We start from the raw sequence: 245,505 nt of genomic DNA, 5'->3' as shown, positions 1-245,505 counted from the left end.
CAACTCTTTATTCTAAATTCAATTTGTCGGCTAATGCAAAAACACAATAAAAGATTTTAAAACCGCCTTTGGAAACCTAAAACCGCTTTTTTTTCCGAATCCATTTAAAACTTGTCTCCAATAACTACATGGATCTGAGTCGGAGTTTCCTATTTCATTTTCTTGAAAAGTGTTTTAGAGTCACATAAGGGAAATGTTAAATACATGGGGAGTGGGGGTATAGCTGACAAAGGGCTTGGCAGATGTATGTATCTGATAAACGGAGGGTCAGTAATATTGATGGGTAACATATGGCGATGTGTTGTGACTTGGGGAACTATTTAGTAACTAAATCAATTGAGGAAACTAATGGGAAATTAAATAGTTTTTAGTTAAAACTCAGATAAAATAAATCAAAAATATATAAAATATATATAAGTTCTAAAAAAGAACACTTGAAATGAAAGAAAAACAGGATACACTTTTTTATAGCCTTGAGATCAAATTGCATGTGCATTTGAGTTCTTTGTTTAAACATTTTTCCAGCTACTCCTCGATTCGTCGTGATTTCATCTCCTTCTCGGGTCCTGCTCTAAAAGACGAAATAAAAAACTTAATTAATTTTATTGACATATTGCTAATTAGACAGAACATGACAAAGTATCAAGATTTATAGCGGTCGATGTGCTGCATACGGCACAGAAAAATTCGAGGGAGCTGGGGCATCGTGGCGGATCAATGAACGCATTCATTTTAATTGATAGACATGGAAAATATGCCAATCAAAGAAAACCGAGACAAGGAAATCGGATGAAAGTGGAGTCTGGGGGAGCCTGGGCAGTGGAGGGCGGAAAAACTCCAGGCCAAGAAAAGTCTGTGTGTGTGGAGAGCTCCTTCTCTATATTTATGAGGGCCGGAGCCGTAGCCGAAGCTGAAACTGGAGCTGGGAGGGGAGCCAGGAAAAACACGGTTCACTGGAATTTATGGGACTGCCCCTGGAAATGTCTCGTAAATCTCAAGCACAAAAAAAAAGAAATTCCTGTCTGCAAAAAGTGCATAAAAATGTTTACATTTGTTTTCAAACAATTTGTGTTTTTTTATTAGTTCTTTTTGTTTGCTTGGATAATATTTACCTTTTAATAATGCTTCCCTATTTCAGTGGCACTCGGGGGGTACCATTTTTTTCGTGGATAGCTGGTAGATAGGGGGAGCTGATTGCATTGCTGACAAAAACACAAGAAAAAAATTAATTCCTACGCTGTAAGGAAACCACAAAAAATATTTTCGTGTGTCATAAATTTTCCTGCATGTGCACTCAACAGTGTTATTGGGAAACGTTTTCGAAAAAATAACTGAAAATGCGTAACTAAAAGGCATAGCTTTAAGTTGAGGTTTGACTTTATCAGCAAACAGATTAAAGCTTTTTACCCCAGAGTGCTTATTGCCTTTAAAAAAAAGGTAAATAATTAAAGTAATTATTTAAATGGGTTTCAAGAATTTCAATTATAGAGAAGACTGGGTATAAATTTTTAAAATTTGCCAGAATAAAAGTTAGGACTCCATAAAACCCCTTTCATGTCTGAAATTCTTCAACTTTTATTTCGATTAAGTCTCATACATAAATGAATGCCTTTTGCTGGAAAAAGGAAAACTTTTGAAGCTCTTCTCTCTATTAGGGACTTAGACATGGTCTGTCCTATGACCCGGAAAATTTTCAACGCATATGGCAATTTTCTTGTCAAGTCTCTACGTTCCTTTGACCCGGCCCAGTGCCAGCCCCTAACCAAGTTAAGTATGCGAATCGCCCATTCGAATTTGTCAAATGGCAGACTCGAACGATTGGCAGGAGAAATGTCGATTGAACCTCCTCTGAAGGGTTAATTGCGAATTGAATGTGGGAAAAATGCGCAGTTGGTGTTTTAATTATGAATTCCTCAAAGGGCCGCGCCTTCAGTTCAATTTAAGCGGTACCAGTTAGGATCCTTCGACACGGCAGGGGTTGATTTTCCCTCAACAATCGTGTGCAAATTGAACTATAATTGCAAAATAATAGCCTTGATGCTAGGCTTCGGTTATGAAGTAATCAATGCAGGGGAACTAGTTATGTGGAACTTTATAAATTCATTAGAAAAGGTTAATTTCCATACAAAAGGGGATAAAGGAATTAAAAGGATGAACTACTTAGAAAACTAAGCAAAAGTATACGAGTAGTAACCCTTTTAGGTGGCTAATGGCTTAAAAATTCTTTAGTTAGACTTACTGATTCTTTAACGTCATCACGGGTAAAAGTTCCAAGAAGGAAGCCCTATTGTTTGTTTTTTGATTAAACGAATTTAAGGTTTGCAATACAATCCCTGATCCTGGCACGTGTGCACCCCCAAAAATTTTGGTGGTTGTAAGCAAATGACCTGCTGCAGTTGAACTGAAAGGAATATATTTATTTAAAAATCGTGCACGCTTGAAAAATAATTTTTGGCAATTAGCAGCCGCCGTTCCCCCGGAAAATTGAATACCATCCCCACCTCCACTTGGCTGGCACTTCCCGGGCTGTTTTTATTCTCTGGATTCGCGAAGGACCAAGCGCTGGCTTTATTATCCTGCTACCGCTGCTGCTGGTGCTACTGGTGCGACTGCAACCTGAGGGATAGGAAAATAAATTATCTGGTTGCACACTTTTTCCCCCTTTTACCTTTTTTTTTGCTCACCCGCCGCGTGTTCTGGTGCGTGCGCCACGCCCATCTGACCCGCCGACACCGCCCTCGCCGCCGCCGTCGCCCTCAACCGAGCTGCATAATAATGTTATTAAATTAAATATTTGCTTTGGGGTATAAAATTTCATAATTTAATTAATTTTTTACATGCTCGACTCTGTTGTCGTCTTGGAGAGTTGGCTGGGCCGGATGGATGGGGCGAAGGCGGAACGAGGCACGAAAAAATATTGAATTTTACGGAGCTGGTTGATGAACGATTGCCATGGTTGCGATCCGAGGGCCGGGCTGGGCTGGGGGTGGCTGCCAGCGGGTGGTTGCGGTCTCGGTGGATGCTGAGGACCAAGGAGCTGGTACAGCACCTTGAAAGTTGGGCGGCAGCCACAGGACCGACTTTCCGGCTATAGTAGAGAGTTTACCACCGAAAGGGCTTTGTTACAAGCTTCAATTAAGTTAGGTTCGACATTTAAGCTTTAATTTTGGTTCCATTTTTAAAGATATATAAGCTTGTTCATCTGATCCTTTAAAAAGCTATAAAAGAGCTATAAAAAAACATATTCCCTCCATAGAAAATAATAATGGATAATGGATTTATAAACCTTTGTATTTTGAATTTAAAATTTTCCAAGAGAAAATGCACTTCCCTAAAATATCATTATTGAATAATGAAATACACTTCGGATGGGTTGGCATGGATATGCCCAAAGGGGATGGGAACAAACTATATCCTTAGTTCTCATACCTCGCTGTGAGCCAATACTACACTAATTGCCAGGCTTAATAGGAATTAAAAGCAAATGCCCGGCAACAGGAACAAAAGTGACCGTTCCCGTGCCCAGGGACAGGACATTGCCCAGCTGGACCTGCGATTGTTACATGGGCGTATACTATTGTGGGTGCAGTGGGGGTTATTATGCACAGAATAATAAACGAACCCCACGATGCGTTTGTGTTGGTTGGTAATAAAATGAGAAATTTCACGTTTTCAAAAACCTCGTTGCACTAAACGGACTAGGGCTGCCTCCTCTCCAGTTCTCCTCCTGTTATTCGGTTTTAACATGAATGAGAGTTTTTTGGGGGGAGATGGTTCGGGCGAACGGGAAAGGAAGTTGCGACGGAAATATAAGCCACGGCAAATCGCATAGAATGTATGTAAAAGATGCAATTTCAGCTGCTGCCGCCATCCCATCCCGACAGCATCCCTACTGACTGCATAGTCCCCAAACAATTCCATGAAATTAGCTATTTCTTTGCGTTTTCCTCGAACTGAGCACAGAGTAGGTCCGGCGAAGTAAAACCCATTTTTCGGCTCAAGCCGCGGGCCTTCAATGCTCGCAAATTGTAAAAGAGATGAGTTTCTGAATAGTCATCACCATCAGTGGAGAAAAGAGGAAACTTTGAGTACTGTTGAGGCGGCCGGGAAGGGATGGCATGGCGCGGGAGTGGCAGGACCGGCAGGAGCAACAGAAAAATTAGCTGCCAGGATAGGCGAGAAAGAAGCTGGCAAATGCAAAAACCCTCTATTCAAATTGTGCTTTTAATTGACTGCTTTAAAGGAGAGAAAGCACACCCACGGCAAAGGTATACAAGCCGAAAAGTGGCACAACAAAATCTGTGCTGTTGTTTGGTTGGCAGGAAAGCAGAAACCTCATTGTATGCATTGTACAATGTTCCCATTTTAAAATAATTACCAACTATTTGTTTACCAAAATACATTTTAGTCCAACTCTAATGGGTATTCTTCATAAGATAGTACAGTAAAAAAGTTATTTTATAACTAAGAAATTCACAAATACTAAAATATATCTTAAAATTGTAATATGATCTCATCATCACTTCTTCAAGACTAGAGCCAAGGATACGCTGGCTTTCAATTGTCCTTCTCTTGCCGCGGGTCAAGCCATTTTCTTTGGCCAAATTGAAATGCAAATCCCAAATCGCTGATTTATTTAATGTCCTTCCGTCACTGAAACCCGGGATCAGGATGCCAGTCACGTCGCACGATTTGTAATCGAAACGAATTTTTGGCCACGACCGAATTTCATTTTTCTTACATTTTCAACTGTTGCACGATTTGGATAAATTTCTGAGTAAATTTCCTCCTTTTATTAGCAAAAATATTTAAAAAAGAAATAACTTGAAATGAGTCCCAGACAATCAATGAAATTCTAACTTAAAGCCATCTAATAAGAAAAGATAGAGCCAAGTTTGAGAACTAATTTCTAATTATGACTTTTTGGCCCTTCCAACAGTAAACACTAAGTTTTAAATTACCCTTTTGCTGGGAACCTTGCACTTTCCTATCACAATTAAAAGTTTCGCATTTGTAAAATTACTTTAAAACAATTGAAGAGAATTTGTTTTTATCGATGGCAGAAACTTGTGCGAAATGCTGAAAGCTGGCAAAAATGTTGCAAAAGTCGTTCGTGTTCCTAGGATGGGTTGGGTTTTTGGGGAGCTGCATGGGGAGCACCATAAATCGCGACCTCAACCCATTAGGACTGACATCTCCGAGTGTCAAGTTTCTATGGCTTTGACCTAATTTCGAGAGCTGACTTTTCAATTTTCCATGGAATCGTTCCCTTTTTCCCTGATCAGCACGCCATCAAGATAGTGTGGATGTTGACGTGTTGACTCGTTGCTGATGCCGCAGGTTTGGAAAAAAGTGCTTTGCATTTTCTGTTGACTTGACAGCAAATTTGTTGAAGGTGAAGGTGTCACTTCATTGTTTTAGAATGTTGGAAATGTCAATTCCGCAAGACTTTAATGTCTACCCATGCAGTCTTTGATTGAATCTCGTTTTGGGTGTGTCGATTGTGGTTAAAGAAGGAGGGTTACTCTTTTATTAAATTTAGGAAAAAGAATTGGCCACTTTGAAGTTTGTAGTTTGAAGCATAAGTAACTTAATACATAAGTAACTTGACTTGAAGGAAAAATCTGAAAATACTTATACGTATACGGATTCTTCACAACTCCTTTTATCACTCTGGCAGCCCATTAAAGTACTTTTGTAAACATTTAAACCATATCGTATAAACTCACCAAACCCGACAGACGCCGTCGTAAAACGTCTCTCTTCGATCTGTAAAGATCTTCAAAAGATCAATGAATGAATGCATCTCTACTGCTACAGGGCTGGCTCACCTTAATTAAAAAGAAGAAAACACCGAAATAGTTTAAAAAACCAGGGTCATAAAAAACGAACAAAAAAATCTGTCTGTCTGGTAGGCCCGAGAAGAGAACCGTTTACACTACTTGAAGAAGTTTTATGGCCCACTTCATATGTCGGAATTCAGACGTGTATTGAGTGAATTTATTACCTAATTAGTCTTTATAGTTGTGGCCAAGTAAACATGCATCCCTTCTACACTTAAGGTGTGCCTAACCCCAGCCGCACATAAAAACTTCAGACGCCTTCTTAAATCCAATTTTTTTGGGGGCTCAACTTGACGTAAATTACCTAAGTAAGTGTTTTGCAAATTGTATTTATGTTAAAAGGGAAAAAATAGTATAGGAAACATGGTTCTAATAATACTATATTTAATAAAATATGAAACTGTCACGTCTCTTTGGCAGATGGCTGAAAGCCATCACTTTAAATGGTTAAGAAAAATTAAGTTAATTTTCGAATTTTCAGTGAATTTTCACTGCAGTTCCTGTTGTCCTGGTGCTCCTGCTGCCGCTGTTGTTTCATCACCATCGTCCGACCACAGGACACGGCTGTCGCTGCCATCCACCATCGCTCTCCGGTGCCAGAGCCTTCTTCATTAAAAGTTGTTCCTGTTCGGCACAGTTTTCAATTAAGCTAAAGCACCTCGGGTTATGCAATGCATTGATTTAATTTCAATTTTTGTTGGCCTAGTTCCAAATTAGCTGACCGACCGCTTCTCTCGCTACAGCTGTTCCCCACCATTTTTCATTTCGTTTTTCATTTTTTTTTAATTTTTCATCGCCACTCCACTCGTTCTCCTTTTTAAGCAATTAGGGAAACTTTTCAAAAAATTATACGATCAACTTTTAAGGCCGCAAAAGCATGAACAAATTTTAACCTCAATTTGGCAGCCATCAAATTACAAATGCATTTTTTTTCTAATTTGTATAAAGGAGCAACGGCAGTGGATTAAGTTGAAAAGAAGGCACTGGATGGGGGTTAACAAAAGGTGAGATTCGATTTCATTTACGTCAGCTTAGTTTATAATTAAATGACAACTTAAAAAGACTTTGTCGCCGATGTCATATTTCGACATTTGTCGGTTTTGTCGTTTAAACATACAAATGTCAAATCCATTACAGGAAAAGTTGTAAATCGATTTAAAGTTGTCATTTCCGTTTGCACTCTATTCCCCTTCATTTTTTTAATAATCATACAAAATATTAGGTTACAGACATGGCCGGAAAACAAAGGGAACACATAATGTTTATTTTTATATGTTTGAGGAATAATTGAACTGACAAAGCCAGAATGACATATTTTTAACAAGGATGGAAGGTTAAATAGAAAGCGTATTGTTACGTTATATACCACATATTAGATGTTGTAAGTCTTATACTCAAAAATTCCTTAAAAAAATGATTGTGGCCAAGATATATATGTACATGTACATATATATATTATTTTGAACGTCCATCTCCAACTTTTCAAAGACCATAAAATCCCTAATATTTGTCTAATCAAATAGTGTTATACCTTCCCGATTTTAGCTTTCAAAGTAGTAACAATTTAAATCAAAACCTTTCAAACTAGGATCTGACCCCATTTTCATAAATTTTCAAAGGGGTAACATCATGATTTTGGCCAAAAATCGATCAAAAATTTTATTTGTCGATTTTTGAGATATTTTAATTCAGATTGAAGGCAATTAGAACCCTGAATTGTAAACGGTATCCCTTTTTTCAATCCGACACGAAAATTTCGAAATATTCGAAAAAATGTATCCCAAAAGCTTATATTTTAGCCACTTTTGTCTTAACTTGGTCAACAAGGCTCTGGGCATCAAATTATTGAAGGGAAATTGCCATACTTTTTAGCTAAAAATTATCCGATCAACGAATGTTATACCTTCCCGATCTTAGATTTTTGAGTAGAATAATTCTGCATCAAAACCTCACCAACTAAAATCTGAACCCATTTTCGGAAATTTTCAAAGGGGTAACATCATGATTTTGGCCAAAAATAGATCAAAAATTTTATATATCGATTTACGAGATATTTTAATGCAGATTGAAGGATATTAGAACCCTGAATCGTAAACGGTATTCCTTTTTCCAATCTGACACGAAATATCCTAAATATTCGAAAAAATGTATCCCAAAAGTGGATATTTTAGCCACTATGGTCTTAACTTGGTCGACAAGGCTCTGGGCATCAAATTATTGAAGGGAAATTGCCATATTTTAGCTAAAAATTATCCGATCAACAAATGTTATACCTTCCCGATCTTAGATCTTCGTGTAGAATAATTCTGCATCAAAACCTCACCAACTAAAATCTCACCCCATTTTCGAAAATTTTCAAAGGGGTAAAAATAGACTCAAAATTTATTTTCTTGATTTGTCAGTCATTTTGATGTAGATTGAAGAAGAGGGATGGTCTAACTCGTAAATGGTATAACTTTTTTAAATCGACTGATTGCAGCTCGAATGACATTATTTTTCCTATCGAATATGATACGCAAGAATCGCTTTCGATATGACTACTAAAAGGTTTTGTGCAATCACACAACTCTTAAAGGATATAGTTTATCCCCCGGAAAATGTCCTGTATTGATCTTTTTGACAAACGTTTAGGCCATCCTTTAAGCTTTAAAAATAGCCAATTAAGAAGCGGAAATGGAAGAAGAAGCCGCCAAAATGCCATAATCTGCGACATACGTCATAGACCCAAAGGAAAATAGTCACATGGCAAAAAAAATATAATAAATGAGAGCGGAAACAGACAATTGACGCCATCCAATCCCAAGGAACCGCAAAAGGCAGAAACGCCAGTGGGAACAATGCCGCCGGAGAAGAAATGACAGAAGGGCATTGTGGTGCTACCTGATGAAGGCACCCCGGTGTGACTTATTCGGGCTTGAAGTCAATTACTTGATTACGTTCGAACAATTTCCCAAGAAAAGAAGCATCGGTCCGGCTACCTGAAATCGGGTCTTACCTTTTGGTTTACCTTTTCTTTTTTTTACTTTTTTATTTTAGCCGCTGAAGAGGCAAGACACACGGGCCATGTGTGTGGGCTCGTGCTTTTGCCCTTTTATCATCATCTATGCCACAATTCCTTACCAACTAATGATGCTTAATGTGAATGGGAAATTTTTATGTGCTCTAGGGAACTGAAAATTTGTCTAGTTTCATCATTGCACCCCGAAAATTAAATTGGATACGAACAGGTGCGACATCTGCTGCTTGAGAAGTAGTTTCTGGCCAAGAAGGGAACGGCTTCCGACCACATAAATATACGTTTTAGGGTCTTGGATGTCCCATTAGCTGCTGTTATACCTACAGCATAGAACTAGGGGTCTGAGAAGCATTTGAATTTATTTTTTAAAGGTTCTGATTAAGATCAGAATCCATCAGTGATTTACTGATTTTTTGGGTCTTCATAACTATTTTGAATAAAATTGGTAAAAGCAAGAAAACCTCATCCTACAAAGTCCCAATCACCTCAAATAAATACCTAAAATTTTTGTGTTGATAATGCCATGAAATGCATATCTAAAATGTATTTATTTGCAAGCATATTGATTTTATTTTTGCCACAAGGATTTGAGTTTTTGCCAGAGCTTATTTATTTTGTTTTATTGTTTGGCAAGGCTTTTGCCAAACTAGGCTTAAGGCTAATAACATTGCTTTTAAGACACATCTTTTAATTATTTTCGTTATTAATATTTGACTTTCAGCCTGTAGCTCCTTATTTAATAGAAATTTATTAAAACAGATACTCGTATGTACATTGTTGCCGCAGGAAAATCTGGTGAGCAGTTCATGGTAATTGAATCTGCTTTTAATTCCTGGTATTTTGCATAAAATTTATTTAAAGATAAAATACTTAAAGAATGTCTAAGAGAAGGGTTTTCATTTAAACACATATTTGTTGTTAAATATCTAGTTAAATAATGCTTATAATTTGGAATTGTTTATTGTTCTCGATGTAATCAATCCGTATCAAAATTCATTAGCGAAATTGCAAAATTACGGAATACGTAGATTTTTTTCGACAACAAATCCCTTTGTCATGGCCCGGTAACAGACCTCAGAGCAAATGATTTAATTTTCAATTATAATTCATTTGGTAACAAATTGATTGGAATGCTTATACGCTTTCACAGCATTTACATTTGCGCAGGAACAAATATAAATTACCTTAAAAGCCTTCAGTGCTGTCCAGAGCGGTCCTCCCCCCCATAAAACCGATGAAAAACCAATGAAATGCAAAACAATGGAAAATTGAAAATTCCCTGAGAACTTTCCGGACATCGGGATGGACACAGATGGTATTGCGTTAGATGGCCCGTGGTTGGCCAAAATGTCGAATGTCGTATCGTTCGTTTGTAATTCAAAACTGCATCAATCGGAAGGCTTTTCCCACGGATCGAAATTAAATTTTCCGCAAAGTGTTTGTTCCCATCGTTAAAGTTGCGACCCTGAAAGTAATTGCGACTGCACTCGACACGTGTGTGGTGCAAATTGCAGGGAGTAAGCCAGAAAACCGCTGAATGAGACATATCGGTGGCTTCAAGGCGCACTCGAGTGGGCTGTAGGCTGTGAGCTGTGGACTGTGGGTTGGAGGGGTGCGTACTGACAAGGACCTTGATTAGGAAACGACAGAGTATCATGGAGTTAGTTACGATGCATCCCCTGCGACCGTGACCACTCTGCCTACTCTGCCATATAATGGTTTCATTTCGCAGTGCTTCTGACATGGAAATGCTTCTCCCTTCCTGTCGAGAGTTCCATAATTTTTTGTTTTCTCTGTTCGGGCACTTGAAGGGGTATTCCGGTTTAATGTTAACAAAGGTCTTGTCAGGATACGTAGGGTTTGTCTTTTTGTTATTCCCAATTTAATTAAACAAACTGCCAACATCAGTATGAATGGGAGCAATGAATATCACTTAGGGGTTGAGATCGGCTTGTTGTTCTTCCAAATTTTATGAATAAGTTTTTGAATTTGGGACTGATGTGATGCCTAAATAAATAAGGACTCTTCTGAAGATCATTCATACGAAATAATGTTAATATTATTAAAGTAGAACAGGACTGTCATTCGAGTTTTTTTCCATTCGAAAAATCCTTTTCATTGATTTCCAAAAAACCAAAAAGCAATAGAAGTTCTGTCTTTTGATAAATGATTGAACAAACAAAAGAATACATACAGTTTGGACTAATCTAAAAATTTATTCGTTTCAGTTCCACTTTAATGAAGAAAAACGCCGTGCCCCAAAGTAAACGTTAAATATTTGATTACCTCCATTAGGAGAAACTCTGGCCCTGGATCCTGGCCATCCCCCAGGGATCCCATCCCCTGTCCACTCACAACTCGCTCACATGCGATGGAGCTGCGAGGGTAGTTTGTTCCAAACAATATTTCGTTATAATTTCCACTCATTAACCCATGTTCTCGAAATGCGCGTTTTGTGGGTCCTGTCCCCATTCTCGGCCACGTCCAGCAGAACGCCAGAAAAGGGGAGAAAAACTCTTTTCATAATTAAGCATTATAATTTCTGTTGCTGGTTGGCTTGGAGGGGTTTTGCGGTAAAGGCTTGATTACCACTTTGCTTCTCGATTACAATTTCGTTTTCCGATTTCCAAACACATTGTTTTCCGTTCTGTTTCTGGCAGACTCGGAAATTGAGTTCCTGCTGATGGACATATGATGACTTTCCCAACCAAACTTTATCCTGCCAGACCCGATTCTAGCTCATTCCAGGACATAGAAGAAATGAATTCATATTAGTGAAATTTTTGGCTTTCGTTCAAATGTTTAGACACTTGTCAGTGTGTGCTCTGGAATTTTTAATAAGTTGTTTTACCCTTCTGACTAAATATGGAATTTCCATAATTATTCAAAACGCGCTTTCCCATTCCCATTAGTTCTGAGCTCTGGGTCCTGACGGTTCATCTATCACCAGAGAAACATCCTTGGGCTTCCCTGCAAGAGAGTCTTTAAAGGATAACAACTAAATACAAGTTTTAGACCGAAAATGTCTATAATTTTGTGTGTACATGGTAACCAAAAACTGGCCCCTTTCGTGCCATGAAACGGCCCTCTCTGCCAGCTTTCTGAGCATTAGTTATTACTAGCAACTATAATTTAAAATAAATGCCAAAGTAGCCGGGGCTCTAAGCCGCAGAACATTGAGCTCCTCAGCCAAAGCTGGCTATTAAGCCTACCCCACAGTCTACTACTGGTGCTCCTAGCAACTATTACTGTTGCTGTTGCTTTTGGTTTCATAATAAATTTATAAATGAAAATATGAAAAATGGTCGCTGCGTGTTTTTGCCAAGCTAACAAAATGCGAAAACTTTGAAAATGCTCTCTCTTAAAAAAGAAAAAGCTTATTATGAAGAGTGGGTACGAAAAAGTGCTGGTGAGTTGGGATTGTGGTTGTGGTCTACTAGAAAAAGGAGCGACTTTAAGCAGCCAATGTTCGTTTTCATAAGTATAGGGTTACATTTGTTAGTCTTTGGTCAATCTAAAGAACATGCTTTTCAGGATAATGGAGGGAGGTAGGGAATGTATTTATTTATGGGTCAAAAACATTGCTCTAACATATAGATTAAAATCTAAACAAAACCGGATAATGTTACTGAACCATATTCATACAGATGGAATGAGTTTAAAGATTTTGAACAAAATTCTACTTAAGACGTGTCTGTATCACAAAACCAAGCATCAATGACGCACATAAGTAGGCAACAAAAATTGGTTATTAGGAAAAGTGGCTTGAAAAGTACCGTGTAACACATATTTTATATGGCAACTATAATTTGAAAAAGATATAAATATTCAAAAATAGTTTCTTAAAGATAATGCCGACCAAGATAAACGGTACACAATTTAAAAAAAATTTAAAAATCCTTATGGCCGCCCATATTTTTGTACCCGGAGAATACAACTGGGGGATATTATTCTTCTCCAACTTCTTTGTCCGCAACTTCTTTCTGACTTCAAGCTGATTTAAAGAACAAGTGAAGGTGGACAGGACAGCTGCCCACACCCGCCCCGACCCGTCCCGCCCGCCGCTAACAACACGGAACAAGGATATAAAATACAAAAGAGTGCAAAAACTTTCGCCATTCGCTTTTCTAACTATTTGGATGCATTTGCACAGAGGAAAATGTCTTCTTGCCAAGCAGTCAACTGCGCATATAACTCAACAGGATCTCTCTCCCCTTTGTTCCGTCGCGTCCTGCCGTCCCGCTTCGTATCCTTGGCTTGCCATCTATCTTGGCAGCGTCCTCTGGCGGCAACAGCTGCTACTGCTGCTGCTGCACTGGACTTAGCTGAGCGTGAAAAAGAAACATTTGCATATCCTGTGACCCACTTATAATAATTTTTCATACACTGTGTGGCAAGACAACAACAGCAAGGACGAACCACCTCGCCGGCAGCGTTAGTGGCGTTAGCAGCGCCATCTAGCGTGCAATATTAGCCAAGAGGCTGATGTAAATTGAGGTTATGCTTGCTCCCAGCCACTCCCACACCCACCGCCTCCTAGCCTCCACCACCCTTATGTTAGGACCCCCAAAGCGACCTCACACTGCATCATTTGCATAAATTGTGCATGCCAAGGTGTGGGCACCCAAAAGACTAATAAACTTTTCGGGGGCTGGGGAATACCTAGGTGGAGGTGGAGATGGAGCGGGTGCAGGAGGAATGCAGGAGTGGATTTTCCATAGACATGGGCGAAATTATGGATAGAATTCTATTTTGGTGCTCATTAGCGCAGGCCCAAAGTGTCAGCCTAATTAATCATCAGCGCAAGAAAACGCAACATAGATGAATTGTGGCCAGAATGTTAAGTATTTTTATCGTTTTCTTAATTGTTTGTCGGCCATAAATCAAGAGGGGGCCCGCCAGCTTCTCTGCTCTTAAATGCACCTTAAAAAACATTCCAAAAATCTCCAGTAATTCCAATATTATTTATTATACTGCATCGCACACAAAAATTCTGGCTAATAAACTGTTTTTTGTTTACTCGAATAATTCGCTTACAACTTGAGTGGCTGAACAAATATAGCACCTCCATGTCCTGTGCAAACAAAATGCTTTGATCAATTTTTGTCCAAAAACAAGAATTTATAGCATTTGTGCCATGCATCGCAAATAGCTTTGGCTCCAGTTTGGTTGTGCTGTTTACTTTCGCCATTATGCACATTTGCACAATGTTTCATTACTGAACCAAAATAGACTAATTTGGTTTTCGCATCCCTGCTCCGTAAATACACAGTTCTGCTAAATGGCAGTTCACAAAAGGTTACAACCTTTTAGTTTTGTTTTTTTAAAGCTTTTTTAAGCTTGCAAAAATATGTGAAATATGTGAAATATGTGAAAAGTAAACACCATGTCCTGAAACCACAAAACAATTTATGCTATTTTAGATAATTATTTCAAAAGAAATGATTTAGCAGCAGTTTCATTAATGTTGATGTATGGTTTGTTTTATTTCCCAATCGGAAATGGTTTAATCTTTAAATGTAAAACCAAAAAACTAGTTCAAGAAATATTTGGTAATTAGGTTTAAAGTGAAAACTAAAACAATCTTTGAATATTCATTTCCTTAACCGTTTCTCCCAGTTAATCAAGCGATCGTAGCATCTTTGACCAGTTTTTGAACTAATTTATACTTCAGATTCCACAACGAAATAATTTTATGCAACTTTATGGTATACCTTTAAAAATATTTGAATTTAAATTAATTCTACGAAGCGACCACCCACGCTGATAAACTAATTTTCAAGGCATTTAATCAAAATTCACTCGTGCTCAACCGTAACTTGAAGAAAAAAAAGTAACATCTTGAAAAAGTTTCCATCCGGAAAAAAATATACTTATGCAAATTGCGTTAGAAGCAACTTTATTGAACTTTTGGCCAGTCAGTCGACCAGGAGACTGAGCCAGTCTATTTATCTGCCCCTACAGCCACCTACTACCACCTCCACCCCACCCACTACCACATACATATATCAATCGGTTGTAAGTTTTCGGTTCGTGAACGTGACATGAATGGGACTTAAGTGATTTTAATAGTTCACGTGCTGCTTTTGACAAAACGCCGACCAGGAGCCGTGTTCTCCAATTTTTGGATGAACTTCCTCTTCCTTTTTGGAAGCAGTTCTCTGGTAGTCCCTTTGTCTTGTTTGACCCCCAGATTATTGGCGATGTTTACGTGATTGGATGGGATGATCGATCGACCCATGTTCCATAACAAGTTTCATTTCCCTTTTTTTAGGATTTTCTTTGAATTAAAATCTGAATTTTTATAAAACTACTTAAAACAGAACTTTTAATATCTATTGTAGCATTGATATTTTGTAATGAACTCCCCTCACCTGATTTATTATCTATTCCGTATTCTGCTTCTTTTTTGTACATATTCTCTCAGTTGAGTTCGCTTCTCTGAAAAGTTCTTAAGTCAAATGAATTTTTTATACCACCTGAGCGCTTTGGACTGTACGTGTTTGGGTTCTTTAAAACAGTTCCCGCCTGAGTGCAGGTCAAGGTTCATTCTGTATTAAAAGGCTTTAGCTTAAAATATGGCTGGAAAGGAGCTTAAAAAGAACCCAAAGTCTACCCAAAGAGTTCTAAGAGTTAATAGCAAGCAATAATCTCAATATTAGAAGCATGTTTTCAATTCGCTGTAGAGCCATTCCAATTTCTATACCCATCTTAATAAGTATTTTGAAGTATTTAAGACAGTTTTCCACACCTTGTCACCACTCGACTGAAACCAGTTAGCAGTTTATTAAATGTCTAAACAATTTTATGTGGTCAGGACTCTGGGGGAATTAAGCCTACACCGAATCGTGTGTGGCCAACCGTGCGGTTTACTTGGGAATCTCTTAAAGTCGAGCCAGTTTGCAAACTCCACACGAGTGAGTCTCCGGTGCGGGTCTATCAATTTGATTTACCACCCTTGATTAAAGTTTTAACTATTGGCCAACGCTTAAAGCCGTAGAGGCCACTTAACGCCAGCTAATTGAAACTTTGCCTAATGCCTGTTTATGGCCCAAACAATGACAAGGATAAATGCATAAATCGAGCTGGATGGATGGGGCGTACAACGCAGGACACGGGACACGGGACAGAGGACGGAGGAAGATTGCTGGCTTGCCAGATTATAAACTGCAACCTAAGACTTGGCAATAATTTGATAATTTAATTACACTTAACCCCGATGAATTTGTGACCTCTTTGCCGGAGACTCAAGAACCTAACTCCCCTACCTCCGCCGACGCTACCGCGCTGGCTGCCTAATTTATGCAGCCTGGCAAAGTGAGTGTGTTGTTGGGTGTGGTTGTTTGGCGACATTTTGATAGTGGAAACGTATGCATAAATAAGTTTGGAGCAGAAAGGCCTCCTACCCTCCCCTCCCCTACAGTGAAGGGAGGGTGAAGTCGCCTTTTGTCCTCCCATCCCCCCGGTCACCGATATATGCCGCATAATTGTCGGCCATGTATCTTACGAATGCAAATTAGATGCAAATGTTAATAATCTGCGTGGATGAATTTTAATGAGCAACCAAAGTGTTTTGGCGACTTGTCGTCGACGACGCCTTCCTAGCCCACCGCCTCTCCACCCCGGCGGATCCCTATGTCCATTTTCCATCCGCTGGCTACCCGGAGAATGGCATTCTGAAATGGGAAGTGCCAGACATGCTTTAAGGATTAGCCCTGACCAGCCTTGAACAATTTTATTTTCACGGTGAAAGACAGCCCTGAATAATGTTGTGGGGGGACCGTAAATAGGCTAAGAAAATACCAGATTGTTTACAAACATTTTTGAAAGGGAGATTGCTTTAATGGTAATGTTGGTGAATAAAAATCATTCCACAAGGCATGTCTGAGGTAACCAGCACTCAATCATTAAAATGTTGTTCGTATTCTGTACATCCCCTTTGCATCAAAGGCACAATTTTAATTTCCATCTTGTTACGTAGCCAATTAAAGTCGCGGAATCTTTTGCTTTTTGCAGATTTTTAAGTGGCTGCGGCTTATTAACACCGATGTGAATATGGAAATCGCAAGTGCCAGTGACTCGAAAATAAAAAGGGGGGAAAAGCCATTAAAAGCGCCTGCAAAAAACCTCATGTTTTTCCACGAAGATGAAGGAGATCTGAGACCTCTACGAATTATAGTTTTTGACACTTTCAATTCCAAATTTAGAAGGCGACGGCGTCTGTATCATTTCCTTTTCATTGCCCTTTGGCCATGAGGCCGAAGGAGCTCTGGAAAATGAAAACAGATGTTCCAAATCAGATGCACATTACAAGCTGCTCATGTGGAAACTTAATTGTTGCCACAGAATCAAAGGAGACTCCAATCCATTTTCGGATTTAACACGCGAAATGGAAGTTGTCACAGCTAATGCCGAAGGGTGATTGAAATTTTTGCCATAATTTACTACCGATTCGGGTTTGTTTTTGTCAAATGTTTTTTTTTGCAGGGCAAGTCCATGTTGTTTACACAATGTTTGTATAAATAAATATATGAGAAAATTTGTCGATGCTGGCATATGTTGGACACTTTAATTGATTCGAGGGAAGTATTGATTACGAAGTCATTAAGTGGCTTTTAATCGAAAATGCTGGATCTGCAAAAGTTCTGCAAAAGGGGAAGTTATGTCAGCAGTTTATAAATAAGGAAAAATATAAACTATATATTACATAAAGTCAGAGAAACTAACAGAAATTAGATTCCATCTATGAAATCTATTCAATTTATTACTGAAAAGTTCATTAACCTCCCAAAAAGCACATCATAACGTCGCCTTTAAACGATCATTTCGATATAACCCAATTTAATTGCATTAAATTAATTTTGCAAATTGAAAAACTAAAAACAAACACTGAAGCGTATGAAATTTCAACATACGTCGCACACATGATGCGTTCCCAAATCCTAAAGGCGGACCGGGCCGGGACGAAACGGACCCGAACCCGGACCCAGAGAGGGAGGTACGAGTTTTCCGTGCAATAACTGCGCAATATATCAAACAAATACACCTGGGACTGGGACTCGCCGGGGAGAAATCGGGGATGTTTTGGCAGGGGCGCCTGAAGAGCCAAAAACAGGAGAAACAAAGCACAGCGCAGCGGAAATAATGGAAAAATACAAATGGAAATGGAAAAGCGTATATGTGTTTGGAAAAAAGAAAAAATAATAATTTATATGCGATTAAATGCAAAAGGCAATACGGCTTAGTCGGCCAAGGGGTGCGGGGTGCCTGAGGGAAAAGGGACGCAGCAGTGGAAATAAAAATAATGCATTTGTACAAATTGTCGAGGTAGCCGAGGAGCGAGGACCTCGGAGTGCAGGACGAAACAGGAGTTAAAGCGCTTTGGCCAGACCAAATTAACTGAGGCCACTGCAGTCGATGGATGTCCCAGGGAAAAAGCAGCCAATGACAACAAATGGAGAGCAAACATTTGCCGAAAAGTGGCAACGGGACGGGACAGGACGACAGTCGACGGGTTGCACGTGGCAAGTGTGAACCGAAACCCGAAAAACAACCTTGTAAAAAGTGAATGTCAATGCCGGCGATGATAGTCAATTCTGTCGAGGGCAGGGGGTGATCATCCACAGACCATCGTTGTGTGCTCTTAGCCCCGAACCATATCCTTTCCACTCGCCGTAATCCTGAAACCCACGAGAGTTGGTGACTCTTCCCAAAACCCAACCCGACGCTTCGGTGGGATTAAGTTCATACATTAGCCGGCTACTCGGGGAATCCGTTCGCTAAGCTGACATTACCAATGGCGGCCACTTGTTAATTTCTCATACTAATTTCCTCGGAATAGCACGTGGAGTGAAGTTCCTGCTCGAGCTCGTTGTTTTTCCCATTTTTTTTTTGTTTTCTGAGAGGGTTGCGCCTCTTCATTAATCACACAGATCGGTTTTTGAGCACGCACACTTTTTACGCAACCATTTTTTAGGATTTGCCGTAGTTTTCCCAGCGGGTCTGGCTGTCTAAGTTTGGCCGGAGTATAATAAATTCGAAGGTTAAGCACATGATTAGCGAGATTGCCCCTATGACCGAAATATTTTTAGCCAGAAAGTGACTGAAATGATTGGCACTTTAATCAGAGACCCGAAGGGGAAAGGTAATTTGGAAAGTGCTAGGAAACATTATCACAAAAATATTATTAAATAAAACAATATACAACTTTTTTGTTAGACAATGTGTATCAAGTTGAGTAATTTTGGTAAGAAAATAACAGATAGTTGTAATCCTTTTACTCGTACTTCCACATCCACTCGCTATCCTACGACCCATTTGGATTCCTTCCATTCAATTATTTCGCCCAAATCCACACCAGCAGCGGCAGCAGCTGTTCTACTTATGAGACCTTTATCAAAGTATCATCATAAGTATCCTATTAACCAGATATGAACCTCTGTGCACTCTGCGGCGGACTTCTGCCAACTAAGCCTCATGGACAAATACTTTAATACCCACCATTCGCCATCCGGAGAAAGTCCGCGGCGTAAAAATGGTGAAACATGTTTTTTATGCTGGATGCGCAATCTCGTTGTGGCTCGTTATTGTCCTCGGCAAGGACTGGCAGGCTGTGCAAATAAGTAAAAAGTAATCCTAATTACAATTGCAAGTTATAAATAAACATGGCCAAGGACCAGGCGTATTCCGCGGAGGTCCATGCCGTCTGTGTCAATGCCTACCATGTCATTGTCGTAATGAAAATCCCAAAACAAGCAATAAAAGGGATAAACTCAACGAAACATATTAAAACGAATAAATTAAATATACATACGATATACATATAATAGAATGCTGGCAGAATAATATAAGCTAAAGTTTTAATACGAGTACCGGGTACATATATTATAAAATCAGTTTGACGAATCTGAATTGACTTACGCATCCCATACCCCTATTTGACGTTGCTATTTATGGAGATAATTCCTTTATATCCTACTCTATACATTCGGATACAACCATATATCCCTAGGTGTTAAGTTGTAAAGAGCTCACCCAGAAATCTATATAATTTACCCTCATCCTCGCATTTAAATCAGATTTCCATGGATATATAAATTGAAGTCAACAGAGTACACAATGGCCGGAGATTGGAGGGAGGGTGTCCTAATTGTATGGAAAAGACTGCCGGACACCCGTCTCGGAACCGCCTAAAACAAAGTAATGTGTGTAGTCGAGCGTTCGTCTGTGTGCGGTGGCCACTGTAACTAATGCAATTGATGTGTTGACTGTTTCCCTTCGTTACGCCCCCATCATCTGCATCCGTATGCCTTTTGTTTGTGTTTGCCCTTCCCAGTCTTGACAAACGTCCAGTCTGTCGATTTGCTAGCAACTACCTTGCATATCTATTGGCATTGAGTTGTATGCAGCATGCAGTATACAGCATGCCACGTTCTACCGCCCACTCCATCTTGACAAGCTTATCAGCTGCTGATTCCTGGCACACGTCCTTGCCAACTTCCTTTGAGTCAGTCTGTATTTGTTTACCCAGCTATCAAAAGGCCGTGTGCAGCTTACATAACTCGAGATTCGAGTGCATTAATTGCCGCCCCACTGCCCCACCCTCATGTTTTAGGTCCTTTGTACAGTTGACTGTCCTTCCAACCCTTCTAACCTCTTATTTAAATAAACGTTGGCATTCGTTTGTTCTTCTAATAAATTTAATTTCTTCGAATTTTATGGTTAACTAAGGGTCTTAGTTCAAGAAAAGTAATAGATTTTGTCTTTATGACTTAATAGGTTTTGGGGATATCCAATTTATATTAACTTTAATTTAGCTTGAAGAAGTTTTTGCAAGTCCTATCCCGAAATGTAGGCAACAGAAATTTCTATAACATCTTTGAAGTCAGATATGAAAAGGGTCTGCAGTACTGGGTATGAATATCAGATGAATCATGAATATTGCTGTCAATTTTATCGTCAACGCCTATCAAATTATATAATTTTATTTACTCTAATGGTTTGTATCTTCAATTTTTTATATACCCCTCTTCTATTTTGGTTTTATGCTTGATGTGAGATAAAAATCGTAACATAAAAAAACTTTATTTGTCGTTACGGTAGTCAACGTTGATAGTAATATAAATTGTTAAGGCTTTTAGCATGCTTCACACCCTTTTTGGAATTGTCACATTGACAGATCAATTGTTCCACGAAATTTCAGCCCTTCCAGGGTACAAGTCCACCCTATACTGTCACTTTTTTTTGAAAGGGAAACATAATGCGATATATAGAGTTATTCAAAGGGACGGTAATCGTCAGCGTTTTCATCAAATTGAATTCCTATAAAGTGAACAACTAGCTTAAAATCGAAAGGGCTATGTGGAAAAAAGAGGAAAGTAAATAAAATCATTTAATTCTGGCTTGTGTCACAAAATGACAAAGCTGACAGACAATGTGAGAGACCTTTTCACGACTTTTTTGTATTTGTCCTTTTTCACAAAAGCATCTAAAAGTCAAGTGCAGAAAAACGAACACGGGCCCAATGGATAAACATTTTCCATTTTCCCCCCATTTGTAATGGCTTTCAACTAATTTCGCAGAGAATGTTTGACAGGTGAGACAGGAAGAATGGCCCACAAAATGGATGTCTGTCATTCAGCGTGATGGCCATTCATCCGGTCGTGAATGGATTCATGTGCTCGTTGCGAGCAATCGAAAGTGTCAATTAAAGGACGGCCAAGTATTTGAGTTGTTGTCCCCGCCAATGAAATGAAAAGGTGGAAAATGTTATTATTTTATTATGCTTGATTTAATCGTTTCCCCGAGCATTTCGCTGGCATCCCGTCTCTGGCCACACACCCCTTTTTGTGGGCCATCGACTGTCGACTGTCGATTTGCGGTCAGTTCCCCAGTAATCATGTTATTTTCGATTTTCGCTTTCAATTGAAATTGGCGTGGAATTAAAGCAGATGTCAAATGAACGGTCATTGATCCATCCTTATGAAGGGAAAATGGGAGGCGGGTCCACAACACTATGGTGCAAGTGCTCTGATTAATGCCTCGGGGGACCTCGAGAGACTTCTGTACTATATAAACAGTATGTTTATATTCGTAAAGCAGCTCCCAAAGGATGACTCCCATAGATCGATGAACTGGAGTTTGGCAGTCTCTGGATGGTATGCCTTGGGAGGTTGTTTACAGACCTCGTTGATTGGTATTTGTTTATCTTGGCGAAGTATTTCTGTTTGTTTAGTTCCTCAAAAATATCAGTGAATTGACAATGTTGACTCGTCTGCTTTGAACTGCAAGTTCCCATTGACAGCCCGATGACAATATCCAATCCTCACAGATATCCCATAATGTATTTCCTTGAAAGATGTATATTTTTAGCGTTCCAAAGGATGATATAGTATTTCCTAACAAAACAAGCTACTTCTCCGATTTGTAAGAATCATGGGAAAATTTTCTAGATTCCATTTCATTATAATCCCCATTAATGAAACACTCTTTAAAGTTTTTGCTTTAAATAATTGAATACTATATATTTGCTTTTGAAAAATGTACACATAATAAATGCATTTAAATTAATTTAGAAATAAAATTGTTCAGGAAATCAACTGACAAGCGCACCGAAAAAAAACATATATTCTTTTTATGAGTTTTGCCTTGATTTCCAAAAGAACGCATAACCATTACATTAGTTTATAATTTTGTACAGTGTACTCCTATTAATTTTTACAAAATGTATTTTTTTAACTTAATATCTAAACGTTTTATTTAGCATTTTGTTTACGTTTTATTTTACACAAGTCTTGTAGGTAGGTTCGTGATTGGTTTTGCTCGATAGTGTGTGTGTGTTTGTTTTGTCATCAGTAAAATAACGTTTTTTTCCAGTGTAGCATTGAATATTCAATGTTTTGTGAATTAGTGGGGGCAGTGTTTGGCAAACATCAAGTGCAAAAGAAGATTAGAAAGTTAAGAAATTGTGCAGAATGTTGAGGAATACGTACAGACTTATTTCAGAGCCTAATTTTATTAAATATTTTGAAATATTTTGTAACTTGTTGCTTAATTTTAGCTCGTTTATCTTTAATGCTTATGTTTCATCAACGATCTCTCGTCAAAACTTTGGAAAAATGTTTCACAAACATTTCGAATAATTTGTCTGCGTTTTTAAGTGTTTTCTTTTTTTGTTTTGTGTTTTATTTACTTTCTTTTCATTTTCTACTATTATTTATTTATTTTTTTGTTGTTGACTACTTTTCGCCGTGAAATTGTTTGCAGTGTGGAGTGTTTTTGTTTTTTTGTTTACTTTAAATGCTATTTGAAACACGCCTATTGTTTGCCTAAGCTTCTGTTTGTATAAAACGCTGTAATCTTTGCTGATGCTTTTTTAAACTACTACGAAGCTACTACGTTGTTGTTTTTTTTTTTAACTAGTATTACATTTTATGGTGATACTTATGCGCATTAAATTAAAAAGGAACATATACATGATTATCCATTATTATTAAATATATATAGATTTACGTGTTTTTCGTTTCGTTTTAAATATTCATAGTGCTTTCGTTTTATAGTCAGAGTCATTTTGGGTAGTACGTTTCGATAAATTAAAGTTAGCAATAAGAACTAAATACTTGCTCCTGCATCTCTATAAGTAGTTGAATATTGAATCACAAATCATTGATGAAAACTTCATTTTAATTGGTTTAGGCGACGTCGCTCTGCACGCTCTCTTGGTCCGTTAAATTCCGTTACAATTTTATCATACTATCGTATCATATCATCCTTATAATCCTTTCGTTCTCGGTTGACGTTTCCTCTACAAAAACTTGCTCGACGCGGCGCGTTTTCATCTATAGCAAAAAATCTATGTATCTCGCGGATACTTTTTCTAAGTTTATACACAGAAATTTACAGTGGGACTTGAGTGTGTGTGTGTGTGAGAATGGGTGTGTATGTGTTGTGTCCGAGTGTGTGTCTAGGGGGGGTCTGAGATAGTTATCTTTTATTATATCAGGGGTAGTATAGGTTCACAGGCATGTAAAGAGATAGTTTTTGCAGATTTTCAGTGTTCTTTCTCGAAAAGGTACTACAAATCAGTTGAACTATATCATAATCTAGTTAGTCCTATGTCTATTTACTCAATTTTTAATATTTCCATTCATCGTTTTTATAACCAAATGATGTCGCTAAATGCTAGACCTTAAATTCGTTTGAATATTTTATTGATTCATATACAATATATATTGTTGCTCATGATTTCTGCACATTGACTACGATGCACCGGGTTTTCATTTTGTTTTAAAATTCAGCTTCTTTTTGTTTTTTGTTTTTATGTGTATTTTTCGCTATATTCGAATATTTACAGGGTGATCTCTAGACAGTATCCATTACCTACATACGTTCGTTGGCATATTCTCGGCCCTACAATATATATATGATTGGTAGGCGAAATGATTTCGTTTTCGATTCGATTTGTTTCTGGTTTGCTCAGTGGGTTTAATTGTTCCGATGCTTTTTGTTTTTTATTATTTTTTTTTGTTGTGCATTGTGGGGTTAAGACCCAACATATCTAGCATTTGCATTAACTGGTTGTTCTTGTTGCGTTTCAATCAGATATCCGGTAGAGTGTCGGTGCTATAAAATGGAGATAAAAAGCAAAGGGAATAGCTATGGTTATTCAAAGGAATTTATTCAAAGGAAGTGCTTATTCAATATCCCAAAGAGTATTTCTAAATTTAGCCCAAATCCTTTTAAAGGATATAAAAAGAAAAAATACCTTTTTATATTAAACCCTTTTTCAAATGAAAGGGCCATCTACTTTAGCTCTTACACTGAAAATTTTTCATCTTAACATGATATCAAATACTGAATTAAATTAAAATATTATCAATATCTGTACCCCCTTATATGTAAGGATATTTGATCCTTTTTCTCACCTCAAATCCATTCAATGTGGGGTTTTCATCAATTATACCACAGCCTTTTGTTTTGTGTCCTGACGACACCGCCGTTCGCTATTCCGCCTCCAGATCCATTCTCGCCTCTGCATCCTGCAGTGCTCTCGTTTCCATTTGACTTAGTCGAATCCTCGCCGTTGGCAGCCTTGAGATGCACCGGCCCCGCCTCCTCGGAGGGCGAACGTCCGGCTCCGGGTGCCAGCCCAGCGGGTAGCCTGTAGGCCGGAGTCTCTGCCGCTTCGCGCGTTAGCCGCAGGGCCTTGACATGTTGCCGCTGTTGCAAGGTGGCGGCTTGAGGGTTCTTACCGCTGCCGACTCCACCCCCGCCTGGTCCATGCTTGCCGTTGTGCAGGGTAAGGCTATACTTGGGCTTGCTGCTACCAGCCGATGTGGTGCTGGCCAGGCTTAGGTGCTGCGGCTTCTTTGGCATGGTGGTGCTTCCGGCAGGCCGCTTGGAGGTGGGGCCGAACTCGGCTCCCCTGCCACCGTTGACACCACCACCTAGCCCGCCGCCGGCACCGGGACCGTATCCTGCCTCGGCTGCCAACTTGAGCGAGGTCTCGAACTAAAGGTTGTCGGGATAGCTGCGGAAGTTGTACGTCCTGGCACGCTGGAACTCCGCTGCCGCCGCCGCGCCGGCCGCCGAGCTGCTCCCGCTGCTGTACGGATTGATCATCGGGGCGGTGGACTGGGAGTTCATGGTGCCCATGCCATCGTCATAGATGCCGCTGTGCTCCTGGCTATTGTGGCTGTGGCTGCTCTTGCCACCGCCGCTGCTCACCGTGTTTGTGTTGCTGCTGCCGCTCCGCTCCGAGCCCGGTCCCTTGAGCGGCTTGAAGATGGCAGTGGTGGCATAATACTTCTCCATGGGCGGCGGGGGCACGGTGGGCGGTCGGGGGAAGATGCTGCTCAGTGGAGGCGGTGGCGTGCGCCGCACATTCATGTAGCCACCCGGCCCAGTCGGCACGCCCATTTTCGAGGAGGGCATGTAATCCTGCATGTGGGGCACCGCGTAGCCACCTTCCGGCACATCTGTGCGGCAGCAACGTGTAAAGAAAAAAGCGAGGAGAAAGTCTATTTAGTGGGGGAAATGGCCAGAAAAATGTTTTTGGCTTCAGTCGCCGGCGACGCCATAAAATATGGCTCTTCACGCGACATCCAGCGGAAATGCGACAGAGGATTTACCGCACTTGGGAGGGTGATTATAGAGGCGCAGAGGGGGAAGGTGTGGCAAGGAGGGGAAAGAGAGCAGTGTGTGGGTAAATGGGGGGCTTACTCACCTGTATAGTCCGGCGTCATATTACACTGCAAATCATTAACCGCCGCGTAGCCATTCACGCCGCTGGTGTACATGTTCACATTGAAGGGCTCGTGGTAGAGACTGTTCTTGCCAATTGAATCGTTGTCATCGGCACTGGCCTGTGGACGGTAAAGAAAATAAAAAGGTAAAGGTATTAATATATAATATAACTAAGATACAGCAAGGCTCTAGACTCTGGAGTTAGGTTATTCCCTTGGAGAATAATTGAAAGCTCAACTGTCTTGCCCCAAAAAACCCCGAAGATTAAACTCAACCTTAGATTTCTTTAAGCTTAGCAGACTTAATCTTGGATTTTTTTTGTGGAAATGAACTTTAAAATTCCCTGGCACTTTGAGGCTTGACCTGCAACACCCATCACATTTCTTTGGATCGGGGAAAAGTGCCATTAAATAAATGACAGTGTGTACGGACGCACGTAGGACTAAGGACTAAGCTCGGGTGGAAAAAAAATAGGAGAGAAAACTCCACGCTACATTGAACAATTTTATTAAATTCCAGGCCGGAGTTTCGTAACACCCACCTTGATGCCGTTGCCATTGGGTCGGTGTTTGTCCGCTGTGCCGCCGAGGGTGTTCGGATTGAAGCTGTACTGGAAGGCGTCGAGGACATTGCTGCCACGGGCGCGCTTCGTCCGGGAGACGATGAACAGGATGATGGCCACCAGGAGGATGATAATTGTCGTCAGGACCACGATGACCACTCCAATGAAGTTGGCGTCGTTCGGCTCCTGATCGATGGGGCGTGGTGCAATTACTGTAACGAAAGCACATGGCACATTGAAATTGAAATTAACAAACGCTGGCTGAGCGAAACGAAATAAAATGTAAATATTGTCCAACTAAATAATTAGCTGGCGTTCGAGGACGCTCGAGAACAAAAGGCCCAGTCGGGAAAACACGGAAAATTTAATTGAATTCATCATCGTTCAGCTACTTACACTGTGGTCCGTTGTTGTATTTGCTTTTTCCGCCGGATTCACCTCCTACTCCCAGGCCACCGCCCTCGCCGCCTGCTCCGTTCGCCCCGCCGGGCTTGTTCTTTCCGTGCTTGTGCTGATAGTCGTTACTCTGCAGCGGATACTCCCGCGAATCCTGCGTCTGGCTGGGCGGGACACTGCGGTGCTCCTGCTCGTCCGTGAAATTTCCCAGAGCGGGCACTGGAATATATGGGCAAAGAAAAGACACAGTTTGAATAGGAGTTCATTCTCTTATTTCATCTCGAGAAGTTTTTGTATGCAGCTGTGCTCCAATGATTAGTTTTTCCTTTCCCTGTTACGCCTTAAATTGTATTTCTTTAGCCACGCTTTTTTACACCCAGTATTTGTGGGGTAGAAGGGTATATTCTTATGACAATAGATAGGAATGACATGTATAAGCCTTGCTATAAAAAGGAGGAGTACCGGGTATTATGTAGTCGAGGGAAACCCTACAGCTCTGCCCCCAGACTTGCCTCATAGTTTAATATGTTTTTCTGGGCGTCGCCGTGGAAAGTCTAAGTATGGAAAAGGAAATAGGATTCTATTTTTTTTCCATTTAGTAACTCTATTCCGAATGTATCCCTTAACTGATTTCGTTTGAATTTAAATAAGTATTTCCTCCCCCCAATTATCTATGCTATTTCATATGAATTATTTAGTAATGCTTCCGAGTTACTTGAGAGAACGGCTATCCGTCAAGATACCTGAAAATTTAGGCATTCGCCATGCTCGTCTAGAATTTGCTTTGATCTTCAGAGAAAGACCGCCCAGCTTATGTTTCTCGGGAATTTTAAAGCAAGGCATATGGTCCAGTGCCATGGCAAAGTGTTGTCATTTATCTCGCCAACATCTTGAGGGCACAACAAAGCAAAACCGTTTAGGGGTGGGCGGCCACCCCTTGGAGGCTAGCTTACATGAATTACCCAAGCCCAGGCCCAGACCCAGGACCAGTCTCAGGCTCTGGCTGGCCAAAAAATAGTTCCCAGAGTGGCTGACCCCATTTTTGCGAGGCAGTAAATGGCGTAATTACTGGGAGACTGGGGAGGCTGCGAGTAACCGGGAGGTTCTTGGGGAGTAATGGAGTTGGAAGGACGAGGCTGTAGCTGCTGTTTTGAGTTATGTTCCTTAGACAGAAATGGGTCTGATGTCCTTTGTTTCGAAACTCCCATTGTCCTTCGGTTGGCCGTACTTTTCTTCCAGCGTACTTCATTCTTGTGCAGGCTATCTGGCATCGCCCAACCGCCATAAAACGATTAAAATAATTAAAATATTTCGTGCCACATTTATCATATACACCACAGAGTGAAGGGACTCAAGGGCGATTATGCCGCATATCCTTTGCCACAGTTCTCAGGACAGAGGACACAGGACTCAGGTCGCAGTTCTCGGTAGTGAGTTCTCAGTTCTCAGTTCTTGTTGATGTTGTCGCATGCCTTTTATAACTAATTCCCCTTGTGTGCGCCCCCAGAGTCTTCACGCATTGTTTTCTTGTTTTTTTAGCTTTTGTATTTTTAGAAACCTTAACAACAACGACAGGCAGCAATCACCGCGAGCAAATCTCACAAATTGGGGTTAAATCTGTATACACTCCGCACTGAGCCTGATAAAAATATGCGCACATACCCTCGAAAAGGGCTTCTCCGTCTTTTGTTTACCCTTACCCCAGTTTCCATCTCTTAGAGGCAGAGGCCTATAGTACACTCCTACTCGTACCACAGAAAATAAAAAAAAAATAATATATATAAAAAAAACAGCTGGTTACCACTCGGGAAGCGTAGCACCAGTTCCCACAGTGAGCCCAGCCAGTGCCAGGCCCCTTCCCATGTTGAACTGCGAACAAAACCATCACATGTCCTATAACATATTGTGTGCGTGACAAATGCTCGGTTGCCGTGTTTCTGGTTTTTGTCTCGTCATGTAATTGCTGCCACGGCAACCATATTCCATATTCCATCCTCCAGCCACATCCTTTATCCTTGGCCCCTGCTACTGTCTAAACTTATTGCCGTCTAATGCCGCTGCTGATCGTCAGTCAAGTGTTATTCCCTTTTTAGCTGGAATCACTTAAAAAACGCGGCTCAAAGCTCTTGCTTCAAAGCGAAATGATTCAAAGGAATAGCAGATGCTCCCTGCATTCACTTTCCAGTCATATGATTCAACTTGAATATCTTTATATTGGACTTTAATACACTTTTGTTTGGACTGAATACGGAATCGTGAATACTTTTTACTTCCTGTTCCTTCCCTCTCCAATGTGTGCCTATCTAATTGACCCTAAAATCTTAGATTCGATCGATTTATTATCAGCATCCCTCCATAAGCCTATTGTTCGGTCCTGTCAGTGACCCTAGAAAGAGCCAAAGCCATGTACCATCTGTCAAAAAAAGTATTATAAATGAAATCCCTATTTATACGGCACGCTCTATAGTGCTAGAGGATTTTATCCCTTAGTCTGATTTTACACCTATAGGCTGGTGAGCGGGGATTTCCGCCAATCCGCACCACCAACGAGCGTATGAATATAAACGATCCTGCATATCCTACAGTCTATAGTCTATAGTCACTGTTCAAACAGATTTGCTCGCATGAAGTAATTTGTAGTACGGGGTTAAAAACACTGCTGCACTGCACTGTCTGGCAATGTTCCGGGACTTTGGCACTCCGGGATTGGGAACAAGGACACACTGCTACTACTACTACATGCCCGGGCATTCGCAGAGAATGCGAATTTAAAATACACCGAATGCCAGGCACTGCAGTTACCTCAAAGTTCCAGATTGTTTACATTTAGCATGGGGATGTACTCTGGGATCTGGGCATTCTATTGACTTTATTGTACCAGCTGGAGAAAATTTTCACTCTACTCTACGAATATCTCCGAGTCCACCTCATCCTTATATTTTTTTTCTCTGTGTGAGGATGTGTGTGAGTCCTCCATCCCCCCAGGCCCATTGTTGTTACCCAAAATGTTGGAAAATTGCTTTATCCCTTTGTTAAGTTAAATGCATTGCAGCTTCCACTCTCCACTCGCTCTCTCGCCAGTTCCGTTGTCGCATACTTGAGGGTGAAATGGAGCTGAAAAATGCATTTGCACATATGCATTTCGACTTCGTAGAACATCCTGGGCCCGAGTTAGTCGCTCATTTATTGCTCGACACGGCAAATGCAATTTTCTGACAATTTTACTCGCTTTGCATGTGTACTCACCGGATATAAAGCTGATCTCCGATAGCATTATCCATTTGACGGCAAAGTACAAATTTATTTTCAAGTATTTTCCCACACGATGATGAAGCTTAATGGTCACATCCCGGGCATGATCCATTATGGTGTCGGGCATGTACGAGAACTGCACAGGCTCTCCGGAGAAGTAGCGTCCACCGATGCTAAAGAATACCTTGGCATGAACAAATACCTGAGATAAAAAATATAAAAAACAAAGTGGTTATTACTTTAAGCCCTCATAACTGGCATAATCTTTCATGAGAAATATCATTCAGAATGCCCTTTTTGCATGACTATTTTTCAGTGAATCCTTTGCCAAAAAATAAGCCTTTACAAATCAAACTGGCTAACCACTGACATCGGACTCATGCCTCATACCATTTTTTTTGGCAGTTTTGAGGTTGGCAACCTTTCAGAAAATTGCGGGGATTGGTACTCACCTGAACGTCCTTGGTAAACATATTGTTCGTGTGGAGCACGATGGCACTGAAATTGCGAACCGAATCGAATTCAAAGACAATTTCAACCGGTTTGCCCACCAGGCCGGGCGTATCGTTTCGCCAGCCAATCCATTCATATCCTGAAACGAATAAAAACCGTCAGAATGAAATGAAATGAGCATTTCAACGTCCATCGGGAAGGGGAAATCAATAGAGCAACCCTGTGGAGCACTGACATGTAAAGCTATTTAAGCTTTGGATATACCCCCCTTGGCACATTTGGGGTGAATTTTGCCCCCAAAATTTTACCCAAATGCCACAAAACAAATAAATGCTCACGGCAAGCTGTGTGGCATGGTGGTGCGTAGTCTGGGCTAGTTTCTAGGGGGTAGACTCTCTCCGGTATAACTAGAAATTATGGCCAATGCGACATTTAAGCCATTTTTTCCGCTGCGGCTTTGTTTGCATGGCCCTAATATCGTTGGGGGCCACATTGGGGGTATGAGGGCATGGTGGCATGGGCCAAATGGCAGGACCTAGGCAGGAGTGCCCCTGGAGGGGACCGAGGATATTCCCTGCATAAGTCATGCAATATTAGCTGGCACCCACAAGGTCTACAACCCTCCAATGGTGGGGTATACATGAGGATGGCAAACAAGCTGTAACCAGGAATTATATAATTTCAGCTCCCAGGAAGTTAAATCATTACTCCTAGCACTGTTCGCCTCAACTATTGATTCCCACTTAGAATGCAAATCAGCAAAAGTTCGCAAAAATAATCCCCATAAAAATGAGGAGAAGAAAAAAAATGGTGGAATTATGCACCCAAAAGTTTGGCAAGACAGAGAATTGGACTTTTTACGACACTGTCTCGACTGTGTCTGTGAAATGCGGATTTGTGAATCGAGAACTGCGACTGCCTTTCTAATTGTCCGACCAAACTTTCCACCTCCTCCTGCCAAAAGTTGCCAATATTTTCGATTATTGGCCATTTGCCAAACAGCCAAGAATAATGATGGGAACTTGGTTTTCGGGGCGGTGAGAGTGAAAATGCCTGAAAATAAACTGGCTAGCTTTTGCTATTTTCACGATATTTGGCAGACGTTTGGGGCGGAAATGAATGCCAGTCTTGCCATAAATTATCAAATATGCATAATGTTTACATTTTTACTTTTTGGCAGTCGCCAAGCTGCGCCAAGGGGACTAAGGGGAGTTTTCCTGGGCGGGAGGGCTTTTTCGGTGGTATCCGGGCAAGTTTTACTGCGACTCCAGCAAATATAGTCGAAAGTTATAATTTATTTTTGTTTATTGTGTGCAGCAAATTATTTGCTAAAGCAGAAACTTTTCCCCAGACTGCCTCCGCCACCAGAGCTCCGCCATCATCGATGTTCAATGAAGTGAGAGCTTTCATTTTTGGGATTTCGGATGGGCCAGATGGGGTTCCGCCGTTCCGATTTAGCCTTATGCCGTTTTCCGTTCCCGTCGCTGAACTTTAGTAATTATTTGATGTTAATCAGTTTTTACATAGCCATAAATCTTTGGATTTGGAATATATGGTAAAAGTTTGTGGCTCCTAGGGGCCAACTTTTCACAGACCAAGCCCAAGCCCAAGCCCAAGACGTTAGTATGCAGAAGAGGGCCGACGAGAGCTGCAGACGGCAGCTTGCAAATCTGCAAGATCTAAGCTGAAATTGAAAAGGGGGCCAACGCACAAACACTTACCCTTTCCGAAGCCATGGATGTCCGTCCGGAAGTTGTCCTTGCCCTTCTGGCCGTCCACCAGCTGGCCGATTCCATCCACGTACCGGTCGCCCTGCTCGTTTCCGTCGTAGGTCTTATCCGATAGGTCCACCTCCATGCCGCGCTGCACTCCCTTCGGAATACTGTACGACACAATGCCCTCTGCAAAGGAAAATAAAAGTGGGAAATTAAAACTTAAAGTGCAGCCGCTTTGGGGGACACCGAGGCCTCCAACTCCAAAAATAAAGAAACCCGAGACACAGGCACACGTCATTCTGTATCGTGTTTCGTGTCAAGTGAGGCAGACAACCGACAGAAATAAGTTTTGTGGCAGTCTTGTGTTGGGGTTTTCCCAGATTTGAAAGGGGAGTTTCAGTTAGAAGGTCTTAGGACTAGAACATGTAACCATGATGATAAAAATGCTAATAAATGTGAGATCCATAACCTGATGATTAACTCTTTGATTTGCTATTTTAGAGTCTTAAGTTGCAATATAATCCTCCCCCTAAGTAGGCTTAACTCTACCTCCTACGACATATTAGGTTACTGGAAACACAATTTCGTAATGTCTCCCCCACTAAGGCATCCACTTGGGATTTGTGGTTATTTTTAAACCCAATCGAGAGGAGTGTGGGTGACATTATACCGCATCTACCATTTCAATGTCAAAGTCGAATGTGCTTCGGTGAGCTAAGCCGAGACTTGGGCATGTTTTTTTGTACAACGAAGCACTTTATTTGATAAAGGATCATCAAATTCCATGAAAGTGCCAGAGTATGGTTAAGAAAATTGAGGCAAACACCCAAAAACAAATACTATACCTAATTGCCTGGCTGAGAACTTGAAAAATAATTACATTTGGAACTGGCACGCAGTGCAAACACGGCCATTAAAATGGTCTGGTCTGGCCTGAAGTGGTAGGTGGCTTAAGAACACGTTTAACTAATTCACTACAATTCCTATTTGCACAATCGGGGCACGTGGTAAACAGGACACACGGCTACCCACGTATCTAGCAGGATAACAGGCAGCAGGACTCTGGTGAGGCCGAAGGAATTTTCCAATAATTACCAAAAATCACATAATTACACATAATTAAGGGGGTTAGTAGTTGGGGGGGAATCTAATGCACGAAGTGAAACCGAAATCCCACATGCCGCACGAGGCATAGATAATGATGATTGTGAGGCAAGGCGAGGCGCTCAGGTAGGCGGTGGCACACGGGAGTTATCGATCATGCGTGTGGTGGGTGGGAAGGTGGGCGGGTTGTCCGAATAAAAATATTAATTATTATTCAAGGCACTCCGGGCCCCGGACCCGGTCCCAGGCTCGGACCTTGGTATTTGTATGGAGAAACCGCCCTTAATTACAATGCCCAGAAGAACGGAAACTGGCAGATAATGCCCCCGACACGATATTAAATCGAGTGTAAAAAAATGTATGGTGTATTTAATTAACTACAAAGACATTTACGGCACTGCTCTTTACAATTGCCACGCAACATTCGGTGGCAGTGGAATGGGGGGCTGGGGGCACTGATGGGTTAAAGAGCACAACTGCCACAGTCACTCCTCCTCATGGGATATATATGTAGATGTATATATGTATACCAGTATGTCTGGCTTGTTATTTGGTTGCCTGCCTGGTAGCCTGCCTTACGATTTGCGTGTCGCGACAGTCTGGAATGGATTTTGGGGAGCTGCCGAAAAATGAGCAAAATAAAACGAGACTTTGCTTAAGTGCGTGGAGTGGGCGAAGCAACTGCAACACGCAAGACACGCAACCCCAAAAAAAAAAACGATGTTGTTGATGCCCCAAATTGAGGGTTTCAACCGGAGAAGCAGGGCTTCCATAGTATAGCTGCCCATCTTCAAGATAAAATGGTAAAAGCATTTCACACTCTCGCTTATCCCACCTGTGTCCAGACTGCCTCCACCTGGTCATCCGGCAACTTCTTCAGTGAACTGGCGATTGCCACACAACAAGAGTGTGTGAGTGGGTCTCCGAAAGAGATCCATAAATTATAGACGAAGACACCTCGCAGTGGGCATCGGTCGGTGCCATAAGTCCTAAGCTTAACGCTAATCAGTTGCTGCATTTATAATGGCTGAGCTTTATAGTTTTTCCTTTTCTAAATCATAACGAACTTCGGTTTAGCTCCGCTTGAGAAATCAAAGTCGGAGATTATCTCCGGCCATGACATGACCCGCCCAGGCCCCATTTGTCTCAAATAGTGGCGCTACCAATGAGAATTCGGGGTGCGGCCCTAGTTTCCCCGTAGGTGCGGCGCGGCGGTCAGATCGATTCGAATTCAAATGCCGGACAGACAGTGGCCAAAATTTATGGACACAATTTATAAACAATTATGAATCGTTTCAGTGCCCTTTTGAGGGGATTAACAATCGCATATTGGAGCTATAGCTATATAGCTGCAGCCAGAGAGCTCCAAGTCGAAGTTGAAATCAAATCGGCGCGGACATAAAACGAGTTTATTGATTTCTCCGCCCACTGGCCCCCCCAACAAATGTCTGGTAGTTGTCTAGACCCATCTACCGTCTACCGTTCCAATGTATTGCCACTACAATCCATTCGAATCTTATCTTGTTTAATTTGCATATGAAATGCGCCATGTCGTCTCGTGTTCACATTCCCCGTGGCAAATCAAATGACATGGCCGCAAAAATTTGAACGGTCAGAAGTTGCATGTCTAGAGGTCTACACCTCCAGTCCCTCTCCACCTCATGGACAATGGTAGGCGTGCCATAAAGTTCCTGTGACTGAGACTGAGACTGGGAGAGCCTTCAATTCCCCCAGTGAGTGCCCCAGAAGCCCTGACCCAAACACTGCGTTAATTTGCAGAATAATTTTCAACTTCCGCGCCTTTTTTTCGCCCCCAAGGACCCCGAAGGACCCGACCCGAAGCTACAAATTGTCATTAGACGCCTTTTTGCCAACTGGCATTGTGTTATCGTCGCCTGCTGTGGAAGTTCTGTAGCCGTGCCATGTAGTCGCGGAAATTATAGAAAAATGTATTTGTCCAGACTTGTTTCTGGCTCGGGAACAACTTGAAAATTGCGTGCAAACGTCAAAACCCAAACTCGGAAGACCTCGCCAGGTTATACGACTGCACTGAAAGAAAAGGATTCAATAAGTTATACTCTTGTTTTTTGATTTTTCTTTTAGCCATCAGAGTAACTAATTTTTTCTTTCAATGGGATTTTGTGTCTGCCCCGAGTTGTCGCCGTCTGCGATTTCAATTGCGGTTCAGCTCTGGACTGGGTATGTTTTTTTATGTCTGCACGCGATATATTCCAAGTACATATTGCACACGCCGTTAAAAACCGAACCGAACCGAAAAAAAAAACAAAGTCAAGTTTCATGTGAAACTCACAAAAAAAAGGATGGGAAAATCCCAGCGAAATGCAACACAGTTGATGCCGTGCTGCCGAGTGTGTGTGTGCCACAAACATAGGCGCAGCAATCCTTTTGATTGGATTACGCGGTTGCAGGCTTTTAAAAAATTCCTTTTTCCAGAGAAGGTTGTTTCGCCTCGAGGACTTGACTTGTTTGCGGGTCATGCGATTTCGTGAAACAAGCTCATTATGACTTGTTTCCAAGGCTAATAGAAATATTTGTATACACTCTTTTGTAATAACTTTGTGGCAAGTAGGCAGTTGGCTATGTAGCCTTAAAAGATGGGTTGAGTTCTCTCACTAATTCGCGTTTGATGATGTTAATTTAATCGGCTTTTAGCTGCCTTTGTAGCTCATTGAAATTAGCACTGACACTAAGCCTGTGCTAAGCTCTAAGGCCTATTGTTCCACATGTCAGCAGGCTGTGGCGCAAAAAGACTCACCTTCCCAGGGACAGCCGACGATCTCGGCCCGCATGCAGACAGTCCGATCGTATTGTCCATAAGGATAGATCCTGATCTTGGAGGCAAAGATGATGGGCTGCAGGGCGTTCTCCACCTCACTGTAGGTGTTGATGTTGCCCGAGAGGATCTGCAAAAGAGATAGAAGAATAAGGATTACCTGGAAGACTCCCCTGAAAGAGACAATAACCCACTTCCTTGCCCTGGATGTTCTTCCAGCGCTGCCATTTATCAAAGCCCGGTCGCCAGTACTCCAGCACATAGGCCTCGGTGTACTCCTGGCCCTGACCCTTTCCGAATCGTCCCTGTGTCCTGATGGCGGTGATCACGTGCGTCTGCAGTAGGTCCACCTGCAAGTACTCCTTCAGCGCATTCGACACCATGTGCTTGGGGCACCAGGCCCCTCCATTATTATCGGTTTTCAGTCTGAAACGAAAGCGGAAGACGTGGAGGACTTTATTAATTAGGCACCATCGACGGGGGCTGCGGATCTCTATGAAATAAAAACCAGTTGCCACTACGTTGCTTTTTCTTATAAATTAACTGACATTAAGCATTCGGCACCACACGGAGCCCCCAGCATCCGTCCCCTCCACCGAACGCCACCACCAAACCACCGGCGATTGTGGTGCGGCGTCTGGCAGCTTGTCTCGCTCGTTAAGCTGTTTGCGGTTTTAGACGCAGCAGGACGTCGTCTGTGTAATTAAGGATTAATTTAGCCTATAGCCCAGACAGCAGCTCTCTTCCACATCCCCATCTACTTCCCCCTCAATACGTTAACCACTATTACCATATTTTTCGGTTTAAATTTCAATTAAGCCCGTACATGCTTGATTGCATCGTGGCTGCCCTAATGTCGGGGCATCACTCATGGGCCCCTAACTATATCGTTAATCGAGGGCTCTGATACGTAGTTTCCAAAGACTCTTCAGGAAATTGATTAGTTACCGGTACACAGCGAGAAAGGAGCTAAGACTGAAGGTAAATTCTTTTCATTAAGTCTTAGGAGTAAATAAATTTAATCTCAGGCCAAAGTGCATAGATTAAAGTGGCCCAGGCACTGGACTATCCTAATAAGAGCTGGCTAAGAAGGTTAATTTTAATAAAATTGCTACGGCTTTTTTTTGTTTGCTCCCCCCAGGCTCCAGCTTAGGTCCCAGCTCAGGCTTCAGCTTCATCTTTCAGTAGCCAGAACACAGTAAATAGCCCGGGGGCATGACGAGGGAGAAGAAAGACTGAGGACCGTAAAGACCGAAGAGAACAAGCATAATTTAAAATGCTAATATTCGCAGTTATGTGCATTTCAACCTGACTTTAATTATTGTTATTGCCAAAGTTAACAATCTGCGCCACCGTCGGCTGCTCATTTCCAGCAACTGATGGACTGGCTAACTGCCGCATAGGATGTCCTGGCTCTGGTCCTGCACCCTGGACCATTGGTATGGCTTCTAATCGGGCGCCGGATCGGAGTTTTTCTTTTCCGTCTATCATGGGCCAGTAATATGTAAAAGGCTGTAAATTTAATGGTCTGACAGTCACGGACTATGGGCGCGGACGATGGCGCGGACGCGAACGCGGTAATGAAAATCAAACAGCGCCAACTGCCATTAAACTAATCTTTGTAATTCAATAGCCCCAGACGACGACTAGGTAGGTTGTCGTAGTCATCCCATGGACGGATCCCTAAGGGTCCCCATTCCTTTCAGTGATTTGTCGTAAGTGCTTGTTAGGCTGCCCCCCTTTGGGTCTGTCCGGGGAATTACTGCGGGCTTTCTCGAGCACTTCTCTATTTTTTTTTTGTTTTTGGTTTTTTTTTTGGGGAAGGTTAGCTTAGTTAGGTATAGTAAGTAAGTGCACGGCAGCCACAAATTATAATGCTGCCTGCACTTTTGAACTTTGCTGCTTGGCTCTGTGGAAGTGGAAGTTTCGGTTAAGCAAATTGCAGCTCGCCTGATTGGACTTGCCGCGAACTTGAGGGGCTCCACAATTGAAAGACAAAAGAAAGTTGCCACTCTCCGTGGAGTTTAGAGTGTTTCTGCCTGTCTATGGCAGTGGGTTAAGAGAGGTGGATGGGTGGAGTGCCAGCTTGAAAGTAACTTTACTTTACTTCCCTTACAAAAGGGAAATTAGTTTTGCGCTAGAACCAGACCACACCAAACTTGGCCACAAGAGCACTCTTTAATTTCAGTTTTTAAGGGCCCGGGCACAACAATAAATATGTGCATTTCCATTAGGCCTCCAGTGCCCGAAACCCCTTGTCAATTGGAGCTACTTAGCAGTCAGACAGGTTGAGAATGAATACGAGGCCGGACCTCACAGACTTCTGTCTTGCGATTCTTCGATTGGTTCACAGTCCCAGTCGCCGTTGTGCCACCAGTCTTTGTCTCAACTTTTTGCCTGCAAGCTCAACGAAACTCATGTGACTGCTGCCCCCCTTGGCAGCCAGAATTCTGGTTAATCTCCCACAGAACCAAAAACCAAAGATGGGGGGCAGCACAAAAATGTATTTTGTTTATCTCCGACGTGCTCATCACGCGTCGTTTTTGTGGTTTTACTTTAGTGCCGCCATAAAGGGTTAATGTTAATGATGCCTTGGCGATGGCGATGGTGGTGCAGTGGTCCGATGGCTGGATGCCTCGATGGTTCAGTGGTTGTCAGTCAGCCCTGCACTTAAGTGTTTTTTAAGTGCATGCCCATAAAGGCGTACAGCAAATTATTGCAAGGAGGAGCGGTATAAAGAAAAGCTAAGAACGATGTATTTGCATTGATTTCTGGCTTGTAACTCACGTGGTAATTGACATGTTTATGAGGTCTACCACTCATACCTAAATCATGGTGTTACTGAATACTAATTACACGCACTGATGGGCCGTATGGTGTCATCATTCCTGGGTAGTTACGAAACTTCCGTTTCTATCTTTCTACCTTACTGGCTGGTACTTCCTGTGAAGCCCCATCCATAGCCCTAGCTGTAGCCCTAGCCCCATTCCAAAATAGACCAACTCTCATAAACTTCAATTCAAACGAAACCGCGCCAATGCCATATAAACAGCCTGGAAGAAAATAAAATACCACTAAGACCCCCGTCCGTCCTCCTGGTGTCTTCTACAAAACCCGATTGAACTTTTGTGGCACTCTCCGGTGGAGAAATGAAGCAAGGGAACCGGTTTCCTACATTTCAGATTTCAGAAATTGCATTTAATTAGCTTGGAACTCTAAAGAGCTGCCGACAGTTCCTTCTCGGATATCTTCTGCCATCAAATCGCCATTTCCATATTCATAGAATGATTTTCCATCAGCGATTGTAGATAATCTTTTATGGCTTTCAAAGGCGCTAGATCGAGCTAAAATATTTCCCTCTTCCCCACTAGTCAGATATGCAAAACCGAAAAGATCTGGCTTTGTGTTATTTTCGGGTATTTGTTTTTCGAATGATTCAACTGCTTGTGTCATAACATAAATTCCATTGTCATTGATTGGCTATTTGAGCGGTAGGCCGAGCTTTTCGATTTTATGGACTCCGTCTTATCGGCTAATGAAGTTGTCTATAAAATTAGCAATTAAATGGACACCCAGGCCGGGGGACAAAACTTGAGCCCTTGTAATCTCCGACACTAATCTGGGAAGATGTCAAGAGGTGATCGACATTTTCTAAAGAGCGTACTGTGTACCCACAGAAGTCTATTCATTTTTAATTTGCTTGTTCAGCAGACTGATTAAAGTTAGTTGGTCTTTTGATCTTTTCGGGGCAGCTTTCACCTCCGAGTCTTACCTGGCGTGCTGGGGACCCACGAACCCCGTGTCATGAGCCGAACTCGCTGTGATCTGGGCATCGGTGATGGCTCCTGATTCCATTCCCAGGGCCACGTTGCACGTTGCTGAAAATAAATAATAAGAGAAGAGCAATTTTTTAGTTCAAGGAGGCATTTCTTTTAATTAATGGCGGCAGAAGCCACTCAAGGGGACAGTCGTTTAAATATAGAATCTAGGCCTCCGCCCATCGATCTATCAAAACCAGTGATGCATCGTTTTGACGTTTTGAATTCGAGGAATAAGGAACGTTTACCTGTCACACTTTCTCAAAAGTTACTGTCTGTCAGGCTGCCTCCCATCGAATAAGCCAAACCCTTAATCATGGCCAAAGCGATATCCAAACTGGCAGAATGTCACTTTGTTTATTTAATTTATTGCCTTCCAATTGCATGCGACACAGAGTAAAGACTTCTATTTTCATGGATATCCATGGGTAGAGGTTGTCTGATGTCCCCCCGCCTTGATGTCTGGTGTCTGTGCCGTGGGCTGCCTAACATTTTCGCCAGAATCAACACTGATTTGACATGACTTCTGTGGCCCCTTCCCAGCTGGATCCCCAGCACTTTTGATCTCCCACAGCCCAAGGTGCGGTCATTCATTCAGAAGTTTATAAATAAACACATGAGACATCTCTGGCGGAGGAGCTGGGTGGCTCCTGAGCTGGCAACCCAACGAACTTAAGGTCTTTTCTTAATTCACATACATTTTAATTAGTGGCATGAATGGAAAAATCTACAAAATCTACCATTTCAGATCTTATTTAATTTCTTATTTCAATCAGTGCTGGGAATATTTTGGTCATGAATTCGCATTTAAAGTTTTTCCATTTCCGTTGAGAGTTGAAGCCCATGAATGTTTTCGCAGTTGGCTGGACTTTATGGCCTGGCCAAGACACCCCATGGCAAAGGTTGAGTCAACAGCCAGTCGACCAGGCCCTGACTCTCGACTCTTGTCTGCGACATCCAATTGCATACTGGAAGTGCATTCGGTTGGAAAATTGTTGCATATTTTGCCAACCAAACTTGCATCGATGTGTCTGCTGCAACATAACAACAAAGAAATGTTCCCTTTGGCATCTGGAGGGAGTTCTGGAGGGGGATTAAGTGCAAATATTGCAAAAGGCAACACCAGACGCAGAGAACTTCTAAGAGTTTCGGAGCACTCCTCGTAGATGCCGGATAGAAATTCGAAATAAACATGTTTATGTGTTTGTGTTTTTGTATTTGGCTTGCTTGATTAACCATAAATATTATGGTAGAGAGCCGGGCCGAGATAAAGATGCAAGTTGAATGACTTATTTTGATTCAGACTCCTTTGGGGCTGTCATATTTTTCAAATTGATTTTATTTGCCCGGAAAATGAAGTGCTCTATGACATTCCATGTAATAGTCTTGAACCTCCATTGACCTTCCATTAAGACAGAATCGAATCAAACTCACCAATGTCGAAGGCCGTCGTGGTCGAGGCGTTGAGCAGAATCATCCCACTGAGGATCACCAAAGTCCAGAGACTGAGCTTCCATCGGGAGCTGCTGGGGGATGTGGGTGGCAAGTGGGTGGGGTGGGAAAGGCACTGGCGGGAAAACATGCTGCTGGCTGACGTCTCACTTTTCGCCTTTGTCTTCATGATGATAAGATCTGAAAAAGAAGATTTCAAAATTATTAAATATAACAATAAGAGAGTATAGTACTTCCAGGAACGCAACAATAAGTCACTGGAATATAATTGAAGGCCAAGAAGAAGCCAAAAATCCCACAGAACTCAGTATCATCCTCGTCCTTTGACTTTCCCTGGTCGATTCTGACTCGGATGTGAATGCAAAGTGAGTTTGCGTGATGAACTGAGCCCGAGGATGACTTGTGCTTTTATTTTTCCTATTATTTAGCAATAATTTCAGCCGGCATGTGTGCTCTGCCCAGCCAGGAGAGATAGCATAGAAAGCTGACTGGCCACCTTCCCATCCAGCCACTCCGGGCTGGATTCCATTCACCTAGACTAAGCAACTTTCAGCTTTAATTTAATGCCCCAGCCCCACAAAAGCCATTGCCGCCAAGCCATCTGGCTCGGTAGTTTAGGCCAGAAGCTGCCCAACAAAACGGTTATTTGGCTTCCACAAGGTGGAAAAAAGGGCCAAAAGATGTTGACCATTTTGCCTTTGCCATTTGAAAGGGACTGTGTGCTGGGTGTTTGCCTTTGATGTCCTGTAATTTTAATAAGTTTGAACAGCTGTGCTACAGATTTTCCCGTCTTTCCCTTTCAGGAAAGCTTTGCAAATAACTCGCCAGCTAATTGCTCATTTTTCATCGGCTGTGTCCCGGCCCGCTCTTAGGCCTAATGAAAGCTTTTAAGTAATCTAATATCTCGGATAATGCATAAGCATAACATACTGGCTACCAAGGCTCTAACTTGCTGCCGCCGGCCACATGATGTAGGTTAAATATATAGTGACACTCCAGCGCTATGCACCTGGCGGTGCTTTGAAACTTGCTTTGCCCACGGCTAGATTCCTGGTGTTTTTTTTGTGCTGGTCGAGCAACTTTTGCCTGGCTCGACTATGGCTCGAGTTGGCTTGGCATTTTTCATCGGCGCATATTTCATAAATTGAAATGTACAGTTAGTTAATTACACACTAAATTGGCTATAAAAGAGTGCCATTAGGCAGTCTCCGCTGTGCCGCGGCCACTATTTGCTTTGCTTTCGTTCCGAGGAGAGATCGATTTATCGCCTAATTGAAGATATTTTAGCAAGTAATATTTTTGGGGTTTGCTTTCCAATAAATCTAATGCCAGAATATGCCTTTAATTGGCTGCCGTTTGCCACAAAATCTGCCGCAGCAAATAACAAAGTTTACCTAACGAACGGGTGGATAGACTAAGCGGTCATCAATCAACAAAATTTACATTTCAAGTGTCACCACAGAATCCCACATCCCATCACGGTCCCAGCGTGGAAACTTTCTGGGTTATTCCAATTGGGGAGCTACGAAAAGTTCAACAAATTGCCGCCCGAGCTCTAAATTTAAACATTAAATGGTGTGTGCTGTTCGTCCGACTTCCTGATTAACTGGAAAAGTTAAGGAACTCATGGGCGTACCCGGAACGGGGGAATATTTTTGTAATCTCAGCATCAGATTTGTTCGAAAAATCAAATTAAAATCAATATTAAATCGTAGTTGGAGGGGAAAAAATGAGAAAAAGAGATATTGTAGTTGTGCAATTACAAGATAGAACGCCCCTGCTGGCAACCAAATTGATTAATTGATGAAGCACAGTTCCAGTTCATGGAAAAGAATCTGAGGCACTCGAACAGAACAGAACAGAACAGAACCTACAGAATGCCATATGGCTATGGCTATGGACTGACTCGCAATTTGCATAAATCGAAACACAAAAGCGACTTTACTGACAACTATGCTGAAAAACAGAAAGCAAAAGATATTTATCTTGCTTGTGCCTGCCTCCTCTCTGACTCTGGGGATGGGGATGTGGATGCGATGCGCGGAGTGTTTGAATGAGTGTCAAATTAAATTGATCAATTAAGCAATTGACATGCCTCGGATCTGATCCAATTGGGGCTGGGATCTGGGCCTGGCCTGGATAGCAGACAGGCAGAGAAGGCAGTGAGACAGCAAGCCAAGTGCAGTAACAGAATTTGCTGAAAGGACTCACAGCTTTACGCGACTTTCGCACACATAACAAGCGACGCAAATTGCGCAAAATCGGGTTTTAGTTTGGCTGCAGGGGCAGGCGACTGTTGCAAGTGACATTTTGTGTCAATTCAGCGGCGCTAATCAAGCAAGAGACAGCATTTAAATGGGATGTGGCAGTGGCACTGGCGGGGGTGTGGCAGTCAGGGACTAAGACGGGACTAATTGGCTACGATTGAAGTGGGGCTGCCGCTGGGGTAGTGAGCTTAAAGTCAACGACATGCGGGCCCAGCAACCAGACAACCAACGTCACATAATCCATCAACTCGGCAGACAGTTGCAACAGCAGCAGCAGCAGCAGAAGCAGCGGCAGTGGCAGTGGCATCAACAACCCCTCAGTGGTAATCAAATCAAATGACAACGCAGTGGCAGGAGCCACTCTGTAGGAGCCAGAAACGGAAGGCAACTGTCTAAGAGCTGGAATATCTAAACCGAAATGGCAGCAATCACCTCGCATCCTTGAGAGTCCTTTTTATGTGAAAACTTCAACTTGAAATATCACATTTGATTGGCAACTCCTTTAATGATTTAATAATGGCCGAGCCAGTCGAGTGGAAGCGGAATATTAAGAATAATAGATATGGAATTGTAAGAAGGGTTCTCCTCCATTCTCCTCCAATCCCCAATAATTTGCATGACATTTTCTAAAGAAATGACAATTGATAACTTTTTTGTTTGCCGACTGTCTGTCTCGAAAAGAAATTAGGGAAAAAAAAGCTCCTTGTTTTGGTATTATTTTGACTGGCTCGAGACCCGCCAAAACCTGTTTCTATTGATTTTCGCCATCACCCCGAACCCGGACCCGGTCCCGGCCAAGTTCATTAAAGTCACATCAGGGGCGGAAGCTTTACGGCACGCCCCTGCCGCCCCGTAACCACAAATAGACACACAGGCTACAACTGCAGAAACAACAACAAACAAACTGAGAGGCCACAAATCAACGCCTAACCGCAAGGGGCAAGGGGCGGGACGGTGAAGCGGGGCAGGAGCGGCAAAAAAGGCGACGCCGCCATTTTGTCTATCCCCGTCGAGTCGGCCATTAAATATGCAAAAAGCAACATGCGAAAAAAAAGTGTTGCATACTTTTAGTTGCTGCGCCAACCGCAAAAAGGCAGCAAGCGGTGGGAGCGAAAGCGAAAGAGGAGCCCGCAACAGGAAGCCGGTAAAATAAATAAAATGGGAAAGGCGAAACGAGAAAGGCGGCTAAGAGATAGAGAGAGGGTGTGAGGAAAAGTCTCTCTCCCATCCGTTAGTCTCCTCTTCTCCTCCTCCTTTCGCATTTATGTATTTTTTGTTTCTTTTGCCATCCTTGACGGGGCCATTCATTAGCATAGACATAGAGAAGCAATATTGAATTTCTATGCCTGAATATGTGTGTGTGGGTGTGTGTGTGAGTGTAGGGGGGGATCTACAAATTGTGGGTGTATGAGTGGGCGGGGTGTGCGAGGTCACAAGGTTGCGAAAAAATGTTTCACGCTTTGGTGAGTTAAAAGGAGGAAATCACAGCGACGCACTGAAGTGTGGCAAAGGCAAAGGCAAAAAAGGAAGGAGTAGATGTGGGCCGGCGAGTGGGAATAGGTCCTGACAGGCTCAAGCAGCGCCTGGGGATCAAATTAGTCGAGTTTTTTGTGAAAAGAATGTGGTAAATTCTAGACTTTATGCACGATAAGTGGTGAGTAAAGTGCTTGAACGAAGGGGTTTGGTTTGACAGTGGGTGGCAGTCAGGCAGTCAGGATTCAGGAGGCTGGAATATGAGCCGATAAAGCTGTTCCAAGTGGGAGATTTGAAGTGGCAGCCAGACAGTCGTCGTCACATGTCATTCCTACAAACAGGAAGCTCGAAACGAGGAAGCGCACGGATATTGACATCAGTTATTGGCAGAAAGGGCGTGAGTTAGGACCTAAACTCCATAAAGATGCGAATCGGGACTTAAGGGTTGTAACACTCCAAAAGACTCATTGAAGCTTGTGTTATTATTTTAATGATTCACCCACCGACTTTAATTCCTCAAAGTATCCACTCTTTTATCTGCCAGCTTAGGGAATGCGGGTTTACCGTAATTCCAAGAGCAGCTTCTCTCAAAGAGATTCCTTATATAGACAAAGTTTATATATTCCAACTGTATCGGACCTCCTTGCCCAATTTACCCCAAAAAAAGAAAAGAGAACTCCACCCCGCATGGAACACATCCTGTTTGCCGGCTTTGTCTGCGGTTTGTCATCATCCACATTGTCCTCCGACGGCGACTTCGACGTGTGTGGGCCTCTGCTGGAATTTTTATGAATTATAAGCGAGGAGGCATCTCGTCACAAAAACCCAAACGGCGAAATATGTAAAAATGTTCTCGCAGGAGACCAGGATGGAGGAGGATGACAGCGACATTGACAATGAGGCGGTATTAAGTGGCTGCCAGACGCTCGCAACAACAAAGCGCTGATTGACAGGAAGGTAGACATACACACACACTCCAACACACACACAAAAGGGCTACGGGGGGGTGGACGAAACCAGAAGGCAGGCGAAATTCCGGCACACAGATGCACCAAAATCGGGGGTGGAGTGGAGAGGAGACAGTCGTTAGGCCGATCAACGGAGCGTGGCCAGGATATGTGGGCTGACGGCTTGAGCCCTCGCTCAGGTTTTTATCGATTTTTGGTTCTCACAAAAGGGTTCACAATGGAGGGGTATGGGCAGGGTCAGAGACAGGGCCAGAGGCAGTGGCAGAGACCGAGGCAGAGGAGTTTGGGTTTTTCGGGTGCACTCTGCAATTGCATTTCAGAACTGCCGATGCATTATGGCTCTTAGTCCATATAAATTAGCAACGGTTGATCGACCCTAACAATGTCACAGTTTGGTAAACGGAAAAAAGGTAACCCCTATGCGATGCGACAGAGGGTTTCTGTATGGTCTTCCCTTGGCATGAAGGCATATGCAGCTTGTTTCTAATTACATTAATTACAATAAACCATAGTGTTGAATTCAAATGTTGGGTCTCCGACCGCCACCACCACCTGGCTGCACGTGTTCGCGGTGCTTTTGGAGGTGGTGTTATAAAAGATATAGGTTTCCTCGACACATTTGTCGCAGCTCTACCGTTTGGGCAGACAGGGTCAGACGATCGTTTATGGAACTCGAAAGCCGAGGGACTGGCGGGGCATTCAAAAAGAAAACTTTATTATGGCTTTTGCCGTTTGCTACAACCCATTTGCTCTTTTTTTGGGCTTCTGTCTGCAGGAAGGCGTTTATGGTTTCTGTTCTTCTTTCATTTTTCAAAATTCAAATATAGAAACATTAAACGGATGGATAGAAAAGTGTCTTCTTCAAAGCCGGAGGGGCCAAGTTGTAGCATTAAATATTCAAACTGGTCCTTGGCGGACATCACATGCTCTAATTACAATCTAATTTTTTTTATAAGCACCCCTCTTCAAAGGACGAGTGGACCCTTGAAGGACAAGTTTTATATGGAACCATTTTTGACACCTGGTGTGCGGTCCCCGGAGAGCTTCCCAGGACATTTGCATGCCATGGGGTTGGTCCTGGGCCTCGAGTCGCTCTAATTTGGGTCGACCCTTCGGACAAAACGGATACACGGCTAGCAGTTGCTATCAGAACGTGTTGACTGTGAAGAATTACACTTCTCGTATGACTAATCTATGTCAGCAAGTTTGGGAGTAAACCCTGATTAATGAACCATCCCGGGCGCACTATTTGGATGCGTGCCTTTGGCAACTTAGAACTTAATTAAAAAACCAAATTATTTGTGTTGCAACATATAGCTTGGGCCGAGACTGAGACTTCCCGCATTTTTTTGGGGGAAAAAACTTGTGGATGGGATGGGCCCAGCTTTTCGGGCTGGGCTTCTCCGCTATTGGGTCTGGGGGACCCTGAGCCCGATCGGTGCTAATGACGCTTCATTGTTTTGCGATGCGTAAAATGTTTGGATGACGACTCCGGGCCAGACAATCGACGATGGCTAATTCCTAGCGGGGCAAACAGCAGCGACTTGCTTGAATGCCTCCGACAAATCAAGTGAGGAAGATGATGAGCTTCATAATGCATACAGTTCCCCCTCCCGATAGGGCCGAGGAGAAGATCATGCGGGACGATGACCGGCGATTCATTTCCGCCGCTCTGAAGCCAAACACAAAATTTAATATGCTCCGCTGCAATCGCAATTTTGCGCAGTGAACTGTATCCGAGAGTTAATTAGCTTCACGAAATCGTCTCTATAATGTCCGCATCTAGGGGCACTCGGCTGACATTTCCATAAAATATGGTATTCTTCGGGAAACTTGGACAAAAGTGCGAGAGACCCAGATAAGGGCTAGGCGATGAAAAGGAAACAAAACAGGAAATCTTAATGTCTGTGTGGTCCCACGGAGTGGCAAAAGGGTTCTTCCCCTCGTTCCTCCTGGGAGGAACAAGAAAGTGAAAACATGGAATACATTTCAGATGGCCGATCGATCTGTTTACTTTGCATTTTTTGATTAAGGGAATCGCTTCGGGTTCATTATCATACACAATTGATTTTCAGAAATCTGGGATAGGAAGGAAGTCATGCCAGTTTATAAATTTCAGATAAAATCTATACTGTTTTTTAATTTCCTTTTTGAACAGATGTCCTGCCGGAACGAATTCATTAGGAAATCCAGGCAAGACTTCCTCAACTTTAGTCACACCTCCTACTGGTTATTACCAGACCTTTTTTCGAAATAGTCTTCTAATATGTTGGGAAGTTTATGGAGTTCTATTAACACATAGTCTGCTCTCCTCAAACATCTTTGAGATACAATGAAGTCGGCGCCGGGACTTGACCTTTTTTTGTTTCTCAAGACGCGTCGTAACACTTGAAAATTTTTTCACAAGTGTACCAACTTAAATTGATTAACATTCTGAGAAAAAAAATATGAAAAACAAAAACACATCAGCGAAGACAATAAAAAAACGCAACTGGCAAACAAACTGAGGGCGGGAGCAGCCGCCAAAAAATAAAAAAATGGGAAAAAAACAAGAAAAGAAAAGGCCGCTGGAGGCACAAACGAATTATTTCTCCTTACGGCATTCCCAACTCCAGACATGTCGAGAGGGGCACTGCAAAATTGAAGAAATTGTGGCACCTGTGCACCACCGTCTTGTTTGTATCTGTATGTTGCCCCGTATCTGTATCTGTAAATGTATCTGCGTCTCGGGTCTGAGTTTGCCTTTTGTGCGCCGTTGCCGCCTTCGCAGGCGAACCGTATAAATAAACTTGCGGCCAAGTTATGACAGTCGACTGCTGCTAGAGCCGAGGACCGAGGACCGCAGGAAACATTATTCTTGGCTAGATGCTAATTAATTAGGAGACGGCGAGGAGTAAGAGACTGCCACCAATTTTGGTGGCGTGCCCCGTGTGGGAAGCGACACAATCTTGTCGAAAAACTCACGAAAAAAATAAAAAACATTTCGTGTGTGTGGCTGGCTGGCTGGCTGTTCCAATGCCTGACAGGTATAAATTTTTTCGATTGTTGTTTTCGTCGGCTTCTGAAAAATGGCCAGGGGCAAGGAATCCAACATAATAAGGCTAAATAAAAGCAAATGTTACGGAAATGAAACTAATACAAGTCTATTTACATAAATAACAACGGGGAGGGTCTTGTTGAATTAAAGATTCCAAGAATGTCGGAGATGTTAAAAGTGATTTAAATATATAATTTCACAAAGATATTACTTTATTTTTAAAGTTCAAAGTTCCCTACAATCTTCTCCTATGAAGATGCCGTCGGAAGACGTTGAACAACTTCAAATCACTTGAAACCATAAATCTCTATTAATGTTTTCATAAAAAATCTCACATTCAATTGCATTTATTTAAATTTTTTTCACTCAACTCGGGCGAAGGAAAAGTTTTCGTAGGCCTGCCATCGAGGCCCCATAATCATGCACAACAACTCTATAATTGTTCATTTCGGGGGCGGGCTCCTCCGACATCATCATCATCATCATCTTGATAATACTTATAAGAAGAAATCTTGGGTCCGCAATTTGTGCCATTAAGCTAATAAAGAATACCCCGCGCAATTGACCACGAAAACTTTTTTCAAAGATATAGAAGTGATTGCCCAGAAAATGGAGATTCGGGGAGCAGATCGGGCATTTGGCAAGCCCCCGTTTGAGGAACTCGCCTCCGGCTTGTTTACACAAATTTTAATTGGTGTAATTATGGTTTTTACACGAAATTAATTATGCATGCGCAATTGCGGCTGCATTTTCGCGTCTTGCGGATACGCCGCACCGCCCCCCAGATACAATCTCTAATTTCGTTTCTAAGCACTTTGAAAAGGGGGGAAATGAGGCAAATGAAGACATTCAAATAAACGATATCTTGGGAGCTCACCGCCCTAATTGCCTGTGGAGAATAGAAGCCAGAGATCGGGCTGGCATTGTTTATCTGGCCAAGTGGGGTGTGTGTTGCCAAAGAGCCAACATCAACTGGCACAACTGCATCTGGCATGGCCAGAGATAACAGCCAGAAGAGCCACAAACTTGAAAGAATCTCAAGCGACAAATTATGTGGGGAAAGATAAAAGTCTCTCCAAAATGTGAAGAATTCTTTATTTATAATTTTACGACCTGCTGATGCTTCTGCTTTTTGTGTTTAAATATAAAGAAACCCGATTAGCCCGAGCTGTTGACAGCTTGACATTTCGTTAATTTGTATTTGGACAACAGAACCACACACAAGAAAGGGGGAAAACAGGTGAAAAACCATTTATTACAGGAATTACTAGACTTTCTAATAAAATTTAGACACCTGGGGTAGCATTGCACAATCACTCAAGATTTGTTTGTTTCTCGGATAGTTTGAGAAGATGTATCTCTTTACCTTTCACAAATTTAAAATCGCACAACTGACTAAGCACTTTCCAAGGATACTTTATTTTCAACTCTGAATCCTTTGAGAAATTGCATTGCTTTTCCGCTTTTCAGGATTTGGATGATTGTACTCCGTCGTAGTTTCTTTTTCTCAAAATAATTCTTCACTTTCACGCACTTCGGTTGATCTTGCAACTCTTGGTTTCTATTTAAGATATTTTTGAAGAAAACACTCTTAATAGGAGACTCTATTTGTTGCCCGTCTTCAGGTGGAGCACTTCACGACACACTTTGGCCCGCGTTGGTGGCGCCCGCAGGTGCACTGTGATGACCGCATTTTGCGGCAAGATGACCAAAAATATTCCAAAAATTAACACTTTCTTCGATTTCGCGTAGAACTCGCGACGCGTCTAGATCGATTCAATGTGATGGCGATGCGGTCTAGTTTGTGACGAATGCCGAGGGGATTCCGAGAGGTACGAGAGAGTTGTTGTTGCCACGAGCGCTGGGATGTAAGTGCGAGGGCGGCCCGCTGCCTGCAACAGCGTCAGCGTTCTTGTAACGAAACGAACGGCGGTCGATGAGCGATTGAGACCGCCGAGTGTTGTAACTTGCAGCCAGAGCCCCCGACAGCGACGACGACGACGATGTCGACGATGAGGTTGCATGGTGACCGCTCTCATGTGGAAGCTAAGAGAGCTGCCTCGTCGGTGGATGAAAATCAGCGCTCTTCTGTATTCTGTGGGCTATGTTTTTCTCGGCCTATGTTACCATCCGTCGCAGAGTCCTGATGTCCTGAAATTTGCCACCAAATTGTATTTCTGTTCATTTTATGGAAACCTTTTGGGACAGTAACTCTGTTGTCTAACGTCCATTGGTATGGTTCCAAGGACCTATAGACATGGTCATGGGTGCTGAAGTCCTGAAGGCTCCCCCCGCCGAGAGCAGAAAATCAATTTGGCGGATCTGGTATACATATGCTTAACCCTTTCCATTAGTTGTATTTAATACTCCACCTCATGTGTGCGCGCCACAGCTCCTCCTCTCTGTCCAGCGGGTCATCTGTGGCATATACCCCGAAAGAGTGGCACTTACCTGCCCAGGCAATTTACCTGTTTGTTTCCATCTCTCCCCAGCTTACCCTCTTACCCGCTTATCCGCTCTCCCGGTATAAGAGAATTTTACTTCGAAGAGATACAGATACGAGAGTATCTTGTATCTGAACTGGCATGCGCCGAGCGAACGAATGGAATCTAAGCGGAACAAAACAAAGAGCGAGTTTTGAACTGTTGATTTGTTTTTGGTCTGCCCCCGAAAAAATAAAATCATTGGGGCAATGCGCATACCACCAGCTACCCAATCTTGCCCCACGCAGATGGTGCACTGATGAATTTTCAATAATTGCCGCTCGCATTAATCAAGATATTCGCACACGCAACCGAACGCGGCGAGATGCAAACTGCAGATACATTCGCCGTGCGTAACGCGTGCCCCAAACTTGTCATAATGTGGCATTATGACCAGCTTAGTTCCGTCGGCTCACCACCCCCTCCATCCCCCTTCCGATAGCTGAGCAACCAGGGGGTGGGGCGGCATGGGGTTAGCAGCGTGGAGAACGCCGATCTTGTCATGATTTATGAACGCCTCGGGTTGTTTGTGCAATACAAACTCTCCGATAGAATCTTTACGGTGTGGGGGTGTAGGTGCTGAAGGTGGGGAAATTTTAGGGGGAGGAGGAGGAGGAGGTGGGTACCGCGGCACTTGTACTATAGATGATATCGCACCGGTTTATGGTCTCGCCGCTCAAATTTGATTGATTGGTCGTACATAAGGGACACAGATACATGCACTGGAAAAAAAGTGTGGAAATTGGTGGAAAATTTTAAAGAAACCTAAGAAGATTTCAAGACTTTAGTCACCATCTTGATCTAGACTGGGGTCTCTTAATAAAGTATATATATTTGTGATTCAGAACGTGTTTGGTATCAAGCCTGAAACCCCAAAGATTCCTACCTTCCTCATAGTTTGAACACTTGTGGCTCTACTATATGGACCTATAGAATCCCCTACCTTAGAAGACAACGATGGACTGCACTTATCCAAGCCAGGAACAATAAACAACGCAATCTTGTCCATCCGTCAAGAACAAAAAACGGCTCGAACTGACGGCTAAATTTGAGGAGCAAACAAACGTGGCAACACGCCAGTAAAGACAATTGTTTACCCAAAGTACTCGTACTCGTGCTCGTATCGGACCTGCTGATAAATTCATTCAATCCTCCTCCTCCTTCGAGCAATGCAAATAGTCTTCGATGATAACGTTCGCCAACGGACAGGGACTATCTCTATCCTTCGATTCGATGGCAATTTGTATATTTTATCAGGCGACTGATTGCATTTTTGTGTAAATTCTCGCCTATAACCGTTCGGTGTCACATTGCGCATGCGCGCAGCCGCTGAGTTATGGTATGGACTTGTGTTTGCCTTCTCGGAAATGAGAAATGACTAATTGATAAGAATAGACATAGGCGAGGCACTCAACATTTCCTGCAGGAAACAGTGCCCTGCCACTGGCACTGGCACTGGCCGCAAGGCACTCCCATCGCCACATCTCCATCTTTGAGTTGACTCTTCAAGTTTTGCCATTTTACCATTTGATACATTTTTAGACCATCACGCGCGTGCCAAGTTGGAGCGTTTCCACTACCTCGATTCACAAATTTGCGTTAATCCCCCGCCTTGCCGCCCCCCCGATGGGGTTTCTTGGCATTCCGCTCACGTACACGCATATCAATTGTTACTGCTTCGAGGCTCTGACAAATGACGGGTCGCAGGGGGACGGACGATGTGGCATGACGGCTATGGGCTGCCTTGGCCATATCCAGAATATGCATATCCATGAACATTGGCGGGATTGTCGGCTGTCTGTTATCTGTTGCTCTGCCGTTGAAATATGCCAATAGGGAGAGGTGGGGGTGTATCTCTCAACAAGTCAAAAAGTATTTCCCAAACTTGAGCTCAAGTTCCAAGTCTATTGAAAAATAATTTATTAAAGTTATATGTACCAAAAAAAAGAGGAAACAGTGTTTCAAAAATATTAATACCCGGTACATGCTGGCAGGCAGGCATTCTGTTCAAGCCGGTTTTCAAAAAAGAATAAACTTACTCAACTATCCATAGCAAAGTGCATAGTTTCAGTTCTTGGTTCATCGACTTTTTTTCATTGACAGTTGACAGGCCAGTACTTAACAATAAGCCAGATTCCGATATTTTCACACAGACAACAAAATCAAGTAAACTCTGTTGATAAACAGATTTCCAAAAGCAATTTTCCACTCATCAGGGGAGGAGCAGACACCCATCTATCCTCCGGCAGACAGTGTCTATCCTCTTCAACCAGTTGCAGTTGCTTCACTTGCTGCAGTTGCTCTGCTGTTGCAGTTGCAGTTGCAGCAACCGACTACTTGTTAATCCCCCAAGCGCATCAGCAACAGGAGCAACAGCAAAACGAAAATATTCCAACAAGTAAGCCAAAATTCTTCTTTTTTTTGATACCCTAGACGAGGTATTATGAAACTTTCGGAAGTCTGCAAAGAACAAAGAAGGTATATGGTTTTAACTTATACTTAGAATCAAAAGTTGACTTAACAATCATCGCCCATAACTATCTAGTTTTGTTTTCAAAACCAAAAATAGGGTATTATGACATTGAATACACTCCACTTTTTCTTCTTTTTGTATTCACTTTGGCTAGTTTGTGTTTTGACTGGGCTTGGGCTTCTATTCTAAGCTCGTGGATGTGTTAATTGACCAAAATTTCGTACACAGTGCTGCCGGGCAGCAAAGTTCTGGCCGTAAAGAAGGAGCACGATAGCTAGTAATTGTACTGGGGAACTGCAGATGGTCGATATTAAATCCCTGTAAAACTTAATTAGAAATTCCATTTTTGGCTTTTGAGAGCATTAAACGTGACGCGTTACCAATTATCGACCCTCTGCATAGCCCCGGCTCTGTTCTGGCACTTTTATTGGTTTGGATTCGATTCGCAACCGTTGTGCCCCATCTACCCTGCCTCTGTTTTTGGCCATGGCCCTGTTCCTGCCCCTGTTTTGCCCAAAATCCTTCCTTTGCAATGGGTAAATGTTGCGTTAAGCTTTGCCGTACTCATCGCCAATTAAAAATGCCTTTTGAATGGCCAGCCAGATAAATAACATTGTACTGCAGTGCAAAATATACAAGTAAAATGAAGTGGATATGCTTGTTAGTTCTAAACAAGAGAGCATTCGATTTATTCAAATCCTTGTGTGATTTTAAAAAAAAATATATGGGTAAGCTTCGAAGTTACTTTTTTGGACTATTATTTTGAATATGTAACTTTTATTTGGAACATTACTGCTTTGAATGATATAAAAAGCTATTTAGAACCTAAGGAAGTTAAAGGATCTCGTTATATTCTAGAAAACATAAAATAAAACAATTACTAATTGATTCTTTTAAGAGTATGATAGTTTTATATACCCACTGGCATCCCAATTTAAACTGCCATTAAGCTAATTCCAAAAGGTAACATTTTAAAAGCTTTGGCTTACTTTTTTCCAAACCCTCACTTCTCAACTGTCATCATGTCTTCTCCGAAAGCGCACAGGTCAGCGCTGTTCGGCTGCACGACCAACTGCACCGGAAATGCGTTTGCAAAATGGCGCCGACGTGCGTGCTAATGAACGTTCGACGAAACTCCGGTTCGAAAGGATGTACGGCCGGGAGTTGGGAGTCCGGATTCCGGAAGAAGTGGAGCCAGGGGGGGATAATGCAGGACAAGGCAGTCTGATGGGCCGTGCCTACCAACAAACTCAATGAAGGCTTTGCATAGAAGCACAGTAGACAGTAGGTCGTAAAATTTTGTTATTTAATTTTTTGTTATTTTAAATATTGGTTTCACGGAAGAGTATCACAAAATAAAGTTTTAAAACTTTGTAAACATAATAAGACTTAGTGGCTTTATTTTCATATTCATACCCGGTACTTTTGGCTTTGAAGTTGTCTTCAAGAGAGAAGTTTAAGAAACTTAATTCCATTTCAAAAGTATTGATTGTCAATCTGGTATCCATATATCCACCTTTATATTAACTAACTACAATGTATATATGATTTATTAAAACTATTTTTTTTAGCCCACAGTACCAGCCATCAATGTTAATTCGCCAAATCAGATGCCAGCTGACCCACGCTCCTCACGCCCAGTTGTGTATTGAAAAATCACGGGCCCAAAATTGAACAGATTTTGTCCATTTTGTGGTTGTGTGCTTACAGCATCAGCCACAATATAGCATCGGGAACAATTGAAGCCACCCAGTTGGTCTTTTGCCGGGCTTTCCCATTGAAGGATTGCTTAGTATGCAAGGCAGCGAAATTTTAACGTAAAACGCAAAAGCACTGCCAAATTTGACTAGAATGGTAAGCGATGTTGGCTGGTTGGTCGGTTGGTTGGTTTGGTTGGCTGGTTGGTTTGGCTTCGTTGTTCTGATGGCCAGAGGGGCTGGAACAGAAGCCGGAGCCGGAGACGGAGTAATGACAGTCAACTGTCAAAACTTCAAATGCATGAGCCGCATTATGAATAGGGGCAGGAGAATCTGGTTATCCGGCGGGGTTATTTCGGGAAGGCAATTCCGCGGAAATCGGCGAAAAGCGCCCTCCCCACTAAAGCTAATGGAAAGTACTTTAATGTAAGTATCAGCTGTAAGATTGTTCAAAAATATTATTGTTCTATTTCTGTACTTAAAGCTTTCTGGAAAATCAGCAACGCTTATGGTGTAATAACTTGACTGACCCGTCATTTTAAATGGCTGGCAGCTGTCATAAAATGTTGTTGCGTTAATGCTCACTTTTTGCAATTAAATAAAGATGTCGTAAAACCGTTTCGGCTCCTTACGACTCAGCCATGATTCGAAAGGTGTCAGAAATGTGCGTTGAATATTGTGTAATTAGAATTTTATTCAACAATCAACAACAGGAAGGACGGTGCGGAAGACGCAAAGTTGGTAAGACGAAAAGTTGTCAGAAATCGATTACGAACGTGACGCAGTAAAAAATCAAATAAAGTTATTAAAATATTTCGTAAAAACTGTCATTCAGACCGGTAAGTTGTCGTTTTATATGAAAAGCTTCACTCACTTTTGATCATAAATTTCTCAATCAAATGGTTGTTGCACGTTTCAGAAATAACAGAAGACGAACACTTTTAAAACCACTATTTAAACAAAAAGTAAACAAGTCTCTACATCCGACTACTATTGTGATTCGAAACTTGTCAAAAAATAGTAGTTCTTGGAAGTAACTACTTTAATTAGTAATCACCACCAGAAACCACAAAATATAATTTGTGTAATATAATATTTATTAAACTGAGAACATCACCTATTTTTATTTCATATTTTTTTCCCAAAAACATAATATTTAGTTCCAAAAAAGAGATGTAAAAGAACCCACTAACCCGGAATTTTTGACTCCAAAAAAGCAACCACGTCAGAAAAACAACCAAACCACAACAACAGCGGAGGACGGGAGTGTCCGGAATGCATTCCTATATTGCTTTATCCAGTGTACCTTTGGCTGCACTTCATTTATTGCATTCCATTTATGCAATTGCACCGAAATCCATTTTTGCGGTTAATGGAATAATCATTTATTTAAATAAAATTTATTTGACACGTCACTAAGAGCAGTTCACAATGAAAATTGGCTTTGTTGCTGCTTGCCTCTTTGTGTATAAATTGTGTTGACCAAAACATGGGTTTCGACCCCGCCATCCAAATTCATCCAATGCCCTGGCCGGCTCTGTACTGCCAGACATCATCGGGAAAGAGCGGCACAAATAAATAACGTATACTTTGAATTTCAAATGAACAACCAATAGATAATAATTTAAAAGTATTAAGCATGCAACGTTTTTAGACTTTTCAAATAATAAATTATTGGGAATCGATAATCAAATCGTTTAGAGTATTTCGCTCAAGAATCGGATGAATATTGGCAAAGATAAAGCCATCGTTTTTGTGTACTTTTGAAATGATCACAAACCCTCCAGGAGTTTTGGATCCTCCAGGAATTTTGAAAAAAAATCGAAAAAATTATTTGTTGTTGGATTTTGATGCAGATTGAAAGAGACTCAATATACAAATCGATTAAGGTATTCCGCTCAAGAATCAGATGATTATTGGCAAAGATATAGCCATCGATGGGAGCCATTTTATTCCCCAATGCGTTTTTGTTTACTTTTTAAGGGGAACCTCCAGGAATTTTGACAAAAAATCGGAAAAAATATTTTTTGTTGGATTTTGATGCAGATTGAAAGAGAATCGATCCACAAATCGTTTAAGGTATTCCACTCAAGGATGGGATGCTTATTAGCAAAGATATATAAATGACCGTGGCCCATATTCTCATTCCATTTGTTTCAAGAAATTCAACAATTGTATAATATTTTTCATTTTAACACTTAACAGTGTCCATTTATTTTATTTAAAAAAACTCCAACTAACTGGCAAAAAAAATAAAAATGGAAAGTTCTGCCAAATTTTTGTAAGATCCATTACGGCGTTCACCCACCCCGGAAACGAGGAACATTCAGATATTGAGTTGGAATGGGGCAAACAAAAAAGTTCATTCTTCTGCAACGTAACAGAAATTCCAACCAAAAATCCACATGCCGCACAAGTGAAGCATGAGGAAAAATTGAATTGCAACTGTGAAAAATGCAGGTCCAACTTAGAGCTTTGAATGCATTGACATTTTCGGACCCCGTCGGTGGATGGAATTTACATTTTGGCATTTGCTTATTTCACAATGGAATTTTATTAGTGCACCTCAGCTATCTCAGCCCAGGATGGATGGCTCGAGTACTGATAACTTATAGGAAGTTGCAGCTAGTTTTCAATTTTATGGCCATATGCAAATTGTTGGCCCAGTACAATCTGCCAGGTCCTGTGACTTGCAAATCGTCCAATTTTCATTTATATTTTCGACATGATTTGCTTGGAAAATAACTGTTGCATACTTCGTTGCGGTTTTCAAAATTGCCAACTAGACATTTTCGGGAGTTTCTGAAAATACTTAGCAGTTGAAAAGTTTTTGGAAACTCCTTCTGAGCGAGAAAGCTCGAACTAACTTGCAAATGTCAAGCAGAAAATGAAAATTAGACACGAAAATGGCAAACTTGCGCCACTCACTGGGGTCCATTCTCGACCTGGCTCGAAACGACCCTCACAAACATAGACATTTGGGCATAAATATTTAAGTGGAATGCGTTTGCGTTCCACTGACGTTGGCAAATAAAACACAAAAACGAACAAAAAAAAAAACAAAAAGAATTCCATTGAAATTCCCTCCAACGTCGGAGTTTTTCGTGTACATGTGAAAAAGTGAAACCAAGCGACACGAAGGTTGCGACATCAGTGGCCATTTTTTTTTTCGTTCGTCGTCGGCACACGTTGCGTATGAATAATTTATTTAATGAATTTGTAGCTGAAACCTGCCACTGGCTCTGCTTCTGCTGCTGCTGCTGCTGTCGATGCTGCTCCTGTCGCTGCTGGCCATTGTATGTGAGTATCTGAATGGGCGTATATATGTATTTATTTTTGACTCCACTGCAGACATATAATAAAATTCTTGTTGCTTTCCCTTTGGTTCCGTCGATTTGTTGCCGGCGTACGTTTCGTATGGTTTTGCTTCCTTGCAATTGTTTGTTGTTTCATTCTCTCACCTTCTTTATATCCGTTATCCTGACGTCTCCAAATATACGAATCCTTCTTAGCAGCATGCGAGCCAGAGGGCTGATTAGTAAGTTTTGCTTAGATTTTGATCAAAAATAATATTTTTAGGAAGACTTCTAAGTCGGAATATTACCTAAGAAAGTGACAAAAGTCTGGATTAATTTCCAAACCCTGCTTCCTCCACCTTTACAGCTATAACTTTCTATTCTAAGATTCATAACACCTTCCACCCAAATAACTATAAAACTTAATTAACCACCCTCGTTCGCGCAATACAAAGTGACCTTTGAATATTGCCGTTGTTCGTTTTTCTTTCTAGCACTTGAAATTATTTATTTATAGTTCATTTGCGAGTTGGCATTCAAAATTGTTATGTGAAACGTGAAATTGAGACTGGAGGTCCTGGCGCTGTGGACCTCAGGAGCTCTGACGCTGGCGCTTCGAAGAGCACAAACAAGGATAAAGACTGTCACAGGACCTGGACCTGGGGAAATTTATGTGCATGGCACAGGGCCAATACAAATTGGCTGGCGGGGAAGGATACAAAAGTTCCTGATCGATACATTTTGAGAAGGGATGGAGGGTGGAATATGGATGGGGAGGAACTTGGTTGCCAAGTTCTTTCAATTAGCATGCACAGGCATTAGCGTAGCTGGGCATTAAACAATAAGCCAAAAGCAAATAGAGATTTAACTTACTCCGGGGGCAGGAGCAGTTTCGAAAGGCATTAAAATTGCATTTCCCTTGTCGAGGACAATTATGCAAGGAAACCGCAGGACGTAAGAGATGTCGGGGCTCAAAGCAAGCCACTTAATTTAAAATTTTAAAATCCTCTTGGGCAAATTTCATCGACCACACTCAATTATACGGAAGCCACAGAAGTCTGCTGCTGCCTGGATGGCCTGGACTGGACAGAAATATGCACATTGTAGATACATATAGGCAGTGTCCACTTGATGTGACATCTATAGATACATTTGTATCTCATTGTATGCATGACAAAACAAAAACGACAACGAGAGGTTGTTGGCACATTTACAATATCCTTCACAGTTAAGTCAAGCACACACACACATAGTCGACAGGACCAATAACATATTCTAATTTATTTCGTCTCAGCTCATTTGTTTTCAAGTTTTCTTCCTCTGTCAAAATGAAAATGTATCTGCAGATGCAGTATGTCATTATCCACACGCAGCCACTCAATGGATGGCACACAAGAGTTTCGGATGTCCTGAATGTGACAGGACAAAGTGTCTAGTCATATTTTGGCACATTTAATTTCGGTTCGCATCTTTGAAACCCTTTTGACAGTCACTCGACCTATTCGATTGGCATCAATAGACCAGAGGTTTTGGATTACTTATAGAGCTTTGTATGTCGAGTATATCTTACAGATGCTATTTAATTGCTCATGAACCCATTATGATTAAGCTTGCTTTCTTGGAGTTCTGGAGACTTGATCAAAAAGGCATACATCCTGTGAGGTTCAATGACCAGCTTCGTGGTTTTTCATCGTATTGAGGAAACGTTCCCCCAAAGCAACAACCAAAGCACCAAGCTGAGCAACAAATCATTAAAAATGTATTTTCAATTTCGCCGCAGCTTCTCTGAGGAGAAGCTCTGGATATGGATTGAGAACTGCTGCAAAACTCGTTCCATCTCCAATTTTCTCCGTCGACGTCGTCGGAGCTGAGTGGGATGACACTGTGTCGTCTGCAACAAAGTTGCAAAACACTTACTGCCATTTCGTGGCAGATGCCCCCAAAGCTTCGAGTTAAAGGACTTTTGTGGGTGTCCTACGATGGGCACAGCCCTGAGAACTGCACTGCCAAGTGAACTGGTTGTGGTCTTTGGTTCAGTTTTTCAGGGATTTCTAATTTGCAGCCACCTGCATCCACAGTCGCCGGTCACGCCCACCTGTAAACAAAATCTCGGCGATCGCAATTAATTAACCGCAGCCTCAACAGGTCCCCGGTTGCACCGCACCCTGCCTGGCCTCAATCAAACGCATCAAGTCGAGGCTCAGTGCCAGTTTCGTGCAATCTTGATAGAGTTCCACCTTCCGCCACTTTGTCTTCGAGCCTTAACTCGGGGAGTAAATTGCACTCACAATTTCAAGAAACTCGGCGACTCGTTCCGGAATCGCACATTGGTTTGGAAAAATGATTTTTTGGGAAGATATTTTTAAAAATATGAGGCTTGCTTATAAAGAGAATGTGTTGTATTTCAAGACAATCTTAAAAATCTACATATATAGAACAGTTTCTTTCCAAACTATGCCCTTATTTTATCAAGCTCATCAAGTTCCATTCGTCACCTATCCGGACCGGAAAAGTTCCTGTCGCTCTGCAGTTCTTCAAGCAAACATATAAGGAACTAATTTGAAGGAAGAGACTCGTTGGAAGTGTTGTAACACCTTGGCTGCTTCGTTCCGCCAGGCTACGAGGTGGTGAGCTTCATTTGAACGATCTGCCGTTCGACTTCCTGCCACACCCACCGAACCATAGAGATGCTCCTGCAATTAATCTGAAATGTGAATGATGCCGGGGAACTGCTGCTGCCTTCGATGCGGCTCTCTAGCTCATTGCCAACTTTTGAAAAGTGCATGGCAAGCTAGCGTTGAGTAATTGGATTTGCTTTGATCTCCTATATATAGCAGATGCCACTCCAATGTGCAAAGGATGTTTAATTAAAAATGCGCCTATCCAAATACCAGCTCTCTGAGTGATGGCCCTTCCTATTTCTATAAAATAGGTATAAAATATTCTTCACCATTTCTTCGACAATCTTATTTTTCGGCTTTCTTCGAACTGGGTCAGTTAAATTTCGATTTAAAGAGTACCCTTGGCTGCTTCGCGGACCTTCGCTATCTTGGCCATTGCACCTCATTAATCAAATTAAATTGCACGAGAAATAGGCGATTGAAGGCTGGGGAATGTTGTGAAGAGCCACCGCCTCGCTCCGATGCCCCATGGCGATAGTTATAGAATGTCTCACTTGAAGGGGCAGGTCCCAGGGATGGAAATCCTGGGCAGTGAACCGCAAAGATTCCGCTGCGACAAGGTGTTTATGGACCTCGCAATGGACTCTCACTTCGGGTAGGTTGACATGCATAAATTTTGACTATCGATGGTATTGGTAATGAATCTGGTTGTTAATGCTATAATCTTACTTCAGGATTTTGTTTATTCTTTGTACAATATTTGTTGTACAAGAAAAGATATATTTAAGCTAAAAGAATATACTTTGGCTTGATGATTGATATGTAGCTAAACTTTTAGCTTTTCAATCTTAAAATATATTAAAAAAAACTAAAAAAGTTAATTACATGGATTATCGTACATGACCCCTAAGTAATTGCTCTGGCTCTTCAAAACTCCCACACTGCTTATTCAAATAAGATCAGATAATCCGGAGATCGCATGCCATGGGGGCTCCCCACTTTAAACTCCCCAGTGTCAAAACATGCCAATTACAGAGGGAAGGGAGTGATATGAGCATTCCAAAGTACCACATGCTGACAGTGCCTCGAGTCTCATAAATTATCGCTTTCTGGGGCATTATTTATATATAGCTTTCGATTCATCACCAGAAAATCGCATGATAACAAGTCGTTTTATTGATGCAAGCGTGTGACCAAGTTGCTTATCGATGATACATACATTTTATTTTTTGTTTATTTACTTTGTTTATAAATAAATAAATAAAAGACAAGACGATATAAAAGGAGTAAGCAATCTGATGAAATAAAAACAAAGCTTTGTTGAGAAAACTTCCTTGTTCGAAAATTTAAAGTTAAAAGGTAATTATTTTAGGTAATTAGTTTATTAACTGAATTTTTTATAATTTTTTCTTTTAATTTTATTAATTTTATTAAAAACTAAAGACTTACTAACCCAAAACCTATATCATGAAGCGCAAGTCCCCAGAAAAAATTCTGAACGCTGCCCATTTCTCAGCTTATTTCAATCAAAATCAAGTGCAGATCTCCATCTCAGGCTGGGCTTGGGGTTCGTAAGAAAATTACAGGCACAAAACACAAAAACTAATTTTCCAACAAATTAGACGCACAAGTATATGCTAAACAACCCCTCCCTGGTACTTCTTTCTTCTGGCTTTTGTTCATAATTTATTCGCCATTCCTTTGACTTTCCATACTCTAGCAGGGTGGGTATTTCAATTTTTGCAGAATATAAAGGTAAGGATATAGCAGTTTTGAGGACATCAAATAATTGGGATCTAATTCGCAAAGTACTTTTATCTTTAACAAGGATTTTTAAAGAATAAAAAAAAACCTGTTTTTCTTTAGAAATTGGGCAAAGAATTCTTAGTTCTAACACTTAACACATAATATTTTATAGAAACCCATTCAGTAAGGATATAGACCTTTCGGTTTAACATAATTTCATTATTCCCTTGCCGTTTTTTGTGTTTTTTTATATTTGCCAGCGCAATTCGTGTGCGTAATTCGTTTCTGTTAAGTTTCGTTTGGTTCTCATTGGGAAAACTTTGCTTTGATGGCGTCTGCGTCTGAGCCCGATGAGGAGTATGTGGTGGTTGTGGTTGACATGCTGATTTGGGCGCATGATAATTGCCCGAAAACGAGGGGGAGAGTCCTCGTCTGTGGGCAAATGTGCGTGAAGCATACGTTCGTTGATCTGAGCCGGGGAGACGTCAGCTTTTCGGACTTTCTTTTTTTTTCTGTGTGTGTGTGTGTCCTGGGGGAAGGGTCCCAGGAAAACTGGACGCAAAAATCTGAAGCTGCATTTGATGAGAGACCATTTTCCAGCAGCATGCATCGCCGCACACCGGAGGTGGGACTGCTAGTGTTTGCACTGGAGTCACATGACCCTAATTAGACCTGCAGGAAAAACATAATCTCAGAGCCAAGGAAAATGCGCAGAGAACAGGACCTTTTCGTCCAATCATCTACATTAGGGGTTTTTCTTTCTATCATTTCATTTAGGCTAACGTTCCTCTAATTTACTGTTGACGGCTTAAAGGACTAAGAATAAAAAATTCACTAAAAATGGAAAAGATTTCCCTCGAAATCTGACAGTCTTGGCAATCTGACAGTAATTCATAAAATGTTTAGTTAATTTTTAAACGGTCGGCTTATTTTGCCTTAATTTGTTGCATTTATCTACTCACCCATGAAAAAAGATACAGATTTACGTTTATTCACACTGAAAGGATGCGCGAATGGAGGTCCTGCTGGCAAGGATACTGCTTTCTCTGTTGCCAACGATGGCTAGATTGTGAAAATTCGGTAGTTAGAAACTCCTTACGAGCGTGCGGCTTAACCTTTGTTTCAGTCCACAGCATCCACAGTCCTGTTTGGGGGTCCTTGCCGTTGAATTTTTTAGGAAGGTTGTAAAGCACCGCCCGCTGCGAGCTCTTGGAGCTCTTGGTGCTCCATCGTGGCGTGTGTGTGCCAGTCCCCCATTAGTCAAAATGATTTAAATTACAAGCGCACACACATAAAAGCACCGCAGGATATTTTGTTTTATGTGCATTTAATTGTAGTTTTAATCCGGAAGGACGATGTAGTCCCTCCACAACCAGTCCACCTCTTTGTCTATCGGCTTGCCACTCTGTCCTTAATACTTATAGCTCCTCGCAGCGTGTATCCTTTTTAAATTAGCAGCAATGTAGGAGTCTCTCTAATAATCGCCGAGCTTCCCTTTGCGGAGCTCAACAAAAATAGCTCTAAAAGAGTCGTTGAAGCGTAAAAATCCTGAAACCAAAAACCAACAGATTCCCCACCGAAACATCAATGAGCTCAGTGGTTTTCTGTTTGGTGAACAATATTGGCAGATATTCGCTTAAAAACGAAAGCTGTTCATAATTTAAATTCTTTTTTTTTTCTTTTCTTTATTTCTATTTCTGAATTGGTATATAAATTGTATTATCCCCGAAAGTTTTTGCGTTAACATAATCCGTTTTCTTGGCCAATAAAAAAACAACTCTGAGTTAGATTGTAAGTTTCGACCAAAAATATCAACGGAAATATGGCAAACAGAATATACTTTCCATATATACCTGAAAAGATGCTCAAAGTACGCATATCCTGTCGAGTTTTTGTAATGTCTTCCCTTTGTTGTTTCTGCAAAAACTTACCAACTTACCCACACACACACTCTTACACAAAAAAGGGACAATTTGTTTAAAGGTAACAAAAAGTTTTGGCCTCCTTTTATATTTGTGTGCGAGAAGGAGGTGTACTTTGTACATACAAAATGCTTTGCATAAAGTTGGGCTCCAAAAGTTCCAAATATTTCTAGCCACATGTATGTATGTTACATAAGTGTGCCCCAACAGATATACAATATTCATATAAACACAAATTTACCCAAATGTAACAAAAATTAACAAAAGGCCAGAAACAACAAAGATAAATTTCAAAGGAAATGCGCCTCAGAAAATAAAAGGCAAACGTATGGTAAACAGGGAAACATTTCACAGGAAAATTAAGAAAAAAAAAGGAGAAAGTTTTTAAGGCCTTTTGCTTTTCTGGGCTTTTACTTTCCGATCATTTTATCGGAAGGGATTTGTATTTCCTAAACAGAAGTGCCAAAGATATAAAGGATACTCTCTAAGTTAAACAACAATACTAACTAATAACCTTTCCCAAAAAAGTCAAACTACGTAAACTATAAGATATTTAAAAAATAATTTATTGTATTTTCAGAATTGTCAGTTTCTAGTATGTGTGTTTTTTGTATGTACCAAGGAATCTTTTAACAATTTTAAAAATTCTGCTTCACAAATCAAGCTATAGCCACGGATTCCGACCAAAATACATAATTTGGGACCAGGAAACCTCCACTATTTGAACAGAGTACCATTCTACTCCCCGCTTCTGGCGCCCGTCATCTTCGTTGACATTTTTGTTGAATGCCCCGAAAGCCACAACTTGAAAATATGTGTGATGCGTTGATTTGTGAGAATTCCGCCCCCAAAGTTTGTTTGTTTTAAACTCCCGGATCAGTGTAATTGGATGCAGATGTTAAAAGCTGGTGATCACTTGGGCAGGCACTTCGGTCTCTGTCGAATCCCATCTGGACGAAGTGCCGCAACAAGTGCTCATTTCTGCCAAAAGATTCGTGATAAGCTGGGGGGCGGAGATCGTGACGTTCGGGGTCCGAGGTCCACTTACAATAGATCTATGTTCTGGAAGATGCGACGAGCCATCAAATGAGCGCGTCTATCGCTCTCGCGATCATCGCTGCCAAGACGACGACAGTGTCGACAGAATCCGGTGTACATTGGCTCCTCCGCCTGGCGTGGCGCCGCCGGGGTCGGCTGGTTAGGCTGTCCCCCAACCATACGCACCAATGGGGGGGTTGGCGGTGCAGGTTCCATGCTGTCCACCGACTCTGTCTCACCCTCGGATAAAGCTTCGACCTCGTCGGACTCAAAGCGTGGCATGTAGATGTCGATGGCTCGTCGCAGGCCCCGTGACGTGGAGCGCAGAAAGAGTCTGGCCGGCGGCACATTCGCGTCCTTTGCTGCCTGGGCGGCTCGCTTCTCGGCCGCGCGAGGATTCACACGACCCCGCTTTAAGCGAGCGCCCATGTCCGGAAGGCTGCCCAAGCCGGATACTAGGCTGTCACCCCGCACGCCCACCTCGTCCACGAGGCTGGGGAAGCGGTCCCGCTGACAGGGACGCCTAAAGTAGGGACCGTTCGGCCCGAATGGATGGTTCATTGCAAAGCGTGAGGTAACGATATTCCAAATAGAAGGCACTGGGTTATTTAACTGTTCGATTTTCAACTGCTTTGGGCAGAATTACTAAACGTACTGATCCAGACAATATACTCCAAAGAATGTACCTTGAGATTTTGTTAGAAAGGCCTACTTTTAAAATTATTTTTAGGGATAAGATCACTTCTTTATGGACTGGTGATTAGAGACACTAATGAACAGGTGGAAATAAAGCATAAACTTATGGCAATATATTGCTTGATGTCCTTTTTTTTAATTTACGATTCGTCCTTCATGACAACTAGGAAATTAAAACCCATAACAATAATTCATAATACAGACCTGAAAAATCCTGTTGATTAGCATTTGGTGTGGTCGCAATAAAAGTAATTATTTTGATTACATTTCTAACTGACGTTGTGTCAGAGGTTGATGTTGGGGGTTGGGGATTGGGCAGGGGCAGTAGCTGGGGGTGAGAAGAGGGATTGGAGCCGTCAAAAGTCAAAGAGAAAACGGAGATAGACAGACATATATATAAATAATAAACAAGGCTGCAAAATACAAAACAAAGACGAAAAGGAAAGCCTGGGGGGTTAGAGGCGAATATCAGATACCCTCGAGGTGACAGAGAAAATTCTTCCTTAAAACTTAGTTCTTAAGGGACAAGTTTAAGTTACTATTACTATTTCAAAGCTAATCTTAAAGCAAGGCATCTGTAACTTAAGAATACCCCACATGTAGGGTATAGTACTCCTGCCATCCCAGCTCAAAAAGGGCGGTGGGAGGGACAAGAAACCCACACAGACACATATTTTCCCACATCAACATTAAATATGTATTTTAATGTGTCGTCTGCTCTGCCCATTTCGCAGGCTCTCTTCGTTCCATTCCGTTTCGACTGTTGTCTGTTGTCGCTGTTAATGTCTTTCATTTGGGAGGAAAATATTTCAACGATGGTGTCACACGGTGGGCGTGACACCACCCCCAACACCCCCATTATCCCCAGCTCCCATCATGAACCTATCGGGCGGGAAAAACAAACCATTAGGCGGAAAAATTTTCATTGCGTTTGTAAATCATAAAATACTGTCAAATTCCTGAGCTCCCCAACCCAGCCCAAACAACAGCCCCCCAACCATTGTGTGTGTTCACCATATTTGCCTTTAACTTTCAGCTAATTACTTGTGATTTAATTTGAAATTGTAATTAGCCAGCAAAATGTCATTTTTGTGATGGCTCGACAGGCGTTAGAACAACGAAGTCTCTCCCCCGTCTCGGTCTCACGTGTTGCTGGATTAACGCCTTCAAGTTTTTAATTAGAGTCGGTTTGGAAGGGCTTTGGTCGGATCCTTCTATCCATTAAACGGGTGGTGCAAAGGCTTCAAATGAATATTTAATTTAAAATATTTACCTGCGAAAATATTTATGATGCCTTGAATCTAGGACACAGACCACCACCCACCCAAAATCCCACAACTTTCACACTTTGGTGATGGTAATGACTATGGTCATTATTTATTTAAAAATTTAAAGTATAGAAAAAGGGTCATAAAAAGGACATAGTTTAGATAAAGCGGGGTACATCTTTGTCTTGCAGGCTTTCGAATCATAAAAAATAACCTCAGTACATTAAAAATATTTTAGAAAACTGAAAAAAGCGATAACATTAAATTGAAATCGAGCTCCATCCAAAACACAATTGAAAAAACTTGTTCATTCCCAACGCGAATGTCATAAAAGTCTTCAGAAAAAAAAGAGTCCTCATCCCCAAGTGTCAAAAACTCAAACACCCACAGAATATCCCCCAAACGTATCCGGGAAGGAGTATCCTCCCCCTATCGAAATATGCGGAATACCAACAAAAAAAAGAAATGTTAAATCCATGCAGCCAACTCCAGCTATTCTATCTAAAGCTGTTGATAAAGCGCACATTAAAATATATACGTATCTAAAAAGTATCTCAAAGATTTTGTTTTGTGTTGTTCGGTCGGTCAGGTGCGGCCGAGCATACTTCATCTGGGCAGCCCGGCATGGGAGCATTCAAATGAAAAACCGTGAGAATCAAAGCAGCAGACAAGTGGACCAGAAAGCTTCCATTGCGTAGCCATGGGGGAAAGCCAGATTAAGTCTGTCCAAACTGAAAACAGTTTGTGGGGGATTTGGTGAATGGGGAGTTGAGGGCTTGGGGGTTCGGTATTCAAGCACTCCGGCGATTGTCCATCCTGGTCTCTCACCGTGTATCTACGGCGAGGTTTTTAAGTTCTGTTCTCTTTTTCTTTTACGTTTCATTTATTACGCAGGGTTTTCTTCGTTTTCCGATTTTTCTTTATTTTTTTTTTGTAAATTAAGAATTTCCCTGCAGCTTTTTACAGCCTCTCAATGACTGACTGACGCTTTCCCCCTGCAGCCGCTCATCATGAAGTCTCTTAGCTGACTGTTGGCGTTATAAAAGCCCAACGCTTCATTGCACAAAAATAGTTGAGGACCGGAAAGCAGTCAGGCGGTCATCGCCGATTCTGGGGGGCTTTACACAACCGTGAACACCAAGGGTAACATGGAGGAGGAGCAGAAGCCGGTATCCTGGTATCCTGCACTTCTCAACCCTAAAGGATTTTTTTCGTATTTTTTTTCGGCAAACAGAAAGTTTAACTTTAATTAACTGTAATGTGTAAAAAAAAAAGACGAAAAGAACAAATGTTTGCTTATCAGATACTCACTATTTGGATGGAAGGAAAAATAGTTTTCAACTTTAGAAATCGCCTGCTTGGTATGTAAAATAAATATAACCAAAATATGTGAAAGGGTAAACATGCTCCAGATATTTATGCCCCATTTCAGTGGTTCAGCTATTGTTGTGGCAGCAAGAGCACTTTGTTTTTGCCTTGACAAATATTGTACACCACCTCCCGCCAAACGGCAAACGCCAAACATGCCCCAAGCCCCAAGCCTCCTGCCTCCTGCCACCTGCCAACTGCCACAGAAAAGCCGTAGAAGACACGTTTCGGCAGTGAATTCGACAGAGCCACAAAAGGTGACATTGCCAGTAAGGTGGCACCGATGTGTTGGCTGCCAGTAGAATTTATGAGCCAGCCCAGCTCATAAATGCCATGCTGTGATGTCCCTGTCGTGGCAGCGGGCACATTTTCTCGGCTGATTGAATTTTTTCACTGCATACTTGCGGGCGGCTGTTGCAAATTTTTCTTCCTGCCAAACTAATTGAAAACTTGAGAGGAACCCTCCTCCTGGCTTCTAGCCTGGCCGAAAAGGACCCATCCTAAACTGATGAATAATTCAATATTCATTGAAAGAATGTCCATATTGACATTCGATGATTTTTTTCGGTTTTTGTTAGAAAAAATTCATTAAATTCTCTTACTAAATCAAATAATGAAATTCAATTTATTCGATTTTCTTACGACACTCGCGTCTTCATTATTGGAGGCTAAATATGTAGATCGCTCTACCGCCGCTAATTAAAAATTCTCTACAAAAACTGGGTTACTTAAAAAATGTCCTTCGGTAAATATACCCGGAACTTGTATGCCCACTTCCTGCCAGAGTCTCTGTTTACAAAACTTGAAAAAATCGCCTACAAGGTACAGAAATGATCCCAGGAAGAAAAAAAAGCTGATCTGTTGCCACTTCATTTAAATTAAGGACACCATGTCCCCTTCCCCAAAACCAAACCGCCTACGTGACGGTTACCGCAAAATCGTCTTCTGTCTTTCCCTTCAAATTTCGTTCAAATTTTAATCGGCATTCTTGGTCGTGGCTGAATCCTTTTCGCTTCCTTCTTACACTCCTTTGACAGTCGTCCAGGACCTGCAGGGTGGAGCCCGAAAAGGGTTTTTTTCCTTGGGTTTGTGTCCGTGTTTGTTTTGTATTTCGTCCTTTGGCCTGCAAAACGCTTGCCGGCCCGCACGTCAGTCACTCACTTCCTTTGTGTTTGCCCCCAAAACGAAAATGGAAATTGGGTTTCTCTTGGTTGCTTACTGTCCTGGACGAGGCTCCACTGCCACCGCCACCGCCATCGCCACTGCCACTGCCACCGCCATAGCCACCAGCCACCAGCAACAATAACATTCATTTAAAATGTAAATAAAGTGACAAATTACCTGAATTAGTGACACAACGTTCTTCGCTGTTCGTTTGTTTCAAATCGCGTTCGTCCTTCGCACCCACACTTCAGCATTTTGGTTTTTTTTTCTCGTTGTCCCTTAAGCCAATTACTTTTGTTTTTATTTCCAAAAGGCCCAATTTAACCACTGACTTTGTTACAGAGAGTGCTTCGCATATTTAAATTGATGACCAGAGAGCTAATCAAAATTTGTAATAATTAAGAAAGAACTTTGTATATTTGATTTAATGGAAAAAAATTATGGCACTAAGCTACAGGTTTTTAATATACATAACTTTCTAGCCTATATTTTTAAAGAGCCATAAGACCTGAAGCATTTCTTTCTAACCCTCCAATATTACTCTCGTTATTTTTAGGTTTTCCATTATATACCTAATTAGTCTCGTTAGGTGAAAGTTATGCCGCTGATCAGCTTCAAAGCTCACATTAAAGAGTTCCTTCAGTCAGCTATTAAATTCCATTATTGCCTCAACACAATATGAAATTAAATACGGTCGACTTAAGTCCGCTGCACAGCTGTCGTGTAAATATTTAATTTACGAAAATTCTTAATAAAATTTTCAGTTAGAGCCACGTCTTGGCATTCCTTCTTGCCGCTTTTGTTGTTGTTTATTTGAGGCAGCTGGGTTTTCCATTTTGCATGCCAATTGTTTGGCAAGTGTCAAAATAATACAAAGCCACCCCCAGCAGACTGTTGCCACACAGCCACCTTCCACTCCCTCAAGCCAAGCCAAGCCACTCGCTTCTCCCGTCCGTGGCATACCAATGCCGAGTGTCAAAATATTTCCAAAATTTTTTTATGTTAAATTCGTATTAATAAAATAAATATTAAATCAGTGCGGCATGAGGATGGCGCTAAGGGTGACAAGTGACAAATGGCGGGGCCACTCAGACCCGATGACTATATTAGAGACCAAAACCACTAATTTATCCCCAGGGAAGGCGGGGGCCAAAGTCTGACAGCTGTTGCCTTCAGCCGTCGTAAGACCTTTTGCAGGATGGATTTGAACCCACCACCAATTTTCTGAAATTTGCTTTATTTGGAGCTTTGGCGGGCTTTACGTTGCTTAAATATTAAGATCCCGAAGCCAATTTCTGGTGTTACCCTTGTAATGCACGAAGTGTCCAATTTTCGAACCAACTTTCATGGCTTGAAGCCCGGTAGGTACTCTTTAAGTAAAGGTTTCCCTTAGTTTTTACCTTAGATCCAAGTAGTCCATGCAACATCCCAAAGCAGGCCTTGGAATTCTATTCATATTGAAAACCCCACAAAGTCTGGCCCATCTTATGAAACAGTTCAGTTGAAATTTTTATCTGGAACTCTCAGGTCAGACGCAATAAGTCTGAAAGTTTCTGAATAAAAATTCACTAACAAAATTCTATCCACTGTAATCACATTGAGCACCCTTTCATTTCTTTATCCGTGAAGTTTAGGTGAGTATTAAAATTAAAATTAACCGAAGGATACTCCTTCAAATCAAGATCGTTTCACAGCATAAATACTGAAAGAATGTGCTACGGATTTGGCTGTGGACCTTACGGTTATGGATGCCCGGGTGCCTGCGGACCCTGTTGCGGGCCCTGGTGTGGTCCCTGTGCCCTGTCCTTGGGTCCTTGCGGCTACGGATGCAGTCCCAAGGGTTGCGGCCCCTCTGGGCCTGCATGTTGGCCCTACGGCCTGTATACCTGTTAAACTTCAGAAGGATTTTAAGAAGCCGACAACGCCTGAAGAAATCAAATGAATTACAGGTAAGTCTGGGATACGATAAATTACACATTTTTCTATGAGCGCCACGAGTTAGTATTACAAATTTCACAATCTCTGCTGGAAGTGAATAAAAACAAGTTCAAGAATTTTAGAAAAGAGATTGCCGTCTGGATTCGATTTTAGACAAAGCTCTAATTTGAATTCTTTGGCTGCAGGGTGAAGTCAAACCAGGAAAACAAAAATGAAAGGCAATTTCAATTTGAGGCCCCGGCATCGGATGCCGTTGCTATGAGTAAAAAGTCCTAGCATACGAATTTACAAAGGACTCACGCAGGTTGGAGAACGCTGCGGCGTTTACTCCCTTTATTACATTTTTGGCCTTTGTTCATGGTTTATTTAACCGTTTCCGCTGCCTGCAGTGCGCTTTTGGGCCAGGTTCCTGCCATCAATTTGTAGATCCAAGGCGTTAGTGTCATTATAGGCTTTACACTTCTGGCGTAGGCGCAACCACACACTTTCATAGAACAATATTGACTAATAAATTTGACTTTCTTTGCAGGTGGTGGGTCCGTGAAACAGTTGGATAAATTATAATTTCATCATGAAAAATATATCTCCGTTGTAACGACTAATAAAATCTATATAAAAAAAAGTTATAAAGAGTTGGGGAGAAAGGGATCGTTGATTTCCGCTTCCGGATCTGAAAGCTTTTGGGGAAAAATTTAAAACAAAAACTTGTAATTTTTTGTAGCTTGTGGTAGCTTCTGCATCTATTTGTTAGGATAATATAGAATACTCGTCGAAACGATTGGAGACAATTTTCAAGGTGGGGGTCTTTTGCAGTGGTATTACATATATATATATAAGAATTTCGTAACTTCGATCTGTTAAGGGTTAGGTCCTTGACTTTAGGCCAGGGGCTGAACACATTGTGTGTTCTCCGGCAGATCGCAGATACCCTTCAGGGCGTTGAAGTACTTGCTACCGCAGCTAACCAGGAGGGGCTTTCCGTAACGGCAGATGTAGTAGTCCGAGCAGCTCTTAAGAGACGCCAACATGAATCCGTCGGGCTTGTTACGGCAAACGTACTTCGTGTAGGTGGACATGCTCAGATCCTGAGCCTGGGGAGCGACCTGTTGGGTGGACTCCAAGGTCGGACGCTTAGCGGGGCGAACTGGTCTGGCGGGTTTCACCTTCAGGGTTGCGGGCTTTGCCTTGGCTTCAGAAGACGCTCCGCTGCAGACAGTGGTTGTTTCTTCCCCACATGCAGTTGTCGTTGTTGGTGCACAGGGTGTTGTTGTAGTAGTAGGGTTCTGAGCGCATGGTGTTGTTGTAGTAGTGGGCTCTACCTCACAGGGTGTTGTGGTTGTTGTGGTAGGCTCACAGGTTGTTGTGGTAGTAGGCGCGCAGGTTGTTGTGGTAGTAGGCGCGCAGGTTGTTGTGGTAGTAGGCGCGCAGGATGTGGTGCTTGTTGTAGTAGGCTCACAGGTGGTTGTGGTAGTAGGCGCACAGGATGTGGTGCTTGTCGTAGTAGGCTCACAGGTGGTTGTGGTAGTAGGCGCACAGGATGTGGTGCTTGTCGTAGTAGGCTCACAGGTGGTTGTGGTAGTAGGCGCACAGGATGTGGTGCTTGTTGTAGTAGGCTCACAGGTGGTTGTGGTAGTAGGCGCACAGGATGTGGTGCTTGTCGTAGTAGGCTCACAGGTGGTTGTGGTAGTAGGCGCACAGGATGTGGTGCTTGTCGTAGTAGGCTCACAGGTGGTTGTGGTAGTAGGCGCACAGGATGTGGTGCTTGTTGTAGTAGGCTCACAGGTGGTTGTGGTAGTAGGCGCACAGGATGTGGTGCTTGTTGTAGTAGGCTCACAGGTGGTTGTGGTAGTAGGCGCACAGGATGTGGTGCTTGTCGTAGTAGGCTCACAGGTGGTTGTGGTAGTAGGCGCACAGGATGTGGTGCTTGTTGTAGTAGGCTCACAGGTGGTTGTGGTAGTAGGCGCACAGGATGTGGTGCTTGTCGTAGTAGGCTCACAGGTGGTTGTGGTAGTAGGCGCACAGGATGTGGTGCTTGTTGTAGTAGGCTCACAGGTGGTTGTGGTAGTAGGCGCACAGGATGTGGTGCTTGTTGTAGTAGGCTCACAGGTGGTTGTGGTAGTAGGCGCACAGGATGTGGTGCTTGTCGTAGTAGGCTCACAGGTGGTTGTGGTAGTAGGCGCACAGGATGTGGTGCTTGTCGTAGTAGGCTCACAGGTGGTTGTGGTAGTAGGCGCACAGGATGTGGTGCTTGTTGTAGTAGGCTCACAGGTGGTTGTGGTAGTAGGCGCACAGGATGTGGTGCTTGTCGTAGTAGGCTCACAGGTGGTTGTGGTAGTAGGCGCACAGGATGTGGTGCTTGTCGTAGTAGGCTCACAGGTGGTTGTGGTAGTAGGCGCACAGGATGTGGTGCTTGTTGTAGTAGGCTCACAGGTGGTTGTGGTAGTAGGCGCACAGGATGTGGTGCTTGTCGTAGTAGGCTCACAGGTGGTTGTGGTAGTAGGCGCACAGGATGTGGTGCTTGTTGTAGAAGGCTCACAGGTTGTTGTGGTAGTAGGGATCTGTTCGCAGGGCGTTGTGGTAGATGTAGAAGACTCACAAGGCGTGGTGGTTGTAGTAGGTCCGCAGGGTGTAGTAGTTTCTGGATCCGCACAAGCAGTGGTCGTTTCCTCGGCACAAGGAACCGCAGCGTCAAGGCCTACTGCCTTGGTTTTGTCGAAAGTTATGACCTGGGTCTCAATGCATCCTGTGTTGTAGTTGACGCAGCCCTGGACCTTGCTGTCGAAGAAGCGCGAGCAAGTGCTCACCAGAGCCACTCCGGACTGGCACTCGTAGTACTGGGAGCAGCTGCCCGGGACTAGGGCCCGGAAGCCATCGGGCTTATGGACGCACACGTAACGCCTGTACAGTTGGTTGTTGATCGCCCGCACGGTTGGCTGAATGCTGGCGGCATTGATGCTGGCCACGAAAAGGGCGCTCACAAGTACTGCAAGAAAAGTGGTTAGTGTTAGTCCTTGGAAGATGGGGTTCCTGTGGTTCTTACAGATTGTTCTCATGATTTCAGCTGCCTCTAGGGAACAATATGCTTGAATGACTGTTTTGCAATTGCCTGCGACCTTTATATAGAACTCACTCCGATAAGAGGCGAAATTTTGGGTGAAGACTCTAATTTTGATATATTGAGCGGATGGCAAGCTGATTTGATGGCAATCGTTATCTAACGTATGTGCAGGTATTTGATAAAGTTTTTAATTTTTTAATTGATCACAAAAGACGGAACTGGAAATACGATGTCTTCCGTTTCTTCTTTCCTCTGGAACGTTTAAATAATCAAACTGTTTAAAAATGGCGAAAAAAAAGTGTGGGAATTAATCAACTAAGCTTTATGGAAGAGGTAATCCCTGGCGACACCATGAAATCATAAATGATAATTATGGCTTTTAATAAAATTTGTTAATTGTAAGTATATGTTCCCAAACCTTTAGAAACTTGAGAAACTTTACAAACAATCGTACCTTCTTGAAATGAACAAAAAGAAGGAAGTTGAAACGACAGAAATCAATTAACCTTTGTCCTTCTTTTAGCTTAAACCTTTTCAACCCAATTCCAGTTGACAGAATAAGGTTGAATAAAACTTTACTGAAAGGACTTTTCAATTAGCAAAACAACGAATGCAAATCAGTTCAATTGTTGCCGTTTCTCACAGTGTTACTTCGCATTGACGAGCAGAGTTTATAAATATCAGGCCATGTGACATCCATGTTAAATTATACCGACCTCTCACTTATGGCCATCAAATTTGTGAATGGCTCTTAAAACAATCCCTCGGTCATATTCGAAACAGAAATTCACTTCCAGCGAGAAGAACACTTGCTACTTTCCAGGAACATATAAAGACAGGGAACCAGACATAAAATCGCAAGAAATGTGAATATATAGATCGTATGTGTGGGGATGTGGGTGTGCGTGGGTGCATAAAAAGTAACGCAGAAATAAAAATAACTGAAATATGCACACAGAACCGTACAAACACCTTAACGATTGCTGAAGGAGTAAAAATTGTAACGGCCCAGAAATGTACAGTGAAAATGTTTTTTTTTTTTTTTTTGGGCCAAATGCGTCCCTGAAGAACGAAAGCCAAAGTCATTAAATGCTTGTTGGCCAGGTAAAGGAAGTTCCGTCCCCAAGCTCCTCCAGGTCTCCCCAAAAAGGTTTTACATGTCTTTTCCAGGCTAACACACACATACACGCTCACAGGACATACACACAGGACATGCACACAGGCACAGGACCATAGTGTTGAGTCAGAAATTGACATAAATACATAATGAGCCTCAATTTCTACCCAAACATGTACGCGAATGTGGGCGGTGGGCGGTGGGCGGTGGGCGGTAGGCGGTGGGCGGTGGGCTGTGAGGTGAGGGCGTGGCTAAAGTGCGTGGGAGCTACTCTATATATGGCTAAGGCTAAAAAGCGTAAACTTTTACTTTAATTTCCCGATGGAATTCTACCATGAGACATCAAGACAAGACGGAGGATACAAAGCCAAGCTGTCAACATTTTACTTTCTCAGCGCCTAGTTGTATGCAATTAATGTGCTTGGCCGTCTTATGGATACTTAGGAAAACTACTCAAAGTGAATGATAATTGTGTATACCCTATCAGAGCGGCGGAACACTCGATTAGTGTAACTACATTTTTGGCCAAGAACTTGATTTCCATATTAGCTAATTGTATACGTTCTATCTTATCGAAATATCAAAAATTACAGCGACCAGCAATACCAATCAGATAACAACCAATTTTCAACCAAAAAAATCAAAATATTCGTATCTACGATCATTTGCGAATGTGTGAGATTCCCGAGAAGTGAGGCTGGTGATCTTGTCATGAATTAGATACTTAGAGGAACTTTTCGCAATGCCACTGATGTCACCGCCGCATGTGTAGAGTACATTCGTTCACATGATTTTGGCCTGTTTTGATATTAGGGACAAGTTGTTGGGTTGCCAGAGTTCACACGAAGCCAAAAACCGAGCAAAAATTCCCAAGAGACATTTTCAATTATATATTATTTATGGCAGACAAGGGGAGCTGGTTTACACTAGCCATATGTGTCGTGTCTTGTTCTGTCAGTTGACAAATTTGCAGCCAGGACTTGACGAGCTTTAATGTGGTCCAGGACCAGCGAAACTGATGGAGCCAGACGACACCAGAAACGTGGAAATTTCGTTAAGAAAAGTATTTACTTTTGAAATTTTTATAAGCTTTGTTTCCACTGGGGGCGAAGGAGACCGGAGGTTGGGAGGGTTGGGAAAGGTGGTTGAGTAGGTGAATGGAGCCACCTCTCACATTTCTGCATGTTTAATTTAATGCCATGTATGTATGGGCCACCCACTCCACACCGCCACATCTCCACACCGAAATAACATCCTCTTACCCTACCCGTGTTGTGCCTTTTAACCGTATTAAATTACATCCCTGTTGGCGTTTATTAATGGCGCAAACTTTTAATGAGAATGTGCATATTTAATTGCAAAGTCAACAGTGAGACAGCTGCAATGAGATGGGGAGGGAATTCGGAGGTGCTCTAGCCACTGCCAAGAATCTTTTTTGCTTTAGCTTTTGTGTGTGGTCCCTAATTTTTCACATCTTCCACCGAACGATGTTATTTGTTTGCTCCCAGCGATGGGGCACTTTTAGGGGCGTCGAAATGGGGATGAAGTGGGCTCTGGGAATGCTACTTAGCGGCAACATCTCATCAGCATTAATGTGCCCTGGTCGTTGTCATAATCAGCAAAAGCCCAACACATTTCCCCGCCTTTAATAATCGGTGCTTGCTCCTTTTAATGGACAAGCTAAGTAACCTTATTAGATCATATCCCTAGGTGGGTGTATTTATATTGGAAAGTTGACTAACTTTGTTAGGGGGCCTGGTAGTACCGGGTATCTTTCTGCTTTCTGCACTTTAAACTCTTCAAAAAATATGTTTCTTTAGGTATTACTTGCTTACACAACGGAAACTGTCACCAAACACTTTCCAGCCTCACCGACTTCTATCTTTTGGAATTTTTCTTATTTTTTGTATATTTTTGTATCCACCATAAAGGAAATGATATAAAATATTTGACTTGATTTATTCACAAATCCCCTCACAAATTTTTACTATGAAATAAGATTGGCTTCAGGGGGAGGAGCCCAGTGTTATATCCTGTATGTGACGGATGGAATATCTACCTATATACACGTATATGTGTGAGTGTCCTCTGTGCGTTTGTTATTAAATAAATTGACTGACACACAGAGCCACAATCGGCCAGTCAGTCACAGCTGAGAGAGAAAAGTCGAGTCCTGAATCCTGTCGCTGGCCCTAGGTAGTTCATCACGTCATGAAAATTGTATGGAAATTTAATTGAAAACATAAGCCAAGGATAATAGGCCAAAAAAGGCAGACACACACATCGACCCACATGAAGGTGGGGGTGGGTGTGTGGGTGTGGGTGGTGTGGTTCATGGCAGGAGCTTAACAACTATGACTGTCGGCCCCCAGGACCTCCCACTTCCCGCCCCATCCGTCGGTCCATCCCATTGTTGCCTGGCGTGCGCAGGAAGTGTACGAAATGATATAAATAAATAAGCAAACTACAAGATAAAGCTATTTGCAATTTGATTGTCAATTTCATGAGCCTTGGAACGACTGCGGCCAAAAGGGGGGGGGTGGTGTCTGGCGGGAATGGATCAGGCTGGGATGGGGACGGGGGCTGTGGGAAAAGTTGAGTCAGGATTGTCAGGACGTTTCCGCCGCAAAAACGAAATGTTTTCCCTGTGTGCTTCGGTTCATCTGTCAGTGGTTGAAGTCATTTACTCATTGATGCAGTCAATCAAATTTCAGGAGTGATTTTTGTTAGACCAAGTAAACTTTGCTGCCTTTTGTCAATTTTCATTTATATTTCTTCGTCAGAATATTTCCATCACATCACATCACATCACATCCAATTGGATTTCGATTTAACATAACCTTCCATCGAAAGTTTAATCATATAGAAAGCCACTCCACAAATAATTTATCGATTCATTTAATATTTATTTATTGTGATCTTATAGGTTAGTAATTTTTCAATTGCCTGTAAATATGTTAATTATAGGAGAGAGTACTTGTAATTGAATTCCCATTCTCGATAGCCAATTCTATTATTTTTGTAAAATACTTTTTGGGGGATATTCTGCCAGTAGAGGGAATCACGGCAATTTGCCCCAACTCTCATGCAATTTCCATTAGCAGCTAATGAAGCATTAAAAAGTGACACAAAATGTTGAAAACAAGAAAAATACCCGTACTTAACGCCATATTTTCAAGGAGCAAAAATGGAAAAGAAACGCAAAAAAATGAAAGAGAATTAAAGAAATGAAAGCTAGGCGAAAAAAACACATCTGGTCTGACAGCCCCCAACTTCTGAAAGAAAGACTTCTCAGCGGGCGGAGGTTGGGCGGTCTGGAGGGTAAAGTGAGCCGAATGAAATATAAAAGCATCAGGAATTAAATACCTTTTAGCAATTAATCTGCTTAGCTAATGGACGTTTTCAGTATCTGTCGCGAGAAGTATTGGGGCACTTACTATACTATACTACATATATACGTTAGCCGACTCATGGCTGGGCAGTCGAATGAATGGCCACTCTGCCAGTCCAATGGCCTTCTAATTTTATTCAATGAACGCTCTGAATTGACTATTGATGGCCACTGAATCCTGGCTCAAATACTTTTGAGATCTTTGTATGGCTATGGCTATCCTCTAATGTGCAGAGGCCACTTTTAAAATTAAAAAAATAGGGAACTTAAAAGTTATCCCTTTTTTTGGTGAAAAAGTTTTGAGGAACACTTCAGTTTGGGGGACAGTCTTAGTTATAATTTAATGGAGCTTTTTCAGTTAATTAAATAATTATTTATGTGGGTTCGGATTGGCAATATGCCACTTGGTTTTTTATGAAGAAAGTGAAGCATTTCCCAAAGACAAAATCCGCAGACATCAGAGCCAAAAGAATTTCTTACTTCATATACTAAGTTCCATAAGAAGACAGCTTTGGCATCCTTAATTTAGAAAATAAATTGGGAGGATATTGGTTTTTTTTTTTAAATAAAAGTAACCATTAAAACAAATTATATTTTTTAAGACCAGTTCATGATGACATTTAAAGACCAATCGATTTAAAACTCTTTTAAGAAATCATTTCAGGCACAAAAACATATATATTTTTTTTTTTAATTTAGGTTCTTTAAGAGTGCTAGTCCTGATAGTCCTGCAAGTCCTTCATCGTGTAGAGAGGCAATGCAGCACTCGCCATTTATCTTTCCATTCTCAGACGCTGTGGTTTCTTTGCTCCTCAAATGAAATTAAGTGCAATTGCCTGGTCTGAGCAGTATCAAATAAAATGGAATGTGAGCGACAATTGCATTGAGGAGCTGCAACCACCGACCTTAGTAACGAAGGACCTTCGGGGCTTCGCATGGAGTCTTTGGCAGAATAAATGTGTGGTCGATGCAGTTTTTAAAGGAAGGCGCAAAGACAAGCACATTTTGGTCTAGCCTCCTTTTAGTTTTTTACTATTCTAGTTGCGGAAAATATAATAATCAAAAGGGCATATTAAAAGCACAAGAAAAAGTACAAAAAAGTGACCAGAGACCACTTTATGTATAGGAGGAGCTGTTTTGTTAAAAAGTTTTGTTGATTTTCAGCGAGGAAGTGCGCACTATGGGGAATATTTTGGAAAATCCTTACCTTAACAAATGTCTAAAATCCAACATGCACCACAAGTATCTACTGGTAATGTCCAAAAATAATGGCTGCATAAAACCATTGTCAAGAAGTAACCACTTCGAGATATTGCCGCTGGCAGTGAAAAATGTTTGCCATTAACTATGTACATCGGAAACTATGTACACATATAGTCTGCAGTCTGGGTAAACATTAGCGCCATCGAACGGCGTCAGTATCCCATTCTCTGTACTCCTCCTTCATTGCATACGCTCCAGTTGGACTCAAAATTCCGCCCCCCTCTGTCCGTCACTGAGGAGCGCGTCAATAACATGACTTCCAGAAGGCAACACGAGGCAATTTTCCCCCTCACAAAAGACCCGGGACCAGGACCAGGACGAGAACGTCACCCGGACCCGGAATATGGAAAGCCAGTAGAGGCAGGGGCATCGGTGGGGTATCGGGGGCCAAGAGCCAATGATGCGATGCGGTTTATTACCAATGCCATTGTATGCTTTATAACGTTACCAAAGTAGGTTGGTTGGCTTGAGGTAGTTGGACCTCGTTGACATTAAGTGCGAAAATGTGGTTATGAAGGTGTGGGTGTCTGGCTCATACTCGTATAATGTATCAAGGGTGTGTGATGATTTTAACTTAAATAAATTTACTTTGCGAGAGCAACCGAGTAGCAATAAGTAGCTCCTGGCGCTTGCACTTCCTAGAGACTCGTTAGTATTGAAACTGTTGTGAAAAATACCCACAAAGCATTTTATGAAAATAACTTTATATTTTAATTAACCATAAATAAAGTTGTTTCAAAAAGGTAAGTTTTTAATGAAAAGTTGCATTTATGGAACTCCCTGAAGGACTTTAAAGACCTTTCGAAATTTCAAATAATTTAAACCAAAGACATATGAAATACCGTGAATGTAAATGAGAAAAAGTAGCATTGGCAAAAACCTTATGCCACATCAAGTAAATGAATTTTAGATGTCGGCTGTAGTCCGATGAGAATTGGGTATTAGATTCCGCTCCAGCTCATATAATGTTACTTATATTTCTTTGTACTCTCCGCCTCGAAGTCTCGAAGTCTCGGTTGCAAACGTTGGCCTGTGGCACGGAGGTTTTGAATTACTGAAAGGAAATTTCGAGAAATGTAACAGCAAAAGTACATTTACACATACAAATTCGCCGAAAAGAAAAAAATGGAAATTGAAAAACGTATAAAAAAAAAATATGGAGACCAAAAGGAAATTCAAGCCCAAAAAAAGCATCAAAGTGTTCCTTTACTTACATTTCTTCGTTTCCCTTGAAATAAAAGTCAGGTAATTTAATTTTTACATTTTCAATGTTCAACAAGGTAGGCTCTGATGCTTTCTTTCGTTTTTTTGCTGGAATCGGACGGGTAAGCTAATAAACGTGTTGCCATTGTTGTTTAGGTGACATTATTTGAGTTGTACATTATAAATTGAATTGCCATTGGAGGCGAATATGCGGAAAAACGTCAGGTATATAAATGGTACTCAAATATGTACAAGAAATATGTTTTAAGACTTGTAAAATATTTATCCCGGCATCAAATACAATATTCAAATCAATCGATACTTGAACATGACTTGTAATTATCAGCTTATAATCCAAATTTTTATTTTGAAGTTGTTTTGCAGAACTAGCCACTGTGTTGTGTAATTCCTTTGTCGCTATTGTAAATAGCAATTTATTAAGCCACATAATTGGGCACATGTTTACAACAACCCAAATACTACAACAATAAAATATGCTTTCAATGGCTCCATTCAAACAATTTATCAATCATTGGTTAGCTTACAGCTCTTAAAGCTTCAAATTAATTACAGACCAGCCATAATTAGTGAAGTTTTAAATCAAATCACTAATCGAATAAACCTGTTTGCTGTGTAATTGATATTTTAATTAGGATAAGGATAAGATGGTTTATGTTTTATTGTTGTTGAATAAGCAGAGCTAAAATAAGCCCAGGGCTATACAACTTGATATTGTTCAACATCGTTTCAACTTCTTATATTAGAGGAACATATTTTTAAATACAATAACAGATAATTCAGAAGTTTCCTTTAGAAAAAAGATTTTTGTTCATTTTTGGGAACAGAATAAGTTCTTGACTTGCTTTCCGCTCAAAAGTAGGCAACATGATTTTGTTTAAATTATCCTTTCTTCCTTATCACCCAACTTTAACTTTTATTCAACAAAAATAGTTTAAAATTTAAAATTTTAGAACGTTTTAAAAGACTCAACCATATACCAGATTTATGGAAATGGAAAGATACCCAGCATTCCATGACAGATTCTACCAATTTTCGACCACTGACGACAGAGTAATGTGTTCCTGGGTTCTCGGTCCTGACTGACCATCACTGGAGGGGGTTTTTGCATCTGTAATCAATATGCAAACAAACCATTTGCCGCAATAATTACAAAGTAATGCAGAACCCATCGGAAAATGTAAAAATAAACGGCAGCTGCCCACGAATCGCCTGATGACTTGGTCGAGGATTCAGCCTGATTCCGGGTGATGTCCAGTGGAAACAGTTTGGAATGAGGCGTACTGGGTGGTTTGGCGCTTTATGGTGGGGCCATATTGAGGCCATGCCAGTGGGGTGTCCTTACTGAATGACGGCCATGTGCTTGCCAATGATGAAGCAATTAATTTGCAATTAAATCGATGATGCAATTGTAAATAAGCGCAGCAAAAAGAACCAACGGAAAACCGAACAAAATCGAATTAAAAGAGACGGGAAGAGATTCTTACTGGAAGGGACTCTCAATCGGAACAACGGAAGTATACTTTAAAAACTTTAATTAAATATATGGATACACATATGTGCAAAAAATAGTTAATAATATTCTTGTTGATGAAAAAGCTAACAATATATTGAATAACATTGTTTCTTTTTTACTTAAAATTTCATCTATGCCTTGTTTTCTTTGTGTAGGGAATCATTTTTGGTGCAGAAGGGAATTCTCCATATGCAAAGGACATAAAAGTGGCAAAATTAATGTCCACGCCAATTGCATATATAGAATGGAATCGCATATGTATATTTGTTCACATCAGATACGTGAATGCTACTGAAAACTGCGTTACTGCAAACTTTGTCCTTTTATTCATTGGTAAATGTTATTTAAGGATCTAAAAGTATGAGATCGGAGGTAAATTATATATACTATAACTATGATATGCATACTTTAAGGATCTATAAGTATGAGATCGGAAGTTATAGTCTATAACTATGGAACCATTCTTTATAGCCCATCCTTTTTTTAAGTTCCTGTATACATATATATCTACTAGTTGGCACACAAATCAGGGCAATTTATTTATGACACTATTTGCAACAACATGAGGAGGTGGCAGAATGGTGGAGCACTTGAAGGGATGTACAACAGCTGGCAGAGATGGAAGACAAGGAAATGGAGAGGAGTCCTGCCTCTAGAAGCAAAAGCCCTCACCCATTGGGAGGCTCCACGTGCACTCTACTTAAATAACAATTTCAATATATTGAAATTTACTTTGTCACATGAAAGTTAAACAGCTTGCACTTAGCTTCAGTCACGTCGAAGGTTCCCTGTTGGCTTCCACCATGTCCCCCTCCTTCGTGTTCACTCCATCAGTTGTTGGGTGGAGGACACATCCGCCGCATGCCTCAAAGTGTTTGAAAAGTGCTGCCACTGCAGGTTTTCATTTTATGCTATTTACATTTTTATATATGTATGTATGTTTTCGTCCTGTGCCGCACCACAAACAATTTGGTTGCTGTTGTGGGTTTTTGTAAAGGTAGAGCAAGTAGTTACCCTTTGCCCTTTCGTTTGTCATATAATACATATATCATTTAATAACTAGTTATCGATATGGGGATATTATTAGGGTTTTAAAGAATATTTTATGGAAACTCATTTTTTATATTTAAATAAAATATTATTGAAGTCCCAGAGAAAAGGCTAAAGAGATTTCTTAGGCACTTTCTATCAAGTTTCAAGAAAAACCTTCTTTTTAAGGACAACCTCACTTCAGAGTCTTGACAAAAAATAGTTTCCCTGTAAAATCAATATAATAATTTATTGGAAAATAGATAAAAAGACTCCAAATTTTTATATGTAATCAATTGTGGGAGTGTAGAAGTCCTTTTCCAAGCCTCATGTTACACTCCTCAATGTACTTCCTTGTTATTCAGTTTTGCCATTTTCCATTTTTTGTCATTCGTTTTTATATTCAATTTTGTTATGTCCCCCAGACTTCAGCTCCCGTCTTTTCGCCTGGACATACATATCAGCTTGTGTTTTCCTTTTTTATTTCATATTTTTTTTTGCACCCATTTTGCTGTTGTCTGCAATTTTGAAGAGGCTGGGGCTAGAATGGTTAGGAGGATGAGGCGACCTAGGTTGGAGTGAGACGGCCATTGGGGTCGGCATGCTTTCAAAGAGGCATCAGGTGTCGCACGTAGTGCAGCAGCTTATCTCAAATGATTTATAAACTACCAACAGTGGCGAGGCCAAAGCCATTGTCATTGCATAAAATATGCTAACAGTACAGCGGAGCAACTGAAGAAGAATTGGCCAGAAAAACCAGAAAAAAGTTCCAACCTGGAAGGACAGGTCGGGGCATCTAGGAGGAGTGCCACAAACTCGTCCTGAGGCGCGACGATGCCAGGTTCCCTTCTGGCAGAAGTTCATCAGCCAAGAGGTCTTATTTGGTTTGTTTGTCTTTCCGTGCGGATGATGTGCAAGTGGCAAGAAAAGGTATTACCTTTAATGTGGAATAGTCTTAATAGTCTCTGGAGTCTGTGGAATAGTCTCTTAAAGACCGTTCTAGTTAAAGTTCTTTTTGAGGGGGGTCCAAAGAAATTTTGAGAAAAAATCAACAAAATAGTTTGTTCTTGGATATTGAGGTAGAGTGAAAAAGAATCGAAATACAAATCGTTTAAGGTATTCCGCTCAAGAATCGGATGATTATTGGCAAAGATAGGGCCATCGCTGGGTGTCATTTTGTGCCCCCATGCATTTTGGTACACTTTTGGAGGGGATGCTCCAGGAATTTTGAAAAAAAATCGAAAAAATTTATTGTTCTTGGATTTTGATGCAGATTGAAAGGGAATCGATATACACATCGAGAAATGCATGGTTGTGGGAATGAAAATGAGGGCATTCAATCCAAAAAAAAAATTAAAAGGCAATTTCCTAACAAAAACCGTTTCAGGGAAATGTATTTTAATAAAAGCTGAGCCAAAAATAAATACAAACTTGGCTCCAAAAATTGGTTCTGAGGTGCGAAAGGTAAATGCTGCGAGCACAGGGTTTTAATGGCCGCGTATCACGTAAGAATCCATTCATAAGCCAAAATATTAAACAATATGCCATAAACTTTGCCAGAGAATGAATAGGTAGAAATATATTCTTTTGTATAGCTGTTATTTTTGCCAACAAATTCAAATTGAACCAATTTCTATAAAATGGAACCACCTTTGTGGGGAAAAAAAAACATAATGGGTTTCTAAATGTTGCGGAAAATGGATAGAAAGAATATTTATAAAAGGTACCATTTCGCTTCTTTATAAAGCGTAGAAATTAAATACATGAACTAAATCTTGGATGCTGTGGGCTATTAGGATTGAGGTGTCTCCTTCGAGGTTTTCACCCTTTTCAAGTCCAAACTCCGAAACCCTCTCCAAAGGGTAAACAAATTCTGGAAAATCAGTGGAGAATGTTTCCAGTCCTTGTTGTACGCCTGCCATTCTTTGCGAAAATAAAATAATATTTTGGCTCAAGTCCAAGCAAGCGGATGAACACGAACAACAGAAACGACTGGGAAATCAGAGTCTCGCAAAGGAGAAACTCCAAGTCCAGACGGAATGTTTGGGGGATACGCGCAGGGAGTTTAAATGGAGACCAAGATGGAGTTGGGTTTTGTGGTCTTCACAACAATAAAAGCCGCAAAACTAAAGTGGCTGGACGTACTATGTTCCAGCATTCTGGGGGGCTGGTCCCGACTTGTCAAATCCAAGGATTCAAAAATGTTAAACAAGACAAGGCCAATGGAGGTCTCAAAATAATGGCATTGCATTCAACCAAGATCGAGTTAACATAAAATAAGCCCAAAATGAAATCAAGAAATATTCTTTCATTTTAAAATACCTATTTCCCAATAAAAACTACATTTTTATTTGATAAAAGCAATTTATAAAGTCTCGAAACTATTAAATTCATTGAGATAAATAAATAAAATGGAAGACCAATCTATTTCCACATGTCCTTTGGTCTTTGAAGACTCCCAGAGATAGTTTGTTGTGTCAGACATACTTTCTTGTGTGAATTTCCGTTGCAACCGAATAAAAATGGAATAAAAAATCGGCAACATGCACAAGGCAATTGCAATATGCATTTCCAGAGGTATATATTTATATATATATATATATATGTGTGTATAAGTGAATATGTCAACAGCTGCTGCTGGTGCTGTCGTATAAAACCAACGAAATAAATGAATCCTAGAGAGAGTCGGAAGACAGCTACCCTAGAATAAGATATCTTGACTTAAACTGCATTCCTTAAATATAAACTCTGAATAAGTTTATATTTAAAAATAATTTACATTTTTTAACTTCTTTTCGACTTATTTAAGATCTTAATCCTTTATAGCCCTTAAGCCCAATATACCCTTTTTCTCATAACCACTTTCAAGTGTAAAAAAGCGAAAAAATTCTCTTTTTGACAGTTATGCCTGCCAGTGCAAATGAAAATAAACGTTGCCAAATAGTGAACAACAGAAAATAACATAAATTAATATACAGTTAAAAATGTGCAAATATTACGCACGCATGTTGCTTCTTTTTCCCATTCATTGTAGCCAGTGACGGGAAGTGAATGGAGGTAAAATATCCATTTTAAAATCCATCCTGATAACCCCACCACAGAGCCTCCCTCCGACCACCTCTTTACGGTCACTGAATTTTTTGACCTCTTGGTCCTTTTGTTGTTTTCTCCATTTTTAAGGGGTAAGTTTATAAATTATTTGTGCGCTTCCAGTTGAATTTATTAAATGTAAATGCTGTTTCGTCTCTTTCTGCCACCATCGCGGCCCATGTCCTCGGCGGCCATGTTGGTCACATTTAAAAAATACCATAGCCGTCTTTTCAGAGCCGATCGACTTATCAGCAGGTCCGCATTTCATTCTGCTGGTTGCTGGTCGGAAAAGTATGAATGAAGAGGACGTGTGGTGTTGCTGTTGTGTGGAATATCGCCGCAAGTAATTTACATGTATTTTTGCTATAAATTAATGCGCCTGCAGGTCATTGAGGTACCTGGTATACGGTTGTGTTGATTGTGATTTATGCAAATGTACAAAGAGCATTCAGCGGACGGGAGTGACAGTGTGTGTCTGCTGGGTTGATTAAAAATTCATGAACTTTACAGTAACAAGATAACTAATATTCATAGTTTTGATGCTTTTATGCAAACTCCGGGTATAGGGGGATATTTCTAAATACTCAGTGGTGTGATGAGGTGAGGCATAGACTTTCCTAAACAATATTCAAGCAAGTTCATTCCTTGTTAAAAATTCTATATTAAGTTCTATAGTTTTAAAGTCTTTACTAATTAAAAGATTAAAGTCTATAAGACCCTAAAATCCTAAGAAATTTGTACATTTTTGCCTAAATTGTTTTTCCTCAAGATAATTTAATCAAAAATTGTATTTACCTTCTTAACCTGAATTTTCTCATATGATTTTTCGTTTCATTTCCTTCTACCTATATTTTCTTTTGAGTTTATTTAAAAAAAAAAGAGAGTCTGCACATTGTTTGAGTTTTGATTTATGAAACTTTAAAATGTTTGGCATTTCTTCTTACCAAGTTTCAGACTTATAGCCGCTTTAGGTCATTTGGGTGGTTTTGTGAATTTCGATTGAAGTGCGTCCAAGGACAACTGCAAACAGCATATCCTGACCCGAGCTTGGAGGCTTTCATTTTGCTTTCCGGAAACTCTGGGGATCTTATACTTTTTCTTTTTTTTTTGTGCCAGAAACAATGTGGCGTGTGCAAGTGAAATTTTTGTGTTTCGTTTAAAAATTGAAATGGAGCTCGGGGCGAAGAGAGTTTCCTGCAATTGGCAGAGTGGAATTTAATACGAAAAACCTCCCAGCAGCCCTGTATTGTATAAAATATTTATAATTTCGTAATGAACAAGCAGAAAACTTTGTTATAAGTCGAATGTTTCATACTCTTGCCTTTCGGCAATAAGTTGAGCAAAGTCAAGGTTTAAATAAATACATTCAATTATGTCTGAATTTTGAATCTTTTTAACAAAATTTTACAGGAAAATATGAAATGTAATATTTGAAGTTACATTTAAAATTGTTACAGTCTCCTTTTGTCCTGGTTGTTGTTATCTGGACTTGCTCCATTCTCAGGACATTCTGTTAATGTTCCGCCATTGCAATGGCATTGCGTTGATTTCACAACATCCTTACATATCCTGTCCTTAACACTGGAGGCAGCTTCGCAACTCGACACGGCAATGTCAAAATTGTTTGTGGCAGTTGCCACCACAGATGCACAGTCAACCAGCATTTATATCGTGGCAAAGGACGCACAGCGATTCAGGACCTGCAGGACCTGATGACTTTCAGGACCTCAGTGATGTGCAGTTTGTAGGTAATTGTGCACAAAAATGTATACATACACATACATTTGTTTTTGTATGAGAAAATTTAATTGAGGCAAATTCTGGGCAATGGAAACAGTCACTTGATAAACCAGAGATATTTGGCTAAGGTGTCAAAAAAATTCCGAAATTTCTCTTTCAAAATTTTAACGTAGCATAATATGGTTTACTTTGAATGAATCTTTGGTTCGGCTCGCTATTTCAGCAACTAACTGGTGGAAGTTGCTAGATCGCACGTGTGGTACTATATTAAATGGCGGCAGCGCCAAAAAGAAAACCCGACGGAGGCGGTGGTACTCTCCACTCCACATCCAAAATTTGATCTTCATTAATTAGATAATTATTCGCAGTTATTGGTGCTAGTTCGTCGCAAGACCTTGTAACCGATCAGAACTCTGGTCGACGCCAGGAGCAGAAAGTCTATACCTTTAACAACGAGCGGCCGCCACCGAAGCCACCAGGAACACCTGGCTTACAGGCAAAGCCCGATGATAAGACCAAGCCTCAGAAAACCATTCTCGAAGAACATGGCATCATTCTGGGGAAGGTGATCGGCACTGGGAACTATGCCAAGGTTAAGATCGGATTCTCCGAGGAGTACGGCAAACGTGTGGCGGTCAAGATCATATCCAAGGTGAAGGCCCCCTCCGAGTACACACAAAAATTCTTACCACGCGAAATCGAAGCCGTAAAGGGTCTCCATCATGAAAATCTGATAACCTTCTATCAAAGCATCGAGACCAGTCATAGGTGAGTCGTTTACTATATTATGCAGTCCTTATTTATACCAATTTTTATCCTTTTTAGGGTGTATCTGATTATGCAGTTGGCGGAAAATGGAACGCTCTTAGACTACGTGCGGGAACGAAAGTTCCTGGACGAGCCGCAGTCGCGAACCCTTTTCAAACAACTGGTGAGTGCCGTGGAATACATTCACAGCAAGGGCGTGGTGCATCGGGACATCAAGTGCGAGAACCTGCTTCTGGATGAGAACTGGAATCTGAAACTCATCGATTTCGGGTTTGCACGCAAGGATACGCGAACACCAGACAACCAAGTGATCCTCTCGAAAACTTTTTGCGGAAGCTATGCCTACGCTAGTCCTGAGATTCTAAAGGGTAAGTAACTGATCCTTTTTTAAATCGATCCCTTAATCGTAATCCCTTTAGGTGTGGCCTATGATCCTTTTATGTCGGATATTTGGGCCTGTGGAGTCGTTTGCTATGCCATGGTCTTTGGACGATTGCCCTACGACGGCTCCAACGTACACATCCTGCTGAAGAGGATAAACCAATCACTGGTGTTCCCTAAATCCCCATCAGCCTCCAGTGAATGCAAGCACATGATCATGCACATACTGGCTCCTGTCAAGATCCGATACAATGTGCCACAAATCAAGGAAGACCCATGGTATTCGCTAAAGTAGAATCATTAATTTATTTCGCGGTAAACTTTTATAGGAACGTGTTATAATAAATTAGGCAAACTATTTTTTAAATAAGGATGTTTAATTTTGGGGATAAAGGACACACTGACAGAGCTTTTGAGACAAATATCAAGTTGGCAGTCCTTTTTATAAAGCTTTTGGAATATCCTTCATGTTCAACCAACAAAAGTCATGTCCAAGCCCAGTACCTTCCACCCTTATAGTGGAAAAAGAAAATGCATTAAAGGCACAGGTAGTTTGAACCTGTTCCCTTAAAGTTACCTGGGGGAACCAGTTCCTTTGACGTTCCGCCTGAGTTGACATCACCAGCCCTCTGTTCGTTACTTTGCCAACAGCCAACTGCCAAAACAAACATCAGAACCGAAAAGCGCAGTCCGATTGTCAAACAAATGCAAAAGCTGGATGACCGAATAAAAACTGTGGAACAAACAAATTGATGGCGGAGGTGCACATAATCGGACAAATACTGAAAGCAGTTGATTTCGCGGAGCCTCATTTGTACTGCAAGTGGTGCCTGCAAAGCGGTAAGTCCTCTGAAATTAATTTTTCCCTCCACAAAGATATCCACAAACAACCCTTTCCCCAGGCAACGCCTGGCGTCTGGTGCAGGGCGAGGTGCAGGGACAGAGCCCTGTGGCGTCGCACCGGCTGCAGAACTGCTCCGACTTTGTTCAGCCACTTGACATCCACCTGAGCAGCGCCGCCATTCAGGGTTGGCCCCGACTCCTGGTGGAAGTATACGCCGTCAACGTCCTGCAACAGTCCTGGCCCGTGGGCTACGGCTTCGCACACATCCCGACTACGCCCGGAGCACATCGACTTGAGATTGCCACCTGGAAGGTTGCACCTAGCGGCTGGTGGCAGAGCTTGCGGGAGAGGTTCGGCGGTGGAGGAGCTGCCCTGAGCAAAACGGATCTCCTTTTCTCTGGAGTGGAAAGGTAGGGCCCTTTTTTTGTGTTTTTTTAAGAGGGATGACTTTATTTTACTGATTTTTGCAGGTACAAGCTACAAACTCTCACCTCTGGCAAGGTAATCGTTGATCTGAAGTTGATATTCCGAAGATTCGAGGACTACGGAGTGGAGTTTAAGTAACCATGGACCGTCGATTCCTTCTCGTTTTGCTTGGTGGCCTTGTATTGCCGGTCTTAACCATTAAAATAGGCATTTCGCACGACATCAATGAAACTGTGATTCCGTCGCGATCTACTCGAATAGAGTCCCTATCAACCACACCTCTTCCAGACCCCAATGATGCGATAAGTTCTGCTAATCCAATGCCAGAAGTGGCCAGTTCTCCGAGTAATTTGTTCCCGCCCCGCCCCCAAAATAGAGCTAGGACCACGTCGGTTCCGGCAACCAGCACTACGAAAGCCTCCATCGCAGAAACCACTCAAGTCCCTCCTTCGAAACCGATTCCTACTCATCCTCCTAACTACTACTGCTCCTGCGATGTCCAGGCCGGTAGGTGCAACCTCAATTGCTGCTGTGACCACGATTGCAACTCGGAGGTTCGAAAGGTTTTTAGCTGTCTTTCGAGCACAACCTCCCCGGAAGTTCAAGCCAAGCTGGAAGACTTTCAATACAACCATGGTCTGCCCTCCTGCCAGATCAACGATGGATGGCTGTGTGTTTTTCGCAGCAACTTGAAGCCAACTAATGTTCCAGCCCTAAGCTTAAACCTCAATGCTGACTCTCAAAAGAAATGGCCGGATTTGGAAGCCTATGATGGCAACCCCATAGAGACCCGATCCTCCAGTTTGTACTACAAATTTGGAGAGCCCCTTCAACTCTGGCAACCTGAAAGTAATGAGCTGACTACCTTAGAGCTCCCGATTTCCTACGAAAGCTCTCAGTGCAAATTGAAACAAGCCGTCCGTCACCTGCAATCAGTTTCCAGTCACTGTCCGATGAAGGATGCTAATCAGTTGCAGGAAAGTCTCTGGGATATAATGAATTTTACAAGCACCAGTCAATTGCTAGGAAAACCCCGAGATCCCGAGGAAACGGAGCATGATGGAATAACCATACAAGTCTGCCAAAGAGATGTTGGTGGCAAAACGGTTTGTGAAAAGCAAGGAAATGAGACCCAATTGGATGCTCTACCAGAAGCTTTGGAACTGCAGTTTATCCACAATTTTACAAACATTCTCGAGGCCAAGCTAATAATTGGACCAAGTGCTTCATGGACCGAGGATGAAAATGAGCCTGTTTGGCTAACCTACGAAGTAACTTTTATCTCCGTAAACGAACCTATCGCCAAACCCACTTCAGGTCCACTCGGTTACCTTCCCAGTTCTCCGCTGATTGTCTCTAAAAGTTTGCCTCTTAACAGTAGCGGAGATCAGCAAGTCCTGAGCTATTATCAGGACTCGAAAGAGTTCCATTGGCTTCCCTTGCTTTCCCGCAAGCCGAAGAGCAGGATCTGTCAAAGAAAACTGGACGAAGATAAAGCTCTTCGATTCGGCGTGAATCTGCAAAAGGAGTGCCATCTTACCAAGGCTGCACCTCTTCTCCAGGAAACAGCCAATCATACAGAGTACTGCCAAGAGTTGCAGACGGAGATCTGGGCCATGTTACTACCCCACAACGTAACCCACCTGGACGACATTGGCCAGGTGTACATCTCGCAGATGGGCAAACCTCAACCAAAAAAGTGGCTGCCCATACAACTTCACTATCCAGGGAATGCCAATGAAGTTCCTAACGTACATGGTGTCTACGATGATCAACAGCAAAGCCTTAGTTGTCGCAACATCTTCTTGAGCGTGAAGTATGAGTTCCACATGGCCGAGATGACATTACTGGAAGGAGCAGCCACTTATCAAAATGTCCTGCATCACGCTAGCCTGGTCCTGGGTCAGCGGCATGATCTGGAGTTCGATTCTAACGAACAGCAAGTCGCCCTGCCTCTGAGCATATCCGTCATGTTCTACAACATGCAGAAGAAAGTATCCATTAATGGGGCACAGCTTTACCTTGCGAATCCTTTCTTGTCGATTTTAATTACATATTGGATGTTTACCTTTATTTAATGCCTCTTATTTTATGTAAACTTATTTAAAATAAAAAAACAAAGAATGTTAATATGTTTAGCATTTTTTTATTAAATTTATGGAAGCTCATGTTAGAGCTTCGAAGTATTAATCTTTAAAAATCTGTTTCGCGCCACGAAATTTTGAAATTTTTTATACAAAATGGCGCCAAAAACGTCAGTAAAAGAAGCTTGAGAAATCAGAATGAATCAATGGATCTTATCCAGAAGTTCCCAAAGAAAGGATGCACAAAATTAAATAGCTAACTTTCTTTTGCAAGGGTCTTAAATAATAGTTAGATATTATTTTCCGTACGGATTTAGTTTTATGAAAAATAAAACGCATACATTAGTTTAAATAAAGTATTTCAACAGTAGTCGAATACTTTTACCCAATCGATAAGTTTAATATTTGCCCATCTCTAGCCGACCGGCTTTTATCGATTCATCGATGTGCCTCGACATGGACGATTGTAAGTGTTATTTTGAATTCTTTTGTGCGCAAATTAATGTTTATCTATGGTATTACCGGCAGCTATTAATTTGAGCACCAACATGAGCGACGCGAGCAAGGCGGATCTGACGGAGTCGCTGCTCAATCACAATATAAGCTTCAACAGCACGATGGAGACATCCATGGAGTCATCGCTACCCAAGCTCAGCGTCACTCTTACAGACGCGGAAATAAAGAAACTTCGCCAGGCGCAGTTAGCGGAAAGTTCCCTTGACCAATCCGTTCCAATGGAGCCGTCCCTGATAGAAGATAGTTCCCAATATGGAATAAGCGACTCCGTCATCAGCATGGATGAAACTGTGGAAGTGGGTGCAGGAGAGCCTTGCGAAAAGGAGGAGGATGACAAGGAGGCAGTTCCCATTGAAGATCCAACAGAATATTTTGAAGCTCGCCTCGTAGAGCTAAGCCGACGTTGCTGGACGTCGTCCCAAGAAGCCCAGCACTACACCAAAGGCTGCTGTTGGTCTCCAGATGGTACATGTTTGCTGGTACCTGTACACTTGGACGGTATGCACGTAATGGAACTGCCGGCAGACCTTTACTCTGCAACCACACTGAAGCAGACTCGCCAAATAACCCAACTACAATCGGCTGTTCACGTGCCAGAGAGTGGCACCGTCTATGATTGCGTTTGGTATCCCCACATGAACAGCCAACAGCCAGACACCTGCCTGTAAGTGGACATAGTTTAGGAAATTCGGACTTTATATCAACTTTCGGTCCTCTTAGATGGCTTGCCTCGAGACAACACGAGCCCATCCACATGTGGGACGCGTTCGACGGTGCCCTGCGTTGCAGCTACAGTGGATACGACGCTGTGGACGAGGTTATGGCCGCCATTTCACTGGCTTTCTCTCACGATGGAGACAAGATCTTTGCAGGTTACAAGCGCTGCATTAAGATCTTCGACACCAGCAGGTTAGTGGCATATAGAATAGGGCCGCTTGGCAAAGAATAAATATAATTTAAGCTGTGCAATTCTCTATTTTTCAGACCAGGCCGCGTGTGTGATGATTACCCTGTCAAGGCCGCCATCTCTTGCATAGCCCAGACCACAGAGCACCCGAAAACGATAACCTGTGGCAACTGGAACGGCTACATCCAACACTTTGACCTTCGCAGCAGCCCCAAGCAAGGACCTCTCTTCACGCTAGGAGGCCACAAGGGTGGCATAACCCAACTCCGCTACGCCGGAGCTGAGCTAGGGGAATGGCATCTGTTTAGTGGAGCTCGGAAGTGCAACAAGCTCCTGCAATGGGATATGCGCAACTACAAGGAGCCACTGGTCGACTTCCAGCGCACCGTGAACACAAACCAGCGCATTCAATTCGACCTGACGTCGGACAACAAATGGCTGGCCAGCGGGGACACCCACGGTCTTCTCAATGTGTGGGATCTGTCTGGTGACAGGGACCCTGCCGCTATTCCTTTGCACTCCGACTGCTGCAACGGAGTCAGTCTGAATCCTGTTTTTCCAATTGTAGCTACTTCTTCTGGGCAGTTTCATTTCGTTAAGAACGCTGCCCACACCAATAGCAGTTCCTTTAACGGCACAACCACAATAATAGATGCAGACCCGGAAAATAAAGTTCCGGAAGGCGATAAACCAGACGTTATCTACGAGAACAGTGTGTGTATGTGGTGGAGCGGCCGCAGCAATTAGGGTAAGCAGAAATATGGAAGTCCAATTAAATAATACAAAAGCCGTCTTTATTTTTTAAATGATTTGGAAATACTAGTATATCGCGACAAGCCCCCAAGCTGGGCCGACCTTAGGTGCATCTGGAAGAGATTAGAAAATTGTTAATAGCCCATTGATGGTAGTTCCAGTTACTCACCTAGAAGCGCTTGAGGAACTCCTCGGCGCAGGTGCGAGCCCTGGCATTGACCGCCAGCTTCATTTCGCTGATCTCCTTGTCGATCTCCTCCATGAAGCTAATGACGAAGTCCACCAGCTTATGTTTGTACATCTGCTCAGTGTGGAAGTTGGTGATTAGGAAGCTAATGTCGTAGCCCTCAATGGGCTTCCGCCGCAGAATGATGAAGGACTCGGCACGGCGCATCATAAAGCGGGTGAACTTGTGGCACAGGATGCGCTCGATCTCATCGGCCTGCTTCACTGCGATGCTCACACGCACAGAGTTAATGGAAGGTTCAATCAGAACCTTCTCCCGTTCATTTCGGGACACCACGACGGGCGTGAGCACCAGTTCTTTGCTGGAACAGATTTCGACCTCCGGCTTGTTGTGGCGCTCCACGACCTGCGAGGGGAAGTCCTGCAGGCACATCGCCGCTGTCAGCGAGTGGCGCACGGCGGTCAGGTAGGGCTTCAGGGTGGCGGCCATAGTGTCGGTGTCTGTTATTAAACTTTACTCTTAATTTATTATGATTCACAGATTTATCAGCCAGCGGTAGTGTGGCCCTCCTTCTCAGTATCTGGCTTGATCTGGCAGTAAATAGCTAAAACGGCATCACTGGTCTCCGATATACCTCTCAATCGCACGCATCTGGTATTATAATAGGTTTTTTTTGGTATTTTCGATAATTTTATTTACCGATAACGATAAATATCTAAGCTTAATTCAAAAATGCATATTTAAAAATATATGTTTTAATACAAATTACTTTGATGTTTTATTTTCCTGGGAATAAATTTAATAAATTATTAATTGGAATAAAGGCAAGTTCCTTGATAAGAAAACTTTCTTGAAAACTGCGTTTCTTCCTTAAAGCACAGTTTTATTTTAATCCCCCTACAAAACAATTAGAAAACACCAAATTGAAATTTTTGTTCATTTATTTATATGCCATTATTATGCCATTTTATTATACATATATTATAAGTATGCTTATCGTCAGTAATTTGTTGCTTAAGTAAACTTAATTTAAATTATGCGCGAAACTAGACTTTTTGTAAGCGGTCGTATTTCTGGAATTTGTGTAGAGAACATTGATTTGAATATGTAACCGTTTCATCGATTCCTCCCTAGCTCCTTTCTCATACAAAAATGTTTATTAGTTGTTGATTATTGGCGTTGATTATACAATAATATAAATTGAGTAAATATCGAAGCATTATCAATTGTATTGATGCTCTTGCAATGGCTTTTGGTTTTGTCTTTTAAGTTCACACTTTTTTTCTTTTTTTGTTGAATATGTTTTTGAAAGTTATTCGTGTTCTATAAGTGCTTTGTTTCGATTGCAGTTCTTATTAAGAGCATTGCATTGAGGATATTTATAAGTATAGGCATTGTTTTATATTTCACGAATACACATTTATAACGGTATATGATTTAAATTTAGGCTACTCTTTCAGCGCTCTTTCGGGCGAAATGAATTTTTGGGGAAAAAAACTTCTGAAAGCAGGTTCTGAAAAATTTGTTTTTCTAAATATTCCATTTGTTTCGCATCCATCATCTACTCCTCTTTATTATAACCCCCTGTAAATTTTTTTTAAACCCATTTTACGGCCAAAATTTGCCCTTTTTCTCTAAATATAACTCCACGTTAGACAAAATATGCATTTTACATAAATGTTTTTGTGTATACATAATATACTTGTTTTTTGTTCGAGCTTCCATTTCCATTATTTATGCCTAAATGTGTGTTTTTATTGTTCATAATTAAAACAATAATACTTTGAGTGATTTAGCTTGCATTTTGGTTTTTATTTTATTTTTTTGATTTTTTTAAGCATTTGAAACATATATTTGTTTGTTTTTCTGTTTGACATTTATTTCGTAGATAAAAAATGAGAACTTAAACATAAGTAGTTTATTCATATTTTTTGCATGTTATTAAATTAATTTGAATGTTAAATTATACATATTTTCACATATATTCATTAAGTGGTACATTTTGTTAATTGTTAAAGGTTTCGCAAAAGCAATTGAGGCAAACGCATTTATCATGGCAATTCAATATTTATTTTGCAAATTATTTCAAAATACATTCGTAGCAAGTTTTTTTCGTAAAATGATATGAAAAAAAATTTAAAGCCGAACAAGTTTAAAAACGGGATTGAATATAATCTTAGAGACATAATCAAAAAGTTTTCAAATTTAAAAAAAAAATTAAGAATAAATCAAAAAGAAGAATTAATGATTAGCTCACAAAGATCTGTTTATGCTTGAGCTGTATCGTAGATTTTTCCTTTACTTATGTATTTTGCATTAATTTGCTGTATGCACTTAATCCTCCGTGTTAGAGTTCTTTTTTTTTGTTTTTTTTTGCAGTTTATGAGTAAATGTTTTCTTGTTAGACGCCTTAGCTCGCATAGGGAAATTCTATAATACTTGAAATTTTTGAAGCAAATTGGGTTTCTTGCTGAAATGTGTTGGTGTTTGCAGTGTTGTTGCTGTAGTTGTTTAATTATTTTTTTGTTTTTTGAAAGTAATAACGCTCTGCACAGCTCTGGATTCTCCACATTGTCCTCTCTAACCAGATGAGGCAATTGCATTGGGCTGGCCATCGATATCCTGCGACTGAGCCTTGTTTTGGCGCACCAACTCAGCTCGACGTTCCTGGAAACGGAATGGATATGGAATTAATTAATCAAGAAATAATTAAATAAAATTTAAGATGCAATGAATGAAACCGCAAGTGCCAAGTTCTACTCGATAGGATAAGGCAAATGGGTATTTTTGTGTTTTCAATTTTTAGGGAGGAACGTACAAGCATTTGAACTTTTTCAATTTTCTTTTGCAGTTCCTTTTCGCGCTTCTGCTCGGCGGCAAACAATTTGTTCTCATAAATGCGAGCCTTTTCCTCAAGCTTTTGACATTCCAATTGATCGTTCTGCGATTTGATTTCGGCAATTTTGATTGTGTTCTAAATGAGAGGATATAAGAGAAATGATAAATCAAAATTATATGTACACATGACGAAACGTAAATATTTACATACAGAATATATGAACATGTTGGATGAACAATGTATTAAATCATAGTGATGATTTCAAATATATTTACAAAAAATGTATACACTTCATGCATATTTTAATACTTTTAGACAAGGAATACAAAGTCCGTAAATACAGGACTTCTAAAGCTACAGAGATATCTATAAACTTTAAATGAAATCCATTATAATAGAAACCCCTTTGTTCATATATCTGAATTTAGAAGAACTCCCAATACATGCTGCTATCAACCACTCACATGCTCCTTGAGACGATCCAACATCTTCTTGATATTCTCATCGCGCAAGGACTGGGCTATCTTGAGCTTCTCCTCGATAGCCTTCTGCTCATTTGCCTTCTGCTGCTCCAAAGTCTCGCGCGTCTTCTCGATTTCCTGAGAGTGGATCTAATGGAAATAAAATGCTTGAGTGAAAGGATAATAGAAGGATATCCAATGTCACACCTTAAGCTTCTCCTTCAAATCACTGATAATGGCCTCACGCTTCTCCACATGCAACTCCATCTTAGATTCGAGTTGCTCCTTGGTCTGAGTGATGAATTCATTGGTAATCTCATCCTTTTTGCGAGTTGCCTCCTCAACCTTGGCCAGCTTGTTTGATATATCAGCCATCTTCTTGGCCTCCAGAGACTGAGGATAATTGGAAAAAAAAAGAAAGAATTATTGCATACGAAGAGTGAAAACTATAAGAGCTACTCACAATACGGCGTTCCTCGGCAGCCTTCAACTTCTGCTCAATCTCCTCCACGCTGACGTTCTTGCCGGGGGTGACCGGTCGCTTGGGGACGGCCACATTGGGTGCCGGCTCGGCCAGGATGACCTCATAGCTCAGTCCACCGCGCGACTTCTCCTGGCAGCGAATCTCAGTGGCTGTGAAAGGCAAAAAAACAGGAGTAATTTAATATTGGTGCATTGGGGGGTGTCGTTAGCCTTAGGCCTCTGCCTCGCAGCTTGAGGGTGGCTTTTTCTTTGCCAAAATGCATGACGTCATTTTTGCAATTGCCAACCACTCGTGTATGAAGTTTATGTTGGGGTTAGCTTCCCCAAAATCACCCTGATATAGATATTCTTTCCTACAGCTGACCACAAAGATAGGCAAGTACGTATTTTGTTTCAAACTATCCAAAAAAAAAAAGTATTTCTGCAGTCCTAAGTCTAATCCCACTGCTCTGCTGCCTTTTTCATCGAAGAGCCCCATCTCTCTACTCACATTTAGCCTTCTCTTCCTCAGCTACCGAGGAGGCAGTCACCACACTACCCACCGGCCGGTTCATGATCTCCAGAATGGCCAGCAGGGCAGCTGCATCGGCATGCCCGCCATGCTTCTCCTCCACGTGCACCTGCAACTCCTCGGAGGTGAAGCCCATCTCGTCGCAGAAGGGACACTTGTAACTCTGCGGGGCCTCTCCGTTAACCAGCTCCTCGCCGCTAAAGAACAGCTCGAAGAAGGCACGATTGTAAATGGCCTTCATGGGGTGATAGTACTTGTGCTTGTGAGTGGGTCGGTTGCGCCCCTCGTCGAAGCAGTTGCCGCAGTAGATGACCTCTGACCCGCAAACGCTGCACTCGTAGCGACGGCCGAGGTCTCCCTGGGCAGTGCAGCCCAGGCACTTGCGGTGCACGGTCGGAAAACTAGATGCCATTACGAAATAAATAAACGTACCAAAGAAAACAAAATCGAAACTCAGATAAAAAAAAAAATATTAAAATTGGAATTAAATGCCCGCATAAAATGTTGTATAAAATTTTGTTCACTTTCTTTTTTGTCACACTGCTCCGCACGATGATGCTTCGACAATAAAGGTAACCTTTCAGTAACTGGTGTGAGGTACTGGGACAATAGAATCGAAAAATGCAATGCCTACTTGATACCACAGCCAACTTGATACGATTCACAAGTAATCGAAAAAATAATCAAATCCGATAATCAATGGAGTTCAAAATCCGCAAACGCCATCTGTTTCTCAGAATATTGGTTAGAAACCTAAACAAAAAGTTATATTTTTCCAATGAAAAATATTTATTTACTAAATATTTAGGTCCTGAGAAGTGATTCGTATTATTCAACTATTGCATTTATTTGGTTCGTTTATTTGAGGTTACATTTGAATCTTATTCGTTATCGAATTCGACCGCATCTTCGACAATCACTGGCAAGAGTGGATTCTCGTATCCCTCGGATGCCATGGCGGGCATCAAATTTTGATCGACATAATCAAAGTAACAAACCGCCTCGTCTACTGGTCCCTTTTCATCAGAAAATCCTTGAGAGTTTTCCATGGCATTGCCCATACCCCCAAAACCCCCATCAGCCACAAAGGAATATCCACCATTAATGGGATTTGGAAGTCCAAATGGCAGCGAAATTAGCTCCTTATCGGCCATCATTGAGCATAAAATGGCCTGAATAAAGTTGGCCCTAAGCATTTTGGTATTCGAATCGGAACAGCCGCTCTTCATGTCATTAGCCAGCAATTTGGGGCACAAGAAGCGGGGATCCTTAACCGGTTTCTTGCACAGAGACAAATTCTTCTTAACCACCACCACGTCCTTCAGATTCTCACAGCCCTTGGCCTTTACGCTTTGAACGAAGGCATCGCGAAACTCCAGGTTGGAGGCCGCAGTCGACGGCGACACAAAGAAGGTGCGACCAGTCGACGGCCAGACATCCATGTATCTACGCGAGCCATGCTCTGGGGTGCTCGACGGCGAGGGTGTGGGTGTGGACGGACGACGAACGGCAGCCGCCATGCTGACTGCCGAAGAAGCACTTGATCCTGGGATGAGGCCACTGCGGCGGCGCATTAATGGACCGGTCGAGGATCCACGTCCGTGACGCCACTGACGCCATTCAGCCATGCGGCTAATGATCTCCTGCTCTATGGCACGGATATACGACTCCAGGGTGGCTGCATCCTCTGCCCTGGTGCAGGCATTCTGATGGGCACGGAGGGTGCCCAGCTGGTGCATGACTTCCAGACACTTGGACGGAAGATCGGGGGAGTGCGGATCCAGCAACTCCGGTATATTCCTCAGCAGATAAACCAAGTCAAGCGAGGCTGTGCTGAGACTACGAGAATACATCTTGCGTGTCCCCGTCCCAGAGCTCGAACCCGACCCATATTGGGGGCGGTACGTATCGGAACCCCTCCGTATCATCTGGGGAGTAGTCGACAACGATGGAGTTTCTGAAGCAAAGCAAGGACCCAATGAGTTTTCGGTTAGGTAATGCGCGTACACCATGGAGATATAGGAGGCGCGATCCTGATGATCCCGATGGGATTGCAGCAAGTGGCGGTAGAGATCGGAGCCACTCATGCCCCGGGCATCGCATAGCGCGCACTTGTAGCTCTGGAGGGCCTGCATGTCGGAGCCGTAGGCCTCGCCCTCGAAATACAGCCGGAACTCTGCGCGATCGAAGTGCGCCTCCAGAGGATGGTAGTAGAGATGGTGGCGCGTCAGGGGTATCTGCTCAGCATCGTAGCAAGCACCGCACACATCGAAGTTGGGACAGATCCAGCATGAGTAGCGCCGGCCTCCAAAGTCCGAGACTCGGCATCTGCGACACTCGTAGCCAAAGTGGCGCTCTGGCGGTTCTGGCAAGGAGCTGGCCATTGCGATTTGTCTTCTGGAGCGCTTCTAGTGGATTGCGCGACACCCGCTCTGCTTATCTTCGTAGTGCCAAAGGGATACTGACTGAAACGGCAAGTTCTATCGCCAAATGGACAGCGCAGAACTATGGCAGAACTTGAGCTTTACACAATTATTGTTTACGAAAGCCGATCCCCTTGTTCGAGCTTCAATCAGGCCATAAAAAAAAGGAATTCAGGAGAAAAAAAAGTGTAAACCGACAAATCTTTGTTATAAACTTGATTCTCAAAACTTACTCGCAAGCTGCAACTCGGTTGTCTGCAATTCTCCGAAATAATCAAATTTTGAAGAGTGAGCTAGAAAGTCCTGAGACACCCGTACCTACGCTATCAAGAGTCTTTTTATAAAAAGACTAAACGAATGTACTTGGTTAACTTCCAAATGTCATTTATAATAATAAAATATATCAAAAGGCCTGCTTATTTCTAAATGCCTCCCAGGAAAGCCTTCTAAGAATGCGATAAAAATTATCGACACTATTCCCAAGGGCTTCTAAAAATTAAATGCGATTTTGGTCACACTTTTTGTCTATTTTTAAGATGCGAAAGCTTAAATGTTAAAAAAAGGGATTCTAGTATAGTAGGTTCTTCTAGTATCCCATCTTTCAATGAAAAATGTTTCATTTTTTTTCAAGTTTCTGGGTCAAGCTCTCACAAAAAGCCAGAATTTCTATAAACCAAGTTCTTTCAACACGACTTTTGCTGCTCATGTTCATTTATTTATGCCCATTTAACGTGATTCTATTCAGACATTTCAGGTTTTACGGAAAATTTCGCTTCATCCGCTCTACAATTCCATTTCACTATTAAAATTAAGTTTTTGCTTTGGCGGCCCGGAGGAACATGAGGCTTCGGCATGGCTAAGCATTGGGGCTTGTTAACACTACACCCTGGCTTTCCGATCCGCACGACCAAACTAAAAACTCTCATTAGCATAAAAAGCGTCATTATATAAATTTAAAGTACCGTACATTAGGGCACACAAAGTTGACCTCATTAAAAACATTTGCGCATTTTTTGAAGCAGCTTTTTACGAATTAAATTTTTTCTGCCAACCTTGGTTCTGCTTTTTAGGGATTCTGTACGAAAACCTTTCAGGAAAACTCATCTGTTAATGTGCCATTATTCATTTCTATAGACATTTCTGCAGAATATTCAATTATTATTACGTAGTATAAGTTTAACAGAAACATCCTATGAAACTTTTCCTGTAAATTTTAATCAAAAGAATTTTCTTCGTTTTATTTTTGCATTTCAACACTTTTCTCGGGCCACTTTACTGAGAAACTTTTGGATGCATTTCAATTATCACACTTAAGAATGTATGAGTCAAAGGACCATTACACCCTTAAACCAGAAGCCTTTTTCTCTCGCTTAATATGCATAAAAGCATTTTAATTTTTCCTTAATTAATTTATTTCCATGACTCAGCAATGAAGCTGCTATGAATGTGGTAGTTGCTCCTTTAGGATAAAAATGCTGAGAGAATGTTTCGCGAAAACTCTTCCCGACAAGCAAGCCGACGTTTCTGATACTTATTTTTTTGAATATTTAATTTTTACTTACTGTTCACACTTAAATTCAAATCGAGGGCCACCATTTTTGTTCACAAACACTGCCAGGACCAAGTCAAACTAACTAAAAAAGGCAACTAGTTTTTCTCAATAACTGCTTTTTGGATCCTTTTTGGACGAAGCTGTTGACGCTCAGGAATTCGCTAAACAACTGAACGATGGACTGTCCGACTAAAACTGAATTGCAGAGACCAATTGAGAAAAAACTTGGCTACATTCACATTCAAAAGGACACACACAAAAACACACACACTCGCAGAAGCATTCCATTCCATGTCGTTGAGTGGATTCTAAAAACATTTTCGGTAGCATACTTTTTGGCATGTGCTGCTGCAAGAGCCAGTAATCGCTGTTGTTGATTTTTTTTCTTATTTTTTCTTGCAGGCGACAGACGTCTGGCTAGTAGTTACCCCTCCCATCCTACCCTCTTGGATCGAAACTTTTGGCCTGGCTATTTTTTTACAGGCTAATTGCAGGCGTTGGCCAAAGGAAGTATTTCAAACATTTTTGATGAATCAGCCCTAGAAAAAATTGCCTATAATGGGCCTAGAACTTTCGTGAAACTCTATCTCTCCTGTTCTTATTTTTGTATTAAAAGTATCTATTCTCTAACCTCGTCAGCACTTAAGCTACCACCTTTAAAAATTGTTTATGTCAACCCCATTTTAATCGTGTCTATTAGCAGCACCCATTAAAAACAATCAGAGAGCCCCCTGGGAGGCTATAAAGAAAAGGTATTGTCAAGTGGTTGGCTAATTTGCTATGCAAGAAATGCCACCACCATAAAATACACAATACAATACAATGAAAACAAGAGGGGCAACGACAACGGGAACGGCAAACAATGAGCAGGAAATCCCCAATTCACTTCGAAGGGGCAACTTGAAGACTAGAAAACACATTGAAAAGTGCAAAAACATACGAGTATTATTACTTTCTGCACCAAAGTAGCTAGCACAGCAAACACAGTGGCCCGCATTTGGCTTAGGATTAGAGAGAAACCCCGCATTTAGAAGCATACAAGTTCATCAAGATATTCTTCTTCGTCTGGGCCGTGCCACCGCCTCCTTTCAATTTAAATGCGATGCACAAAAAGTGGGTGTGCTGTTAACAGTCGTAGCCACACTCACAAGTTTTTTCATCTCGTCGCTTAATGAAGGAAACGACATAAAAGCCGTCTAAGCGAGGTACTTAAGAGTGCGTCTTCAAGGAGCTACAAGCAGAAGCGGAATTACACTCGGTTAGAACAAGAGTAAATACTGGAAGAATTGAAGGCATTACTATGCACCACCCCTCCAAGAAAGAAAACTTAATTTTTGCTTTATGCTAGGCGGGTTTCGTGAAAAATTCTGCTAATTTGGCAGAAAACATTTTGAAACATAAAAACTTTTATGGAAATGGTTACATAAAGACATGGCAGATTTATTCTTGGTGGAAGCCCTCCAAAGTAATTGGGGGTTGAAAAATGTCCTGCTCCTAAAGGTGCCTATTTCTCGCCCTTAGGAGCATATCTCAGTTGCCATCCAAACTTTTTCCATGGGGAGAGGAAAAATGTATGGGTGGCCACTGAGAAAGCTTTATCTTGGATAATTTTCATAAGATCCTTGAGCGGAAACCCATAAGCGATTTGTGGATCGATTCTCCACAAATCTGCATCAAAATCTAGGAACAAATTATTTTTTCACTTTTTTCTCAATTTTCCTGATGGCTCCCCTACGAATCTGATGAAAAATGCATGGGAGCCCAATATGACCCACCCCGAAGGCCATATCTTGGCCAATTTTCATCAGATCCCTGAGCGGAATACCTTAAACGATTTGTGGATCGATTCTCCACAAATCTACATCAAAATCTAGGACCAAATTATTTTTTCACTTTTTTCTCAATTTTCCTGATGGTCCCCTTCGAATCTGATGAAAAATGCATGGGAGCCCAATATGACCCACCCCGAAGGCCATATCTTGGCCAATTTTCATCAGATCCCTGAGAGGAATACCTTAATCGATTTATAGATCGATTCTACACCAATCTGCATCGAAATCTCGGAATATAATTTACGATCGATATTTTTCACCGTTTTTTAAAAAGGCATAGAGCTGTCTTTTTTTATTGCACTGAAGCTCCATATTCTTTAGAGCAATCATTTTTCTAAATTGTATATACTATGATATGGACTATTTCCTAGTGTCCCCAATGAAACAAGAATAAGGCCGTTCTTTAGTTTCTTTCCATGAATAAAATACAAAATTGTTTATTGATTTTTCACCATTAAGCTACATTTTCCTCCACTTACTCCCAATACACGAGCAAACAAAAATAAACAGCAACGCTAGGCAACGCAGCAAAATCGTTCTTAAATATCTTTTTGTATAACGAGCTGTTTGTTTGCGCACTAGCTTTTGTACTTGACATGGTGGAGCAGGCATATGTCGGGCCTCTAGGGTTTTGAACGAAACGAAAAAAAAACCTCATAGAAAAGACAAAAAAGTCGCCTTCGAGTGAATACCCTTTCTTTTAATTTTAAATTAAATGAGACAGGGTTAGCCCTAAGTAAAAGTCTTATTTAACTCTTTTGTTTAAGAGTAGTTGCTGTTGTGACTTTTTTTGCTTGTTGGTTGTTAAGCCAGCTCTGTCCACCCCCGAGGCATTGGTTAAAGCTCCCCCAGGCCACCTCCAACCCCATATCAGGTGGCGTTTCTGTCCACTATTGTACCAAGATTGTTTTATGGCCAAAGGCAGTTTGGTTTATTAGCCGCCAACATGAAGGTGAGAGTGGGTGGTTAGTTGGCCAAGGGTGTGGTGAATGGCCGGGCAGTAATTAGAACTGAAACTATCAAGCCAGATATTGAAGCCCTTCGTCAATGTGGCGCCGCACGGCGACAATCCCAATCCCAATCCAAGACCCTTTCTTCTGCCACAAATTCTATACCTCTCAAAAAAAAACAACGTTTACCGTGACGAATTCCTATAATGAACTAAACGACAGCCACTAATTACAGGAGAAATTATTTCACCAATTTCTTGACGACAAAAGAAAAGTGGCTTGTATTATTCTAATGAGTGAGATTCAAATTTACTTTAAGAGTAAAGTTAGGAGACCCTTAAGGTATTTTTTTAAATAAATTTTAAATAAAAAATCATATATTTCGATTCTTAAATACCCTACACAACAAAATCCCTTTGCGGTTTTAGGGAGGACATCACAGAGGGATGAAGCACCCCGGGTTCAGGGGTCAGGAGGAGGTTTTCGGCTATGTCTACTTCATTTTCCGTGGCGCCGCTCAGACGGCTTTGGCATTTTATTACCTTAACAAGCCGGGGCCAATGAAAGCGTACAAAAGCACGTAAAAGGAGCCACTGTGGAAAATACCTCGAAGGTGTGATGGGGGGAGGTAATACGAGTGAGTCATCGTCGTATTGGTTTTCTCGAGTCTACCTGGTCGAGACTCCCATATTGGCAGTTTTTTTTTCCCCTCCGGTCTTGATAATACGGTCTGTTGCGTCGTTGAGTGTTAAGCTTTTTGACTGCAGAAGTCTACAATCAAGATTTCTTAAACCGAATCGTAAGGAAATGCTTTAATATTTTGATAGCTCCTCAAAGTTTTTTTATTTTTGATATTATTTTGTATCATACTTACTTATAAATTTGACTTTCTTGCTAAGTCGCGGTTGCTTAGAACGGATTTTATTGTTTTTCTTAATTGGCGCAGATCTTCTCGATACTATATTTTAGTAGTTAGAAGTCCGTTCGGAATGCATGTATAGAAAATATTTAAATTCAATTAATATATGTCAAAATTTTGTGATCTTTGATGATTTTGAACATTGGTAAACCGAAATCAAGAAGCAAAAAAAAGGGTTTAAAAAGCCAAATCAAACAATTGCAAGCATTAAGGTTGGTTCAATTTTCTCATACATTTGCAATACTTGAAGGAGTATTATCCCTATAGTTTCTAGTCTTTATACATATTCAGATGGCTAACTTTTTATATATTTCTTGTGTATCCCCAAACACAAAGTCGTAAAATCGAATGGCTTCAAGAAGTGATTCTAATACAAGTTCTAGCCCCAAAAGTTAACCTTCTATGTTAGGTCCTGCCTTTAACTACACTTTGAGTTTTCTTTTGTATCATTAGATGCTGTTAGCTTGATTCAAATACTCATTCGTCTTACGACTTATACAATCTCACTAACATAGAAGCCATCATTAGCAGCTTTAATGGATGCAAATGTTATTTTCCCCATCTAAGACGCTGCAGGATAAATAATATCAAAATAAACAGAGAAACGTTTTCTCTCAAAAGTTCATTTAGCAGCAAGTTGGTATAATATTGATTGATGTTAGTTTTAAATTCGGAATCTATAATCCTTTGAAGCATTAATTTTAATCAGAAAATTCTGGATAAAGACTCACAGCAAACCCATCTACTACAAATGCTATTTTCATTTAATTTCATTGGATTAAATCCATATAATCTAGTGACAATGTTTTGATGGCAGGTGTCCAACCGTATCCAACAGTTTTTCACAAAAAGATAGCCACTTTTTTGTTCATTTAATTGTCCCAGCAGACCATAAAAAATATATAAAAAAAAAACATTCTATTATAATACAGGTCAATGACAAAGAAGAGCGATGTTGCAACCTTTCAAAAGGGCGCAACTATTTTTAGGTTCCATAGAAAGCTGCATAAATTCATGTTTATAGAGTTTGGTAATAACCCTGCTTGTATCTAGAGATCTGGATAGTTTTAAACTTTTCCTAAACCATTTTATTCAAACGAAAAAACTCTACTTGACACCAAATGTGGGATACAAAAGTACATCACGTGCATATGAGTAAGCACACCGGATAATATATAAAATATATATAGGGAAGCAGGATATGTGCACACATACATACATACATCTAAAGTAAGATGCATGTATGATTAATTTAATAAAAACCCCACTAGGATCTCAGACAATAGGTAGACATCTGAACTATTACCTGCAAGCCGGAGTTGCAAAAACAAAACAAAAAGAGGGAGAAAAATAGTGCAAATACAATTTGGTCTAAACAAAGGAACTGAAAATGCAAAGCAAAATAGGAACATGGAAACTCCCAGCCAAGGACCAAGCGACATGAAAAGGAATTTCTGCAGAAATAGTCAAAAGGGGGGGCACTGAAGCTGAAGGAAATTGCATTAGTTGAGCAGACAGCGAAATGGAAGCACGTAAAAGGCCCAGCAGTCGCAAAATCCATTCGTATGATGGTGTCGAGGGATTTATTCCGAGCGCATATCCAAAAGGATATACGAGGGGCAATGGAGGGACGTAGGGCAACCCCTTCATTAAGGATCCGACCTGAGGATAGTCATGCATACGTTATATCCGTCAGTCCCCCGACATTTGTTTTCATGCAGAATGTGCGAAAAGTCATAACTTGAGGTGCAAGTCGGATTTTCATTCTAAATAAATAGTTTTTAGAGGCTTATCCTTAATAATCACCACCTCTTCCACTTCCTAATATTCTAGAACCTCCAATATCTACTACTTCCTCTAATAGCCATCATTTTTTAGGCTCTACTGTCCTACGAAGTCTACAACTTCATTAATTTATTGGCCAAGACATTCGCCAAACAACTCAACTGGAAGACAAAAAAGAAAAGAAAACGAAAATTAAGTAATATTATGTATTTGTCTGTAACGTGAGCAACATGCAAAGCAATAGGAAAGAACAGCACATGGAGCCCCGAAGTCTATTGCCAGGATAATAAGAAAAAATTTGACTGCTACGTGACAGAGTGCCCCACATAGTTGAGCGTTGCAAGTCGAGGGTAGAGGAGACACGGTTGAAAAGCCAACCAACCAACAAAAAATAAAAAAAAAAAAGGACAAGTCTCAAGAAGAACCCTAGAGTAGCTACTCTTGTTAAAAATCCAGTTTAATATGCAAAAATTTTAAGTCTCGAGCGTGTCTAAAATAAAACTTCTGAAGAAAAATCCGAGTTTCAACTTTCTACTCGAGACTGATTTTATATTCCTCCCCCCTTTCGCTGACAATGGTGGGTTTTATGTAAGAGCCGGCTCTGTCAATAAATCAATAAAGACCGTCCTTTGTCGTCATTCCGCTTGTATAGGTTCCGTGTGCATATTGCGCAATGTCCGCCGGTTGTCGATTGTATTTGCAACGTTTTAATACAACAGGATATAATATATAATTAGTCCTTAAACAAGATTGTAATATTGATGACCATTTAACAGCACTATAGTCAAAAACTATTGTTAGTGTGTGTGTGTGTACAGGATAAAATGAAATTTCATGCCAATATCGTAGTCCTAGTCGCCGCCTGCGCCGCCGGGGTGACTCATCGGTTGTCGGCTGAGTGGCGCCCCATGCGAACTGCCGCCACACAACACATAGCATGGGAAAACGCAAGAAAATAATGAAATGGCGGACAAAAATTATTATTGCCTACATTTCGGCATTCTCTATATTATATATTAATTTTCTTCCGGCTTTGAGCTATTTTTGGTGGAATTTTCGGTCAAATCTTCATCAGTAATCGCAAGAATGAGTCATTAGGGAAATTTTAAAATAAATATATATAAAAGTAAGGAGGGTCTTTAATGGATAGTCTCTATCGGTACTAATTCCTGACCCTGCCACTGGCACTGCTCTATCCCTCAATGTTTATTGCACCAAGACATCCGCCTTTGAATCTCAGAGGCCATAAGAGCAGATTGTAGTGGCCATAACATATACATAATCCCACATATGTTGTGTTGGCCGAAAATTGTTGCAAATGTTTGCTCATCCCCTGGACTACCCCCCTACTACCCCATTACGCCCACTTGCTTTTTCCGCCTACAGCTGCAACGTACACAATTTGTATGATGGGAACAAGCTTTTGCTGCCGAAACACACAATTTGAATACATACGAATTCAATTTCATGCTGGACGATGATGTCGGTGTTCAGGATACAAATGAAAGGATAGCCAAAAACTAAATGCAACTCTCAACCAAAAAAGTAGGCAACAAAAAAGAAATACGAAGCACCATTTGAATGGAAAAACTCGTTAGACAAGTTGTCCGGATAAATGCTTACCCGCTGGCAAAATTCCGGGTGCCCTGCACGTATGGCAGAAGCACTGCATCACCGAATCGCGTACTAATCCAATCAGCATTTTGAATTTTTTCTTAACTATATTTAGTCGATGATGTCGGGTTGATATTGGTTGCTTTTTTTTTCTCTAATTTTTTTTTGATTAAGGTACAATTACACAGGAATTTGGATTTGCACTTTCGGGTTGTTGGATTGGAAATTTGGAATTTCTCTTTATGACAACCACTTGCTGCTGGTGGCGGCTGGTATTGATTTAATGCTCTACGAAAATTGGTAGAAAAAAACGCAGCTATAGCAGCTTAACAGAGAGAAGTTTTTCTTAAAATACAGATGGGATATTACGCGACGCAAATTATCGTTTCTTGTGTTTGTTTTTGTTTTTCGGTTGTCTCTATATATTTTCTTTTTCAGCCTCCCAAAATGAGTCCTTTTTTTGGTGAAAAAAAGGCACACGACAGCGTCAAAATGTTGCGAGCAGAGCGAACGACAAACACAAACTAAGTTATGTCGATGTTAATTTTTCAATAGCAGGCGAACGACTGGACGACCTCACATCCAGTACTGGCGCCAACGTCACTGCCGGCGTCGGCGCCGTGCCTGGTTCCATGGCGAAGGCAAGGACAATGCACACACCAAAGGACATAGCTCTTCTCAAAGGGGGGGCTCTCAATGGGCGGCAGGAGCGGGAGCGGCCTCAGCACCCCAAGTCAAAAGCAAATAACAGTTAAAAGAGAGTGCCAAAAGAGAGAGAGAGAGCGGTTTGCGAAAAGGACATTAAGGGAGGCCCATACTGCAGGGACCGAGAAACAGTTATTACCGCTAAAATAATTTGTTTATTAATCCATTTACCCTTTCTTCAAACAGATTTCGAAATAATTTGAAAATTCTAAATTTTATTTTTCTTAATTTCTCTACCTCCCCCTTGTCACCGGATGTCGTGGGGCCTGCGCAGTGGAGAAAAAAATGGATGCACTGGCTCGGAGCGGAATGGCGGAAGAGAGCTGGCCAACAAAGTGGCAACAACGGAAAAGCCGGTTGATTTCATAATATTCACCTAGAACTTTAAACCAAAATCAATGGTTGAGGTGTCATTACTTAATAATTTCAGGAAATATTTACTTTTTGAGAGATATAGATAGATGGATGATATTTTTTAAAGATCCAAAAAATAATAAAGAAAATAGATTAGAAATCCAAAATATTGAACTTTATATTTGAATTTTAAGTCAAATATTCTTGGGCGATTGTCAAAAATTAAAATTAAAGAATATATTCCTTACTTTTAAAATAAAAATAATAAAATATAAAAATATCCATAAACTATTTTAGCCGTATCTTTAAGCCCAACTCGAATCCGTTAAAGCTTCAGAATTATCGAATATTTTGGGCCTGGCAATGACATAGAGAGACCACTTGTGAGAGAAGTTCGAAACGACATTTTCGAATATCGAAAATACACAGTTGGAGAGGAAATGGCCAAGCAATGGCGGAAAGAGAGAGAGGAAGTTGTGCCAAAGTAAACTAAATAAAATAGCGATGACTCAAAAAGCAGCCAAAAGCCGAAAACATTGGAGAGGCGATGGGTTCCTCACGCCGTTCAAGCCAAAAAGGACATCGGAGACACGATGAAGCGCCGGAACGGCGCCAACTCAAGCAAACCACACTTGGATGAATCACTTCGTGACTTCGAGAGGAAGAGAGTCCTTGATGGGTGTTCCTGGCCATTTTTGTTTCTCTTTAAAATATGCGGCTTTTGCAATAACGGGAAACATCCTTGATATTTGTTTTTAAACATAGGTGAACCGGTGGGGAGTTTTTGGGGGAGATTAGCTCGTTAGAAGGGGATTACAACGAAGTTTTGAAGGATTATTTTTGGGATTTGATTTATGATTATAATTTGATTTAGAAACTCCGAAATTTTTAATATTTTTTGTTAAATTTAATTGAAAATAAATTATAGAAAAAATATCCAATAACTTGAATAATAGAGCAACGCCTAAAACCAATATTTCCGTAACGCGGATATCAAAAGGCTAACGTCATCGGCCCAAGGCATGACTCACGAACAGAAACCCCAGCTCCTTATCTATATAGTAGTATAGTAGTCACCCCTGAGTTGGTCTTTTGATTCAAGGAGGCAGAACTAAAACGATGGTGAAAACATTTGTCGCTGACGTCGACGGCAAACGAAACTACCAATCTTTTGCAAACTACCAAGCTACAACCCCAAAACAAGTGCAACCGTTTTTGACAGGCCGTTCGAAGGATAACATGCGAGCGGCAGTTTAAGTTCGATTGCATGCTTGGGCCCCATTGCAAGTTCAGATCCTATACCAACCCCCCCACAATGCATCCTTTTTTTTATAATTTTACCAGTATATTGAATTTCAAGCTTGCGGTTTTCTTTTTTTTTTTTACCCTTGAAGGCGATGTACATATAGTAGTTGGTAGTACCTCCAAAACGAGTCTCTATATTATCAAAATATTAAGTTTTATCTCTTCATTTTGCACCAATTTGAATAACTCCTCTGCTCCACCATAGTTATAAAAATCAATGCGAAGTGTCTTCGACACGACGAACATTATTTGCCAAAGAGTGCCACACTCAGGTTCATTAAACTGCAGTGTTGACGTGGCATTATGTTTATATGCAAGCATTGTCTGCGATATGGATAGAATAGGTCCTGGGATGGCGCCCGAGGGCCTCCCAGAGGACGACTTCCACTTCAAAATGCAGGACAGGATAGAAAATATCGATCATAATCTACATATAGATGGCTTCCAAGTAAATGCCTTAATGTGTCTTTGGCCCTGACTTCTCGTCCTGCCACGGTGTACACTTTAGTACGTGACTATTACACATACGAAGGATATTATTAACGTTGTCTATCCATTGTATATGTTGGTTTTTGGTCACGCCCCTCTTTTATTTACTTTTTTTTTTTGTTGTAACTCACGTTTGAAGGACAATTCTGCAGTGTTTTTGCAGCGGTAGTTGCGTCAAATTGCTTGCAACCAAAAGTTGTGCAAGGATGACTTTTTATGACCGCTTTTATATAACCTGAAAGTGATCCCTTAATATGGTTTATTTTAACAGACATCGTCCAGTGTTAATGCACTCATAAAACAGCAGATAAAATCAAATGGGCAATCTTCAACATCCTTTACCTTGTTTTAACTGCAACGTATGCGAGACATCAAGATTGGAAGGACATGTCGCAATAAAGGACATGTTTTTTGATGATGTCTCAAGCGCAGAACTTAAATTTTCATTGTCGGAACACAGTTCAGCTGTGATGACATTTTATGAGAAATTTGCAAAAATTCTATATGTAAAGGGCCAGGATTCAGAATACTTATTTATATTTATATTACATATATTTCCCCAAAAAACTGAGAATAAAATCCAACTTTTGCTCAGGGATATAGGAATAAAAAAACAGAATTCAATTGAGAGCTTAAACTCCACAGGTCCCAGCTATAAAAAGGTAAAAATAAAAATTACTTAGGTGAAAAGCGCCGGGGGATTTTCATGTTTGTGGATGAAAAACTCAATTGATGTGGGGACCGCTTATCCCACCTTTAGTCCTTTTTCTTCCACTCCCCCCTTAACGTTTCCAGTTCACGTGTGCAAATGCATTAATAATGATGTGTGGGTACTACGCACGGTAAGCGACTCGTTGCACGTAATGCGTCACGTGTGGCAGCCTTAGGGGTTAAGGGCCACCCTTCAAAGGGGAGAATTGTGCGATTCTACTACGTCATGGGAGGTATCCACTCGTTTGATTACGATGAAGAATGTATTGAAGTATTTCATGGAATATAAAATCTTTTCTACTGCTCTATAAGAAAACAAACTTTATTTAATATTATTTATGTCCTTCCGAAGAGCATAGAGACTTCAACTTCCATAAAGTCCCCCAGGATTAAACAACTGTTGCAGTTCAATTTATCTCTGCGTGTTAAGACCACCTTTCCCTCCCTTTTCTATATTTTGTGATAGCTGGACTTCTATTTACACTTACAGGTGTGTGCAATGGATGTGAGGTCTCCAATTCGGGGGCACACCACCTCTACTAGACACCCCTTCTTGAGCCACCCCCATCGAATAACCCTCGAATAACCGCACAAAAACCGAGAGCTCTAAAAAGCAAAGTATAGAAATAATTAATTGTCTAAAGTACCTTATTTCAGAAAATTTGTAGCAAGATGCGTGCAGATGGAAAAGTATAAAAGCAAGTGGAGTTGAAGCTGGGGAAGTTTTCTGATAAAACCGTCTACCCCACTCGTAGTTGGTTAGTTATCTTGAGTAGAAGGTACACAAAAAAGTTTCTGGTTTGGCTGGCCTGGTCTTAGTTTTTATGGTATACATATAACAACTTTATTTTACGCATCTGGCATTCCAAGTAGGTGGCTAATTTAATGAAAGCAGTAGGGGAAGCTCTATATAAACCAGACACTTAGAGACACCAGCCATCATCTCCCTTCTGGTACTTTAATCGCTCACCTTGTTTACTACAATTTCTGTTTAAAAGGACCTTTAAGCTTTGTATCTAACGGGTGGACAATTGGATTTAAAGTAAAAAGTACAAACTGGTTACAAGTCTTCCCATGCAATTATAAACGAAACTTCACACAAGACGACAACGCCACGAAACTGTCGCAAAGCTGTGAAAATTGTTCACGTCCCCTCGGGGAGTAGGAGGTCCTGGATCCTTAAAAGTCGCATAAAACAGTTTGCGAGAGACCTACATAAAACCAGTTGCAAAACGTCGGCTGCCATATTCTTACACCACATGCATACAACTGTTCGGTGCAGTAAGGAGAAATGGTCATTACTATATACAATTCTATATAAAACGAGTGCTGAAAAGTAAGTGCTTATTTCGTCGAATTTTCAACACCCTAGAATTTAAAGATAATATTAAATAATATACATATTTAAAAGCTATAACTTAAGGATAATGTTTACCTCCTACATCAAGTTTAATAGTTTAATATTTACCATTCAACAGAGAAACTTTTGATTGGTTATATCTGCGTTTCAAACTTTGTACTAAGTCTCCCCTATCAATCAAATTTAAACTGCGGCATTTCCAGGTCGGGAATGATTCGTCGGGACATTATAACACCCTCCTCCGCCAGGGTAAATATAGGGAAGAGTGCTGGGCGCAAAAAAAAGAGCAACAAACTATGTACGCAAGCATTTTTGCAAAAGTTTATTGAACCGGAACTTGAGCGGCGGTTTCGCCTGTGAAATGCGGCAACAATGCTATCCACAGCCCGAATGAGGGCTAACTGCACCTCCTATCCTGGCCCACAGACTCTGGGTGTGTGTCTGAGCCATGTCTGCTACCCTTCTTGAGTGGGGACTTCCCCGTATTTGCCTTACTTATTGTACTTATTTGTACTTGGCAATATAGATCAAGTATACGCTGCAATTTCATCAAAAAGTGTACAGTGAAAGAAATAGTTTATCTTTGGGTCTTCGAAAAATATAGATGGTTTATCAGCTTTATCTCTCGAACTTTTTCTAATATTGTCTAGATAATAAAATAGAGATTTAGTAAATAAAGAAAGAAATAAATATACTTACATTCAGCATCAACAGTATTGTTCACCATTTTGGCAAATTAAAGCAAATAAAAGGTGCGTTTTATTATAAGATAGCTATAGTCTGTAGACAAATTCACTGCTGTCCAATAAAAGCGCTAAAATAAAACATATAAAAAATCATAATAAATAATGTTAAAAATTAAAAAGAAAAGGAGAACCTTAAGGTCCAAAACAACTACATCTTTTCAATCATATGATACTCCTATAATAAGATCATAAAGGTCTAGAATTTTTCATATTTCTGATCATTTCAAGATAATGAAGAAGATTTTTAGTTTAAGATATTCCTACATATTATTTTCCAAAGATAGTTTTAAAAAGGTTTAAAAAAGGATAGTTGAAAAAGGATTCTCAGGGCTCCTGCATGATCTATTCAAGCTTTCGATAACTTCTGTGTTATCGATATTTGAAACTACAAATTCAAAATGGATTCTTGCAAGGAAGTTTGAATAATAAGAAAAGTGTTATTTTTTAGATGCTATCTGATTGCCCTTAGTTGTTCGGATGAAAGATGGGCACTTACATACAGATCGTATGTATTCTTTGTACTGCAACGGGCGACAGCTTTAATTGAAAGACTAAACAGGGGCACATGGGACTTGAATTGTGGTCCTGATCAAGAACAAATGTACACACAAAAATACATATACAATTTAATGTATAAACTACTTTTTGCTGGGTGTTATAAATCCAGACAAAAAACATTTGCAGATCCACACAGAGAATAAATATATATAGGAACAAAGTGCGATGGATGCGGACAATAAAACCGGAAAAAAAAACATATTGCGTTGGCGCGGAGTTGCTATTGTTGCAACTGCGCAGTAGAAATAAGGGAATATTGCACCAACTGAAACCGGATTCCCTTTGACAGATCTCACTTACCAGAAATTATGAGTACTTTGGACAAAATACAAAAGCCGGATACAAGACAATGAATTTGCGTACGCACAATTATTAAAGTTAAGCACAGAAATACAATTTAAATAGGCACTTTAAAAAGTTTATTATAAAGCTAGTTTGTGGAATCTGCGACCAGCACTTTTTCCTCTTCGTTGCGATCGCGTCGACGAAATTAACTCGAATGCAAGGAAGAAACTGAAAGCAAAAAAGGAAAGCTAAAGCTATAAAGCCTTTGCACAGTGGTTCAGGGAAGTTGTAGCTAAAATTTCACTTCATTTTAATAAATATCTTTACTTAGAGTAAGCCATTTAAATAGATCTCTATATCAACTATAATTTATAAAGAACGTGTGCTTTATAACTTTATGAAATTATTAATTTTCTACACTTGCCCCACGGTACTCTGTCCCGGTGGATGGGCAACATCTGTGTGTTAAGTTGTTGTGGGAAAAAAAGAGATGACTGTTTCGTAAAGTTCTTTATTGCCGTTTATTTTTGGCGGTTGCAAATGACAATTTCAAACGGAAACTTTCAAATTCCTTTGATCCTTAGCAGAGGCCAAAGAAATCTATTCTAATTTTTAAATATTCATTTATTTATTTATATTTATAATAAAAGTATTAAGATCAGTTATAGCCCGGATAAGACTGTTAAAGAGATCAAGTCGTGGAACCGTTACAGGATGGCCCCAGGTCGTTGAACTTATCAGTAATGAGTCGTGGAGCAACCCACTCTGAAGCAAATCGTAATGGAAGCTGATACAAAGCTGCTTTCTTATCAGCTGGGCAAGGTGTTGGAGAGTGTTGGGGCTTAAGTGACAAATCAATTTAATCTCTTGGGCGTTTGGAAAGTGAAATTTGATCGATTCGCGCTAGCAAAACTGGTCCACGCACTTTTAAAATATAATGGCATCAAAACAAGTTCAGGTGCGTAAACAGATGAAAGACAGTTTTCGCTCAGACAACCGTGAAACTGGCTTTTTATTTAAATACAAATTGCCCCCACACTTTTTTTTAAACTGTTTAACAAAGGAGGTAGAAGAAAAAAGCTTAAACGAAAGACAAAAATCAAATTCAAACGCAGATACATATAGAGTTCTTCTGGAAATGATTTTTTTGACTGGAAGATTAATTGTATGGGTAGATCTTTATTACTATTTATTCAGAAGAATGTATGTATATACATATATGTTCATTTAGGTTTTGGGATATTTCGTAGATACTTTGCTACCTAAACAAATGAGCTTAATAAGAGTAGCAAAAACAAAGGTGCTGATTCATAACAAAAGCAACAAAGAAAGATAACTTGCAATAAAGGTCATGATTAACGATTGTGTGTTTAATACTTGATTGGAAACTGGATTTCAGAGTCGTTCTTTGTCCCTTATTTAGAAGCTCCTACTTCGGTAACCAGCCCAGGACAATGAGCCGGAAAACGGTCCATTCAAAAAAACCAATAAGAAAAGGGTTCTTGAGAGGCATAAACAAAAGCCAGCTGTTCAAATTAATTAAACTATCTGGTAGCACTGTTGCCAGATATTTAAAAGTTGAGAATCAGAAAGAACTTGGCTTAAAGAGTCCCATTTAAATAGTCTGCGCATTGGTTATTTCTAGATAGATATATATGTTATTTGAATTAATTAAAACAAAATATAAAAATGGGGAGTTTTGGTACTTATGAAACATACCGGCAAAAAATATACCACAACTATCGATATATCGATAACTCTTTGTGTCGCCCCTATTCAGTGTACGTGGATTTCGACTCAACTTTCTCAGGCCTAAACACTAGGAAAATTTAGAGATTAAATCGTCTAAACTGGAGCAAGGGATGAGGAAAGGCACCTGAGACAAAGTCCCCAGCATTCCTCAGCGCACCACATTTCTCAGGCAGTTGAGAGCCGGATATTGCCAGTATCTAGACGCAATCTACCACTTGCCCTTCGGCCTGGCCTGATAAAGTGGGCGACTCCACAACAATCCCCAGCCCCTGAATCGGTCGATTGTCATTCATAATTGATAATGGCCCCCACCCGCCGTCCTAGCGATGGCTTGCTGGCCCGCGTCAACTTTCCACTGTACGCCATCGACATGCTCACAAGCCGCCACATCCTAGTGGCAGGAGGAGGCGGTTCGAGCAAAACAGGAGTCGCCAATGGCTTTGTAAGTGCAACCGTGGTTTATATTGTTATAAAACTGACCAATGTATTCTTGTTTTAGGAGATTTACGAGCTGTACCACAATGGAAGTCACTTCTGCGCGGAGGAGGTGCTGCGCCATGAAACAGGTGCCAACGTGGTGATGAACTTCGCCGTCCGCAATGGTGGCAGGAGGGGCTATCTGTGTGCTGGCCAGGAGGCGCACTGCCAGATGTACTTCGTTCAGCCACGAATCGAGTCCGAGGAGGACGGAAATGGTAATGGAATCGGGGACGGAAAACCAGCTCCTGCAGAACGGCCACATGAGAACGGAAATCTACGACAGCGAAACGCTCCCTCTGGAGTGGAGAACCTTTCAAACGGCCACAAGCCACCTACGTCAGCCGCTGACATACTGAAACAGTTCCAGCGACTGCGCTTCGACATCCAGGCGGCGGATGTGGTGCAGACTGACTTTCTCAAGAGCGCTGAGCCGCTGCAACGGGTGGTGCGAATCAGCGGTAACGGGCGACTGATGGCCACTGGTGGCACTGACGGCAAGCTACGAGTCTGGTCTTTCCCCAAAATGAGCCTGGCCGCTGAGCTCCCGGCACATACCAAGGAGATCGATGATTTGGACTTTAGTCCCGACTGCAAGTACATCGCCAGTATCTCAAAAGACTCCCAGGGTCTAGTGTGGGACTTGGGAAGTGGGCAGCTACAGCACAAGTTGCAGTGGCAGACGCCCGAGGGCGCAAAATATTTGTTCAAACGCTGCCGGTACGGAACAGTGGAGGCACGTAAGGATCAGTATAGACTGTTTACCATCACCAATCCGTTGGGAAAGGTAGGCCGACAGCGTGGCTTCCTGCAGCACTGGGATTGCGCCAGTGGACAGCTGCGCCAGGCGGTCGGTATTGATGAAAGCTTGTCCTCGCTGGCGGTGCGAGATGACGGACGGTTCTTGGCCGTCGGAACGATGTTCTCAGGAAGCGTATCCATGTACATAGCATTTAGTCTGCAGGTAATTCAATCCTTAGCTTAGGTACATAATTTAAATCATTAATTTATATATTTTTATTCTTTGCAGCGCGTGCTCCACATTCCTCATGCACACTCCATGTTCGTAACAGGCCTGCAATTTCTGCCAATCACCAATGAGGAAGGACCGCCCATTTCCAGCGACACCGAGGCGGCTGTGCTCTCCATCTCTGTGGACAACAAAGTCTGCATCCACAGTCTGCCTCAAAGACGTAAGTTCTCAACTTGCACATCCTGAAAATAGTCTAATTTTTCTGTATTATAGGTACGATCCCCGCTTGGGTTGCCATTGCCTTTATTATCCTCATGGTCTTCATAGTGTTTGTGATGTGCTCCTATTTTGGCATCTGATGAGCACTTGGGGTGACGAGTTAAACAAAATTTACGTTATATTATGTACACAGGTTTTAGTTATGTATTAGGCCCCGAAGACCCCTCGCGATTATTAATTTAAGTGTATATTTTGTGCCGGTTGCCTTATCTCTTAACTAATTTCAATGTTTGCTTAATTGTAATATAATTTAATCTCTCTAGCCCTTTCCCCCTGTCTCTCAGATCAATTATTGATCTTTCGTCCGCTCTAACAGTTGTATATGATTTATTTCAATAATAGTTTTTAGTTACGATGCGAAAAACAAACATGGAAATGGGCACACACCACTAAAAATGGTTAAATTAATTGTGGAATCATTTTGATAAATAAAATGTTTGTTGATTGAACTAAAGTGGCTTATGCATATTAGTAATTGTCACAAATAAATGAAATGTATATCCATTTGTTTAAAAAAACTGGGAGAGGAATTCTTTTGAGGATTTTGCTGAAGGTGTTCTGAAAATAAAAATATTCCGCCCTTTCAAAAATAAACAAAAGTTATTTATTACATTTTTATTATAATGCGTTTTATATTTTAATTATGATTTCATTTACTTTTTTTCTTCCAATATTTGATACTACAAATTAGACCTAAAAATTAACTTATGTTTTTGAAGCACTTAATCATAGTTTGTTATTTTCTGGTTGGTAAATATTTAAACCTACTTATTTTTGCTTGCATCTTGCTTATCAGTTCAATTACCATTTCTGTGTTTTTTAATTTTCTTAATTTCATACTTGTTTATTTTTCCAATGTCTGTCTGTTGTTTTTGAATTGTTTCGTGTTTATGTATGTTGTTGTATATAAAATATAAAATGCTTATCAAATGGTGGATAAATGATGTCGATGATGATGTTTTTTTTTATACTAATTTTGGAGGGGAGGAAGAAGTTTGGCGAGCAGAGTTTATTTCAATAATAAATAAGTTTTAAAGGTAATATGTTAAATGCCAATATGGCTTTCATTCTCCGTAGATATATTATGTTTTTTTAACTTTTGTATTTTTTTTTTTTTAAATAATGCACGCAACTTATTGTGCTTCATGCTTGGATGTCTCTTATTTTTGTTTAGTTATTCTGTTTATAATTAATAATTATTTAATTAGTGATGCCAACGCTTAATACCCATCATAATGCCAGTTTCTGCAATTTGACTAAGTTACAACACAGGAAAACAGAAACAATATTTGCCAAATTAAAGTCCAAATCGTATAACGTTAAAAAACAGGTTTTTTTTCTCCAAACAAAATATTTAACAAAAATGTATTCATTCGAACTTGAGTTTCTCCATGAAAGTGTAAATTTTAAAACAATTTTTTCCCTTTTTATAATACTTTTGGCATTTCTCTCTTCGATGCTCTCTCTCTCTTTCTCTCTCTTCGAAAAAAAATCCTTTCGCTCCCACCTACATATCCTTATCGTCTCAAAGAAGGGGCTTAGACTAATTTCAGTTAGAATTTGTTTTGGACAGTCTTTATGCTGATTGGAGGAGGTCCACCAGTGGATGGGGTCCAGTCTGGGCCCAGACCCTCCTACGAGGCCTTGGCGAACTGGATGACAGAGCTCATCCGCATCACCTTCGACCCGGAACTATCCAAGGTATCCATCGATGCATCAACGCCGGCGGAAGAGACTTCTCCGCTCGGTCCCTGGGGCTTCTCCAACTCCACCTGGCCGCTGTCGCCCTTGTTCATGTAGTGTTTGCGTTTGCGCAGCGGGAGGGTCATCACATTCCGGTCGGCCATCAGCAGGGAGTCGCTTTCCGGAGAGGAGCTCCGCTCAGGGGACTCTGTGCTGGACCTCAGTCCGATGGCAGCCTCCACTCGGCGCACGATATCCGGATTGGGCAAGGCGGATCTGTTGGGTAAAGAAACATCGTGATTAGTAATCTCTTCCAGGCTGAAGAAGGTTCTACTACTTACTCGTACTTGGGCACAGGCGCATAGCCCTTGTGGAGACCGTGGCGGGCCAGGTCGCCACGCTTGAAGTGCTCGATGAGAACTGTTGCTTCGTGGGTGTCATCATAGTTGGCCGCCAGATCGCTGACGTGCAGCTGTTGTTGCTGCTGCTGCGGAGGCGGCTGGTATTGCATTTGCTGCTCCAGAGGGGGCGTGGCCGCATGACCGCGACGCAGTTGAATCATTTGCCAGGCGGCGGCATGCACGTCCTCATCCTGGTCGCGCTCCCGGTCCTGATCGTCGTTGTCGTGATGACGTCGTGCCATGCTGGCCGCCTCGAGCAGGGCCGGATTGATGGTGAGTCCGGCTGCCTGGGGCTGCAGCTCCACGAGACTGGGCGGGACCTGGTAGTAGGTGACTGCTGGGGTGGGAACCTGTCCCGTCACCTGCTGTATGCTTAGGTCCGTGGGCAGCTCCTCGTCCGCATAACTGCTGTGAGCCAACTGGGCGCTGGACACTCCGCTGTCCCGGCTTAGGGCATCCTGCTCCACCTGGGCGGGCAGGTAGTGGGCCGTCGTGGGCGGTGGCGAGGCCAGGCTGCTGGTCGAGGGCGAGTACGTGGAGCTGGGGGAACTGGGCGAGAATGGTGAAGCCGAGGAAGACGCTGCCGCCGCCGCTTTGGCTCCACGGGGCTGGCGTGGCTGACGAGGCTTCTTGACGGCCGCCGGGGAGCTGGGCGGCGAGTTGCTGCTGCTCTCCGACACTCCGCTACTGACGCCGTGCGAGGATGGCGACACGACCGAGGAGGATGAGCCCGTTGCTGCCGCTGCTGCCTCCGCCTCGTCGTCGGGAATCTCATTGGCATGACCCTTGATGTGGGCCTCCATTTCCTTCTTGTTCTTGAAAGTCTCGTCGCAGATGGTGCACTTGTAGCACTTGGAGCCGTAATGCTGGACACGGTGCAGCTTCAGCACATGGTTGTAGCCAAAGTCACGGAGGCAGATGTCGCAGTGGTAGGGCTTCTCGCCCGTGTGGGTGCGCGAGTGGACCTTCAGCTGTTTGGAGCAGGTGAATCCCTTGCCGCAGCCCGGCTCCGGGCACTTGTAGGGCTTCTCGCCGGTGTGCGTGCGCATGTGGATGACCAGTTGGCCCGACTGGATGAACGTCTTCTCGCAGACGGAGCACTTGTGTGGTCGTTCGCCGGTGTGGATGCGCATATGGCGATGGAGTTTTCCAGAGTGCTCGAAGGCACGACCACAGACATCGCACTTGTAGGGACGCTCCTTGGTGTGAATGCGTCGGTGGACCTGAAGGTTCTCCTTGACGCTGAAGAGCTTGTGACAGAATTCGCACTCGAAGGGTCGCTCGCCGGTATGGGTGCGGTAGTGACGGATCTGGAAGGGATGAGGAAGATTATGATTACAATGATATAACATTTTTATCCTTAATTGTTACTTACCAGCCTGGCAGGAACGGCGAAGGTCTTCTGGCACACATTGCACTGATAGGGATCGGCTCCGGCAGCCACATTCGCCAGCGGCTTGATGGTCGGGCTCTTGGGAATGCCCACCGGCAGACCCGCCTCGTTCAGCTCGATGGCTGGAGATATCGCGACGGCACCACTACCGGCCTCGCCAGCACCCACCCCGACACCCAGGGCGAGCTCGGCGTTCTTGGCATGCGACTTGGTGTGCGAGGTGTGTGCCGACTTGCTGCCGAAGGTCATGCCACACTGTTCGCACTTGAACTGCGGCTTGTTGGCGTTGGTCTTGCGCGGCTGCGGCTGCGTCTGCGCCTGGGGATGTACAACGGCTGAAGCAAAGTTTCCGGTCACCTCCGTCTTAATCCGGTTAACTGGTGGCGTCGACGTGGAGACTATCTGAAGCTGTTGCTGCTGCTGCTGCTGGTGCTGGATGGCTCGCTGGTAGTTGTCGAACTGTTGTTGTTCCTGGAGTTGCTGCTGGAGCTGCAACTGTCGCTGCTGCGGCGTCTGCAGCAGTTCATAGTGCTCTTGTCCCCCGGAGGCTGGTACTCTCAGGCCAGGACCGGAAGCCGTCGTTGTGGCGGTCAGAGTGGGTGGCACCTGCAGGCAAAACTGGGCCTGACTCGGTTGCTCTGTTTTTATCAGAAGCTGGTTAGCGGGATAGTAAACCATTTTGGATGCGGTTGAATCTGAAATGGCAGAAGGGAAGTGGTTTCATGAGCTATTGTCAAAATAATTTTAAAGTGACAGAGACTTTTCAACACTTAAACATACAAAATAACCTTCTTAGAGACACTACTCTTTATAGAACTGCAACACCCATCCCCAAAAATCCCTCCTAACCTGCTTTTCAAGTTTCATTGACCTGATCCTGCCACACACACACAAACACACACACACAACAAAAAAAAGGAAAAGTAATACGCAAAAACCCCCCAACAGATAGAAAGTTCCATACGGGTGGTTGGGAAAAGCCTCTTTTCCCAAAAGGGGGAGTAGAAAGGGATAAACCACCCCTGGAACAGCTACGCACTTTTCTTATTGCCGGTGTTTTCCGGAAAAGAAAATACACAAGGAAATTGAAAGAGAGAGTGAGAGACAGAGACAGAGAGAGAGAGAGAGTAGAGTTGGGGGAAAAGTCTTCAAAAACTACGCAATATGTAAGAGTTTGAATATTTCCCTTTTTGGGGAAATGAGAGGATATTTTGGATAAGTCCAGAGCTTTGCAACCGGCATAGTGTGTGTTCCCAGTCGGACTTTTCGGTGCTAGCAGCGTTTCGGTGCATTCCGGCAGGCATCTTTCGTACCTTGTTCTCACCCACCCCGAGTTGAGAGAGGGAATTTGTTCTCTCAACATAGATTTCGCTCTCAAAAAACTGGACTTAGAAAATTTTCGTCTCGCTTGGGACTTAGAAAAATTTATGCGTGGGACTTTTAACTTAGAAAAAATTATTTCATGAACAATTCAACGTATATTATTTAAGTTTACCAATTTATGTTCTATAATAATTTTATTGAAGTGCAAAATTTAAACATAGCTCAATATTTAATGAAAAATATTATTCATATAAGGAATTTATTTTTTACTTTAACTGAGGGCAGCAAAAAAATAATCCCGCGTAATTAGTGTGCGTTTTGTGCAGCGTTTTTATGCTAAATCAACCCAAATCGAAACGGTCACATAGGGTTGTTCATAGTGAGTCGCATTGGTTTATTATTGTGAAATGGTAAGTTTACTGCTCCGTTCATTCAATTATTTATATTTTATTGTGTTGATAATGATGAATAAACGTTATTTCATTAAACAAATATTTTCAGTTCTGGCTGTACTAGAAATTTGGACGTCTCAATATCTTTATTTGTAAGAATCTTATTTGTTTTTATTATTTATTTATTTTTAGCTTTTTTTTATTTCTTTTTTTTATCTTTTCAGTTTTATGTATTAAGATTAATAAATAATAAATATAATTAATAATAAATAAATATGACAAACAACTCACTTCGAATTTAGTAAAAATCAATGGGCATGGTTGGGGAAAAACAAAAACAAAAACCAAAAGCAAAGCAAAAAGCAAGGGAAATTTTTTTCAACCAGAAAATCCCTGGGTGAGATTTCGCGCCGATCTCCCCTAGCCGGTAAGCTTGCGGGTAGGGGAGAACCGCCTTCTTTTTCCGATCGCCAAGCATATTGATACTCGCTCCGCTGGGTGAGAAAAGCGGCCACGCCAATGTAAATCGGAATGATGGTTTTCCGCAGATGGGAGTGCGCCGCGCACTCCTATTTCCTACCGCGGGATGCGCGTTTGGCGAGCGCCAGGCACGACTGGGTTCCCTTCCAATTCCACCCTCTCCTTCCCGTTCGCACTCTCCCTCTCATTCTTGTTTACTGTTATGAAAATGTAAACCCCCCACATTTTCTTCTCCCAAAACACCCAAAAACTGGGTATACCAAATCAAAATGGCGACGCCAAAAAAAAGAGGGTGCGACAAAAAAAAGAAAATAACAATGAGATTCGAACTTTCCGGTAAGAAATTTTTCTTTTTTTTTACCTTTCGGGGATTTTTTTGAAACGGCCTTTGTTTTTGTCTTGGATATATCCACCAAATCATTATCCGATTTGTTCCCAACATCGTTAATCCAAACTTTCTTAGTCGTCCAAGTGGTGGAATCCTTCTTATTTTCAGTCATTTTGATTCGTTTATAGTTCCTACTAGTTACATGGCAAGTTTCCAGAGATCTTTCAAAAAATTGTATTTTGTATAAAAAATGCGTTTTCAAAATCAGACTTTAGCGGAACATTTGTCAGTTCTGGGGATTATCAGTCCTTTGTGTTTAATAGCTGCAGTCTTAAGATTAAAATATATTCCAATATTCCTTTTACATATTCATTTTGATGATTTATTTATTATTTTTTAGACAAGAATCTTCATTTGACGGGTAATTTTCTCCTTGATGAGGTTCTTTTTAATAATTTTAATGATTTTTTTTAAATCTTTTGATTGTTGAATGGGATAAGTGTGCTGATAGATTTGGATGTTCTGCGGCGGCTGATGACGATAGTTATTCTGATGATGGTGGTAACCGCCTTGACCCGCTGCCTTATTCATTCGCATTTTCCTAAATGATCTCAGAATATCGTTCATTGAAAAATCGGTCATTTTCGATTTCAAGTACTACACACGCACACGCACAACACAACACACAACTTTCACATTTTCACGGTCCCCGAAGTTCTAGGTTTGATGGTTCAACTGAGAATGGTGGGTGAGTTGCCGAAAATTCAACCTCAAACCCCAAAAAGAACTTCTCGACACGGAAAAACCAACCACCAAACAAAAATGGTCCCTGAGTTTATCTGAAATTTCCCTCAATTGGAAAAACGTTTGAGTGGAGTGGGCAATGGGATATTTTAGTCCCAATTTGAGTGGGTATTTTTCTGGTTTGAGTGGTTTCTGATAAGAAGGTCTGATATTTTTAAGACCAGAAATAGAATTGTATTATTTTCGTCAAGGAATCATGAAATAACAAAAATAATGACTAATCCATATGACTATTAATGATGATTTTGAGTTTGAAATTGCGATTAATAATAATTATTTACTATAACCCTGTTATGACACTAACTAGTCACTGATTAATTAAGTTACAAAACATTTTTTTTCATAAATAGATGGAAATAATCAGAATTTTGGACTCATCACTTAAAGATGTGCCCTTTAGCTTATATTTAGAAAGCCTACGACCAGGTTCCCCTTCACAAAACCCCCCAAAAAAATAGACAAACAAGAACGAAAAGATACAATTTTTTGAGTGAAAAGTTCAAAAAACTTTTTCGGCTTTGGTTATTGTTGTTATATGGGGCTGCTCTTCTGATGTTTATTCGGCTGAGCGTGAAACTAGCGCAAAAGTTCATTAACATTCGACATAAAAACTATTTTTGTATGAGTATCGGAGACCGGAGACCGGAGACCGGAGACCGAACACTGAAAACCGAAGAAACCAGAGATCCGAATATACTTTCGGGTAGTGCTCGGTTTGGGGCTACCCGACCAAAAAGTTTCTGAAGGTACGACAACCCACAAAATAAATTTACCCATTATGGGGGAAGCTAAAAAGCATGCTCGTGTGGCTCATGATCATGAGGTTTTCCAGCTCAGACGACACACACAATATAAATAAAAGAACAACTCCATATTTTTTGACCACGTCGGAGTTCCGTTATTTTGTTGGGATAGTTCAGAAATAGACCAGGGCTTGAAACGAGTTTTATGGCCAGAAAAGGTTAAGAGTGGAATCTCAAAGTTGTTTGGATAGATCAGTAAACTGGGAGAAGAATTCAAGTCTATTTGTTCAGTCTTATTTATAATTGAATATGAATATTTTAAAATAGGTCATTCAGTCTGTAATTTGGCCATTACTTACAGCTAACAGGGCAATTAAAATGTGTAGTTTATAAGCAAAACACAGCTATATAAATTTTCCATTTTACAGACCAATTATATTGTATAATGTCATAATGGGGCTTGTTTTTATGCCATAACAAATATATAAATAGGAAAATAATATATAGAGATGTAGAAGTAAGCAAAAAATATATAAATTAGCTACTACCTTATCTCTTTCAAGGAAATTACATGAATAATTAGAATCAACAATTAAGATTAAGAAAATATATTAAGTAATTTCCCCATCCAAAGTCTGAAAAGTATTACAATAATGAATCAAGAGCCTCTAAGCTTTGAGTTTTATAAGAAATAGAGTGTAGAATTTCGGTTTTGGGTTCATTGTTTGGTCTGCTTTCCATACTGCAGGTTCAATGAACTAACTATTCAATAAGCAAATTGTAAGCTCTTCGAATTCCCCTGCTCTTTTCACTCTTGGGTTCCCCCGATTTGTTTATGTACATATTCTGTTCTGAGTATCTGAGTTCTGAGTGCCCGAATATCCATTACAACACAAAATGATGAGTGTACGATTTCTTTTATTTATGGTATAAATTTTATTTAAGTTGAGCTTTTTTAGAAATTATTAAAAACGAATTTTTATAAAAACAAAAAAACAATTATCTCTTTTTTAACTTTTTCAAAGATTATTCATTATTTAAGACTGATATTGAAATAGGTTTTAATCAATTATACTGTATAAGAGTGAGGTAGAACAAATTAGTCTCTAATATTATAAAATTAAAGCTGCAAAGTAGCTACAAATTCTACTCCCTTTCTTGTAATTCTACTACTATTTTAGTATTCTAATATCCAAATATCCAAAGTTAGAATACATTTTCTAACTTTAGTTGAAAGAAAATTTTAAATGAAAATACTTATTTAAAGAATTTTCCCCAATTCCAATAACTTTCTTGGAATTGTACTACTATTTTAATGTTCTCATATCCTGAATACATTTTCCAACTTTTATTTAAGGAGAATTTATTTGAAGAACCTTTATTTAATGAACTATCTCCACTACTCGACAACCAATTCCAATACTTTTCTTGTAATTCTACTACTATTTTAATTTCCTACTATCCTTAATATATTTTTTAACTTTTATTTGAAAAACTTTTTTGTTTCTTTTTGGCATCATGAGTAAAACTTATCTATTATGCCTTGTTCCATGTACTTGGATTTTTTTCCAACTTTGTTTAGATTTTCATTGCGAAGGTCTAGACACCACGTCTAAGCCATAGCTGAGCAGCAGCTGCGCAGTCGACGCCAGCGCCGACGCTGCGCCAGGTCCGACGAGCAGCGAGCCACGCACAAATTGCGTGGGCCGTCTCAGTTGGCCTAGGTCAAAAAAGCAGCCAAGACAGGCGCCCAGGGGTGGGGTGCGCATGAAAACCGCTAATGAAAGCCGTATAGTGGGGATGAAATAAAATAATGACTAAAACGAGATAGAACTAAAATAATATGTGGCGTAATACGTTCTGATACTGATATTACGCAAGTTGATGATTTTAAATTCTTTCGGTTGTATGCGAAATTTTAAAGCTTCACCTTGAAGAGGAGAAACAACCCCTGTTAGGTGTTTTCACTTTTCGTTGTTGTTTTTGTTTTTGTTGTGTCGGAAAAACCACTGCCACGTACATAAATGGCGCAGCAAGCGACTTCCCTTTCGTTTGACATTCCACCCGCCCCACCCACACGTCCTCGCTGCTTGCGTTGCTGCTGCCACTGCCACTGCCACTACCGCTGCTGCTACAGCTGCTGCTGCAACAGTCACCGCACAACATGCTTACTCATTGCAGATGAGAGAGAGTGTGAGAGGTGGCGAGAGTGCCGAGTGGGTGAGTGGGCGGGGTGGGTGGTTGGGTGGCTAGCACGCGCATTGATTGCCGGCTGTTGAAAACCCGTGCACTGCCTCCTTATGGCCGCGCCGTATACAGCTGCTCCGCAAGCGAGTCGAAAACTCATGCACGGCCTCCACGTGTAGTTCAAGTTCAAGACAACAACGAGAACAGCCCCCCAGTTGTGTGTGTGTTAGTGTGAGGACGAGAGAGTGAGTGGCGACATTGAGAATGTGAGAGTGCAGCAAAGCGCGACGCAGCTGCGCTGCCCACGTCAACGTTGCAGTCAGCTTTGAACGAGCTGCAGCTTTGGGTGCGAGCCTGTATGTGTGTATCTGTGTGAGTGTGAAGTTGTGAGGATTTTGAATTGCATACTTTTTTCAAAGTCACTAATTTTCTATTATTTGATTATTAATTGTTACTGATTTATTTATTATTCCATTTTATGTACATTTATTTGTATTTTCATTTATTTTTTTGTACATTTATTCCGGCATGACGCCCTCTGCTCAACCTCATTCCAACGCTGGCCATACAAAAGGGTCAACGAACTGCACGGGCCGTGACAAAAGCAACAACAAAAGCTCACAACGATATTTTCGGAGTGTTGGTGAAGAAAAGAAACCCAAAAACGAACGAATGTATCTGTATCTGTGATCGTGCCAAGGGGGGGTACCCATTCACAGCACACATGCAAGCTGGGTAATATTAGTATCAACTTCAGAGTAAAATGCATTAAGTAAATTTCGAGTAAATAAACTCAAAACGAAGACAAAGAAGTCATCCGCACATACAAGTGTTTTTTTTGGGAGTGCAGCGACGTCGACTGCGCTGCAACTGCGACGGGGGGCGACTCCAATTACAATCTCTTGTTTTTTGTTTTCTTGTTCTTCTTTTTTGTATGAAATTGAATTACACTTTTTAATGCATTTTAAAAATAATCTCTGAATGACGCCTCACAAACAGAATTTATTTTGATTTTTTTTAATTTTTATTTGGGGAGTGCCTCTGGAAATTTTTTTGGGGAATTCGTTCTAAAGTTAAACGAGTTATCTCTGGGGGCTTCCGGCATTGGAGACAATTATGATTAAAAATATTGATGGGCGTATCCTGGAGGCTGGTGCTTCAGCATTTAGTTCCGGCTTCAAGTTAATTTTAACCTAATTTTTATGAAATGTATCTTTCAGATACGAACTACAAAGGAGAGAGTTAGGAACTTGGAAAGTGTGGTTTAATTTTTTTTTTTCTTGATCAAGAATATATATAATGGCTATTTTTTTGGTGGTTGGAAACAGCTGTATAAAATAAGGTATCTACAACACACGAGCAAATGTTCAAAATTGTGTTCTTTTTTTGCAAAAACATGTTAGACAGGTTATCGACCAGAAAAAGCTTCAGCAAATGTTAAAGATTTATATTTTTGTATAAATAATTATCAAAAATAAGCACTAAGAATGTTTAATGATATAAAATTAGCCAAAAAACAATTGGAAAACTAAGAACTTGAAAGTTAGAAGAAAGATAGCTTCTATAGCGAGTCTTTTTGGTTTTATATTTAATTATATATTATATTATATTTAATTAAATTTTATAAAAGTGAAAGATAAAGAAAGGAAACTTGTGGCAAATGCATTAAAAGCAACAATAGAACATGTACAGCCAACGAGTTGCGTCAAAAGCGACGCGTCGCAGCACTCTTGTCCTTGAACTTGGCAGAAAAAAGCTTGCATCTGTATTGGGGTGCACGGGCACACAGATACACACAAACACAGATGCATTTCGTTTTCAAATGCGAGTGCTGCAGTTGGGCTTCGTAATACACTCATAAAGTGTACAAGATTATCAGTTTTAAATGTTTTCTTTAAAAAGCACAAATATTTGTTATTATCAAGAATAGAATGCGACAATTTCGTTTGAAAACGAAAGGAAATACTTTATTAAAAAGTCACATTTCTCATGAAATTTATAATGAACATATGTATCATATATATGTTTAAATATTAAGATTATGCTTTTGGGATCGTGAGTGTAATTTTTTTTTTTAGCAAATAGAACAAAGAAATCAGAACAGAAACAAAAACTGCCACAAAAATTTTGTTAACCAAGGTCAACGTTTGAAAATAACAATTAGAGGGTATTCTAATTTTGTTGATAATTTAGAAAATATAAAAAATATTTTTATGTTTGATATATTCATAAAAAAAACTCTATTAATACCTAATAATTTTTCTCATAAAATTAATATTTATTTGTTAATTATATATTTTATTGAAAGAGTACATAAACCTCGTCATTCTATCCCTCTTCGTTTATTTATAAAAGTATCAAAAAAGAATGATGATAAACAAACATACAAAACGAACAGCAAAATTTTAGAATTAAACAGAAAAAAACAACAACAAAAAACCCCAAAAATATGGCGGATTTTTTGTTAATGGAGCTAATGGCGGTATGAGGGGGGTCCCTCTACAGGTACAGAATTTTTGGCACACCGATTCAAAAAAGTACTCATACTACTGCCGTGAGTATTACGCATGTCTGCGAACCGGCTTTTTTATTTGTATTTTTTTATTTTCTTTTTTTGCTTTTAACCTTAGCGATAGAATACGAAAACCACAGGCACGGACAGTTTATCACTGTGTGTGTGTGCATTTGTATCTCAAAGATATTCAAAGGCGAAGAAAAAAAAAGAAACAAAAAAGCAACGAGAACATCCGCTCGATATTTGTTGCTGAGGCGTTCCAATACGAAACTTAATGGGGTAGGCAAAGGGTCGTCATCGTCGTCGTCGTCCGGCAGCTTATAATCAAAATAATAATAAGAAATCGAATATGGAATCCTGCACTCACGAGTTTGTCATGTGATCTTCTCAATTTTTGCAACGATAAGCAAAACAAAAATTCCTCCAAATAAAAGCAAAAAGAACCATTAAATCAGAGAACCCCGAACAGTCTGATAACAGTTGGGACTATTTTTAATTTTAGCTTTTGATTTTAGGGGCCGTTCTCTGGCGAAAACACTTGAAATTGTTTCAGTTCAGTTCTATAAATAAAAGACGGTTATTTTCTTTATTGCAAAATTGCCAAAAAGAAAAAAACCAGTACTAAAGATATCGGGGAGCCATAATTCCCAAATATAAAACGAGTCCAAAGATGAAAAGTACGCCTAGGGGAAAGTCAAATGGAGCGATTAATACTCTTTATATTCGATAGATATAAAGCTTATCGAATGGATTTGAATATCTCAAAGATACTGTATTATATTTCCGCTTTCTAGCTAGTCATTATGGTTAATATCACCTGTTGACGGGAAAGGGAAGTACTTCGACATGTCAGCCATTGTTGAACTCCCACCCGCCCAATGGAATTCGAGCACCACACCACACCATTCATAAATTCATTCGAACACCGGAGCTGTTCGGCCATTAAGTAGATTTGAATATCGCAAGAGTGATAAGAGTTCGACTGGCAGTTCTGATAATTTTTCACGGGTGGAACGTGAATGAACGCAGCTACGACAAGGCAAGCCAGCGAGAGACCCAAAAGAATCAAGAATTAAATCAACTTGCCAATTTCTGCGATAGCAGCTGCGATGGCAGAATTTAGCTTCTTCTGTTGTATAATCGTTATTTTCGTAGTGCTCTGCTCAGTTTGGCTCGACTCTCTCTCCACCGCAACAATTTCCTGTACAGGGTACACTAAAAAATATCTATGGAATTTCCAAAGATTTCGGCTTAAAGTGTGTTCTTTCCCTAGTTTTTGCTTCATTCTTTAAAAACTTTTCCTTCATTTCAACAATAAACTCCCTGATTCTGATTAAGTCAAGAACTTTTTCTTTGAAAAAAACAACATTTTTGATGCAATTCCCAACTGGTTTAAGGCTCTACTTTCAACACAAGTCACATTACAGTAAAATATTAACTAGAGATATCTTAATAACAATCTTTCAATTTATTTTATTTTTAATCTTCATCTTGTTCTAAAAATGGTTACTTTTTTAAAGTGAATTTCAAACTCCTCCCAAGAATTAATCAATTCAAGTCTTAATCAACTCATTAGTTGGAAAATTCCATGAAAATTTATTTCATTCGAATAATGTTAAGGCCATTTGCAAATTGATATGATTTTTGAGGTATTTCATTCTCATAAATGGCACGGGTGGTTAAGTCAAGTGCCAAATTCCGCCAAAAAATTGTGCTTCAAGGGCTAACTGAACTTCAATTGACTTTTCATTTCTATCGGGGTTCTAAGAAGATCGCCTGTTTAGTTGTAGATAGTGGATAGTAGAGTCGCCTGATCCTGACAAGGGGGCACGAGCCAACAGGTGACTCACCCGTGGCCACCCATGAGTCACGACTCTAGGAAACCCCTCTTCAAAATCAAAACATTATCAAAATTTGCGAATACCTAGAACAATACATATTTAGATTGGCCTATTGTCACGATGACTCAATCGGTTCATAAGCCAATGTAGATATTTGAGTCATCAGGAATTGTAGACCAACAGGTGTCGTTTTTAGGGAATTACATTTTCTGTGCATTTTTTTATTATTTTCTTCAATGAGCCACTGCATTGCGGTAATCGATGAAATAATAATGACAGTGCGTAATAGGGAAACTCATGCATATTTGTGATTTTTCTGATTGCGCATTTATAGATCTGTTGAGATATTTTTGGTTTGCTTATCATTTGACGTACTAACTCTGCTTTGACGTAGATAGCTTAGAACTTAGAAAGGGGTGTATGTATTGTTCATTTTTGCACATTACGTATACGACATGATGGCTTCATAAAAGTTTCTATTAAATCATTTTTTAGTGCAAAGTTCATTACTTACCATAAAATTTAGTAGAAATTATGGCGATATTTTGTTTCACAAAAATGTTTCCTTTTTTCCAAAAAGATAATCCAATATTGTAGTTTTAACACTTTTTTTTGGCTGTTTTGTTTAAGAATCTATTTAATATTTTGTATTATTTTTTTTTAGCTAGTTCTGTGGGAGTGGCGCGTCCAAACACGCGAATCGACCAACGGCAAGTGTTTTTTCACCAAAACTTTTGTCAGTGTTTCGCGTTCGGCAGCCAGAACCGTGTACCCGTAGTCGTAGCCGTATACCCGTACCCGTAATCGCAATTCTGCTGATTCTGCTCTCACTCTCTTCTTTTTCTTCTCACTTGACGATGACCAAACGAAACCGTTAGAACCGAGCCATTTTTCGTTTTGTTATTGTTACTACTATCGACTCGGAGCACTGCGATCGCACTGCCACACTAGGCGTATACTTGATTTGGCTAGAGCTAGGGCGCGTTGCTCTCTCTCTTGAGTGTGTGGGTGTGTGGGTGAGTGTGTGTGTGTGTGTGTGTCTCGGCTCGTGTTTGCTTCGGCACTGTTCGGCTCTTTACTTTTTCGGCTAACCTTCGATGTTATAAAATTATTATTTTCAAGTTTAGAATCGTGTTTCTTCTGTGCTGTTTGTTGTTATTGTTGTTGCTTTTCGATTTCCGTATATTGTTGAACCCCCGTATAAAGTCACGAGTGTGTGATTGTGTTTGTGTTCGTGAGCGATTTTTGTTGTTGTTGTTGTTTTTTTTTCTATTTATTATTATTATTATCTGGCGAGCAACTTGCAATCAACATTTTGTTTTTGCCTTTTTCTTTATTTGTTGGCTGCGCACATTCACACGCCACTAAAAACAATATTGACCTAGGTTGCTTATGTACAAATACATAACGCCATTTAGGGTCTTTTAGAATAGCTTTAAGAATTCTTCTCTTCCACTTTCTTTTCAACTGAATTCTTTTTTCGGGAGTATAATTTTGATTTTTTTTTTTTGTAGCAGAAAGTAAATTATATTCGTGTTCAGTCTTTTCTTTCATTAATTTTACACAGAACGTAATAAAAAATTGATTTAAAAATTGCACTTGCGTATGCTTAGACCTTACTTGAACTTTTCCACTACTTTATTTGATTTGGATTTGTTTATTTTCTAGTTAGTTTTTTTAAGGCAAACGAGATCAACGGGGATATGTGGCGCGTTTCGCACAGAAAGCCTTCTAATACTACTACAGGTTTCCGTCCGGTCGTAGGTTGCTGACGCGTCGCCTGCTCGTCGAGAAATACGAAATACGAAATACGAGAACCAAAAAAATTCACCGAGAACAAAGCTAGCTGACGTTAGCGACCGAAGCAGAGGCAGCGGCAGCGGCAGCGGCAGAAGCGCAGACAGCGACCGAGACGCCGACTGCGACGCTGACGTTAGGGGCGCAGAATGAAAGTGGCTCGGTGTATGTGTGTATCTGTGTGTGTGTGTATCTGAAACCGGCATTTGCCACAGCTGCCTCTCTGCACAAAAAACAAAAAAAAAACGCAACCCAAGCCGACTTCGCTTTTGGCAATTGTGTGTTTCGGCTGCCTTCTCAACCAAATATCGCTCAACTTACTCAATAAAATTTTTATTATGATATCTACGCACACGTATGTACAAATAAATAAAAAAAATAAAAAAAAACTCAGCAGCAGGGTTCTGCTCTGCTTTTTTGCCCTGCCCACTGATTTGGAATTGCGGCGAGTCTTTGGGGCTTTCCGTTCCTATCGCCATCGCACCTTCCCGTTCCCATTCCCATTCCCGCCTCGTCCGGCCACTTGACGTGTCCAGCGGAACTGGCTGAACCTCAGATTTGTTAACAAAGACCATGGCAGGCAGCAGGCAGCAGGCTGTCTAGGTGTTGCCAGTCACCGTTCAAAGGTTCGTCGCTTTTTCGATTACATCAGGAATTAAATTGTTGCTTTAGTATGCCTAGTTTTTAAACAAAAAGGAAATACCAGAGATAATTTTCTTGGGGATTAACCAAATTAAAATAAACATTAAGAGGGTTTTAATATGTATTTGGCTTTCAAGTAGTACATTTTCTTTCCTAGTGACTATTTTGAACCATTTAAAAAAGAGGGTTTTTTGGTGTTCTTATCTTAATGAAATAAATAACAGTGTTTATATTTTTTTAAATTAAATGTTGGCCGATTAAATATACCTATTTTTACACATTTTCAGACTTTTAATCCGAACCATTATTTAAAAAAAAATTCTAAAAGTGTTTTAAAACCTAACAAATATTTTTCAACTCAGTTTCAATGTACTTTCTATCTTTTTGTAAAAACTGAAAAAGATTAACAGACTGAATATAATTTCAAATTCAATTCCTAGAAAAAATAAATTTCTATTTTCCAAGAATTTCAAGGAAATGAACATCAAAATTTTAAAAAGATGTTTCGAATTTCGAAAGACGACTAAATGACTAAAATTTCTAAATAATTTCATGATTAGTTATTACAAACGATTAAAATTAAATATTAAATATTATATATTTTGATTAAAGACATATAAAAATTGAAACTTGGACAGCTGTTTCAAAAATACACTGGCTATTATCAAGGCTTTAAAAAACAGTTGCTGTCTGTCTGTTTGAGTTTCCAGAACCAGTTGGAAATTGAAAAGAAAAACTTCTGGCCATCAAAAGCAGTTGGATTATTAAAGTATATTTGTTTCAAATCCAATTCTATTGAACAAAAAATGGCTAAAATAATATTTAAAAAACAGACTTGCTCTTTTTAATGGTTCCATTGAGTTGTTTAATTTTCTGGATAATTTGCTGCATCAACTGCAGCCGTTTTGTTAATACTTTTGTTGTTCCGAAGAGTGTGTTGACCTGAGATCTTTTATGTGACGGCGACGACGATGCAGACATAAGAATTAAAATTATAAAAATATGGCTGCATAAATAAACGATAAAGGGCAATGGCGAATAATTCGGGGAAACGGCGAAGAAATTAAGAAATTTCAATAAAAAAAAAGCCCGAAAACTCCAAGTTCAACACCAACACAAATGGCCGCGAGCCGCAACAAAAAACCCCAAACCCGAATGTCTGGGCCAACGTTGCAAAAAGGACAAAACTGACGCCGGCAGAGCGGCAGACGCAGGCGTCGACTGAATGACAGCGCAGCAAGGCAGCAGAACGGCAGAATCTGGTGGCCCGAATGTCGCGTGGCGGACGTGCAACAGTTTTCAGATACATTCAGAGGTCGTGCCACGGTTTTCCAACACATGCTGCACATGCAGGAGAGCAAGAGGCAGACACTGCATGCGCCGAGTGCTGTATGCTTTTTTTGTGAATATGTTTGCTCGTTTTCTTTGTAGTTGTATCCGCCATTCTATGGATGTATCTACACATGCACACTGGCCATTGCAGATACATGTGTAGATACATAGATACCTGTACAGGCTTGCATCTTGTTCAAGTCCCTGAAATCTATGCTAGACGATATGGTCTTTCTATTGATGGAAGTGGTTCGAAAACAAAATGGCGGAACTATTTTTAAATTTTTAGTAGATTTTTCTTTATTTTCAGTATTTGTTGGGAAATTTGAGGATCTAGATCTTTTTCAAGACCCTGAAATCTATGCTAGACGATAAGGAGGGAAATTTAGACTTGCTATTGGCGGAAATGGTTCAAAAACAAAATGGCGAACTTATTTTTTAAGTTTCAAATAGATTTTTCTATATTTTCAGTATTTTGTTGGGGAATTTGAGCCATAATCCTACAAGAGCTACACCATCTTAAAAGATCATCGTTAAATTATAGTATTATTTTGAAAAAATTCCCTAAAAAGTTTTGAAAATGTTTTAAAAATATTTCAAAATATACATCTATAATAAGCAATTATTTTATTTCAATTACTTTGTTTACTACAAGTACCATAATTTTCAATACTTGTAATAGGGAAATTCCAAGTCTAGAATCTATAGAATCTATATCTATTTCCCCAAATGTAATACCTCCAAGGGCCCATAGACCAACACATCTAGATGTATCTGTTCTATAAACATCTCACTTATCAACGTTTAGGTCTTTCGGTTTCCGCAATCTAGAAGCATCTCGGTAAACAAATTTATTGCCATCGTAATAATAGGAATTGCATCAGATTGGATAACTCATTACTATATTTGCACGTTTAAAAATTCTGTAAGTATAGTGTATATACAGAAGCACCTAGTGCAGTGTATCTGTATTGGCGTACATATTCAAATTGCTTAGTTGTACTTTTGATGTATGCCATAAATTTCCGAGTGCAAGTGGTTGGTTGGTTGGTTGGTTGGTTGGATGAATGCCTATCGAGTTATGCAATCGAAAAGCGTAATGCTTAAAAAGCGTTCTCCGGATTCAAGTCCAGACCCGGACTAATGTTACATACTCGGCAGTTGTCTACAAAGTTGCGGCAGCTCGATAGCCGAACGAACTTGTTGCGCCCTCGCCAGATGTAATAGGGCTCTGCACGAGTGTTGACATTACTTTGTGGGGTCCCTAATATTTACACACTGATTGTGCCCTTTTTCCAGCCCCTTAACCAACCACCACCGTCGAATTCCAATCGCAAATTGGACGACGCAGTTTATTTCCGTTGTTATCTAGAGGTAAACAATGCTAACAAGTTAGTTATCTTACGAAACATTTTTACGCCCAACGGATGACGCTTATAATTATTTTGTGTGATAATAATCAAATTCAATTAAGACGGGCTTATAGAGGGTGGTAGAATGTGGTAATGGTCTCAAGGGCATGTTAGGAAAGCATATGAGGATATGGGGGATAGCCATGAGGATATATGGGGAATAATAGATAGTATGTAAAGGAGTCTATCTAGAACATATATTCATAAACTTTTGACTTTAAAATATCATTTAATTTATATTGCGTATGGTCAGTTACTTAAATTGAGATAAAACTAGTACGTAAGCACTTCTCACCTTTCAAAACATTGTGCAATTGTGCCTTGTTTACATAAAAAACAATCTTGCACAATGGGAAAATTCGAATCTACACATATGAACACAATGTATATAATGACATAATGAGACGATAAGATAAGAGGAGCTCGTGGAGAAAATTAGTGTTATGCGAGGCCCGTTTATAACTTTGTAAGAACTTTGAAGCGTCAGCATTAGATTCCGCAACCTATTCTGCTGGCATTATCAAAAGTTGCGCAGATTTGCTATCAAAATAATATTTGTACCCTTAATGAAAGAGCAGAGGTATAGATTAGCTTCAAAACGAATATAATATACCCTTGAAGTTAGATCTTAGATCTTAAATCTTATATCATAACTTGTAGAAAGATCTTGGAGGATACTGTCTTAAAGTCTTTTATTTTTCTTATAATTCTTGTCAAATTTATGATACTCTTTGTAAGGGTATTGAAGCAGGTTTTTATCAATTAATTTGTTGCATTTCTATTGATAGTTCTTGAAAATAGCAATGACAAGTAAAATGCTTTTCGTTTAGAAGTTCAAAGGCTTAGGAATGAAATAACCGGAAGCTATAATTTTAGTTGTGTATAAAGAGTGATATATTATATATAGTCTGATGTATATAGTATCAGAAACAGAAAAAAACTAAACAGCAAGACTCACTTCGAGTAAAAGAAAGTTTGTAATACAGGTCGTATGAGTAATATTCGAAGAAACTTAAAAATCCCTTTCGACTCTTTGTTGGAGGCCCTTTTGATAAATAAGAAAAACAAAGTTTCTAGCCCTAAACGATAAAAAGGTTGTTTTTGTTTGTTTTTCCCAGCTTATGCACATTTACTTGCATGACTGTTGACTTAAATAGATGTCGTGAAAATGAAAATAATTAGTATCAGGTAATTCTTGTTTTGAAGTTGAGCTTTTGTTGGATAATCATTGATTTAATTAAAAAGGGCTATATATGCAGTAAGTAAATGGGTTGATTAGAGTGATCCTGTGAGGGGTTTATTTGAAAAAAATAATATAAATTAAATTAATAATATAATAATTTTACATATTACACAAACAACAGGGTGTACATTAGATATGATAGTATCTAAGAGTGAGTGGTATGATATTAAATTCTTAAAAATTCTCCAATCTAAGTCTTATATTAAATTCTTTTCGGAGAATCCCAAAATTCTTAGCCAGAACACCTTAAAAAAGGGGCGTGAATATGACCCCAAAACTTCTCATCCAAATGATGAGAATGAAGCCCTGCTTTAAAAACATGTCCATGCACCAATACACGTATGCATTTTACACAATGTAGCTTCACTGTACTCAGTTTTTTAGTTGTTGTTGTGTTTTTCGCAGACCTGGACATTCCGGTGAGCGATAATGAGTGATAAGGGGTGTGGGAAAGGCGGCGGTGTTGCCATTTTGCACGTAGGCAGACTGCGTCAATATTAACTGCATTGAACGCCAAAACAGCCGCCGCCAGCTCTCTCCGACTGCGCACTTGCCGATCCGCTGCTCCCCCTCTGCCTCTGCCTCTGCTTCACACTCTCTTTCATGACATAATAACAAACACCCCAATCATCCGCATCCCTACCATTTATACAAATTCCAGCACCCCAATCATCCGCATCCCTACCAATAATAGAAATTCCAGCATCCCAATCATCCGCATCCCTACCAATAAGAGAAATTCCAGCATCCCAATCATCCGCATCCCTACCAATAAGAGAAATTCAAACACCCCAATCATCCGCATCCCTACCAATAAGAGAAATTCAAACACCCCAATCATCCGCATCCCTACCAATAAGAGAAATTCAAACACCCCAATCATCCGCATCCCTACCAATAATAGAAATTCAAACACCCCCAAACATCCCAAACATCCCCATCATTAAACCACTACAAACATCCCAAACACCCCCATCCCTACCATTCATACCATCGTCTTCATCATCAGTATCATCATCATCAGTATCATCATCATCATTATCATCATCATTATTAGCAAAGTTGAAAAGGATTTTGGAAGGACAACCGGATAATGAAACATCACAACAATTCACCCAGACATCATCATCATCATCATTAAGGACAAAGAAATTTATCATCGAAGGAAACCGGGAGGATGGAAGGGAGCCAAGGGTTTTTGAATGCGGCAAGCGGCAATGCCATTTTTGTTTTTTAAAACTGTCAACAAGAGCTGAATATGATAAACATCTGGAAACGTGTCTTCGAATATCGAAAATTTATCCCTGTAATTTATGTCCTTTTGTGGCTAAAACCACAACGGGATCCCACATTAAATTTTGCAAGGGGGACAATGGGGTACCGTTTGTTCCAAACACGGACCTCTTAGAAGTTCGAAAAAATTGGTTAAATCTACAAAATAAAGTAGAAATTTTAAGTGTTGTTAATTATTCAGAACCATTGTATTAGGCCAAAATAGATTTTAAGTCTAATATTGTCAAAATTAGTGTAAGATCTCATTTCTCAAACTCTCAAACATGAGTTTCTCGTATTAAGTTTAAGTTAAGAGTGTATGGGAGTTTAAGAGCCCAATAAAACTTCAAGCTGAATAATAGAAAAAACAAAAATTTTCATCTCTCTTAAAAAATTCTCTTTTTTCTAAGAGCCAAATAAAATTTCAAGCTGAATAAAAAAAAAAACAAAAATTTTCATCTCTCAAATTTTTTTCTCTCAAAAAAAATTCTCTCTTTTCTGCAGAGCCCTCGAAATGTGGCAACGCCAAAAAGCGCCCTCTCCAGAGGCTTCAAGATCTGGCAACCCGAATGAGGGGAAAAAAGGAGGAAATTTTTTTTAGTTATAAAATTTTAGCAAGCTAAAAAAAATAATTGTTATTTTCTACTTTTTTCCGCCTTAAATTTGTGCAATACGATTTGTTGTATCGCGCGTCATTTACCAGGCGAACAGGAAAACAGTCGGAGGTAAAGGTTAAAACAGTGCATCCCCGGGTATGTATTCTATTGCATACATTTGAGGGCATTTTTAAAATTAGAAAACTATTTATAGAAGAAAATTCCATCTTATTAGTATTAGATTTATCAGAAAATTTAATATTAAATTATATTTATAATATATAGTCTAAAAATTAAATTAAACAGTGTTTTTTTTTTTTTATTAACAGAGAATTGTTTGTTAAAACTTTTGAGTTTAATAATGTTTGGAAAAACTTAAATATATTTTTTTGTTCAAAAAAACTAATAAAATTGTAGCTTCTCATCAACGTCTGCTATTCCCAATAAACACTTGTGAAAAAAGTTGTTTGAAAAACTTTTCAAATAAACTAAGTGCTTTATTTATTGTTTAAAAGTTTATTAAAAAAATTCCCCACTTCAAGATACACAAAGAAAATCAAGTATTATTTTATAGTATAGTGTATACTATATTACAATGTGATACAAACTAAAAGTTAATGATAAGACATGCTATCTGAGAGGTAAAAATAGACTTGAATCAATAATATCAAAAAGTATAAAATAAACGGTGTGGTTATCAGAGATTTAAAAATAATATTAAACCTATAATATTGAGTTGGAAATTATAAACTTTGTAATGAATAAATAGAATAGAACACACCTTACAGTGAATCAGAGAATTTTTGTTTATCTCAGGAACAAACTAAACATTTACTAAAGTTAATCTAAAAGACCTTGACCACTCAAGGGGATACTTAGTTGGGCATTGACTTGGGTCTCGAATAGTTCCCTCGAAGTGCCCTCCCTCCCTGCAAATAATCACTTTACCTGCTTTATGGCGGCACGTGCATCCCCATCGGCTGCCATACGAAATGCAATATATAGCAAATGCAAAATTCAAACGGCAATATTTCATATTATTTACGATGACATGGCCGATTAGTAGAACAGGCCATTTGATTGTTAGTTTTCTTGGCAGTTCCGGTGCTATTGTACGCCGTACATTCACTCAATCAGTGTTACGTGCCCGGCTGGAAATGGAACGAGTGGATGGAAAATGCCCTCCCAAGCATAATAGGAGCACAAAAGGCGAAAAAGTGATTTATGAATGGTGTCAATAACCAGAAAAACTGATTAGAACCGATGGCAGCAGTACCTCACTAAATCTTAATCTCTAAAAAGTACAACATTGGCATTATTACATCCTTATAATTAGGATTTAAATAAAGATTAAGCTTTAAGGGGGGGTTGGGGTTTTAAAATTTTTTTTTTTCGATTTTTTTTTTTTGATTTTCTTATTAAAGAACCTTTCAAGAATACTGTGTCCAATTTTAGATGGATAGGTTCATTATTAACAAAGATACAGCGATTTTAGCAACTCCACCTCCGAGCCAGGCCAACGGTCAGAAAAACTTCAAAGCGTTTTTCCCAAAACTCACTTTTTCAAAGTCGGTGCCCATCATAACTTTAAAACTACTAAATCGATCGTTTTGAAATTTTTACCACTTCTTGCCAACATAATTGACCAGGTATCCCTGGAGAGTTTTTTCCAAATTTGTTAAAATTTCTATTTTTTAAATAACAAATTAGCCGATTTTTTTCCTCAAAAATCACGTTTTTCACTTCAAAGTGTTCCCAAAAATTTAAAAATCGGAACTTCTAAAAACCCTCCCAGGGATACCTGGGAAAAATGTCTATCTAACGAAAGAACTTTGATTTTTTGATTTCGGATAATCTACAACCGATATATGAGGGGCACCGCAATGCAACTTTTTTTCGAGGAGCCTTCTAATAATGGTCGCCATTGCCGTAGTTCTTATTATTTTTTTCTGAAAATTTTACAAAACATTCTTCAAATGTTGTACTTCAATCTAAAAATAGCTTAAATAAATAGATGTTTACCAGATCCTCAAAAAAAAAACATGAAAATGTGTCTTTTTTTGCTCGCTCAGACCCTAACCCCCCCTTAAGCTGTTTGTAGTATGTCCTTAGAAAACTAATTAAAAGTTTTCTGTTCTAATGAAACAAAACTTCCAAATATCTCCTAAATAAAACCTAATAATTGTCTTGAAATTCCACCCTTAACAGTCACTTTTATGTTTTCTTTTCTAATTTTATATGCCTATGTTCCTAGGACATTTCCAATATGTGCCAAATTACCTACCATTTATACCCCACCTCTGATACCTTTGGATCTCCCTTGGTAATCAAAAGTTAGAGTTGATTCTTTCGAGAAACTACCAACTACGCATGAGTTGTTTAACCAAAAAGTTCCTTTTAGCTTTTTCCAGAGACTTTTCTACTTGTGTCTCACCTATGGAGTTTTCCAACTTGGATTTTCCTTTTCTGGGCAAGTTCATTGACCCTCTAGTTTCCGTTTCACTTTCTTGAAACTGAAATTTCCCTTTCGGTGGTTAACTTTCGGCAAGGATGAGGTGCGAGGGTGGTTTTTGCCAATTGACATGCGCATAATTTCCCCATTACGGATATCCCCCTTACTGTTTTGGGGGCTGATGGGAGTTTTTTATTATTGTCGTTGTTTGTTTGCTTTTAATTTGGAGCTTTTACCGGTCGCCGGTATTTGACAATAGAGGTGCAGGATATATACACAATAAACTTGTTATAGATTAGGCCTAGGGTTTTTTTTGGCAGAATATACCAGATATAGAAGAGGTTTTCCAGTCCCTTATGAACTTCCTCTTCTAAAACTTTTTCAAAGGTAAATAAGAAAAGTAAAGATTCCAGTCTTCTCTTTCCTAGACTACACTGCAATTAGAGGTTTATCATTTTATATCTTCTATATAATAAAGTTTTTATTAAGTAATAGTGAAGCAGCTGCAGGGAACATAAAATCAGGGAACATACTCCCCATAAAAATACTTTCCTCAAAGAATTACGAAAAAGTATCTTTGGGATAAAGCTTCTCTCGGTTAAAATTGAAAACCAGATTGAAGAGGAACACAAATGAAAAAAGAAGAGAGGAGTATGAGAGAAAGATATAAAGAGAGAGGGCATAGGAAATCCCCTCTACATCTTATCTATTACTATGGATACCGTTACTCCGAGGGTCATTGGCCCCAGCCGAAAAAAAAAAAACTCACGCACTTGTAGTCCAACCAGAACAAGAACACGCACACACACTCACACACACGGTCTGTTATGTCATGCTCATCATTTCCAATTTGAGGGAAATTTACGTTTGAGTGATAGTCGTTTGAGTGGGGAATTCTTTTTGATGTTTGTTCAGCAGGTTTGAGAGAAACTGAAGTGAAAGTTTTGAGATGTTTGAGAGTGGGGAAATTTTCGAGTACTCTCATCGAACTTGGGATAAAGTAAAATATAGACCACATTTGATATAACAATTAACAATGTTTATTTTGATTTTTAAATATGATCAAGTTTTGATCCTTATAACAATTTCAAACTAATCAAATATAGAAAAGTTTTATTCATTCATTGGGAAATTTCCATCGTTATCTGATGGAGTTGAGCTGCGCAAACTCCGAGCGACTACGCAATACAATTGAAATTGCTTCGAGGCGAGAGCTATGCGTAGAGTAGCCCCCCAAAAAAGATTTTCCTTCATGGAACTGGTGTGACAACAGGGAAATTTTCTGACTTGGGAAATTGACGATTCGTGACCCATTTTCGGTACAATGTTCGGCAAAGAGTTCAAAGACCCCGGCAGATTGAAAATGAAGGAGGGGCATCGGTTTGGTGGCAAAATACTATGGGCGGACAACCCCACAGGCCTTATGTATTCTCATCTGTGCTTTTTTGGAACAATTTAATGTACTATATATTGCTCCGTCGCCCACACAAATATTTGATTGTAACCAATGCAACTGTTTTTATTTTATTTTTTTTTGTAGCTTTCGTCTGTTTGTCATGATGTCATTTTCCAAGTTTTAGTTTTTCTTTTTTTGGGGGGGAGCCGTGAGGGTGGAAATGCATAATCAGCACTTGGCTTTATTTATGCCTACATTTAATGCGTGTCCCACCCGGAATGGGGGTTGCTTTTCAATTTAATTTGTAGCCAAGGCAAAGCTTCAGATTCGACATAGACTGGCTTGACCCATATACTAATATGACTCTAATGGAGACCCCCTTGCACTGATGGCAGATATTTGTTTTCCAAAGATCTTGACAACCGATATTATGATACTTGTTAGGGGAAAGTAATTAACTTTCTAATTAATTTTATAGGAAAACGCCCAGTGGATAAAAAATGTATAAAAAATACGTTAAAGATTATATTAAATTAATTATAAATTCGGTATCAAGGCGGGGGAATCCTCTTTTCCCTACATTGTTTTGTATTTTATTGATCTAATTAGATTTAAATAATATATATGATGTTTTACATTCAAATCTAATTAAATTTTTCACAAATCTATGGAGATCTGTAGCTATATTATTTATTTGTAACTAAAGAAACCTATCGATTGTAGAGATAACTCCCTATATATTATTGAAAAGAGATTTTCTAAAGGTCTTTTGTTTTGTTAAAAAATATAAAGTGGTTTATGAATAATAATAAAATTATATGATCATGTTAATTAAATTAAAATATTCAGAAAAATATTTAAAGTTTAAAGTATATAGCCTAGTTTTAGGCGTTTAATATGATATACTCTAGACAAATGGATATATATTTTTGAACTTTAATATATTTGTATACTTATTTTAACTTATCTTAAGATAAACCCTCTGTTTTGTTTAGATAGAAATCCATAGTTATGTACATAAAAAGAAATTAAGAAAGGGGTCAGAATTAAAGCGAAATATAATATTCAGCGTGAACCTCAGAACAAGAGAAGAAATCTCTGGTCGCGCCAAAGTTCAAGAACCCCATGAAAACACGCCAACGCGCAGACGTTGCCATCAACACAGACACCATTCCCCACCATGACTCTCGGATGGTTTACCGGCAACGATGTTGCACGGACTGTTTACCCCGCGTGTCGAACGAAAGTGAGTGGCTCTGGCTCCACCCCACCTCATCACTAGATATGTATGTACTTTTTGCGCTGGACAGGCGGTTCATTGAACCTTGGGAAATTCGGAAGTAGTCCCAAAAGCCAAGAGCACAATTCCACCACCCCCTCAGATCAAGCTCTCCACTGCCAGAAGCATTTTCTGGATGCGTTAAGGTCGGGGGGATTTGAAATAGAAACACTTGGGAAACACGCTAAGCTATATTGGTATAATGTAGAATTTTTGTTAGGAGAATGACACACCCGTTGCCCCTCATTATCCAAAGTTTAATGCTATACCCATGACTCTAAGCCACTTAAGGAATAAAAAATACACTTTACATTTAATTAACGTAGCACGTTAATTTTTATACATTTAAGAAAATACTAGAAATTTGTAGAGTAACAACGATTGACGTCTATTTCCCAAGGCTTCCACCAAAACAAACCCCAAATAATATTTTAAATTTTAAACCAAAGAAATTGACAATCCTAAATAGATTCTAATATTTAAACGTCAAAAGAAGGTGGTTTCGAAAAGGACTTCCATGAGAATTGAAATAAATTCTTATCATTTAGAATTCGACATTTAGAATTAAGGATTAGTACATAATATCTATCCTATATTTTTAAAACGCAACTATTTTTAGTAAACTCTATCTATCTATTCAAAAAATGTAACAATTAATCCAAACAGAAAATCTAAAGTTTATTTTATTTAAATTTATTTTTATCGTCTTTTAATTTTTTTGTTTTTGTTTTAGTAACTTTACACGTTCATAAAAAATATATTTAAATCATTATTACCAACTGTCACGCTTATGTGTTTGATAGACTAAACAAGAAATACTTCAAAGTGAAACATAAACTAAATTAATTTGGAAAGTAATGCTAACAAAAAGCAATCTTTACTCTTCAGAGTTCATAAGGACATACAAACATCGACAAACGAGACATTTAACATGACATAATTTTTAAATAAATTGCTACAATTTAAACATAAATGCCGAAAAATCATACGCTTCAGAAATGAAAAGACATATTTGGTCTCTTCGGAAAGGTGCAACAAAATCCATTTAACGAAAAAAACATCTGAAAACCGATCTCCTAGGTGAGCGTGTGTGTGAATTTGAAGTGATTTTACAAATGTGATTTGATTGTTTTATTCCCCCAAAGCATTTATTCAATTACTGTTGAGCCGGTGCTGGTTGTGGCTGCGGCGCCAGGCGATTCACAAATCCGATACCACCACGAATGATCTTTCCCACAGCGGGTGGAGAACGGGCGGCCAGCGTCTCGAAGGTGATACGCAGCTCGGCGAAAGCAGTGCGAGGATAAGGATTGCGGCGTGAGCTGTAGCGCATAACCAAGTAATGGTAGTAGATGATGGGGGTCATCAGACCAGCGTGGCTCCTGCAAGAAATAGGGAATTGAACAAGATCCTCAAGAAACATATAATTTTCACACTCACATGAAGGTTAGAACAATAGCGTAGGGCATAATGAAGATCTCACAAAAAGCTGTGGCTTTTAGGATATTGGCGGCCTGGAATTCCACAATGGAGATGATGAAACGGGCGCCCCACCACGAATTCTGACCAATCAGCTATAAAAAGAGTACTTATTAAATAAAATAGATTATATTTAGTAGAAGGCTATCCTTACATCCAGGAGTTTGAGCGAGTAGCTGGAGGCATGCAGTACGGAGTAAAGCAAGACTGGGATCAGAACCAGCAACGATGGTCGGATGTTGAAGAAGATCAGCGAGTACATCATGTAATGACACGAGTCTTCTGCAAAGAGACGAGCGAGGAACTCGCGACTGAAAGAAAAGGCGGGTATGCGTTGGTGCAAGCGCAGCGCTGAGATGGCGGCATTGGCCAGAAGGACCTTGCTAAAGGAGCTTTGTTGTGAACTGCAGGAAGACAAAGAATGTTACATTAACTATTAAATGATTTAATTTTATAAATACTCACGTGAAAATGGGCAGAACATAGCTGACGGTGAAGAAGATTGCCAGAAGACGCAGGGCCCAGAGGGCAGAGTCGATCCGGTTTGTTTGGAAATGTTGCAAGAGCTTGAGATGCGGCTTCTGTGAATTCGTCTGCTGCTGCTGCTCCTGCTGTGGCTGGGAGGAGCTCTCAGAGCTGTTGTTCTCGGCGCTGTCAGCGCGCGGAGTTTGTTCAGTGGCTGTGCTCATTTTAGGGCGGCTTTGGTTCTTTGCTATTCCTCCGGAGTTCTCAGTCTGCCAGTGAGCATGAAAAGAAAAAAATGCAAAGAAAATGAGTTACACTTTTACCTCAAATGTTATCAGAGGGAATTCTATTCTTATCTTGGGCTAAGAGCTAAAGATAAGAATAGTTAGCCGCCTTATCTAATGTGTGCTTGCTTATGCTTTTTTTTTGTTGAAATTCCGTACTGTTTGGCGAACTAGTAGCTCCTACTAAGTCTTCAACGTAATGATCATTTTTTAACAACGCTTCCCCTGAACTGAAATCTTTGTAGAGGCACGTGTGATGGTTTAATGTGAAACTTAAAGTCCGCTGTAAAGCCACTCAAATGGAAACTTTTTCAGGCTTTTAATGCTCGTTTCGGCTAAGATGCGTTGACCACAATTACAGACAGTGCTTTGCATAAGCAGCCGAAAAAGAAATCAGTGGCTAAGCGTTGCGTTATGAAAGAAATAACCAGAAAGGAAAGCAAAGTTTAGTATGGCCGAAGCCTTAATGCTTTGGCAGTTATCTTTTATTAAATGTATATTCTCAAGTATGAGTGTTGGACGTGTAATAAAAGCGAATTCATGCTCTATATGCCACTTTCCCGGGATGTCAGCTGGTGTCAGCTATAAAATAGAGCTAACCGGCTTCATCGAAACCTTCTAAATGTGCCTAGTCTTGGGCCTACGATCAGGAAAATAAAGTCATAGCCATCTACAGTCATCGGCAGAGGTACAATAAGGAACTGAAGCAATATTTGTGTTAATAAACCACCGAAACTGCAGACTAACCGCAATATGCGTGTCGTAATGGAATGCCGAGTACACGAAATGTTACAGCAAACAAGCGGCAACAGGTGGACTTGAGCCGGGGGCGAGGTAGAGCCATTGGGAAAGCACACTCTGCGCCACAGAGCAGCCAGTGGGAGGTGGTCGGTCAAGTTATTAGTGATAAGCATTAAGGATAATTTAAAATGCAGGACAAGGGCGGTTTATCGATTTGAATATGGACTACCATTCCCTAATGAAACTAGGTCACCGCATTGGCTTCCCTTGGATAATTGCTTTTCACAGATATTGATTCACAGGCAGGGACCGAGGAGAACCAATCTGGTGAAGACTGGTGAAATATAAATGAATAAGTGACGTCACGTGGTCGGGTCGATCGGAAGGCAATTGGAACACGTCAGTAGTGAATATGGCGGCACCAGCTACCTCCGTCTGACATGATTGCCTCCAATAATAGTCGGGGCCGGAGAGATCGCGGCGAAATAGGGCTACGCTCAAAGTGCAACCCTAAGCCCCAATTCAACAGCTGGAGCGACTGATGCTGCGGTAAGCTGCACATCCGGAATTAGATGCTTCCTCTTCGGCCATTAATGAACCTTCATGTGTACATAGCCCGTATAATTGGGGGGTCACACTGTCTGATGAATTGACTGTCGTGTTTATTTGACTTCCGAGCAACTGTCCGTGGCATATTTTCATTAGATTTGGGGACATGGTACGAAGAAAGTTGGCACAGGTAGTTGGCCTGCCACTCGCCCAGCACGGAAACCAATTAAGCTCCAGACGTGCACTAGTTGTAGAAGTTTCCTGGCAAACCTTGATTTTTGCAGAGTTTATATTCTAATAGAGACAAACTTACCAGCCAATTGGCAGCTAGTCCGACTTTCCTGTGATATGACAATAAATTTACACGTAAATTAATACGTCTTGGTTTCTCTCCTGCTTTCTAGAGATGTGGCTCCTCTGGGAACTAGTTCGATAGTAATGATCTAGCAATCGATTACAATCGCCAAGCCTCCCCCGCCAATTTTAATTTTTGCTAAAAACCCACTTATTTAAAGATTCCTACAAATAGATAATAGAATTGTTGAGAAATATTCCAGAAATAACTCATAGAATTATCTATTTATAGATTTAAATCATTACGAATAATTTATCGATATTACTATCGAAGAGCTTCCACCATTGGTGCTTAAAACGCACATTTTAGTTAGTTTATTTAAACTTTATTTTAGTATTTCTAGTTGATTGTAAATAAAATGGATGACGACGTGTCCCTTCCAGCCGACACTCTAGCTATTTTAAATGAATTTCTGGCAGAACGTTCAAAACGGGAAGCCGAGGAAGAGGACCGGATTCTAAACAAGACCGGCAAAGATGCCCTCTTTGAAGAAGATTGGGTAAGCTCTTGGATTGAATTATAAGGCCCATTTAAACATACTCCTTGCTTGCAGCAATTAAGTCAGTTCTGGTACAGCACGAAAACCAAACTTATAGTGCGTGATGTTGTCGGCACACTCCTGAAAGAGCAAGGGGAACCTTCAAGCGAATTCAGAATAGCTTTGCTATCGTGCCCATCGTTGTATAAGGACATCAAGGATATTCACAACGAAGGTTCTTACTTTGCCTTACCAAATTCTAAATAATGATACTAATTGACTCTCTTTAGTTGCAATATTCGAGTATGACAAACGATTTGAAGCCTATGGAACCGACTTTCAGCACTACGACTTTAATTGTATAGAGAACAACCCAGATTATCTCAAGGAGCACCATCAACAGTACGACCTCATCATAGCAGATCCACCGTTTCTCTCCCAAGAGTGCATTTCCAAAATGTCGGAGATAATCAAAAAGTTACAACGAATCCCTGACAAATCAAAGCTAATCTTCTGCTCCGGCGAGGTGGTGGAGCCGTGGCTGACCGCCTTCTTAGCCGTTCACAAGTGCAGCTTCCACCCAGAGCATGAACGCAACCTGGGCAACCAGTTTGTCAGTTATGCAAATTTCGATTTGGACAATTATATTGAAAATAAATAAGCACAATGTGTTATCTTGTGGGTGTGTGGTTTAAATGCCGGAAAGGAAACTATTTAGAAGCAACATCGGCCTCTTTTCGTTGTTGCACTAACTCGCGGAGGCCGTCCTCCTGATCTTTAAGAGACTTCTGCAGGAATTCCTTCTTCTTCTCGAGCAGCTCTATCGCCTTATCGCACTTCTCCTGCTTGGCTTTGAGGTCGTCTCTCATGTTTTGTACATCGGTCAGGAGGAACATCCGTCCCACTGACTGGTAAACCCTGTAATGGGACAACATTTAAATAAGATACGGTTTCAAGATGGTTTCAGTGTTTTCGCCCCTACCTTGTGTCGTCGGACAGATTGCTGGTGCCCTTCTCCGTAAGCTGGTACTTGTGCTTGCCGGTCTTAACCATGTCACACTTCATGTCGATCATGTTGATCTTTTTCGTCGTCTCAAGCTTATTGATCTGCATCTCGGTGAAGGCCTGAGGGAAACAGAAGCAATGAGTAACTCTTCCAAATGGAAGCACGCGGTGGGCGGCTTTGGCATCATCCCGCCCACTCACCTTCTTCAATTCCATGTCCATTTGTGCCATTTTGACTAATGTTAGCTCCTTCACAGATAAAACAAGTTATAGAATATGTTTTCAACGTGAATTTCCCAAATCTTTCAACACCTGCAAGTTTTAATTTTTCTAGGCGATGGGATTCAAGTAGGGTTGTTGATAATGAACGAAAATACCAATTTATCGAAAATAAAAATACCAATATATCGATATAAAAGGGAGCACAATATTTAAACTGAAATCAGATTATCGCTAAACAGAGGCGGTAAAAATTAAAATTTAAAACGACAGAAAAGTTGGGTTTGTGCAAGACCAAAAATTCAGCCTTATCAGGCCAAAATATGGGCCCAGCGATGACTGTATCCCAATAATCATCCGACACTTGAGCGGAATACCTTAAACGATTTGTACACCGATTCCCGGATATAGCGATAGCCATATCTTTGTCAATAATCACCCGATTCTTGAGCGGAATACCTTAAACGATTTGTACACCGATTCCCTTTCAACCTGCATCAAAATCTAAAAACAAACTATTTTTTACATTTTTTGTTAAATTTTCAGGGGTGTCCCCTTCGAAATCCTGGAAAACGGCTGGGGATCAATATATGACCCACTGCGATGGCTATATCTTTGCCAATATTCATCCGATTCTTGAGCGGAATACCTTAAACGATTTGTACACCGATTCCCTTTCAAACAGCATCAAAATCTAGAAACAAATTATTTTTTAGATTTTTTGTTAAATTTTCAGGTGTCCCCTTCGAAATCCAGGAAAATGGCTGGGGAGCAATTATGACCCACTGCGATGGCTATATCTTTGCCAATAATCATCCGATTCTTGAGCGGAATACCTTAAACGATTTGTACACCGATTCCCTTTCAACCTGCATCAAAATCTAGAAACAAATTATTTTTTAGATTTTTTGTTAAATTTTCCACTGCGATGGCTATATCTTTGCCAATACTTATCTGATTCTTGAGCGGAATACCTTAAACGATTTGTACATCGATTCCCTTTCAATCAGCATCAAAATCTGGGAATAAAATATTTTTTAGATTTTTTGTCAAAATTCCTGGGGGATCCCCTTCAAGATGTGCAAAATCGCATGTAGCCACAATATGGCCCACAGCGATGGCTATATCTTTGCCAATATTCATCCGATTCTTGAGCGGAATACCTTAAACGATTTGTACACCGATTCCCTTTCAAACTGCATCAAAATATAGAAACAAACTATTTTTTAGATTTTTTGTTAAATTTTCAGGGGTGTCCCCTTCGAAATCCTGGAAAACGGCTGGGGATCAATATATGACCCACTGCGATGGCTATATCTTTGCCAATAATCATCCGATTCTTGAGCGGAATACCTTAAACGATTTGTACAACGATTCCCTTTCAACCTGCATCAAAATATAGAAACAAACTATTTTTTAGATTTTTTGTTAAATTTTCAGGGGTGTCCCCTTCGAAATCCTGGAAAACGGCTGGGGATCAATATATGACCCACTGCGATGGCTATATCTTTGCCAATAATCATCCGATTCTTGAGCGGAATACCTTAAACGATTTGTACAACGATTCCCTTTCAACCTGCATCAAAATATAGAAACAAACTATTTTTTAGATTTTTTGTTAAATTTTCAGGGGTGTCCCCTTCGAAATCCTGGAAAACGGCTGGGGATCAATATATGACCCACTGCGATGGCTATATCTTTGCCAATAATTATCCGATTCTTGAGCGGAATACCTTAAACGATTTGTACACCGATTCCCTTTCAACCTGCATCAACATCTAGAAACAAACTATTTTTTAGATTTTTTGTTAAATTTTCAGGTGTCCCCTCGAAATCCAGGAAAATGGCTGGGGAGCAATATATGACCCACTGCGATGGCTATATCTTTGCCAATAATCATCCGATTCTTAAGCGGAATACCTTTAACGATTCCTAGATAGATTCTCCATAATCTTCATATGCCTGTGTTTAATTAGACTATGGATACATATAAGATTGGGACTTCTAGTAATGTGGACATTTTGTGTTGTTTTCTTTGTTTTTAATTTATTTTATCAGCCATGTAACTGTACAATATAATCCGAACTATAGTTGCCTGGGTGTATAAGCTTAAGAAGCTTGCAAAACAACTAAATATTTCTATAATTTTGAAAGGATAACGTTTTGTTACAAATTACAAATCTCAAAATGTAAACACTCATATTTCCGTTGCCTAGTTTTAAGAGTCCAATGAAGTCGATTAGCAATGAAGAGTAACGATTTACTATTGGTTTTGATATAATAACATGGCTGAAGATCTTATTATTTAGCAGCAATTTAATAAATAAAATTAAAAAAATTATTTAAAAAATAGCGCCTTCCTCCTCGATTCTCAAAGGTTGCACTTAAGCAAGCCTTAAAATTGAAAATAAATATATATTTTTTTTAATTTGGTGTTCATTTCGTTTCTTATTCTTGTTTTTGTTGTTGTTTTTGTAAATGTTGTTGTTTATTGTAGCTTTTGTAGTTGTTGTTGCTATTGTAAATATTTTATAATATTTTGTGGTTCATATATATTTTTTTTTTTTTTGTAACTTTTTTTGTTTCCCGACCATGTATGGCGTGATCACTCCCGTGCTATCACCAATGCAGTTGGGATGGCCATCAAATATAGTTGTCCATATAGTTGAGACTCATGACCAGAGGACTAAGTTTCATGCTGGCGCAGAAGGCACCCAGAAGACACAGCAGATGGTGAAGAGAGCGACGACAAGGACACGATCACAGACGGCATAGGAGGAGCTCACCATGGAAATGGCCGGACCGAGGGATGGGACGACGGCTAGCTGTAGCACGGGAAAGCCAGCAAAAAGAGTAAGTTATATACAAGATATCCCCAAAAACCAGTGACCAGTGACCACAAGGTAACTCCTCCAAAGAAGCACACCCGACAGAAGTTACCCATGTTGGTGCCCAGCTGACCACCACCCAACACCCACTTTACCGCATTGTTTGCCCGGAGCCAGGCGGCCAGAGACTCAAGAGGACAAGAAACGAGTCACCATCACCCAGACGGAGCTTCGCAGGTAAGAAAACAATTTTTTTTTACATTTCTTGTATAATTTTCTGGGTACCCTTGAAAATGTTGAAAATGCATGGAAGCGGCACTATGAACTACAAAAAAGGCTATATCTTGGTCAATATTCATCCGATTCTTGAGCGGAATACCTTAAACGATTTGTACACAGATTCCCTTTCAACCTGTATCAAAATCAATAATCAAATTATTTTTTATACTTTTTGTTAAATTTTCTTCGCAAATGTTCAAAAATGCTTGCAAAATCTTAAAGATAATTTTTTCTCATATTTTAAGGCAGATTGTATCCTCTATATTTGATATTTCACTTTGATGTTTTTTTGTCTAATTTCGAATATTCCAGTGTAAACTTTAGTAGAAAGTTAATACCAACCAATACTTGACCACCTATTTAACCTAAATTACAAATACTGAAGCCCTCTAACTTTTCTCGTATAGCTAGTGCCGTGTTGCTGCTTGCATCACCTTTTCATTACCCAGACGGCATGGAGCGATGGCACAACAAGCTTGCCGTGGTCACCGGAGCCAGCGGGGGCATTGGAGCCGCCTGTGCCCGGGCCATGGTAGGAGCAGGACTGCGAGTTGTGGGATTAGCACGTCGGGAAGCAAAACTAAAGGAACTTAGAGAAAGTCTACCGGCGCATTTGAAGGAGAATTTCATACCCCGTCGATGTGATGTCTCCAAGGAGGACCAGGTGATCAGCTCGTTCGACTGGATCGAACGGGAATTGGAGGGTCCTGACGTTTTGTTAAATAACGCAGGCATTACCCGCGAGACGGAACTTGTAGCACCGGGAAACACCCAAAAGTTGCGGGAAGTCCTCGACACCAATGTAATGGGTGTCATTTGGTGCACCCGTGAAGCCTTTCAAAACATGAAGCGGAGGGGCAACGAGGGCCACGTTTTGATCATAAACAGTATAGCTGGACATCAGGTCCTCAATTTTATAGACGTTCTGCCCTCGTTTAACATCTACCCGGCCACCAAGTTCGCCATCACAGCCATCACTGAGACGTATCGTCAGGAATTTCAGCTTCATGCGAAAAATATCCGAGTGACTGGAATATGTCCTGGAGCAGTCAACACAAACATCTTCCCGGAGGAGATACACTTTTACGTCAAGGACATGGCTAGGCTAGAGCCAGCCAATATAGCTGATGCAGTCCTTTATGCCATCCAAACTCCTCCTCATGTTCAGGTGAAAATAATGTTTAGTTTTTTAATAATTTCTTTGATTTTATTTTATTTTCTTTGCAGATCCACGAGATTACTATTAAACCAATGGGTGAAATGTTTTAAATGTGACTTATTTCTTATAAAACCTTAATAAAATATTAAACATTTTTATGAAAATCCTATAAAATAGTTACAGACAATAACAATACATTTCAATCTGAAAGTTCTTAACGCAAAACGATTGGTGATCATATCTATCGGTTCTTGTGACAGGACCGCCCAGGGTTAGATTCCTTCCTCCGGATAGTTTCAGATTCTTTTCAAGAATTGTGGCATCGAAGCATCCATCCCCAGGTTTCGTCCTGAAGCGGACTAGAATCTGTAAAATATCGTCTTTTGTCACTCCGTAGGCGTCGGTGACGTCCTTCAATCGCAACTGTTTACACTGGGGATACGGTTGGATCAGTTCATTGATTTTGGCCACTGCGAACCGGGCAGCTAGCTGGACGGACATCTTTTCAATGGGTATACTGGTGAGTTCTTCGCAAAGGCAGTAGTGCCGTGGTATTCCGGCGATGTTGCAATTCCTGAGATCGGGAATCGGTAAAAAGAGACTGATTCCTTTTTGGGTCTCTGGCAAATGCTGTGTTCGGTTCTTAATATTTTCATCGGTGATTAGATCCAGGTGGAGTATGTCTTTGAGGGTCTCATGTAGGTCAAATGTAGTTATTAAACTTCGAGCATTATTTTGAAGATTCTTCATGGCCAGGGGATACCTCTCCACCATCCATTCCGGATAAATTGCAATGAGGAGGGGCTGCGACATCTCGCGTTGTCCCAAATATGTTTTCGCAAAGCCTTCAAATCTAATGCCATGATCGCTCATAAACAAGATCAGTGTGTGATCCATGATGCCTTGCTCTTGTATCTTTCGAAACATATTCAGGAAGTCGCTGTCCACCAACCTGGCAAAGTTGAAATGGTCGTGAATCCCCTGCATCTTCCACAAGAATGAGAAGAAGGGTCGTTGTCGCATGTGTGGCAGGAGTTTATAAATGAACTCATAGTACTGCTGCTCATAAAGTCGACCGCCAGTGCATCTGAAGTCCAATTCTGTTCGATATAAACTATTTACTTCGGCCTCCCGCAGCAAAGACCGAAAGTAGTAATCAGTGGGTTGCTTCTTGAAGCCCCCCTTTAGGTAAACGAATAATGCATACATGTCGGTGTCCTCCGCAAAAACTGTTTCGTAACCCGCAGCTTTGAAGTCATCCCACAAAAAATGACAATGGTCATAGTTAGTATAATACCTATAGCATTTATCCTCAAGATCGTCGGATGTATTACCACTCAATAGAGGTACCAGGTTGGGATAGGTGTTATGTCCGACACGATTGTAGCCCCAGAACTCGGTGTGGGGCAAGCGCTCAATAAAGTCGGCCACTTGGTGTAGGTAGCGAAGGTAGTGCATGTGGGATATGGAGTCGACACCCATGATCATGACTGACAGTTTACTGTGGACTGGCGGGGATTCTGATTCGGGTTTGGGAGGTGGCACGAAGAAAAGAACGTCGTGGAATATGAGCCTGCCAAAGTCCACCCAGCACCAGATCCGTATGTTCTGTTCACCAGATCCTACCTCAACACGCTTGAAATCGTTCTTTAGTCTTAAAAACTTTAATGAGATATATGTGTTGCAAAAATCGTCATCCCGGATAAATTCACGGTACATGCAGAACAGATGCCTACCCTTTAAAAGAAGGGTTCGAAAGTACCCGGAGTCTGAAAGTGAGCGTACCATATAATTTCTTCCTTCTATAGTCTCGGCCCTCATTAGCTGCAGTTCGGGGCAGAAAAATGGCCCAAACGGTACCATAAAGCTGATAGCAGAGTCCACAAAGGGTTTCATAGAATGTATTTGGCATCCTGATGTATTGACAGAAAATTCATCTCCATAGCTTATAACATTTTCGACCTCTTCACTTTCTTGATTCTTTTGCTTTTGATTGATTTTCAAATACAAAAGATAGCCGAGAAGTAGGTAAATAGATATTCGCAGCAATCCTCTAAGGATTAGCCTTTCTCGATTGATAGGCATTGGTTATTCCGCAGGCTTTATGATTACTGAACTTTTTAGAACGTCAGACTTTTAAAAAGCCTACTAACTAGGCAGAGGAAACAATATATACATTTTCTAATTATTTGGTATTAAGGTAAAAAGTAAAGTGGCTACCGCTACCGGATTAAAGAGCATTCCACCGAAAGATTATCTCCCAACTTTTTCTACAAAAACAACTATAATCCTTCCGAGAAAGTACTTATAAGAAAATTCTGTGTAAACATGATAGCTTTATGTAGCCTGAAATTATTTGCAACTGAGAATTTTTCTATAAATTTGTCATTGGGAGAAACAGTGCTTTCGATGTAGAGCCTTTAGAGACTCCCTTAGCGCCTCCTTGTTGAGTCGGTGCATACACAAGAACTGTCCATTAATGAAGAGCACCGGAATGTCGTGCCGGAAGAGGCGCAGGTATCTCACATTTTCCTTGCGATCGATGTAAACTTTCTCAAGTCGGTATTGGCCAGCGAAATGTTGTTCCAAGCTATCAACTAACTCGTCGCACAAGGAGCAAGGATCTCGTGTATACAATGTTAACAGGGGCTTTCCGTCATCCTGAGGGATATGGGGAGCTCTGAAATAAAGAGTTGGATGAGAAAAAGTAGTCTCAGCAGCTAACAGAAACTCACATTTTTTCGAGAGTCATACTCAAGAAACGACCGTCTGGCATTCCCATAAAGACACAACCCAGCTCTCCAGTGGGCAACGAGTGCACGAGGTGGGTAAGGAGGTGGCTTGCCGTGATTTGTTTTGAATCGTGCGTGAAAAGGCGGTTGGTGTACAAATCCCGGAATAAGGTCTCCGAAATTGGCATCCTATCGTCCGTGACCAAGTTCCAACTGTAAACCTCACTGGGCTTAATGGGATCCTTGTCATGCAATCGGTATATTGCTTGCTCCTCGTCCTGCTTCATCGTAAACTCGCGAACCACTGCTAGGGGCTGCAGCTGCAGGCGCTGGGCGTTGTCCAGGGTAGTCCAGGCCAAGGCAGCGGCTCCTAGGGTGGGTGAAGCCTCCTGACTCGCCCTTAACCTCCTTGGCGGTTGCTGAACCTCCATCAGTTCATTGGCCAGCAGCCCGTGCTTTGGCTGCACAATCTGGCCTCGGATATCGCTAGTTATAATGCACTGGTCGCCTTGGTGTAGCAAGTTCTCCAATGTCATCTGCACCCCTTTTATGGAGCACGCATCATCTTGCAGGGCGTGGACCTCCCAGTTCTTGAGACCCAGTTCTTTGGATATTTCATACAGACGTTCACTACAATCAGCAGCAGGTAGTTTGGAGGAGGAAGAGACAAACAACTTCTTAAACTCAACATGTGGCACGGTGCTCCTCTTGACCAATTGGTCGACCACCATACCGACCAAACGCTGCTCCTCGCTCTGAAATAGAGCGCTCGGTGTCCTCACAGCAGCCGCTATGACCACCGGGTTTTTATACAAGGTAGCCGGCAGGTTGTCTGGGGAGCCATGGCGTAAAAGCTGCCAAATGCTGTGGGGACGGAGATGATTAGCGAATGTCTTCTTTCATCTGATCAACGCACTGTCTGGGGATGCCGGGGCGCAAACTTCCTGACATCTTCAATGTTCCGGACCTCCCAAACGAAATTTTTAATAACCTTCCATTTTCAGAGCAGTGCTTTTCCTGTAATACCCTGTGTCTTCGATAAGCGATGTATATTATCTTTATACTTAGTATATTATAAAATTTCTTTGCACTTTCTTTAACTTTATTAGAAAACACATTTTTTAAATTATCAAAGAGCATTAAATAAGCAAAACATATTTATTTAAACAGCGAATAGAGCCTTTTACAGAGTAGCTTTTAGTCGAATTCGTTCAAATCTTTCATTTTTCGATAGTCACGTCAGCTGCTATCGAATATCCCTTGTATCAGCTGTTGGGCATCTGTGAAAACAATAACAGTAACGGAGAAAGTTAGTTTACCTTCAAAAATTTTATTAATTGCTTGTAGTTACCCAACCGAGCTCACTCAATCTTCCATCAACTGATTTCCTGCTAAAAAAAATAGAGAAAAGAAAACTTCTCCGACTCGAAAGTTCAATGGAAGTGACCTTCAAAAAGGCCAGACTCATGAAAAATAGGAACTCGGTGCAAGCAGCCACTGGTGAGGAAAGTGAATCCGAATGTAAAAGCGAAAGTTATCCGGGCAGCCAAACTTTTGGTTGGTGGGCTTTGCCGGAACCCACACTGCTCAACATTTTTGAGCGTCTGAGTGTAGTCGATCTGCTGCAGGCGAGCCTCTGTTGCCGCAGGTGGAACGAGGTCGCGAACGATGACTTGCTGTGGCGTCTGAAGTTTCAGGAGCGCTTCAGAGCTTCTCCGAGCATTCAGCTGAAGCCGGGGGCTCAGAGCTGGCGTCATGAGTACCAACGGCTGTCCACACACATCCCCTTTGTCCTGACGCAGCGCTTGGAGCCAACGATGGAGACCAACCACGGACACACACATCAGGTGCTGCACGTGAGCTTCGCCCACAACGGAGAGATGTTCGCCACCTGCTCCAAAGATGGATATGTGATAGTAAGTTTCTTTTGTGGCCTAATGGGAAGACATATTTTAACAATTCTATTTAACAGGTGTGGAACGCGAATCATCCGTGCACCGAGAGATACGCGCATAATATGAAACAGTTCAGCTGGAAGTATTCCCAGTACTCACAGTTCAACCAGAGCGACACCTTGCTACTTGTCTCCGGGGTGCATTTCGGGTCGCCACAATCAACTTCCGGCGAAATAGCGGTGTTCTATTTGGGGGCCACCGAGTCACATCTTAGATGTCGGGTTGTGAATCGTCCCTACGACATATTTGGCACCTGGTTCAGCGACCAATATCTGATCTCCGGCGACCTGCATTGGCTGGCCCACTTGGTGAGTACCTCGGTGCTTTGGCTTAATAAGGCCAACCAAGAGATAGACTCGGAACACGTTCCCATAATGAGTCAAATGTACAAGTTCTACAACCGCAATGCCAGTTCGGTTAGGGCTATCATGATAGCTAGGTGCCCATGGCTGGAGGAGAGCAACGATCCGCTAGCCGCGGCTGTTGAGGATGCTAGCACTGCTGCTCTGCCGCCCAAAAACGACCAGGGACACAGCTCCTTGGCAAGTGGAAATCCCCTGTCCCATGCAGCTAGCCTGCGCCGGACGCGAAGCGCAACACCCGAAGAGAACAACTTGCCAGACATCAGTGAGCAACGTTCCAAGGAGCGAACTGGAGACGCTACCATCCACTATCTTGATGAGTACAGGAAGGCGGTGGCTCCAGCGAACGAGGCCAACGATGAGGAAGAAGATGAGGAATACGAATCGATGGACGTACATGAGGAATATGACGAACTGGAGAGCAATATGCCCAAATACCTCATATTCTCGACGGGCTCCAAGACCTTCACACCTCACCAGATCGGCTTTAAACGCATTCGAAACATCTACTTTCCCAAAAAACTCGATCCGGGTCCGTCGTTGAAGCAGAGGATAGCTGCCAAGAAGGCTGCAGAGCAGCAGCAGCAGCAGACACCACGTAACGATCCGGACTGGTGGGATTATGAGTCCGTTAAGGATCGATTTGATCAAGTAGATAAAGTGATAGATCTCCACGGGCACATAATCGGCATGGCGCTGAGCCCAGATCACCGCTACTTGTATGTTAACACACGTCCATGGCCGCACGATTACGTTATTACCAATCCCCTAGAGCCACCGCCAATCGCACAAGAGATCGACATCCATGTTATAGACCTTATGACTCTAAAGCGGGTGGGGAACATGCTGCGCGCTCACAAGGCCTACACGCCTAGCACAGAGTGCTTCTTCATTTTTCTCGATGTGTGTGAAGAATATGTGGCCAGCGGGGCTGAGGACCATCATGCCTACTTGTGGGATCGCTACTACGGCATCAGTCTGGCGAAGTTCAAGCACTCGGATGTAGTAAATAGCGTAGCCTTTAATCCTCGCGACTCCGAAATGCTAGTGACCACCAGCGATGACTATACCATTAAGGTAAGCATCAAGTTTGCATTCGATTACTTTATGGTTAATATTTATCTTCTGCAGGTTTGGCGCTCTAGGGCCAAGGCAAAGGAGTACAACATCCCAATCAACGTAAGCGAGTCTTTTGAGCTCAAGCACAAGAACTGAGATGAGAAATCTGCTCCTCTGGTTGTTCTCGCCTTAAAATCCCGCAAGTTTGAATAACTGCCAGACGATATTATCTTTTTAAAGGTGTTTAGTGTTGGTTCCGATTTGTTAACGTTTTTAAATTATACATATTGAAAATTATGTTAGCCCTACAAATTGCCAGCCTGTTCCAAATCATTGCCTTGGTTGGGGGGTTGTGATTTAGGGGGCGTGGAAACTGGCTCTGCTGGGGGAGGGCTCGTTTCCGCGGCCTGTGTAGACGTAGAAGGCACATCCGGCAGGATTCCATGTGGAGTCGACCCATCCCCGTGATCGTGGCTATGGTTGTGCTTGGTGTTCTTCTTCCGCTTCTCAGGATGGCCAAAGCAGTGCTCGCAATCTTCATCGTCCTCCGAAGAACTCTCGCCGAATGCCAGTGGTTTCTTGTATATGCAGCAGCCTAAAACGAAGATTGAAAGGATTATAATTGCCCAATACACTTTAAGTGGTTATTACATTTGGACTTCTTGCGGTTTAGGTGCTCATTGTCAATGACTCCGTCGTGAAAAACCACCCGGCGTTCATCTCTGGGATGTTCGAGACGCAGCTGCAGTGTGGGTGTGGTGCTGGTGCCATCTACGGGTGCGCTGGCATCAGCTTCATCTACTATTTGGGTGGTCGACCCGTTGGTCGACTCACTGCAGGGTTTTTGGGCCATTTTCAACAAAGTAAATAATAAGTAATGAGAAGTGTGAACGTATGGAATTTACTGACAGCTGATTTTTTCTTTTGTTTTGGTTAGAAATCAGTCTGGCAACGACACTTTTATTATGATTTTGAAATTTTAATTGAAAATCTATGTATTTTTTAGGTCTAGGCTTACTAATAAATTTAAAATTTAAGATTCAACATTCTATTAAAAAATGGAGTGAAATCAAACCTCTTAAAATATGTCCCACATAAAATGCCAAACATAAAAGAATTTCCAGAAACTCTAGAATTTGTAATATTTTTAAAATAATATTCAGAAAATTTAATTTTTGTGATTAAAATCTCTAAAAGTATATTTTTGATATTTAAAATTTGGTCCAACGATTATTCGTGTGAATGCCCCTAATGAATTCCGATCCGGCAACGCCGTGCACAAACGTCACAATTTAGCTGTCAGCCAGTTGACTCGAAAATGGCAGCAATTGTGCGATTTAATTTGTTAGCTTCGCCGCAAATTGGTAAATAATAGAGTAATATATACCTCTCTCAATTTAGAGGCTTCCCCTCTTTACTGGATTGTCAATTTGGGCCTGTGGCAAAGCCTACTAATGCCAAAATCTTTAAGTTCCTTGCTATCAAATTATGTAATTTTTGCGTAAAGCAAAACAAACGTTCGTTGGTGCGCTGCTTATTTTATTGATTTCTCGTGTGTTTTGCAGTTGCGGCATTGCCGGCGAGGCTAAACCTGCAGCGTCTACAGAGCACTCAGGCTCCACCCCCAGGAACTCCTCCGCCGCAGACGAAGACCAAATTTGGTCCCCTGGCCGATGAGGACCGCATCTTCACCAACCTGTATGGTCGCCACGACTGGAGGCTGAAGGGAGCCCAGAAGCGCGGAGATTGGTACAAGACAAAAGAGATTGTTCTGAAGGGCCCCGACTGGATCATCAATGAAATCAAGACGTCGGGTCTCCGCGGACGTGGAGGAGCTGGCTTTCCCAGTGGAATGAAGTGGTCCTTCATGAACAAGCCCGGCGATGGTCGCCCAAAATACTTGGTGGTCAACGCCGATGAAGGTAAGTAGGATGGCTAGCGGTCGATAAAGATTACTCTACTTTTTACTTTATTGCAGGTGAGCCTGGAACCTGCAAGGATCGCGAGATTATGCGACATGATCCTCACAAGCTGGTGGAAGGTTGTCTGATTGCCGGACGTGCCATGGGAGCCCAGGCCGCCTATATTTACATCCGTGGCGAGTTCTACAACGAAGCTTCTAACATGCAACTGGCCATCGCCGAAGCCTACCAGGCTGGCTTGATTGGCAAGAACGCCTGTGGAACTGGATACGACTTCGACGTTTTCATGCATCGTGGTGCTGGCGCTTACATTTGCGGCGAGGAGACTGCTTTGATCGAGTCGCTGGAGGGCAAGCAGGGTAAGCCTCGCTTGAAGCCGCCATTCCCCGCTGATGTGGGCGTCTTCGGTTGCCCCACCACCGTCACCAATGTGGAGACAGTAGCTGTCGCTCCAAGTATTTGCCGTCGCGGTGGCAATTGGTTCGCCAGCTTTGGCCGCACCCGTAACTCTGGCACCAAGCTCTTCAACATTTCTGGCCATGTTAACAGGCCGTGCACCGTGGAGGAGGAAATGTCCATTCCGCTTAAGGAGCTCATCGAGCGTCACTGCGGAGGCGTTACTGGTGGCTGGGACAATCTTCTGGGTGTTATTCCTGGTGGCTCCTCCACCCCCATCATACCTAAGAACGTGTGCGATGATGTGATCATGGATTTCGACGGCTTGATTGCTGCGCAAACATCCCTGGGAACTGCTGCTATCATTGTCATGGATAAGTCGACGGATGTGATCAAGGCTATCGCGAGGCTCATTTCGTTCTACAAGCACGAGAGTTGTGGCCAGTGCACTCCTTGCCGCGAGGGTATTGGCTGGATGAACAAAATCATGACTCGGTAAGGACAAAATTACTTTTCTCTACAGTTCTTTCATTAAAATTTTAATTAATTTTTGTTGTGTTTTAGATTTGTCAAGGGTGATGCGCAACCCGCTGAGATTGACATGCTGTGGGAGATCTCCAAGCAAATTGAGGGACACACTATCTGCGCTTTAGGTGACGGTGCTGCCTGGCCAGTCCAGGGCCTTATCCGTCACTTCCGACCTGAGGTCGAGAAACGCATGCAACAATATGCGCAGCAGGCGAACCGGGCCTCCAACTAAGATACAAATGTTATAGCTAATTTTATTGATTTCTTCTACCCGAGCGCTGCTAGCAGCAAATAAAGTGTAATGTTCTCCAAGATTTTTAAATGTTAGATTTAATCGATTTTAGGTATAAGGTGTCTTTTAATTTAATTTCAGGGTCTTAATGTGGTTGATGACAGCCTGTATATCCTCGGAGTCTGGTGTCTGGTAGCCGGGTGGAAAACTGCACAGACTCATTGGGCCACCTATTTGCTTTTCGATTCCAGGCAAATCCCTGCACCGCGCAGGCAAAAATTGGTATCTGAAAAGAGCTACTTAGTAAAATGCTTTTGAAATATAAAAATCAACCTACTCCTTAGCTTCGCACAGCAAGACGGCACAAAGAAATGCCATCAGAAAGAGTATCAATGTTTTAGAAATCATTTTAAAATTAACTCAGGAGTCCGATCCGGTGTCTGAAACGTCCAATAATCGACTGCTCCGATGCTACAAAGTTAACATATAAGTTAAGAACACTTCTCAGATTGGGCACATTTGCATGATAATTTTATGCAAAACCTGGAATTTTTTCTCATTTAAATAGCATTTTACGAGTAAGTCTTAATGAATTATTAATGCATCTCTGTTTGACTAAATTTTTTAATAGAAAATGCCAATTCCATCCAGAGTGCCGCCATGATTAAGCAATTCTAAGTCTTAATTATTAGGCAGTGATTATATTATAATTATTATTCATAATTATGAGGTGAGTTGCCAGCACTCCAATGATTTTGTAATACAACCTTCAGGCTATAAAAATCAAAGGTTTTAATCATAAATTATATGTTGATGTAAATTCTTTTTAAGCTGCACTCTGGAATTATCTTTATTCTCTGAAATTAAAACCCCTTTTATAAGAAAAGGTCCCCAAAAGATCCATAAATATAAATGAAACCACTTTAGATGTAGGAAACAATGACTATTGGTATGCAGTTTATTTATAGGTTGTCTTTTTTTTCAATGAAAATTTAGTTAAAGTACAAAATAAAAAATATTTATTTAGATTTTATGTAAAGATTAAACAATTTCAGATGGTTTTAATGGAAAAACAGGTGTAAAAAAATATGAGTTAGGCCACTAAGTGGATGAGTTATTCAGACAGATATTATATTAAAAATAAACAAGTCGAAATGTCTTGAAGAGTACTCAGATAGACAATGAAACCCGCTCCTGAGTCTTCTGATCTTGGGGATCTGAAACACTTATGTATTCCTTGGATTTCTCAGCTCTTGCAGCTTGAATAACACTACACAGGAGGTTCAGTTTACTGAACGATATTAAAAATGACTAGAAAAGTGTATAAAGAATTAAGTCGTATAAATACGTTTACAATACTATGTTTTGTTTTTTGTTTTTTTTTTTTGTTAAACCATTTCCACACATTTATATTAATTTTTTTTTTGTTAATTTTTGTTTTATATATGTAGTTGTATGTATAAGTTTACTGGGAATTGAGTAAGCGTATTTATTTATACGCTTTGAGTTGGCTTAAAGCGTTTACTTATTGCTTATCTATGAGAAGGAACATAGTACAATATTTCAGCTTAAAAGACTAAACAACATTTCGAAGAAGTCACTAGTAGAGTTCTCTATTTACTTATTTTTTTTGTCTCTTTTTTATTTAATATTTTTTTGATTTTTAGTTTTTGTATTTTTTTCCGTTAACGTTTTTTTTTCTTGCTCATCTTAGGCAGGAGTTGCGACAGGTGCATGTTGCACTGCATAGCTTCAGGGGCACAATATTATAGCGTTTCAGTTTAAAAGGCTTTCAACTAACACACTGCTATGAAAATGATTCGCGAACTATAGTAGTTGCTTAGAGCTTTTGAAAAACATCTAGATACAATAGTTCCTCTTTGTAGTTGGGCTTCGAGTTTAGAACGCTAAGGGGTCTTGGGGATTCGAGGAGAGATTCCTGAAGTTCGAGAGCGGTCGAGACTTCAGATGGGGGCGTAAGTAAAAAATATATATATTATATGATTTTATGTGTCTATACAATATGTATATCAAGTTTAGTTTAGTATCACAACTAGTAGAGATAATGCGAAGAGGCCTGAGCTCTATACTGTTTCGGTGTCAGCTTGATCAGCTTGGGGTTGAATGCCCCAAGGGCCGCCTCATTGGTGGATGATGGGGGCGGCGGGGCTGTGTGCGTCCGGAAGCGCGACCTTAGAAAATTTTGCATGGAGCGCAGCCGGATGATGGGGGCGCAGGGCGATTGTCGAAGCGAGTTGTGGTTTAGCGCCCAGTAGATCACCGGACTAATGGCCGAATAAAAGTAGCCTGCAATTGTATTCCAAGGATTATAGAAAACTTAAGATTATCCAACAAATAGACGGACTCACCCAGCAGAAGGCTGAAGTAGACAGAGGTCTGGCTGCAGTGCTGTTTGTAGCCGAAATTCGTGTAGAAGATACAGAAGACATGCGGCGCCCAGCAGGCAATGAAGATTACGGCGGATGCGATTAACATATTGGCCAGATGCCGGCGGGACCGCAGGGTTGAGGTCTGGGGTAGCGGGATTCCCGGCGTGGCAGGACCTCTCCCAGAGCGATGGATACGCTGGCGTTGCGAGTGAGCACGGATCTCCCTCATGGCCCTAAAAATATTAAAAGTTATCATTTATAAACCGTCAAATAAACTTGATCTGAAAGTACCTGGGTGATATGGGATTACTGGAGCGATAGGAGCCCGGTTCAAGAGCCAATCCCGGCATGCGAGGCTGGAGAGCATGCAGTTGTATGTCGCCTGGACTCACGGCCATGGAATCCCCCCCAGTGCCACCACCGTTTCCATTACCGTTCGACGTTCCGTCCGCCGTGGTGGCGCCTCCACAGGCCTCCTGCTGGGCATTAGGGCAGCCGGTTACAATTACCATATGGGTCTGGCGGCGCAGGATGGGAATGGGCAGCGGCAGCTCACCGTGAGCCGCTCGAGCCGTCAGGGACAGGGCGCAGAGCTTGCGGCGTACCCCACAGTGATTGAGCAACACCCCCAATCCCGGGAGCACGAAGACGGCGATCGTGTGGAAAATGATGAACATGTACATGGAATTGGCACTCAAGTCGGAGGTGCAACTGATGCTGACCGGATTCGGAGTGGTGTTGGCTCCACGGCTGCCACCTTTGACCGTCACCGACTTGGCGATTATCTTGTAGGCGAACAGGAACGGAGTACTAATGGTGGCCGACGCCAGCCAGGAGAGGACGGCCAAGGAGACGTGGAGGTAGCGACGCTGACGCAGTTGCGCGAGGCGGGGGTGCTTAACGGTGGCGTAGCGGTCCAGGGAAAGCATGAAAAACGAAATGGTACTGGCCGCTACAGGCATTACCTGGAAGGGGATTTGAGTTACAGAAGGAATAATCCAGGATATCCGTGACAGGACCTACCTGAATATAGTGTATGAGTTTGCAGAGGACAAGCGGCAGCGATCGCGTCCGGCGGTTCATTGCGAGATTAAGGAGAGTGACGGGCGCAGAGATACCCGTGACCAGCAGATCGGCTATGCAGACGGCTAGCAGTAGAGGATTCCGCAGGCGAACCGACGAGGCCGAGCAGAGGGTGAGGACCAGCGTGGAGTTGCCTACGACGCCGCCGAAGACCACCAGACCATAGCTAATCGCCAGGAGGAGGAGCGTCAGCGAGGAGATGGCCTGATCCGGGTAACCATTGACTGCGTCTAGATCGTAGGGATTGCCGATACTGAAGTTGCCGTAGTCGAGGTCGGGCGGAGACCCATCCTGGTCCGTGGTGAGTTGGTTATAATCGAGCGTCGAGTAGTGCAACTCCGCGGAGTCGAGATCCTGACTGGTGCTGTCCAAGTGTTGGCGCCGGTAAGAGTTCTCCCACCATTGCTGCAGATTAATGCTGCTCATTCTTTCGTCACTGATTCCGGATTAATTGCCTGCCGTGGTCTGATCCGTGCTCCGTGTTCGATGTGGCGGGATTCGCTGGCGATGCGTTGGTTTGGTCGCCTCATTTCATAATAAAGGTGCTGCCATGTGGCGCCTAATGAAAAGGTAAAAAGTAACAAAATGCCATCATCGTCATCAGTTTGCTATTCTCCGGCAGAGTACCTATCTCCTTGTCCCAGACACTGCCTCCCAAATTCATATCCACAACACACTCGCCCTCATATTCGTCCTCCCACGGAAATGTGCATCTCGTCCTCTAAACACGCTCCTCTTCACCTCGACCGCTGACACTGACACTTATGCAATAAGAGCACGAGTACGAATGGGAACAAGGCCCACTTAGAGATTAGTGCTTCGCTTCCTTCCGCATTCCGCCATAGGATGTCACATCCCACCCACATCCTCTACCGCATCGCTGCCTCTTTTTTCCCGTCGCCGGATTCCAAATGAATGGCAACGTAGCCTTGCACTTTGCGCCCTCGACAAACTACCGCCGGGTGAGCGGTTTTGGGTCTCCATGTGACCCTCCTCTATGGCTTCTAGCTCTTATGGGCGATTTTTTAAATAAATGTTCAGATTCGGAACTTAAATATTAAACTTCTCGGGGAACAACATTGAAGTTGTATTTAATTTGGAAAGGATTTAAGATAGATCCTTAGAACTAACTAAAAACTAACCACAAATATTCCTCTATCCTTCTAAATATTTAATATTTTCCGAATTTGATTATTCTACTAAAAGGATTCTTAACTAAACAAGTTCTTAATTTATTTCTAACACCTAGTCTAGCTAGACTCTAGAACCCACAAAAGAAGTATATATGAAAGGATAGTTCCATTCAACCCCTTATATCTAACTATATTTTCGGGGGATTTGACCTTGCCAGGATAATGAGTCACCCTGCTTCAAAAATCCTTTCTGCTGCATCTACATACGTATGAGCAATGGCACCTCCCTCCTCCCCAATATCCACATCAGTTGTGCCTTTTGTTTGGGCTTGAGGAGCGGATGCTGGTGGTACCCGATGGATAGGATATCGGGAGATGGAGAGCCTGTCGCTGGCATCAGCGGCTTGCGTCAGCCTTTACGATGCTGTGTATCAGTTTTATTTTGCGAATGAATGCAGGAGTAGAGACGGGGGACTGGGGCTGGGGCGCAGGGTCAGGGATACAAGAGCCGACTGCCGACTCCCAGCCGCCATTGTCCTGCGCAGTGCCTGTGTGCGGGTGGATGGGTGTTGGGGTGGTTGGGTGGTTGGGGGTGCGATGTCAACGCTTTTGCCTTTTGCTGTGGTTTTTCCTCTGCTCATTGCGGTTGATGATGTGACAGACGTTTGCTTAATTTGCGTTAATTTAATCGTGGCCGACACAGTGTTCTTACCCCCTCCCCACCACATGTGTCGGATGAGCACGAGTGTACTATGTAAGGATGTGGGCACATCACATGCTGCTCCTGTCACTTTGCCAGCCTAGTCCTTGGCTTAGCGGGCACGAGCCACAAGAAAAAGGAAGCCCAGCCCAGCCGAGACTATTTTTGTTTTCATTAATGCATCCCCCAGACTAAACAGGTGCGTCAACATGTGTGTGTTTGTACAATGTATGTACGTAAGTACCATTGTACGTAAGTTAAGGTCCTTTTTTCTTATTTGCTTACAATGCCAATAACCTGTTGAACTGCTCTCCGGAATTCGCATTATTTTAATGTTACGTGGTAATACAATAGGAAGTGAGCTTGTATTTTCTTAAGGATTAAAAGATAGATTCTGGCAATCCTTTCTACTAATGTTTTTAAGGATATATGTACTTTTATGTTTGTCTGAGGAATAAAATTTGTACTTAACTGGTTTTTATAGATAATTGCGCGGGACAAACTATTAATTATTTGGAATGTATTATATTACATAAATATTAGATTTGGTTTTCTCTTTTTGATTTTATAGGACTTTAAGTAGGTATTTCATTCAAAATATGTAAATTATCCTTCATTTTCGATTTGCTCTTGAATAATCAGAATTATAAAATCCTCTCCAAAAATAGTCGAGTATAGTATTAGATATTATATCATAAATTATACTTCTTAAGTTTATAGACCTGTATAGTATATTATATATTTATTTATTATATAGTTATATAGTCCTATGTAGTTTATTATACTTTTAAATAACAAAGTTTTCTTAATTTTGTTATCCTTTTCCTTGCAACCACCATCCTTTTCAGTGATAATTAATATCCCTATAGCCTTATTACAAATTATTTAAAGCTCTAAAACTCTTCTTATTTACCCATAAATACCTTAAACTTCAATAGAAATCACCTAAAACCATTTTCATCCTTTTAGACTTGGCTTCCAGAACCCAAATCAGCCGTGACAAAATTTGATTGTATTGAAAATATAATTGAAAATAAAGTGTGTATGTATTAATTTGCGTCATTCAAACGTCAGCAACAAGCACAAAAGGTGACAAAAGCCAAGCCACGAGATGGAAGAGAGGCAGAGCCGCCCGAAGAACCCCAACCGGGGCGGCCAATGAGCTAAAACGAGAAAAAGAGCGAGAGATGCCTCATGCCCCGGGGCATGCTACGTCCTATACTACGTATGAAAAGTGTCCGCCACAGGTGAGTTAATGCGACTGATAGGTCCAAAAACAACACCAACAAGATGCAATTGCGATTAAAAGTACTATCTTAGCCAGAAGTTCAGCCAGAAGGATATTCTGCTGAAGGATTCTGGTACTTTCGCATGTGACTTTCCTTTAACTTTAGCTCGCCTGTTGCTTTTTGTCTGTCTTTATTGATTTTGGCAGCTTTTATACTCATATTATGAGCAGTGAGTGGGGTGGTTGGGTGGTTGGAGGGTACTGGCCGTCCGGCCAGGTCCAGACTTCTTGTCCGTTGGCTTCTTCGTGACTGCCACAATGGCTGGCAAACATGCTTTGTATTTGGCAGATGGGCGCGCTAAAAAGAATTAATTATTTTCTTTATATTTATGGCCTTTTTTTTTTTGTTGCCGACTAATTCAAAGCCAAAAAAGAATGGATTTTATGAAGGGCCCTCATTAATTCATTTCACTTTCGCCCCGAACTACTATTATGTGGGCGGCAAAATGGGTAGGTTCTCGCGTACATAAAAGCTAAATCCCAAAAAAAAACCTGAAAATGGCTCATCACATGGCCGTGTTAAAAAACGACACACCATAATTACAAACCATAAAAATGCGTGGCATGACAAAGGCAAAAATAATGTTGCATACCAATTAGTGCCGCACACATACACATACATAGATACAATCTGACAGAAAGGAGCCTCCCCCACGTCGTATACGTAATATTCTTACCGTGTTATACCTTTTGCCGAATAAGTCGACTATAGTTTTTGTTGTTTGCCTTTGATTCTCTGGATTCTGCTTCTTCTTGTTAAAGGATGCTGTTTTGTTGTTGTTGTTGTGATTGCTGCTGTGCTTCTGTTGCTTGTTTTTGTAAAAAGGCACTGTAATTTACAGTTAGATTCTATTTTGTGGTTTGCTGCGCCGTTTCTTCTTATTTTTTTTGTCAAATTTATTAAATACACTTTTAGCAAATATGATACGTGATTTCAGGTGTTTTGTGCTTTTTGTAAAAATTTCATTAAAAAACTCCGTAAGTCGCCATCTTCGAAATATTCTGTTGATATTGTTACTTTGTTGTGTGGGTGTGTGTGCGCGCCGTCCGTTTGTATGGGTTAGTGTGTGTCCGTGTGTGTGTGTGTGTATGGGTGTCGGGGTGGGGGGGAGAGCGAAAAAAGGTAAAACGAAACTCAAAGCGCGGCGTGCAGAAACGGTTCCTCAGCGGCGCACATTGCTCGACAGAACCGGATTTCCGTGGTTTTGATGCTTCTTCGTTGAGCGCGCGTTTGAAAATAACACCAAAAGCCGATGTCCTTTTTGGGCCAACTAAATATTTAACATTAAACTCTTTTTTTCTTCGAGTGTCTCATGGTTCGTGCCTGTGCTTCGTCCTTTCTTTCATGCATGTCCTGCCGGAACGAGAGGGGACTATAGGATCTCGTATTCACCTCTCGCTCGTCAGGACATGTTGCGTTCTGTGTAGTTGAGTGCGAGAGAGATTCAACATGGCATCCTTGTCCTGCACAATACGCAACATGTTCGCAAGGACCCGAGCGAAGGACCCTGGGGGAGAGGGTCACTCCGACTCTCTGGATGGTGGAGCTTTTTTGGTTGAATAGCAGGTCCTGAATCCGGAGTCAAAAGTCGTCATCCAAGAGAGCGAAGCGAGCCTTTGGCGCAAGCTTTCCGCCCCCTAACTTTCGCTTTCCGTCATCAGCCCAATGACTAGGACAATGGACGAATCAGGGCAGCCCAGGAATAGTCAGGGTACTGTGAGGACTGGCTTTCAAGGACAAATATTTTATTTTTTATTAGAAGTGGCTGAAAATTCGGAAATTTCAGTGTGTCTTAAAGAAGAAATTTATCCGAAAATTTCCCTCATCTTATCCCGTTATATAAAGACGGATAAATTCGTGGTACTTTCTATGAAAAATAAAATAAAAATATCCCCTCTTATGAATAAAACTCTCGACTTTTCTAAATACTAACTTTATTTAAATATTCATTTGTATATAGTTAAAATGCATGATGTACTTGTTAATAGTTGCAACTGTTGGATTTCTTCCATGGTATACTTAAGATTTGCACCTATGCTCTTAATTCGTTAATTTAAGTGTTTCTTTTTTTTTTATTTGTAGTTTATTTTCTCACACACTGTTCAAAAGAATACTGAACTTGTTTCGCGTACATAAAACAAATAAAAATAAATGAACATTAGATTCGTGAGTGAGTACATTTTTAAAATTAAAAGGTGGGCGGCGCGGGCGACAATAAATTAAAAACGAGAAGGGAAAGATGAAAAATGGAATCAGTTATACGGTTATGAGAATAAATTAAAGGTTTAAGCAAAAATCTGAGATTATCCGTATAGTATAAATATCGAGAATAGCGTAGCTAAAAACTTTTAACTTATTTCATACAATTTGATGGGTGCGTTTTGTTTCCTTTCGACTTCGATAAGTAGCAGCATAGTTTCATCGATCAGTTCTCAGAGTTTCTGATAGTGTGGTAGTTCTGGTTCGGTAACCCACTTGGAGCAGTATTGTAGTTGGCAGCGGTATACATTAAAGCAGCAGATAGCCACTTTCGGGAAAGCCATCTTCTAATCATCAATGGTGTACTCGGATAACTTGTCGTACTTCTGCTTGGTAGCCTCATGGGTGGTGTCAACAAGCAGCGCCGTGTGTGAGTAGCCCATGGTAACCTGAGGTATCTTAATGCCATCCATCTTTGGCACCTCCTTGGGCACCGTCGACGACTTCTGGAACTCGCCAATTCCCAACTCACCAAATGTCGGCGAAGCACCCCAGGCAATCAGCGTATCATCGGCCGAAATCACTATCGAGGTATTGGCGCAACCAATATCGGTTATATTCCACCCGGATAAATCCTGGACAGGCTTCGGATACATATTGGCCTCTCCCGTCTTCTTGTTCTGACCAAACAGAAACAGAAGACCGAGCTCGTTAACAACCAGACTGAAGGTGGAGCCGCAGAAGACACTGCGACCACCGCGGCCCTGAGCATCGTAGAACTTCATCAGACGCGGCACCATCTCGTCTTTTGGCTCGGCGTGGCCAAGACGCCCAAACCCACCAAAGCCCCAGCTGTATACCCTTTTCTTCGAGTCAATAGCCACCTGCAATGCAAAATAAATACGATAAGAATGCCGAAAAGATAGTAATGGGTGTCGCCTACCGTATGGTTATTTCCGCAGGCAAAGTCAACGATCTGCACACCATCTACGGGCGTGACATGACCTTCCTTGCTCTTCTCAATGTAAAGAACAACCTTCTTGGGCGATGTCTCGAAGTGGAATGACAGTTTGTTGGCGTTTACGAAGTACTTGGCATCCGTGTTGTGACCAAGTTGGCCATATTCCGGCAACCCGAAGGTGTGAAGATTGCCCTTGATGTCCAGGATGACTGAGAACTCGGCACCGCATCCGATGCGAATGATGGGTGGGCCGCGATAATTGATTGGTGTCGGAGTGTAGATGTTCGCGTGAGTGTTACCCACGCCGCACTGTCCCGACTTGTTCTCGCCGCAGGCGTACACGGTGCCCGTGTCGGTGAGGAAGAGTGTGTGGTGACGCCCGACGGCCGCCTGTACCACGTTCTCCTGCTCCAAAGCCGGTATGATCGTGGGCTTCTCCACCAGCTTGATGTCCTGGCTGAGACCCAACTGACCGCTTGGATTCCGTCCAAATCCCATCGCCTTACGGTCCATATTGATAAGGATGGTATGAGCAGCGCTTGGACCGCTGGCCACATAACGATACTGCGCAAGAGAATCACTTAGATCACACACATATGCCAGTAGTCTTAGTGACTTACCTTTTCATCCGTGAACCGATGGAAACTGTATAGGTTCGGACGCACTTTTGTGACGTTTTTGCGATCGCGCTTGCCCGTCAAGTCCCAGGTAACCATACCAGCTAGCAACAACTGTCCCGGAGTCTTCTCCAGAGAAGCCAAAAGATCCTCGGGCAGCTTGCTGGGTGGATCTACGTCGTCATGGGGGATGAGCACCTCCATTTGGTTAGCGGCAGCAGCCTGCTGTGCGGCATCATCATCGGAGTCATCACTGAAGTCGTCCTCATAGTCAGACTCCTTCTTCTTGGGGCGCCGCTTGTTGGGTCCGGCTCCATTTCCACCTGCCTTGCGTTTAGCCGACATTTTTTTCGATTTATTGCTGCTGCGACCGGGTATGTTTTTCTCTGCTGAAATGAAATTGGAGTCTGAGAACCAAAACCAGAATTTATACGCAGCAAAGCGTAACGCACAAGCGGCTTCGCTCTCCCGCTCGATGGTGGTGGTGGTGTGTGTGTTGTTGTGTGTGTCTTTTGTGTACATATGTCGGTGTGTGGCTGTTCGAGTGGTGGTTTTTGCAAGAAAACAAAATGAAAGCCGCTGCCGAAGAACCGACGCTAGGCTGTTTTTTTCTCAATTCTATTAATGGATTACTTAAATATTACATACTAAGGAAGCAAAATAGCTTGAACTAAGAAATGTTTACTTCTGGGCCTATAAAACAAGGAGTTACCACCTGAGCTTCAAACGGGACGCGAAAATTAAAAGTAGCGTCACTTCACAAATACAAAGACGCATTTCGCAACATTCGAATACATCGAGTTTTACTCGCAAATCGAATCTCACTCTTCAGAACTACTTCTTTTTTATCTTTTCAGATAGTATTCACAAAGAAAACTTACATGTTAATTGATAATTGCAGTTGTTTGCCGGAAATAAGCAAAATTATGATTTCAAGAACTGAGTCCAATCGGACACCTGGAATCGTGTTGGTAAATGTCATAAAACAACTTTTTTATTCAGTGCTGCAAAATGTTGCAAAACAATGTTGAGAAATACGATGTTACAGTAGGCACTGCGTATAGCTGAAATGGTAATACGAAAAACAAGGATAATTTGTTTTTAAAATTATTCTTATTTTATTCAAGCAAAAATTAAAATTTTATATATTTTATATGTTATTTTAGAATTATTTTGATTTAGAATAACTTTCGATTGGCTGATTTATTAAAACCTTATTAGGGGCTGAACTTGGCGCTCACGATAATCAGTCACATCGGACATAAGCTCCTTCCGGAAGCGTTCATGGGTCCTGACGAACTCCTCCAACGTACGTTTTCGCTGCTGCTCCGAGCATTTGGTGCGGCTAATCTTAGGTTGGCCTCGAGGTAATACTGAGTTTGCTGGATCACTTGCTTCCGAATAAAAGACACTGGTGCCCTGGTGGGTGGGCGGATGGCGTCGTGAAGCTTTGGGCGTACCATGCGGAGTACCGTTTCCGTTGGCATCTGCAAGTGGAAAGAGCTTGTATCCTTGCATTGGCAACAAACAACAGACTTTGGCGAATATCTCGCTAAGGGGCATGTTGACAAAGAGAGACTTATTGCGATCTGGCGCGGTCACACAATGATGAGGGACTCTCTGACGAACACTGAGTTAAGCTAAGATTGAGTTGATGATAATCCAAAGTTTTAGGGGGAAAAACAGCTTTCGCGGACTTTTGCGGCGGTGAGCGTACCTTTGTGAAGGATGATCTGTTCCTGCTGCGATCTCGCGTTGCTGGATCCAAAGTGTCCATTGCTAAATGGCATGTCCGGTACCGGGGGAGCTGGCCTATTAAAAGGATTCGTTCGTCTTGGAGGAGGCTTCGGCTTAGTTCCCTCCATTTTATTTTGAGCACCATCTACTGAGTGACCGAGCATTTCTAGGAGTGAAAAATGATTAGATATTGAATTTAAGAGCTCTGTATGTCTCTCCTCACTATTTTTGGACTCGTCGATTTCATGGAGCTGTCGCTGCAGCTCAGCCACGACGATCCGTTTGTACTCGTAGCCAGCACAGGTAAGAGCCTTCATCCAGGCCTCCATACTCTCCTGGTTCTCAGCAGCGAGAATGTACGTGCGATTGCCGTTGAAGGCGATCTCAAAGCAATAGTGATCCATCTCATTGGATAGTTCGATGGTGCAACCTTCGACAATAATCAGGCCGAGGGGCTCCTTATCCACCCGCGACTCGAAATAGAACAGCAGGTTTCCCTTGAGAACAAAGTACCGACGCTGAAAAGCCCTGTTGACCTCGCCCCGTTTGTTAAGGAAGCCTAAAGCATTACTTGGTGATTAATTGAGATGACAACAGCGGTGACAGAGCAACAAACCTTCCATGTCATAGGGAGGCGTCTTGGCGAACACATACAAATTTTTTTCGTTAATCTTCATGATGGCGCACAGACTTGGACTACATCCGATGTATAAATAAGTGGCCCTGGGTCCCTTTTTTATAGTTTTATTGTGTTGCAGGTAGAAAGGTGCGAAAAATAAATCTTTCGAAAACAGCTGATGCCAATGTTACCACACCAAAATCCGTTATGGATTTGTTTGCCACCAAAAAAGCCATACTGTTTTTGTGTCGCTTGTTGAACGGTTGATAAAAATGTCATATTTACTCACAGAAATCGCCCTGGAGATGCTGGGCTACAAGTTCTACGACACCAATGGCACGTTTCACCTCACCAACTTCCAGAACAACACAGCTCATGCCGAAACCAATTCCGACGAGCCTTCATTGTCGGAGTTCATTGAGCAGCCGGAATCTTCAAATGGGGAGCCTCAGACGCGAAACGGCGCCGCCAGTCATTGGGATGTGGAGCGGGAGAAAGAGCTCCAACTACCTGCTTCCGGATTCCAGAAACCGCGACGAACACCAGCCAAGGCACTGGCCAAAATTATGGACTATGAGAGCGACAAGATTGCCAGCCAAATCGCAGCTCGTCTGGAGAAGGCAGCCGTTCGCGCAGGTTCGACAGACAACGAAGAGATTCTAAAAAAAATTATTGAGGAAGAGAAGAAACTCATATCCGAGGACGCCACGGAAATGCGACGGTTCAGGGAATATTTGCAAGGACGTCTTCTGCGACTAGACAAGCAGGCCTACGAGAAGTACTTGCGCACCTTCGGGCCACAGTAGGTTCATCATGTGTTCGTTTTGCAGGGCGTCAGATTACTTGATAAATATTGCGTTAAATTTTTAATACTAATAAATGGATAATAAGATTGAGACACAGGTCCTGCGGTTTCAGTTAGAGTCTATCAGTGTGTACACACCATCGTGGCTAGGCCCGTCGATAGCTCGCGTTATCGTGTTCAGGCCATCACTAGAACTACCAGGAACAACACACGAGTAAAGGTCAGCTCTCGTAACTTGCTCTGAAATATCCAATAATTCAGATTTTACCTTCAAAATTCGTGCTCGTGTCCCGCACTAACACACTTTATCGTTTCGTCTTCCCCGCTCGCCGACCCACAGGTATACCTTGTACTCGGTTGTGACTTAGGACCAGACCCCCGACCGAACAGTGACGAAAACGGCGCTTGCATAATGAAAATCTGGACGTCGGAGCACATATTCAACCATCCGTGGGAAACGGTCACGCAGGCTGCGTGGCGCAAGTACCCCAATCCGATGACACCCTCAATCATTGGCACGGACGTGGTCGAGCGGCGGGTGGTGGACGGTGTGCTGCATACGCATCGTCTGGTGCAGTCCAAGTGGTACTTCCCCAAGTGGACTCACGCGTTAATCGGAACAGCCAAGACCTGCTTCGCCAGTGAGCGGTCTACCGTGGATCCGGATCGCAAGCAAATGGTTCTCAAGACGAACAATCTCACATTTTGCCGCAACATCAGCGTGGACGAAGTTCTCTATTACGAACCCCATCCGTCAGACTCCACCAAGACGCTGCTAAAGCAGGAAGCTACTGTGACCGTGTACGGCGTTCCGCTGTCTCACTACATGGAGGATATACTGACCTCCACCATCAGTACAAACGCGGGAAAGGGCCGGCAGGGCCTTGAATGGGTCATTGGGCTAATCAACACAGAAGTCCAGGGCATTGCCCGGGGGACGGATGAACTGATACACAATACTCGGCGGTCCATCGACGAAGTTACAGAAAGCGCCCGCAAGAGTATGGACGAGATTAGCACGCAGGCTGCCAAGGCGGCGAAAGCAATGCACATAACGTAGGTGGCTACGAGGCGGCAAGGTGGATGTAGGTGCGGGCCGCGCAGGGCTGTTAAATAGTGAATTATTTTAGATGGCGCTAGGACCGCCGTTTTAGTACAAGATTAATGAATGGCAGATCGACAACTAGCACACAAGTGGCAGCATCCATTACTCTATCCTTAAATCTTTGCATATATTTTTTATGAATTCCCTTCCAAGTGGTTGGGGCCATCAACCCTACCTGGTGTTGACCTGGTGGCCATGAAGTTTCCGGAGGAACACTCGCCTAACAATACTGGCGCTTATTTAATCAGTCAGATCTAGATGAATAATTACGCAATACACAGATAATGTAACCGTAGAATGCCGCTGAAAGCCGAGATCGAAAAGAGCAACAATAAAACGACAATTTTGCCTAAAAAGCCGCCTTCTCAATTGTTTTATTTTTGTCCATTAAACAGGTATTGCGCTCTTGGCAGCCTCTGACGAATTCTTTTTGTTCCCGTAATCTTCAATTAAATTCTAAAAGACGGAATGCAAGTGCTCATGGTTGATTATTTTTGCAAGCGTCATGACACAGACATTGATTTGTTGCTGTTGCTATGGGTATACGGGTGGGGGGGAACTTTCCGCACGACGCGGAAAGCCCACGTGCCGTCTCCTACAACAACAAAATGATAAAGAAAAGCTCTTCGATTAGTATATGTATAAGCTATTTTATAACTGATTTGGCGGGCAATTCAAATTCATGGAGGCCATGAAGACCATTTTTAAAAAGCTTATCAAAGCATAAATACATTGTATTATCAGTTTATTTTTTTTTAAATATGAAGCTTAAAGCAAAGTTTAAATAAAAAAAGTTCTTGTATGATTTGTTTTACATAAAATATATACTTGTTTTTAATAAAACTATGGACGTTTATCAACAGGTCGCCCAAAAAAAGCTTATTTTTTGTAGAGTGGCCAGAGTCTAACGGTATAAGCGCGAATTAGGGAGAGTATAATGAAGCCCCAAGGTCTGCAGATCTCAGCTCCCTCACACGTGCGCCACAGACTTGTTCTTCCATTCGGGTTAGTTGTGCCAATTGAAGCTTCTCCCTGTTTTTCTTTCCATTCTGTAAAAAAATATGTTTACGCTGGCTTATCAGTATCAGTTTCGGGGGGGCTGGAAAATAAACAAAAACAAGTTGTGACGGCAGAGGCTGCGGGTTGCGCCTTCAGTGCATCCGATCTGATTGGCAGTAACCTGATCCGCGGTTGTGGTTGTGGTGGAGGTGCTACTTGATAACCCACTGCGTGGGCACTGGCCTTTCGGTTGTCAACGGCATTACACCGGCCCCAGATCAGTCGCGATTCGACAAGTAAAGCCCCCACACGTATTACTCTCAAGTATTTGGTTTCTTGCAGACCCGCGACATGGTAATCCTACGATACTACGATGTGCAGGCCCATGATGTGGCCGAGGAGCAGACCCTCCTCCGTCGACTCCAGGCTGAAGACAACAGTGTTGTCGCGGTGCGTCTGGAGCGCTGCTACCACCTGGAGTATAATGGTCAAGCGGAGCACTCCGTGGCGCTGGACGATCTGCTTGTCTGGCTCGTCAAGCATCCCATGAGCGATGGCCAGAGTTTGACCAAGGAAACCGTGCTCCGCTCGGAGGGTCCTCGTCAACTCCTTCTGGAGGTCGGGCCACGTTTCAACTTCTCCACTCCGTACTCCACCAACTGCGTCAACATCTTCCATAACCTTGGCTACTCCGAGGTTCGTCGCATGGAAACCTCCAACCGCTACCTTCTGACCTTCAGTGGGGACTCGGTGTCACGAGATCCGTCGAAATTTTTCCCTCTCCTGGGCGATCGGATGACGCAGTGCCTGTACACGGCGGAGAACATGCCCAAGGCCAGTTTCGACGAGCAGTTGCCATCGCGTCAGGCGGACTGGCATTTCGTTCCTATCTTGGAGGAAGGTCCGGCTGCTTTGGAGCGTGTTAACAGGGAACTGGGCCTCGCCTTTACGGACTTCGACCTCGACTACTATTACGAACTCTTCGCCAAGACCCTTGGACGCAATCCCACCACCGTCGAGTTGTTCGACTGTGCCCAGAGCAACAGCGAGCACTCACGGCATTGGTTTTTCCGTGGACGCATGGTTATCGACGGGGAGGAGCAGCCCAAATCCCTCATTCGCATGATCATGGACACGCAAGCCCACACGAATCCCAACAACACCATCAAGTTCAGTGACAACAGTAGCGCCATGCGGGGATTCAAGTACGATGCCATTGTGCCGTCCTCCGTGGTGGCTCCTGGTCCAGTGAGTCTGGGTAGCTTGGAGTCTGACCTCATCTTCACGGCAGAGACCCATAACATGCCCACTGCAGTGGCGCCCTTCAGCGGAGCCACCACCGGCACTGGCGGCCGGTTGCGAGATGTCCAGGGTGTTGGAAGAGGTGGCGTTCCCATTGCTGGCACAGCAGGTTACTGCGTTGGAGCTCTTCGCATTCCAGGTGGGTGGAAGTACTATATACTATAATTTTGCAACTAAGTAATACTATTGTCTTAATCTTAGGTTACAATCAGCCTTATGAGCCGTCGGACTGCCAGTACCCTTCGACCTTTGCCCCTCCTCTGCAGGTGCTGATCGAGGCCAGCAACGGTGCCTCCGACTATGGCAACAAGTTCGGCGAGCCAGTGATCTCCGGCTTTGCTTTATCCTACGGTCTAAGGAACGTGGCCGATCCCAGCCAGCGAAACGAATTCGTAAAGCCCATCATGTTCAGCGGCGGTCTGGGTACCATGCCGGCTACAATGCGTGAGAAACTGCCGCCTGTTCGCGGCTACCTGCTGGCCAAGATCGGAGGTCCAGTCTACAGGATTGGAGTGGGCGGTGGGGCCGCCAGTTCCGTGGAAGTTCAAGGATCTGGAGACGCTGAGCTCGACTTTAACGCTGTGCAGCGAGGCGACGCCGAAATGGAAAACAAACTTAATCGCATGGTACGGGCCTGCCTCGAACTGGGCGACAAGAATCCTATTTTGGCCATTCATGATCAAGGCGCCGGCGGCAATGGAAACGTGCTCAAGGAGCTGGTGGAGCCTGGCTTTGCCGGAGCTGTAATTTACTCGAAAGAGTTTCAGCTGGGTGATCCCACCATCACTGCTCTGGAGCTGTGGGGCGCTGAGTACCAGGAGAACAACGCTATTCTCTGCAAGGCGGAAGATCGGGACCTTCTGGAAAGGATCTGTGAACGCGAACGATGCCCCATTAGCTTTGTGGGCGTGGTAACTGGCGACGGGAAAGTGACCCTTTTAGAGGAGGCCGCACCCAAGGATCTGGAGAAGGCTCTAACCGTCAGCAGCGAGAAGCCTGCTCCCTTCAGCCTAGATCTGAAGTATGTCTTAGGCGACATGCCAAAAAGAACCTATGAGCTGACACGCGAGGTGACACCGTTAAAGGATTTGGAGTTTTCGAAGGACCTTCGCCTGGATGATGCTCTGGAGCGCGTTCTTAGCTTGGTGGCTGTGGGCAGTAAGCGATTCCTTACAAACAAGGTGGATCGCTGCGTTGGAGGACTCATCGCTCAGCAGCAGTGCGTTGGGCCGCTGCAGGCTCCCCTGGCAGATTACGCCCTGACCACCGTCTCGCACTTTACCAACGCCGGTATCGCCACCTCCATTGGCACCCAGCCGCTCAAGGGCCTTCTCGATCCCGCTGCCATGGCTAGGATGTGCGTGGCGGAGGCCATCAGCAACCTCGTCTTCGTCAAGATCACCGAATTGGCCGACGTCAAGTGCTCGGGTAACTGGATGTGGGCCGCAAAGCTACCGGGGGAAGGAGCTAAAATGTTTGATGCCTGCAAGGAGCTCTGCAGCGTCCTGGAGGAACTCCACATAGCCATTGACGGCGGCAAGGACTCTCTATCCATGGCTGCGAAGGTGGGCAAAGAGACCATCAAGTCCCCGGGCACTCTTGTCATCTCCACATACGCCCCCTGCCCCGACGTGCGTCTTAGAGTAACTCCTGACCTCAAAGGACCTGCTTCTGGGTCTAAAACCGTACTGCTGTGGATCAATTTGGAGGATAAGCTGCGCCTGGGAGGATCTGCACTCGCCCAGGCCTACGCTCAGCTGGGCAAGAAGTCACCCAATCTACTGAGAAGCGATCGGCTGGCTAAGGCCTTTGCCGTCACCCAAACCCTACTGGGAGAAAAGGTGCTCCTGGCGGGACATGATGTCAGCGACGGAGGGCTACTCGTTTGCCTCGTGGAGATGGCTATCGGTGGATTAAGTGGTCTCGAAGTGGATTTGTCGGAACCCTTGGCAAAGCTGAAGCATTACGATGCTTCCGTTGAAAAGATTGGACGTCCGGAACTGGCGCTTCTCTTTGCCGAGGAATGCGGATGGGTTGTGGAGGTCCTGGAGTCGGATTTGCAACGAGTCAAGTCGATGTATAGCGACGCCGGAGTGCCCACCTACCAGCTGGGTGTGACAACTGGATTCGGTCTTGGCTCCCGGTTCGTGGTCAACTTGGGAAAGTCCACTCTCTTGGATCTACCCGTTCGTCAACTATACAAGCAGTGGGAGCGCACCAGCTACGAGTTGGAGAAACTCCAGGCCAACGAGGAGTGCGCTCAGGCGGAATATGACAGTCTGGAATTCCGCCAGGCCCCTCAGTACAAGGGACCTGCTAACCTTCAAGCGGAGCTTACCCTCAAGAGGTCCTCTGTTCCGGTTCGCGTGGCCGTTCTGCGGGAGGAGGGTGTCAATAGTGAGCGCGAGATGATGGCCTGCCTTCTCAGGGCCAACTTCGAGGTCCACGACGTGACCATGTCCGATCTTTTGAAGGGTAAGTGAATAATTCATGTAAGATTAAAAGGAACTATAAATATTTATTTTTTAAAGGTACCACCACTTTGTCCCAATACCGAGGACTGATCTTCCCGGGAGGCTTCAGCTATGCGGACACCTTGGGATCTGCAAAGGGTTGGGCAGCCAATATTGTCCACAGTCCGACCCTGAAGAGCCAGTTTGAGGACTTTAAGAAACGCAAGGACGTTTTCTCCCTCGGCATTTGCAATGGATGCCAACTGATGACCCTGATTGGTTTTGTCGGAAACCTCAAATCCCAATTGGGAACACAGCCTGACTTGGCTTTGCTCCACAATCGCTCCCAGAGATTTGAGTGCCGTTGGTCCTCTGTTCGAATTCCACCCAACCGCTCTATTATGCTGGGAAATATGCAGGATCTGATCCTGGGTTGTTGGGTGGCCCATGGGGAAGGACGCTTTGCCTTCCGGGAGGAGAACCTCATTAAAACTCTTCAGTCGGAGCAGCTGGTGACTCTGCAGTATGTGAATGACCAGGGTGAACCTACGGAACTTTATCCCATGAATCCCAATGGCAGTCCTCTGGGTATTGCCGGACTGTGTTCACCTGATGGCCGCCACTTGGCCCTGATGCCGCATCCGGAGCGATGCAGCTCCATGACTCAATGGCCGTACGTGCCACCCGGATTCGAGGTGCCCGCCACAAACACAGAGAGTCCTTGGCAGTTAATGTTCAACAACGCCTACAATTGGTGTGTAAATCAGGATAAGTGAACAACTTTTTAAATGCATTTGTATAATTAATATAAAATACTATATACAAAACGAATTTAAACACTATTTTTGTACAAATATAATCACTATTAAACATTTAAACTTAGAAACATCTTATTTTCGAAGAGGTACTGTTAAAGACTAGTTGGAAATCTGTAACAAGCACTTTAAATAGTTGGCCTTGGCACCTGGTGCCGCCATGTACTTGGAGTTCCAGTCGTGTTCGTTGATCTGCAGAACTTTGTAGCCCATCATTTCCAGATGTTTCATCTTCAAAGACTCGGGTCCTCGCAGAGCTGTGAGGTCATTCTCGCAAAAGGAGTCTAACCTAAGGAGAAGTATAGCCACTCTAGAAAGAGGATTAGGATATAGAGAGATCCTTTAAAGGTGATTATCTGAATACTACTTGGTTATGCGATCCAACATGGTGGCCTCCACAGGAGGCGCTGGTATTGGTTTCCTATCCCGATCGAAATGTATCACAAAGTCTATTTGGTAGCCGTAAGGAGTCGTGTGATTGCAACGGAAATGATTTTTATCCTTGAGTATTTTCTCCAATAACTCCTTCACATCTTTACTAAACGCAGTTGACTGCAAGGGTCCTGGGAAATGAATGGTAACTTGATTGCCTAAGGTCTAAATTTCTTATAATTACTTTTGCTCATTTGGGCTTCAATATAATTTTGCTGAAACCAGGGAACATTCGCCTCGGGAAGATCCAAGCAGACCGTGCGGTTCAGCTGCATAACCAGATTCAGCACCCGCTCCGGATAGGTGGCCTTAGAGTAGCAGACTTGTATCTCATCCTCAATGCGCTGTATGAACTTTACGCAGAATATCCTGTTGATCAACTCCTCCGGTATGGATTTGTAAAAGCAAAGTGCCAGGCACGCTTGGACGATCGCCAGCCCGCTCATCTGATCAAAGTCCCTGTGAAATATATTTGCATTTCATGTCTATCAGAGGGAATGGTAGTCTATTTACCTTATCAACACTTCCGAAGCATGTTCCAAAACCTCCAGGGAGGTCGGAGTGTATCCCAAGTTATAGGAACAAGTAAGAACCTTTTCCACGGTATCTCCCGTGACGTGCTTATGCTGTTCGGAGATGTAGCCAAACATAGACTCCAGCAGCTCAGGAACGAGGAACTGCGATGCATTAAAATTATACGCCATGTCTCGAACTACCCGCGAACTGAGATCCTTGCAATGCAGAGATTTGTATAGCGACAGGGATTTGTTGTAGACCACTGTGTTCTTCAGGGCTGCATAGAGAATAATTAGAAAATGTTTTCAGGATTCTTCCAAGGCTCACCCTTACACTTTCGATGGCTCAGCGTTCGCACAATCATGCTAAGATCACTGGCACTCAACGGCTCCTCGTCGGCTCTTGCCAGGTGCCTCTCAGCGCAGCTGATGAGCACGTTGTCCATGGTCGCCAGTTGCATGCTCGCCAGCGACGGAAGGTGCTGCCGAAACCGGAGTTCGCAAGCTATCTGCATGCCCCTGCTGAGAAGGAAGCACTCATTGATGTCCAGCTGCGGAGCCATAGCCAGTAACTTGCTCAGCAAAACATTGGGAAACTTCTTCCAGGAGAACGGAGTGTGTCCATACGCCAGGACAAAGGCGGCCAGGCGTGCGAACTTGGTGGGTAGCCGACCCGATATGTCTTCCTCCATGGCGCTCATGCACATATGACTCAGCTTCTTTTCCACCTCGAAATGGCGATACGTTCCTCCCAGGTTGTTATTGAAGTTCATATAGCGTTGACAGTGTCTCAGAAATCGCAGATGCGTCTGCTCCTCCGCGCACGAATCCAACTCCCGTACGACACCTGACCAGTAGGTGTTGCAGAACTTAAGGTCGGCGATCTTCAGTGCACGTAGCACGCTAAAAAAGTGGCCACTGGCATTGGGAAGCAGCCAGGCTTCTTCCGAGTGCAGGAGTTCTCGAAAGCGTTGCGTGTACTTGTCCCTTTCCAGCGGAGTAGCAAAGGGTACTAGGCAGGAGAGAGCGTCTGCCGAGGCCTCCTCCTTTAAGAGCTTTTCCGAAGACTCCTTTAGAGAACTCGCCAGTTCCGCTGGCTCTTGGTGGTGCAAAAAGGTCCGACAAACGCTTTTCAAGTCACCGGGATCTAGCTGAGGAATGCATGGCTCCAGGACCAGCATGATCTTTCTGATAAGCTGAGTGTGCTCTTGGGACCACACTGGAATATTCAACATGTGGATCACTTTGAGCAGAGCCTTTGGAGTTTCATGGCTGAGGACATTTTCGTCTATCAATTGAATCACTTTTAGCTTAAAGCTATTGAGCAGTTCCTCATCGACAATCATGTGAAGCTGGAATAGACAAGTGGACAGCAGGCGGACCTGCTCTTCACTGCGGCACTGAGCGATGTGATTCTCCAGATAGTGGACAAAGTTCCTACAAACGAGAGGAGTAAAGAAGTCACGTTCCAGGTTGATACCCACTGACAGTCGGGATAGGGCGGTCAGAGGCACTGGGTTGTCCTTGTCCACCTGGTTGTTTACCAGAAGAAGCGCTCGCATTAGAACTGCCTCGACTGCAGGATTGCAGTTGGGTATGTGCATCTTGCGGAGGTAGAGGTAGGTTCGACTAAGTTCGTCGACGTCTAGTTGGTTTATGTGAGGTTCCAGCAGAGGCAGTATACTCTGTAGTAGGCGCTCCGTGAGGGCACTTCTGTCTGGCTGATCCACGCCCTGATAATGCTGCCACAAAATCGAGATTCCCTCCACAATGTGGGTGTGCTGCATGGCATTGTTGATCATGACATCCAAAACACTGTCAATTGTTGGCGCCTCTGCTAGTCGCTTTAGAAGTGGGTCCAGGTCTGAAGAACTCCTTGTGATTGTAGCATCCATTGGATCATCGCTCTCGAAGCTGTAGAGTCTTCGCTGCAGTGGGCCTTCTGCTGCAAACGCCGGTAGAGAGACGCCTTGGAGAGGCAGTCTTGCCGTGAGATTTGTGTGCTTCCCTGCCAGCAGTCTCATATGGCGCATTTGCAGAAGATGTCGAAAGTATTTCCATTGTGCGCGTGAAATATAGTTCAGATACATGAAGATAGGCCTCTGTTTTATTCAGAAAATGTTAAATAATAACAAAAAACACTTTTATAAACATGTGAGAGAACAGGCGATCAGCTGGTCGCCACAGCTGAGCTGCCAATTTGGTTTAAACTTTAAACTATATTCTTTTGACATTTTTAATGAACAAATTGTGTTTACAAATCAAATATACAATCAAAATTTAGGTGAAGTATTTAATTCTTTATTAAAACAATAATTTCTTTATTTACTTTAGTTATTTACTATAGTTCTATAGTTATTTATTTTTTTAAGTCGAGAACTAGTTCATGTTCCTGAGCACCTGGCAATCAGCTGGTGTTTTGTTTTTGTTTTGGCCTTCTTGTTTTTGTTTACCTTTTTGTTGGCCACTAGGAACACCGGCTTTGAGGTCCTTTTAAGGATTTCATTTAATTAAAGTACTTTAATTTAAATTCGACTAAATACACTGCCTTGGAATGTCAACCAGCGACCTCGCACCTCATAACCAGGTGACTGTGCTCCAAGACGGCTACTCCTATGAGGATTCTGGAAACGAGTCGCATATGAGGGCCAACTGCACCTCCACCCTGATACGCTGTCGGGATGGCACTAACGTCATTGTGGACACAATGACGGCATGGGATGGAGAGCACCTTAAAACACTTCTGCAAGGACAAGGCCTGGAACCTAAAGACATTCACGTGGTGGTCTGTACCCACGGACACTCTGACCATATAGGATGCAACTACCTGTTTCAGACGGCGCGAATGCATTTAGTTGGCGCTTGCGCCTCGAATCGCGATCTTTACTTGGATCACTTTGGCAGCGGCGATGAAGCAGAGGAGCTCGCTCTGGACTCAAATAAGGAGGTACTAGTCAGGAGGACGCCAGGGCACACTCTCAGTTGCGTTTCGGTTATTGTCACCAACTCTCAGCTTGGTGGAACCGTCGGCATAACCGGAGATCTCTTCGAGCGTCAGGAGGACATAGACGACGATAGTATTTGGAGGAATGCCGGCAGTGAGGATGCAAAGCGGCAGGTGGAGGAGCGTAGTAAAATGGCAGAAGTTTGTGACTTTATTGTGCCAGGACATGGTCCCATGTTTCCTGTTAATGCGACAGTCCGTTCAAAGCTTAAGATTCAAATTAAATAAGAAGTTATATATTAAAAATATACACCAATTAAATAATGAGACTATTTTATTACAAGGGTTTCTTAATAAGATATTATGGGAAAATACTTTCGATATGAGAAGTATCTTCTTCTGGGTGTTATCCTTCACCTGATGAGATCATAAGTTTATAAAAAGCCTATAACTCCGGTACAAACATATTTTATATACATACATCTGACACAGAATGAGTATTGCCAGATCAATACGAAGCAGCCGGCGGACCCAGGTACTTCAAGGAACCCCCGACATTGGTCACTTCATCTACTGCGTCAACTTCTACGACAATGGACTGAAGGCGGTCCAGGAAGAGTTTGTGAAGAGGGTGATTAGCGGGACACGACGGGCTGTTTTCGTGATCGACTTGAAAAAGGAGATATTGGCCTCCACTCAGCACAACGAACGCTTTTCAAGGAGCAGGAAGACGTTAGGTTAGTACTCCTATAGATACTCAATATTGGACAAAAAACTTAACCCAACTGGAAACATTTCAGGATCGATGAAGCCGGTGGATCCCATTTCCATTACCTTGGCCGGCATTGAGAGTTGCTTAGAAGAGTACGAAAGGGTAACCAAAACCATCGATGCTGAGGCGAACTTCGATCTCTACAACTACTGGCAGAAGAACATTCCAGCGCAGCTCAAGAACCTTACCTCGAATCGCGCTAAGGGTAAGCCCGGTGAGACCAAAAGGGGTTCTAATACCGCCAAACCCAAAACGGCCAAGGGATCCGAGAAACTGCGTCTTGAGAAGCTCCATTGCACTTCCGTCAACGCCAAGGAACACCACAAGGTGGGGAAGGGGGCCAAGGTGTTGCATCATGAGGTGAGTTTTGGTTGGGAGTTGAGACACTAAGGTTTCTACATTATATTCCATTCCAAAACCGCCAGTACATTAAGGATAATCCCGTGTACACCAAAATGTTGATCCTGATCATCGGTCAAATGGACAACGATTTCTACAGGACCCTGCTGTCCTATGAGCAACCCCTCCGGGCTATCATCCATTTCCTTCCGGAAGACAGTGCTTACGATATGCTGGTGCCACGGCCTCGTCGCGAACGAGAGCTTCAGGCGGCGGTGGCGACCATCCAGCGGGACATCCATTCGTTGCGGAAACGGACTCCCGTGAAGCCGGTGGGAATCTTTCAGCAGAAATTGCCCCAGATGTCTGCCTGCATGGCGACCAAGTTTTCCAACGACATCTTTGATCAACTGAGCTGGTACATGTACGACGTGGAGACGCTGAGGGACTGGTACCGACGCTATTACGTTGAATGCTACCAGGAGACTGACGTTAAGATGGACCCGTCCCTTCAGTTGCAGGACGCTTTTCACGTTGTGGAGTCGCTTAGCATTCAGGGTCACTACCTTAAGGCCCAGATGCCGGCTGCCCGAGATGATGATGGCACCGTCTACCTCTACGTGGAGTCCCTAATGAGCACCTTCGGCAATCCCCGCGAGCTAATGACCGAGACGGAGGTCCTGCTGCTGGCCAATCCGACGCCGGCGGTTCAGACCAGGGTTCTAGATAAGGTCAAGGTGTACGCCAATGCCTTCAAGAGTATCGTAAAACTGCCCAAAAATGATCGGATATTCCTGGAGGAGTCCAATGATCTGCTGACCAGCCTGCTCTCGTACATGGACCAGGGCCTGATGCGGAACATCTACCACGGCTGCCTGGAGTACAATCTGATGCGACGTTACTTCACCTCCGGCTATATTACCAATGCTATTAACGTACAACCCTACAACGGCGACCCGGAACCGATCTATCTGCCCAAGTACGCCCAGCTGTACCTCACGGATGACTCGGTGACACAGAGACTCATTCACCTGGTGAACGACTATGACGAATTTACCGTGGAGGAGGTGCGTCCGAATGTCCAGCTCTACACCTTTCGTCGGGGCCTGAACGAGGTCTTCGAGCAGGAGAAACAGACAGTTATCCCTACGCGACTTTGCTTCCGGGACTTTACCCTCTATGAGATGGAGCAGTTCCTGGAGGATTTCGTCACTCCCCAGAAGTTTAGTGAAATGCAGGAGAGCTTGACTTCAGCCAACATGAGCCAGGCCACAGTGCTGAATTCGGGGGAGCCCATCTTCGTGAAATGCAGCGAGGGCCCTGATCGCGTTACCATAGATCCCAATATCTTTGTGCGGCCGAAGTCGATCAAGGGCAAACAAAAGAAAGCTAAAGAACCTGTTGATTCATCGCGGGAATTTGATTCTGTGGCGGGTAACCGAAAACATTCCACCACGGCCTCCATGGCGAGGGGTGACACCCTGGGCTCAAAAGCTATGCGGCCCTCTGCCTTTTTTGCGGAAGAATTTAGGCCCACAAACTTAGGCGATTCGATTTATCAAAGTGCAGGATTGGGTCTAGATCATCCCATGCTAAAGGGATACAACTTGGATGATACCCGCCAGACGATCAAGACCAAGACCTCGAGGTACTTCTTTGAGGAGGGCCGAGTCACCTTGTACGAGGAGAAGTGGAACTTTCGTCAAATGAACAAGTGTCTGTCGCTCGAGGTGGGCGATCAGCATGTGCACTTCCGGAACCCATCGCTCAATGTCCTTGCCACCGACGCCTGTGTCCGCATCGAGTCCAAGAATGGGATTAGCCTGCGGGCCATGCCCAAGGAACTGGAGTGTGCCAAGGCGGTGCTTAACTATCCCAACGGCCTCAGCACCTACTGCCACGACACCCATGCGGAGCATCTGTGGCAATATCAGGTTTGTAGTTCTTATAGATCACATCTCCTATATACTCCATTGATTCCTTTCAATCCCTCAGGAGAATGAACTAGACGAGAGTCGTCGTATATGCACCCCTTATGGTTGTGTGATTTCTTTCTACCAAAACACCGATACTGTTGTAATTATGCGGTATAATGGCGAGGTTTATTACCTTTACAGCTTGACAGATGCGGAGAACGAGGAGGAGGAGGAACTGAACTCGGAGTTCATCAACGCCTGCTCCACCCAGTCTACGTACAGCAGCTACAAGCCCATTCCCACCGATGACAAGAGCAAGTGCCACAAGAAGAAGCGCAGGGAGAGCACTCGTGTAGCTGCCGGAGCGGAATCCATTATGCGGCCATCCATGCAGAGCATGATCTCCAAGCAGAGTGGATCGAACGCGGGGGCGAGGAAGAATCGTCTGGCCAAGAGCAAACAGTACGCCGCCCTGTTCGCCAGTGTTGAGTTCGAGCTGAACTTTCTTAACTTCATCATGGCTTTGTACAAGCTCAGTTACCGCCACCTGAAGCTGATAACCACGCTGGGCAGCGTGGTGCATGTGCAGCGGGATGGGAAGATCTGGTGTGGCAAGCCCTACCGGAACACAGAGTGGCACGACTACTACGTCAACGAAGCCTACTCGATGCGAGACGACGGCGTCAAGATGATCTGGACTGTGGGCGAGCTACGATGCTATCACAGCGACGGTACCTGTATCAAATCGGGCACGGTCGAGGGCTGGGATCCGGGCACGGAAAGGGATGATATTGATATGGAAATCACCTCTAGCAGCTCTCACAGGCACTCCAGTGTGGAAGAGGAGCAGGTGCAGTCGGTACTAAATTACTTCCTTAATACTGTTTCTTATCTTAAATATTATTTTATTTTATTCATAGAGAGGCACCATATACATCAATGCTCCCGATGGTCTACCCTTCGATCAATCGTTTGTCGATTCCCAGACGATTGAAACAGTGTCCCAGACTGCCCCAGATAAGGTGCGCTCCATCAGCGAATGTCCGATAGAGGAGGAGGAGGGGGAAGTCGTCTTTGACATGAGTTATATAACATATATGCCGAACACCTTTGCGATGTTCCACAAAATCTACTCCAGCATCCAGTTCAACTTCAATCACATCACAAAAGTGGACCTTAACATCGAGACCTCAGTCAGTACCTGTGACAATATGAAGCTGAGAATATTTAAGAGCTCCCTGCTGACCGAAATTCCGATTTCCATAAGTGATAGTGAGTTCAGGAACTATACTGATATCCCACCGGATATGCCGTCGTCCAGTGCCGATTCCGATGAATGGACGCGGAAGAAACGCTTTCTCTCCGAACCAGATGCCCCGTCCAGCGAATCACCCATCGGATCGGAGGAGCAGTTGCTGGATGTGCCGGACATTCTGGATCGCACCTGTGTGGAGATTGAATGCAATAATCTGCTGGTGCATGTGTTCGAGGATCGGACCACCATACAAACTCAGTTGAGGAAGTTTGGATGCGATGAGAACGCAAAGTGCGACTTAATGGTGCGGTAAGTATATCTTCAGATGAACTATGGGTCTTTTTTAAAAATCTTTCTAAAAAATATATTTCAGCGACAACATTGTATTGGAGGTTAATTACTCAGAAAGCCTTTCCACTATTTTCCGGAAATGGATTGAAGAGCTAACCAGTTTCATCAATTGTTTCTGCCCCAAATGGCGCACTCTCTATTTCCTGGAGAGTTTGGATTCCCAATGTCAAAAGAAAGGTTTCGAGTTGATGAAAGCGGTCCCTCCTCTGGGAAAGTACAACTTTTGTGCTGGAAACTACTTTATCGACGCACATGAACTAATTTCGGTGGATAACAAGATGAAAAACAACTACCCTTGGTTCAACGAGGATCTGGTGAAGTTTCCCCGTTTCCCACTCTATAAGAAGGCACCACCAACTGAGGAGTTTCCCTTGGTGCTAAAAGCAAAGTAAGTACTGAGGAACAAGGAATATAGTTAATAAAAATCTGTACATTTTAGGATATTTGTGGAGATACCAGCACAACTGGCCAATACTGATAGGATATATCAGTTTGTGAATGAATTTGACAGGATCAAGTTTAGGAAGCAGCGATATCGCTTCAATGAGTGAGTCCCATTTCATGGGTTATTAAATTTATTAAGGATTAATGTATCTTCTTTCAGGGCGGTGTTGTTCCATCTGCATCCTCGACTGCGTCTGTTGGTGCAGCAGGAAATCAGCAAGCGAAGCTGGAAGAACCATCACGAGGAGATGCGGCGCAGGAAGTTCATGGAGCAACAGCGTCTCAGCCTCTACTTGGCCATGCTGAAGCACAAGGTGTATCCAAACTACTTCCAGTTTAAGGACCAGTTCTACTCCCATGTCCGTAACATTGACTTCTTTAACTTTATGACGGCCAAGTGCAATGAAAAGGCCCATCCCGAGGAGGTGGTGGTAGACCCCGTCGAGGAACCCACTTCGCCAACGTCGAAGGCCTCGACAAAATACCGTAAGAAATGTTACTGCCCCAAGTACGTAAAGTCAATGGAATAGGCATTACACCATGCACACTATGTAATAAATTTTGTGATTATTTAAAAACGTTATTTTTCTTAATAATTTTTTCTCTTCCTTTTTTACCATAAGTGTTTTTGTGATTACAATTAGTTTAAATACATAAATAAATTATGCAGGATGGTTTCTTTGAAGCTCATTCTAAAAAAGTAATTTTTAAAGAATGATTTCATGCACGTTTTGTTATTTTTTATAATTTAAATGTCAAATATTTTAAATTTCAGACTTTTGGCGCGCAAAATACCAAAGTAAACTTTATCTGAAAGCGTTAACTTTCTAAGCGGGGGCTAAGAATTAATTTTAAACAAATTCGTCAAACATTCTAAGAATACTTCCTAGATTTTTAATTTTGTGATATAAACAAATTTAAGAATAAACATAAATAAAATGATAAATGACTTTAATATTTCGCTGAAAAATGTATGCTGCGTGGCAGTGAGTACACACCATATTCTGAGCTGAAGCTTTTAAAGCTCAAATTTAGTATTTTGGCGTTTTGGGGCTGCTGCCGTATGGGCCGACCAGCTGCTGGGGCTCCAATTGTTGTTGTTTCTTCGGTTGCTACGGTCGGCGCGTTTTTGACGCTCCCGGAATAAATCGGACATAGGCATAATATGAATTAAAGCATTATCGGATTGGGGAGCACGCGATCGTATAGAGAAATGGCAGCCGCAACGGACACATCAGCAGCGACAAAATTGGGTAATGGAAATGCGGGCGCTGCTCCAATTATGAACGGAAACGGAGTGGCTGGCGGCATCGCAGAATCTGTCAGCGCCGTCTTCGAGGAGAAGATGAAACTGGAGCTGGAGGAGGACCAGGATCTGGAGCAGCAGGAGGAGAGCAACGAGGTGACGGCAGTGCCCCGGTACGGTCTGAAGCTGGGATTCAATCATGTGTGGCCGGAGAAGAGGATCCAAAATGTGCGGGCCTCCATTAGGCAGACGTTGCCCATGGTACCGCTAGTGTGCAGGTGAGATGCAGTCATCAAAAATAGTTACAGTGCGACTTCAATAAAGGAGCAGATGGGATAATAATTTTGTTCTTTTATAAAAATAATATTTTAGTATAAGTTATTAGAATAAGTTAATAATAAAAAATGAAATATAGGTTATTTTTGTGTTATAATTTCTTTATAAATTACTTTCAGTTTCTGAAGTTTAGTTTAGAAACTTTCCAAAAGAAAGAAATAACTTTTGGGGAATAAGTACTCCATTTTTGTGAAACAATATCCTAAAAGCAATTAAAAGCCAATTAACTTGTGTTTCAAGGCAGCTCCAACTATAAATAATTAAGGAGTTACGAAGGACATTATTTGTATATATTTAATACCCTTAAAGTCACAAACAGACTTAATATAAAACTCATATTTTATTTATTTGAGTAAAAATTGAATTCTGATGCTGCCTGCCGTGGTATACGAACACAATTAAGACTCAATAATGCGAAATCAATAAAGCGGCCTAATAATACCCCAACAGGAGTGACATTGAGCCTGGCTGTCTCTTTTTCCTTCTCCTGTATATCTCGTGCGTGCCAAATATAGCGTTAGGTCCTGGCCAGGACAACGGCGTATACACAGTACAGTCGCTGGCCTGGCTCATAAATTGAATTCTTTTGTGGTCTTTGGTGCCAACTAACTGTCATTAAAACTGACAGCGGAAAGGACTCAAAGGACATCCACACGCAAGGATTTAATCTGCAGGACAAAAACCAGTTATTGGAAAAGCAATAAATTTAATCTTTAAAAAGAAATCATATAAATTTGGAATAACATAATTAATGTATATGGTTTCCTAAGCCCCGGGCTCTTAATTACATTTTAACAAAAAAGAAACAGCTCTTGATATTATTTAAATGTTGTGCCAATTACGCATTTAAACAGAAGTACTTTGTAGTCGCTGACAATCCGCAACCTTGTACTGGGCCCCCAGTACATAATCCACTACTCCGTCATAACCACAGCTTTATGCTGCTCCCCTTTTTGTGTCTCTGCCTTAACAAACACACAACCCAACAAGAAAAAAAAACCCGCATAGTTTGGCGCCACAATGTTTCCATTGTTGTTTCCCCTCCGACGGTTCCTGGTCCCCGGAAGCCCACAGTCCGCCCGCATTGGCGCCAAGTGGGGCGTACTGCTTGCGTGTCCTGGCCACATTTTCGGAGCCACGAACGAAAAGGAGCCAACACACAAAAACGCTCACACAAGAGTTAACTTTTTTGTGGAGCATGGAGCTTGGGTGCTCCTTTGACTGGCTTATTCAGCTAAGCCCGCACTTTGTATTCCTCCGTAGAATCACAGCATGAACTGACCCAACAAACCGCCCAGGAAGTGCAACGAACTCTCCTTCTATATGGGCACTGAACATTTCACAAATTAGGGATTATTTATCAGTCTTATCGAGGGGACAGTCTACAATTTATAAAAAGAAATTATGACTAAGGTTTCAAACTTTCAAGCTTCATAGATTTTTCATTTTTGTATAATCTAAAATTTTAACAAAACTCGTTTATCAGTTATCATGATGGCCTGTTTAATATTTGACTGATAAGGGTTACTCACAGCATTAAAATGTTAGTCTTTAATATAATTGTACCTTTGTTTTTAAAACAAGAGGCCCTGTTCGATTAGATTAGTTGGTTTTAAGACCTAAATAAGTAATCAGGCTAAAGACTTCATCCAAAAGTTCCATTTAAGATTTGGTTAGTTTTTGAAACTCGCCCTTTTCCGTGACGTTGCTCAATATTTATATTAGCCCTCATTCAGATAAGGGGTACCCCAACTAAAGTAAAAAAGTGATAAAATGTTTATCATTTACTACCTCGTGGCTGCCAAAACCTCGTTAAGATCCTCCTGCTTTATCATGCTGGGTAGTCGCTTTTCTGTTTTATTTTTTTGGTAATAGAGGAAAGATAAGTTTTGAAAACATTAAACGTTGATGGCCTCCTAGGGGGGTCTTCGATTTATGGAGTCACCCAGCTGAATCTGGCTTATCTGGTAATGCCAAAACTGACCTATCTTACAGCCGCTCTCTATAATTTTGAGTATTTGTATTCATGTCACTGAAGCTCTGTCAGCATTAGCGTATATGGCTTGATTCAATTATTATTATTATACAATGCAATGGCATATAAAACTCGAGCGATTAGAGAGGCCTCATCAAGGTTGACGATTCTGCAGCCTGGGAGAGTGCTCCTATTGCGCCGATAAGCTAACATAAAGCTCGACATGATGACAGTGGCGTTTTTTATGAAAAGAACTGATTAAATAAATGCCTCATAAAAAATCACAGAAAAAAAAGCATTAGTGTCCGAAATTGTGTCACTTGCTTGGAATTCATGGATTCCCTTCTTTTGGAGAATCCAAGCACGACGAGTTCAATGTAACTTTGATGACACACTTCCTGCAATTTCCTTTTCCTGATTGCCAACTACTTTTCACACAATTCCAGACCCACAGCGTCTTCCTTCGAATCAAATTGGGTGTGTTCCCTGCCCCGGAAAGTAGCGGCGCCAGTCGGGGGAAAGCATATAATGTACACGAATCACCCAACTCCTGCCCCGAATCCATCCCGGCATGTCTGTCACACATCAAATGCTTTTGGCAGGCTCCCAAGGCGTTGTGTACAATTTGCAGATACTACAGGGCCTCCAACCAACCACCCACCCACCGAGATCCCGCCAAGTCATACAAGGCATACAGATACAGATACTTGTCTTGGAGCCTCCTCGTGGACGACTTCAGAGCATCCTCAATTTGCCAGTACAGGCGAAAACAAATCTGTGAATGGCCCGGGATTCCTTCGAGTCATGTGCATTCGTAAATGGATAATAACACATTTCATTTTCCAGTCATATGCCAGACGGAGGAGCACTTTTCGTTATTGTTTTTCCATGTCGAAAATGAAAATTTTGTGGCAAGATGGCAGGCTATCGCCCTCCGAGAAGAATATTTTATTTGAAAGACTTTTTTTTCTCGCTGTTGCCTTTCAATTTGTTGTCGCTTTTTGTTTATTTTTGAATTCCCGCCGGAGTTGGTTCTGTTGAAAGTACGGATGCCCCCGAGATTAGATATTTATAGATGAAGTCTGGCGGGAGTTCGCTCCAATCCGACTGATACACAATTTTGTACTTCTGACTTGCAATCTTCTCTTCTCCTTCAAGTGTTTATCTTTTAATATTTATACCAAAAGTTTTTGATGATGATTAAGTTCACTAAGCGTGTCCCCTTCCTCAATTAAAGTTATCTAATTCCCACGACAACTAAGTTATATATTAATTGGAGACAGCAATTTATCGCAGGTATACCCAGACCACGTCAGCCGGCCAACTTCATTTGTTACTTGCCACAAGCAATTTGTGACTAGTCCACTCTTCATCCTCCTCCTCCGGCTCACCTTTCCTCCCCGGCCAACCCATCACTTGACCCACGCTGACCTGGCAAACTTTTCTCAAACAATTTCACAAATTGTGTGGAACATGAAGTGAGTCTCCGGCCCGGCCCGAACCAAACTACAAATGGAGAAATGTACATGAAACACGGTCGATTCGGGTCTTAGTTGGGTGCCTCGGTTGCAATTCAATTAAAAAACTATTTTCATTCCATGACATGTCCCAAGGGGGAAGTCATTTTCAGATTTAACAGGATTTTTTGGGAGAAAGTTTGGAAAAAATTTAGTTAAATAGTGGAAGGATTTCGATATTTGAAACACTTTTAAAAACTAAATAGGCCGATTAACTAGATATATTATGGAATTATGAAGTTATTATAAAAATTCCATTAAGTTTGTGGTAGTATTATTTCAATATCTCATTTATATTTTCAATATTTTTTACAAAACTTAAAAAAATAATAAACGGTTTATTTTTTAAATAAAATCTTGAGACTTGTATCAAGTCAGCTTCTAAAAATAAGTCGATCTAGCCGGATCCGGAGAACTTCAAATCCATTCCCAGTTGAAGTTCAAGTACTCTATCGAGAGAACGTTGTGTACTTTTGTTGATTTGAAGATAACCCAACCGGGTAATTTGTGCTCGCCGCTGGGCTTCTGCTCCTGCTCCTGCTCCTCCCCCGCCAGCTCATTCTCAGTGTTACTGGTCCTGGTACTGGTACTGGTACTGGTCCTGTTACTGGTCCTGGTAAATGGTGCTGGTTGCTGGTGCCGTTACTGGTCCTGCGATGAATCGCCACGAAGGCATCGCCTGCAACGGTTGCGGCAAGGTGGCATTCACCGGTCGGCTGTACCGCTGCCTGAGCTGTCGAGATTTCGACATTTGCGCGGACTGTTACGACAGTGACTTCACGACGGCCACCCATCCGTTCGACCATCCGGTGAAGTGCGTCTACACGCCGGCCGACGTGGAGCTGTACTTCGGCGGCGAGTACATCAGCAGCGATCCGCCGCAGAGCTACCGCTGTCCCTACTGCAAGCAGTGGGGCTTCAACGAGTCCACCTTCCTGGAGCACGTCTCGGCCCAGCATGCCAACGCCAGTCCGCTGCTGGTCTCCACCATGGTCACGCTCTTCGAGCAGCAGCAGGCGGCCCGTTTGTTTCTGGAGGACGAGCAGCTGGCCTCCTTTTCGGCGGCGGTCAGTTCGCGTAACCAGCAAATGAGTCGCACCCACGGCTCCCTCGATCTCTATCTGGAGCCGCTGAATCCGGACGGTAGCTATAAAAGGGCAGGTCAGCCGGAGGTGTCGGTGGCCAAGGGCAACGAGGTGACCAGGGAGCGGGCCTATCGACTGCGCCGAGGTGCCACATCGGGGGCAGCAACCGGATCGACGACAACGACAACGGCAGCTTCCAGAGCTCGAGCAGCTACGGCGGCTGGTGGATCTGGCGGCTCTACCGCATCGGCAGCCTCCTCCACTACCACCAACGTTTCCAACAGCCACAGAGGTAGCCGGAATTCGGAAACGGCGGCTTCCACTCGTCGCCACGACCGGGTGCGCTTGAATGTGCCACAGGTGGAGAGTTTCCGATTCACCATTGCAGAGGCGGGACGAGACCATTTTATGACGCCGCCGGGAGATGTGTCCTTTGGTGCAACCATACCCCCGACGGTGGCCTCCACGGGAGCCTCTACAAATGCCGCAGCTCCTGGTCAACCACAGCCGCAACCGCAACAGCCACAACAGCAACCACATCAACCGCAGCCACTGATGGCCCATCCCACCGTGAACGACATGATGCGGTACTATGGCGGTGTGGTACCACTTGGCCAGGAGCCGTACCATGGTCCTGCTAATAGGGGCCACCGATCCCGCTTGCGTACGGTTCCCTGGTTGGACGGCAGCGGCAGTCAGGTGGCGGCCTCCGGCGGCGGACGCAACATCAACGTCTACGGACCTACTTCCCCCCTAGCCCACGGATCCCACGTTCCCAGGTCCTATCTTCTGCCGACGGACTCCCTTGTGCGAGAGCACCGCCATCGGGCCACCAGGCTGTCCAACTATCACCAGAACGCTCTAGCCGCAGCCGGCGGAGGAGGTGCGTTCCCGATGGGCCATCAGCGTTTAGGGCACTCGCGGGTTCTGTCCACGCGCACCGTGGACTTCAACGAGGTGCCGATGGAGGATGGCGACATTATGACTGTGAACGCAGCGGCCGCCGAGAATCTGATGCGCTGCTTCGAGGAGGAGCCTGCCTTGGCGGCTAAGAAGCGGGATCAGGAGCGTCAGCGCTACTTGTGCTACCGCTTCCTAGCGCCCGCACCGTCTCGTCCGCCGGCGGAGGAGACCGCCTTCCTGGCCCAGCGCTCCGAGTTCGTGGCTCAGCTGCTGGCCTCCGCGCTCTGTGAGGAGGATCTGCAGGCGAATGTGGCGGTGGGCAAGCCCATCGCAGTCCATCCCAAGCTAAAGAGCCGACCCAGCTCCGACATTGTGGGCGCCGGCGACGCCGAGAAGATCTCCCCGAGGTGATTCATGCGAATCGTTTTGTGTACTACCTACGACACTCTGCCCCCCAGGCAGCTCATGTTTCTTGTACCTTTTGTATCGGTTAAATTTTCTGTTTATATGGAGATATCACTTTGGTATTTTGGCCTCGTGCTGGAGGTCAGTAAATTTGTCGCACTTTTGGATTAAGCAACCCATCTTGATAGACGGAGCTGTGTTGGATATTTATTTTGTACGCCGTCTCTGTCAGAAGGGTTTAGGGTTTCTGCCAATTAAACACTTTTATTGTGTTTGAATTTGGCAAGTTAACTGTTGACCCTTTTCCTTAGATTAATTAAAAAGTTGGTCCGTAGAGCCACCCACAACTTAGCCCCGGGCTGAATGAGTTGCCATTCCTTAGTCCTTTGACCTCTGCGGAGTGGAAGTTTGCTGACTTTACCAGCTTTTCAATTAGCAGTTATGTTGTGCATTTTTCTCCGAGGGATAACAGATACAGTACAGGAGAGAATAATCTGCGCCATAAAATGCAATTTCTTTAATTGAAAATAATTGGATAAATGAAATTGAAGCGCATCTGTGCGTTATCCTGTTTCAATGCCAGAAGCGGAAATCCCTTTGAGGACTCGCCCACCTCCTGGATACTTCAGTGGATGCAGATACGAATCCCCCCCGGAAACTTGAAGTGCTTTCTGTTTGTATTACTCTTTGCTTAAAAAATGTAAAGGGTAGAAGTGCAACTGGCATTAGGTTAATTAAAAATGCAGCTTGATTTAAAAGGTGGCTTAAATACCTTAACTTTGATAATGGAATTCTAAATATTGGTTGAATCTTTGAACTTATAGTTTTGTGAATATTATCTTTGCCAAATAGAGACTGGTCGTGTAAATTCAATTAACATTTTGCACGGTTGACATTCAAGGTGTGTTTGCTTTATGGGCTTGGTGAAGAGTTTGGCAAAGGTGGGTTTGGAATATCAGGAATTAAATGGGTTAAACAGCCAATAAACAAAGAGAACTATTAACTAAACAAAACCTAATTAATCAATAGCCTCGGAACATTAAACACTAAACATTAAACTCTCTTAAAGTAGTATCATATTGGACATCATCTTAAAATGTGTCGTAAACTGTTATCCGAGTAATTGATTTCGAAACAGTTCCGTATGCTTGGTCCCCTCCTCGAGCATTGGTGCCTTGCACTTGACTTTGGCCACCACCGAGACACTGGCTGACCTTCACAAGAGTGCCCCCTGGGGGTGGGAGAACACTAAACTGCCTCCAACAGCCCCGAATGCCGGGTGCGTGTGTCGGTCAACCCCCGGCCAGAAAGCTGAGTGGAAAGGGGAGGAAAGTACTAACACAATTATGACATCATCGGGGTCAGGGCAGGCAATCGGATTGGGAAAACAAGTGGGGATGGGGGCCTAAAAGGCATTAGCAACTGAAATCTGACTTTCCATTTGCTCTTCTCCCAATCCCCCGAACAGATATGCGGCCTACTACTGGAAAGTGTCGCGTGAAGGTCGTCGGGTCTACATGGACTACTACTACATGGAGAACGGCAAGCAGATCTATGGAGTGCCCATCGGTGGAATCGGAGGCGGGACCATTGGCCGGGGCTATGCCGGGGAGTTCTGTCGCTTCCAGATGCGACCCGGGATCTACGAGTACAATGTGGTGCAGGCCAATCAGTTCATAGTAACCATCAAGGATCCGAAGGGTTGCACCATTTTCCAGAGCCTCCTCTCGAAGTGCAGGTAAACTTTCTTTTTCCCCCAAAACGAACTTTCATTCTGTCGCCACTTTCCACTTACTTTCCATTTACCCAAAGAACTGGTTTCATTTTCGTTTTCCTCGAATTCTGTTATGCGTGATTCGTGTTGTTTGCATGTTTTGAATTTAATTTTCATTTCGAACTCACCTGCTATGTAATATATTTTTCACCTGGGGACAGCTAGCTGTTGATTTTGTTTGTTATTCACTTATTATCTTGATGGCTATTCCTCTCGAAAAGCTCTCTAAGCGAATTATTGATGTCTGCCCCGACATATGGAACAATGAACCTCCAGTGCATGGCGTGTCCATATTATCCGGGTCATTTGGCATTCCGTTCATTTGAGTTTATGCCAGACATGATGGCTTTTCAAATACATTTCAAGTTAGCAGAGTAAATAAAATTTAAATTGGACTTTATTACACAGTATATATAAGGATATAACAAGGACAAAACAATAATAGTATACATTTTTAAATAAATTTCTTTAACTAATGATCTCTGACCTCTTCTGAATTAATTTTAAAGAATATAGAACAGTACGATAGTAGCATATATTTTTAAATAATGTTCTTTAACTAATAGTATTTGGAAGTAGACCACCTCCACCACACCCTAGCTGTTCCTAAAGCTCTTCTCCAAGCCCTGTCTAGGTAACTCCGCACTCTACCTTCCTCCGACTCACTCTAGTGTAAATACGTGTTAACCTTAACCCCGGCTAAATGATGTCAGCTTTCCTATACTAATTACTTCAAAACTAAACCCCAACACTCGCCTTAAAAAGAGGTGGCGGTTCCTGTGTGTCCAAAAAAATCAAAAACGTTTTCCAACTCAGACACTAATTTTCAACTCAAATATTTTCTCTCATTCTTGATGCACAAAACTGATCAAATAATCCAACACGCAACTTTTAATGACAACAACAAAAACACCGACAACATCAACAACAACTACCACTTGGATATATGAAACCGATTTTTATTCTGATTCTGATACCGATTGCGGGTTATTTTGGGTTATCTAATTGCCACAACGACAACCTGTATGGTGGAAATGGCGTGGAATGGGCGTGTTTTTTGGCTTTTATGGGCTTATGCACTTTGGTTTCGCTTTTGTTTGCTTTTACGCCGCTTTGCCGCACCCGCAATCACACACACCATCCACCCACCCATCCATCTATCCATCCACCCAACCCATTCACACATAACCAGCACCAGAGGCAGCAGCGGCGGCGGTAATCCGGCGGATCCGGACGCCGATGGGGAGAAAACTAAATGTCAACTGCCCAATTGCAGCAGTCGCACCAAGCAGCCGCTGAGTGCCTGGCACTCGAACATCGAGGACTCGAGGTGCCAGTACACCGGCCTCTATCCGCGCTCCTGGACCGAGTATGATCTCTCCCACTACGGTGTCCGCCTGGTTTGTCGTCAAGTGTCTCCAGTCATACCGCACGAGTACCGCGAATCGAGTCTGCCCTGCGCCGTCTTCGTCTGGGATGTGGAGAACGTGTGCGACCAGGAGCGCAAGGTGTCCATCACTTTTACCTTCAAGAACGGCACTGGAAATAAGAAGCAGGACGCCGAGGGCGGAGCCGAGTCCCAGTTGATCAGCGAGGGTAATGCCAAGGGCGTGGCCATTCGGCAGAAGATAGCCGAGATGCCGTGCAGCTACAATTTGGCCTGCCGGGTTCGTCCGGAGATCAGTATCTCGCGGTGCCCTCAGTTTGATCCCGCAGGAAACGGGGAGCAGCTGTGGGCCCAGCTCAAGGAGCACGGTCAGCTCAACGAGCAGCCCACCCCGGAGACCCTCAAAAGTGAGTATTGTGAATATAATTTAAAGGGAATCCCCATTTTATACCCTTGCAGTAAAGTGATACCCCTCCACTGTAAGTAACCAGCCAGTTTCCACCCAAGCGGAATACCTTAATCGATTTGTACATCGATTCTCCACCATTCTGCATCAAAATCTAGGAACAAAATATTTGTTAGATTTTTTCTCAAATTTTGTGGACGATCCCCTTTAAAATCTTGAAAAATGCATGGAGCCCCAATTTGGCCCCCTGCGATGGCTATATCTTGGCCAGTTTTCACCCGATCCTTGAGCGGAGTACCTTAATCGATTTGTTGATCAATTCTCCACCACTCTGCATCAAAATCTAGAAACAAAATATTTTTTAGATTTTTTCTCTAATTTTGTGGACGATCCCTTTTAAAATCTTGAAAAATGTAGCGAGTCCACAGTTATGGCTATATCTTCGCCAGTTTCCACCCGATCCTTAAATGGACCCCGTTACCTGCAAGGGTATATCTCGGCTTAATCTCGTCTCTGCCTTTAATAAGTTTTCTTTTCTGGATTTTTAATTATTCTTTTTCTTAATGATTTGACTTTAGCTAAGGACATAGGTGTGGCTGTTTGTGCCCAGGTGGCCCTGAAGCCGAAGGCCTCGCACAAGCTGGAGTTCGTACTGGCCTGGGACATGCCCAAGATCCAGTTCCCCAGAAAGTTGCAGACCCACACGCGCTACTACACCAAGTACTTCGATGACAGCGGCGAGTCGGGCCCCAAGATCTGCGAGTATGCCCTGAAGCAGTACCCCAGTTGGGAGCGATTGATTGATGCTTGGCAGCGTCCAATCCTCAATGATGAGTAGGTCACAGGCCAGAATTATTAAGTCTTGATTGCCTAACTTCTTTAATTTTTTCAGGACCCTCCCCGATTGGTACAAGTGCGCTATTTTCAATCAACTCTACTTCATCTCGGATGGAGGAACCATTTGGCTCAAGTGCGACTCCTTTTTGGGCAAGGAACTGAGCTATGATGATCCCAGACTGGCTTACGGTCGATTTGGCTACTTGGAAGGGCATGAGTACAGGATGTACAACACCTACGACGTCCACTTCTACGCCTCGCCAGCTCTTGCCCATCTCTGGCCGAACTTGCAGGTGAGTCTGCAGTACGACTTCAAGGATGCTATTGCTGCCGACCTGACCGACACCAGGAAGATGCTGTACGATGGTAAGGTGATGCCAAGGAAGGTCAAGAACTGTGTCCCCCACGACTTGGGTGATCCAGATGAAGGTAAGTTTTTGAAATCTACGAATTTCTTGCTTACCTTAAGGATACTTTCGTTCCAGAACCCTTTACTCTAATCAACTGCTACAACATTCACGATGTGAATGATTGGAAGGATCTCAATACCAAGTTTGTGCTGCAGGTCTACCGGGACTACTACGTCCTCAACGAACTTGCCCAGGCCCAGGCCGACAATGCCAGCAAGTTCAGCTCCATCGAGTTCATAGACAAGGAGAGCCTGTACGAGATGTATAGCCAGGATAACAAACGCAAAAATTCATCGGATGAGAAAAAGCGTAGGTTCATTATCAGTTATCAGATTATCCTTCCTTCCATTATCCTACAAACTCTTTTTCAGAGAACCGCAAATCTGCCTCCATGTACATTAATGAGACCAATGGAAGGGTCTATCTGATGGACGCTATCGGCTACCTCAAGGCCATGTATGCCTCCTGCAAGGCGATCATGGAACGAACCATTGAGTACGACAAGGACAATGATGGCCTAATCGAGAACACCAAGATGCCGGACCAGACCTACGACTCCTGGGTGATGGATGGCCCCAGTTCTTACTGCTCTGGACTCTGGTTGGCCGCGTTACAGGCCATGTCGGCCATGGCTACGATTCTCGACCAGCCCAATGACTGCATGCGGTATCAGGACATCCTGGAAAAGGGCAAGCGGTCGCTGGAGGAGAAGCTCTGGAACGGTAGCTACTACAGGTTTGATTTGTCGCATGGTCACCGGGATACCATTATGGCCGATCAGCTTTGCGGCCATTGGTATCTGAAGTCCTGCGGATTCGACTACGAGATCTATCCAAAAGAAAATGTCCGCACGGCCCTGAAGAGGATCTACGACAACAATGTGATGGGCTTCCACGACGGCAACATTGGTGCGGCCAATGGCTTTATCGCCAATGCCAGCGATCCCTCAAAGCCTGGTCATGTGGACAACAGCAACATCCAATCTGAAGAGGTGTGGCCAGGTGTGGTCTACGCCCTTGCGGCCACCATGATCCAGGAGGGGATGTTCGAGGAGGCTTTCCAAACCGCAGGCGGCATGTACAAGACAATCTCGCAGCGCATCGGCATGAATTTCGAAACTCCGGAGGCTCTTTACGGCGAGAAGAGATACCGCTCCATTGGCTACATGAGACCATTGAGCATCTGGTCGATGCAGGTAGCTCTGGAGAGGCGGCGTGCCCAGCGCGACTAAGTCAGAAAGGAAAGAGTACAATCTAATCCCAAGTTTCTTCTTCACGTGCTACACAACCAAAGATACTTCTAAGCCAGCACAAACATGTTTTAGCCCTTAGTTTATTACCTTTTTTTCGAGGTTGAATGTGGAAACGAGCTTAATCCGAAGCAACTGATGGATGGTATTAAAATCTATAGCTTTATGTATACTTTTAAGCTAGGATCTGTTGGCTGCGCTTACTCCATGTCTTCTCTAGCTGTAAAGCCATACACAAGTCAAACTGCTACTCTCTGTTGAAGTACAACTACGCAATGGTATTCAAAAGGAGCACAAGTCGTATTTAAATGTTAGCTAAGCAAAATATTTAAATCAATTATAGATGTTTCAAATAATTATTTATGTCTTAAGAAAGTATTTAAATGTGTAATCCTGTTGCTATCTGCAATAAATGTGACCCAAAGAGTCAAGAATTAATCGTAATGATCCATTTTTGCATTTCTTTCATTAAATTTATTACTTTCAAGTCACAAACTTAACGCTCAATCACACTCAACTCTAGGAATTTATTGATCTGGAGTGGTATCGGGGTCTCTGGCCATGCCAATCCAGTGCCTTAGAAACTTATCATACTCTCGGCGACTGCGACATAAAATAACCAGAGAGCTAGGACGACATCCGTGCGACTTTAGCTCCTCCATGCGCTCCTTGGTTGTTTTCAGACTGTGGCACAGGATTCGAGGCACTTGGGCGATCTCTATTCTTGTAAACTTGGCCTCCTCCAGCAAATAGTCCAAAACTTCTTTGATCTAAGATGAAAATAGTGAATTATCATTATCTGGCAAGCTCTTAAACTTACCTTTGTCACCCGCACTGTGTGCACTTGGGGATGTTTGTCCATGATCGCCTTGGCCTCGTTCACCGTAAATTGCAAACGATGTGCGATGTACTCGACCACGGATGAGAAATTACCCAGAACCTGCAGCTCGTCCAAGGAAAGCTTGAGTGAGCGTTGTAGTATAGGCTCTGGACAGCGGACCATCCACGGCATTATCTTGTCCTTTTTGGCCCGCTTAGCTCTCTCCAACCGCAGTTGAACAGACTTTGGTGTATAACGAAAGGCCCAGAGGTCCTTGAGGATGTTGATAGGCGACACATTGTACTCTATCATGTAGTGCAGGTTCTTCTCGAACATCTCGTAGGGCATTTCCAGGATAAAGAGTCGTTTTGACAGATATTTAGTGACAATTTTCGGGCTGACTTGTAGCTTCTCGCTGATGTAGTACACCCGGTTTCCCTGGGGAATGGTGTTCCTTTCGGAGTACAAGGCGCTCACCAGCTTCCTAAGCCTGGGCACTGTGAGGCGCAGGAAGGGTACAAAGTCATTAATGTCCTGCATATCCATGGACTTGATAAGCTGCAGCTTGAGTTCCAGGCGCTCTAAAAAGGGGAGAAGTAAAATAGGTTTTTATCTCTATGCAGACTTACTGTTATCCAGGGACAACAACCAGGGGTACTCCACAAAGCTACGTCTTTCCACGCCCTCCAGCAACAATGTATCCATCGTCGAAATCAAAGAACGTCCACGGTAGTTTCGGTGCACTGTCTCATCGCTCATAATCCGCTGTAGCTCTGCTTCCGTAAAGCGGAACCTTTCCCTTAGTGCTTCCACTAAAGTACTGGACTTGGTGCCCGTCTCCTGCTCCAGTTTATAAGGCAAATACTCGCTGTCTGTCTCGCTGCCACTGAACGGAGCGTTTGTTGTGGCGGTGGCCGCCAGAGGAGACTTTCTGGGCCTCGCATGGCCCTCGAACTCGTATTGGGAGAAAAGGAGGCGCCTGCTGCAGGATATTGGAGCTGCATTCGTGGCTGCTGGCAGTCGCAGCACAGTTTCAAAGCTGCGCAGCAAATTCCGCAACATTCCAATGTGTTTTGGCCGATCTAATATAAATTATAAAACAGTTTTGGTTTTGACCGGCGTTGTGTTGGGGCTGCCAACTTGTTGCACTAGGCTAACAGCTGACTCTTGAGGGGGTTGCCTAGTGTAGACAAAAAACAAAATACTTTTTTTTGTTCAATTTTATTAATAAAAACTATTTAATATGTATCTAAAAAGAATGATTTTCAAAACTCAAATAATTTGTAAAATATAAGAATTTTTCTGGAGCGTCATTCATGCTGGATAGAATGGATAAGGTTTTTTCTCGAAACACATATTTTAAAAACGATATCTTCGATCTCTTAGCTTCATCTTGACCGATTTATCGGAAATTTCTTGAGAATGTTTCTTATAGACGTCTAAATGGGTATTAAAACCTTATTATCTTAAGCCCAATTATGTTTAACTAAAAAATATTGAGAGATTAACATTTTGTTATCTTCAAAAACAAGGTCAAGGAACAAAGCTTAAAAATAATTAAAAAACTATTATTTCCTAGTATTTCAATAGATTTCGTTTTTGAAATACATTTAAAAACCTTGTTATGAATGAAATAGTATCCATAAATTAATCTCCCTTAAAATTAAACCCCCTAAAGTAAAAAACTATGTCAGGTTTCTCAACAAACTTCTTTAGACTTTATTTTTTTCAGAAAATACTAAGCTCCAAGGCTGCTTGGAACATAACCGTAAGCATTGAACTGCAGATTTTTTAAACAAATCAAAAAATTCTATCACAGGCTCTGAGACACAATCCGCCTACTCCACATCGATATCCTTGGTGACGCGACCCACCCAGTAAACAAATCCGGTCTGAACCACGGTGGCCATGAACTTGACGTTTCCTTTGTATCCAGCTGGAGGAGTCCACTCGAAGGTGATTCCCTGGATCGGGCTCTCCTTTTTGGCCTTCAGATGGGTCAGAGTGTCATCCTTGCTGGAGCAATCCAGGGTCTGGGAGTGGGCGTCGTCCACCACCGTGAACTGGCCAACCACACGGTTCTGGCCATCGCGGGCCTGGATCATGAAGCCGAGGAACTCATCACCGCCCAGGGTCAAGGTCAGTTTCTGGTCATTGCGCACGTGCGACGGTCCGGAGAAGCTGTAAGGTGGCTTGGCAGTTTGCAGCTTGGCTCCGTGCTGGGGAGTCAGATCCCGGCAGGCTGCCTTTGGAGCACCATCGGAGTAGGCGTGGACACTGATGGCCAGGCAGGCTGCGAGCACCACTAGACGGAACATATTAACTGCAAAAAATAATCAAGGGTTGGAGTAGATTAATAATCCATTAATTTATATCCATTGTTCGTTGGGAAGATAGTTTTCTCATCTAATTGTTCTGTATTTTATTATAATTTTTTACAGATCAGAAAAATTACTTTATATTATAAACTTTATATTAAACTTTATATTATAAAATTTGTATAAAAGCCCTTAAGAATTGAAGCCTTTTAAGTTTTTTAATCGAAATAAACTGGTTATTAAACTGGTAAAGCATTTCCGTTAAATTTATTGTCTTGGCTACTTTTTGCATGCTATTTAGATAAAAGGCAATTACCTTCCATAGTTTTTCATAAATTAATTAATTAACATTTGCACTCAAGTGAGACTTTTTTTCTGGCCTTGGATCGCGAGACATTGTTTTAGTATTTTTTTTCAAAACTTAACATTTACGTAGGCAGTTACAAACATATTGAAAACCAGCTCTTGATTATGCAGTTTGTCAACGCCAACTTTATTATGCAGTTTTTTTTAGTTTCTGTTGTTGGTATCTGTACATATATGTACAATACATGTTCCAAAACACAGCCTTGACAGTTGACAGTTTTCAGTTTTTGCTTCTAAACGATGTTAGACCTAGAAGTAACTTTGCCAGCATCTTTAAAAACTTTGTCAGCGAAACAAAGATTCAAAAAACGCATTTAAATATTTAAGTAACTTCGCACGAATTTAACAATTCAATCACGCTTTGCTCGTAAATCTTCGGATTCGCAGAACAGAGAAGAGAAAAGAAAAAGATATTTTATACAATTATAAAATTGGTCAAGTTGCATGTTGATTAAAGAGGATTTTTCAAAATCATCAAACTGGTTTTTCGGCCACAAACGAAAAGTTTTTAAGGCGCAAAACAAGTTTTCAGTACATTTCCATAGAAGAGCGATTTTATAATTATTTTAAGACTGTCATTACCGTTCGATTCAAAAGATATAAGTGTGTGACAATTTAAGAAACGTGCACAATAGAGACATGTACCTCTGAGTACTTCCTCGATCGAACCTCAAGTTCAAGGTGGTTTGGAGGGATCTCGATCTGATTGATCGTCGACCTGCTATGGACGGAGCTTAGATTCGAATAGACCTTGTAAGACAAGCCCCGATTTGTCTTGCAATATGCTAAAGTTCAGCATTGGTCTACGACAAGTCTCGCAGTTGGTGATTTTTTTCATTTTTGTTTATTTTTTCTGTGTATTTATGGGCCTTTGTCCAACCGGTTGCCGAATTTGTCGAGTTAAGATCTCCATAGTTGTTTAATTTTTTTTATTTTGCGTATTTCTGTGTCTGTCATTACGAGGCCTCAATTAGTTTGCTTTTGTAATGGTTCGACAAATATTATTATTATCAAATTGCCGGGATGGAACTTACTGAAGCTTGAAGTTTTTCATTCAACTCTTAAACAATGAAAACTATAATCCAAAAACGGTTTGAAAATTTAAATTTTGCAATAATGTTTAACTACTATTTTAAATCTAGTTCTGCAATATTTTTATTTTATTTTAAAGAATGATTCCAAGTTAATATTATAAAAAGTGAATTTTTAATTCAAGATTTCAACTTGTTCTCATATTTTTTTTGTATTTCTTTATGGATCATATGAGAACAGAACAAACTTCTTTCAGGATCTTTTAAATATATGTTTCTTTCAGATTTACATACCACTCAAAAAGCACACAAAACGGCACAAAAACTTTAAATGAGCTGAAAATTCTACAACATCTACCTTTTATACCAAAATTCGATTCCCAGTGAGCAAAAGACCGGTCGGAGTTGAGCTTTATCGCAAACCAAGTTGGCCAACAAAGTTGCAAAAGCTTTTCCAGCTAAACCTTTAAAGTTAATCTAAGCCAGTTCAGTTACGGAGAGCTAAGTTGGTTCGTAGTGCACCAAAGCAGTGACTAAGTGTTTACTTCGAGCTAGATATCAATTAGCAACATGGATTGAATTGGCGGAGAAACCTATATTAATCGCTCTCGTTTAATGGAAAGTTTGGAATGGAAGTTTAATGGAATAATTAAACTTTAAGGCTGATTCTTATAGGTTAACCGCATTTTATAGCGTTTAAGATTATTAGCAGAAAATAATATAACGGTTCACATATTTAAATTTAAAATTTATAGCAGTAGGGATACCATTTAGACAGCTGTCAGTTAAACTGACAGATATAGTCAACAGTGGACCATTGGTATAAATTAGTAGATAAATAAGTATTTTTTTCTTCGTGGTGTCTGGTCACCCTTCAATTTATTTAAAATAAACCGCGTAAAACTGATTTGGAATCAGAATAGTTTTAAAATTTACTTTCTTATTGCATATTCTTTTATTTTTTTGTACAATATTGTGGAGGCAAGCCGCGTTCCGCTTTCAAAACGATGTCAGAGTGTCTATTCCCCATCGGGCCAGGTGAAAGGGCCATTCGTTGGCTCCGTCCTGAGCCAAACACACTGGTCGATTACAGTGAAGCCTAGCTTGGTGAACATTCCGCATGAGGCTTTATTGTTGGGGCCTACCAACGCCATGACGTCATGACCGTGGGAGGCTAGGATGTGGGATATCTCTCTTGTCACCAGACTACCAAAGCCTCGGCGCTTGTGCGATTCCTTGACCTGCAAGGCTCCCAGGTACCCGCCTTGTAATCTGAAAATATTCATCCATGAATTCATATTCTAACTACTGCGACCTACTCGATATTTACTTACCTTATGCACCAGGCCACCAGTTGATGACTGTGTTCTTCGTAGAGTCCTACACTGACACACATTCGAATCTGTCTCTCAATAAAGTATAATGAACCCAAGTGGTGATTGGGCCATTCATCATTTACCAAAGAAGCATCTGCCACACTCAATCTTTTAAAATAGAATCCGCTCGGTGGTCTATGGAATGTTAATAATAAAACGGGAGGGAGTCCTTAACAAATTACTGTTTTTCTTACTCGACTTTTAGCTTGAGAGCCTCCTTTGCCGTCATATAAAAAAGCTCTGTTGGATCCTTGAATATCAAACTTAGCTTCTTCGACTCCACTACTTGCTCCAAGGCGGAGATATGTCGGGCTGGTATAGAACTGCACTTGAAGCCATTAGACCAGTCCAATAAATCCAGTGCTTTCTGTAAAAGCCCGTTTGTGTTGTTCAGACCTCCCACAAAAAGTTGATAGCGATCCTAACAAATGAGCAAACGAAACGGGTTGCAAAAATTCAAGTAAAGAGTGCTTTCATATAGAACTCGTATGGAACTCACCACTATAACGAAAAGACCCTCCTCTCTGGCCTGCGTTGTGTCCAACGTAAATAGTTTCAAGTTCTTGATGTGGGGTTCTTGTTTGAGGAATTCAATAAAGTTCAGGCAGTAATACTCCTGACAGTACTTTGGCCAACATTGTTTGTAGAGACTTTGAAATGCCTGCAGGTCTTCCAAACATAGGACTTCCAGTTTCATCTTTGTGGTGCTGACCAACCTTTCGGAATGAATGTGTTTTTGTTTACGGCGGTTGAGTGTTGTTATCTGAAGCTTACGAGCTCCTCTCTTATAATTTCTCTTTAAATAAAGCTTTATATCTGAGATGTAGTACAATCGGTTATTTAATCTTTTAGTTTATTTAATCTTTTTTAAATTTACATCTTTGCAGAACTTAATCTAATCACTCGTCAGCCGGCCATTGGAAATCTCCGTTGGGTGCTTCGGTTACCAACCAGTGGCACTGACCAATAACCTTGAAGCCAAGTTTTTTAAACAGAGATGCAGAAGCCTCGTTTTCCCTATCCACCTCGGCGATAATATCATGACCCAGAAGCGCCACACGGCGGGAGAATTCCTTGACTATTAGAACGCCGAAGCCACGTCGTTTATGGGACTCCTTCACCTGAAGAACAGCCAGCAATCCATCTTGAGCTCTAAAAAAAAAGAAGTCTATCATTTGTATTCTGGCTATTATTGTTTATTTACCTTAAACACCAAGCCACCAGCTCTCCAGATTCCACCTCATACAAGCCAACAGATGTATTGAAAGCTATCTGTCTTTGAATAAAAAGTAAACTACCTGGGTCTTTGTATTTCCAATGATCATCTAATGTCTTGGCATCCTTTAAACTCAGAGATTTCATCTCATAGCCTGGTGGGGCTCTAAAAAAAAGCATATTTAATTTTTGAATAAATCACAGACTGTGTAAGTGGAGTGCACTTACTCTACTTGCCACTGTTGAGCCCTTTCTTTGGCTAGAAACTGCAAGCCAGTTATGTAATTGTATTCGATGTGCAGTTGTTTGGCTTCGATCACTTTGGTCGCAGCTTGAACGTATCGCTGTGGCATGGATGCAAGCTGCTGACCCCCAAACAATTTCAACTGATTCAGAGATTCACAGAGAAGAGTCTCCGACTTGTCACTTTCCTTGCAACCAAGGAATATTTGATACCGATCCTTTGTATTTCACACAAAAAAAAGTTTAGAAAATAAAACACCAATGCAAGGGTAATACACTCCTACCAAAATTACAAATAATCCAAGATCAAGATTAGGTAGACAGTAGACTTTCACATTTTTCAGATGAGAGTCCTTTCTGTGGAGGTCCAGGAAGTTGTCCAAGCAATAGTACTCCTTGCAGTACTTGGAAGAATCTTGCGAGTAGAGCGCTTTTAATTCCTCCAGCTGAGGTATACCGACTTGTTGCAAGTTAGCCATATCCATAACTGATCTCCGGTTACAACAGATGTATGAAACTTATATAGAACGTTTATATCTGAGACAATTTTTATTGGTGCTTGTAACAGGTGCCCCGTGGCTTTAGTATTATCAACATTTCTGTTTGCTATCTGGCCCTTATTCATCAGATTTGTAATAGGTACCCCTTGGTTTTAGGATTATCAACATCTCTGTTTGTTATCAGGCCCTTATTCATTGTTGGGCCACGATATTTGACCATTGCCTTTGGGCCTTATCATGCTCCAGTAATAGTGTTCGTGCCGGATCAGATGGAATTTCAGTTTCTCGAATACGTGACAGGCTGCAATATTGTTTAGATTCACAAGGGCAGTAACGTCTTGCTGGAGATCGACGGCAATGGCTTTTGAAATGGCCGCCGCCACCGATAATCCCAAGCCCTTCCGCTGGTGGGATTCAATGACTTCTAAAGCTCCCAAGAAACCGCTTTGGAGTCTAAAATTAAAGGATTATGAAACCGACCCATTGTGTTAAAATATCCTTTCAAGAACTACCTCAGACACCAAGCGCATAGTTGTCCTGAATCCTTTTCAAATAGACCCACATTGGTATTATTTTCAATAAGCATTTGAATTAGCTTTAAGGAGCCCGAATGACGAGCTGACCAGAGCTCATTTATAAGATCAGCATGTTCCAGACGCACTTGGTCGAAATAGTATCCTTTCGGACAATTTATCTCAAGTTTCTGGGCCTCCTGGAAGGGGAGACTATACATGATAGTTTTCATTTCCCGATCCATGCTGAGACTTAGTTCCATCACCAGTTCTTTAAAGATTGTATGGTGGCTCTCGTGAATGGCACTGACTTTGAATCCTGCCGACCAGTCCAATAACTTCAAGGCAGAATAGAGTCCTGTTTTCTTTCGACTTAAGTTGCTAAAGAACAATTGATATCGGTGCTAAAAAAAAAAGGTTTTTGGGAATACAATCTTCTTTGAAAATGTCGCCTAAATTTTGTTGTTACCACCAGGATAAATAAACCATCATTTTGCCAATCGTTATTCAAAGTATAAAATGTAAGATGTTGCAAATTCGGGTTCTTTTTCAGCCATCTCAAATAGTTGTCCAGCCAGAAGTAGCCGACGCAGTTGCGCGGCCAATCCTTCAGATACAACTTCTGCAGATCTTTAAGATCGGAAATGGCAGTGATTTTTGTCAGTTGATTTTCTGTTGCCATGCCGGAGCTATATTATTGCAACGATCTCTTTAGTAAACTGCTTTTATAATAATAATCTAAAGAGAAAACGTGTGCTCATTAGTAGAGTGACTTTTAACGAAAGCTTAAAAAACCCAGGTAGATCGGTGGAAAAATAATACCAAATATTTTAGTATTTTTGAAGTGGCTCAATGAGTTGTTTAAAAGTTTTGCATTCTTTTATCCGTCCAATGGCAAAAATACAGAAGGCTATAAATCAATGAAAGTACCTTTAATAGAAAATAAAATTTATAATCATTTAACTATATTTAAATAACGAATTAAAGTGGATACTAATTCTACTTACATTTTACAGTAAAATTTACCTCTGTGCAGAACAGAAACGGTACCCATAGATGGCGACACCAAAAAAAAAAAAAAAAAAAAAAATAACGATTTTAAAAGCGGGTTTAAATTTAACGATTAACACAATTTATCTATTATATAGATTGTATATCCATAATATCATTATATGCATTTTATATCCATAATATATTATAGATAGTTTAAAGTTAGATAAATTAATTTTAATGCACATATCATACCTCTCCCATTAAAATGCACTTTTTCAATAATTTTAAAAACTGGTAACTTTTTTATTTAAACAGTGGGTGCGTTTTGTTTCATCAACATCCATACATTTTTTGTCCTGTCACGATTTTATATGTACAAAAAATACCAATGCTTAGGAAGAATCTAATAAAAGTTATGCACATGCGTTTACAAATATACTTAAGTATATAGTATTTGTAAATGGGTTGCCAATTTTCGATTTGTACAATTAGATTTACACATAGCGGTAGAACATTTAAGGTTTAAGTATATATTTACATCTAGGTTTTAGAAATAGTTAGGGATCTGGTCCTCAGCTAGATTTTAGACATAGTTCACGAGTATAACTCTGCGCTTTATCGTTTACGTTTCTTTAATAGGAAATTGTGTTGTTGAAATTAGGGTTCCTCTTCCTTAATAGATTTTTCTGGCGTGGTTGGTTTTGTGCTAAATAGCTTGGTGGTCAGGGCTCTCTTCCGCTCCAGAATAGGCTGGGTATCCTCCTCATCCCCCTGATCTTGGCTAGCTGTTGTTGATCCGGTGGCATCGGTGGCAATGGTGGCCGCCGCAACATTGTCTGTCTCCTCCGCCTGCGAAGAAGTGGGCGTGTCACGGGAGGAGGAACACGAACTGGCCGCTGAAGTGGCTGATGACTGGTGTGGTTGCAACTGCAGTGGATGATGGTGCGGCATCTGGTCGTGTTCGTGTTGCTGCTGTTGCTGTTGCTGCTGCTGCTGTTGCTGGGTAACCTTGCCCATAAAGCTGCGTATCTCCTCGAAGTAGGATTCTTCTGTGGGATTCTCGCAGAACCTACGGATGCAGTGCATTCGTTCGCTCACCCCGGATAGAGCACTCAACGACACAGCGTCGGATTCGTGCTTCTTAAGGTGTCTGTCCAGATTGGTTTGCTGGCCAAAGCAGCGCTCGCAGATCTCGCACTTGAAGGGGCGCTCCTTGTTGTGGATGTTTCGTACGTGGCGCTGCAGATTCGAGGAAATGCTAAAGGAACGTTCGCAGTATTTGCACTTGTAGGGCTGTTCGCCCGTGTGGGTCCGCAAGTGTCGCGTCAGATTCGCCGATCGAGGAAACACTTTGCCGCAGAACTTACACGTGTAGCGATCCTTGTTGCGCTGCGGGATGTTGGCCGTACCAGAAGGATTACTTCCCGGTTTCGCTCCCGCTGCAGCCTTATTTTTCCTTCGCGTTTGGTAATCCTGCAGCTGAGGATGCGGTAACATGGGTGGTGAAAGTTTGGCATTCGAACTGGGCAGTTCCAGCTGCAGTTGCTCCGTGGGTGGCGGCCAGGTGAGCTCGCACTTTTTCAACGGATGCCTGAAATGAAAGTCCGAACCAGTCGGACTACTCAAAGACACCGACGGACTGGTTACTTTTCCGGGCAACACGCCAGCAAATACGTTCCGGTACTGCAAAGGCAAGTTCTTGGTCATAGCCTCTAGGAGAGTGGGATGAACGGCGGGCAGCGAGCATGGCGGGCCGGTCAGAGCCGGGGTTCCCGCACCAGGTCCTACAGGACCGCTGGCAGCTCCTCCCCCCTCCCTCAGGGCCCTCAACATTTTCCTACTCATGTCGAAGCCCAGGTCTGCCAGGGAAGCTGCTATATGGTTGTTGTTCAGCTCCTTTTCCTTTTGCTGGACCTGAGCCAGTTCACCGGCGAACATGATCAGATTGCTGTTCTCGTCCTCCATGGGCTCCTGGTCGGCCAAGTCAGGCTTCCGTTTGTGAGCCAGCCGCAGATCCAGCGGCTGATCCAAGCTGCCTCTTCGCTTCCCCTTGGCATTGTGGTTCAGTGTGTGGAGTTGCTGGTGGGCCTGATGCTGGTGCTGTTGTTGCAGCCTCGCCGTAAACGCCGCAGAGGTTGTGGTTGGCGAGGACGATGACGAAGACGAAGAGGACGAGGTGGACGCCACCGTCGAGGAGGCCAGATCGTAAGGTACATGTGATATATATGAAGTGGGTATTAATCCTAAGGCAGGGTATACGCAGCCCTGTTTCGGGCTAGGAAGCATCTTTCTTGGTGAGTGGTCTTTCTCTCTCATAACTCTCATAGGTCTCTGATGCGGTAACCGAGTTTTCCTTGCTTTCCTCTTTCAGATTCAATCACTGATTGATTGATTGGCGGCTGATTGATGGCTCAGCTTGCAGATTTTTGAGTTCTATCGTCCCGTTCCTTTTTCTGTTTCTGACGCGGCCCAGTACTGGCTTAAAGTCGCCTTGGTTTTGCAGGATGTGTATGCTTGAAAAGGGAACCAAAGGAAGGGTTTATTAGACTGAGGATACTAGACAGTATTTACTAACAGTACTTTTTCCGGCTTAATTTATTATTAGAGCGCTTGCGAACTTTCTATATTTAACGTTTAAATATTGATTAGAGTTAGGGAAATCGCAAACAAATATTTAAAACAGCCAAATATTGGTTTTCCAAATATTGTATTCAGAATTTTTGGCATGTAATGCTACCTTGCGAGTTCAAGTCAACAGCTTAAAATCCAGACGCTCGCCAAATGAGCCCAGTTCTCAGGTGCGTCACAGAGCCTACATTTCGCAGCTGTAGCAGATCGGTCAATATGTCGCGGGATTATCCATCGACGTCATACTGTGCCTCCCCACATACCTACTAATAATAGTAGCAAGTGTTCGTCAACCCAAAGAACATCTTTTTTGGACCATTTATGATCACTTCTTTTCATCTGTTTAATTTTTTTTTTTTAAGTTTTGTGGTTTTTTGTGTGTTCTTTTGGCGCAACGGCAAAAGCCTCGAAAAAGGAACGAGTGAGGGCCACCGAAATGTTTAAACAATTGTTCTATTGTCTGTTGTTTTAGGGTGGAAAAATACTTGAAAACTGACAAGAATCAAGAAAATTAACAAAAAACTTAGCGGTATCTAGAGTGACGATTATGTAAGACAAACAGACGGTCGCACAAACATCTAAACACACACTCCACGGCATGTTGCTGGGGGAGGTGTACAGTAGCGCCTCGTGGAGGTCGACCCAACATCGCTGGAAGGTGCGTGCAAGGCAATGAAAAGTGTCTTGGGGCTTGGAGAATCTATAACATTTAGTTCCATAGGTTAGAAGGCAGATGGTACCTTAAACAAAACCCCTGCAATGCCCCCCACTCGACCCATCATGTGAACCTCGCTCAACGGCTAGACGGCTAACAAAAATGCATATTGGCCAATTGCAACAGAAATAGCCAAGAAACAGCAACAACACCACTGCAATTCACAGCCACAACTTCAACAGACAAGAGGCATTCAGGTGGGCGCGTTGATCTATGAGGCACAGCTCTCCTATCTAGAACAGAATTTTTCATGAGACATTTTCGTGGGCTGTTGCTGTCGTCGCTGAAGTTGCTGGTTGTTGGTTGCTAGCTGCTGGCTGTCGGCTCTTGTGGTTTTTGCAGCAGTTTTGCAGCATTTAGCGATTGTCTAGAGGGAACAAATTGCCAGCTTGTGTTTGCTGTTGTTGCCCAAAAGTTAATTAGCCACATTAGCTGCCTTTGATTTGTTGTCTGCGGTGTAATGGAATTGAAAATTATTGTTACTGAATTGCAATGAGAGCCTGAGAATGTTGAGGAGATGATTGCAGCTTAAAACTGCAGCAGTCTAGTGCGTTTTACTTGGATTTCGGTTAAGAAGCAAAAGCCTAAATCGTAAGACTCTTTCCTGTCAAAATAAAATCATTCAACCTCTGCGATGTGTTTTTATAATTTGTTGCAAACGTGCCAAAGAGGTTGACAATTAAAGCCAACTCTGAAGCTGGAGCTGGAGCTGGACGACACTGCATCATCATCAGAGGCAACACGATCATCATCGTTGTGATAATCGCATTTAAGCGGATGCCTGCGAAAGCCAAGAAAAAAAAAAACCAATTAAAGAGTAACAAAGTTAAGCGAGCCGACAGTGGACGACAACAACGAGAGCAATGAAGCAAACAGTTCAAAAAACGGACGGTGAAGGTACAGATACAGATACTGGCGTAGATACAGATACAAATACAAATACGAATAAAAGTCCCGCAAGCGGACAGTCGCATGTTGCAAAGAAAAGTGAAATCAAAGTTGTAAAACCGCGAAAAACGCAGTCAGGCAGACAGACGGCGATGGCTGGCGATGGCGACGATGGAAAACGGCGCTCCAGATTGGCAAAAATGTCCAGCGGAGGAGATGTTGCTGTTGACAAAGTTGCTGGCTGGCTTGCTTGCTGGTTTGGGATAGCAAACAGCGACAGTGGTTGCACAGAGGAAAAATATCCAAAATTAAGCAACCTTTAGTTATAGTTATATTAGTTATAGTACAGGTATTCTTATCCTCGGCCAAAGTGAGATTATCTCTTCGTTTTGGTGAGCAACAATCATCACCATCTGGGCATGGGATTATTAAATGCTAGCCGCATAATTATCATTGTAATCATGACAATCATTCGATGCAGTCGCGCTTCAGCAGCGGCAGCAGAAGCATAATCAAGCGCAACTAAACCACAGCAAAATCCAAATCCAAGTCCAAGACTTATCTAAAAGGAAAACCATGCCAAAGCCGGCGACACAATGAAAAACGAGAGTAAAAATCTCCAAAGCGAGCCGCTCACTGAAATGGAAAATTAAACCTTGTTACATCAGTCCACAAGCTCAGCAGCACAAGCAACTACTTGCAACTTGCAACTTGTGGCGACAAAAGTTTGCTGCCAGCATCCATAGGATGCACGCAAAACCCACTCTCGAGACACAAACACTCTCTAACGAGGCAATGGCAACCTGATACCAAAAGCGTCACAACAAACATGCAACAAACAAACAAACAAACAGACAGACATTGAGAAGATGGAGACACGCACGTATGGCCAGGCCAATAAGGCTAATGCGAAGTGCTTGAGATCGAAGAGGTCACGATCACTCATACGCCCAGTGGTCAGGGGGATCTATTTACATTTTTTAATGATGCATAATAAATAAGAGGTTAAATAATAATAATAATAGTTTATAAAATAGAACAAGAAGCTGTAGAAGACACAGAAGTGGAGATCGGATAATAACAACGATAGTTATAGTGTTACTGGAGCTGGAGCTGGAGCTGCTGCCGGGACTTGAGTGCAATCTGTACCACAATTTCCCCCACTGGACACAACAAGTGTAGCAGTGCGGCAGTGCAGCAACATCAGTGACTGTTGCAGCTTACGGTTGCAACAGAGAGCAAACACATCTCCAAATCACGTCTTTGTGGAGCGATGTTGCTGCTGTTGTTGCATATCTGGTTGTCTAGATTGGCTGGAATGGACTGCAGAGTGTGGCTCCTCGCCATAGCCATCGTCGTCTTAGTCGTAGTCGTCGTCAGGTGAAATAAGAAGTGAGAGTGACATCGGAAATTGTTTCAATTTTCCAAACGAAACCAACAAACTAGCAGCTAGCTAAAAGTTGCCGCAATTGCCATCGTCATCAGCTAGCAACTTGAGCAGCAGCAGCAGCAGCAACAGCAGCAGCCACAGCCGGTCGGTCGTTGGTCGTTGGTCCGTCGTCCGTTGAATGAATGAATGTCGAAAAGTGTATCGAAAACAATTTTTCTACGTATGCCAGCAAGTGCTTTCCCAATACTCCAAAAATTGCAGAGAAGCACAGACCAGTTGGCTGCCTCGCCGCTGGCTGCCTTGGCTGCCTAGTTGGCCCGGCCTGGCCTGGCCTGGCTGACTGCATCCTGTTGTTTGTTATAGTTTGCGATGTTTTATTTCTTACTTTATCTTTATATAACTAGCACACATGCATACGTCCAGCATCAAACAACGGGCAACCAGTTAACGTTGCCGTCTAAATGCTCAGCCTAAATAATTGAGTTTTTTTTTCTCCCCCCACCGCCAGTTTCGCGAGTTTATTTTTTGAGGCGCAAAAATCGGTTTAGTTTAAAGTGGAGAGATACTCTTGGGTAATTTCGTCGGCAGTTTTATGTCCCCTTCCGAGTGTGTGCTGGGCCGCTGCTGTGGACCACTTGCTAATGACGGGCCATAGGATACACACGACCCCATAAATCCGAGTGCAGTAGGAATTCGGATTCGGATTTTATTGCCATCTAGCTGGCCAAATGTTTGAAATGCATGAAATACAGCTCAATTGAGTATCGGAGGTGCCAGTTAAGCGCCCAAAGAGATAATCAATGGCGTGCTCGGTAATTATCGGAGCCAGCGATTGATTTACGGAGAGTCTTTGGGGTAAATATTTGTGCTTGAAATGGGAGCCACTGCACCCGAATTCAAGCCTTTTTATATAGTACTATTAAAAGTCCTCCTTAATAGACCTCCTAATGGTACTTCTATCGAATTATTAAAAGAGCCGCTGCACCCGAATTCCAGCCTTTTTATATAGTACTATTAAAAGTCCTCCTTAATAGACGTTCTAATGGTACTTCTATTCTATAATTATTAAATGTTAAATACCATAGTAATGGTCACGAAAACCACTGAATCTCCTGCTGGTAAGATGGCATCCGCATTTCGGGCCTCCAGCCACCCACCGCCCAAAAGCAGCCAAGCGGTGCACCAAAATGGTGAATGGCGAAATTTTTTGGAAAGTACCCATATGTATGACCAGGGAAACGGACAGTGCGCCAGAAAAAAAAAAAATGACAAACATAAATAAAATACAAACACTCATCCAGACAAGATATTCAAATATTTAATTGAAAGAAACGGAGCGGCAGAGCGGCAGCCAAAAAATAATGCCACATTTCACGACTCCATCGATCGCGCCGGGGCCAGTTAACAAATCAGGCTAAACAAAATTAAATAAGAGCCGAAAAGGAGCAAAAAATGGGAAAATAAACTACTCCATTTGATTGCCTAAACGTTTTCAACAGCTCAGCATTTTTTTGATGCAATTAATTAGATTTTTATTTCTTCATTGGTAGCTGAAGGCAGGGGCAGGTGCAGAGGCTGAGGCAGAGTATCTATGAGTCTGTCTGGGGGGATCTGCGATGGCAGTTTGATTTCGATTTATTACCACACACTCGAACTGGGGCCAATGATACAATTATTTATATATGCGATTCGGAGAAGATCGGCGGTGCCAGCATTGGCAGACATTTCGAGATCCAGTCAAGCTTGTTCTAGTTGAAAGCGATAGCCGAACGGCAGGCTCTCCGTTCAGCCTCCTTCAGCCACCTTCAGTCTCCCCCAGATGCAACTATTATTGTCGTCTACGTACGCTCTATTAAAACCATCGAAATAGAAGCACCGGCCCAGGGGCCAACGAAAGAAAGAAGCAAAGAAACCATATCAACATTCACATCATAAGTAAACCAGTTTGCACCTGAGAGAGGAAGAAGAAAGTTGTCTTGGCCATTTTAGTGTTTGCACTGCGCGACCAAGACTATTTTTTATAACTCTATATATTGCAATTCATATATGTATATGTATCTGTTTGGACCTAAAGGATCTCCAAACTAGCGGGCGCTGGAACAATGGACTAACAAACTAACCAACAAAAAAAAGGAAACCTAACTGTAACATGGCAGGCAACGAGCTTTTTTTTGGCCATAAGCATGAAATATGGCGCACATCCAATGGTCCCCATGTCGGACCGCTGCAGGCCTAATTATATTGCCGTCTATCCGAGTGGAGGCGACCGATCCGATCCGGAGCGAGCCACCAACCAACCTATCACTGCCCGACACATGCTACCGTTCAAACACGTGCGCGACACCAACTACAAAACACCAAAACACCGAAACACCAAACACCAAACAACTAACAACCAACAACCAACAACAACAGAAACGACAACCAGTGGCAGGCACAAAAATAACAAAACAAACGGTAGCAATGTCAGGGAATAAAGGGAAACTCAATCAAGGATGAGTTAAGATGGAATACCCTAGGGGGAATTGGAAATTATAGTGTTTTTAAGATCCTATAATATAAATTTTAATATAATTTATAGAACTATTAGAGGGTAGTATTGCTTTAGAGCTTCCGGCTTGGACATCAAAAGACTTCTTCAATCTTCCCAAGCAATCACTTTTGGTTGTATGCATCGGACTACCACTTAGACCCTCCCAAAGGAAGTGTATCATCATCTGCAGTGGCATCCAGCCAGCCAGCCCCTCTAACAACAACAGTGCCAATCAAAGAGCAAATACCGATCTGGCTTTGGCTTCGGCTTTGGCCAGCCCAAAGTGAAAGTGCTCCAATTGCTGGATTGCGATGGCAGCGATGCTTTGGACTGGACCCTGGTTTCATCTGCGGATGCGGTGCCTTGCCAAGTGCCTTGACTCCTTCTCGATGTTGCACACTTGCTGACAAGCGGCTGCCTCTGAGGGGCATCTACCACTCCACTGCCACCTGGTCGTGCCACTACCCATCCAACCATCCACCCATCCGTTCATTTAACCATTCGCTTTATCATACAACCCCCTTACACTTTCAAAAATAAGAATTTAATAAAATGCGCTTGTTTTTTGGAAGAGTTTGAAGTCTGGGGGAAACTTTATAGTTACCTCCTTTAATATTTTTTTTTTCAGTGCACCATCTATACCCGAATAATTGCCGTGACTGGAAGCTTCAAGTGCGGCTCTATTAGCTCGTCGACAATCACAATTGACGGCTTCAGCGCTGGCTTCAGCCAAGCTCTGATATTTCTGCTCGTGTGCAAAATGGGATTTCCTTCCGGTCACAGCAAAGACAAAAGCCAGACCGGAGATTGTTTAATTGCCAGGCGATGAAGTTGTGAAGTGCAAGATGCAGAGTGGCCTGGCCATTACCTCAAATAGCGTATATTAGGGCGCATTAAGTTTTGATTTGAATGCGATTGATTCGAATCGCTGCGGGGCAGAACGCTTCCATCATCGTCTGCAATCAAATTCAATCAAATAGCAAACAAGGAGTTTCTTCAAGAGGTTTCCAATAGAGGCTTAGGACAACTCATTGTATCTATAAGATAGAACAAGGGCACCCCAATGACTCCGCCATTAATTGCTCCCACTCATCATCTGCCAAAATCCGTCTCCAGCACGAGTCGCAAACCGCAAACGAGGCACTTTCATGCGAAGCCACGATTCAGATCGCACCATCAACCAAATCCCGAGACCAAGCCACGCGAATTCTTCCGAAATTGCCCACAAACTAGCCCACTTAGGATCTCACAATGGAACCACAACTCTTTACAGCCAGTATGTAGTATCTGGAGCACAGGTCTCCAACATCAAAGGCCCAAAAAATTCACATGGCCGATGGCTTGGAAGCCATTCAGGCGTAGTACACCTGCTATATCTCCGCAATGGGTTCCCATATATCATCGCCCGCTAAACAATATGCCAAAAGCTAAATGCGATACAATTATCAGGGGCCGAGATACTTTTTTCTACTTTAATTTTTTTTTTTTTGCTTCGCACTTTTTGTCGTCTCGAAAAATGCGAATTTTCAAAAACACATGCGATGGATGGGCTGAGGACAGAGGACTGTGGGGTTATGGCTAGGGGGAGGTGGGAGTTTAAGATTCAATGCGATGTGATTACATATTATGTGCAGTTGTTTTGTTATTGTTGTGCTTTTGTCTGCCGAGTTTTATGGTCCAAGGTTAAATGCTTTGAAAATGAAGTCGAAGAGCAGAGGAAGAAGCCGAAACCAAAGACATAAAACTTGAAAGTTGGTGACTTTGTCTCGTCGGTATGGGTTTTGGGGCTTGGGCTTTGGGAGTTGGGGTGGTGTGGTTCGGTTCATTTGATTTGCAGTGAATATTAAAGCAATTTGTGGGATTATTTCCAATTGTAATCAACGCATTGTGTTTACTCATCAGTCGAACGTCTCCATAAGTTGTAGTTGATGTTGTTTTGGGACCACATTTTTCATTATGACACTTCTCCTTCGAGCCAAAGACAAATATGTTGCACTTTTGGACAAATCTGACAGGCATGATAATTGCTACCAAGGTAGAAGGGTATAGTGTGGAAGAGTGTGCCTCCCAAGATACCAAGAATTGTCTTTAAAATCCTAGCACCTTTCCGGAATCCGGATCCCCCCAGCTTCTCTTCCTTGCCCCATTTTTTATTGGTAAGACACACTCAGACAATTAATTAAAGCTCTCATTGCGTTCAAGGTTATATCGTTGGAAGCGCTCGCCCCAGTGTGTGTTGTTGTTTAGTTGGTTAATTTACAGCTTTAAATTAGTGTAGTTTACTTTCAAAACACTTTACTTTTGCTTTCAAAATATGCGTTGCTGTTGTTGCCGCCGCCGTTGGGTGGGGTAATCATTAAGTTGTTTAAGTGGATTTTCTGCGCTGTTAGGGTTTTGATCTCAGCCAAATGGTTCGTAAATATGAAGAAAATTAGTGGTATGCTATGGTGAGAGAGAGAATTAGCACAAACGAGTTGCAGAAGCTCGATAGGATCGATGATTGGCGGTTTGGGTTCTATTGTGGTGCAAGGTGTGGCCACTGGCCAGCATTCTGGCCTTTAGATTGCGATTTAAGCTGATGATCTGATCTCATCGATGGCTCTTTATGGGTGGGGGGGACTTAGAAAAAATCAAAGCAATGTTAATTAGACCATTAGAGTTAACACATTAGTTAGCATATTTAACTGAAAATGGGCAATGTTCTTAATAGCTGGTATCTCCCTCCCAAAGCGATCCCATTCTATCTGACTGCCCGACTATCGTCCAATTAAAATACAACTCATCCCTCTGAGCCACATTTGCAAATAGTTGCATTGCAAATTGCGGCTTACATAAGTCAGGGTGAGCCGGCGATATGTATAAACAAATCGGTTATAGAGTTGTCTAGGGTCTGTCGCAGTGTCCCAGTCCTGACGAGGCACAGAGAGAAACTAAGGGAGACTATATTCCCATTTTATGAAGACATACTATTCGTTCTTCATAGTAATGGGTCTATTAGGTACTATGATGAATACTTTTTTTTTTAAAAGCTGGTAATTATAATTGGCAGTGTAGTGGTCGCGCTTTTCCTTTGCTTTTCATTGAAGCGATTTGCGTATTTCGAGCAGCAGTAATTGTTCGACAAACTTTCATTGTGGTTACAGAGTCGCCCGGCGTCGTCCCCTGGGTTTTACTTCGATCTAAATGTGGATTAAGCGTATTCCGAGACAAGACTTTGTATAGCCTAAAGTGATTTGTTTTTCAGATTGTGCCCCGCACTGCGGTTATCGGAGTCATCGTCGTCCCCCAACCGAAATGCGAGTTGCGATTGCGATTGAAAAGCGGGGAGCTGGATGGAGAGACCTGGGCTGAGGAGGTGATGGTTACCTGTGGCCGAAAAGAGAGGGCAGCTGGCTAAATCAGCGCACATTCCAGCCACAGCAAAATGTGTAACGCAATCAAAGCCATCGCTTCCGGTTTAAGGCGCAATTAACTGCCTTGGATTACGCTCTTGCCAGTGGGCAACCTCGCCCCTTCACAGCCTAACCCCTTCCCAGTCATTGCAATTGGCGGTCAGAGCTTTGTAGTACCCGATTGGAGACCAGTCTGAGAGTTCCAGACCCGACTTCTCTATATATAGCGTCATGGTCATCATTTCGCAGATTATCTCCCAAGCATTACATTTCACTCGATTTCGTTTCATGTACTTCCTTTCGAGCTTCCAGCCAACGAATGTGTTTCAAAATCTTTTCTGCTATTTAATTGGCATTTTATTTTAATGTTGTAAACAAATTTATCGCACACTGTCATAATTTAACAAAAAAATGGGTAGTGTGTGAACTTATTTAAGTGTCAGGGCAGTTTTTTAACTGAAGGAATATTGAAGAACTAATAGAGATGGAGCTACCTAGATGAGTTCTATAAGAGAACTTATCCCAGCTCTACTAGAAAAAGCTATACTCTATTTTAAAGTTATGATATTATTTGTTATGATTCAAAACCAAACGCCTTTCAAATAAATCTTTTAAAAGCCCCTGCCATATTAATAATTATTATAATAGCTAATGAATGGACCTCATCACACAATCTAAATTGGAGCTCGCCTTTTGAGAACTTCATTGAACTGCCGGCACTAAGTTCGATTCGTCACTTCTTCAGTTTACGGTGCTCCTCGCCTAATGATCTGTTTCTGCAGCCAAGACTTCATTACTGAAGCTATTCTGGCCTGGAAGAGGGGACTGGCTCTATCAACCTGACTGCTGTCTGCTTTTTTTGGCCACTCACTAACCTCCAAAAATGCCTAATTAATGATCTGCCGTTTTCTGTTTCGGGCGCTTCATTTACGCCCATCTGCCACCGTACTCTAAGAAATAAGAGAAAAAACAAAAAACTATCGACCGGACACCCATCAACTTCTATTTAAAATTAAATTAACCTGCTTAATTTGCCCCACACCCCTTCGGTTAGGTACTCCTCCTCCTCTGCACGGGGGGACGCGCCCAAAACATTCACTCCAAAACGGAAAAAAAAAATAAAATCGAAAGGCGCTACTAATCGCTTCAATGCCTATGGATTCAATGTATCTGTCGGATACAGCAGCCGGCACAGCAACCGATATACAGACTACATTCGAAGTTTGAACAATTTCCGTGCATTTAACGCATAAACGGTCTTGGACAGTTTTATTTCGTTTCGGGATTATCATTATCGCCGAAGCTACCCTTTCACCCTTCACCGTTTTGGCTCGATTTTGATCGCTCAATTAGCGTAAAAGTAACATGTCAAACCTATTAATCACTTTCGAAATAAAACAACACTCTTCTAGCCGTTGCGGCCGAGAAGGCCCAACCATTCAATATTTTCAATAGAAAATACATTCAATATTTTCGTTATTGGGCCAAAAGTGCGTGAATTTAGGCGTAGCCGAATAACGCTACAAAATAATAAATGTTTATTATATAATTTATTTTTTCTTATGATTGCCAAATTTAAAATTGTACCTCAAAGTGCGAGGAGTGTTTCTGTATCTTTGTGTGTCTAAGTGTGTGTGGACAACTCTATTTCGTTTGATTCGCTTTTTGGTTCGGTTTTGGCCAAGTCTTAATGCCGCCAACGAAAAAGCTGCGTCATTACTCGAACTTCAATTTTATTCATTCATCAATTACAATACAAGAAAAATACGGTTTGGAGCGGTGTGGAAGCCTTGAATCCATCGGATACGTACATATCTGTGTCTCTGCGACTCAAAGAATCAAAGAAGAAAAAAGCGAAATTCATCTATCTAATATTTTATTATTTATAGTTTATAGAAGGTTTAAGATTTGTTTATCCTGTGTTTAAGTTTATAGTACTATAGTCCTGTTAATCCTTGACTATATATCTTTAAAATATTTATAACTTAGGGACTAGATAGCCTAGAAAACTATCTTAATATTCAACATATTGAGTAGGTAGCCTCTACTCACATTCTCAGTTTATTCAATTGCATTGGTAGCATCAGTTTGCCAGCCTCTTCTAGTTTACGGATCAGCTTTGCTCTAATTGCACAACTTGGTGCCCAGGCTGTTGTTTCTCTCAATGGTTCCTAGTCGTGTTATGGTGTGTTGTTGGTACAAAATCCGCACGGATATCCGTTGGCCGCTGGCAGGAAGAAATCACCATTTGAGCACCGTTCGGAGGCTATGGCAGCAGCAGTGTTGTTGTCTATTTTTCCTCAGTTGCCTTTGCGGATGTTGCCTCGTCTGGCATTGGCTGCTATACGAATTTGATCTTCTGGTGGTTAAAGTTATTACTAAAGCTGGTTTCTGTTGTTTGTGCGGGCCGTAAGTCATCCTGCAATCGGCCAAAAACATATACTTCCTAGCCTCCCGAGCAAAGCCGACGGATATTGCAGTTCCACAATTTCAATTTATCAGAACGTTTTTCAGTTGGGACTTGTAGCGTTATGAAAATCATAAAAGTTTTCTCTTTTTTTTTGGTATTTTTAAGTAGATCCTGCCAATATTACTTTATTAGTTTAGTTTTATAATTTACTTGGTTTAGTTAGTTTGTATAGTATTGGTAGTTAGGAGCTTTTGTTGTACGTATATTAGGGGAAGGAAGCGCGCTGCACTTTGAGATATGTACACTTTTATTGCATTTTTTTCTTAACACTTTTGAACAATCACTCGGATAGGTCGGCGTGGTCTGATTTATGATACAAGTTATGCAGAATTACTTTTTATTATATTTCTTTATTTAATTAGGTTTAATTGGCGAGCTGTTCTCAGCTCAGCTTCCAGTTGACATCGATCCCCAGCCAAGCCAAGCCAAGCAGATTCAAATCGATCCAATCTTTTTTTCACTTCCCAGTTTCCCAGTAGTTGATTCAGTTTCCTCTCAACCGCTCGGCTCGGGCTATAATCTTTTCAATTTTATAATTTCATTATGGATTGTCTGTTTAATGTCTGCCCATAATCATCAACCTGTACACATGTCTCGCAGCTTTTTTTCTACTCCAAGCTGTTGTTGCTGTTGATTTCCGTGCAGCTTAATTCACTTTGCATTTACGCGCTGTCACAATTTGCATTAATTGGATCTAAGCATGTAGTTATCATTGATTTAGCACCGATCTCTGGTATACATATATAGGCCATAGATATGCATCTTGGCCTGCACCTGTGTGAGAGTTACTATCACATCGCATTCTGGGCGTAGTCCATAGAGGCGGTTTTCCGAACTGATTTTAAGATTTAGATTTGTGCCTTGATTTGTGTTTAAGATTGGGTTGATTTACGGTCTATAGGAAGGCTTACGGAGATAGTTTATGTTTCTAGGACGGAAAGTTAGGAATTGGGTTTTGGGGGAGCAGTTGACGTTTTAAATTGTTTCTATTTTAAGTTTTCACATTCGATTGGGTGTTTTTTGAAGTAGAAGCTCTGATCCTTCACTTAAAGGTTGCGCGGTAAAGTTTCATTTTGAATTTTATACCGTTATCACCGATGGCATAGCGTTACGTTACGAGCTGGTTACGTGTTGGAACTCTCACTAACTCACACACCCTGTCTCTCTTGCTCAGCCTTACGGGCTGGTGTTGTTTTTCCGACAAGCGACTACACGACCAATAGCTTTGAGACCGTCTCACGGACTGATGATAGACTCGGCCGCAGCCGCAGCTTCAGTTTTCGATTTCCTAATAACGAAAAGCAACAAAAAACTACAAAAACATAACAGAAGAAAAAACGCAAAATAGACGACGTCCTCTGCGAGTGTATGGGTGCTCTGAATGAATACACAACGATTGCCGATCTCCAGTGATGACTCCCCACGAGACTGGGGGAATCGAGACTCCAAGACTCACAATCCACAAAAGACCGCTCCAGCAGCAGCAGCGGCAGCACAGCCGGCTCAGGCAGCAACGCCAGCAGCGCGCGGAGGTCCAAGCCATCCAAGCGATGCAATAAATCGAAGCTAATACACTTCTTTCTTAATGTAGAGCGATCCACACGCACACACTCTAATAGCGTACTCACAGATACATAGATACACTCGCCTAGACGAGTTTGAAACGGTAAATGAGGGGCCGCCACCCGAGCGATCCGCGATCCGCGAGATGCATCCTGCCTCGTTTTACTCAATGAAAATTCCAAATGCGCCAGACCTGCATCCGAAACTGGGTGGAGATCTTCCGCCCCGCGAGAGCCGAGCTCCAAAAACCCGAACGCCGGGACTGAGACGATCTTCGGTCGGTCGGTGGGTCGATCGGTCCACTTGGGTTCCACACAACCTCACAGATGTCTGACAGTATCTGTATCTCAAGAGTGAGCGGCAAACAGTCGTAGCTTGAAGCTCCAACGGGCCACAAGCGGATGGTGGGTTTTTTATAGAAAGAGTTGGTAATGGAGTTAAAAAACTGAAAAGGGTTGGGACTAGAAGGAGCTAATGGGAGCTAATATGATTTTTGATTTATGATTAATATTAAATTTTTTGGTCTTATAGTTATTGAAATTAAAAAATAAGCTAACAAAGGATGTATAATTTGTTGGGTTTTGGCCTTCTTGAACTACTCGTATGACTTTTTGCTGTGCAGTCTTGGGGGGAATGGAAATGGAAATGGGAAAGTTCAACGGATTCTTTCACTGATCGCAGATTAACATACGGTCAGAGAAGGGTCTCTTTGGCTTTAAACTTGTGTGTCCTACTTGGCACGAGGCTGGAATCGGGCATTTTCAATGTCCATGTCCATGTTCAAGACCATGTCATGTGCCTTCTTCTTGGCCACTTCACACAGCTGCAACTGCAACTGCAACAACTGCAACTACTGCAACTGCATCAACTGCAACTGGAAGCTCTTGATGTTGCTGTAGATGCTGTGCTGTTGCTGTTGCACGAAATCGATCAAATCAAAAATGACTTTGTGAAGTGACTAACTGCCTAACTGCCAGCTGCTGTTGCCAGTTGCTGTTGCCTGAGCCGTTGATGTTGCTGTTGCTGTTGCTATTTCTGTTGCAAGTTGCTGCTGCATTTCTGTCTAACAGTAGCTTGGCTGCTTTGATTTTTCGGTGCAGTTTTTCCCCCTCCTTCTTAAGTCCAAGACCCAGGCCAAGACCAAGTCCAAGTCCAAGTCTATGAACATACAACACTTCAAAATGAAAGCACATTCCCTTGTAGAAATTTTACCGTTACAGGTACAGCGCACCCCATGCACATCAGGTCGTTTGTCCGTTTTTGCTTCATTTTCCAGCATCATCGTCATCGTCATCATCATCATCATCATCTTATGATGCTGATGATCGGTCAACACTTGGCAGCTTTATGGCTCAGATATTTGCAAATCTCCAGGTTCCTGGTTGCAGGTAAGTTCCGCAACGTCCGAGTCTCTCGAGCTGTTATTGTAGCTGTTCTCCTCTTGTTATTCTAGCTGATGATCTGCCATCATCATCTCTTCTTCAGAGGAAAGTAGAGATCTCCTTCTCCAGCTCCTACTCCGTGGCTGTTTTTGGCCGCGTGCCGTGGTCGTTGGTTATTTATTTGAGTCAATGAGTTCACAACTATTTTTCTATTTTCCCTAATGGCTTTTTCTTTCTGCCTCCCGCTTATTTTTCCGTCTGGTCTTTTTTGGCCGGGAAGGAAGCCCCTTGTTGTCTTCGCCAGATTAATGGTTCGATAATGTGAAGTCGGTGGATCTATGGTCTATGGAGTGAAGGATTATTATGTTCCTCCGAGCTTCGAATGAGTTCAATTGAAGATTATCAGTTTTTAATTAGTGTGGTGGTGGAATGTGGAGCATTTCTTAAGAGGTGGTTGGGTGGACAAATTCAAAGGTGGTTAGAAGTCATTTTTTTCAGTAAGGAATAGAAAGGAACAAGGTAGTGACCTGTCTATATCCAATAGATACAATAGATCTATTCACACGATAAGTCATTTGAAGAATTTCCTGATTAACTTTGTAGAATAGCCACTGGACCCACTGACAGCATACCTTGTAATTAAATTCCAGCATATCTAATACATAAACTACACATCCGAGTGCCTATTCTAGGTGCTGCCCCCATTTTGAATCCCACGAGTCAGGCACGACGTCGTGGCTATTATGCATAATCTTTGAGATACAATAATTAGCTACAAGTAGACTAAGATACTTGGATACCTGGTGCCATTAGTTTATGGCTTATGGCTTTCAGATAAACGTCATACGCATGCCGAAGAAAATAAACAGTATTAGTTTAAGCTAAAATTAGATCCAAGTCTCTGTGATGTCGTAGGTTAGTCCGCTTCCCCCTTGAGCCACTACCCCTCCCAACCCTCTCAACGACAACTGCTGAACATAATTGGCTCACAGTAAACAAAAAACAAAAAAAAAGTAACATGAAACGATCGTAAACATTTATTTTTGTATTGTAGCTGCTGGTGTCTGCCGTGCTGGTGGTGCTTGTGTATTAGTTCTAGTGCAGAGGTGTGCTGTCTGTGTGGGTATCTGTGTGAGCGTGGAAGACCCGCCCGCCTTCGGATCGCCGGTGTTGTTGTTGCCGGTGGCGAGTTTTTGTTTAAACGTTTTCAAATCGCACAGCGAATGAAAACGAAAGAAAAAATGAAACACATCGAAAGTGAGCATATAACGAAGCGCTGCCCGGCGATGCTGTCGACGTATCAGAGAGCTCGACGTTCCCCCAAGCCCCCTACCGATACCGATACCCTGCGTGTTAACTTGCCCCTCGGCGGCTCCACCGTTCACACCAGCCAGCTGGCTTTGGATGGCCGATAGCCGATGGCCGGTCTCTTGGAATGCGAATAGGAACGCGTCCCAGAATGCAATCCCGCATCAGAGGGGGTTTCACTTGGGGGCTTACATATTACAGCTACTTGGATGAGGGGGTGTTAATTCTCATCTAACTATAGCCTATTTTTAGTAAAGATATCTTCCCTATATCTTCTACCACTTCTATAGATCTCTAACCCAGAAGAGTCTCTTCCTGCAGAATTCTTCAAGTCTAAACCAACCCTGCTAAGCACTCCACAATTGGCTCATTTAGGAATCGCTTGCTGCGTATCTCCAGCGAGACCTCCGACTCCCCGCCCCCATCCAGGCCACACACAGATGCCCATTCCGTATCCCATAGATACATCGGAGGCAGGGGAACAGGCACAGGCACAGCTGAGCTGTTGTTTGTCGTCGTGTTGTCGTTCGCTTCTAATTATACGATAGGTGCGCTGTGAGCCATGAAACGTGCGGGGTCTGACCTTCTCGCAGAGCCTGCCTCCAAGTACATTTGTATCTTTGCAATTGCAGCCTGTTTCTGGGCCTGCTTCTCCAAGCCCAAGAGCCAGGGCAGGCTGTGTCGGGCCGGGCATTTGTCTTTGAGTGGATATTTGGCTTCTTTATACTCGCAGGGGATTATTAAATTTTTAGCGTTGTCGACAAAAGGCTTCTGTAGTAGCCAGCTGTTATTAACTTTTGCAATTTTTTTGTCCGTATTTCATTAAACCGCGCCTAGCCTCCAAGTCGGTCCAAGTGTCTTAGATTCTTGGGTGGAGTAGTGGGACACTCAGAAAAGCGGTTGGGTCATTGCCCAACAAAATGACCTCGTTTGGCAGGGAGCTAGGACTTTAGAGGACATTATAATATATATTTTTTTAAATTCTATATCAGAACTATTTAGAACTGTCTTCAAATAGGCTGATTGGCCTTCTCTGTCAAGGAGTCACTGTGTGTAAAAACCTACCTCCGACAATCCCCTCTTGAAGTGCTTTCTCATCGATCCACCTCTACCCATGTCACCATTTCCCATTACCCCACCCCACCGAAGATTAGGCAAGCTCCACAAGAAAAAATAAACCCCGAAATCTGATATATTTGTTTTACATCTTCGGCACTAAGCTCACTCCCGTCCCAAAAGCCCGAGATTTCCGCATTAGAAACAATTTTTTAATTATTATTTTCAGACGCCTACACGCAAAACCGATTCGAGTCGAATCGAGTGGATGCTCTGCTCAAATGTCAGGCTTATTAATACAACAGCAATCTCGGCTCAAGTGCCTCGGATAGAGGCATAGAGATGGGCAGGATGCGGGGTACTTTGTGGTTAAGGTTGTGCGGATCGAGATCGAGATGGGGATCGAGATCGAGAGTTGGGGGCCGATCGTTGTGTGCATCTTTATGTGGGAGTGCGGGCTCCGCTGATGACACGTCATTTTCTGGCATAGACATCTTCGTCAAAATGTGTTAAGTTGCGCTAAGAGGGAAAACAGGTATTCGGATTCATCCGCAAAGGTGTCAGTAAAATGTCACGGAAAGCCACTAAGCTGGGAGTGTGTTTCTTCCATTTAGTTCAAATTCACAGCCAGGCTTGGGAGCTATAAACTTTGGCTTTGGCCACATCCGTTAGGAAGGAGAATACTAGACTTATTTGTCAATTTTCCCGCCAGACCCGGAGACTGGGTAGTTCTGGCTTTCGGCCAATGCTCAATTATGGTTTTGATTTAAATCAGTCTGCTGACCCCAAAAGTTCAGCTGCGGAAACTGCAATTTAATAATTGACTGACTGACTGGCTCGCCATCCGAAACTATAACTGAAACCGAAACAGCCAAACTGTAAAAGCCAAACCAGAGGGCTTATTAATGCGATAACCTTGGCTGATTTAATTTCTGTTGCCTGCTTGCCGCGGCCTATGATTATCCACCAACAACAATACTACAACAAGCCACTTCCATAACAACAAAAGGAAAAATCAAAACTTGCACAATTTCGACACTAAACGACCAATGTCTTGGTGCCTCCGAGCTGCCAGTTAGTCGCATATTTAATTAAGAGATTGAGTAGCGCAAATAGTGTTGAACAATGGCCAGCGCAAGTTGCATCTACACTGGGAGAAATTTAAGGACTAACTAGAAATCAATACATTTTCCAGACACAGTAGCTCTTCCCCCCAAACATCAGCTTAAAATTTCCCAAATACTTCGACTATCTGGGGAGAATGTCTCAGGAACTGGTGCCGTATCCCGAGCCGGAGAAGATATTCCTAATTGCCTACGAAATGAGAGTGCCGGAGGGTTCATCCGCCGGGAGCCTGTTGCCCCTTGTGACCCTCAAGGCGGAGCAGCTGAAGGTGCGCGGCTACATCACCCAGACGCATTGTGGCCGCAAGGTGGGCGGCGAACTGGAGGGCAGCGAGGTGGATCTCAACCAGATGGTAGAGTGGCTGATGGAAAAAGCTCGTCCGAAGGTGGACGATGGTTCCAGTAACCAGAAAATGGCGGAGGTACGGTTCTCTCCGAGGAAAGTGCAATCGGGAGCCAAGTACGACGATTTCTTCTACTGTTGATTGAAATTACTTAATTTGAAAAATAACAGCAATTGCATTGGCCCCAGAAGTTTCGTTTCGAGTGCATTTTCATCTCATAAACCATAAAAATCAGTGGCGGCTGTTGGCTGCTGGATGCTGGCTGTTGGCTGCTGCAGTTTGGGCCATTGAACAATGGATGACTTGGGCTGACTTTTCAAAGTCAAAAACGCGATTGTATCATCGCTTATTTTCGGGGCGCGCTCTCAGTCGCTGATTTTTTAGAGCTCGGCTCTGGCAGATAAAAAGCGTAGACTTGGGGAGTCGAGGAAACAATCGAATCAATTCATTTTTCTAGGGCGTACTGTGCCACTTGAACGTTGAACTGCAGACGCCCCAATGCTGACTACCGCTGAGGTTTTTCCATCTCCGCCCGGGCCTCTAGCTTTTCCATTGTTTTCCACCGCGGCGGCATCTCAGCATCTCAGTAAGGCAACAAAAAAAAAAGTAGCACGGCAGCCAAAACCCTCTTGGTCTTGATCGTGCCCCGGCACTAGTCATTTTAATTTTTCAAGATTTTTCCAACTCGCGCTCGCTATTTTGTCTTTTATGCATCTGCGGGTTTCGAAATCTGAACTCTATAAATCTCCGCTGCCTGTGTGTTAGATTTATGGGTTATGCTCTGAATGGGAGCGGGCTGAGCCAAATGTTCTGAGCTGGGATCAGAAGAAGCCCCCTCCCCAGCCTCTGATTCCTGCCCCAAAAATCCCCGTAATTCAATTAGAGCTAAATGCTGTCAACATTCAGTCACTAATAACCCCCGAGAGCTCGCAGGAGATCCGAAAAACAAAACCAAGAGTGTCGTCTGGCCTGTGTCTGTGCCTGTGTGCCATAATGTTGCATAATATTTTATACATGCAGAGCTGGCAGATTGCAACATGTTGCCATGTTGCAGCTCCGACTGCGAAGCCGGCCTGCTGCTGCCGCCGCTGCCTGCCTGATGATGATGATGCATAGCCCCAAGAATCGCAGAGACAGCAATAGCGTTTGGCTGTGGCGCCCCTCCCAGAAAATCCTGAAACCTTCGCAGACATCCAGCTGTGCTGCCCCGCTCGAAGTGTGTCGAATACTCAAGTGAAAATTTGTGCCCCAGCCGCAGAAAACCCGCTGCGATATATCTGGGAGTCCTCCAAAGTGCGGCGCTTCGATTTGAATTTTTGGATTTCAGTTGGTGTGTTGGATTGTGTTGCATATCGACTCAGGCATGTCATAATATGAATTTAAAAATTTAAAAATTGTATTTTCTTTTAAGCTTAGCTTTTCTAGTAATTCTTCAAATCTTCTATGCCTAAGCCTAGCCTAAAGAAAACCCTGTAAACTCCTCTCCTTTTGTCGCTGTGCACATGCATAGAAGGTATATCTCTTGGATACATAGGTGGGTTGCTGGAGCCTCGGTCTCTGGACTGCCTGCCTCTATTTTTGTACTTATTTTTTTAGCTTTGGGTCTCTCGGTCTGGTATGTACTCGTATTTGATTAGACGGCAAAAGGCGACGTCGGTAAACTTGATCGCGTTGCTGCTGTTGCTGCTCGATTGTTGGGCGATGTTGTTGCTTTGGCTCTTTAAGTCGAACAATTACATTTTAAGCGTAGCACAACCTTGGATACCGTTATATTTTTGCAGTTGCCTGGGCGTGTGTTCAGAGAGTAACCCAACAAACATTCGAGGATACAAATGGGGCTTTGGGGAGGTGATATACGTATCCCAACATGGGCCTCAAAACAAGAGTCCCCAAACTAATACCTACTTATACCCCTTAATTTCTTTGACTATCAGTCAGTTAATTATCCCTCTAATACCCGATTTAAAGAAAAGTAAGGTTTCCGTTTGCAACTTCCCCAAAAAAGGGAGTACATGAAAGACCCAGCTTCTCGAAAATGTTGATTTGGTTATGGGTCGCTTAGACCGCTGGGCTAAACACGACAAAGCAATCTGCAAACGTCGCTGCGGCTTCGACAGCCGACAGTCGCCCCGATCGGCCAGTCAGTCTCCGATTCAGTCTGGGGGGGACTCAGACCCGACTCGAACTCGAACAGAAAGCTAGACCAGAGACCGTAGACTGTAGACTGTAGACTGTAGACTGTAGACCGTAGACCAGACCTGGCCAAAAGCGAGTCAACCACACCCGCACACTTCATTATTTTTATGTCGCCTGTGGTGGTACGATTTAAACGACAAACGCGGCAGCCGGCGAGCAGACGTTGGCGAATGGATCGCAAGACTTCGGAGTCGGAGTCGGAGCTGGCCCAAGACACGACATCCAAAATAACTTCCCCCCCATACCACCTCCTGAATCTTACAAGCCGAATAAAAAAAATAAACAGAAAAAGCCAAAAGCGAGCCAAAAAATTAGACGCATTCGACGTTTTGGAACGAGCGACAAGTCAAAGTAGCAACAACAGACCAGCAACAGGCACAAGCTGCAGCTCCTCCTGCCGCTATGCCTCCTGCCTGCCTGCAACTTGGGGCACGTTGCTCCTTTTTTTGTGGAGCCGGAGCTAGGGCCCATCTCATGTTGATGTTACAATTGCTGCTTCGTTCATTGCATTTTCGGTTGTCGGTTTTGTGGCTCGGATCGGCTTGGCTCTTCTCGCCATCGCCGGATCGAGTGTGCCTAGTGGGTTTTGAAATTTGTAGCGCCCCGAGCTGAAAAAAGGCAACAACAATTACCCACAATTACAACAATACTGACAGGAGAGATGGGGGAACGCTTATACGTCGTAATGCCAAGCGAGTGCACTCTGAGAAATCTTAACTCTGAGTTCTTTTTTTCCAAAAATAATATTCATTATTCTTCCATAACTAGCTAAGAAATAGAAGTTCTTCTCAGTGCAGCTTGAACTAAACACCCTGAAGAGATGATGAAGTTGTGGCAAGGGTGGCAAGAGGGAAGTTGGGTAGTGTAATGTATCTTGATGTTTAAATCAATAATAACGCCGTCGGTGTGCGTTTGCTTTTAGCGAATTTTTATCGCCTTTTTCTGATGAGGGCGAGGACGGGGGCGAGAACGAAGAAACCGGCCAAGTTAGTAAGGGAGTTCTGAAACTCAGTCAGTCGGCCAGTCTATGCACTCTACGAGATACAACTACTGCGGCGCAGATTATTGTTATTATTACTGTTTGGGAATTTCAATATGCGGCTGCCGATGCAGCGGCCGCGGCTGCGGCCGTTTGTGCAGA

General features: G+C 42.2%; 40 protein-coding genes and 4 long non-coding RNA genes across 59 annotated transcripts; 20 read left to right on the top strand and 24 right to left on the bottom strand.

Annotated features, from left to right (window-relative positions):
- Nucleotides 1–22,354: 22,354 nt before the first annotated feature.
- LOC6497333 lies at nt 22,355–51,415 on the bottom strand. Its single transcript, XM_001962264.4, has 13 exons — nt 50,761–51,415; nt 41,632–41,829; nt 40,152–40,257; nt 36,574–36,805; nt 36,362–36,509; nt 32,488–32,667; nt 30,766–30,905; nt 30,308–30,515; nt 27,062–27,280; nt 26,645–26,877; nt 26,084–26,222; nt 24,783–25,835; nt 22,355–24,480 (listed from the first exon to the last, which is right to left on the bottom strand). Exons 2-12 carry the CDS (start codon nt 41,816–41,818, stop codon nt 25,369–25,371), a joined length of 2,259 nt encoding a protein of 752 aa, XP_001962300.3. The 5' UTR covers nt 41,819–41,829; nt 50,761–51,415; the 3' UTR covers nt 22,355–24,480; nt 24,783–25,368.
- Nucleotides 51,416–54,231: 2,816 nt separating this feature from the next.
- On the top strand, nt 54,232–56,880 carry LOC26514863. Its single transcript, XR_004310129.1, has 3 exons — nt 54,232–54,275; nt 55,922–56,473; nt 56,532–56,880. It is a non-coding gene; the product is annotated as an uncharacterized LOC26514863 (long non-coding RNA).
- Nucleotides 56,881–66,175: 9,295 nt separating this feature from the next.
- On the bottom strand, nt 66,176–67,351 carry LOC6497332. Its single transcript, XM_001962266.4, has one exon. It carries the CDS (start codon nt 67,229–67,231, stop codon nt 66,677–66,679), a length of 555 nt encoding a protein of 184 aa, XP_001962302.1. The 5' UTR covers nt 67,232–67,351; the 3' UTR covers nt 66,176–66,676.
- Nucleotides 67,352–69,597: 2,246 nt separating this feature from the next.
- LOC123257454 lies at nt 69,598–70,032 on the bottom strand. Its single transcript, XR_006507539.1, has 2 exons — nt 69,946–70,032; nt 69,598–69,887 (listed from the first exon to the last, which is right to left on the bottom strand). It is a non-coding gene; the product is annotated as an uncharacterized LOC123257454 (long non-coding RNA).
- Nucleotides 70,033–73,806: 3,774 nt separating this feature from the next.
- LOC6497331 (mucin-5AC) lies at nt 73,807–76,238 on the bottom strand. Its single transcript, XM_032451784.2, has 2 exons — nt 76,145–76,238; nt 73,807–76,087 (listed from the first exon to the last, which is right to left on the bottom strand). The coding sequence occupies exons 1-2, from the start codon at nt 76,155–76,157 to the stop codon at nt 73,983–73,985; spliced, it is 2,118 nt and encodes a 705-aa protein (XP_032307675.1). The 5' UTR covers nt 76,158–76,238; the 3' UTR covers nt 73,807–73,982.
- A 40-nt stretch (nt 76,239–76,278) lies between these two features.
- On the top strand, nt 76,279–77,104 carry LOC116654954. The gene is made up of 3 exons (XR_004310117.2): nt 76,279–76,333; nt 76,462–76,560; nt 76,686–77,104. It is a non-coding gene; the product is annotated as an uncharacterized LOC116654954 (long non-coding RNA).
- Nucleotides 77,105–90,613: 13,509 nt separating this feature from the next.
- LOC6498208 (testis-specific serine/threonine-protein kinase 3) lies at nt 90,614–92,045 on the top strand. Its single transcript, XM_001962268.4, has 4 exons — nt 90,614–90,840; nt 90,898–91,297; nt 91,355–91,665; nt 91,717–92,045. Exons 1-4 carry the CDS (start codon nt 90,801–90,803, stop codon nt 91,971–91,973), a joined length of 1,008 nt encoding a protein of 335 aa, XP_001962304.1. The 5' UTR covers nt 90,614–90,800; the 3' UTR covers nt 91,974–92,045.
- A 204-nt stretch (nt 92,046–92,249) lies between these two features.
- On the top strand, nt 92,250–95,078 carry LOC6498209 (B9 domain-containing protein 2). The gene is made up of 3 exons (XM_001962269.4): nt 92,250–92,518; nt 92,581–92,932; nt 92,993–95,078. Exons 1-3 carry the CDS (start codon nt 92,431–92,433, stop codon nt 93,084–93,086), a joined length of 534 nt encoding a protein of 177 aa, XP_001962305.1. The 5' UTR covers nt 92,250–92,430; the 3' UTR covers nt 93,087–95,078.
- LOC6498210 (tectonic) lies at nt 93,089–95,078 on the top strand. Its single transcript, XM_001962270.4, has one exon. It carries the CDS (start codon nt 93,089–93,091, stop codon nt 95,024–95,026), a length of 1,938 nt encoding a protein of 645 aa, XP_001962306.1. The 3' UTR covers nt 95,027–95,078.
- Nucleotides 95,079–95,442: 364 nt separating this feature from the next.
- LOC6498211 (telomerase Cajal body protein 1 homolog) lies at nt 95,443–97,248 on the top strand. Its single transcript, XM_001962271.4, has 4 exons — nt 95,443–95,498; nt 95,561–96,212; nt 96,269–96,457; nt 96,533–97,248. The coding sequence occupies exons 1-4, from the start codon at nt 95,477–95,479 to the stop codon at nt 97,200–97,202; spliced, it is 1,533 nt and encodes a 510-aa protein (XP_001962307.2). The 5' UTR covers nt 95,443–95,476; the 3' UTR covers nt 97,203–97,248.
- On the bottom strand, nt 97,228–98,000 carry LOC6497330 (actin-related protein 2/3 complex subunit 4). Its single transcript, XM_001962272.4, has 2 exons — nt 97,378–98,000; nt 97,228–97,321 (listed from the first exon to the last, which is right to left on the bottom strand). Exon 1 carries the CDS (start codon nt 97,882–97,884, stop codon nt 97,378–97,380), a length of 507 nt encoding a protein of 168 aa, XP_001962308.1. The 5' UTR covers nt 97,885–98,000; the 3' UTR covers nt 97,228–97,321.
- A 318-nt stretch (nt 98,001–98,318) lies between these two features.
- Nucleotides 98,319–119,502, bottom strand: LOC6497329 (stathmin). 6 transcript variants are annotated; one of them, XM_014906166.3, is made up of 7 exons: nt 119,293–119,502; nt 118,388–118,502; nt 101,159–101,328; nt 100,903–101,088; nt 100,699–100,845; nt 100,214–100,369; nt 98,319–100,062 (listed from the first exon to the last, which is right to left on the bottom strand). In XM_014906166.3, the coding sequence occupies exons 2-7, from the start codon at nt 118,413–118,415 to the stop codon at nt 99,976–99,978; spliced, it is 774 nt and encodes a 257-aa protein (XP_014761652.1). In that variant the 5' UTR covers nt 118,416–118,502; nt 119,293–119,502; the 3' UTR covers nt 98,319–99,975. The 6 variants fall into 6 exon arrangements, with proteins under 6 accessions (XP_014761652.1, XP_001962309.1, XP_014761653.1 ...); XM_001962273.4 differs by lacking the exons at nt 118,388–118,502; nt 119,293–119,502 and adding exons at nt 109,321–109,404; nt 112,774–113,322; XM_014906167.3 differs by lacking the exons at nt 100,214–100,369; nt 118,388–118,502; nt 119,293–119,502 and adding exons at nt 109,321–109,404; nt 112,774–113,333.
- LOC26515122 (E3 ubiquitin-protein ligase Kcmf1) lies at nt 102,516–104,582 on the bottom strand. Its single transcript, XM_014906918.3, has 2 exons — nt 104,346–104,582; nt 102,516–104,255 (listed from the first exon to the last, which is right to left on the bottom strand). Exon 2 carries the CDS (start codon nt 104,071–104,073, stop codon nt 102,571–102,573), a length of 1,503 nt encoding a protein of 500 aa, XP_014762404.1. The 5' UTR covers nt 104,074–104,255; nt 104,346–104,582; the 3' UTR covers nt 102,516–102,570.
- A 1,512-nt stretch (nt 119,503–121,014) lies between the features above and the next one.
- On the top strand, nt 121,015–123,376 carry LOC6498212 (prolactin regulatory element-binding protein). Its single transcript, XM_001962274.4, has 4 exons — nt 121,015–121,471; nt 121,529–122,470; nt 122,537–122,699; nt 122,753–123,376. The coding sequence occupies exons 1-4, from the start codon at nt 121,331–121,333 to the stop codon at nt 122,836–122,838; spliced, it is 1,332 nt and encodes a 443-aa protein (XP_001962310.1). The 5' UTR covers nt 121,015–121,330; the 3' UTR covers nt 122,839–123,376.
- Nucleotides 123,377–124,224: 848 nt separating this feature from the next.
- On the bottom strand, nt 124,225–138,665 carry LOC6497328 (Krueppel homolog 1). 3 transcript variants are annotated; one of them, XM_014906163.3, is made up of 4 exons: nt 137,363–138,665; nt 126,218–126,930; nt 124,783–126,152; nt 124,225–124,717 (listed from the first exon to the last, which is right to left on the bottom strand). In XM_014906163.3, exons 2-4 carry the CDS (start codon nt 126,911–126,913, stop codon nt 124,393–124,395), a joined length of 2,391 nt encoding a protein of 796 aa, XP_014761649.1. In that variant the 5' UTR covers nt 126,914–126,930; nt 137,363–138,665; the 3' UTR covers nt 124,225–124,392. The 3 variants fall into 3 exon arrangements, with proteins under 3 accessions (XP_014761649.1, XP_014761648.1, XP_001962311.1); XM_014906162.3 differs by lacking the exon at nt 137,363–138,665 and adding an exon at nt 129,178–129,574; XM_001962275.4 differs by lacking the exon at nt 137,363–138,665 and adding an exon at nt 128,792–129,157.
- LOC123257453 lies at nt 132,748–133,499 on the top strand. Its single transcript, XR_006507538.1, has 2 exons — nt 132,748–132,864; nt 133,067–133,499. It is a non-coding gene; the product is annotated as an uncharacterized LOC123257453 (long non-coding RNA).
- A 12,276-nt stretch (nt 138,666–150,941) lies between the features above and the next one.
- On the bottom strand, nt 150,942–154,226 carry LOC6497327 (Krueppel homolog 2). 2 transcript variants are annotated; one of them, XM_014906161.3, is made up of 5 exons: nt 154,101–154,226; nt 152,214–152,482; nt 151,903–152,152; nt 151,710–151,843; nt 150,942–151,651 (listed from the first exon to the last, which is right to left on the bottom strand). In XM_014906161.3, the coding sequence occupies exons 2-5, from the start codon at nt 152,435–152,437 to the stop codon at nt 151,426–151,428; spliced, it is 834 nt and encodes a 277-aa protein (XP_014761647.1). In that variant the 5' UTR covers nt 152,438–152,482; nt 154,101–154,226; the 3' UTR covers nt 150,942–151,425. The 2 variants fall into 2 exon arrangements, with proteins under 2 accessions (XP_014761647.1, XP_001962312.1); XM_001962276.4 differs by lacking the exon at nt 154,101–154,226 and adding an exon at nt 152,657–152,746.
- Nucleotides 154,227–154,391: 165 nt separating this feature from the next.
- LOC6498213 (protein-lysine N-methyltransferase CG9154) lies at nt 154,392–155,301 on the top strand. Its single transcript, XM_001962277.4, has 3 exons — nt 154,392–154,641; nt 154,696–154,855; nt 154,911–155,301. Exons 1-3 carry the CDS (start codon nt 154,501–154,503, stop codon nt 155,279–155,281), a joined length of 672 nt encoding a protein of 223 aa, XP_001962313.1. The 5' UTR covers nt 154,392–154,500; the 3' UTR covers nt 155,282–155,301.
- Nucleotides 155,248–155,990, bottom strand: LOC6497326 (prefoldin subunit 1). Its single transcript, XM_001962278.4, has 3 exons — nt 155,827–155,990; nt 155,603–155,745; nt 155,248–155,538 (listed from the first exon to the last, which is right to left on the bottom strand). The coding sequence occupies exons 1-3, from the start codon at nt 155,854–155,856 to the stop codon at nt 155,331–155,333; spliced, it is 381 nt and encodes a 126-aa protein (XP_001962314.1). The 5' UTR covers nt 155,857–155,990; the 3' UTR covers nt 155,248–155,330.
- A 3,364-nt stretch (nt 155,991–159,354) lies between these two features.
- LOC6498214 (farnesol dehydrogenase) lies at nt 159,355–160,279 on the top strand. Its single transcript, XM_001962280.4, has 2 exons — nt 159,355–160,119; nt 160,179–160,279. The coding sequence occupies exons 1-2, from the start codon at nt 159,406–159,408 to the stop codon at nt 160,218–160,220; spliced, it is 756 nt and encodes a 251-aa protein (XP_001962316.1). The 5' UTR covers nt 159,355–159,405; the 3' UTR covers nt 160,221–160,279.
- On the bottom strand, nt 160,245–162,305 carry LOC6497325. The gene has a single exon (XM_014906160.3). It carries the CDS (start codon nt 162,193–162,195, stop codon nt 160,288–160,290), a length of 1,908 nt encoding a protein of 635 aa, XP_014761646.1. The 5' UTR covers nt 162,196–162,305; the 3' UTR covers nt 160,245–160,287.
- Nucleotides 162,306–162,426: 121 nt separating this feature from the next.
- Nucleotides 162,427–164,053, bottom strand: LOC6497324. The gene is made up of 3 exons (XM_001962281.4): nt 163,759–164,053; nt 162,846–163,706; nt 162,427–162,790 (listed from the first exon to the last, which is right to left on the bottom strand). The coding sequence occupies exons 1-3, from the start codon at nt 163,980–163,982 to the stop codon at nt 162,496–162,498; spliced, it is 1,380 nt and encodes a 459-aa protein (XP_001962317.4). The 5' UTR covers nt 163,983–164,053; the 3' UTR covers nt 162,427–162,495.
- A 36-nt stretch (nt 164,054–164,089) lies between these two features.
- LOC6498215 (F-box/WD repeat-containing protein 5) lies at nt 164,090–166,530 on the top strand. The gene is made up of 3 exons (XM_001962282.3): nt 164,090–164,758; nt 164,815–166,236; nt 166,291–166,530. The coding sequence occupies exons 1-3, from the start codon at nt 164,279–164,281 to the stop codon at nt 166,372–166,374; spliced, it is 1,986 nt and encodes a 661-aa protein (XP_001962318.1). The 5' UTR covers nt 164,090–164,278; the 3' UTR covers nt 166,375–166,530.
- Nucleotides 166,445–167,186, bottom strand: LOC6497323 (E3 ubiquitin-protein ligase PPP1R11). The gene is made up of 2 exons (XM_001962283.4): nt 166,870–167,186; nt 166,445–166,813 (listed from the first exon to the last, which is right to left on the bottom strand). Exons 1-2 carry the CDS (start codon nt 167,069–167,071, stop codon nt 166,524–166,526), a joined length of 492 nt encoding a protein of 163 aa, XP_001962319.1. The 5' UTR covers nt 167,072–167,186; the 3' UTR covers nt 166,445–166,523.
- Nucleotides 167,187–167,460: 274 nt separating this feature from the next.
- LOC6498216 (NADH dehydrogenase [ubiquinone] flavoprotein 1, mitochondrial) lies at nt 167,461–169,378 on the top strand. Its single transcript, XM_001962284.3, has 4 exons — nt 167,461–167,582; nt 167,784–168,140; nt 168,197–169,031; nt 169,101–169,378. Exons 1-4 carry the CDS (start codon nt 167,537–167,539, stop codon nt 169,294–169,296), a joined length of 1,434 nt encoding a protein of 477 aa, XP_001962320.1. The 5' UTR covers nt 167,461–167,536; the 3' UTR covers nt 169,297–169,378.
- On the bottom strand, nt 169,372–169,760 carry LOC26515488. Its single transcript, XM_014906953.3, has 2 exons — nt 169,634–169,760; nt 169,372–169,582 (listed from the first exon to the last, which is right to left on the bottom strand). The coding sequence occupies exons 1-2, from the start codon at nt 169,702–169,704 to the stop codon at nt 169,423–169,425; spliced, it is 231 nt and encodes a 76-aa protein (XP_014762439.1). The 5' UTR covers nt 169,705–169,760; the 3' UTR covers nt 169,372–169,422.
- Nucleotides 169,372–177,161, bottom strand: LOC6497322. 2 transcript variants are annotated; one of them, XM_001962285.4, is made up of 6 exons: nt 176,568–177,161; nt 172,710–173,328; nt 171,978–172,651; nt 171,666–171,919; nt 169,634–171,603; nt 169,372–169,582 (listed from the first exon to the last, which is right to left on the bottom strand). In XM_001962285.4, exons 2-5 carry the CDS (start codon nt 173,193–173,195, stop codon nt 171,350–171,352), a joined length of 1,668 nt encoding a protein of 555 aa, XP_001962321.1. In that variant the 5' UTR covers nt 173,196–173,328; nt 176,568–177,161; the 3' UTR covers nt 169,372–169,582; nt 169,634–171,349. The 2 variants fall into 2 exon arrangements, with proteins under 2 accessions (XP_001962321.1, XP_044572546.1); XM_044716611.1 differs by having other exon boundaries at nt 176,578–177,161.
- A 647-nt stretch (nt 177,162–177,808) lies between these two features.
- LOC6497321 (protein RCC2 homolog) lies at nt 177,809–180,672 on the bottom strand. 3 transcript variants are annotated; one of them, XM_032451865.2, is made up of 4 exons: nt 180,550–180,672; nt 179,672–180,057; nt 179,034–179,615; nt 177,809–178,974 (listed from the first exon to the last, which is right to left on the bottom strand). In XM_032451865.2, the coding sequence occupies exons 2-4, from the start codon at nt 180,011–180,013 to the stop codon at nt 178,438–178,440; spliced, it is 1,461 nt and encodes a 486-aa protein (XP_032307756.1). In that variant the 5' UTR covers nt 180,014–180,057; nt 180,550–180,672; the 3' UTR covers nt 177,809–178,437. The 3 variants fall into 3 exon arrangements, with proteins under 3 accessions (XP_032307756.1, XP_001962322.1, XP_032307757.1); XM_001962286.4 differs by having other exon boundaries at nt 179,672–180,054; nt 180,550–180,648; XM_032451866.2 differs by having other exon boundaries at nt 179,672–180,075; nt 180,550–180,628.
- LOC6497320 (sesquipedalian-1) lies at nt 180,550–182,157 on the bottom strand. Of its 2 annotated transcripts, none has more exons than XM_014906157.3 (4): nt 182,022–182,157; nt 181,629–181,964; nt 181,386–181,571; nt 180,550–181,308 (listed from the first exon to the last, which is right to left on the bottom strand). In XM_014906157.3, exons 1-4 carry the CDS (start codon nt 182,080–182,082, stop codon nt 181,304–181,306), a joined length of 588 nt encoding a protein of 195 aa, XP_014761643.1. In that variant the 5' UTR covers nt 182,083–182,157; the 3' UTR covers nt 180,550–181,303. The 2 variants fall into 2 exon arrangements, with proteins under 2 accessions (XP_014761643.1, XP_001962323.1); XM_001962287.4 differs by having other exon boundaries at nt 180,550–181,155.
- A 128-nt stretch (nt 182,158–182,285) lies between these two features.
- LOC6498217 lies at nt 182,286–182,926 on the top strand. The gene has a single exon (XM_001962288.4). The coding sequence runs from the start codon at nt 182,297–182,299 to the stop codon at nt 182,828–182,830; it is 534 nt and encodes a 177-aa protein (XP_001962324.1). The 5' UTR covers nt 182,286–182,296; the 3' UTR covers nt 182,831–182,926.
- LOC6498218 (protein slowmo) lies at nt 182,881–184,290 on the top strand. Its single transcript, XM_001962289.4, has 2 exons — nt 182,881–183,049; nt 183,170–184,290. Exon 2 carries the CDS (start codon nt 183,242–183,244, stop codon nt 183,887–183,889), a length of 648 nt encoding a protein of 215 aa, XP_001962325.2. The 5' UTR covers nt 182,881–183,049; nt 183,170–183,241; the 3' UTR covers nt 183,890–184,290.
- Nucleotides 184,291–184,862: 572 nt separating this feature from the next.
- Nucleotides 184,863–189,566, top strand: LOC6498219 (phosphoribosylformylglycinamidine synthase). Its single transcript, XM_001962290.3, has 4 exons — nt 184,863–184,939; nt 185,276–186,374; nt 186,437–188,710; nt 188,767–189,566. Exons 2-4 carry the CDS (start codon nt 185,285–185,287, stop codon nt 189,462–189,464), a joined length of 4,062 nt encoding a protein of 1,353 aa, XP_001962326.1. The 5' UTR covers nt 184,863–184,939; nt 185,276–185,284; the 3' UTR covers nt 189,465–189,566.
- A 39-nt stretch (nt 189,567–189,605) lies between these two features.
- On the bottom strand, nt 189,606–192,667 carry LOC6497319 (FAST kinase domain-containing protein 1, mitochondrial). Of its 2 annotated transcripts, none has more exons than XM_014906156.3 (5): nt 190,779–192,667; nt 190,449–190,728; nt 190,120–190,394; nt 189,871–190,066; nt 189,606–189,813 (listed from the first exon to the last, which is right to left on the bottom strand). In XM_014906156.3, exons 1-5 carry the CDS (start codon nt 192,538–192,540, stop codon nt 189,606–189,608), a joined length of 2,721 nt encoding a protein of 906 aa, XP_014761642.1. In that variant the 5' UTR covers nt 192,541–192,667. The 2 variants fall into 2 exon arrangements, with proteins under 2 accessions (XP_014761642.1, XP_001962327.1); XM_001962291.4 differs by having other exon boundaries at nt 190,785–192,667.
- Nucleotides 192,668–192,722: 55 nt separating this feature from the next.
- LOC6498220 (metallo-beta-lactamase domain-containing protein 1) lies at nt 192,723–193,719 on the top strand. The gene has a single exon (XM_001962292.4). It carries the CDS (start codon nt 193,005–193,007, stop codon nt 193,680–193,682), a length of 678 nt encoding a protein of 225 aa, XP_001962328.1. The 5' UTR covers nt 192,723–193,004; the 3' UTR covers nt 193,683–193,719.
- Nucleotides 193,720–193,804: 85 nt separating this feature from the next.
- Nucleotides 193,805–199,049, top strand: LOC6498221. 2 transcript variants are annotated; one of them, XM_014906544.3, is made up of 8 exons: nt 193,805–194,131; nt 194,195–194,526; nt 194,592–196,439; nt 196,501–197,271; nt 197,342–197,985; nt 198,050–198,415; nt 198,467–198,574; nt 198,632–199,049. In XM_014906544.3, exons 1-8 carry the CDS (start codon nt 193,888–193,890, stop codon nt 198,999–199,001), a joined length of 4,683 nt encoding a protein of 1,560 aa, XP_014762030.1. In that variant the 5' UTR covers nt 193,805–193,887; the 3' UTR covers nt 199,002–199,049. The 2 variants fall into 2 exon arrangements, with proteins under 2 accessions (XP_014762030.1, XP_001962329.1); XM_001962293.4 differs by having other exon boundaries at nt 193,806–194,131; nt 196,501–197,280.
- Nucleotides 199,050–199,532: 483 nt separating this feature from the next.
- Nucleotides 199,533–212,445, top strand: LOC6498224 (non-lysosomal glucosylceramidase). 2 transcript variants are annotated; one of them, XM_014906545.3, is made up of 7 exons: nt 199,533–199,995; nt 207,407–207,676; nt 208,989–209,506; nt 210,084–210,339; nt 210,398–210,771; nt 210,828–211,061; nt 211,124–212,445. In XM_014906545.3, exons 1-7 carry the CDS (start codon nt 199,685–199,687, stop codon nt 211,981–211,983), a joined length of 2,823 nt encoding a protein of 940 aa, XP_014762031.1. In that variant the 5' UTR covers nt 199,533–199,684; the 3' UTR covers nt 211,984–212,445. The 2 variants fall into 2 exon arrangements, with proteins under 2 accessions (XP_014762031.1, XP_001962332.2); XM_001962296.4 differs by having other exon boundaries at nt 208,905–209,506.
- Nucleotides 203,933–206,109, top strand: LOC6498223. The gene has a single exon (XM_001962295.4). The coding sequence runs from the start codon at nt 204,166–204,168 to the stop codon at nt 205,942–205,944; it is 1,779 nt and encodes a 592-aa protein (XP_001962331.2). The 5' UTR covers nt 203,933–204,165; the 3' UTR covers nt 205,945–206,109.
- Nucleotides 212,446–212,448: 3 nt separating the features above from the next.
- On the bottom strand, nt 212,449–213,995 carry LOC6497318 (transcription termination factor, mitochondrial). Its single transcript, XM_001962297.4, has 3 exons — nt 213,451–213,995; nt 212,822–213,402; nt 212,449–212,771 (listed from the first exon to the last, which is right to left on the bottom strand). Exons 1-3 carry the CDS (start codon nt 213,881–213,883, stop codon nt 212,529–212,531), a joined length of 1,257 nt encoding a protein of 418 aa, XP_001962333.1. The 5' UTR covers nt 213,884–213,995; the 3' UTR covers nt 212,449–212,528.
- A 516-nt stretch (nt 213,996–214,511) lies between these two features.
- LOC6497317 (defense protein l(2)34Fc) lies at nt 214,512–216,928 on the bottom strand. The gene is made up of 2 exons (XM_001962298.4): nt 216,831–216,928; nt 214,512–215,144 (listed from the first exon to the last, which is right to left on the bottom strand). The coding sequence occupies exon 2, from the start codon at nt 215,137–215,139 to the stop codon at nt 214,660–214,662; it is 480 nt and encodes a 159-aa protein (XP_001962334.1). The 5' UTR covers nt 215,140–215,144; nt 216,831–216,928; the 3' UTR covers nt 214,512–214,659.
- Nucleotides 216,929–217,467: 539 nt separating this feature from the next.
- On the bottom strand, nt 217,468–218,657 carry LOC6497316. The gene is made up of 4 exons (XM_001962299.4): nt 218,412–218,657; nt 218,107–218,333; nt 217,871–218,047; nt 217,468–217,808 (listed from the first exon to the last, which is right to left on the bottom strand). The coding sequence occupies exons 1-4, from the start codon at nt 218,607–218,609 to the stop codon at nt 217,556–217,558; spliced, it is 855 nt and encodes a 284-aa protein (XP_001962335.1). The 5' UTR covers nt 218,610–218,657; the 3' UTR covers nt 217,468–217,555.
- A 91-nt stretch (nt 218,658–218,748) lies between these two features.
- LOC6497315 lies at nt 218,749–220,232 on the bottom strand. Its single transcript, XM_001962300.4, has 4 exons — nt 219,655–220,232; nt 219,356–219,588; nt 219,117–219,293; nt 218,749–219,064 (listed from the first exon to the last, which is right to left on the bottom strand). Exons 1-4 carry the CDS (start codon nt 219,853–219,855, stop codon nt 218,812–218,814), a joined length of 864 nt encoding a protein of 287 aa, XP_001962336.2. The 5' UTR covers nt 219,856–220,232; the 3' UTR covers nt 218,749–218,811.
- On the bottom strand, nt 219,889–221,158 carry LOC6497314. Its single transcript, XM_001962301.3, has 3 exons — nt 220,852–221,158; nt 220,383–220,786; nt 219,889–220,323 (listed from the first exon to the last, which is right to left on the bottom strand). The coding sequence occupies exons 1-3, from the start codon at nt 221,062–221,064 to the stop codon at nt 220,059–220,061; spliced, it is 882 nt and encodes a 293-aa protein (XP_001962337.1). The 5' UTR covers nt 221,065–221,158; the 3' UTR covers nt 219,889–220,058.
- A 481-nt stretch (nt 221,159–221,639) lies between these two features.
- On the bottom strand, nt 221,640–236,857 carry LOC6497313 (zinc finger protein squeeze). Its single transcript, XM_001962302.4, has 2 exons — nt 234,974–236,857; nt 221,640–223,888 (listed from the first exon to the last, which is right to left on the bottom strand). The coding sequence occupies exon 2, from the start codon at nt 223,698–223,700 to the stop codon at nt 222,033–222,035; it is 1,668 nt and encodes a 555-aa protein (XP_001962338.2). The 5' UTR covers nt 223,701–223,888; nt 234,974–236,857; the 3' UTR covers nt 221,640–222,032.
- A 5,042-nt stretch (nt 236,858–241,899) lies between these two features.
- LOC6498225 lies at nt 241,900–242,358 on the top strand. Its single transcript, XM_001962303.4, has one exon. The coding sequence runs from the start codon at nt 241,962–241,964 to the stop codon at nt 242,307–242,309; it is 348 nt and encodes a 115-aa protein (XP_001962339.1). The 5' UTR covers nt 241,900–241,961; the 3' UTR covers nt 242,310–242,358.
- Nucleotides 242,359–245,505: the final 3,147 nt, after the last annotated feature.

The sequence above is a fragment of the Drosophila ananassae genome, chromosome 3R, assembly GCF_017639315.1.
Source record: "Drosophila ananassae strain 14024-0371.13 chromosome 3R, ASM1763931v2, whole genome shotgun sequence".
Lineage (NCBI taxonomy): Eukaryota > Metazoa > Arthropoda > Insecta > Diptera > Drosophilidae > Drosophila > Drosophila ananassae.
The sequence above is the reverse complement of the archived record's forward strand: the minus strand, read 5'-3'. Positions and strand labels throughout refer to the sequence as shown.

Coding starts and splice junctions, on each gene's coding strand:
- LOC6497333 (XM_001962264.4), bottom strand. CDS start 41,818: ATGAAGACAAAGGCGAAAAGTGAGACGTCAGCCAGCAGCATGTTTTCC. Junction 30,516..30,765: donor TGTTTACCAAGGACGTTCAG/GTGAGTACCAAT, acceptor TTTTTATCTCAG/GTATTTGTTCATGCCAAGGT. Junction 27,281..30,307: donor GGAGATCAGCTTTATATCCG/GTGAGTACACAT, acceptor CATATATTCCAG/TGCCCGCTCTGGGAAATTTC.
- LOC6497332 (XM_001962266.4), bottom strand. CDS start 67,231: ATGAACCATCCATTCGGGCCGAACGGTCCCTACTTTAGGCGTCCCTGT.
- LOC6498208 (XM_001962268.4), top strand. CDS start 90,801: ATGGCGGCAGCGCCAAAAAGAAAACCCGACGGAGGCGGTG. Junction 90,841..90,897: donor AAAACCCGACGGAGGCGGTG/GTACTCTCCACT, acceptor AATTATTCGCAG/TTATTGGTGCTAGTTCGTCG. Junction 91,666..91,716: donor TAGTCCTGAGATTCTAAAGG/GTAAGTAACTGA, acceptor TAATCCCTTTAG/GTGTGGCCTATGATCCTTTT.
- LOC6498209 (XM_001962269.4), top strand. CDS start 92,431: ATGGCGGAGGTGCACATAATCGGACAAATACTGAAAGCAGTTGATTTC. Junction 92,519..92,580: donor CAAGTGGTGCCTGCAAAGCG/GTAAGTCCTCTG, acceptor CCCTTTCCCCAG/GCAACGCCTGGCGTCTGGTG. Junction 92,933..92,992: donor CTTTTCTCTGGAGTGGAAAG/GTAGGGCCCTTT, acceptor TGATTTTTGCAG/GTACAAGCTACAAACTCTCA.
- LOC6498210 (XM_001962270.4), top strand. CDS start 93,089: ATGGACCGTCGATTCCTTCTCGTTTTGCTTGGTGGCCTTGTATTGCCG.
- LOC6498211 (XM_001962271.4), top strand. CDS start 95,477: ATGTGCCTCGACATGGACGATT. Junction 96,213..96,268: donor CAACAGCCAGACACCTGCCT/GTAAGTGGACAT, acceptor CGGTCCTCTTAG/ATGGCTTGCCTCGAGACAAC. Junction 96,458..96,532: donor AAGATCTTCGACACCAGCAG/GTTAGTGGCATA, acceptor TCTATTTTTCAG/ACCAGGCCGCGTGTGTGATG.
- LOC6497330 (XM_001962272.4), bottom strand. CDS start 97,884: ATGGCCGCCACCCTGAAGCCCTACCTGACCGCCGTGCGCCACTCGCTG.
- LOC6497329 (XM_014906165.3), bottom strand. CDS start 102,101: ATGGCATCTAGTTTTCCGACCGTGCACCGCAAGTGCCTGGGCTGCACT. Junction 101,089..101,158: donor CTGCCGAGGAACGCCGTATT/GTGAGTAGCTCT, acceptor AATTATCCTCAG/TCTCTGGAGGCCAAGAAGAT. Junction 100,370..100,698: donor TGGATCGTCTCAAGGAGCAT/GTGAGTGGTTGA, acceptor CCTCTCATTTAG/AACACAATCAAAATTGCCGA.
- LOC26515122 (XM_014906918.3), bottom strand. CDS start 104,073: ATGGCCAGCTCCTTGCCAGAACCGCCAGAGCGCCACTTTGGCTACGAG.
- LOC6498212 (XM_001962274.4), top strand. CDS start 121,331: ATGGCCCCCACCCGCCGTCCTAGCGATGGCTTGCTGGCCCGCGTCAAC. Junction 121,472..121,528: donor CAGGAGTCGCCAATGGCTTT/GTAAGTGCAACC, acceptor TTCTTGTTTTAG/GAGATTTACGAGCTGTACCA. Junction 122,700..122,752: donor CCACAGTCTGCCTCAAAGAC/GTAAGTTCTCAA, acceptor TCTGTATTATAG/GTACGATCCCCGCTTGGGTT.
- LOC6497328 (XM_014906162.3), bottom strand. CDS start 129,400: ATGACCGATTTTTCAATGAACGATATTCTGAGATCATTTAGGAAAATG. Junction 126,931..129,177: donor CATCAAGGAGAAAATTACCC/GTCAAATGAAGA, acceptor CTGCCATTTCAG/ATTCAACCGCATCCAAAATG. Junction 124,718..124,782: donor GCGCCTGTGCCCAAGTACGA/GTAAGTAGTAGA, acceptor TTTACCCAACAG/ATCCGCCTTGCCCAATCCGG.
- LOC6497327 (XM_014906161.3), bottom strand. CDS start 152,437: ATGAGCACAGCCACTGAACAAACTCCGCGCGCTGACAGCGCCGAGAAC. Junction 152,153..152,213: donor TATGTTCTGCCCATTTTCAC/GTGAGTATTTAT, acceptor GTCTTCCTGCAG/TTCACAACAAAGCTCCTTTA. Junction 151,652..151,709: donor GCTATTGTTCTAACCTTCAT/GTGAGTGTGAAA, acceptor TATTTCTTGCAG/GAGCCACGCTGGTCTGATGA.
- LOC6498213 (XM_001962277.4), top strand. CDS start 154,501: ATGGATGACGACGTGTCCCTTCCAGCCGACACTCTAGCTATTTTAAAT. Junction 154,642..154,695: donor CCCTCTTTGAAGAAGATTGG/GTAAGCTCTTGG, acceptor CCTTGCTTGCAG/CAATTAAGTCAGTTCTGGTA. Junction 154,856..154,910: donor CAAGGATATTCACAACGAAG/GTTCTTACTTTG, acceptor GACTCTCTTTAG/TTGCAATATTCGAGTATGAC.
- LOC6497326 (XM_001962278.4), bottom strand. CDS start 155,856: ATGGCACAAATGGACATGGAATTGAAGAAG. Junction 155,746..155,826: donor TGGACATGGAATTGAAGAAG/GTGAGTGGGCGG, acceptor TGTTTCCCTCAG/GCCTTCACCGAGATGCAGAT. Junction 155,539..155,602: donor AATCTGTCCGACGACACAAG/GTAGGGGCGAAA, acceptor GTCCCATTACAG/GGTTTACCAGTCAGTGGGAC.
- LOC6498214 (XM_001962280.4), top strand. CDS start 159,406: ATGGAGCGATGGCACAACAAGCTTGCCGTGGTCACCGGAGCCAGCGGG. Junction 160,120..160,178: donor AAACTCCTCCTCATGTTCAG/GTGAAAATAATG, acceptor TTTTCTTTGCAG/ATCCACGAGATTACTATTAA.
- LOC6497325 (XM_014906160.3), bottom strand. CDS start 162,195: ATGCCTATCAATCGAGAAAGGCTAATCCTTAGAGGATTGCTGCGAATA.
- LOC6497324 (XM_001962281.4), bottom strand. CDS start 163,982: ATGCTCTTTGATAATTTAAAAAATGTGTTTTCTAATAAAGTTAAAGAA. Junction 163,707..163,758: donor CGCCCCGGCATCCCCAGACA/GTGCGTTGATCA, acceptor CCGTCCCCACAG/CATTTGGCAGCTTTTACGCC. Junction 162,791..162,845: donor AGTATGACTCTCGAAAAAAT/GTGAGTTTCTGT, acceptor TCTTTATTTCAG/AGCTCCCCATATCCCTCAGG.
- LOC6498215 (XM_001962282.3), top strand. CDS start 164,279: ATGGAAGTGACCTTCAAAAAGGCCAGACTCATGAAAAATAGGAACTCG. Junction 164,759..164,814: donor CCAAAGATGGATATGTGATA/GTAAGTTTCTTT, acceptor TCTATTTAACAG/GTGTGGAACGCGAATCATCC. Junction 166,237..166,290: donor GCGATGACTATACCATTAAG/GTAAGCATCAAG, acceptor TATCTTCTGCAG/GTTTGGCGCTCTAGGGCCAA.
- LOC6497323 (XM_001962283.4), bottom strand. CDS start 167,071: ATGGCCCAAAAACCCTGCAGTGAGTCGACCAACGGGTCGACCACCCAA. Junction 166,814..166,869: donor AAACCGCAAGAAGTCCAAAT/GTAATAACCACT, acceptor TCTTCGTTTTAG/GCTGCTGCATATACAAGAAA.
- LOC6498216 (XM_001962284.3), top strand. CDS start 167,537: ATGGCAGCAATTGTGCGATTTAATTTGTTAGCTTCGCCGCAAATTG. Junction 168,141..168,196: donor GGTGGTCAACGCCGATGAAG/GTAAGTAGGATG, acceptor ACTTTATTGCAG/GTGAGCCTGGAACCTGCAAG. Junction 169,032..169,100: donor ATGAACAAAATCATGACTCG/GTAAGGACAAAA, acceptor GTTGTGTTTTAG/ATTTGTCAAGGGTGATGCGC.
- LOC26515488 (XM_014906953.3), bottom strand. CDS start 169,704: ATGATTTCTAAAACATTGATACTCTTTCTGATGGCATTTCTTTGTGCC. Junction 169,583..169,633: donor TTGCTGTGCGAAGCTAAGGA/GTAGGTTGATTT, acceptor AGCTCTTTTCAG/ATACCAATTTTTGCCTGCGC.
- LOC6497322 (XM_001962285.4), bottom strand. CDS start 173,195: ATGAGCAGCATTAATCTGCAGCAATGGTGGGAGAACTCTTACCGGCGC. Junction 171,920..171,977: donor AGTAATCCCATATCACCCAG/GTACTTTCAGAT, acceptor TAATATTTTTAG/GGCCATGAGGGAGATCCGTG. Junction 171,604..171,665: donor CTACTTCAGCCTTCTGCTGG/GTGAGTCCGTCT, acceptor ATACAATTGCAG/GCTACTTTTATTCGGCCATT.
- LOC6497321 (XM_032451865.2), bottom strand. CDS start 180,013: ATGTCGGCTAAACGCAAGGCAGGTGGAAATGGAGCCGGACCCAACAAG. Junction 179,616..179,671: donor ATCGGTTCACGGATGAAAAG/GTAAGTCACTAA, acceptor TCTCTTGCGCAG/TATCGTTATGTGGCCAGCGG. Junction 178,975..179,033: donor CCTGCGGAAATAACCATACG/GTAGGCGACACC, acceptor TTTGCATTGCAG/GTGGCTATTGACTCGAAGAA.
- LOC6497320 (XM_001962287.4), bottom strand. CDS start 182,082: ATGAAGATTAACGAAAAAAATTTGTATGTGTTCGCCAAGACGCCTCCC. Junction 181,965..182,021: donor GCCTCCCTATGACATGGAAG/GTTTGTTGCTCT, acceptor GTAATGCTTTAG/GCTTCCTTAACAAACGGGGC. Junction 181,156..181,385: donor ACAGATCATCCTTCACAAAG/GTACGCTCACCG, acceptor TTCCACTTGCAG/ATGCCAACGGAAACGGTACT.
- LOC6498217 (XM_001962288.4), top strand. CDS start 182,297: ATGTCATATTTACTCACAGAAATCGCCCTGGAGATGCTGGGCTACAAG.
- LOC6498218 (XM_001962289.4), top strand. CDS start 183,242: ATGAAAATCTGGACGTCGGAGCACATATTCAACCATCCGTGGGAAACG.
- LOC6498219 (XM_001962290.3), top strand. CDS start 185,285: ATGGTAATCCTACGATACTACGATGTGCAGGCCCATGATGTGGCCGAG. Junction 186,375..186,436: donor TGGAGCTCTTCGCATTCCAG/GTGGGTGGAAGT, acceptor TCTTAATCTTAG/GTTACAATCAGCCTTATGAG. Junction 188,711..188,766: donor CATGTCCGATCTTTTGAAGG/GTAAGTGAATAA, acceptor TATTTTTTAAAG/GTACCACCACTTTGTCCCAA.
- LOC6497319 (XM_014906156.3), bottom strand. CDS start 192,540: ATGTATCTGAACTATATTTCACGCGCACAATGGAAATACTTTCGACAT. Junction 190,067..190,119: donor TGAAGCCCAAATGAGCAAAA/GTAATTATAAGA, acceptor TTCATTTCCCAG/GACCCTTGCAGTCAACTGCG. Junction 189,814..189,870: donor ATGTTGGATCGCATAACCAA/GTAGTATTCAGA, acceptor TCCTCTTTCTAG/AGTGGCTATACTTCTCCTTA.
- LOC6498220 (XM_001962292.4), top strand. CDS start 193,005: ATGTCAACCAGCGACCTCGCACCTCATAACCAGGTGACTGTGCTCCAA.
- LOC6498221 (XM_001962293.4), top strand. CDS start 193,888: ATGAGTATTGCCAGATCAATACGAAGCAGCCGGCGGACCCAGGTACTT. Junction 194,527..194,591: donor CCAAGGTGTTGCATCATGAG/GTGAGTTTTGGT, acceptor CAAAACCGCCAG/TACATTAAGGATAATCCCGT. Junction 196,440..196,500: donor AGCATCTGTGGCAATATCAG/GTTTGTAGTTCT, acceptor TCAATCCCTCAG/GAGAATGAACTAGACGAGAG.
- LOC6498224 (XM_001962296.4), top strand. CDS start 199,685: ATGGCAGCCGCAACGGACACATCAGCAGCGACAAAATTGGGTAATGGA. Junction 199,996..207,406: donor ATGGTACCGCTAGTGTGCAG/GTGAGATGCAGT, acceptor TCCCCCGAACAG/ATATGCGGCCTACTACTGGA. Junction 210,772..210,827: donor CTTGGGTGATCCAGATGAAG/GTAAGTTTTTGA, acceptor CTTTCGTTCCAG/AACCCTTTACTCTAATCAAC.
- LOC6498223 (XM_001962295.4), top strand. CDS start 204,166: ATGGTGCTGGTTGCTGGTGCCGTTACTGGTCCTGCGATGAATCGCCAC.
- LOC6497318 (XM_001962297.4), bottom strand. CDS start 213,883: ATGTTGCGGAATTTGCTGCGCAGCTTTGAAACTGTGCTGCGACTGCCA. Junction 213,403..213,450: donor GTTGTTGTCCCTGGATAACA/GTAAGTCTGCAT, acceptor TCCCCTTTTTAG/AGCGCCTGGAACTCAAGCTG. Junction 212,772..212,821: donor ACACAGTGCGGGTGACAAAG/GTAAGTTTAAGA, acceptor TTTTCATCTTAG/ATCAAAGAAGTTTTGGACTA.
- LOC6497317 (XM_001962298.4), bottom strand. CDS start 215,139: ATGTTCCGTCTAGTGGTGCTCGCAGCCTGCCTGGCCATCAGTGTCCAC.
- LOC6497316 (XM_001962299.4), bottom strand. CDS start 218,609: ATGAAACTGGAAGTCCTATGTTTGGAAGACCTGCAGGCATTTCAAAGT. Junction 218,334..218,411: donor AGGGTCTTTTCGTTATAGTG/GTGAGTTCCATA, acceptor CTCATTTGTTAG/GATCGCTATCAACTTTTTGT. Junction 217,809..217,870: donor CTGGTGGCCTGGTGCATAAG/GTAAGTAAATAT, acceptor GAATATTTTCAG/ATTACAAGGCGGGTACCTGG.
- LOC6497315 (XM_001962300.4), bottom strand. CDS start 219,855: ATGGATATGGCTAACTTGCAACAAGTCGGTATACCTCAGCTGGAGGAA. Junction 219,589..219,654: donor TTGGATTATTTGTAATTTTG/GTAGGAGTGTAT, acceptor TGAAATACAAAG/GATCGGTATCAAATATTCCT. Junction 219,065..219,116: donor CTGGTGGCTTGGTGTTTAAG/GTAAATAAACAA, acceptor CTTTTTTTTTAG/AGCTCAAGATGGATTGCTGG.
- LOC6497314 (XM_001962301.3), bottom strand. CDS start 221,064: ATGGCAACAGAAAATCAACTGACAAAAATCACTGCCATTTCCGATCTT. Junction 220,787..220,851: donor ATGGTTTATTTATCCTGGTG/GTAACAACAAAA, acceptor TTTTTTTTTTAG/CACCGATATCAATTGTTCTT. Junction 220,324..220,382: donor CTATGCGCTTGGTGTCTGAG/GTAGTTCTTGAA, acceptor CTTTAATTTTAG/ACTCCAAAGCGGTTTCTTGG.
- LOC6497313 (XM_001962302.4), bottom strand. CDS start 223,700: ATGAGAGTTATGAGAGAGAAAGACCACTCACCAAGAAAGATGCTTCCT.
- LOC6498225 (XM_001962303.4), top strand. CDS start 241,962: ATGTCTCAGGAACTGGTGCCGTATCCCGAGCCGGAGAAGATATTCCTA.